The 252,434-nt window shown below is 42.5% G+C and overlaps 3 protein-coding genes across 4 annotated transcripts; 1 reads left to right on the top strand and 2 right to left on the bottom strand.

Moving 5' to 3' along the window:
- Positions 1–4,672: 4,672 nt before the first annotated feature.
- On the bottom strand, positions 4,673–85,455 carry LOC144693954 (isocitrate dehydrogenase [NADP], mitochondrial-like). The gene is made up of 11 exons (XM_078564223.1): positions 85,317–85,455; positions 65,078–65,169; positions 62,448–62,613; positions 52,655–52,815; positions 49,415–49,558; positions 47,368–47,504; positions 32,327–32,478; positions 10,490–10,602; positions 8,651–8,748; positions 7,655–7,747; positions 4,673–5,174 (listed from the first exon to the last, which is right to left on the bottom strand). Exons 1-11 carry the CDS (start codon positions 85,402–85,404, stop codon positions 5,090–5,092), a joined length of 1,329 nt encoding a protein of 442 aa, XP_078420349.1. The 5' UTR covers positions 85,405–85,455; the 3' UTR covers positions 4,673–5,089.
- A 16,928-nt stretch (positions 85,456–102,383) lies between these two features.
- Positions 102,384–132,002, bottom strand: ptcd2 (pentatricopeptide repeat domain 2). The gene is made up of 10 exons (XM_078564256.1): positions 131,873–132,002; positions 128,276–128,368; positions 125,717–125,846; positions 120,909–121,026; positions 114,828–114,906; positions 113,383–113,474; positions 111,403–111,516; positions 109,446–109,520; positions 105,874–105,987; positions 102,384–104,585 (listed from the first exon to the last, which is right to left on the bottom strand). The coding sequence occupies exons 1-10, from the start codon at positions 131,970–131,972 to the stop codon at positions 104,361–104,363; spliced, it is 1,140 nt and encodes a 379-aa protein (XP_078420382.1). The 5' UTR covers positions 131,973–132,002; the 3' UTR covers positions 102,384–104,360.
- Positions 132,003–132,180: 178 nt separating this feature from the next.
- Positions 132,181–239,267, top strand: mrps27 (mitochondrial ribosomal protein S27). Of its 2 annotated transcripts, none has more exons than XM_078564235.1 (11): positions 132,181–132,276; positions 140,535–140,615; positions 148,696–148,766; positions 150,533–150,591; positions 189,982–190,096; positions 198,554–198,632; positions 201,099–201,214; positions 207,524–207,626; positions 207,759–207,901; positions 233,115–233,276; positions 238,952–239,267. In XM_078564235.1, the coding sequence occupies exons 1-11, from the start codon at positions 132,216–132,218 to the stop codon at positions 239,189–239,191; spliced, it is 1,230 nt and encodes a 409-aa protein (XP_078420361.1). In that variant the 5' UTR covers positions 132,181–132,215; the 3' UTR covers positions 239,192–239,267. The 2 variants fall into 2 exon arrangements, with proteins under 2 accessions (XP_078420361.1, XP_078420369.1); XM_078564243.1 differs by having other exon boundaries at positions 132,199–132,313.
- The last annotated feature ends 13,167 nt before the right edge of the window (positions 239,268–252,434 follow it).

Here is a 252,434-nt window from a genome sequence, read left to right on the forward strand (position 1 = left end):
GCTGTATATCCAAATCTGCTGAAAAGGAGGCATAGTAATTTGTGTAGATGAAAACTGGGAATTACATAGGGACATAGACTAAGTGAGTGGACAAAACTATGGCAGATGGGGTTTAATGTAGGTAAGTGTGAGATCATCCATTTTGAATCCAAGAATAACATCGAAATATTTTCTTCATGGCAAGAGACTAGAAACCATGAAGCAGCAAAGGGATTTGTGTGCCCATGTACAGAGAACAGTAGAGCACAGGTACTAAAAATGTCTAAAGTGCTGATGGGATGTTAGCCTTTATCTCAAGGGGACTTGGAGTACAAAGCAGAAGAAGTTATGCTTCAGTTGTACAGAACCTTGATCAGACCCCATCTGGTGTATGGTTACTGCACTTCAGGAAGGATATATTTACCTCGGAGGGACATAAAACGCAGTTACACCAGAATGGATTTAAAAAGATAGGTATGAGGGCATAAACTTGAAAACCAGAATACAGTAGCACAATTTTAAAATTCGAGCTAGGCTAAATACAAATGAAATCAGGGAGCACTTTTTCACAGTAAAGGTAGTAGAAATTTAGAACTCTTTCCAAAAAAGGCTGTGAATGCTGGGTCAATTGAGATTTCTAGACTCAGGTCGACATATTTTTGGTAAGGGTGTCAAGTAGATCAAAGGTAAATAAATAGAGTTGAAGTACAGATATTATTGAATGGCAGAACAGGCTGAAGTGGCTGAATGGCGTAGTCCTATTCCTATTAATTACCTGGTCCACTTATGATCTGAGACCTTGGACAGACCACATTTGTGGCTTTTTCCCAAAAATTCAGCCCCTGTCACCAACCAGAAGAGAAATTATCAGACCAAAGAACAAAGGGGAAATTTCCCAAACATGCCTTCCATGTGGCCTACCCAATAACTTTCATGTGGCTAGATTAATGGGCAGCAAAGCACTGCATACAATGTCTCTCTCCATCACTCCCAGGATCTTTTTATTGCTGGGAAACCAAAGCAAAAAACCACCATGAGAAGCATCAAAAAAAATGTTGCAAATCTAATAATGATGATATAACTCCAGGTTTTGGATTTAAAAACCCAAAAATCATAAGGAGGGAAGACAAAGCGAGATAAAGATTAATTAGAGTTTTAATATGATTCCATATGCTGTTTCTGGGCGGGTTATGATGCTACTGCAAATTGGTTAGAAGCAGCTGGTCTGGATGGAACACGTACTACAGGACTCGTGCATCAATGAATCATAACCATGTAGGTCGTGTGGGTTCCCTTTCTCATCTGATAATTTTAACTTTTAATTAAATATGAGGAAATAGGCAAATTGGGGGTTGTTTGAATAAATGGAAGTTTCTTTGTTCAGTTATTCAATAAGTTAGAAAGAAGACTCAAAGTGCACCTAAACTGTGATCTTCCCTTTCCAGGTGTTTTAACTATTTTTTTCTGGAAGCAGCTGAATGGATGGAGATGTGCTTCTGAATGGCTGTTGTGGGGAAGACACTTAGGACAATTTTGTAGCCAGCAGATGCCTTAAAGTTAGAACCCCTTGAGGGCCAGTTTCATATTCATTGCAGCCACCTACTTTAGCTCTTTAACCTAAAATGCTTTACATCTGACCTGGTTTTATTCTCCATCTCCAAATAATAAAATAACAAAAGGCATTTATTCCAGATTCCTTAATTAGCATTATTGACAACATTGAAAGTAGTAATCCTCCCATAAATGATCTTCAAAGACAAATGGAAAAGGAAACAATGAATTGCCAGATGGATAATGTACAGGTCATAATCTGATCAAAAGATTCAGCGAATGCGTCCATACCTTGATTAGATCACACCTTTCAATCTGCATTTTCTATTTCCTCAATTGTGAGTATGCCAAGAAATCGGGAGAAAAAGGTGCTCCATAGCTTTCATGGCGTGTGTTCATTGTAATTGACAACTTTAGTGAGAAAAATGAGCATGAGTATGAAACAAGAATCTTATTAAATTGGGCTAATGATTTGTCAGTTGGATTTTTTTTATCACTCCCTCCTCCTTTGATAAAATACAATGCCACCCCCTAATTGCTTGCCATTCTCAAATCTTGTCATTTCCCATTGTTATTTATTCATTGTTTTACACTGGTTTGTTTCTCATGTTGCTCTCTCCTGCCCCTTCTCTGTGCATCTCACCCCTTAGCTCTTCAGTTTTACATTTTCTCACTGCTTCAACTGAAGATAATTCCACTTGGTTCAGTTTATCTACATCTAACTTCCTCTTTCTTAGCCAATACGTGCAAGTTCCCATGTAGGTCTGTCCCTGTGCTACTTGGCCAGCTGGTGCAATCTGTTTTTACATTCTTTCAACCTGATCTGCCTGTCTGTCATTTCTACCATGCCTCCATAAAGTTTCTTTTAGGTCATAGCTGGAGTCAGGGAATGCTAGTGGGAGGAAAAGTTATCCCAAATTCCGCTACAATGTAAAATCAGTCTATTCTTGTTATACAGAATTTACTGATTTTTCACTGTAAGGTAGGTGAGGGTACGCCCAGCAGCTTTTCCTGACTTTGAAAGTAGAACTGCCCTATATAGAGATAGGTTTGACCAGAGAGACAGATAGGTCTATCGTATTGAAGAAGAACAGAGTAGCAGTAATTGAGATAACAACCTTGATGGGAAGGGGGAGGAATTTTCACAAGCAAGGGGAGGAAGGTTTGGGTGCATGTGGCGAGTTAAATTTGCAAAAAGTGACATCTGGTCAGAATCCATACAGAATCCCACTATCTTTCGGGTTTCATCCGAGCAGTTTGGAAGGTGAGTGGGGAACTCCCAAGCAGCTGTCAGGTAAGGCATGTAAATATTCAAATGGGTCATTAAATTCTGTTTTAACCAAGGATCCTGCCCTTAACAGCCAGCAGACCTATTTCCCAAACTGTCAGCAACTCTCCAGCAGCCCTAGGCAAGGGCAAAGCGAGAAATACTTCTTCAGTGAAACTGACAGGTTGGGAAGCCTTTGATCAGTGAAAGTGAAGGTCAGGTGAGAGGTTACTGCTCACATGCTCATTCTCAGAGAGTGCTTTCAGTGCTTGACAGGTGATTGCCAACTTCTTGCATGGAGCTTCACCTGTCTTGCATTTCACGCACTTTTAGCTGCACCTTCCTGTTGCCAGTTTTTGCCACAGCATGGGAGCAGTTCATACATCATCGCCTTGTCCCTCTAATGAAAAGCAAGAGGAGCAGCAACACCAACAGCAAACGGACCAGCAGCAGGAGGAGCAACAACAGCGGCAGCTGCCTTCTCCTCAGCTGCATGCTGCTCCACACGGCAAAGGGGATGGACGCCAAGATCCAGCTGGAAGGAGGTGAGGCCTCCAACATGCAGAGGATCAGCTCTCTCAACATGTCTGACACCAGTGCCTCAGCTCAAGCTCAGATTTTCACAGCAGGTCGCTGTACCTCCTGGAGCAAGACCTCCTTCCCAGCGGGGCAGGTGGCGACAGATTACTGGTGGTCGATAAGGTAACGGTCACTGCCAGGCCACTCTTCAGGTCTCTGTCTCTCCCCCAGGTTGCATGCTGTCTTCTCCTGCAAGGGAAGAAAGCAGACAGTTATTGAGTGTTAATACTGGTTAGTATGGATAGCAGGGAAGGACATCATTTGTGATGGGTGACTATGAGGAATGCGCGTGAGAGGGCAATAGGCTGTGGGTCAGTTTGTGTTTGCTGCTCACATGGGGATGTGAGCTAACTGGAAAGGGGAATGACTGGAGCTGCAAAATATGTTGTTCTGAGGAGATCAGTGCAGGAGAATACTAGAAAAGTCAGAGTGTGGAGTTTGCCACCTGAAATTGCTCTGCCACTCAACTTACCCACCCGCCTGAGCTCCTGGATCCTCCTGGTGCTCTGTCTCCAGGAGGGAAGATCCTGCTTGGTTAGCGAGGTCATCCTCTTCTTCCTCAGATCCCTCAGAACCTGCAGCAGGGCCTCCAAGTAAGAGTGAGACCCTTAGGGAGCAGCTTTTGCACATTCCCTCCCTATTCCTGTGGTTGCTGCAGCCTCAAAAATCCATGTTCAGTTGAGCCTTTTAAACATGTCACAATCCCTTTAGTTGGAAATTCTTCCTTTGATAGAATCGGCCCACCAGCACACCATCCCCACCCCCTGCTCCACCTCCAGTTGCCTGGGGGCAAGATGCTAATGCCATGTATCCATCAAAGAGCCTCAGCAAAGCCCGCTGGAGATTCCAACAGGTTCCCAACCCACTAATCATCCTAGTATTTCAGCAGGGAGCATCCGTTCTACTCGATATCTTTGTCCTGCATCCGTCATTTTCTATAACCACAATAACGTGTTGGGAGTAGTTTAATTTTAACTTTCACTGTGTTTTTGTAATGAATCGTGATAACAATACTAAGGGGCTAAAGACTGTAGCATAATTACCATAAGTCCATTTTACTTTAATCTCCCCATCCACAAACAAAAAGAGTCAATATGATGTTTAAAATTAATTGCCAGCATTTTAGCATTTTTACCATCAAGGCTGTCATTTTAAATATAGGTGGACCACGCAGAGAGCAGGTTCTCACCCACTTGAACCTCTTTCACGGATATTCTGGTCTGTAACTCTAGCTTTTCTGAACCGGGAAGGGTTAAAATGGTATTAGAGCAGCACAGTTTTTTTAAAAAAAAGTACTTTTATTTTAAAAACATAAAAATTTTTTTTAATCAAAAGGAGCAAAGTACAAAGTTTCAATGGTTACTGAGCAGTTTCTATTGGCATAAAGAGAAGTTACAATTGGCTCACTTCTGCGTTACAGGTAACAGGCTCTGATGCTGCATGAAACCGTTAGTTGTTTTGCATCAACACTCCTGCTGCAAAAGATGGAATTATGGGCAGTTGAAACCGAATATTTTTACATTTAAAATAAAAGCCCACAATCAAATAAACATATAACAGTGATGACAAACAAGATTTCATCACAAATCAAAGCAAGTCCTATTGCCTGAGTAAACTAATGCCTTCGTGCCTTGAATCTGCATCACAAAATAACATTGGCTGACGAGCATCCTGCAATGAATCCTGAAGGTTCTTCATTGTTCTTGGTCGTTTTTAACGGCTCAACCTCTTGCCTAAGTTTTCCTTGATGACATCAAGAAATTCTTCAGTGTACACATAGTGCTGCCCTGGTTTTACACTAGCAGTGGAGGAAATGACAGAATGTTAGTGGAAACAGGTTTTGAGCATTTAGTTCCTTTTTGACTCAGGCACAAGCAACAGAATTTGACCATGACAACCATCTCCAGTTTGAACTGGTGCCCATTGCTCTGTAACATAACTATTTCAACTAACTACTCCCTGCAGCAGGCACAATTACTCGAGCAATTTTAAAGCAAGGGATCAAAATGAAGTTGGGGGGGGGGAGCATTTGAGCCTAATTAGGTAATTCCTCAAGAAAGAAAAATATACACACAATACTGGTTTGTCACTGCCTTGCACGTGTTACATTATTTTTGAGCACAAGCCAAACTGTTTACCAGAGTAAGATTTTTTAAAAAGAAATACTCATTTTTTTGTTTATTTTTGTCTGACTCCTTTGCTATTTATGCCTGACTTCTTTGATACTGTGGATGCAGATGGATTTTGTAACTAACTTTCCTCATTGCTCTGTTAGTTATCCATTCCTCATTGCTATTTTTTGCTACTTCTGATTTGCTTACATTTAGGCAACTGATATTTAATTGATTACCGATAATAGTCGTTTGGTAGTGCAGAATTTGAGTATTGCTGAAAAAAGACTCATGTCGAAGCTTTTCATCTTGCACTCATCAAGACACTTCACAAGAATACCAATAGAAGGGGAAAACAACAATTTATACTATATGAGAAGTGAGTGCTGATTGGTTGGCAAGTGGACTCTGATTGGTAGCGGCTTTGCCATGGAGAATGCACCAATTGATGGTGACTGACAGTGTCCTGATAAGTGCAAGATGAAAAACTTTGACATGATTACTGATATGTATTTAAGATCTTTTGCTCCACCGATACATTATGTTTTGCAGTGCAGCACTCAGGAAGCCACTCTGCCGGGTGTGATACCTTTGAAAGACACAGAACTATGGATTTGCACCATATGCAAAACATTTAATTAACTAGATTTATCCTCAAGTGAGTAAACTGCAGAAAATATGGGAAAATGATTATAGAAATATAGGTGTTACAGATCTAGACATCAATACAACCTTGGGTACAGTGGTGCTAGTCACTTCTATAAATGGTCTCAGCAACTTGCATTTAGGAATATGCCCACACTGCCCAACATCTAATCATACAGCAGTGTAACAAAGCCCACTGGCCTTCAATTTCAGAGCAATACTCACAATAGTCTCTATAATGTAACATATCCCGCCAAAGAAGATCATTACATGGCACAATATATAACTTAATCAAAGTCCTCAAGAACTTTGTAACAATAATACACTCAAAAAATGAAGATGGGAAGAGATTATTCAGATTAACTCTTTGGTATATTGATTCTCCCAGCATCATAGCAAATTGTATTTTAAACAACCCTAATGCTTTACTGTACTCAAGCAGATTACCCCAAACATTTATCAATCAAAAGAAGCTTCTCCTGATAGCACATTTACATTTCAATAATTTCCATTTGCATTCTCCAATCCTGAAGCTTAGTGTACTTTGAGATAATAATCTATATTTTCCGTATATATATACCATTTAATAGTTTAAGCTATTTTGATATATTCCCTCTTAGATGCCTTCTTTCTTGTCTATAATTCTCAAGATTCTTTCCTTTCCTCATATCTCTTTCCTTTTTCTGAACTCTTTCTAATGATAATCTATCACTTTGTAGTGCAGTGCCCAAAATGACATTATTTTAATTGTTTTCTGACCAATGCATTGTAAAACATTACTTAATGTCTTAAATTTTACTTTTAAGTTAAATTGCCTAGCAATCTATTCATTTCTATAAAATTGTTTTATTGCATTGTCCCAGAGTTGAAAGTGGTGTAGCTGCCATTACTCTCAGGCCCTAACCACTCCTTTTTACAGATATGTCATCAGTTCCTGACACCAAGATCAGGTGCATGCTGCATCGCCAAAACACGGGGTGGGGAAAACCTGTACTGCTGAATCTGCCAATCTTTGTGTCAACTACAAGGTTAGACATATGGCTTTCTATCCACCACCTAAGTGTTACTGAATATAATGAATTGTTGAGGCCCCAACACAGATTTTTGTGGGACACCATGTGTCACATCCTGCCAATTGGAGTGCCTGACCATTATCCCTACTCTCTGTCTCCCTTCCAATCAGCCAGTTTAACCAGGTCAATAATTTGTCTGCAATTCCATGAGCTTCAACTTCAGCTAGCTGTCTCTTTGCAGGGGCCTTATCAAATGTCTTCTGGAATCTACATGAAAACACTCATAGTCATTCCCGGGTTAGAATTAATAAGGGTTCAATATTGATCTAATGGACCCTTATAAACTTCTCATGAGTCTTCCCTTGTTCCACTTCTAAACCAATCTCTTACCTAGTTTCATACCTTACTTTTGATCCCTCTGCTGTTAGTTTAGCTAGGGGCTTTTTAAATCGGTTTGCGGATTTAGAATTGACTGCATTTTTATGTTATTAAAAAAAACCCTAACTTACTTCTGCAGCCCATGAATACAAGCTGCCAAGTCCTTTGTCATGATGCCACTCTCCACAGTTTCTATACACACCACCTCCAGAATATCAGCAAACCTTGGAGAAGGTAATACAGTATAAATAACAGAAAGTTGTGTCACAATGCAGTAGCAACATAATTCTTCAATGCACCATGTCACAGAATGGGACGAGTTTGTGGCCATGGCTCAGTTAGAAAATCCAGTCTCAGCAATGGACTCAGGGAAATGCAATGTAGCAGACCACATGCTTTCTTGCATAGAGGAAGAGTAAATGGTGAGGCAATCACACTGGACAGTTCCTCTGAGTTGCTGCTCCAGCAAATGCTTTGCCAACTTGGATAGAACTTGTGACTGAGTCTGAAGTGATCTAATGCAGTTTAATGAAACACAAAATCCCAGTAATTAATGAAGGGAGGCACTTGATGGTGTAATTAGGAAGGAGTGCATTTGGACAAAGAAAAATTATATTATAGTAGATCCAGTATTTTTAAAATAGATGAAATCATGAAGGTATTGATCTCTGAAGGGAAAACAGTTCAACTTGCAAAGGGCACCTGATACAGCTGTGAACCTAGACAGCAAGTTTGACAAATCTGAGGATACATCACAGCTGAGTCCTAATCCACTGTCACATGATGTCTATACACATGCAATTTCCAGAATGGATCACTGGGTGATCAGAAACCAGAACCATAGCCCTGAATGATAAAGTGCCTTCCCCAAAGGTCCTACTTTCATCCATTTTTAAAAAAACTGAAATGAGCACTTGGAACTACCATAAGCACAAAATCTACATTTCTGAAATTTGATGCTGAATGAAGGTTTGCTTAGTGTTGAATACTGGGGCAGAATTTAACCATTATCACTCACTAGATGAAACATTCAGGTTTTGTCAGTGTAATATTCTGTGAAGTCATGGTCTCTCTATAAACTTCTGGGGATTCTCAATACATTGCTTTGAAAAACAGAAAAGACTCACTGTTTAAGTTGCTTACTGCCATCCAGTTTTGCTCTGTGCTCTAGCCCTCGAGTCCAGGCAAAGATACTGGCGATTGGGTTTGTGCTAGTGGCTTTGCCCTGGTGTTAGAACAAGAAAAAACGACAGCTTAAAGTCACAGTTTGGAGTGCGGAGTATAGTTGGGATTGGTACTTCAAAACTAAACTGTGATTCACCAAATATTTATGCACGATTCACACATATGTCAGGGCTTCCCAAACTGTGAGTCGTGACAAACTGTGGGTCGCAAGACTAGATTTTGGAGTCGTGAGCACCAAAGCAGCAATGGCTGCCGGGACTGAATGCTAACAGCTGCGAGGCCCCTTTAAATCCCCATTTTTAAAAAAAGTCTATGTAAAGGTAGTTGTTTTTATAAAAACCCTGCGGTTTAAAAATTTCACTATCACAAATCTCCCTCAATATTTCACTCACACAAAACCAACCACCCACCCAGCTTCCCCCCAACCCTCACCACTTGGCTCTCACTCTGGGGTCACGGCAATTTTAAAACCTTAAATGGGGTCACAGTGGGTAAAAGTTTGGGAAGCACTGACATACATCACCTGTGCTTTGCACATGGGGTCAAGATCAAAGTAAAGCAGAGTTAGAGGCAAGGGTAATTGAATATATAATAGGGAGAACAGATATAATTCAAGTCCCATTTTACAGTAATACAGTCTATCTTTATTTTCATATATTCCACTATAAATGTCTACATCCACATCTATAATGGATGCTGTCCATGTAAACTTATCCTGCCAATGATGGTGCAGCAGCACCCCTACTGGAAGCAGAGCAAAATTACAGGCTGACAAGTTCCCATTATCTTTCCATTTCTGGTTGTGTTAAAATTTTGTTTGATAACACTTCTGTGAAACGCCTTAAAGATTTATTACGATGTTCAAGGTGATATATAAGTGCCAGCTCTTGTTTAAGTAGAATTCTGGAAAATAATAAACACATTCCAACATTACAGGTGCTGTATACAGGACTACCTTTCACACATGTATTTTGTATAGGAGACTGTAACACAAGTGGAGCAGGACAATGGTACAGCTGCAGAATGGGTAGCGATTGAGGCTCAGCCCAGCTCAGTTTAACTCCCAATCTGAGACACACCTAGGAATGAAATGCTATGAATCTCAAGAAATGGCCACCTATGGGGGTACCAGCAGTACTGGAAGTGGGCTGTGTATCTGCTTTTACCAATACAGAAGTATCACATCAGGTGGAAAATTTACAGAGGGAAGAACTTTCAATTTCCATGACAAAAAAAACAAAGTAATCAAACAGACGTGATTTCAATGGCTTTGTATATATCTCAAAGCTTTATATTATACAACATAACAATTATACAGTAACTTATAGCATAGTCCATATCGATGTTCCCTCTAGGCTGCAGGGTGCTGAGGGAACAAACAGCTCGCAAGCAATGTTGTATGTGCTGCCACGCGCCAAGCTTAAAGCAGCTACACAGCACAACAAGTCGGCAGGTCACAGCAAACAGAACTAAGAGGGAACACTGGTTGATATTCACTAACGCTCTTTTTAATTTTAATTACTGTTAGCTCCAGTTAAAAGATTAAACCAGCATAAGCTCTTATCCTCGAGTCTCAGTTTACATAAGATATGAGTACTTTAAAAAATAACAGAATTTAGAAGTTAAAACAAAAGCAAACACCATGAGGTGTTGATGCCTCAGTCAGGTTTTCCTCTATGTTATATCTAAGTCAGATGCCAAGTTCAACTGTCAGGGAAGACAAATGGATAAGACATCCCGTACTGCATTATCGCCCAGCTCCAATATGCAGGGGCACTGACCTTCTGGTGCTCTCTGAAATGGCGAGTTACTGTTCCATGAGCTGCCTCAGCTTCGATTGTTTTCCCATCTGGACAAATCAGCACTGATGTCATCAGTCCAAGAGAACCAAAACCTGCAGATAAACAATGTCAGTGTGACAAAATGAGACAGAGCATTAGTCTACACAGCCAAATGTGAGTGGGCCTCTCCCCAAAACAGCCTCAAAATACATTACTGTCAACATAAAATAAACTCAAATATTTTCATGCACTCAGCCAAACCTTTGCTTTAACAAAAACATCCAATCAACTCGAGAATTTATATTATTTCGGTTTCTATTAATTTATTATTAATTTCTTTTTGTACAGTTTCATGTTCAACAATGAATCTTACTACTTCAGGCACTGGAGATGGTGGTTATTGCGCCTGTAATTAGTTGGCCCCTCATGAACTTGGCATCCTGATTTAAATTATGGAGCGCTCTCAGAAATCCCAGGGAATTCAAATCCTCACCACTTTTCTAATGTTGCTATTTAAATGGCAACAGAAACCAGTGGCTTGAAAACTATGCAAAAACGGTATGTTGCCCAGTAAATAACACATTGAGCAAAACTGCAATTAAATGTAAGTCAGAATTCAAAACAAACAAACAAACACTTTCATCAGCAACTCACTCTGTAATCTCCCTTTAAGCCTATTGAAAGTCCTCGCACTCTATGGGCGGAATTTTAAACTGTTAGTTCCCTGGCCAAACAGTGAGACCGACAGCAGGTCAGGGACCTGGTTGCTGCAGGGCTGAGTTTTGCTGTGGTTGTTTATCTGCGCCACAGCATTTGTATCCTGCATCCAGGTTTCCTGGCCTAACAGAGAGGTCGGGTGGAATGAAGGTTCTTCATTTAAAGACACCAAGACTCCTTAGACAGCACCTTCCAAACCCATGACCGCTACCATCTAGAAGGACAAGGGCAGCAGACACATGGGAACACCACCACCTGGAAGTTCCCCTCCAAGATATATCGCCATTCCTTCGCTGTCGCTGGGTCAAAATCCTGGAACTCCCTTCCTAACAGCACTGTGGGTGTACCTACACCACATGGACTGCAGCAGTTCATGAAGGCAGCTCACCACCACCTTCTCAAGGGCAATTATAATGCTGGCCTAGCCAGCAACATCCAAATCCTATGAACGCATTTTTTTAAAAAGAGCTCTGAATGGCTTCAGAAAATTTTGTTGGGGAAGGAAGCAAAAAGATGCCTAATGGGATACATGGATAGATTAACCCTACTGATTCTCAGATACTTCCCTTGAGGTTATAGTGGGGGGAAGCTGGCGTGGTGGTAACGTCACTGGATAAGTAACCCAGAGGCCCAGGTTAATGCTCTGGGAACATCAGTTCAAACACTACCATGGCAGCTGGTGGAACTTGAATTCAATTAATAATCTGGAATATAAAGCTAGTCTTAGTAATGGTGACCATGACAGCTATCATCGATTGCTGTAAAAACTCATCTGGTTCGCTAATGTCCTTTAAGGGAGGAAATCTGCCGTCCTTCCCTGGTCTGGCCTACATGTGACTCCAGACCCACATCAATGTGGCTGACTCTTAACTGAAATAGCCTAGCAATCAACCAGGGATGGGCAACAAATGCTGGCCTTGCCGGTGATGCCCATATCCCATGAAAGAATTTTAAAAATGGAGTCAGAGCCATGGCTCTGATGGATGGAGAAGGACAGCCAGTCTGCCTAATGAAGCAGGCATGCCTGGAGGTGGCAGAGGTGGTGAGCAGCAGAGTGTGGTGCCCAGGACCTGTTTTTAATGCCATAAAATGTTTAGTGACCTCATTAGGACTGGCAAGATGTGTGCCATTACATTCTTAGGTGACAGCCATCACTCTCATCACTTCTCTGAAAGACATAGCTTGCTTGTCACACACAATCCTTTCTCTCCAGCCTCTTCCTCAAATCTCCATCTCAAGACACAACTTTCAAACTCCCCCGTATCCTATTACCTTCTCACACCAATCCCTCACAGATACACTTCTCAAATGTTTTAATTCCATCCTCAACACTCATTCCACTTCTCACATTCATAGCTCTCTGTCTTTTCTCATTACAGGAGAGAGCCCAAAACTTCAGGGAGAGGCAGCGAACCACGGGTGGACCTGCAGCCATGGAGGATGACCCCCTGAAAATCAGCAAGGTGGCACATACACTGGGTGCCAATGATGGAGAGGTGGGGATGGCTCAGAGGCCTGATGACAGCAATTAGATGACGCACTGACATTTGGCACTTAACAGCCACTCATTTTGGATAGATGTGACTTGTAACTGAAATGTCATGATATGCTGAGTTTCAATGTCAGCATGTCTTTCCCATAGGTTCTTCAGAGTAACGACGAAGATAATGAGGGACATACCCGAGCATCCTCAGATGAGGACCCAGCACTCTAAGGGTGCACTGTCACATGATTCTTGTGTAGCCCCCACCAGTGCAGATATACACATCTCGGTGGATCAGCCTCTCAGTTAGATAGGATGGCACTTGGTGAGGAGCAAACATTATTTTATATTCGTTCACAAGATGTGTGCATCACTGGCTAGACCAGTATTCGTTGCACAACCCTAATTGAGAAGATGGTGTCGGCCACCTCCTTCAACCACTGCTGTAGTCCATCTGTTGTAGCTACACCCATAGTGCTGTTAGGGAGGGAGTTCCAGGATTTTGACCCAGCGACAGTGAAGGAATGACGATACTGTCCTAAGTCAGGATGGTGTGTGGCTTGGAGAGGAACTTGCAGGTGGTGGTGTTCCCATGCAACCGCTGCCCTCGTCCTTCTAGGTGGTAGAGGTCACAAGTTTGCAAGGTGCTGTCAAAGGAACCTTGGAGAGTTGAAATGCATTATGTAGATGGTACACATTGATGCCACTGCACATCAGTGGTGGAGGGAATGAATGTATAAGGTGGTGGATGGGGTACCAATCAAGCGGGCTGTTTTATCCTGAATGGTGACAAGCTTCTTGAGTGTTGTGGTAGCTGCACTCATCCAGGCAAGTGAGGAGTATTTCTTCATACTCCTGACTTGTGCCTCGTAGATGGTGGACAGGCTTTGGGGAGTCAGGAGGTGAGTTATTACTCGCAGAATTCCCAGCCCCTGGCCTGCTCATGTAGCCACAGTATTTATATGGCTAGTCCACTTCAGTTTCTGGTCAATGGTAACCCCCAAGACGTTGATTGTGGAGGATTCAGCAACGGTAATGCCAATGAATGTCAAGGGGAGATGGTTAGATTCTCTCTTATTGGAGATGGCAATTGCCTGGTACTTGCATGGTGCGTATGTTACCTACCACTTATTAGGGCAAATCTACATGTTGTCCAAGTCTTGCTGCATTGAGACATAGACTGCTTCAGTATCTGAGGGATCGCAAATGGTATGGAACATTCTGCACCTGTGATGGAAGCAGTGAATGATCAAGACAGTAGTTGGGATATCGATCAAGTGGGTTGCTTTGTTCTGGATGGTATCGACCTTGAGTGTTGTTGGAGCTGCACTCATCCAGGCAAGTGGAGAGCATTCCATCACACTTCTGACTTGTGCCTTGTAGATGGTGGTAGGCTTGGGGAGTCAGAAGGCGAATTACTCAATGCAGAATTTACAGCCTCTGATCTGCTCTTATAGCCACAGAATTTATATGGCCTGTCCAGCTAAGTTTCTGGTCAATGGTAACGCTCAGGATATTGATGGTGGAGGGTTCAGTGATGGTAATCCCGATGAATATTGAGGAGAGATGGTTAGGTTTTCTCTTCTCGAAAATTATCATTGCCAGCCTCTTGTGTAGTGCGGATGTTACTTGCCATTTATCAGCCCAAGCCTGAATGTTGACCAGTTCTTGTTTTGCATGGATATGGGTTGCTTCAATATCCGAGGAGTTGTGAATGATATTGAACACTGTATAATCATCAGTGAATATCCCCACTTCTGACCTTAGGATGGAGGGAAGCTCATTAGTGAAGCAGCTGAAGATAGTTGGGCCTAGGACACTACCCTGAGGAACTCCCTGCAGCAATGTGTTTGGGGATGAGATGAATGACCTCCAACAACCACAATCACCTTCCTTTGTACTAGATATGATTCCAGCTAGTGGAGAGTTTTCTCCCTGATTTCCGCTGACTTTAATTTTGGTAGACTCCTTGATGCAAACATTCAGCCAAATGCTGCCTTGATGTCAAGGGCAGTCACTCGCAGCACACTGCTTGAATTCAGCTTATTTACCCACATTTGGACCAAGACTGTAATGAGGTCTGGAGCCGAGTGGTCCTAGCAGAAACAAACTGAGCATCGGTGAACGGGTAACTACTGTGTAAGTGTCGCTCTATAGCACTGTCAATGACACCTTTCATCATTTTGCTGATGATCGAGAGTAGGCTGATCAGGTAGCAATTGGCTAGATTGGATTTGTCCTGCCTTTTGTGGATAGGTCATACCTGGGCAATTGTGCACATTGTTGGGTAGATGTCAATGTCGTAGTTGTACTGGAACAGCTTGGCTAGGGGTACGGTTAGTTCTGAAACTAAAGTCTTAAGCACTAGTGCCAGGATGCTATTGGGGCCCATAGCCTTTGCTGTGCCCAATGCCTTCAACCATTTTTTGATATTACATGAATTGAATCAAATTGGCTCAGAAGGAGGCCAAGTCGAATCATCCACTCAGCACTTCTGGTTCAAGATGGTTATAAATGATTCAACCTTATCTCTTACATTACATGCTGGGCTCTTCCATTATTGAGCGTGGGGATGTTTGTGGTGCCTCCTTGTCTATTTAGTTGTTTAATTGTCCACCACCATTCATAATTGGATGTGGCAGGACTTCAAAGCTTTGATCTGATCCGTTGGTTGTGGATTGCTTAGCTCTGTCAATCACATGCTGCTTCTGCTGTTTAGCATGCAGGCAGTCCTGTGTTGTAGCTTCACCAGGTCAATGCTTCATTTTTAGGTATGCCTGGTGCTGCTCCTGGCATGCCCTACTGCACTCTTCATTGAACCAGGGTTGGTCCCATGGCTTGATGGTAATGATAGTTTGAGGGATATGCTGGCCCATGAGGCTCCAGATTGCAGTTGAACACAATTCTGCTGCTAATGGCCCACAGAGCCTCGCGGATGTCCAGATTTGAGCTGCTAGAACTGTTTTAAATCTAAACCATTTAGCATTGTGGTAGTGCCAGACAACATTACGGAGGGTATCCTCAGTGTGAAGAAAGAACTTCATCTCCACAAGGACTGTGCAGTGATCGCTCCTACTAACACTGTCATGGACAGATACATCTGCGACAGGTAGATCGGTGACAGCAAGGTCAGATAGGTTTTTCACTCCTGTTGGTTCTCTCACCATCTGCTGAAGGTCTAGTCTGGCAGCAATGTCTTTCTGAACTCAGTCAGCTCAGTCAGTAGTAGTGCTACTGAACCACTCTTGGGTGATGGACATTGAAGTCCTCCACTCAGAGTACATTTTATGCCCTTGCTACCCTCAGTGCTTCCTCTAAGTAGTGTCCAATATGGAGGTGTAGTGATTTATCAGCTGAGGGAGGGGGGTATGTGGTAATCAATAGGAGGTTTCCTTGCCAGTTTTGACCTGAGACTTCATGGGGCCCAAAATCAATATCGAGGACTCTCAGGGCCACTCCCTCCTGACTGTATACCACTGCTTCACCACAACTGGTGGGTCTGTCCTGCCAGTGGGACAGGATATACCCAGGGACGGAGGAGTCTGAGACATTGGTTGTAAGGTATGATTCGGTGAGTATGACTATGTCAGGAACTATGCAGGGTCGACTGGGCAGAATGTGCTTTTGTCATTTCTGGTGCCTAGTTCTATGCCAGGTGGTCCAGATTTATTAATTTATTGAATTTAAATTTCTCCAGCTGCAGTGGTGGGATTTAAACTCACGTATCCAGAGCATTTGTGCTGATCTCTGGATTACACATCCAGAAACGTTACCACTTCACCACCATTCTCATCTAGCCAGAAAATGCAGGTGGGCCCAGAGAGGGAAGATTGAGAAAGGACAGATGGCTGTGGGGATTCTTCTTAAGATGCCCTTCCCCACCCCTACCAGACAGAAGCCCACATGGTACTCCTACGCAGATGACTGAGCCTGCCCTGCATAGGTGCAAGTGAGGCAGCCTTTGGCGGTACATCACAGGTTCCAAAACACAGTGTGTGTGTCAGAGCAAGGGTACGAGCAGCCTGTCTCCAGCTCAGCTCAAGCCACAGGGGTAGTGATTGAAAGTGGAGGAAGAAAACAAGGGGATTCGCTTGGGCATTTACAGCAATGTTAATATAGTAATAATGATCTTTATTTCAATGAATGGATAACTTTGTGAACTTCTCATTCTCCTGACTTGTACTTTGTTAAATCCCCATTCACCCTGGACAGTAGCCTTCAGGTGAATGGTCTGATCAGCCTTTAGGAGGAGGAGGAGGAGAGTATGGGTGTGATGGCTGTCTGATTGACTGACGGAATTAAATGTGTTAAGGGGGCTTCGGAGGTGGGGATGGAGGCACAGAGTTTCTGATAGAACTCTCAGAAGGCTGCCCGCACACATACAAAGTGAAGCATGCGCGGATGAGTCTATTGGGGGCTTCTCTGGCAGCCCAGTCTGATACTGCAGGAGCCATGGGCATGTGATACCTCCTCCTCAAGAGGTCCAGGCTCTTTAACCAGTGAAGGCTGACGACAAAGATGCACATGAGGAAACTCCAAGCCACTTGAAAGTAACTCAAAAATTTGCACTTGACTCTCAAAGTAGTGATTTCAGGTTGACACAAGTGATCCTATAAGCACAAGGTTTTCATTGTGGCTGACCACAAGCTTGTGGTTTTCAGTCTTTGAAGCCTTCCCAGCATGTCAATTTCTGTAGGCAATCACTCTCTGCCATGCTCTCAATTCTTGCATCCTGGTGAGATTCAGAGAGGGCATGGAACCTGTGCACTGGCTGCTAAAGCCAGAACAAAGGGCTAAAGACTCAGCTAATTGGGTCTTTGAATATTTTAAATTATATTAGTTTATATTATATTGTTAATTATATTAGTTTCCTGTCAGCTGGAGAGGAATTTCCTGCTCGTCTCTGACCTGCCCAACTGAAACCCAGAAGTTGGCAGGATGATGGCAAGTTCCCAACCCAATGCCACTTTTCAGAGACTTCACCCAAGCCCACACCTGTGCTCGCATCCCCTTGCCCATTAAAATTCCCGCTTATGTGTCCACCTGCATGCAACAGCTGAAGCTTTGGTCAAAAGCAGGGGATTTGGTGCAGGACCTAATTTTAATAACTATTTAAAGTAGGCTCAAGCATACATGCTTGCAATGTTCCCTCTTCAGCCCCCAAGCTTGTACATTGCAGAAGGGAGTGCAGTGAACCAGCTCCATACCCAATTTTATGCTCCACATCCGATACCAGCAAAAACCTCTCATAACCAGCGGAGCTGCACAATCTTTAAAATCAGCATTAAGCACTTCTTGGTTTAATATTACTCGAGTCTGACATGCACTCGATGGGCTGAATGGTCTCCTTCTATGCCTTACTGACTCTATAGGCTGGATTTTACAGCCCCTGTCAGCATATTTGAAGATGAGGACGCTCATAAAATAAAGCAGGTGCCCTGCCCGCCACCTTCCTGACCACCCTGAACTGTCTTCCATATTACGGTGGGTGAGGAAGGTGTCAGGCAGCCTGCCCTTGGGTCTACTGAGGCCCTTAAGTGGCCAATTAATGCCCGGGACCTCATTCTGCCTTGGCCACTATATTACGTGTGACAGGAGAAGGTGGAGGCAAGACTGTGCGAGGGGGGTGTGCCTGTGCCCATCAGAGGCACTCCATTTGCACCACAAGATCCTACCCTTTAAGCTTCCCCCTCGGCCACTAAAACCTGGCGCCCCCAACCCCCTCCCCATTTGCTGGGGTCTGCCACGCAGGCCTGTCTCAAATCCCAGACGTATCTGAAGCCCGTGATCCATGAAACGTCTTGATTGAGAACTGCCTGTCATCCCAGCAGTGGCCAATACTCCTTTCTGACGCTGCTGGGACTACAGGGCCGCCAACCAACGTACTCTTGCTGCAAGGCAGCCGGGTTTCAGGTAGACTGGCAGGCGACAGACTTTTCAGTTAGAGTGAGGCAGGGAATACATTCCCCCAGAAAATCCAGCGCTATGACTCTATAAATACAATGCAATATTCTCTCTGCTCCACCAAGCTGTGTTTGGCTCAAGAAAAGCACCTCATATCATACCCATGTCAAAATTTTCCACTTCCCTTACCAATCATCCTGTGGCTTTCAGGAGATAGTCAATTGATGCAGAATTAGGGGACATTTTGCACTGTACTTTACTAACCAGATAATTAGATTGGGACTGGACGAATAATACTTCCACCCCATGTCAGGTGGGCAGAGCAGTGGCAAATGGAATTCAACATGGAAAAGTGTGAGATAACGCACTTGGAGAGGGCTAATAAGGCAAGGGATTACACTATGAATGGTAGGACCCTGGAAAGTACTGAAGATCAGAGGGACCCTGGTGTGCATATCCACAGATCCCTGAAGGTAGCAGGGCAGGTAGATAAGGTGATTAAGAAGGCATATGGGATACTTGCCCTTATTAGCTGAGGCATAGAATACTAGAGCAGGGAGATTATGCTGGAACTGTATAAAATGCTGGTTAGGCCACAACAGGATTACCGCGTGCAGTTCTGGTCACATTATAGAAAGGATGTGATTGCACTGGAGAGAGTGCAGAAGAGATTTATCAAGTGGGTCTGAGCTATGGGGAAAGGTTGGATAGGCTAGGGTTGTTTTCCTTGGAGCAGCGAATGTTGAGAGGGGAGCTGAGAGAGGTGTGTAAGATTATAAGGGACATAGATAGAGTGGATAGGAAAGCACTTTTTCCATTAGTAGGGGGGTCAATAACCAGTGGGCATAGATTTAAGGTAAGAGGTAGAAGGCTAAGAGGGGAGTTGAGGCGAATTTTTTTCACCCAGAGGGTGATGGAAGTCTGGAACTCACTGCCTGAAAGGGTGGTCGAATCAGGAACTCTTGTAACATTTAATAAGTATTTAGATATTCCAGGGCTATGGGCCAAATGCTGGAAAATGGGATTAGTGTAGTCAGATCTTTCTTGACCGGCGCGGACACGATGGGCCGCATGGCCTCCTTCTGTGCTGTAAGCGTTTATGAGTCAAATCAAAGTTAGGTTTGAACCTGGGTCTTAAAGGTGTTAACCAGCTGAATATCTTACCTAAAGGTGCAGTATCAGTTGCCAGATACTATCATTACCTGTTGACCTAATCTTAATGAATGAAAGAAAAATCCCCATGCTTTCCGTAGTAACGTATTTACTTATGGATTCTGACAACTTATAGACTATTGTTTGCCCATATTACTGCTAAAAATAAAATCTCCACAAATTTCCACTTTCCCCCTCTTCTCAGTCTCCCCTCCACCTCACTCCCTTAAATCTCTGTTAGGAAAACATGCTCAGCAACAAGGACTCAAAAGTGACTGGCTGCCAATCTCATTCACACCCTCTTCAAAGCCTAGGTTTCCACTTATAGCAGGAGCTTGGGCTTGGCCAACTGGAAGCCTTTATAGGGCAGATATTGGTGACATTTGCTGAGAACAGTAGTTAAGATCATAAACTTGTAAGTTCATAATAAAACAGACTACCACATAGTTCCATAAATATCGGTTGTGAGTAGTGGGAAGACGAATCTCAGTTTGATCTAATTCCTTATCACAAACTGTACTTAGTGTCAACAGCTTCTCAAAACTAAGTTTCCTGTTGATATCCACGCATACAGAAGTAACACTATTTTAGTTTAAGGGACCTTAATAATATTTTCACTTCTTCTTCATGAAAGTAACTTCCTTTCAAGTGAAGGAATGAAACCCCACTTGCTTGTCCCTGTTGATGAATAACAAGTAGGTTAACAGAGGACACCTACAGCCATGAGGTTTTGAAACCAACTGGGAGATGAACGCAGCATTAACCAGAATAACTTGCATTTATATGAGAGCCTTTAACATAAGCAAAAATTTCAAGGCACATGATTCAGACGCTGAGTCATAAGTGATTAGAAGTGATGATAAACCAAAGTGATGGGCTTTGAAAGTTGGAGCGAGAAGTGCAGAGGTGAAGAGGTTTAGGAATCCATTTTAAAATTTCAGGATTGATGTGGCTGAAGACTCTGCCACCAAAGGGGAGGAATGATACAAGAAGGTCAGTGTCAAAAGAGTGGTGTGTTCAGGAGAGGTTGTAAGGCTGGAGGAGATTATAGGCATGGGTTGGGGGTTAGGCCATTCAGACTTATAAAGAAGTACAAGGATTTTCAAATCGAATGCACTGGGGTGAGATGTTAAGAAATGATAGTCGGGCAACAAGAGCGATGCATAGAACAAAAACAAAAATACCTGGAAAAACTCAGCAGGTCTGACAACAGCGATACATAAGTGGAATTTGACAAGGAACAGGCAGAGTTTATACAGGTTGTGTCTTATGGGGTGAAGAAGAGCTTAAAAGTTCTTGCCTGGCAGCTATAAAGACATGCATAAGAGTTTCAGTGCAAAGGGGCTGAGGTAAGGGCAGGGATGAACAATGTTGCAGAGATTTAAATAAGAAAGCTTGATGATGGATAAGATGTGCAGTTTAAACCTCACCTCAAGCTCAAACACAATGGCATGATTGTGAATGATCTGGTTCAATCGAAGAGTGTTGCTAGACAGAGGTGGAACCAGTGGTAATGTACTGAAGTCTGTGGCAAAGGCTGAAGGCAATAAATTTGGCCTTCCTGATGATGAGCTGAAGGAAGATGTGACCCCTCCAGCACTTGATGTCAATTAAGCAGTTGGACCACGTGGAGGCAACTGAGTGTTTGAGACAGGTGATAGAGAGCTACTGTAAAGTATCATCAGCCCCTTGTGCCAATGGATATTGTCACCAGTGGAACAGCACGTTGATAAAATGGGGAGTGCCATGCGGGACTCAACAGCTCAGAAGATGTGGAGAAGGGATGAAAGGCCATTGCTGTGGATACATTGATTGTGTTTGGACAAATAGGAATAGAATCCTGCCAGGGCAGTGCCATAAAGTTAAACACAACGATGAGAGGCCTTTGAGGTGAATGGCATGGGACACCACATCAAACGCTGTGGAAAGAGAGAAGTGAACAGGTAAAATAACAATGGACAAAGTCATTGGTGACTTTAATTAGGGCAATTTTGATAAAATGGGACAATAAAATTTTGAACAATGATCATCAATTAAATTTAATTATACATAATACAGAAAGATGCCAAACAACATGAAACACGGATAACACAATTCAGAGCTTGTTAACAAATGAAACGACAAGTTAATGGAGACCTTGGCCAGGATTTTCAGCTCAGCTTGAAGACACGCGCCCGGCATGTACAAGCGTGAAATAGCGCGCGATGACGACAGGCGAGCGTCCCGACATCATCGTGCACTTGCGCGATATTTTGGTCAGCGGGCCCACGCGGGAGTCAACAGCACGCCCGCTGACAATTAAGAGGGTTGTTAAGCTCATTGATTAATTAATTAATTAAATAGAATTTTTCCCTGCCCATCCTTGGCGAATAGGCCAAGCAGCCTTTGGGTTTCTGAGAAAGCCTCATCCACAGGCGGGATGGGGTTTCCGATGTTAATTAAAAATAAAATAAACATTTTTAGAACTCATTTTGAACATATCCTTGCTCATGTGTCAGAGTCACACCAGGGGACATGTTTTCCTTTCCTTTGAAAACTTAATTTTTAATCTGAAAAACCTTCAACTCCCTGAGGCAGCTCCGTGCCTTCAGGGAGCTTTCACTGAGCGCACCTGTGTGCATGGGCTGAGTTCCCTGCTCACCCCCCTCCGCCCCCCACCCCGGCAGCGCTGAGGTTATCAGCGCATGTTTCACGCTGGCTGGCCATTAATTGGTCAGCCAGCCTAAAATCGCGGTCGGGGCCCGATCGCAGGTGGCAGTCCATTGCGTGGTCACTCCTGGGCCTGCCCGCCCGATGAGGTAAAAATTCTGCCCTTGGGTCAGTCGTTGTGATGCAGGATTGAAACATTGGCTGGGATTTTACCAGCCCTCTGGAGGTGTGGACTGGCTGGTGAAACGGCAGGTATGGGGAGGGAAGCTCAATGTCTTCCCGCCACCGCAGGATATTCCCAAAGGCACGAAGGGCAGAGGCTTGGCTGCCCACTGACTTGAGGCGCGCAGCCAATTAATCCAATTAACATGCCAACTGACAGCCGTTTTACGACCTCGCCAGCATTTTACCAGCATCAGAATGGGCTCCAACCACATGGGGAGACCATCAGGTGCATGGAGGTGGCAGGTTATCTGCACGAACAAATGTGTTGTAGATAACTAAATAAAGTTTGACATTCGATTGCTCACTCACAATTAAAGTTGCTGTTTGGATTGGAAGCAGGTGAGTTTTAGGCCAGCTTTAAAACAGGGTTTATCCAGGCTCTATTTGCAGCTACAACTAGTTAATTAGTTAACTGGCTTAAACAGGTTTTCAGAGGCTAGATTCAGAGAGTATAAAAACAGGCCATCGTACAGTGCCGACTTTGCACTGCACTGGAGTGCTGCTCTGGGCTGCAGTAGAGTGCTTAAGTTGGGGTTTGGTGACTAAGGCAGATCGGTGAGGAGGGAATGAGATGATCCTTTGAGTATCGTGAATACGGTCAGGTAAGTATTTACTACTTTTATCACTTATAGTTTTTAAGGTCATATTTTGTGGTTCATCGTTTGTAAGGGCTATATTCTGTAACAACGAGGAGCAGGGAAGAAGGGCCCTAGAGTAATTGATATTATTTGATATTAAGTATCTTACAAAAGGTTTAATTTAATTTAAAGGGGTGAGTCATGGCAGGAAAGCTCAAAGCCGTGGTGTGCTCCTCCTGCTCTATGTGGGAAGCCGGGAACATTTCCAGTATCCAGGGCCAGCATGTGTACAGGAAGTGTCTCCAGCTGCAGCTCCTGGAAGCCCAGGTTTCAGAGCTGAAGCGGCAGCCAGGGACACTGTGGAGCATCTGTGAGGCGGAGAGTATCATAGGTAGCACACATAGAGAGGTGGTCACACCGCAGGCTAAGAGTCCACAGGCAGGAAGGGAATGGGTGACCACCAGGCAGAGCAAGAGGACTAAGCAATCAGTGCAGGAATCTCCTGTGGCTATTCCCCTGCAAAACAGATATACCGCTTTGGATACTGTTGGGAGTAATGGCCTCTCAGGGGAAAGCAGCAACAGCCAAATTCTTTGCACCACGGTTGGCTCTGCTGCACAGGGGGAGGTAAAAAGTGTGGGAATGCAATAGTTATATGGGGATTCAATTGTAAGGGGAATAGATAGGCATTTCTGTGGCCGCAAACGAGACTCCAGGATGGTATGTTGCCTCCTGGTGCTAGGGTCAAGGATGTCTCAGAGCAGCTACAGGACATTCTGAAGGGGGAGGCTGAACAGCCAGTGGCTGTGGTACACATTGGTACAAATGACATAGGTAAAAAAAAAAGGATGAGGTCCTAAAAGCAGAATATAGGGAGTTAGGAAGTAAGTTGAAAAGTAGGACCTCAAAGCTCTCAAAATCTCAGAATTACTACCAGTGCCACATGCTGGTCAGAGTAGAAATAGCAGGATATATTGGATGAATACGTGGCTGAAGAGATGCTGTGAGGGGGAGGGTTTCAGATTCCTGGGGCATTGGGACCGGTTCTGGGGGAGGTGGGACCAGTACAAACTGGATGGGTTACACCTGGGCAGGACCGGGACTGATGTCTTAGGGGGAATATTTTCTAGAGTGGTTGGGGAGAGTTGAAACTAAAATGGCAGGGGGATGGGAACCAACGCAAGGAGTCAGAGGAGGGGGAATCAAGGACAAGAACAGAAGACAGGAAGGAGAATATGAAAAGTGATAGGCAGAGAAATCAAGGGCAAGAATCAAACAGGGCCTCAGTGAAAAATAGTGGGAACAGGACAAGTAATGTTAAAAAGACAAGCCTTCAGGCTTTGTGCCTTAACGCGAGGAGCATTCGCAATAAAGTGGATGAATTAACCGCACAAATAGATGTAAGCAGGTATGATATAGTTGGGATTACGGAGACATAGCTTAAGGATGACCAGGGGTGGGAACTGAACATCCAGGGGTATTCAGTATTTAGGAAGGACAGACAAAAAGGAAAAGGTGGTGGAGTTGCATTGCTGGTTAAAGAGGAAATTAACGCAATAGTGAGGAAAGATATTAGCTCCGACAATGTGGAACCTGTATGGGTAGAGCTGAGAAACACTAAGGGGCAAAAAACATTAGAGGGGGTTGTATATAGACCCCCAAGCTGTAGTGGTGATGTTGGAAGTGGCATTAAATAGGAAATTAGAGACATATGCAATAAAGGGACATCTATAATTATGGGTGACTTTAATCTGCATATAGATTGGGCAAATCAAATTAGTAACAATACCGTAGAGGAGGAATTCCTAGAGTGTATCAGGGTTGGTTTTCTGGACCAATACATTGAGGAACCAACTAGAGAACATCCTCGACTGGGTATTGTGTAATGAGAAAGAAATAATTGGCAATCTAACTGTGCGAGGCGCCTTGGGGATGAACGACCATAATATGATAGAATTCTTCATCAAGATGGAGAGTGGCGTAGTTGATTCTGAAACTAGGGTCCTGAATCTTAATAAAGGAAACTATGATGGTATGAGGCGCGAGTTGGCTATGATGGATTGGGAAAAGTTACTTAAAGGGATGACGGTGAATAGGCAATGGCAAACATTCAAAGAGCGCAGGGGTGAACTGCAACAATTGTTTATTCCTGTCTGGCGCAAAAGTAAAATAGGAAAGGTGGCCAAACCATGGCTTTCAAGGGAATTTATAGATAGTATTAGATCCAAGCAAGAGGCATACAAATTGGCCAGAAAAAACAACAGACATGAGGATTGGGAGCACTTTAGAATTCAGCAAAAGAGGACCAAGGGATTGATTAAGAAGGGGAAAATATAATACGAGAGTAAGCTTGCGGGGAACATAAAAACTGACTGTAAAAGTTTTTATAGGTATGTGAAGAGAAAAAGATTGATGAAGACAAATGTAGGTCCCTTACAGTCAGAAACAGGGGAATTTATAATGGGGAACAAAGAAATGGCTGACCAATTAAATACATACTTTGGTTCTGTCTTCACAAAGGAGGGCACAAATAACACACCAGAAATGTTGGGGAACACAGGGTTTAGTGAGAGGGAAGAACTGAAAGAAATCAGTATTAGTGGGGAAATGGTGTTGGAGAAATTGATGGGATTGAAAGGCGATAAATCCCCAGGGCCTTATAATTTACATTCCAGAGTACTTAAGGAAGTAGCCCTAGAAATAGTGGATGCATTGGTGGTCATCTTCCGAGATTCTATAGACTCTGGAACAGTTCCTACGGATTGGAGGGTAGATAATGTAACCCCCTATTTAAAAAGGGAGGTAGGGAGAAAACAGGGAATTATAGACCAGTCAGACTGACGTCGGTCATGGGGAAAATTCTAGAGTCCATTATAAAAGATTTGATAGCTGAGCACTTGGAAAACAGTTGCAGAATCGGACAGAGTCAACATGGATTTACGAAAGGGAAATCATGCTTGACAAATCTACTGGAATTTTTCGAGAATGTAACTAGTGGAGTTGATGAGGGGCAGCCAGTGGATGTGGTTCATTTGGACTTTGGATGGCAGACAGGAAACAAAGAGTAGGAATAAACGGGTCTTTTTCCGAATGGCAGGCAGAGCCTAGTGGGTACCGCAGGGATCGGTGCTGGGACCCCAGCTATTCACAATATATAATAATGATTTGGATGAGGGAACTAAATGAAATATCTCCAAATTTGCAGGTGACACAAACTGGGAAAGTGCGCTGTGAGGAGGATGCAGAGATGCTTCAGTGTGATTTGGACAAGCTGAGTGAGTGGGCAAATGCATGGCAGATGCGATATAATGTGGATAAATGTGAGGTTATCCACTTTGGTAGCAAAAACAGGAAGGCAGATTATTATCTGAATGGCTATAAATTGAGAGCGGGGAATGTTCAACGAAACCTGGATGTCCTCGTACACCAGTCGCTGAAGGTAAGCATGCAGGTGCAGCAGGCGACAAAGAAGGCAAATGGTATGTTGGCCTTCACTGCGAGAGGATTCGAGTACAGGAGCAGGGATGTCTTGCTGCAATTATACAGGGCTTTGGTGAGACCACACTTGGAATATTGTGTGCAGTTTTGGGCTCCTTATCTGAGGAAGTATGTTCTTGCTATAGAGGGAGTGCAGTGAAGGTTTACCAGGCTGATTTCTGGGATGGCAGGACTGACATATGAGGAGAGATTGATAAAAACAAAAAACTGCGGATGCTGGAAATCCAAAACAAAAAGTAAAAAATACCTAGAAAAACTCAGCAGGTCTGGCAACATCGGCGGAGAAGAGTACAGTTGACGGTTCGAGTCCTCATGACCCTTCAGCAGAACTAAGTAAAAATAGGAGGGGTGAAATATAAACTGGTTTAACAGTTGGGTAGGGGGGGCGGAGAGGAGAGAGAGAGAGAGAAGGGGGTGGGGGTGGTTGTTGGGACAAGCAAGAAGTGATAGGTGGAGATAACCAAAAGATGTCACAGACAGAAGAACAAAGAGGTGTTGAAGGTGGTGATATTATCTAAAAGAATGTGCTAATTAAGAATGGATAGCAGGACAGGCAAGGTACAGATAGCTCTAGTGGGGGGTGGGGTAAAATAAGACTAAAAGGGCATATAAGGTATAGATAAATGATCGGTGGAATACATTAAAAATAATGGAAATAGGTGGGAAAAGTAAAATCTATATAAATTATTGGGGAAAAAAGGGGGGGGAAGAAACGGAAAGGGAGTGGGGATGGAGGAGGGAGTTCAAGATCTAAAATTGTTGAACTCAATATTCAGTCCGGAAGGCTGTAAAGTTCCTCCAGTTTGCATTGAGCTTCACTGGAACAATGCAGCAAGCCAAGGACAGACATGTGGGCAAAAGAGCAGGGTGGAGTGTTAAAATGGCAAGCGACAGGGAGGTCTGGATCATGCTTGCGGACAGACCGGAAGTGTTCTGCAAAGCGGTCACCCAGTCTGCGTTTGGTCTCTCCAATGTAGAGGAAACCGTATTGGGAGCAATGAATGCAGTAGACTAAGTTGAAGGAAATGCAAGTGAAATGCTGCTTCACTTGAAAGGAGTGTTTGGGCCCTTGGACGGTGAGGAGAGAGGAAGTGAAGGGGCAGGTGTGCATATCTTGAGTTCGCATGGGGAGGTGCCGTAGGAGGGGGTTGAGGAGTAGGGGATGATGGAGGAGTGGGCCAGGGTGTCACGGAGGGAACGATCCCTACGGAATGTTGCCGGGGGGGGTGAAGGGAAGATGTGTTTGGTGGTGGCATCGTGCTGGAGTTGGCGGAAATGGCGGAGGATGATCCTTTGAATGCGGAGGCTGGTGGGGTGATAAGTGAGGACAAGGGGGATCCTATCATGTTTCTGGGAGGGAGGAGAAGGCGTGAGGGCTGATGCGTGGGAGATGGGCTGGACACAGTTGAGGGCCCTGTCAACTACCGTGGGTGGAAAACCTCGGTCAAGGAAGAAGGAGGACATGTCAGAGGAACTGTTTTTGAAGGTAGCATCATCAGAACAGATGCGACGGAGGCGAAGGAACTGAGAGAATGGGATGGAGTCCTTACAGGAAGGGGGGTGTGAGGAGCTGTAGTTGAGGTAGCTGTGGGAGTCGGTAGGCTTGTAATGGATATTGGTGGACAGTCTATCACCAGAAATTGAGACAGAGAAGGGAAGTGTCAGAGATGGACCATGTGAAAATGATGGAGGGGTGGAGATTGGAAGCAAAATTAATAAATTTTTCCAGGTCCCGACGAGAGCATGAAGCAGCACTAAAGTAATCATCGATGTACCGGAGAAAGAGTTGTGGGAGGGGGCCGGAGTAGGACTGGAACAAGGAATGTTCCACATACCCCATAAAGAGACAGGCATAGCTGGGGCCCATGCGGGTACCCATTGCCACACCTTGTATTTGGAGGAAGTGAGAGGAGTTAAAGGAGAAATTGTTCAGTGTGAGAACAAGTTCAGCCAGACGGAGGAGAGTAGTGGTGGATGGGGATTGTTCGGGCCTCTGTTCAAGGAAGAAGCTAAGGGCCCTCAGACCATCCCGGTGGGGGATGGAGGTGTAGAAAGATTGGAAGTCCATGGTGAAGAGCAGGCGGTTGGGGCCAGGGAACTGGAAATTGTTGATGTGACGTAAGGTGTCAGAGGAATCACGGGTGTAGGTGGGAAGGGACTGGACAAGGGGAGAGAGAAGGGAGTCAAGATAGCGAGAAATGAGTTCCGTGGGGCAGGAACAGGCTGACACGATCGGTCTGCCGGGACAGTCCTGTTTGTGGATTTTGGGTAGGAGGTAGAAGCGGGCCATCTGAGGTTGGGCGACTATCAGGTTGGAAGCTGTGGAAGGAAGATCTCCAGAGGAGATGAGGTCAGTGACAGTTCTGGAAACAATGGCTTAATGTTCAGTGGTGGGGTCATGGTCCAGGGAGAGGTAGGAGGAAGTGTCTGCGAGTTGACGCTCAGCCTCTGCAAGGTAGAGGTCAGTGCGCCAGACAACAACAGCACCACCCTTGTCAGCGGGTTTGATGACAATGTTAGGGTTGGACCTGAGAGAACGGAGTGCAGTAAGTTCAGGGAGAGATAGGTTAGAATGGGTGAGAGGAGCAGAGAAATTGAGACGACTAATGTCACGCCGACAGTTCTCAATGAAAAGATCAAGAGAAGGTAAGAATCCAGAGGGAGGGGTCCAGGTGGAGGGAGAATATTGGAGGCGGGTAAAAGGATCCGTTGAACGGGGAGAGGACTCCTGCCCAAAGAAGTGAGCACGGAGACGAAGACGGCGGAAGAAGAGTTCAGCATCGTGCCGAGCCCGAAATTGATTGAGATGAGGGCGTAAGGGTATGAAACTAAGTCCTTTGCTGAGCACTGAACGTTCAGCGTCAGAGAGGGTAAGGTCAGGGTGTATGGTGAATACCTGGCTGGGGCTGGGATTGGAAGATGGGGTGGGGACAGAGGGACAGGTAGGGGTGGAGGGTCCTGGATGGGTGTTGGTGTCGATGAGTTGTTGGAGCTTGCGTTCCTTAGCACTTGAGAGAAAGAGAAAAAGTTTCTTGTTGAGGCGTCGGATGAGACGAAGAATAAAATGAAATTGGGGGCACGCGCAGCTTTGGAAAAGGGTGCGGTGGTGCTGCTGGAGAGGTCGAGTGTGTTCATATGGCGGCGCATGGCACTGAGTGTGGATCTCAGAATGCGACGAGAACAGTAGTCCGAGGAACGTTGTATGTCCCGGAGATACCTGTAATCCTGGGTGGGATCGAAACATGAGGGATGGAATTTCAATTGAAATCCATGTGGGGTAAGTCTGAGATGGAGACAGTCACTGAGAAAGGAAATATGGCTGTGAAAGTGGGTTTTAGTAAACACCTTGTCAAACACCAGGAGAGAAATAGAAAGCAATGAAGGTGAACAAGGCAGAAGAGAGATGCGAAAATCCTGACGGAGAGTAGAACAAAACTTCTTCAAGGTAGGCATTTCTTGAAGAGAAGTGGCAGTCAATTAAACACAGAGATAAAAACAAAAAACTGCGGATGCTGGAAATCCAAAACAAAAAATAAAAAATACCTGGAAAAACTCAGCAGGTCTGGCAGCATCAGCGGAGAAGAGCACAGTTGACGTTTCGAGTCCTCATGACCCTTCAACAGAACTAAGTAAAAATAGGAGAGGGGTGAAATATAAGCTGGTTTAACAGTTGGGTAGGGGGGGGGGGAGAGAGGACAGAGAGAGAGAGAAGGGGGTGGGGGTGGTTGTTGGGACAAGCAAGAAGTGATAGGTGGAGATAACCAAAAGATGTCACAGACAGAAGAACAAAGAGGTGTTGAAGGTGGTGATATTATCTAAAAGAATGTGCTAATTAAGAATGGATAGCAGGACAGGCAAGGTACAGATGGCTCTAGTGGGGGTGGGGTGAAATAAGACTAAAAGGGCATAAAAGGTATAGATAAATGATCGGTGGAATACATTAAAAATAATGGAAATAGGTGGGAAAAGAAAAATCTATATAAATTATTGGAAAAAACAAAGAGGGGGAAGAAACGGAAAGGGGGTGGGGTTGGGGGGAGGGAGTTTAAGATCTAAAATTGTTGAACTCAATATTCAGTCCGGAAGGCTGTAAAGTGCCTAGTCGGAAGATGAGGTGCTGTTCCTCCGGTTTGCGTTGAGCTTCACTGGAGACATTGAGTCGGTTAGGATTATATTTGCTGGAGTTCAGAAGAATGAGGGAGGGGATCTCATAGAAACCTACAAAATTCTAACAGGACTAGACAGGGTAGGTGCAGGAAGGATGTTCCCGATGGTGGGGGTGTCCAGAACCAGGGGTCACAGTCTGAGGATACGGGGTGGACCATTTTGGACTGATATGAGGAGAAATTTCTTCATCCAGAGTGTGGTGAGCCTGTGGAATTCGCTCCCACAGAAAGTAATTGAGGCCAAAACATTGTATGTTTTCAAGAAGGAGTTAGATATAGCTCTTGGGGCGAAAGGGATCAAAGGATATGGGGAGAAAGCGGGAGCAGGCTATTGAGTTGGATGATCAGCCATGATCATAATGAATGGCGGAGCAGGCTTGAAGGGCCGAATGGCCTACTCCTGCTCCTAGTTTCTTTGTTTCTAATATTCCTGCTATAAAAACTCTAACTCTATTTATATTTGAATTCAGAAGGGGTCACTGCCAAGTTAGGTTGGTGATTTTTGCTCTTGGCTACAGAAGGGGAGATAGTTTGACTAAATCCTGACACGGGAGTCAGGTAAACTGGAGATATAATAGCAGACTGCAGGGAGAGAAGATTCTGCCCAGAGCTTAGGGCAAAAATGCAGCAGTTCAGATCCTTATAGATGATAGCTGTGCAGAAGTAAGCTAATTCTGAAAATACAAGTAAGAATATGAGATTCAGTGTGTCAAGTTCATTATTTTCTTTATTTATAGGAAACAAGGTGAAGCTGAAAGGAATTAATGACTTTGCATTTTAACTGTATGTTCATGTGATGTTAAATAAGGTACAGAAGCATTTTCTCACCAAGTATTTGCTTGGCTCCTCTATAGAGTGATTGAAAGATACAAAAATCTAGTTCAGGTCACAATAGGGAATTTCTGTTAATCTCCAGATTATCCTCCCTTACAACAACAAATTGCATTTATATAACGTCTTTGATGTAGCAAAGCGTACTGAGGCACTTCACAAGAGTGTATCAAACAAAATCTGACACCGAGTAACACAAGGAGATACTAGGAGAGCTTGGTCTTATAGGTAGCTTTTAAGGAATGTCTTAAAGAAGGAGAGGGGTAAAAGATGCAGATAGTGTGAAACAAGTCCCATAGAAATAATAAAGTACTCAGACTATTTACAGCAACAACTGACACCACTAGAACTAAGAAAGTATCTACACCTCTATTTATAGTTTTATACATAAAACCACAAACACTATCTACTTATCAACATATTCACTAATTACAATGCATTTCGCAAAATCTTTTCTTTAAATAAATGATTGCACTTTTCTGCAGATGTTTTTATTTATATTGTAGACAATTGCAAAAAAAAAGTATTTTGGCAAAAGCTTTGTGAATAAGGAGTAAGCTGATCAGCTGATACACAGCAGATACTTTAAGAAGTTAAGGCAAATATCAGTTGTCTCTCTTTAAATGAGAATTACCTTGTGCCAGGATGTCAGATTGAACATCTCCGTCATAGTTCTTACAAGCCCAAACAAAACCTCCTGAGGACTTCAGCATCTGAGCCACCATGTCGTCAATTAAACGATGCTCATACCAGATGCCCAGCTTGTCAAACGCTGCTTTGTAATTTCTGTAGGAGCAAAAACAATCAGGCAAAAGCCAATGAACAATGAGATGCAGGTATCAATTATTATTAACTGCAGACTTTTTACTATGTAATAAATGACAGCCAAATTCTAGTACAATTTCTTCATCGTACAAGTCTAAGCTATCCACAGTTCAGTAAAATGCTATTACATCAGCCTATGCTGAGAAAGGAACAGAATTTCACCGTAGTGACCTAGTAAAATAAAGCTGGCTCAGTTTAATACCTATCTTTGGGATCCATATTTAAGGCAGTTCTGCTAAAGTTTGATACGGCTTCTCTATACTGTGGTAGCCACAAATATGTATCACCCAAGCACTTAACAGTGAGGTTTCTGTAGTTAAATCTCAGTATCTGATTACAACATATATCCAGCTGAAAACAAAATTTGCATTTCTTATTCAATGGTAAAAGCTACAGACAGCTATGAGCTAGTGTTAAATTATTGGTTTCAGAACAGTAAGATTTTCACACATGGTTGCCTAGCACGACCCCTGCTGGAGACTTTGTGCCTGCACAGTTAAACTGTTAACACGGTACAAACGCTCATCAGATTGCTAAAGGGAGAAGCACTAATCCGCACATTTTCAAAAATGAAATATCCATTGCTGAAAAGTAAGAGAAAAAGAATAGAATTACAAAACAAGCCTTTTATGATTAATTTATGTCCCCTCCTTCATCGATTTCTGCTGAGTTGCCATATGGAAACAGTTATTTAGCTAGTGATCAGGACCTTTAGTTGTCTTCACCATCTTTGGATTAAGTATTAAAGAACAAAATTGATTCGGGGTAATGCAGCTCTTCAATGACTACTGACTTGTTGATTACACTCAAACATCTCCATATAATTTAAGAGCAGGAGTAGGCCATTTAGCCCTCAAGCCTGTTTCATCAATGAAATCATGGTTGAACTGTGACTTAACCCCATATATTAACCTTTATCCCATATCCCTGAACAAATTTGGTTAACAAAAAAGAATCAATCTCAAGTTAAAAATTAACAATTAACCCAGCATCAACTGCTGGTTAAAGAAGTGTTCCAAACTTCTACTATCCTTTTCATGATGTGATAGCCATGCCAACACTTACACTTAAGGCTCACATGAACAAAAGCTACTTTTGGCTGAAGTACCAGTTGCTGTCATACCAGACACCAGTAACACAATCAGGAAGGAAATCACTGAAAAGATTAAATGTTTAGTGGATCTACTTTCAACTGTTAAGTGGGCTTACCACTTTCATTTGTTTGCTCGAATTGAGTGAGATGGTAGGGATTTAGGATGCTTATGATCTGGCTTTGACTTTGCTTCTTCTTGCATGGTAAATGGAGAGCGATTTAGTAGCTTCCCTCTGTAACTGATAAACATTATATTATAAGGTTTCTTTTCTGACTCAGCAGCCAGGAATTAAGTAGAGTAACAAGACAGTAGCAGCAGCGTGTACCGTCTACAAGATGCACTGCAGGAATTCACCAAGGCTCCTTCGACAGCACCTTCCAAATCCATGACAACTACCATCTGGAAGGACAAGGGCAGCAAATAAATGGGAACACCACCACCTAGAAGTTCCCCTCCAAGTCACTCAGCATCCTGACTTGGAAATATATCGCCGCTCCTTCACTGTTGCTAGGTCAAAATCCTGGAACTCCCTTCTTGACAGCACTGTGGGTGTACCTATGCCACATGGACTGCAGCGGTTCAAGAAGTAAGCTCACCACCATCTTCTCAAGGGCAACTAGGGATGGGCAATAAATGCTGGCCAAGCCAACATCCCATGAATGAATAAAAAGACATCTAAAAAGCAGTGTAGCTTTTGCAAGAAATGAGTTGTGGGGGCAAAATGACCTAAGAAAAGGAAAGCTCAAAAAATCAGAATATAGAGAAGCTAATTTGTTTAAGTCAAGCAGAATGAAGAAAGTATAGAGAATGGAAAAAAGGAAATGTGAGAGGCAAAGACTGTAAATGAAAAGGTAGCTTAATAACAAACACTAAAGTCTTTTATAAGAGTAAAAGTCAAAATAATATTCAAAGGAAGGGTGAGGTCAATTAGGGACTGAAAAGGAAATCTTGCCTTGGCTAAGGTACTAAACTAGCACTTTTCATCTGTTTCCATAAAATGTAATTCTGCTAATGTCATAGTAAAGGAGGAGTAGAGAAATTGGATAGAATAAAAACAGAGAAGTGCTTAAAAGGGTGGCAGCACACAAAACAGAAGAATCACCAGGTCTGGGAGGATTGCATCATGGATTGTTGAGTGAAGTAAGGGTATAAATAGTGGAGGCCCTAGTCGATCCTTCTCAGACACAAGCGCGGTGCCAAAGGAATCTTGGAAGATCACAACATCAGGTTTTTTTGCTAATGAATGAAAACTAACTTAAATATGATGAATGATTGCCATTGTCATACTGAATCTTATACTGAACTATATTTTTAATCCTGTTTGTGATAGACTTTGGGTAAAAGCAGTTGAGAGGTAACATGGTGGGACATTGTGGTTTGGGTCTTCATTGACCAAATGTTTTTCTGATCTGAAACGTGCAAAAGGGGACAAATATTAAAAGGCAAACTTCAGCAGAAATCTAGTAGTGTGTGAAAACAAACAGCTTGCTGTGTGGAAACTAAGGTATGCATTCCCAGAGGCCCAGATGCAACTAGAACTCAAGGCCACAATTTGGCCAGGCACTGGCATTGGAATGTTTATGAGCTGATAGGTGTCGGAGCACGGAAAGCAGAAGATCTTGAGAGTTTGACCTGGCTTGGACGGGCAGATGATTCAATGCTGTCTTTCGTAATTGGGCCATTCAAATAATAGCGAGGAAATGATTGGGTTAAATCGATCTCCTTGGACTTTGCTGTGTTATGACGCGACAGATGTTGTGCGCCAGGCGGATCAGTCCACAATGGAAACTTGATCACACTATCACAATGGTTTTGCAATTTGTATTTATTTCGAGATGCTTGCCCTAAATTCAGAAGTAATAAGTCCACCACGATGTCAGAGATTTTTTTAAAAACTAAATTAAACATTTATTAACAATAGAAAAGATTTCAAGCACATACATAGGTCTACAAATTACTACTATAATAACTCCTAAAATGCCTAATCACTCTGGCTTCCAGTTACATCCCCGTTAAGGCAACAGTTTAAAAAATTTAAAACAAATCCAGGCAAGTCAACACAATGCCCTTGACAGTAGAATTCAAAGTGGCTTTTCCCAGCTTCGGTTTCTATAGACATCAGGCTTAATGCTGGAGGCTTCTCACGCTACTGTTAGATCTTACAATACCTTCTCTGAGACAAAGCCTCATTCTCCTTTATACATGTTTCTCCCTTTTAATGCAAACTCCATTGTTCCCATATGTCTTTGGAACTTTACCTTTCTCAAACATAAATATTTTCATGGTGCTAATATTGTCAGTAACCTTTGGGAAAAATAAACACACTGTTTGACCTAGCTTCTCTGACCAGGTGTAAACATCCTACCATCTCTTTGAAATTCAAACTGCCCTGATTTATCTAAAAATGTAAATTCTCCTCACCTTACATTTTAAGACTTCAGCCTTGTTTACGTATTTAGCATTTCAAACCTAGCTTCTTTTGATGAATCAAAGCCTCAAGACCCGCTGTTTCCAATTCAATTAAATCTCACTCACACACACACAAACACACACATATACCTGTGAAAAGAAAGCATGAAAAGGGATTCCCTGGGCAGGGAGAAAGAGATATTCAGCCAGAGGAAGTGTGGGGCCATCCTGCAGATGAGTTTCAAAGAAGAACGGGCTAGCAGAGCATCCAGGGAGTGATTACATGGAGATCACACTTGGAGCATAATGGTAATGTTGCTGCACTTTGGTATTACTGCTCACATATTAGCACAGATCAAGTCTTGCTCATACTGAATAAAATATAACCATCATCACCAATAAGGGTTATTACTTCAAATCATTTCAGAATTTTGGAAAAGAGGTTAAAGAAAGAAAGTGAGAAAGGCAGAGAGACTTGCATTTATGTAGCGTTTTTCACAACTACTGGATATCTCAAAGCACCTTATAGCCAATTAAGTGCTGTTGAAGTGTAGTCACTGTTGTAATGTAGGATACACAGCAGCCAATATGCACGCAGCAAACTCCCACAACAGCAATGTGATAATGACCAGATAATCTGCTTTTAGTGAAGTTGATTGAGGGATAAATATTGGTCAGGACACCAGTGATAATGGCCCTGCTCTTCTTCAAAATAGTGCATATGAACATATGAATTAGGAGCATGAATAGGCCCCTCAGCCTCTCGAGCCTGCTTTCCCATTCAATAAGATCATGGCTGATCTGAATGTAACCTCAACTCCACATTCCTGCCTACTCCCAATAACCTTTCACTTCCTTGTTGATCGAGAATCTATCAAGCTGTGCCTTAAAAATATTCAAAGACTTTGCTTCCATCGCCTTTTGAGGAAGGGAATTCCAAAGGCACTCAACCTTCTGATAGAAAAAATTTCTTCTTATCTCTGTCTTAAATGAGCAACCCCTTATTTTTAAACAATGACCCCTAGTTCTAGATTCTTCCACAAAAGGAAACATCCTCTCCACGTCCACCATGTCAAGACCCCTCCGAATCTCAGAGCTCTGCAATCTCTCACCATTTAGATAATAAGCTTTTCTTTTTTATTCTTCCTGACAAAATGGACGATTTAATATTTACCCGCAATATACTCCATTTGCCAGATCTTTGCCCACTCACTTAACCCATCTATGTCACTTTGTAGCCTCCTTAAGTCCTCTTCACAATTTAATTTCCTCCCTGTCTTTGTGTTGTCAGCAAATTTAGCAACCATTCCTTCGTTATTCCAAGTTATTTATATAAATTGTAAAAAGCTGAGGCCCCAGCACTGATCCCTGTGGCACACCATTCGTCACATCCTGCCAACCAGAAAAAGACCCATTTATGCCAACTCTATGCTTCCTGTTAGCTAGCCAATCTTCTATCCATGCCAATATGTTACCTCCTACACCATGAGCTTTTATTTTCTGCAATAACCTTTGATGTGGCACTTTATCAAATGCCTTCTGGAAATCTAAGCACAGTACACCCCCTTTATCCATAGAACACGTGGCTCCTTCAAAGAACTCCAATAAATTGGTTAAACATGATCTCCCTTTTACAAAACCATGCTGATACTGCTTGATTGCCTTGACTTTTTTCTAAGTGCCCTGCTATAACGTATTTAGTAAAAGCTTCTAACATTTTCGCTATGACAGGTGTTAGGCTGTTTCCTGTCTCCCTCCCATGGGATCTTTTACATCCAAACAGGCAGGCAGATAGGGCTTCGGTTTGAATGTCTCATTAAAAATGTCACCTCCAACAGCGCAACAGTCCCTCAACACTGCACTGGAGTTTCAGCCTTGATTTATGTACTCAAGCCCTGGTTGGGACTTGAATGCAGAACCTTGTGATTCTGAGGCAAGAGTGCTACCAACTGAGTCATGGGGCTGAAGGGGTTAATTGACTCTTCTACCTTCATTTCTAACTTGGAGGACTGCAAATGTTATACCACTATTTATAAGAAAAGGGGGAGATGGTAAACTTAGCAACCACAGGCCAGTCAGCTTAATCAAAAAACAGAAAATGCTGGAAAAACTCAGCAGGTCTGACAGCATCTGTGGAGAGAGAAAAACAAAGTTAACGTTTCGAGTCCTTATGACCCCTCTTCAGAGCTGAAGAGAAATGGAAATGTGATCAAATTTATACTGTTTAAGGGGGGGTGGGGCAGGTGGGGCTGGATAAAAGGCCAGTGATAGGTGGGGGCAAAGGTGGGCTTTACTGGAACACTGCAGCAGGCCAAGGACGAACATGTGGGCATGAGAGCAGGGTGGTGTGTTGAAATGGCAAGCGACAGGGAGGTCTGGGTCATGCTTGCAGACAGACTGAAGGTGTTCTTTCACACAATGCTACCCTTGTTCTGTTATAATCACATTTTACTTTCTTACCTTTATGCCACTATTAGCACCTTCTTTAGCACTAACCACTATCATCAACAATCTCTTTGTCCTTTAGTTCATGACATCATTGTCAATCTCTCCTTTGTCCCCACCTAGCGCTGGCCTTTTACCCAGGTCCACCTGCCCCACCCCCCTTAAACAGTATAAATTTCATCACATTCTACTTCCCTTCAGCTCTGAAGAAGTCATACAGACTCAAAACGTTAACTTTGTTTTTCTCTCTCCACAGATACTGTCAGACCGGCTGAGTTTTTCCAGCATTTTCTGTTTTTGTTTCAGATTTCCAGCATCTGCAGTATTTTGCTTTTTCCCCAGTTAGCCTAATGTTGGTTTTGGAGAAACTTCAGGATAAAATTGTTTGTCACTTAGGTGGTGCAGTTGATGTCATGTGTATGCACTCTCAAAAGGAATCTGATAAAGTGTCACAAAATAGACATGTTAGTAAAATTAAAGCCCATGGGATTAAAGGGGCAGTGGCAGGGTTAATGCAGAATTGGCCAAGAGATAGGAAGCAGAGTAGCTGTTTTTCAGATTGAAGGAAAGTATACAGTGCATCACCAGGACTTAATGTCAAAACCACTGCTTTTTTTGATAAATATTGAAGACCTGGACTTGAGTGTAAGGTACATAATTTCAAAGTGTGCAGATGACACAACAATTGGGAAATAAGTAAATAACAAGATGATAAAAGTAGACTTCAGAAATAAATAGTCAGATTGGTGAATTGGGCACACACATGGCAGGTGAAATTTAATACAGAGAAGTGTAGAGTAGTGTATTTGGAAAGAAAGAATGAGGAAAGGCAATATAACCTAAGTGATAAAGTTATAAGTGGGTGCTTCATTCGAGAGACCTGGGGTTCACATACACAAATCTTCACAGGTGGCAGGACAAGCTGATAAGGATGTTAAAAAAGTATATAGAATCCTTGATTTCGTAAATAGCTGTATGGAGTATTATAGCAAGAAACTAATGATAATCCTTAATAAATTACCGGTTAGGTTTCATCTGGAGTACTAGGCTGGATTATGCGCTGAGGGTGGGCTCCCCGCACTCCAGCATAAATTTTGGGGTCGGGTCAGCCTCTGCTTGACCAGCTCACCCTGCTTTAATTTTTCAGACGATGGCCCTTTAATAAGTATGAGGCAACACTTACATCCATCTCCAGGAGGAAGTCTGCCACATAGAGCTGGTTAGTCCGAGGCCAGCAGTCTGCATCACACTAGGATCAGTGGCCACTGCCAATATGGCAGGAAGCCCGGGACTTAAAGGAACCATGGATGCCCCCAGTGTTAGGTAAGCAGGCCCCTGCGAGAAGGGTGGTGGGGCGCGGGCGCATGTTGGACAGGGCAGTTGGTGAGGGGAAACTGTGGAGGTGAGGCCTTTGATTGGCACAGAAGGCACCCTTCCTTTCACTGTCCAGCAGTCCACAGGGTTAAAATTACCAGGCTACATGTTGGGTGCAGGCCTCTCTGGCCACCTGTTAAATTGGTGTGGTGGGAGGACGAGGCCACAAATTGCACATAAAATCATGGCTGGGGTAGGGATGGACAAGTTGATGGCATATTTATGGGGCCACCTGCCTGTTTTCCCGCTCATGGGTGGCCCATACAATTCATTCCATTGTGTCTGATCCTAGGCACTGCACTTTAGGAAGGATATCAAGGCCTTAGAGAGGGTGCAGAAGAGATTTGCCAGAATGGCACCAGAGATTACATTGAATATACAACATGTAAACAGGCTTTTTGGCGCAACCAGTCCAAGGTGGCATTTTTGCAGGGGACCAACACTTGAAATAACATAAAGGGCATTTTGACAATGGGACTGGGGTGCTGGGTTCCTGGTGACCATGATGGGGAGAGGGGGTCTCCACACCATCATAGTCGGGGTGGGGGCACAATCTAGTAAAACTCATAATTTATCTCATTGAATCATAACATTATCATCTCTCCGCTGCGTGACTCACTCACTTGTAATCCTGCTGAAATCACTCAAACTCACCTAGGGGCTCCCAGAGTCAGTCAGCTACAGGCTGTCCTAGAAATATCAGACGTTCAAAATATGGGACAATTCCTTAAAATATGGGACATTTGGTCACCCTGTGTTTAGAAGAGCCTCCTCCCCTCCTTTACCAACCCTATTAGCACGTCCCTCTTTTCCCTCCTCCCTCATATGCTTATATAGCTTCCACCTAAATGCATCTATACTATTCGACTCAACCACTCTCTGTGACAGTGAGTTCCATATTCTCACCACTATCTGGGCAAAGAAGTTGCTTTTGGAATTCCCTATTTAATTACTCGGTGACTATCTTATATTGATGGCCTCCAGTTTTGCTCTTCTCCACAACTATGATCCTTTGAGTAGAAACACTGGGTGGCATTTAAAGGCTGGAGAGTGAGCAACAGCCCCGTGTTGCCTCTTTTGGGGAAGGCCCGCTGAATTAGGTGTCATTCAGATATTTAACAGGCCAGAGGCGAGATTCAAAGACCCCGTGGACAGAAGTCCCAGCCGCCGAGAACTGTGGGCCAATCAGAGGCCTGCAGCTTTACTGAACAGAAGCGCTACCATGGAGGCGGTTACTGCTGCCAGAATGACACCTACAGAGGCCTAGGATCATGGATGGACCCAGGCCACACAGGTAAGTGATGGCGGGAGCAGATTCAAGGCGTGGGGGTTTCAGGGGAGGAAGAGTTAGGATGGCGGCAGCAAAAGAAGTGGGATGGCTCTCAGCAGGCACCCTTTCCTGAAGCCAGGGCCCTCGATCAGGCACTGAGTGCCTTTGAATAAGATATACATCACTCCCCCCGCCCACGAGTGTAGGCAAGCAACACGGTAGAGGTTTCCTTGTTGTGCTCCCCGCATGGCGAGCCCCCACCCGCCAGTGGCGGTGGGATGATGGCCTTCCTACCATAGACTTAATCGAGGGGGGCATGGGAAGATGGTTGGGTCCCCACCCTACACCCTCGGCCTCATTAAATGCCCTCCCCACCACCACGAGGGATGGCATTAAATTCCACCCACCCTCTGCATCTATCAAAACCTTTCATAAATTTAAGAACTCTATTAGGTCACCCATCTATCTTCTCTTTTCAAGAGAAAAGACCCAAGCTTGTTCATCCTTTCCTAATGGGTATAACCTCACAGTTTTGGTATCATCCTCGTAAATTTTTTGCACCCTCTCCAGTGCCTCCATGTCCTTTGCACAAATATGGCCAGCGGAAGTGCACACTGTCCTCCAAATGTGTCTAACCAAGGTTCAATATAGGTTTAGCATAACTTCTCTGCTTTTTAAGTTGATCCCTCTAGAAATAAAACCTAGTGCTTAATTTGCTTTTTAACCTGCATTGCTACTTTTAGTGATTTCAGTTACTGCACAATTTGCTAAAATACCCCATTTAGGTTTTATTTTCCAAATAATATGTGCCTTCCTTAGTTTTCTTACCAAAAGGTAAAATCTCACACTTACCTGTGTTGAAATTAATTTGTCAATCAAATGCCCATTCTGCAAGATTGGGGTGATTTATTCTTGTAATTTGTTGTAGTTCTCCTCAGTACTGACTATTGCCGCCACAATTTAGTGTCATCTGAAAATTCCCAAGTGTGTTTCTGATGGAATGAGGTACTGGCGTTATATGGAAAGACTATAGATGCAGGGATTCTTCTCCTTAGAGAATTAAGGGGAGGGTTAATAGGAGGTTTGAAATAGTATATGGGGAGAAACTATTTCCCCTGGGAAGAGAGTTGGTAACTGGAAGACAGATATTGAAGGTAATTGGCAAAAATCCAGAGGGGAGATGAGATTTTTTTTTAAGCAATGAGTTATGATCTGCAATGCACAAGCATGGTGGAAGCAAATTCAATAGGAGCTTTCATAAGGTTAAATACTTGAAAAGGAAAAAATGCCTTGGGAAAGCGCAAGAGAGTGGATAGCTCTTTCAGAGTCAGCACAGGCACAATGGGCTGAATAGTTCTCATCTGTATGTCTATGATTCTCAGTCAAGAAAACTGAAATGGAGTAGTGTACCATCTTAATCCTTTTAATATTAATATAAAGAGATGATATATCAATTGAACAAAACAAACCTGGTTATAAACTTAGCTTTGTACATAAGGCTCCTGTAGACTAAAGCATTTTAGCAATTCCAAATAAGCCTTGCCATCAGAGAAATTAAAAACAGATGTATACAAAGTCTAAGCAATCTTGCTAGATGCAGGGTCAACGTGGCAAGGCTACCCATGCGGCAGTGGCAGTTATCTAATTAGGCTCATTAATGAGCCAACTGGGGGAAACTGGATGGCATTGCCAGGATCTTCCTGACAGCAGAGGTTAGTGCTGGCAAGTAACTCAATTTTGAGGGGCCCTCGTGGTCTCCTCCATGCCGCAGCAGTGCCCACCTCTCCTGGCCGGACATCACTGCGGGGCCTCTGATTGGGCTTCCAACTTCTTTGGTTTGCCTGCCGTCCTTAATTAGACGGAGCACCCGGAGGCGGCTTCTTAATTGGCTGCCTTTGGGAAGATCACCGGTGATGACCTGCCACAGCCACTTCTGGGTTCCCGATCCAGACACTGGGATTGTGACCCTACAGGTCCTTTGTTTCTCTCCCCACAGGACCTGCTGAGTATTGCCGGCATTTTCTATTTTTATCTCCATATTCATATTCACCTGGGTTATTTTGGCAATGAGTTTAATGCCTCTCTCATTCTGCAATCATAGTTATCAATTTTAATAACAGATATACCTTCTGATCAACACCAAATGCCATTTGCGATTCATCTGCCCAAATCCTCCAATTTGTTTCCTTTTTCTATGAACATGTTGTTTCCCAAAGTCAGCTGAGTAAACTCCTATCAATTTGGAATCAGGAGTCTAGAGTCTTGGCACTAATGAATCCTGGTGATGATTGGGTCCCTATGACAGATGTTGGTAAGGGAGGAAGTGGTGGGAGGAGATCAAGACTGTACAAGAAAGAAAAAGAGAGAGGAGAAAAAGAAAGATAAATAAAGAGAGACAAAGTATTAATAGAGAAATTAAACAGAATAACAGGTATGGAGGGGTGTCTGCCAGACAGAAACTAATGAAGCTTGTGCAATTCAGAACTGCTGTCAGAACAAGTGTAGGTCACTCCTGTGTAGAGGAACAGGGCACTGTATAGAGATCATGAGCAACACTGAAGGATGAATTTCAAAATAATCTCTGTATGTTTATTGAAGCACAAGCAACAGGGATTACCTAAATGATTTGGAGAATAAAACCACAGTATAATAATACAATGTGCAATGCATCAACTGAACTGGCTGTAACGGTAAGAAATACAAGGGAGGGAGGAACTAATATATTTGGGAAATAGATAAAAATTCTTGTATCGACTTACAGCCTTTGGCTGTGGTGCCACCTTTGCCAGGGATATGCCAAGGGCATGCTGGTTTTGGTGCTTTTGTCATTGCGTTGATGATCCATGAGAATGCAAATATAGCAAAGGTTATGAACCCTGACAACATTCCAACAGTAGCACTGAAGACTAATGCTCCAGAGCTAACCACGCCTCTAGCCAAGCTGTTCCAATACAACTGCAACACTGCCATCTACCCGACAATATGAAAAATTGCCCAGCTATGCCCTGTCCACAAAAAGCAAGACAAATCCAATCCAGCCAATTACCACCCCATCAGTCTACTCTTAAGTGATGGGAGGTGTTGATGACAGTGCAATTAAGGCAGCTCACCATCACTTTCTCAAGGGCAACTAGGGATGGGTAATAAAAGCTGGTCCAGCCAGCGAAGCCCACAACCCATGAATGAATAAAAAAACAATTTATAAAGAAATATCTCTGCACACTGTTGCTCAGTTTGGGTTCCACCAGGGCCACTCAGCTCCTGACCTCATTACAGTCTTGGTCCAAACATGGACAAAAGAGCTGAACTGCCAAGGTGAGGTGAGTGTGACTGCCCTTGACATCAAGGCAACATTTGACCAAGCATGGTATTACGGAGCCCTAGCAAAACTGGAGTCAATGGGAATTAGGGGGAAAACTCTCCGCTGGTTGGAGTCATACATAGCACAAAGGAAGATGGTTATGGTTGTTGGAGATCAATCATCTCAGTCCTAGGACATCATTACAGGAGTTCCTCAGGGTGGTGTTGTAGACCCAACCATCTTCAGCTGCTTCATCAATGACCTTCCCTCCATCATAAGGTCAGCAGTGGGAATGTTCACTGATGATTGCACAGTATTCAGTAACATTCATGACTTCTCAGATACTGAAGCAGTCCATGCCCACATTCAGCAAGATCAGGACAACATTCAGACTTGGGCTGATAAGTGGCAAGTAACGTTTCGCCACACAAGTGCCAGGCCATGACCATCTCCAGCAAGAGAGAATCTAACCATCTCCCCTTGCCATTTAATGGCATTACCATCCCTGAATCCCCTACTATCAACATCTTGGTGATTACCATTAACCAGGAATTTAACTGGACTAGCCATATACTATGACTACAAGAGGTCAGAGGCTGGGAATTCTGCAGAATTCCTTCTGACTCCACAAAGCATATCCACCATCTATGAGGCACAAGTCAGGTGTGTGAAGGAATACTCTCCACTTGCCTAGATGAGTGTAGCCCCAACAACACTCAAGAAACTTGGCAAAATCCAGGACAAAACAGCTTGCTTGATTGGCACCCAATAATTAAACATTCACTCCCTCCACCACAGTGGCAGCAGTATGCAGCATCTACGAGATGCACTGCAGCAAATCACCAAGGCTCCTTAGACAGCACTTTCCAAACCCATAACCTCTAGCACCTAGAAAGACAAGGGCAGCAGATGCATGGGAACACCACCAACTGCAAGTTCCCCTTCAAGCCATGGACCTTCCTGACTTGGGACTATATCGCCATTTCTCCACTGTCACTGGGTCAAAATCCTGGAACTCCCTTCCTAACTGTCCTATGAGTGTATCTACAGCTGGTGGACTTCAGCTGTTCAAGAAGGCTGCTCAACAGCAATTAGGGATGGGGAATAAATGTTGGCCTAGCCGGTGATGCCCGTATCCTGTGAAAGAATTTTTAAAAACCTTAAAATCCTACAGCATTCTGCAAATTTGACTTCATTTTTGAACAAAATAAATCTTAAAATAAAAAGCTGTTATCAGTAAAAGTGACTATGAAGCTGCTGGATTTGCCTTAAAATCCAACTTGTTCAATAACGTCCACTGAGGAAGGAAACCTGTTGTTCAGGTCCACTCTGGCTATATCATAGATCATAAAATGGTAACAGCACAGAAGGGGGCCTTTCGGCTATCATGTTCATGCTGGTTCTCTGTAAGAGCAACTCACCAAGTCCCCATTCCTCCATCCTTTCTCCATAGGCCTACTTTTTGTTTCCCTTCAGATAATTATCCAATTCCCTTTTGAAAGCCATGATTAAATCTCCCTTCGCCTCACTCGCAGCCAGTGTACTCAAGATCCCAACTTCCCGCTGTGTAAAAAAGCTTTCCTCGTGTCACCTTTGATTCTTGCCATTCACCTTAAATCGATGTCCTCTGGTTTTCAACCCTTTCGCCAATGAGGACAATTTCTTTCTATCTACTCTATCCAGACCCTCATGATTTTTGGTCATCTCTTTCAAATCTTCTCTCAACCTTTCCTCCCCCAAGGAGAACAGCTCCAGCTTTCCAATCTATCCACCTAACTGAAGTCCCTCACTCCTGGAACCACTCTCATAAATGTTTTCTGCACCTGCTTAAATACCTTCATATCCTTCCTAAAGCGTTGTCCAAAATTGGACCACAATACTCCAGTTGGGGCTCAACCAGCATTGTCTAAAGGATCACCATAACTTCCTTGTTTTTGTATTCTATACCTCTATTTATAAAGTCTAGGATTCCGCATACATTATTAATCACTTCCTCAGCCTGCCCTTGCATCTTCAATGATCTGTGCACTCTCCTTGCTCTTCGTACCAAAAATGTATCACTTCACAGTTCTCTGCATTAAATTTAATTCACGTTCGCCCACACTAGCAGCCTGTCTATGTCCTATTGAAGTCTATCATTATCCTCCTCAGAGTTCACAATACTTGCAAGTTCTGTGCCATCCCCAAATTTTGAAATTGTGCCCTGCACATCAAGTCTCGGTCATTAATATAGATCAAGAAAAGCAGTGGTTCTCTCTGACCTCTGGGGAACCCCACTGTATACCTTCCTTCAGTCTGAAAAACAACTGATAACTGCTACTCCCTGTTTCCTGTCACTCAGCCAACTTTACACCCAAAACAAAAATAAAAATACCTGGAAAAACTCAGCAGGTCTGACAGCATCTTACACCCATGTTGCCACTGTCCTTTTCATTCCATGGGCTTCAATTTTGCTGGCAAGCCTGTTACGTAGTGCTCTATCAAATGCTTTTTGGAAGTTCATATACACACCAACTGCATTACCCTCATCAACATTAAATCATCAAAAACTCAATCAAGTTAGTTAAAGATAATTTGCCTTTTACAGATCCATGCTAGTTTTCTTAATTAATCCACATTTAGTTGTTTGGTAGTACAGAACTTGAGTATTGCTGAAAAGAGAGACACACTGTCGAAGTTTTTTGTCTTAAACTCATCAGCTCGCACGAAAATACCAACAGTAAAGGGAACAGAGTGCTGATTGGTTGGAAAGTGGACTCTGATTGGTAAAGGCGTTGCCATGAGGAACGTAGCAGGAAACAGTTAACTGCCAAGCTTTTTGTTCAAATTCAAGCGAGCCTCTGGATTGCTCCTTGCCCTTTTCCATAGCTAGCCTAAACTATGTCCAACAACTTGCATTTAACTAGCTAGATTGCAGCACAAGTTTTAATTCATCATGATGAAAAAGGAAAACTTACAGCTCAAAAATATCCTGGAATATGTCCTTAAACCGTCCATCATAAGCCTTCATAATGGTGTTTTTGGTACTCATATAAAGGGGCCATTTCTTAGCTAGGGCATACTGGAAGCAGCTGTGTGCAAATCCTGTAATAGACTATGTATTAGAAAAAAGAACAGGTCAAAAACTATTCAGTGTGAGATCGTTAAAATCTTCTGAAAAAAAATATACAAGGTCAGTAACAGTGGTCTAATGTTCCATGTTGAGTCTCCCATGGGCTTCAAACTAATACTGGGGGTGGAATTTAATGGTCACAGCAGTGGGCCCGTCCACTGGCTAGAGAGCTGGTGGCAACCCTGCTGTGGCCATTCCAGGCCACTTCCCTAGCCCCGCGCCCACCCCACCCCCCGCCCACCTCGATTTAGCACCAATCAGTCCGGGGTCCTTGTCATGCTCAGGGCAGACAGCAGATATCCCAATCAGAGGCCAGCAGCTCTCCAGTGCCGGCAGTGCCACTGGGAGCAGTTGCCACTGCTAGCATTGCAGGAAGCCGAGGCTGCAGGATCAGCACTGGAGCCTGGAATGAAGGTCAGTGAGGTGAGATCAAAAACGCCAGTCAGGGAGGGGTTCAGTTTAAAGAGTAGGGGGGGTGCAGCATTGCTGCCGGTGGGTATCTCCGATGGACACGGGCTTCACCAAGGTTTACCTGGCAGATTGCCCACATGGCATCACCCTCACCTGTCAGTGGTAGAATACCAGCGACAGAGATGCGTCCCTTAAGTGGCCATTTAAGGGATGCAATTGACCTCCAGGAAGGCTGTCCTAGACGCTTTCCTCCCTGAATTTAATTGAGAAGAGTCTGGAAGGCGATGTGGTCTTTACCCGCTCCTTCCCGCCTGATTATGTGGGCTCCCCCATTTGTCAGCCAGCCTCTGGGAAAGCATTAAATTCCAGCCTTGATGTTTCACCATAATGAATAAAGAGGTCAAATGGCTCTGTAGCACATGCTACACTAGTAAGTGTAATTATGCAATTGCACTCCTAACCAACTGATTTGAGCCTCACCCTACTGTATTAAAAGCCCAGTCTTAGTGACATGACAGTGAATATGTTACAATGTTCAGTGTGTTATGTGCTCTATAGGAAACAAAGTCAATTTGAGCCAGTCCCGTGTGCTCAGACCTCTCACATTCAAAATGTGAAGAACGCAGAAGTGTAGAAAGGTCATTTACTTATTTTTTAGATGAGTTTTTGTGCTCACCTTGATGGGGGTATCAATGCAGTTAAATTGTGGCATCCTGCATCAGCATCAGGCATTCCTGTGTCATATAACCCGTGACCCAAGTACAAAGTAATGCTCCCTCTACTCCCCCCTCCAATGATGTTTAATTGCTTACCTCAGAGAAACACCCACTATTTCACTGATGTGAACAGGCTTATTTTCCACACCAGCAACCTTCTGGGGTAATATGCATCAAATTATGAGTAGCCCTGTGCAGGGGGCTTGTAATTGGGTTCTTAGAGTAGCTAAAGACAGTACAGATCCTATTCCTCATGGAAACTGTGCTGCTGTTTGGGGGAGGAAACTTTATTTCCATTGCATTGGACTGGATGTGATCCCAAATTCAAGAGGTAAGGGAGGGATGCGGGATAACCCATTGCGCCAACTAGCCACACATTCTTGTAAAATCAAAAATATATATGTAATAGTATTTTATGTGCAGATTGTTGATTATACTGTTAACAACAGCATAGTGATACTTTAAAAAAGCTTTCTTCAATATTTAACTGGGAGAACAAGAGTAAAATGTACCATTCCCATGGCTGACAACATTGGGAAGAGCAAAAATATATCCTAGTTTTGTGATTACAAAAAGATTATACTACACAACACAAACCAAAGGAAAATACTTTGAACATGTATGATAAAACACAGAAATTACAGCGTGCAGGTTTGGTAAATGTTCTCAAATATCAATAAATACTCCACAAAATGTTACTGTTGAGCCCAGGGTGGATGGATAAACCTAAACAAAACTAAATTAAGGCAGCCACAGGCCTCTTACCTCATCTGTGTTGAACATTCCCATTCCCACCCCTCCGCCAGGGAAATCAAACACATTCCATTCCAGGGATTTACTCCCATCCTCGGGTATGAAGACAAGTTTAAAATTACCCGGCTGGTCCATGACAAAATCTATGGCTCGATACTGGAATGCAAGTAGTTGTTACACGTTAAGAGATTCACAAAGTAAATAGACGACAAAGCATAAAAAGACATTTCAATTTAATGTTCTATACTTGACTCCTTTTTGACCCAACATCAGATTAATTTAAACGCATACACAAGTCCTTGGTTTCCTCAGTTATTCATTGTTGCTGTGTCTAATTGGTGGCATTCTCTGCTACTATCTGGTGTTGCTTATAAACTGATGGTTGACTAGTTTTGTTTCTGAAGAGAAAACCCCAGAGTAATAGGGAAATTAAGGTCCAATATAGCATCTTGTGTATTATGTTTTTTAAATGAGAACAAAATAGGCTCATTTTTGTTATAAAATGCAATGTTCTTTGTAGATAACAAGATCCCTTTAATCAAACTCATATGGAGCAACACACGGGGCTGGATTTTCATGGAGGCTCCATGGAGGGGTGAAAACAGCAGCCAGGACTGGATTTTGGGATTCCTGACCCTATTCCCAGGGTTTACAATTTTCAGGAATGCCTTTTAAGGGTGCGCATTGGTTTGGGTTGCCAGCCTTGCACTCTGCATTCCCGACCTGGCCAGCTCCATTGCGAGCAATTTTCATGGGCCCAGGCCTGCATTTTAAAGAGTCACAGTACCTCGAAGAGGTGTCGTGAGCCATAGTCTGCCTGAGGGAACCTTTAAAAAGATAAGTTCAAAAGGTCCTCCTCATGCCCCCCCCCACCACCATGCCAAGGTATGTCCCCCGCCTGCCCCTGTGGTCTCTCATGTCTCACATGCCAAGGTGTGCCCCACCCTCTTTAGAACCTCCTGTCTCCCATGCCAAGCTATGGCATTTTCATGCTCATTCACCCTCTTTACACTACATAGAACCCTATAGTGACAACAGGAAGTGTAAAAGAAACTTTATAAAATAAACCAGTCATTGATAACTTTAAATTTCTTTAAAAAAACTCCTTTTTACTGCAAGCCAACAAAAGTGTCAATCATCCAGACCCTTTAACTCTAATGGGTGTCTGGGCTCTCAGCCAAGCCTTATTATGCATTCTTGGCTGACAGTCTAGAAATCCGTTAGACTGTTGAAACATCTGAGCCCCAGGGAAAACATTGCTTAACAGCTCTGGCTCTTTGATCTCTTCTGTCAATTGCACAATGTTTATTTACACAAGGGCCTGGATGATTAACACTTCTATTGGCCTGAGGTAAAAAGGAAAGTGGAAAGGTATCAATGAATGACTGTTATTTTAAAGCTTTTGTTACACATATGATTGTCACTATATGATTCATTGCTTCCATACAGTACATAGTGGGTAAATGGGTATGTAAGTGCCATAGCTTGGCATGTGGGCATAAGGCAGCATAGGGGGAGTGGAGGGAGGGTGAGAGGTGAGTGCTAGATGGCCTTACTTGTTTCATTATAACTGGGACGAAGTCCCACAGCAGAGGCAGGCCTTTTAAACATCCCACTTCGGTACCTAGCAGCCCCTGTTGCTGCCTCCAAACTCTTTCAGTTGGCCCAACTGCAGCCCACACCTGCAGCCCCACCCCCGTACATCCCTCCACCCCATCCCCTCCAATGAAAATCCCATCTTTCCTGGCACTTCTCCCAAGGCGGGCAGGCTAAGGTGGGAATTTTCCCAACTCCTGCTACCCACCTCGACCATGAAAATCCAGCCCATACATTGTTAAATTAAGAAATGCTAGATATAGCAATATTATCTGGTGTTAAAACATATAATTTTCTGTTTATAGTGAAAAATGGGATCCAATTTTCGGTTTCTGCTCGCATCCTTTCAAAAATCGACCTTTTTGGCTGAAAGTCTTTAATTCCATATCCTTTCCATCGCAAAGGCTGCTTATTCGCACGTCTTATCTGCCCGTCCCTGCCTCTCTCTGAGCTGAAAGCACCTGCTCCTGAAGCCAGCTTTCCTTGCTTTTTCACGATCAGACACAATTATTTCATTGCTCTCCTTGTCAGGCTCCCTTCCTGAACCCTTTGCAATTTTTAGTTCACCAAACCCCTGCTGCTCATATCCCGCCCCACATCAATCACTACTGCTTTTTCTTGATAATGGCCAGATTTGTGTCAAGGAGACTAGTGTTGGGAGTAAAGGAAAGTTCCCGCCCCTACAAACCCATCTCCATTAAGGAGGCCCCGCTGCCCTGGTTTTGCGTCGGCAGGCCCGAGGCAGCAATGGAGGTGGGTGGATGGCGAGGCTGGCAGACTGAAAGATCCGTCTCTGTTTACTGGGACATCGGCCCAGCTGTAGCATAACTGCTAGGCCTCAAGGCCTCATCCCAAAGATCACTGACCAGAAATGTTAACTGTTTCTCTCTCCACAGATGCAGCCCGAGCTATAGGTTATTTCCAGCATTTTATGTTTTAATTTCAGAATTCCAGCACACGCAGTATTTTGCTTTTGTGTTTTTATTAAGGATGACCAGTTTCCTTCCCTATAAATCACTAGTGAAACAGTTGGGTTTTTATGGCACTCCAATAGCCTCACGGTCCCTTTTAGTTACACCAGCTTTGGTTTCCAAATTTATCAATTATAAACTGAATTTATTTATTATAAACTAACAGTTATTGCATTTGTGCAGCATATTTAACAACCTCAGGACATTTCAAAGCTCTTCAAAGCCAATGTATCACTTCTGAAGTGTAGTCATGTTGTTCTTTAGTAAATATAATTGCTAATCTGCACACAGTAAGATCCCACAAACAACAAATGAGGTGAATTAGCAGTTACTCTCTCTTGGTGGAGCTAGTTGAGGGATAGATATTGAAGAGATGACTGGAGAACTCCCCTGCTCTTTTCTGCGACCATGCCTCTGCCTAGTCGGCAGCTGGGGCCTTTATTTTATGTCTTAACCAAAAGGGAACAACTCCAACAATACAGCACTCCCTCTGTACTACACTGAAGTATCAGCCTTATTTTACCCTCTGGCTTATGAAACTGCTCTGCATTATAAACCATGGTGGCTAGACTCGTGCAAAGACAAATGTTGAATGCATTGAGTTGCTTTAATTATAAGCAGAACAAAACTGATCTTCAACTGTAAAGCAACTTCTTTACAATAAGGTACTAAATCTTATCAATACCTGATCTCCATATGCATGTCGTCCTATTGTAATTGGTTTCACCCATCCAGGAACAAGTCGTGGGATGTTTTTGCAAATAATTGGATCTCGAAAAACAGTGCCACCTAAAATATTTCGGATGGTTCCATTTGGGCTTTTCCACATCTTTTTCAGCCCAAATTCTGAAAAAATGATCAATGGGGCTTTTGTCAGCGTTTACATTGCAATAAACTAGATCGAATGTTCTGCTAAGACTGTGTTAGGAGAGCAATTATTATTAGAAAGAGTCAAACATTCACAGACGGTAGATTCCCTGCTCCTGGATCAGTCAGACCTTCACATGCACTAGTTATCAGTAAGTTCACCGGCACCACCAGGTGGCAGTTTGATATAGAAAATAATTTAAGATTACTGTCACGGAGGATGCAGCACGTTAGTTTTACAGCATATAATGAAAGAATAGATTTTTTTAAACCATTTTAAAGCAGTGAAGCTGCTATCATTCTTTTTAAATGATTGGTACTAATGTCAGGCGCTTTCTACCAACTTGAAATGAACTGACTAGTATTCCCTTTATACACTGATCACGGATGGCAAGAGTCACTAGTAAATTGGATCACATTATACAAAATCTTCAAAGACAGTCAAAAACTGAATCGCCAATTTAAAGTAATTTAGTTCTAAAGTGAAACTGATCTCATTATACCACTTACAAATAGATTCTTAATATTTTAAAAATCCACTTGCAGCAGTGCTGATCACATGTACTGTGGGAAATGCTTGGAGTTGTCTATTATTCTACTGACAGTTTAAATTTAAACATCACAGACAGACAGAATATCTAATCCATCCACATACAGACTTGTGAGAACAGATGAGCCCCATTACAGTCAGCTTAACCAAATGATTTTTAAAAAATCTTGTCTTCACATATCAGCTGCTCCAATTCTTTTTGGCTCCAATTGTTACCTTTACATTCTCTCAATATTTGACTTTTTGTTCTCTCATTGCTCATCTCCCCCTAGTTTTGTCCCACTGATTACTCACTTGCATCAATCTCCATTTTGCCATCTCTTTAAATTGCTCTTGAAGAAAGGTCTTTGGCACAAAACAAATCACAATGTACGAAAATACTTTTATTTAAACATACACTTCTGCCTTCATTCTGGCTAAGTATGACTAGTCATAGAATCGTAACAAGTTTACGGCACAGAAAGAGGCCATTTGGCCCATCGTGTCTGTGCCAGCTGAGAAATGAGCCATCCAGCCCAAGCCCACTTTCCAGCAGTTGGTCCAAAGCCCTGCAGGTTACGGCGCCTGAGGTGCATGTCCAGGCATCTTTTAAATGAGTTGAGGGTTTCTGCCTCTACTATCCTTTTAGGCAACGAGTTCACAACCATCTGGGTGCAAAATTTTTACCTCACCTGCCCTCTAATCTTTCTATTATCACATTAAATCTATGCCCCCTCATCACTGACTTCTCTTCTAAAGTAAATAGGCCCTTCCCAGGCACTCTATCCAGGCCCCACATAATTATGTACATCTCAATCAAATCTCGCTCAGCCTCCTTGTTCCAAGGAGAACAACCCCAGCCTATCCAATCTTTCCTTGTGGCTGAAATTTTCCAGCCCTGGCAACATCGTTGTAAATCTCTGTAGCCTCTCTAATGCGATTATATCCTTTCTGTAATGAGGTGACCAGGACTGAATGCTGTTCTCAAGTTGTGGCCTAACTAATGTCTTATACAGACTGGGATTTTCCACTCCCGTCTCTGGCGGGTGTCACGGCAGGCGGGGGGCGTAAAATATCGCGAGAGTGAAAAAAATTTGGTTTTATGTCGGCAGGAAAACAGGCTGCAATCATCTGCCCCTGACTTCAATGACGGCGTGCGTTTTCCACCACGCCATGTTGGGAACCTAATTTTAATATATTTAAATATCATGCATACTTATCATAATGGCTGCTTGCCGGAATCAACCCCCAGACTGGATCAAAAGAGCAGGTCAGCGCCCAATTAGACTGGTGTGTTTCACAACCTGATATAAGCGACGTGTACTTCGCTCTTGACTTTGAGGTTTGTTCACATACCTTGCATCGCACAGCATTCGTGGCACCTCGGACTCTGCGCCAGGCTTTGCAGGCAGCACCACATCACTTTTAGGGGGTTTTGACAGGCAAGGCCCTACCTACCAGACCAGCGGTAAGGTGGGGTGGCTTGTAATGTGCTGCAGGCTAAGGCCTCGACTGGGGGAGGGGTGAAAATGGACAGAGGCAAGGGAAAGGGCCGCAGGACAAGGCCTCAACTGGGGGAGGGGAAGAGTGGCGAAGGTCGCACTCTGACACATGATTGGGGGGGGGTGTGGGTTGGAAGCGTCGTCAAAGCCAAAATGGGGAAGTGTCTTAGAGAGGGACATGAGTGAGTTGAGGCCAGCATGGGAGGATGGCAGAACGAAGAAGCACTTCAGTTTACAATTCTGACCTTGTAAAGACTGTCCTTGTCCCAGACCATGGATAGGGAAGGCATGTCAGTCCAGTGTCAGTCATGGCCAGCATATTGTGCACCTTGGTTCGGTGGGTTTCTGACTTAATAATGGGCCGCAGACGGCACACTCACAGTCAGCAAAGGCTGTAGAAAGTTAAAATGTAGTGTAGGGCCATTTGAGGGTTTCATGTGCGCGGGGGGGTTGGTGGTGTGGTTCAGTATCTCACTGATCAATAGGCCTCAAGATGGGAAGAGGTAATGTTCAAATGGGGCATAGGCACATCTACCTCAAACCATTCGGGGGGATGCACAGAGATATCCTCCGCAATCAAAGTGGCATGAAACATTGGAGGTGTAGGCCTGAGAATTATTGGAGAGAGAGGGAATCTAAACATTATAGTCCTTCAGGACAATGGGTGGGATTACCACAGTCACACAAGGAAGGGTCCAAGCTGGTCTGGGAGTGAGCCCTCAGCACTACCATCTTGCAACCTGAAGCGATGGTGCAGCACAAAATTAAACTGAGAATAACTGAACTGCTGAGGGCTCAGAGGGCCATTTGGAGGGCTGGTGCACTACACTGGGGGGCTGATTAAAAAGGGGCACTGTGATGACTGTCACTTTAACACCAGTTCAACTGAGTAGGGGTCATGTGATTTGTTCAATCAATGTGTGGCTAGCACGGGGAGATAAATTCTAGGGAGGGGTTTCCTAGGAAAAAGACGGCTGTATGAGAGGCTGGCTGGATACAAGCAGCCACAGAAGCTCTCGTGTAAATAAAGTGCGTTTTGTTTGACTAAGAAGCCTCCCAGAACATGTTACTGCAGGCACCCAACAGAACTGTGTATTCCCAAATGAGGAGAGATGCACAGCTGAGACATGTTAGGAACTTTTCAATGACAATGTAGGGAATCAGGAGAGTAAAGCAATGAAGCACATTCATGCGAGATTAATGACGAGTCATGGCACTAATCGAGCTCCTTGCTTTAACCCCTTGTGCCAAGCGTGCCAATTGCCCATAGTGATAACGAGGTCTAATGCATTTTGGTGGCTGAACAAGCTGAAGATGTGTCTTTAAAGAAGGAGCTCAGGGTCTTGGCGCTGGCAGGCTCACAGATGAGAAGTCTCAACCCCACACCCCCCCCAATTTCAAATAATCTCAGTTCCTCAATGAACATTAGACCTCATGAATATTACAAAGAGTGTAGAGTAACAGTGCAGTGATTGAGGATCCCAGTACCTGGCCAAAGCAATCTCATAGCAGTCAGTCATGTAAAGGGTGCGGAGGGGGGCGGGGGAGGGGGGCATTGAGAGTAGTGGTGGGGAAGGTGCACCTTGAAACATTCCTTGCGCTAGCCAGGATTTCAGTGGCAAATAGGTCACGTCCTTGAATCAGTCACACACAAGTAACCTACAGAAATCAGAAATAGGACCTTTGGAGACTCATGCTGACTCTTTTTTTTTTCTCACTGATGCTGCAGAAAGGAGAACTACAGGAAGACGGAGGCTGGGTTTACTGCTGCCTGTACAATCACATACAGACAGGAGAGAAGGCGGAGAAGATTATGATGACAGTGCCAGGCTTGCCAAAAGGAGGAGCTACACCCTCATGAGCAAGGGGCAGCAGGGCCTGTCCTCCTGAGGCAAAGGATGAGGCTAAACGAAACGTCGTGCCTGGACAGCTCCCAAGACTGGGGGTGTCTGGAACATACTTGTCTTATCGACAGATGAGCAAGAGATAGTATTGCCAATGCCTCCGCATGTCCAGGGACCTGGTGACTCACATTTGCCACACTCTCCAGAAGACGCCACGGGGACTGAGTGGACATCCACTGCCAGTGGCTCTGAAAGTCAGCGTGCTTTTAACTTCTACATGAGTGGCTCTTTCCAGGGCTCCACTGGGAATCTCTGCGGGATCTCTCAAGCTTCGATGCACATTTGCATACATGAGGTGACAGATGCCCTTTTTGCCAAGGCCCACAATTACGTGCACTTCGCCAGAGATCAAGAGAGCTAGCACGCCAGAGCGCCAGGCTTTGCTGCGATCCCGGGTTCCCACAGGTGTAGGGTGCTATTGACTGCACTGATGTGGCTATAAAAGCTCCCTGGCAACAGGCACTCCAATAGACCAACAGGAAAAGGCTTCCACTCACTCAACGTGTAGCTGGTCAGCGACCACAAGAAACAAATCATGCAGGTTTGCGCGAGTTACCCAGGAAGCCGCCACATATCATACATCTTGAGTAGATTGGAGATCCCTGACATCTTCGATGGACCATACGGAAACCAGGGTTGGCTCCTCGGTGACAAAGGATGTGGCCGATGACGCCCATGCAGCGACCACATAATCCTGCTGCGAGAAGGCACAACGATGCTCATATCGCTACCCGAACATTGGTGGAGCAGAGCATTGGCATCTTGAAGATGCAATTCCGATGCCTTGACAGGTCTGATGGGGCATTTCAGTACATTCCCCAGAGAGTCTTGTGGATCATCATGGCTTGCTGCACACTGCACAACCTGGCGATGCAAATGGGGGAGGACTTGCCAGATGCCTACACTATGTAGACTGTAGTAGTTCAAGGAGGCAGCTCACCACCACCTTCTCAAGGGCAATTAGGATGGGCAATAAATGCTGGCCTAGCCATATCCGATGAATTAATGTAAAAAACAACGCCAACATGGAGGAACTTCACCCCTCCTCTGATGAGGAGAATGTCGAAGAGGGTGAGGGCGATGAGTTCGAGGGAGACAAGGAGGCAGGGGCAGAGGCCATAGCATGGGCCAGGTGAGGCAGATGCGCACATGAGGCTGTCATAGCCACCAGATTCCATGAGGAGGATGACGAGTTGTAGTGAGCATCCTCCTGGACAAGTGCCTTCTCTCATGGGCCCACACAAACACCAGCATTGCTCTTCCTCTCATTTCAACCATGCACTTCAATCTGACAGTGAGCACTTACACATTTGGCTAACCATTGTCCTGATCCTTCAAAGGATGATGAAGCCTCAGAAACGTGCTCTTGTTGAGATGAGTTCCAACCTGGAGAAGGGTGTTCCAGCACCATACGTCAGAAAGCACAGCCTCTTCTAGCATCTCTGCAGCATCCCAGTCGCCACAGCAGCCTAGTAGAGGCAGGAACTGTTCCGCAATCCTCAGTGGACTCGCAGCTGTCTGCTCCTCATGGAGATCCATTTGCACCAACAATACAACGCATTCTGTGTCACCTCGATGGTGAAACTGAAAGGTCAAACTTGGGCCAAGGCAGTCGAAGATGGTACACAGGCCTAACTCCCATTTTGACATCACCTATTCCTCTGTGTCACCTTCTCCTCTATCACATTGACATCTGGAACTCGGAGTTAGGAATGCCGGTGTGCATTCATCCTGACCTTTCCATGGATTTGGACCACCTGAGGATCACAAAGTTCAAACAGACAGCCTGCCCTCATTGCCAGCCCTGGCCCTTGCCAACTGTAAAATGTGAAGATACCATGAAGCCCTCAAGCTAACACTTCTTTGATAATAAAGAGCATTCTTCAGCTTCACTACATCCTCGCTCCTATTCCATTGCTGCCCTTAACATTGTCTAAAGCTAACTTATGCGCTTCCAAACCATGCTCAAAGGTTCCATTGACCGCAACACATCGCCATTTGGATTTACCATCACTGACCTCGGCGAGGGCCTGCTACGCAGAACATATGGCATAGCGCTGCATCCTTACATTGTGACGAGAGTCTTGTGGCTGCAACACAAACAACTACAAGGTAACAAAGGCTCGAGGTTGTAGCGTGTAGCAGCAGCACAATAATGTGGCTTCGAGGGGCAGAGTTCCAACACTTTAAGGTGGGAAGGTGCTCACACTTATCGCTGAGCTTAATAGATGTACACTCGGAGAGTCGGCAATGCACAAGGCAGACAGGAACGCACATGAGCTCGGAATAAGGGCTCAAAGATTGGAGATCCTGCTGGATGACAGTCAGTGAATGGAGTTCTAGGATATGTGACCCTTCTCCATGCATTTACACATCTCTCCGTGGACATGAGACCTTCACCTTTCAATAATGCAGATGTGATGGGTGAACACCTCAGCCTCAATCTTAAGTAGCCAAGAATGAACATGACATGACCCAGCCAAACATTTGAACAAGGTTCCTTATACAAGCAGGCTTGACATTAAGGATGAGGCATCCATGATGTTCGAAACGATCTGAGAGCGGACTCACACTGTGGGGATATGGAAGCTGACAATATCGACCAGAGGCACATGATAGTGACATCTGCAATAAGTGGGGTAAGAGACCATGGTGGACAACAACACAGCTCATCATAAAGAGGAGGTATATACAAGAGGAGATGTGAAATGGATACGATTCTATTTATATTGGTGAAAATTATGTACATGTGGTTCACCCTCGTGCCACCGTCGTGCTCCTATTATTTCATCATTTTCCTAACCCTGTCGCTATGTCTTGGTGCATCCCGACATCCAGAACAGAGGTGGGAGAAGCCTGCTGACTGCTTCGCCCTGTTGTCTGTGATGACTTTGGTGGGTGTCCTCTGAAGGGCTGAGACTTTGAGAGCCTCGGCCTGCTTTGGGTCTCCTGCTGTGGGGCAGGTGCACCCTCCTCAGCCTGTGGAGCTGGAATTGATGGGGTCACAAGAAGGGGGGATTTGGATCAGCTGGACAATCCTAGACTCACCTGGATGGATGGCCCCAGGGTGTCCAGCTGATCCCAATCCCCTCCCTATGGGTGCCCGAGGGCCTCTGGCTGACTTCTTGAGGAGAAGGTGCAGCTGGATGACACCCGGAGCACAGAACCGCTGAGGTCACAGCGGGGCTGGCAAATCAGAGACTGCCTGCCCACGGTCCAATGTGTTTTCTACCGTTGCATAATTAATGAGGCACGAAGCAGTCAATATGGCATGAGACCCCGCTAATTCGCCTGGCGGGAAAATGCCACTTTTCCCGCCTATCACCGCACTTAGAGCGCAGATGGGAAAATCCCAACCATTGTTCAGCATAATCTCCCTGTTCTTATATTCTATGCTTCAACTAATAAATGAAAGGATGCCTTCTTAACCACCTTATCAATCTGTCCTGCTATCTTCAGGGATCCATGGACATACACTCCAAGGTCCCACACTTCCTCTACATCTCTCAGTATCCTCCCATTTATTGTGTAACCCTTTGCTGTGTTTGAGCTCACCAAATCCATCACCTGACACTTCTCTGGATTGAATTCCATTGGCCACATTTCTGCTCATTTGACCAGTCCATTGATATCTTCCTGCAGTCTACTGCAATCCTCCTCACTATCAACCATGCGGCCAATTTCTGTGTCATCCGCGAACTTCTTGGTCATTCCCCCTACATTTACATCCAAATCATTAATATATACCACAAAAAGCAGGGGACCTAGTAATGAACCCTGCGGAGCCCCACTGGAAACAGCTTTCAAGTCACAAAAACACCCATCATCAATTACCCTTTGTTCTCTGCCACTGTGCCAATTTCGTCTCCAGCTTGCTACATTCCCTTGGATCCCATGAACTTTAATTTTTTTAACCAGCCTGACATGTGGGATCTTGTGAAAAGCCTTGCTAAAATCCATGTAGACCACATGAACCGCACTACCCTCTTCAATGCTCCTTGTTACTTCCTCAAAAAGTTCAATTAAATTAGTCAGATACAGCCTTCCCTTAACAAATCCATGCTGACTGTCCTTGATTAATCCATGCCCTTCTAAGTGACAGTTTATCCTGTCCCTCAGAATTGATTCCAATAATTTGTCCATTACCGAGGTCAGACAGACTGGCCTGCAATTATTCGGTCGGTCGACCGCTCGTTACCTTTTTAAACCAAGGTACAATGTTAGCAGACCTCCAATTCTCCGGCGCCTCACCTGCATCCAGTAAGGATTGGAAAATGATGTTCAGACCCTCTGCAGTTTCCTCCCTGACTTCTTTTAACAACCTGAGATACACTTCATCCAGCCTTGGTGATGTATTCACTTTCAAGGATGCTAATCCCCTTAATACTTCCTCTCTCCCTATGTTTATCACATCCAATACTTCATGCTCCTCCTCCTTAACTACAATATCTGCATTGCCCCCTCTTTTGTGAATATAGATGCAAAATATTCATTTAGAACCATACACACATCCTCCGCCTCCATGTTTAGGTTCCCTTTTTGATCTTTCATGGGTCCTACTCTTTCCTTAGTTATCCTCTTACTCTTATGTATTGATAAAACATCTTTAGTCAAAATGGTAACTTTCCTCATAAATGCTCCTTAACTGAAGTCAAAACTCACTAAGAACATTAAAAAGAGTCTTGATTCCCTCCATTCCTGAAGGTCTGACTCTTACTGGGTTTTGGGTCCACAAGCATCAGCGACCCTCTGAGACATCACCCAAGTGCTCATTATTTATGTGCATGACAGCAAGTTATTTCTCCTCAAGGACATCAATACTAAGCTTGATCTCACCTCAGCACACAAGCACATTCCAGCAGTGCTCATTGGATAGTGATGAGTAGTAGGTACCCACATTAATTTTGACTGGCCAGGCCCATGAATGAGGAGATCAATCCCAGAGCTCCTGCTGCTTTCGCAACCAGATCCGCTAACTCAGCTTAAAGGGAGAATGGGAACCCAGGCTTTCCTAGGCTGTATGCTTCAGGTTCAGCTAATCACTGAGCCATCAGAGGAACCCATCAGATTTTAAATTCTGCTTGTAACCTGGATCAAAGACAAATATTTCTTCCACCTCCCATAGAACGTCAAAATAAATAACTGCTCATTTTTGAAAAAAATACCTTTGTCAAATCAATTCAAACTAGATTACAATAAAAATGCACATTCTGCATGATGTATACGTCTTCCCCTTGCCCAGCAACTGTTCAGAGACATGGAACTCAGTGCTGCATAGTAAAAATACCAAATCCTTTTCATTAGTGCACAAAATTTGAAACTGAAGTTTCAAGAGTAACTTGTGCAAGAGCAAACCAGTTGGTTACACCATTAGCTACTGCATTCATGGGGCACCAAAACAGACACATCCATGCATGCACACAAATACGTGCACGCACCCCTTCATGAGAGAAAAACATGCACAACAGGGCACCTGTGATTGGAAAGACAAGCACGCACACAGCTGCTATTTATCGATTTCACACAAATGGGGAAATGAGCTCTGGCATTAAAACAGAAAGACTGAACGTGCTTCTTTGAATTTCGACAGTAAACACTTTAGTGGGCTATTAATTCTGGCTGTGTAACCACCTGGCTGCCAATTATTTTTGAAATGAATTTGCTTCAGTCATATACCTTTGACACGGGCTTCATCCGGTGTAATGGTGGCACATTTCACTGCAACTCCATATTTTTGTGTCGCTAATGCAGACTCAATGGTCACCCGGTCAGCTGTTTTATCTCGATTTGGAAGACCAAGATCAAAATATTTCAACTCTACATCAACATTGGGTAGAATAAGCTGTAAGATAAACAACAAGATCAACATCAGTACACTGTGACAAGAGGCATGTCCACAAGCCACACTGGCTGCTACATACGCCTTGGTAAAGATACACAGAACAGGTTTTCAAAGAAAATAGTGCTGTCATTACTCTGACACACAAGAATGTGTATATTGTATTATGTTTGATGTAATATCCAATGATTAAAATAGGCCTTATATTAAAAATGCCATCTGTTTCTCTGAAAGAACTACATTGGGGAGAATTTTCTCCCTGTCGTTGGGGGGGTGGATGCTGAGCAGGAGCGGGCAGGGGCATGATCGCCGCCCACTATCGGCTGTGTGCCATCATTTTACGTGGGCGAGCCAATTAAGGTCCACCCAGCGCGACGTGCACCCGGTACCGCTCAGTGCTACCTGTACGGGTGGGGAGAGGAGGGAGAGTCAGGGCCTGTGCTCTCCTGACATCACCGCGCATCATTTTACACGTCGGCGTGCGAGGGCCCACTCCCACACGCCAAACAGAAGATTCTGCCCATTATTATTGCAGGTAGTGCGGTGGTAATGTCACTGGACTAGCAATCCAGAGGCCCAAGCTAATGCCCCAGGGACATAGAGTCAGCAGTTGGTGGAATTTAAATTCAATTAATAAATCTGGAATATAAAAGCTAGTTTCAGTAGTGGTGACCATAAGGCTATCATTGATCATCATAAAAACCCATCTGGTTCACTAGTGTCCTAAAGTTTCCTTTAGGGAAGAAAATCTGCCACCCTGACCTGGTCTGGCCTGCATGTGACTCCAGATACTCAGCAATGTGGCTGACACTTAACTGCCTGCCCTCTGAAATGGCCTAGCATGCCTCTCAGCTCAAGGGCAATTAGAGATGGGCAACCTGCCACAGCTCAATACTGACAAGATCAAAGGCATGCTGTCAGCCACTGTCAGAAACACCCCTTAGCGCCCAAAATCAATGATCCTCCTGAAGGCCAGCTCATGATCAACCTGGTCATATGCAGTCTCCTTGACCTGGATAGCCCTGAGATGAGCAGCGAAGTCTACTCATTCGCACCCAGAACTCAGCCAATTTCTAGGACCAAGCAGATGGAATGAAAGTTTCTCCCAGTGCCTTGTGAAATGACCGATTTCACTCATTTTATAGAATCATAGAATTGTTACAGCACAGAAAAAGACTAGTCAGCCCATCATGTCCATGTCAGCTTTCTGGAGGAGCAGGCAGGCTAGTCTCACACCCCCCCCGCCTCTTTTTCCTGTAGCCCTGCAATTTTTTTCTCTTCATTCTACGATGGGATAGCCCAGCACAAAACAGAAGAATTCTAAGTTGACTACCTCAGTGCTAGCCTCTGGTAACTAGACCAAGATGAGAAACTATTTGGAATTACTAGTTTAAAATAGAGTTTTGAGAGCAGGTTGCCCTCTCCCCTTCCCTGCTCTTGCTTCCTTTTGCAAGAGTCTGTACTCCCTCGGGAGATGAAGAGGGATAGAGTAGTTTCAGACTCTTAAATTAAAAACTCAAATATACTTTCTTTAATAGGTCAGAGTAGAGTCAATACTACAATGATCACTGTCCTGCTTGTGTGTCACTGTCAGTAAAGAAAGGTACATGCCATTGTTCACAGATTAGATATTTGCACAAAGACAATTAAAATTGATACAAAATGTAACACTGCTAAAAGCTGACACCCTGTACATTAAAGCTTTCATTAACTTTGGAAGATCAACATTTTGAATGATTCCCCGCCTCCCTAATCCAGGAGACAATGAGGCAAATTGTAGCACACAACAGTTAATTCAGGCTGGACCAGTAATCAAACCCAAGACTCCCAGTTCTGAAGAAAGGCCCTTGACCTCAAGCGTTAACCCTGCTTCTCTCTCCACAGATGATACACACTGAGTATTTCTAACATTTTCTGTTCTTTTTCCCCTAGAATTTCAGATCTGTACGGCTTAGTACCATTATGCTTCAAACCATTGAGGATATTCTTTATGTCATGTTTGTGAATATATGTATTGTGAAATAATGACAAATCTCTGTGTGCTCAGACATTGTAACATGTGCCATTACTTTCTTTTGGTGTTCTTTTAAAAAGGACTTGAGTTTATTTTGATAATTTGAGCAACATCAGATTAGCAATTGGTTGACAACATTAATCCTGGGTAGAGAAATTACTTAGTCAACAGCTGGTTAACTGGGCACTTTAACAGAGAGAGGCACTGATTGGATATGTAGGTTCATTACAATGCCCATCACCTACACTAAAAAGAAATGATTTAGTGTTGAAAAAGCCTTGTTTTTTTAGTAGCAGAGCTCCTGCCGATTTCCTACTTTATTTTATTATAATTAATGATTCTCAGCGATTTTTTTTAAACTTCCAGAAATAATCAGATGCAATATTAAGTGATTTTTGAAATCAGAAACTAATCATCTTATTGAGAAGGAGCATGCCACAGAACATAAAAGACCTTTTCTTTAATGAAGCTCCATATCACTCTGGTCATTTCGTCTCCATCCATTTCTACAATAGGATTTTCTGCTTTGATTCGTTTTTTGTCATCTGCAGGGAAATAAAAAGAGACATCTTTCAATCATCTACAGAAATCTTTATTATCAAAGGAAGGCAAACCGGTGTGTATGTATACACACGGAGACTGGAGCGCTTGGATGTGTATATATAGAATCATGTGCACACATTTGGTGGGGCGAGGGGAACAGAAGAAGAGTATATGAATGAATGGTACAGTGATCTTTTTCACAGGCCTATAATTAGGAAGGCATTGGCCATTCAGAATGTTAGAATCAGCTTGATCAAGTGCCAGAGTTTCAATCCTTTGCTGCCATCTTAAGAAGAATTGTCACACAAGGCTAGCAGAGTGAGGTTAAATACAAAACTTTACAAACCAAGGTTATGGACTTAAGATGCAAGATTTTACCGATAAAATACTGCCCAACGAAACAGCCACAATATAGGAAAGCTTTTTATTCTGAAGTTACTCCATTTAATTTGTTACGGACAGGAGGGATGTTTAAGTTAAACAGCCCTGATTTCTCCTCTCACCACCTATCTGTAAACAGAAAGGTTTTTTTTGATAAAAGTAAAATACTGCGGACGCTGGCAACCTGAAACAAGAACAGAAAATGCTGGAAACACTCAGCAGGTCTGACAGTGTCTGTAGAGACCTTCTTCTGAGGGTCATACAGACTCAAAATGTCAACTCTGTTTCTCTCTCCACAGATGTTGTCAGACCTGCTGAGTTTTTCCAGCATTTTCTGTTTTTGTTTCAGGTTTTTTTTGATATTTGATTTCCCCTTTTTATAACTGGTGGCATATTTTCCCCAGCCCCTCAGTTTTGGGGTGATCCAATCCTCTTATTAATAAACTTACAGCAAACTCGAGATAGGGTAGAATCAGAGGATTAGTTTATTTTACACACACTCAAAATGCGGGGAATGAGTGTCACTATGTAACCCCAGTACATTCACACAATAAAAGAGGGATAAGGGAAAGAATGATGCACAGGACAAAGACCACAAACAAAATAAGAATTATTGTTTCACGTGAGTCCAGAGTCCAGAATTAAAAGTCCAATGGTGTATTCCTTTCAGCGAGGTTAGCAGGCTGAAGCTGATGTAGGGTAGTCTACTTTTCCAGTAGCGCTGACTTCAACAATAGGAAGCACACATAGAGATGAATTAGTCTTGTAGTAGGTACTGGTACAGAAGTTCAGACATCCCAGTAGAAACAGTGTAGAAGAAGGCCAGGCAATTTAAACCTGGGTAGAGCTCTGGTTCTGCTGCTGTTTGGTTGATGGAAGATGGCAGACAGAGGCAGGCTGCTAGCCTGGAGTCCAGTTTTCTTCTGAGGTTAAACAGCAACTAAAGATGGAATCCGAAAGTTGTACAATTAAAGCAATTCAAACAGCTCAAGTCTCAGTCATGTGACAGGATGGTTTTGGGTCGAGTCACTCAGCTAATGGTGTATTTTGAGGCCTGCTCGTTAAAACCCATTCTATCTTGAGCAGTTAACTGTAGAGCTATTGGCACAACATTGGAGATGAGGACTCCCAAAAATCTCTGCCTTTGTGCAGTGTTGGCTGGGGTAGACGTCTCACCTGCTAGTCCTTTATGTTGGCTTGGCTGGAATATATTATATATAATATACAATATATATCATATACAATATGAGTCAGATTCCAGGAGGTTGATGAGTTTGCCTTTGTCCATTGGAACTGCTCAGAATTTTACAGAACTATCAGCATGTGACTAGCTATGGCCATTTTATCAACCCAGTAACTGTCCATTTAAATAAAAAAAATTTAAACAAGAGAATATGGAAGAGAAAAAAAAACTTATTTTAGATTTTTTTTCCTTCACGCCTTTTTGGCATGACAAGTTCTACATTTTGCATTAAAAGTATTATTTCAGTTGTAATCCCATTTATCTGTGCCATATTAAAAAATATTACGTCTGCCAAATTCCTATGTCAACTTTTTAATTTAAAAGGTGCTATGACCACATTTATGATAGAGAATGCCTATGTAAACTTGTCACGTTGCAATCATAGCCTTTACATCTCCCAGCTCATCAGCCCGTACTGCAAAGAACCGATTCTGCTTCTCTGCTTTCAAAATTACTATGTTTATCAAACATTATATGAAAATAAGATGAGAATGTGTGACTATAAAACAGGGACCGGATTATGTCTGCCTGCACAGCCCAATTATTCCGTGCCCTCTTATCTCATCAACTGAAGACAACTGGCTTGGCTGCCTCGTGTGCAATAACACACCAAGATCAAGTTGAATTTATAACGACCTGGAATTTGCAGCGTTTTTATGGCAAAATCTCAGCATTTGCTCTCATTACGCCTCTGAATCTGACAGGAATTTCAGATTTGGCGCAAGCACAGAAGAACACAGATATCCTGAAACTATGGTCCATCATTCACTGCTCCACCATAGACTCCATGGTGGTCCCACGCTCCCAACCCCCTCAGAGCCAGCAATCGGTGAAATCAATTGGTCTGACCAGAACTTCCCCATTTCTGCTCTCATATCACTGTTAGAAACCCCACTGAAAATTAAGCTTTATTCAATAAGATCTAACTGGGTTTTTACAGCAACCAGAATAATAACTAGGGGTGGACAGCTGATTTGGCCCTTAAAAAATATGTAGAACGTTGCTGAATGTTTCCATTATGATGAATCATTAGAAGTTTTCTTTTTAAATAGCTATATTTAAAAAGAAAATTACCATGATATTTCAAATTCTGTCTTCACCTCATGTGTATCTTTATTTCACTCCGAGTAAAATTTTAAAAAGTGATTTGATTTTAGTGCTTTTCGTTTCCTGGTTGGCTGCCTGTGAGAATTCTTTAATGTGATTGCCCGCTTCAACAGCTTGTTAACATCACAGCAGCTTGGAATCCCCATTAAACTACGCTACATGTTGAAAGGGTTGAAATTCTCATCACAGAGATCACAAGGTCTCTCAGCGAGGCTTTCTTTGAGGTTAACGGTAAGGACCCTTGCTTCAACGCTGACTGCAAAATCCAGGCCAATATCTGAAGTTTTGTGCCTAGTGTATACAGCCTGTTATGGGAACTTGATTACGGTTGTCACACTTTTGCTGTAACACTTTGCTGATTGGTTTACCCACAGCAAATCTGAAGAGAAGAGGTTGAAAATAGGCAAATCAAAAGTGAGGAGAAGAAACTAGAAAATTGGTAGGGAGAACTGACTCAGCAGTTACAACTGACTAATCCTGAGTGACCAGTCAAACGAAAACATCAATAACAAAAATCTATTTATGAAAGTAGTGGTGGATCGCTCAAAACATATTGAGAACAATGTGCCTGACTTTTTCTCTAATAGCTGAAATTTCTCATGCCCAAAAGAGATTGTCAAAAATGCTTATTTCACAATAAAGTTTGCATTTATTTACTGAGTTGCCATTTAATACCTTTATTAAAGATTTATTCAAAGATTCAGCATAGCCCTTGACTATATCCTCAGCCCCTGAATAGCTGAAGGGAATTGGCAATTATATTTGAGCATTCAGAGCAAAAGCATTTTGCAGAATTTCCCAACATGTGCCATGTGCAGTTTGCAGAAATGCCCAGGATGTATCAGGATTGAATTCTGAATTGAAGCAAATGCAAAAGACAGGAAAAGAATCACTGGTCCATCCAGCTTGTCCTATAAATACTAGGTGTATGGAGATGAAGAGAATCTGTTCAGCTGGAGATTTATACCTGTATTAATGTTCCAGTTTGATCTTTTTTCAGGGCCAGAAAAGCAATGGGCTGAAACAGATGATCTCTACTTTGCCAGCCCAGTATCACAGCTCCTTCGGCAGCATCTTCCAAAACCACAACCTCGACCACCTTGAAGGACTTGGGCAGCCGATGCATGGAAACACCACCACTTGCAAGTACCAGTCCAAACAGCACATCATCATTATATTACTATTCCTTCATTGTTGCTGGGTCAAAAACTTGGAACTCGCTACCTAACAGTATGGGTGTACTTACACCACATAGACTGCAGTGGTTCAAGAGGAGGCTCACTACCACCTTCTCAAGGGCAGTTAAAGATGGGCAACAAATGCTGGCCCTGCCTGTGACACTCATATCCCATGAACAAATATATTAAAAAAACTGCACTACCATACTCACAAAGGATCAGCCTGAGCCGGCAACACTACCCTTCTAGATTCACAGAATAGTTTTGCTGAGTGATTCTAGCATTTTCTGTTTTTAATTCAGGTTTTCAGCTTCAGCAGTATTTTGCTTTCTATGCAACACAGCACACATAGGAAACATTTACACATGTTGAGACATTTCAATAAATCACACGTGGCTCTTCTATGGCAGGACTGCAGCTGTTTGGAAGCTTGTTTAGCTGCCCTATCCCAGTGCTCAGTCTCGATACGGAAGATTCAACATAACATAGCTGCAACAGAAGAGACTTGTTTGCAGTTTGATTTGGCTGTGCTACCGAATTAATTACAACATATTAACATGGCACAGCTGCCATCTTCAGAACACAGGAATCCTAAACTCCAGTTTGCTTCTTTAAAAAAAAGCCTTTTTTTTCATAATGGAGCTTTTTTTTGGATATATAAACTTCATGCAGTTATTAGCTGAACAACTACTGTGAATGTTTGTGATAGTCATTAGATGCTTAACAAGGAGTGAAGGTGATTACAGTACATATCGAGCTGTTTAACAATCACTAGCCTGGTACCAGGCAAAGGAACAAACTGCAACTGATAATGTGGCTGCTGCCAGAAGCTCATATCATTACTGGGATCAACCTGTGCAGCAGAAAATAAATTACATGACAATATCTTTAGAAGGCTTAGGATCCTAAGATAAAGAGCCACTGTTGGTAACTTGTGGGGAAAGGAATGAGACAAAAATACAACAGAAACAGGAAGGACAGAGGGAATGAAAAGGAGGGGGAGGAAAAAGGAAAGGCAAAAATTAATGAAACAATACAATTGGACAGAAGCTTGGAAGGGTATGAAACATGGGACAGAAGGAACAATGAATTCAGGGAAGAAATAAAAGAGAATTAGAGGGAACTGAGAAGGTGGAAAGCACAATATGCATAAATAAAAGAGTAGTGAGGGCGAGAGAGAGAGGGAGAATACAATTCAGATTTCATGTAAATAGCTGGGGTCGAGGCATGATAAATCATACTGATGGACGATGCCTGAGATGATGGTCATTGGAGGGGATGACAGTGGCAGAATGGCAGAAGCACTCGGCATCCAGCTCCCACCCAGTCCCATCACCACGCTGAGATTAAGCACCGGCCAGCCAATTAGCGGGATTAGTGGGATTGCTGTAAAACAAACTGAGGATGGCGGGAAGTCAGGCAGCGAAAGGGCGGGCACTCACCAAGGAACAGCTGCCATCAGGTGGGTTAAAGGGCCACTGACAGCGTGCATCAGGGCAACGGAGAGGCTACATCTGGAGGTCAGCAGGCCAATCATTAAAAATCAGCTGCAAACAGAGGGGTTGCCGCTATCTTTGCCAATCCCAACCTTTGAAGCACTCAACATAACTGTTGACTGTTTATCCAGGTTTCCCCCTATTGGTACTGATTGAGAAATGGTAATACCACCGCCTGCCTAGAGCAATGGTAGGGATAGGATCTCAGGTAGCCTCACGGTTTGATGATGACTCCCTGCATGCCCTCTTGACGTGGACACACCCTCCTCTATGGGAGGATCTGCATGTATTGTGCATGGGAGTTGTTAGCCAGGGACATGGGCGTATGGAACCCACGCAGCCAGAATGCCAACTCAAGGAGCCTCAGCACCCTGCCTGACTCTCGGTGGGGGGGGGGCTGGGATGTGACGGTGGGAAAAGTTGAACGGCAAGGGAAGAGCGCCGTGACGTGGAGAAGCACCAGAACTACTGGGAGCCACCCAGAGGTTCCTGACCGGCGTCATGAGCCATCTCTTTAACTGGTAAACCTCATCTCCAAGTATCCAACCATCCAGTTATGCTAGTGGCGCAAAGAGCTATGGCAACTGGGAGGGCCTGAGGATGTATGGATCGTGGATACTTCCAGGGTAACATGCACACACCTGCAGGATGCACAGGGAGTGGTTTCATACAATTAGCACATTAAAGGAGAGAAATCCCTTTCAGTTGACAAATGCCCCTGGCAGGCCTATGGGTGCCTCGATAACCACATACATACAATCGCCCTTTGCACTCTCGGGAGTCCAGAGATGACCCCAAATTCTCTGGCTCTCTTGGTATGGCTGTGCCCATCAGTACTAAATCTGATGTAGTTCTCCACTCTCCTAAACATTGCATCTGTGATAGGCTTGATGTGCTGCTAACTGGGGAATGACATAGTGATCTCCTGCTGATCTTTAAAATGATCCCAAGGCATACAAATTCAAGGCCACAGTGACCTTCAGAGACATAGGCATCATAGATACTTGCCCCTGCAAGCATCTCACAAATAAATGTGACTATCTCCCTGGAGAGATGTAGCTGTCTAAGAGACTGACACTGAAACCTGGAGGTAGTTTGAGCACTGCTTGTACACCCTGCCTTCCAGGTAAGCTCTTCCGCTGGGGCAGCCTGCACACAGTATTCTGAAGCCTGGCAGCATCTGTGGAGAGAAACAGAGTTAACGTTGAGAGTCCAATGTGACGCTCCTTGAGGATCCTAAGAGTCATATCGGATTCGAAACGTTAACACTGTTTCTCTCTCCACAGATGCTGCCAGACCAGCTGAGCTTTTCCAGCACTTTCTGCTTTTCTTTCAGTTCTCCAGCATCCACACTATTTTGCTTTTACTTTCTGAAGCCTTCTGCCTTTTCAACTTCACCACGCACCGCAAGTGGCTGGACAGCAGGTTATTGCTGTCCTGGCCAGCAGCACTCCTCTCCTCCTTTATCTTTCTCTCCTCCTCAATTGATGAGCCTCCATCGGAGTGCACCATTCCCACCTTCCTCTGTATCAGCTTTCCCTGTAAGGGTCCCTCCTTGGCTGCAGAACCCCTTCACTCAGACTTCCTTCCAGGTGATGCCTTCAGTGGCTCCCCTTCAGAAGTGTGCCCAAAGTTACCAGACAATTCCCTCTCCTCTCATGCTGTCTCAGCTGCAGCCTCCAACTCTTCATGCAGAGCTCCTTGTTAGCCCATATATCTCACCTGTGTGCTGCTGTGCCAACCCTGTCAGAAATACCACCCCGCTTGCCCCCACCCCATCCCAACATGCAGCTGGTGTGACCAATGTAAAATTGCACAGACAACAAAAAGTCTAGGTGCATTGGCAAGTTAATTGCCTCAACAAGGACAACTGGCTTTCCAAAGTTGTGCCATGCTTGCCTACCCTATAATTGCAGACTGGCGCCTTGACATCGGGAAATCAGACCTGAAGCCATGATGCCCAGTTTTACAGAAGAGTGGAAGAGGCAGCCAACCAATCAGAGAGCATAACATTATGCCCCATGAGTGAGATATGCTCCTACTTCATACATGTGGTGGCCTCTCCTTGTACAAACCATGTACTTTTCCTACTGTGAGCATGTATCCATGATGGTGCCCTCAGCGCTCTCTTTCTGGTAGCGTAACCTGTGGTGGAATGCAAGCTCTCAAAACGGTCAACATTCAGAATGTTCCTATGAAATGGATCAATGGCACTTTCTGATGGTGCAGCACTCTAGTGAAAAGCCTCAACTGTCACTGCAGACATTTTAGGCATCCTCATTAGGAAGATAATGGAACAAAGCCTGTGTTATAGAAAGGACATGTTGTTGACAGGAATTCCAACATCTGTCTCTGCAGCACACTTCTAGCATCATTGATGTTTGCCCTGTGCAGAGAATACCAAGTTGATGCAGTACAGTTTCCATATAACGAATTTGAAGGCATTGAGGGAATACTATCACTACATTAGATCATTGACCTATCAAAATCCTTCAATTTGGAATTTTTGAGCCTTGGAGACTTTCTTAGGAACATCAGTCCTATATTGTATGCATGTTTTTCATGTTACCAAAAGCCAGATACTGTATTTTGTCATAAAATCTCACTATACTGTTTATAACAAAATAAACCAGATTATGTGTACAGTAAGTCAGTACTGTGCAGTAAACAAACAGCAATTGCTTTACCCAAGCTGGTTTAAGCAGAATTTTAACAATATAAAGTTATTTATTAAAAATTGGTTTAAATATTTACAACACATTTTATTATCCTAGGTAATCAAAAATGTCAATTATCTTTACTTGCCTTCAGGCATTCTCTTTTTTATTCAATGATTGCACAGTTTCTGGTCTGTTGAGCATGCTAGCAGAATGGCATCATCATTTAATGTAAGAAAATCTGGGCAATTTGTTCACCATTGGCGGTGCCTCGTCTGAGTATTCATGCAAACTGTCATCATTCTGTTCTTTTTCACCTTCAAACCTTTCTGCAGTGACAGCAGATATTACTTCTGCTTTTGAGGCCTTCGAGAAATCTACCATTGTCCACTTTCAAGGGCACGTCACATTCAATGGTGTTTGCAAAACCAGCATCCAGGACAATGTTCACTTTCTCTGCTGGAGAATGCTTCATGCGTAAAACTCAGTAGAACAGTCTTTTATTTAATCTTTTATTCTCACGGTGTCAGCGATGCTGGCTTGGCTACATTTATTGCTCAGCCTAACCTGAGGTTGTGGTGGTTTGTCTTCTCTGTGAAGCATTGCGCTGTTGGTGCTTCCATGATGGTGTTCGGCAGGGAACTCAGGGATTTTGATGCAGTGGCAATGGAGGAACAGTGGGATGTGTCTAAGTCAGGATGATGTGTGCCTTGGAGGTGATGGTCCAACATTGCTGCTCTCGTCTTTCCTGGTGTTTGCAGGGCTGGAAAGTACTGGTGAAGGGAGTTTGGCAAGTTACTGCAGTACGCACTGAAGGGAAGTACATTCTGCAGCCACAACACACTGATAGCGAACAGGGTGGATATCATGCCCAAAAACAGGATGTCAATCAATCAAAATGCTTTGGCCTGGATGCTGCTGAGCTTCTTTAGTGTAGAGAACATGCTTTTACTGGTCACAGGGTCAGTAACCTGAGGGTGGAGATTTAAGATAATTGAGGGAAAAAAATCCACAGAGGAAATGAGAATTTTTTTTTTTAATGCAGTGAGTTGTTACCATCTGGAATGTAATGCCTGAAAGGATGGTGGAAGATTTAATAGCGACTTTCAAAAGACAATTGCCCCCACGGCAGGAGGGATGCCAACTACCTACCCTGCTGCTGGTAAAATGCTGCAGATATGCCACCCACCCACCATCCCACCCTATATTTTGTACCTCCACTTCCCAGCATGGTCCACATGGCCCTGTAAGGAGGATGTTCAATTCATCATGTTCATGCTGACTCTCTGCAAAAACAACTCACCTAATCCCACTCCCCTGCCTTCTCCCTGCAGCCCTACACATTATTTTCCCTTCAGAAATAATCCAAATCTCTTTTGAAGACCTCGATTGAATCTGCCTCCACCAAACTCTCAGGCAGTGCATTCCAGATCCTAACCATTTGCTGCATAAGATTTTCCTTGTGTCGCCATTGCTTCTTTTTAACAGTTTTGCCCTATCTGTCCAACCCCCTCGCAATTTTGAACACTTCTACCAAATCTCCTCCAATGGGGAACCTAGCTTCTCCAATCTATCCATATAGCAGAAGTTCCTTATTCCTGGAACAATTTTTGTGAATCATCTTTGCACTCCCTCTAATACAGTCACATCCTTGTGGTGGCCAGAACTGGAAACAATTTCAACTCCACAAGAGGGAATCTGACCAGCTCCCCATGACATTCAATGGCATTGGCATCACTGAATCCCCCACTACCAACATCCTGGGGGTTACCATTGACCAGAAACTGAACTGGACCAGCCAGATAAATACTGTGGCTACAAGAGCAGGTCAAAGACCGGGAATTCTGACGTGAATAACTCAACTCCTGACTCCCCAAAGTCTGTCTACCATCTACAAGGTACAAGGCAGGAGTGTGATGGAACACTCTCCACTTGCATAGGTAAGTGAAGTTCCAACACTCAAGAAGCTTGACACCTTCAAGGACAAAGCAACCTGCTTAATCAGCACACCATCCACCAACTTAGACATTCACTCCCTCCACCACCAATGCACAGTAGCATTGTGTACCATCTACAAGATGCACTGCAGCAACTAACCAAGGTTCCTTCAACAGCACCTTCCAAGCCCGTGACCTCTACCACCTAGAAGGACAACGGCAGCAGAACACCACCAACTGCAAGTTTCTCTCCAAGCCACTAACCATCCTGACTTGGAAATGTATCACTGTTCCTTCACCGTCACTGGGTCAAAATCTGGAACTCCCTCCCTAACAGCACTGTGGGTGCACCTGCACCAGATGGACTGAAGCAGTTCAAGAAGGCAGCTCACCACCACTTTCTCAAGGACAGTTAGGGATGGGGAATAAATGCTGGCCATGCCAGTGATGCCTACATCCCGTGGAAGAATAAAAAACTCCAGCTGAGGCCAAATCAGCATCTTATACAAGTTAATCAACAATTTCCTTGTTTTTATGTATTCTGTGTCCCTAATTATAAAGCCCAGGATCCCATACGCCTTATTAACCACTTTTTCAACCTGACTTGCCACCTTCAATGATTTGATCTCGCTGCTCCTGCATTCCACTTTGGAATTTCATGCTTTATTTTATATTGCCTCTCCTCGTTTTTCCTACCAAAATGAGTCATTTCATATATCTCTGCATTACATTTCATCTGCCACATGCTCACCCATGCCACTAGCCTATCTATGTCCTCTTGAAGTTTATCACTATTCCCCCTCACAGTTCACAATACTTCCAAGTTTTGTGTAATCTGCAAATTTTGAAATGTGTCCTGTACACCCATCTAGGTCATTAATGTTTAACGAAACGAGAAAAGCAGGGGTCCTAACACAGACCCCTGCGAAACCCCACTCTACCTTCCTCCAGTTCAGAAATCGGCTGTTCACCACTATCCTCTGTTCCCCGTTACTTGGGGGCTGGTAGCCTGTGGTAATGTTATTGGACTAATACTCTGGAGTCATCAGTTCAAATCACAACATGGCAGCTGGAGAAATTTACATTCAATTAATTAATAAATCTGGAATAAAATGCTGGTCTCATTAACAGTAATCATGAAGCTATTGGGTTGCTGTAAAATCCCATCTGGTTTACTAATGCCCTTCAGGAGAGGAAATCTGCCAACCTCACCCAGTCTGGGCTATTAACTGTACAACATTCACTTGTAGATGGTACAACACCACCTGCTCAAAGACAATATTCCACAAACAAATTTTTAAAAAACAGCCCATTTCATATCCACGCTGCTACTGTCTCTTTTATTCCATGAGCTCGAACTTTGTTGACAAGCCTGTTATGTGGCACTTTATTAAATGCCTTTTAGAAGTTCATGTACCCTCATCAACCCTCTCTGTTCCTTCATCAAAAAACTCAAGGAATTTAATTAAACACGATTTGTCCTTAACAAATCCATCCTGGCTTTCCTTAATTATTTTCTTTTATTTCTAACAAAGAAATCGCCTATGACACTATTCAGAATAGACACTGTTTTATTAGTGTGCATATACTATACCACCTAAACAGCATCTGTAAGACCAGGGCTCTAAAGACCAAAATGACTTATGCCTGGCAGTTAATTTTTAGGCTGCTTTAACCAACATACTCTGGCTAATTCTGTAAATGGGCACTCTAGGCACTGTGTAGCATTTGCTGGGAATCCCGGTTGGAAAAGGAAAACAGACAAACAATTCTGCAATTTCCCAACCAGCACTCCACGTGAAGGGAAAGAAGTGGAGGTGATGGGCAGGGTAGAGGGCAAAGAGGAGGAAAAAAATTAAAAGGGTGACAAAACCTGCAAAGAAGTACAATCTCAGAGGAAAAAAATTAACCTCAAAAGGAAAAACATGGCAGACAGACATGCTGTAATATTTCAGAGAGGAACTCTGTTGAACAGGTTAGGTTGCCAACTCTAAAATAGAAGGGCTTGTATTTATATAGCGCCTTACACTCCCTCAGGCAGAGGCGGATTTACAATGAAACACACTGTGCCATGGCACGTTGCCCCCAATAACAGGGGGGCCCCAAAATGAATGAGCTTCAAAGTGTATGGAGTAGTGGTCTGATTAAAGCAAGCTTCTCCAACCCGCGACCCACATCTGGCCCCCGAAGCCCCTCTATGTGGCCCCCTCAATTGAATTTTCAAAATGCCTGTCAAACAGGTAAGTTAGAGTGGGAGATTGTCCTCGGAGCCTCTCTTCCAATCAGAGGTTGCTCCTCTCGCATGTTTGCTGCTGATAGGCTCACTAGAGCAGTGAACAACAGAGGTGCCAGTTTGCTGGGGAGAAAGAGATTTTCTTTCAGCAGGGAAGAGGAGAGGGAGTGCCATTGGGAGCAGAGGCTGTCTGCCATGAGCCGCAGGGAGGAGAAGCTGTCTGCCGCGGACCCCGTGAGCGAGATGCTGCGGAGCCCAGGGTTGGAGCAGGGGATGGTGATGAAGTTGGGTAGCGTTTGAGAGATTAAATGCGTGTGGGTGAGTGGGAGTGTGTCTGCGAGTGAGTGTGTGGGAATGTAGGAGTGAGAGTGTGCATGTGGGAGTGAGGGTGTGCGTGTGGGAGTGAGGGTGTGCGTGTGGGAGTGAGGGTGTGCGTGTGGGAGTGAGGGTGTGCGTGTGGGAGTGAGGGTGTGCGTGTGGGAGTGAGAGTGTGCGTGTGGGTGTGAGTGTGCGCGTGTGGGAGTGAGTGTGTGGGAATGTGGGAGTGTGTGTGTGGGAGTGAGAGTGTGTGTGTGTGGGTGTATGGGAGTGAGTGTGTCTGCGAGTGAGTGTGTGGGAATGTGGGAGTGAGAGTGTGTGTGTGTGTGTGTGGGAGTGACAGTGAGAGTGTGTGTGTGTGCGCGTGGGAGTAAGGGTGTGCGGAGTGAGAGCGTGTGTAAGTGTGAGTGTCTGTCTTACCCCCAGTCTCAGGTTTCACACTCATTCTCACCACCACACACATCAACACATACTCACACCCGCTCACATAGTGGGTGAGGGTGATTGAGTGCGCACCCTGAGGCTGGGAGTGAATTGGACTCACACTCTGACCCTCTCACACTCTGGTCATTTTTATTAATTACTCTTTTTTCAGCTTAACAATTTATTGCTTTGACGTTGCTTTATTTTTGCTTAGCAATTGTTTCTTTTCTTAACACCACAATTTTTTTTGAAATTCGGTCTAATATTGTGCCAAACTTTATCTTTCCAAAATTTGCCCATCGACCCTTTGAGTGTGAAAAAAACTGGAAATATGCACCCGCCCCCGCCAAGTGAAAAAGTTGGACAAGCCTGGGTTAAGGTGTTGAGGTAGTACTGGGGTTAGAGATGCCGTTGCGTGAGCAATAACAGTGACCTGTAATGACAAGAAAAATACCACAGAATTGTTGGTCTTGTGAAATGATTCATTCTGGTTACAAATCGTCCAGCACTGAATTTTGGCTGAATGATTAACGAATAGGGAGAAATTCTAACTCTCGTCGTCACTCAAGATTTGGACAGTTCGCAACATTTTTTCAACAGCCCCCTGATCACAAAGTAGGCTGCCAGTGATAACACACTGTACCAAACAGGTATAAACTATATATAAAACCCCACAGAAGCAAATGTCTCTTAACAGTTTCCCCAGCTCTTCAAATATAATATGCATTCAATGTCCAAGATATTGAGTGAGATATTGAGTTATACAATTTTAAAACATTTCTCCAACTAAAGTTCCTTATGTCTGTAGGAATATATGTAGGTGCATATTGTAAACATGCTTTAACCTATAAAGAAACAGTTTCTCTTTTTAAACTGGCGGCTGCAGCTTTGGGTATATAGCACATAATATTTAGACTGCAATTTTTTTTAGATTGAGTATTATTTTTAACGGACTATGTGTTGAGTATGGTGAATTTTATAGTTGATATGTTAGTAGTAATGGCATAGTTCCTATCAGCTCCCACATCATCCTTTCCACAAACCAAAAGTAATTTCATTTATTCAATGTTTGGAACTCTTCCACATTCTAAATGCTTATCCCAATGCCTGTTTCAACAGGTTGAAACTGGATTTGCAGGAACACTTCAGGTGAAACTGTACCGAAATCCCTTCCTTCTGCAAACCCTTTTGTCAGTTGTGATCGAGCCTGGCAAGTTCCTCAAAGTTATTGCAGTTAGCCGTCACCTGCCCTCGGTTTGCACCAGCGCCAAGGCAGCAATTGCTTCCCAAAAATGAATTTTGCTTTAAAATTATTGTACCCTGCAGATTCCCTATCAGACTTGTTTACTGTCAGTCTCCTTAATTCACTGCTTTTGACACTCATTGTTGTTGTGTGGTTGACTCATTTGGTGGTTGAATTAAAACTAAAAATAACACTTACAAAGCATGTTGTGGATCTGATAGTAAGAATGGTGGTATAGATGAGAAGGAGCTGTATGTGTTTACATACAGCTCAGTCATTATATATATAAGAAAAGTTTAATTGCTTTCCACAGTGAGATCTATTAACAAGTGTTCCAACAAATTACTTTGCAATTATACTTAGCAATGTTTCAGTAGCTCTACTCATTTTATTTGATGTTCTGTATTTGTGAAACTAATTTTGTGAGAGAAGCAAAAGGACAGGTTCAAACTGAATCCAAATGAATTGTCCTTAATATAAATGATGTCCAATTTTTAGATTTATTTTACCCTACAACGGTTTTGCTGCTTCATGCTCTCGTCAAGACCTGGAAAAATTTATTAATTTTGCTTCCAATCTCCACCCCTCCATCACTTTCACATGGTCCATCTCTGACACTTTCCTTCCCTTCCTTGACCTCTCTGTCTCAATTTCTGGTGATAGACTGTCCACCAATATCCATTACAAGCCTACCGACTCCCAAAACTACCTCGACTACAGCTCCTCACACCCCGCTTCCTGTAAGGACTCCATCCCATTCTCTCAGTTCCTTCGCCTCCGTCGCATCTGTTCTGATGATGCTACCTTCAAAAACAGTTCCTCTGACATGTCCTCCTTCTTCCTTAACCGAGGTTTTCCACCCACGGTTGTTGACAGAGCCGTCAACCGTGTCCGGCCCATCTCCCGCGCATCCGCCCTCACGCTTTCTCCTCCCTCCCAGAAACATGATAGGGTCCCCCTTGTCCTCACTTATCACCCCACCAGCCTCCGCATTCAAAGGATCATCCTCCGCCATTTCCGCCAACTCCAGCATGATGCCAGCACCAAAAACATCTTCCCTTCACCCCCCCTGGCAGCATTCCGTAGGGATCGTTCCCTCCGGGACACCCTGATCCACTCCTCCATCACCCCCTACTCCTCAACCCCCACCTACGGCACCTTCCCATGCATACGCAAAATATGCAACACCTGCCCCTTCACTTCCTCTCTCCTCACCGTCCAAGGGCCCAAACACTCCTTTCAAGTGAAGCAGCATTTCACTTGCATTTCCCTCAACTTAGTCTACTGCATTCGTTGCTCCCAATGGGGTCTCCTCTACATTGGAGAGACCAAACGCAGACTGGGCGATCGCTTTGCAGAACACCTTCGGTCTGTCCGCAAGAATGACCCAGACCTCCCTGTCGCTTGCCATTTTAACACTTCACCCTGCTCTCTTGCCCACATGTCTGTCCTTGGCTTGCTGCATTGTTCCAGTGAAGCTCAACGCAAACTGGAGGAACAGCACCTCATCTTCCGACTAGGCACTTTACAGCCTTCCGGACTGAATATTGAATTCAACAACTTTAGATCTTGAACTCCCTACTCCATCCCCACCCCCTTTCCGTTTCTTCCCCCTCCCTTTTGTTTTTTCCAATAATTTATATAGATTTTTCTTTTCCCACCTATTTCCATTATTTTTAAATCTATACCTTTTATGCCCTTTTAGTCTTATTTCACCCCACCCCCATTAGAGCTGTACCTTGCGTGTCCTGCCATCCATTCTTAATTAGCACATTCTTTTAGATAATATCACCACATTCAACACCTCTTTGTTCTTTTGTCTGTGACATCTTTTGATTATCTGCTCCTATCACTGCTTGCTTGTCCCTACAACCACCCCCCCCCCACTTCTCTCCTCCCACCCCCCCACCTTAAACCAGCTTATATTTCACCCCTCTCCTATTTTTACTTCGTTCTGTTGAAGGGTCATGAGGACTCGAAACGTCAACTTTGTTCTTCTCCGCCGATGCTGCCAGACCTGCTGAGTTTTTCCAGGTAATTCTGTTCTTGCCTTTAAATATATATTCAGATTAATAAATCAATGTGTGTGCAGAATGAAAGGGGATTAAGTAAAGGAGACACAAATATGCACAGGGAATAAAGACTATCTTTCCGCCAATCAATATCTAAAGTGCTCTAGCGCATCACTGCAAGTGTTAACTTACTGCTGGATTACCAGGCAATATTTTCCAAAAAAGTGTTCTGCGGTGCCCCCAGCCCTCTTTTTCCACCAGGCATCTTGGGTCTGCAGAGTTTTTGGAAGATGTTGTTAGGGAGCGACTGCTCTTAGCAATTCCAAGCAGATGGTCAGTTTTTGATGGGAATAGGCTCATCGTGCACATTATATTGCTCGTTTTGAAAATGTTCAAGATGTTTAATGCAATATTAATTGCCCAGGTTGATATAAAACATGCAGAAAGTAAACTGGGGACCGGATGCCGCAGTAGTGGAACAGGATTTCAGTACAGACACGCCAAGAGTATCCTACTGTGGTGGTAGGACTATTTCATGATTACTGTACACAGGCATGTTTTCACAAGTGAAGAACCACTGGTCAATTTGTTAATTTCTTGGCTTTGGCCTTCGGGTCCCAAGGAGGGGGCCATAAATGAGGCTGAGCACAGAGCCCTACTAACTGTAAATCCCCTACTGCCCTCGGAGTGTCCCAAAGTGCTTTATAGCCAATGAAGTAGTTTTCTTGAAGTTAAGTCACGTTGAAATTTCAGAAACATGGCAGCCAATTTGCACACAGCAAACTTTCATAAACAGTAATACACATGACCAAAAAATCCTTTTTGGGGATGTTGAGGGATAAATATTGACCAGGGCACCAGGGCGAACTCCCCTGTTCTTCTTCATAATATAACCCTTGGAACTGTTGACATTCACTTGAGGGGGCTGATTGAACCTTGGTTTGACATCTCATCCAAAAGACAGCACCTCTAACAATGCAGCACGCTCTCAGTACTGCACTGAAATGATAGCCTTGATTGAACGCTCCTGTTTATTAGTTATAAAAGTATTAGAGATGGGAAAACAGCTGTTTGACAGTCAAGAATCACCTGATTGGGTAATGGAAGAGTTTTTTTTCCCACTCTCCAATTGATGCAAGGCTGGGCCTGTTAGGCAATGTTATGATCCCAGCTGAGGTTACCCCTGGACAAGCCTGATCCCAAAGTGAAACCCAGCTTGATAGATCTTAACTTTTATTTGTTTGTTTCAATACGTGGAGGGTAGCTACTGAACAGAGGCACAGAAGTCAGTTTTGAACTTTTAACAAAAGGATGAAACATTTATTCAATAAGAAAAGATGAACTATATTGCAATACTCCTTCACCAACAACTACACCTTTACAGACAAATACAGGTTTGTAAGGATAACATAAGCTACAAAAACTATCTTATACTCTAATGTCCACCGTAAGTACACAGTCCATGTAAACGTATAGCACCCTGTGGTCCGACACACCACATTCTGAAACCAAGTGACAGATGCCACCTCAAACAGATGCTGTGGATCTCTCCCTCAACTCCCCCCAAAACCAACCAGTCTGACTGCACTCCATCTTTTACATGAGGGTTTCCAATCTCCATTCTCCGAGACCCCATCTTGGAATCTTCTCCCAAACCAAAGCCTTCTCTCAGGTGCCTTCCACAAGTGTTCACCTACAGGGTTTCAAACTCTCCTTCCGATGTTTCTTTTCCCTGGGTCATCACATGCATTCATGCTGTCTTCCATGCACTCTCTGTCACCAACTCAGTGTTAACAGTACACCACTCCTTCACATGCCCGTAGCAAAGAGTTACAGACCTTCAGTTATCTCTTTGGACCTTCTTGCCTCTTGCAAGCTGTTCTCGTTTAAATCTGCCTTTATAGCTTTTGTCTCTCTAAGTCTGAGGCATGGAGCCTTTCTCTCTGCCCCTCACTCTTAACTTCATTAACAGGACATTTTCCCACGTTCCTGTCCTTCCTTTGACTAGAAGGTCTTCTTTGGACTTTCCCCTCTTCCACTCCCCTGGATTTTTGGGGTTTTTCTTTAGCTTGGGACTGGTTATCTATCCCCTTTGCTCCAGTTTCTCCTGGCAGCAACTTTCAAAACCAACTGCACTCAAACAGCTTCCAAATCAACTGCTGTTTCTCTTCTTGTGTGCGTGTGTCTATGGGAGGGACCTGCCTCTCTGGGCCCCTGTTGTTAGGTAACAGTCCAATCCTTCTACCTTTGTATTTTCAGTTTTACTTTATAGGAACTATAAAACTCATTAGAAATGCAAGCACCTTTCCAAAGTGAAACTAAAACTCCATTTGAACTTTCTTAACACACAGATACAGAAATACAAATCAAACGTAAACTTTAAAGCTAAAATTCATTCCTAACACTCACAAAGACAAATATGACTTACTTAAACTTTTGCTATTTCCTAACTGGCAACTAATGACGGGAAGGTGAAATCTAGTTGTATTCCAGGAGGTTTCATTGCACAGAGTTAACAATCCTATTCATTGATATACAAAGAACCCAGTGGCCAAATCGTAAATCACAAGTTTATATAGGTGAATGATATTAGAAATGTAGATGTAGGAATTTGGAATGGAAAAAACATGATTCACAAAAGTGTTGACAAAAACATGGTGCAAAGTGCCGACAGGCTAAGATTTTTTTTTAAAAGAGGCATTCTTCAACAAATCTGCTTTGCTTTCCATGTCCAATCCATCTCCCGCGCTTCTGCCCTCACAGCTTCCCCTCCCTCCCAGAACCATGATAGGGTCCCCCTTGTCCTCACTTTTCACCCCACCAGCCCCTGCATTCAAAGGATCATCCTCCGCCATTTCCGCCAACTCCAGCATGATGCCACCACCAAACACATCTTCCCTTCAACCCCCTCCCCTGTCAACATTCTGTAGGGACCGTTCCCTCCGGAACACCCTGGTCCACTCCACCACCATCTCCAAACCTCATCTCCCTCCCATGGCACCTTCCCATGCAATCGCAGAAGGTGCAACATCTGTCCCTTTACCTCCTTCCTCCTCACTGTCCAAGGGCCCAAACACTCCTTTCAGGTGAAGCAGCACTTCACTTGCACCTCCTTCAATTTGGTCTACTGTATTCGCTGCTCCCAATGCGGTTTCCTCTACATTGGAGAGACCAAACGCAGACTGGGTGACCACTTTGTGGAACACCTTCGGTCTGTCCGCAAGCATGACCCAGACCTTCCTGTCGCTTGCCATTTCAACACTCCACCTTGCTCTCATGCCCACATGCCCGTCCTTGGTCTGCTGCAATGTTCCAGTGAAGCCCAACGCAAACTGGAGGAACAGCACCTCATCTTCCAATTAGGCACTTTACAGCCTTCAGGACTTAACATTGAGTTCAACAACTTCAGACCATGAACTCTTCCCCTCCATCCTCACCCCTATTTATCCGCAGTATTTTGCTTTCATCTGCTTTGGCTCAGTTTTGCATTGAACCATAATGGACCGTTACTACAAGTTGCTAAAACTGGATTGGTTCCTAGTAGAGTCTTTAGCTACTGCTGGCATCATTACAGGACTTCTAGAAAAAGCATCCTTTATGAACGGAATGGTTTGGCTGGTCCTCAGTGATTCACCGTGGAATTGGCAAGAGTGGGAAAGTGAGATCATTTTGCAAGATCCTAGAGCCAGTGCAAGTAACAGAAAGGCGGCGTGTGGAGCCTCGTAGCATTCAATCTGACCCCAAATAACAATAATAAATCCGCAAATAACAACGCCGGCAACCCAGCTCAAGGCAGACCTTTATGTGCAAGCCGTCACGTCGCAAACTGATAGCAAAAGCGGGACTAAAGTTTCTGGGTTAATTCTGCCTTTTTGTTTCAGACAGAAGATTATGCTTAAAAGAGATTCTAGGCTGACTCACAGTCTCTTCGCTGCACGGTGCAGACGCCGGGGAGGCTCCGGGACCCACTCCTTACTAAAGAAGACACAATCTTTAGTAAGCTCGCCATCTCTTTCTCTCTCTTTCTCTCTCTCTGGCTCCACAAGAGGCTCCGATATGGGAGCAGGAAGGAGCCAGCACGCAAGCTGCGTGGAGGCGGCCGATAACGTGCTCCTATTGGATTTGAAAGGCGCTTTGTGTAACATAATCACAGCGCGAATCCCAGCCAGCCCGCAGTGCAATGCCTACACCTTCCAACGCTCAGAGCTTTGTCCGAAAGCCTATTGCCAAAAACCAGATACTGGGGGGCAGGATTGAAACCTCGATTCAAAAACACCTTGAAGTGAATGGCCACTTCTTTTGAACAGCGAAGAGAGTTACATTTTTTCACACACACTGCCTGCCAATAAGTGGGGTTTCCTTCGCTAAATTGTATCTTTTGCCCCAATGGCTTTATCATTGAAAAACACTTGCATCAACTGAGACATTGTTTCAAACAAGTGAGCAGGACACTTGCCAAGAAACCTTCCAAACGTTTCCATTCACAATACTAGGCTCCATACCAGAGGTTGCTAAGGCCTAAAACAAGTCCTCTCTGGAAGAATTTCCTCAGGCACAGGAAGTAGGCGATTCAGGAAAATATGAGCGAAGGAGATTTTGTTCATTTGACCTTGGTTGATAGATGGCCCTGGTGATTTCAAAAAAAAGCTTTGTATGTTATGGTCAGCATCCTCTGGATTCAACTGGAGGGCAGTTGACTGAAGACAAGTGCCCTTCTTGAAGCCAGGTCCACAAGCATTCGGGAAAACTCCTGCAAAATTAGCTTTGAGGGATGGCCAAAACATGTCTCCCTCATCAGGTCCTGTTTTCTCGCAAGTGGCCAACTTTCCAGGGAAGGACAAAGAAAACCCATCAAAGACGCTCTGAAGCTGTCCTAGAAGCATTGACATTTTGACTGGGAGGAGCTTGTGACCAATCATTCAAAACGTTGACAACTTTTCCATCAAGCTGCATCACGCTTTGAGTCACAACATCTTAATGATGCGGCAGAACAGCGGCAGAAAAGAAAAGGAAGCGAATCCTGCAGTCCGGATCCCACTACCTCGTGGGACAGCCTGCCCCATGTGCCCAAAAAAGCCGCGGGCTGAGAATTGGCCTGTTTCATCACATGAAGGCCCATGGCAGAAACTCATGACCCTGAGTCGACGTCATCCTCAAATCGAAGGATAGCCGTCACCACTGACAACAAGGCTCCAATGTAGATAGCCAATACACAGTTCTTACAAATATTGCCCAACTCCTGTGTATTTTTCACAAGAGCTTTGTTTGGAACATACACCCATAATATTTTATTATAAAGTTTGGGAAATTTAGCTAGTTTTAGAACACTTATTTAATAAGTGACAGAATTTTAATCTAAAATGTATAGGAAATCAGATATTTTGATATATCCATATTCAACAGCCCAACCAAGTTATCATTTGCCGAACAGTTTATGAAGTTATTCTTCACTCCTAACTAACTGTCCCTGCTCCAGTTTTATCTGATAAATTTGCTGTCAATGCAAAAACTTCCTGACAGATGCTAGTTTGCACTGCAACATTTGATTTTCAACTTAGTGAATCTGGCAGCTTCCACCACGGATTAGAATGATGATTGAATATATCTACAAAGTGCATCTGCTAGCTAACGATTAATATTAGTATAATATTAGCTTGCTGTTTTTTTGCTAATTTCCAATTGTATTGAGGCTAACGGCATTCACTGTTATTTATGCACAAATTGCACAGCAACTTCAGACGAGGGGGGTGGCGGGGGGGGGGGGGGGGGGGTTCAGAAAGTTGCTTTCTGAAAAATGGCATTGCATTGTTTGACTCACCAGTCAAATATATTAGACAATGTGAATTTCCTGTACTTGCATGGTAAACTTGCCATTGGAAGGGCTTGTCCATTTCAAACCAAGAATGCTTTTAATATAGGAATATAAGAACATCAGGAGCACAGCATATGGCCCCTTGAGCCTACTCACAATTCAATAAGATCATGACTGATCTCTAGCTCAATTCCAATTTCTCGTCATATCTCGCATCCCCTGATTCCATTCGTGTCCAAAAACCTACAAACTCCAGTTTCAACAACTGAGCATCCAGATCTCAAGTAGAGAATTCCAAAGATTCACAATCCTCAGAACGAAAAAATGTCACCTAATCTCAGTCCTAAATGGCCAACTATTATCCTGAGATGTGACCCTTAGTTCTAGTCTCTCTAGCCAGGGAAAACAACCTCTTAGCATCTACCCTGTCAAGTCCTCTATGAATTTTATATGTTTCAATGCAATCTCCTTGCATTCTTCTAAATTTCAGAGAGTATAGGCCCATCCTACTCAACCTCTTGTCTTAGGACAACCCTCTAATTGGAGAAATCAAGCTGGTGAATCTTCATTGCACCCCATCTAAGGCAAATATATCCTTGCTTTGGTAAGGAGACCAAAACTGTACACAGGTCTGGGTGTGATCACAAAAACAAAAATACCTGGAAAAACTCAGCAGGTCTGGCAGCATCTGTGGAAGGGAGCACAGTTAATGCTTCTTGAAGAGTCGTGCGGACTCGAAACGTTGACTGTGCTCCCTTCCACAGATGCTGCCAGACCTACTGAGTTTTTCCAGGTGTTTTTGTTTTCGATTTCCAGCATCCGCAGTTTTTTGCTTTTATCTGGGTGTGATCACACCCTACATAATTGCAGCAAGCCTTCCTTACCAAATATTTTAACCCGCTATAATAAAGGCTGCCATACCATTTGCTTTTGTAACTTTCTTGTAGAACCTGCATGTTAATTTTTTGTGATGCATGTAGAGGGACACCAAATCTCTCCAAATACCAACTAGGTGTGATCAGTGCGAATAACTGCCAAACTCCTTCTCTGGTACGGAAAATTAACTATTTTAAGTGTAGAGTCTTATTGCTTCAGCTTTTCATTGTAGGAGATGTAATAAGGACAATTTTTTAAAAAACTTTTCTTTTTCTTAATCTAATCTTTCCCTTTTTTGTTCTTTCTGTACTTGATTTGACATTGACTTCACTTTTCTAATTTACACTCCCTGGTTCAGACTCTGTACATTTAATTTCTTCAGTCTTATTTTTTAAGGAGACGCACAGTTGCTTACCCAGTTCACGCAGGTCCCAGATGCATTGTAGAGGGCATCTCATTATTTCCATCTCTCACACATAAATATGTTGAAAGCAGTTCAGTGAAGGTTTACCAGACTAATACCTGGAATGCATGCGTTGTCTTATGAGGAATGATTGGACAGATTAGACTTGTATCCGCTGAAGTTTAGAACAGTAAGAGGTGACTTGCTTGAAAATATAACATCCTGAGGGGTCTTGACAGGGTGGATGTGGAGAGGATGTTTCTCCTTGTGGGAGAATCTGGAACTAGGGGTCACTGTTTAAAAATAAGGGGTCGCCCATTTAAAACAGAGATGAGGAGAAATTTTTTCATTCAGGGGTTCGTGAATCTTTGGAACTCTCTTCCTGAAAAGGTGGTGGAAGCAGAGTCTTTGAATATTTTTAAGGCAGAGGTGGATAGATTCTTGGTAAGCAGAGGGGTGATAGGTTATCAGGGGTAGGTGGGATGCAAATTTCAGGTTACTATCAGATCAGCCATGATCAATGGGCTGAATGGCCTACTCCTGCTCCTTGTTCGTATGTTTGTTCATATGTTCACATCTATCCCAGATACACAAATTCCTGAGTGACAAAAATCAAGAAAAATAGTTTTTAGCCAATTCCTCTCCAAGCCTTCTCCTAGTATTCAAACAAGCTCCATGGTGACTGATATTGCAATTCCTTGTTAACTCATCTAACTTCTATAGCTTGAGATGTCTTCCATCAACAGGAACCCATCCAATTCCCTTTTGAACTGAAAAAAACCCACCCTCAATACACATAGTGGCAACCCACCCCTGAAGTCCCCAATACTGTGAACAACTTACTATCTAGCATTTAACCTTACTTTTGTAACTTGCACTGATATCATCTGATTCAGCCTTGATGAACTAGTTCATTAAACCTTATTCTACACTTTCCCCAAAAGTAAAAGTCCCAGTTCTCTGTGCCTGTTCTGATAACAAAAGACCCTTAACCAAATATCAATCAAGTAGTCCTTCTCTGAACCTTTCTGGGGCTTCAACATCCCCACAATGTGAGGGGACCCAAACTGGACTGAGTATTCTAGATGCAACCAGACCATGTACTGTGTAAAGAAACGATTGTACTTCCAGACTCATTTAATTATCATTGGCCCAAATCTTCTGTTCCGGGTTTGAAACCCTATTTCTGGACCCTGATCAGACAAAAAAAAAACACTTACCTTCCCCTGACTTTTCAGGGCAATCTGCTGACGGAGGATCCTGCAGAATTCAGGCAGCACAGAATCCATGCAGAAACGACGGACCCTTCTTTACGGCAATAACTGCCACACTCTGGGAAATGAAGAATTTTAATGCCCCAAAGCTTCTTTGAAAAGCTACGGAGAGAAGATAAGGGGGTGGGGTGGTTAAGGGGTAAGGTGGGTGAGGGGGTAGGGTGGGTAAGGTAAGCGGTAGGGTGGGTGGGGGTTATTTATGTAGGTAAGTTAAGAGGGTAGGGTAAGTGTGGCAGCTGGGTAGGGTGGTAGTTGGGTAGGGTGGTGAGGTCAGTTGGAATCGGGAGGGAGTCAGATGGCAGGGGCTAGTCATGTTGGGTTGGCAGGTCAGGAGGTGGTCGGATCTTTGTGGGGGAGTCAGTAGATTGGGGGGGGTTGGGTAGGTCAGGGTAGGGAGTCGGAGGATCGGGGGGAATTGGACGGGGTAGTCGGAGGGTCATTGTGAGTGATTGGGAGGTTAGTTCTGTCATTACCCAGATGTTAGACCTGGTTTTAATCTGTCTAACAATTTCATGGGTAGCTATTCTGGTAAGTAAGCCAGAACTGTCCGAAAAAGTCTCCGACTCTTAACACAGAGTTGGAGACTTTTTCAGAAGGTCCTGGGAATCAGGGGAACTGCTCATCGGAAGTTCATACTTCCCGGGCAATTCCCATGGAGTCATTGTGTTGGGATTTCTGAGGGGTCCCGTGGTGCATCTTGGGTGGCAGGTCTGGTCTCCAACTATCCAGAGGTCAGAAGATGTGGGCTATAGCTACGGTCATGCCAATGCCACCATCTTGTAAATTAGGAGACAACCTCTTAAAAGGCAAGAGGTTTGCAATAGAAATCAAGCTGCTTTCTTTTTTACAAACATAAACTAAGATAGATTGACTGTTGGTTTCTAAAACTCATTAGTAGCTTATTTAAACTCCAATAATTCAGAGCTCTTTACAAAAATTATATTACTGGCTTATTTGAGCATATTGAAAGAGACCTTGCTGGGAGTCGGAGCGGAGTGCACCTGCGGGAGACAGCTGGGAGCTGCGGAGTGCCTATAAATACGGACCAAGGATTTGAGTGAGGAGCGGAGCTGAGCAGCACCTATAAATACAGATCGGGGATTGCAGAGCAGCCTACCTTGCTGGGAGTTGAAGCGGAGCTGAGGAGCACCTATAAATACAGATCAGGGATTTGAGTGAGGAGCGGAGCTGAGGAGCGGAGCTGAGGAGCGCACTGTCTCACTGTTTCAGCTGCTGTGAGGCTGCAGTCCGGGAAAAAGGAGAAAAAAGCAACTGTGACGTCACAGGAAGCTAGTGAGTTGACTGGCCGGTAAGTGCTCAGTCTGAGGGACAGTGTGTGAGAAACCAGCTTAGGACAGGCAAGTTCAGGTAGATCTATAAATAAAAAAAAACTAAAACTTTAAATTAATAAAGCAAAATTTGAAAACTTTAAAATTAAAATAAAACAATAAAGATTAAAAAAGCAATAAAAATAAAGTAATTTAAACAAACATCTAAAACACATACCTTGTAGTTAAGAAGCATATAACCTTTAGTTGTCAGTGATACTAGCATTCAATAAACACAGTAAATTGTAGCATACATAGGAAGAAAGTAATTAAAGTAAATTAACTACATAACATAAGTTAGAATGGTGGGACAGGTGTTATGTTGCAGTTGTGAGATGTGGGAACTTTTGGACGTCAAGGCGATCCATGACAAACACATCTGCAGGAAGTGTAAGCAGCTTGAGGAATTCCGGATCAGGATGCTTGATCTAGAAGCCAAAATGCAGACACTGCACAACATAAGGGAGGGGGAGAAATATCTGGACGCTTTGTTCCAGAAGACAGTCACACCTCTTAGAAGAGGATCATCTGTTTTGGTCAGCAGTGAGGGTCAGGAGGATGTGACTGTCAGTGAGGCAGGTAATGGGACCAAACAGACAATAGTGGAGGGGCCACTGACTTTGCAATTGTCAAACCGGTTTGAGGTGCCCACAACCTGTGTGGATGAAAGCGAAGTCTGCAAGGTGGAGGAGCTGGCTGGCCATGGCACTGTGGTACAGGAAGCCGTTCAAGCAGGGGGAGCAAGAAGGAATGTAGTGGTAGTAGGGGATAGTATAGTGAGGGGGATTGACACTGTTCTCTGCAGCAAACAGCGAGAGTCCAGGCGGCTATGTTGCCTGCCCGGTGCCAGGGTTTGGGACATCTGCTCAGGCTGGAGAGGAACTTGCAGTGGGAGGGGGAGGATCCAGTTGTCATGGTCCATGAAGGGACCAATGACATAGGTAGAACTAGGAAAGAGGTTTTGCAAAGTCAGTATGAGGAGCTAGGTACCAAATTAGGAAGCAGAACTTCAAAGTTAATAATCTCTGGATTATCATCTGAGCCATGTGCAAATTGGCATAGGATAAATAAGATTAGAGAGATAAATGCGTGGCTGAAAGACTGGTGTGGAAGAGGTGGGTTCCGATTTGTGGGGCACTGGCATCAGTACTGGGGAAAGTGGGGACTGTACTGTTGTGACGGTTTACACCTGAACCATGCTGGGACAAGTGTCCTCGCAAATCGCATAACTAGGGAAGTAGAGGGGGCTTTAAACTAAACAAGAGGGATGAGGGATCAGGCTTGGGTATAGGTAGCAATTCAAGGTGTAGAGTCAAGACAGGACAGCAAAATAGTAATATGAGAAATGAGGGTCAGAGAATGGCAGGAAAGGACAGAAAGAAAAAACCTAAGAGTACATCAACAGTCAAGACTAGATCTTACAAAGGTCACAAAAAGAGAATACTGAAGGCTCTCTTTCTGAATGCACGTAGCATTCATAACAAAATAAATGAATTGATGACCCACATTGAAGTAAATGAATATGATCTGATAGCAATCGCAGAGACGTGGCTGCAGGACGACAATGATTGGGTCCTTAATATTGAAGGCTACATGATGTTCAAGAAGAATAGGAAGCTAGGTAAAGGAGGAGGAGTAGCACTGTTAATCAAAGAGGGCATTGATGCAATAGTTAGAGATGACCTTGGTTCAGGAGATCAGGATGTAGAATTAGTTTGGGTGGAGATGAGGAATAATAGGGGGAAAAGTCATTATTGGGAGTTGTCTACAGGCCCCCTAACAGTAGCCACAGTGTAGGACAAAGTATTCAAAAGAAGATATTGTGTGCTTGTGATAAAGGGATGGCAATAATTAGGGGTGATTTTAATCAACACATAAACTGGAAAAATCAGATTGGCAGTAGTAGCCTGGATGAGGAGTTCTTAGAACGCTTTTGAGATAGTTTCTTAGAGCAGCATGTTCTGCAACCAACCAGAGAGCAAGTTATATTAGACTTGGTATTGTGTAACGTGACAGGATTAATTAATGACCTCAGAGTAAAGGCACCACTACGTAGCAGCGACAACAATATGATTGAGTTTTACATCCAGTTTGAAAGGGAGAAGAGTGGGTCCAAGACTAGTATCTTAAACATAAGTAAGGAGAACTATGTGGGGATGAAAGCTGAGCTAGCAAAGTGAACTGGGAAACTAGGCTAGAGATAGACCAATAGAGAAGCGGTGGCAGACATTTAAGGGGATATTTCAGAGTATTCAGAATAAGTATATTCCTACTATAAAGAAAAATTCTAAGGGGTGGACTATGGTTAACTAAAGAAGTTAAGGAAAGCATCAAACTTAAGGAAAAAGTATACAACTCTGCAAAGATTAGTGGCAGGACAGATGATTGGACAGAATATAAAGAACAGCAGATAATGGCTAAAAGGTTAATCAGGAGAAAGAAATTAGAGTATGAGAGGAAGCTAGCTAGAAATACAAAAACAGATAGCAAGAGTTTCTACAGGTACTTAAAAAGGAAAAGAGTAAGTAAAGTGAGTGTTAGTCCTCTGGAGAGTGACAGTGGAGAGTTAATAGTGGATAATAAGGAAATGGAGGAAGAAATGAACAAATATTTTGCTTCTGTGTTCATTTTAGAGGATGAATTCCAGTAAAAAAACATCAGGGGGTGAACGGGAGAAAGGAACTTGGTGAAATTGAAATCACTAGGGAAATGGTACTGAGCAAATTGATGGAGCTGCGGGCTGCCAAGTCTCCGGGTCCCAATGGACTACATCCTAGGGTCTTAAAAGAGGTGGCTGATGAGGTAGTTGATGCGCTGGAGTTAATTTTCCAAAATTCGCAAGATTCTGGAATGATTCCATCAGAATGGAAAGTAGCAAATATAACCCCTCTATTCAAGAAGGGAGGGAGGCAGAAAGCAGGAAACTATAGGCCAGTTAGCTTGCTGTCTGTCGTGGGGAAGTTATTAGAATCGATCATTAAGGAGGTTATAGCTGGGCACTTAGAAGAGTTAGCATGGTTTTGTGAAAGGAATTGTTTAACCAATTTATTGCAGTTTTTTGAAGGAGTAACGTGCATTGGATGAAGGGGAGCCTGTAGACGTACTGTACTTGGATTTCCAAAAGGCATTTGATAAGGTGCCACATCAAAAATTTTTCCAGAAAATAAAAGCGCATGGTGTAAGGGGGTAACATGTTAGCATGCATAGAAGATTGGCTGGCTGGCAGAAAGCAGAGAGTATGCATAAATGGGTCTTTTTCTGATTGGCAGGATGTGACGAGTGAAGTCCCACAGGGCTCTGTACTGGGACCTCAACATTTTACGATTCACATCAATGACTTAGATGAGGGGAGTGAAGACATGGTAGCTAAATTTGCAGATTGCACAAAGATAGGTAGAAAAATATGTTGTGAAGAGGACATGAGGAGGTTGCAGATGGATATAGATAGGTTGAGTGAGTGGGCAAAGATCTGGTAAATGGAGTTTAATGTAGGAAAATGTGAAGTTGTTCACTTTGGCAGGAAGGACAAAAAAGCAGAGTATTACTTAAACAGAGAACGGCTGCATAATTCTGAGGTGCAGAGGGATCTTGGTGTCTAGTACATGAGTCACAAAAAGTTAGTATGCAGGCACAGCAAGTAATTAAGAAGGCTAATGAAATGCTATCCTTTATTACGAGAGGGATGGAACATAAAAGTAAGGATGTTATGCTTCAGTTATACAGGGCATTGGTGAGACCGCACCTCAAATACTGTGTGCAGTTTTGGTCTCTTTATTTAAGGAAGGATGTAAATGCATTGGAGGCGATTCAAAGGAGGTTTACTAGATTGATACTTGGAATGAGTGGGTTGTCTTATGAGGAAACATTGGACAGGCTAGGCTTGTTTCCACTTGAATTTAGAAGAGTGAGGGGTGATTTGATTGAAGTATACAAGATCCTGGATGGCCTTGACACGGTAGACATAGAAAGGATGTTTCCTCTTGTGGGTGAGTCGAGAACTAGGGGGCACTGTTTTAAAATTAGGGGTTGCCCTTTTAGGACAGAGATGAGGAGAATTTTTTTCTCTCAGAGGGTTGTACGGCTTTGAAACTCTCTGCCTTGGAAGGTGGTGGAGAAGTGGTCATTGAATATTTTTAAGGCAGAAGTAGATACATTCATGTTAGGCAAGGGAATCATAGGTTATTGGGGTTAGATGGGAATGTGGAAATCGAAACACAAGCAGATCAGCCATGATCTTATTGAATGGCGGAGCAGGCTCGAGGGGCCAAATGGTCTACTCCTGTTCCTATTTCTTATTTACCAGTGTCCTGTGCCCCAAGGCCAGCTGAAAAACGTCCGATCGAAGATTGAGGCAGGTCCAAGATGGAATCCAGAGAGGTTTCCTAGGATAGGTGTTTGGCTCTTTGTTTGGGCTAACGAGTGACCTCATGTCTGACAATAGGACTCCAAGGAAACTGGGATGCAGAACCATCAGGCCTGCACCCACTATTGAGGGTCTGTCTTGGAAGGGTCAGTCTCTTCCCTTCATGGCGGTCCCCCTCAGAGCTGGGGCGGGTGGTGGGGAGGGGGGGATATTTTATGGGAGGATTCACTTAGAAGGCTCCATGTCTTCTTTTCCCACTCCGCGAAGGGTCTATAAGGAGAGGGCAGGATCTCCCTCTCACCTGGAAACACATGGAAATTTATTGCACATAAGGAGGTTATTCGACCCATTGCATCTGTACTACAAACATAACTGATTCAATATGCTCTTGAAAATACTCTGCAAGTAAAACACAGGTCAAACTTTGAAACTAATAAATGATTTCCTATAGGTTCTTGGTCCACTACTGAACAATTTGTCAATCTGTCATATTGGTTCAGTTCACTGAAACAGTTGTAACGCATGCAATGAATGCTGGTAATATGCACGGAGCTGCCTGAGGGAGATTGAAGCAATGTCAAAAAATTAAATAAATGGTTTATAGGGACATGTTTTTATATTAATGAAAATTTTAAAATTTATTTAATAAACGCTTTAGGAAACCTCATCCCGTTCATAGATGAGGTTTCCTAAAAAAACGTGAAGGCCGCTTGGCTTTTTCGCCTGCCGGCCAACCCTGAGGTTGGACGGGCAGCATTTAGAATAACTTTAGTTAGATCCTTAACAGCCTTAATAGGCCATTTACATAGTGGCGGGTGCGCAGGCGACTCCAGCGCGCGCCCGCTGAACAAAACATCGCTACTCAGCGCGATGACGTCGGGACGCACGCCCGACGTCATCACACGTCATTTTACGTTTCGGCATGTCGGGCCTGCCCCCACACGCCGACTGAAAAATTCTGCCCCATGACTTCAAAGGCAGTAATCTCAGGATTACTTCCAGTCCACGTGTTAGCGAGTACAGAAATAGGAAGATAGAGCAAATGAGCATGTGCCTGGAGAGATGGTGCAGGAGGGAGAGCTTTAGATTTCTGAGGCATTTGGACTGAATCCGGGGAAAGTGGGACCTGTACAAGGAAGACGGGTTACACCTGCTGTGGGATATCTCAGTCACCACACAGAGTCTGGAGAGAGTAGAGTTGAGCTGGTTTATTCAACATATGCCAATGATCCACAGATACAAGTGATCACAGGTAATTTATAGGGTAAAAGACACAGTTATCAATGCTTGTTATCATTTATTTATTTACATATAACAATCTTTCATCTTTTGCTTGTTATCACTTACTCATCATTATTTTACATGTAACAATCCTTCATCCTGTGCTTGTTATCACTTATTTATCGTTATCAGCTAAGTTATAGAACTGCCAGCCACATTAATGTCTAACACCCTGTTTTCCTCTAAACCAGTAAATTACATCAGCAGCTATTTTTTCTCTTTGTTTTCAGTAGATTGTGTTTTAACCTTTCCCTTCCCCCAACACAATTTAGCAGGACCAGGACCAATATCCTTGCAGGGAGATTTGATAATTTTAAAATTAATTTGCTGGATGTGGGTGTCGCTGGCTAGGCCAGCATTTATTGCTCATCCCTAATTGCCCTTGAGAAGGTGGCAGTGAGCTGCCTTCTTGAACTGCTGCAGTCCCTGTGGTGTAGGTACACCCAGTGTGGGTGTAATGTTGTTAGGGAGGGTTTAAACTAGCTTGGCAGGGTAAAGAAACGGGAGAGGGAATTCAGATAGGAGAGAAACAAAACTAGTAATGGTAGAAAGAATAATAATAAGTGAAATTGGAAAGCAGCGGAAACAAAGGCCAGCATCAAATAGGGTCAAAAATGGAAAACATGTTAAAAGGGCAAAATTAAAGGCACTCTATCTGAATGCACGCAGCATTTGCAAAAAGGTAGATGAATTCATGGCAGAAAAAGAAGTGAATGGGCAAGATCTAATTGCTATTATGCAGACGTGGCTGCAAAGTGACCAAAACTCAGAACTGAATGTTCAAGAGTATTCGACATTTAGGAAGGACAGGCAAAAAAGGAAAAGGAAGTGGGGTGGTGCTGTTTCTAATGGATGAGATCAGTGCATTGGTGAGAGAAGATCTTAGGTCAAGATGTAGAATCAGTTTGGTTGGAACTAAGAAACAGCAAGGGCAGTAAACGTTGGATTTCCAAAAGGCTTTTAATCAGGTCCCACACAAGAGGTTAATAAACAAAATTAGAGTAGATGGAATGAGTCCCTGATGGATGGGACATGGGACTGATCCCTATGGCACTCCACTAGTTACAGCTTGCCAAACACAAAAAGGCCCATTTATCCATACTCTCTTCTCTGCTTCCTGTTAGCTAACCAATCATTTATCCATGTTAATATGTTACCCCTACACCATCACCATGTGCTTTGATGTGGCACCTTTGGAAATTCAAGTGCACCACATCTACAGGTTCCCCTTTATCCACCTTGCTTGTTCCTTCCCCAAAAAAGCTATCATAAATTAGTGAAGCATGATTTCGTTTTTGCAAAGCCATGTTGACTCTGCCTGACTATTATGATTTTCTATAACCTGCTGTAACCTCCTTCATAATGGATTCTAGCAATTTCTCCCTATAGTTTCCTGCTTTCTGTCTCCCTCCTTTCATGAATAAAAGTGTTACATTAGCTATTTTCAATCCACTAGAGCCCTTCCAGAATCTAAGGAATTTTGGAAGATTATAACCAATGCATCTACTATCTCTGTAGCCACCTCTTTAAGACCCTAGGATGCAGGCCATCTGGTCCTGTGACTTGTCAGCCTTTAGGTCTAACAGTTTTCCCAGTACCTTTTTCCTAGTGATGGTGATTGTTGTAACTTACTCCCTCCTGTTCACCTCTTGATTTTCAAGTATCTTTGGGAAGTTTTCTAAAGCTTCTACAGTGAAGGCAGCCACAAAATACCTGTTCAACGCCACTCTCATTTCCTTCTTTTCCACTATCAATTCCCTAGACTCACTCTCTGGAGGACCAATATCAAATTTAGTTGTTCTTTTCCTATTTAAGTACTTGTAGAAACTCTTACTATCTGTTTATATATTACTAGCTAGCTTTCTCTCAAAATCTACTTTCTTCCTCTTTATTGTTTTTAGTCATTCTTTGCTGGTTCTTAAAATCTGAATAATCTTCTGATCTACCACTAATCTTTGCAAATTTGTACAGTGTTCCTTTCAATTTGATACCATCTTTAACTTCCTTATTTCACCACAGGTAATGCACCCTTCTCAAAGAGTCTTTCTTTCTCATTGGAATAAAGCTTTGCTGAGAGTTGTTAAAGATCTCCTTAAAAGTCTGCTACTGCATCTCTACTGTTCTACCGTTTAACCTAGTTTCCCAGTTCACTTTAGCTAGCTCTCCTTTCATACCCTTATAATTACCTTTATTCACATTTAACTCTAGTCTTAGACCCAGACTTCTTCCCTTCAAACTGAATGTGAAATTCTATCATGTTATGACTGCTGTCATCTAGATGTTCCTTTACCATGAGATTATTGATTAATCCTGTCTCATTGCTCATTACCAGGTCTAGAATAGCCTGCTCCCTGGTTGATTCTAGAATGTAGTGCTCTAAGATATTGTCCTGAATACACTCTATGAACTCAAATTCCAGACTACCTTTGCCAATCTGATTCGCCCAATCCACATGTAGATTAAAGTCACCCATGATGATTGCAGTACCATTCTTACAGGCCCAATTTATTTCTTCCTGCTCTGTCCTACAGTGTAACTACTGTTATAAACTATTCCCACAAGTGAGTTCTTACTTCTACACAAACTGATTTTACATCTTGCTCTTTCAAGCTAAGGTCATCTCTCCCTACTGTACTAGTGACATCCTTAATTAACAGAGCTACCCTGCTATGTTTTCCCAGTTTCCAATCTTTTTGAAATGTCAAATACCCTTCAATATCCAGGTCCTAACCTTGGTCACCTTGCAACTATGTCTCTGTTTTGGCTATCAGGTCATACATGTTTGTGCTAATAGTTAATTCATTTTGTTAGGAATACTGCACGCATTCATGTACAGAGCCTTTCACTCTGTCTTTTTACCATTTTTGCAATCTCTGGTCTTATCTGATGGCGCACTTTTTTATACTCTGTCCTTTTCTGTCACACTCTGGTTATTACCCTGCTCTGTCTTGTTGTTTCCCTTTGATTTACCACATCTCCTCTCACTTGATCCCTTCCCCCTACTATTTAGTTTAAAATCCTCTCTGCCACCCTAGTTATATGACTCGCCAGGACACTGGTCCAGGTGAAGCCTGTCCAAAGGGCACAGCTCCCACTTTACCCAGTACTGGTGCCAGTGCCCCAGAATTGAACCCATCTCTCTCACACCAGTCCTTGAACCACGTATTCATCTCTCTAATCTTATTTATTTTAGCCAATTTGCTCGTGGCTCAGGTAATATCCCAGAGATTATTACCTTTGAAGTCCTTTTTAATTTAGCCCCTGGCTTCTTATAATCCCCAAGCAGAACCTCTTTCCTAGTCTTATCTATGTTGTTGATACCCACATGGACCACGACACCTAGATCCTTCCCCTCCCAATGCAAGTTCCTCTCCAACCCAGAGTAAATGTCCTGAACTCGGGCACAGGGCAGCAACACAGCCTTCTGGACTCATGCTCTCAGCTGCAGAGAACTGTCTTGTTACGATCCCCACTGAGATTAACCCTGGACAAGCCTGATCCCAGAGTGGAACCCAGCTTGATAGATCCTAACTTTTATTTGTTTGTTTAGATACGTGGAGAGTAGCTACTGAACAGAGTCAGAGGAGTCAGCTGATGAACTTTTAACAAAAGAATGAAAATTTATTAAACAAGAAAAGATGAATTATATTAAAATACTCCTTCACCCACAACTATACCTTTACAGATATATACAGATTTGTAAAGATAATACAAGTTATCTGTCTTATACTCTATTGTCCACAGTAGGTACACAGTCCATATACCAATAGGCACCCTGTGGTCAGACACACCACGCTTTGATGCCAAGTGACAGATACCACCTCAACCAGATGCTATGGATGTCTCATCAACTCTCCCCAGACACTTGTCACACCGTGAGCCAATCAGTCTCACTGAGCTCCATTTTTCACATGAGAGTTTCCAATCTCCACTCTCTAAGACCCCACCTTGCAATCTTCTCCCAAACCAACACTTCGTCAGATGCCTTCCGCAAGGGTTCATCTCTAGGGTTTCAAACTCTCCTTCCGATGTTCCTCTTCCCTGGATCGCCACATGCTTTCAAGCTGTCTTCCATGCACTCTCTCTCACCAACTCAGCTGTCAACAGTACACATTGCTTCACATGCCCATACCAAAGAGTTACAGACCTTCAGTTGTCTCTTTGGATCTTCTTGCCTCTTGCAAGCTGTTCTCACCTTAAATCTGCTTTCGGCAGCTTTTGTCTCTTTAAATCTGAAGTTTGGAGCCTTTCTCTTTGCCCTCACTCTTAACTTCATTAACAGGACATCTTCAAAACCTGCTGACTCCAACAGCTTCCAAAACAAACTGCTGTTTCTAGCTTTTGTGTGTGCCTGTGGAAGGGACCTGCCTCTCTGGGCCCCTGTTGCTATGCAACAGCCCAATTTGTCTACCCTTGTGTTTGCTTAACTTCTTCATAAACTTTCATTAGAAATGCAAGCACCTTTTTAAAGTGAACTAAAACTCAATTTGACCTTTCTTCATACACACAGACAGGAATACAAATCAAACTTAAACTTTAAAGCTAAAACTCATTCCTAACACCCTCAAATGCAAATATAACTTATTTAAACTTTCTCTATTTCCTTACAATCTATCCCCTTAACTATACTGTCCTCTACTATTTACTCTCCCCACTTGAATAGCTTCCTGTACCACAGTGCTATGGTCACTCATGCACCCTGCAGCCCCTGCTCTCATCCATACAAGCTGGAAGAACCTCAAACCTGTTGGACAATTGCAAGGGCTGAGGCTCCACTACTTCCACTTTCTTGGTCCCCTTAGCATGCCCTCCTGTCCCTAACCACTGACCAAATCGCACAACCCTATCCTAAGGGGTGTGGCTGCCTTCAAGGGGATTTAGACAGGCTAGGTGAGTGGGCAGGAACATGGCAGATGGAATATAATGTGGAAAAAATGTGAAGTTATCCACTTTGGATGGATGTTTCCCCTGGCTGTGGGGTGTTTGCAACCAGGGGACACAGTCTCAGAATAAGGGTAGGCAATTTAGGACTGATATGAAAAAGAATTTCTTCACTCAGAGGATGGTGAACCTTTAGAATTCTCTCCCCCAGAGGGTTGTGGAGTTCATTCATCGAGTCTGTTCAAGACTGAGATTGATAGATTTCTATTTTTAAAGACATCAAGGGGTATGGGGGGGGATAGTGCTGGAAAATGGCATTGAGGTAGATCAGTCATGATCTGGTTAAATGGCAGGGCAGGCTCGAGGGGCTGAATGGCCTATTCCTCACATTTACTATGTTCCAAGGAGTAGCTTGTAGATAAGAAATAGGAGAGAGCCAAGATAGATCCTTGGGGGACACCAGAGGTGTTGGAGCTGGGAGAGAAACCATTGCAAATAATACTCTGGCTACAATAAGAATGGAATTAGGTGAGTACAGACCCAGTTGGATGATGGTGGACAGGTGTTGGATGATGGGGTCAACTGTGCCAAGGCCACAGACAGGTAGAGAAAGACAAGGTGAGAAATCCTAGAATAGTGAGCAGTTTTGGCAGATTAGAGGAAGACCCATAGTACTTTGTGTGGTTCAGCTGGATCTGGTGATAAATGCCAAAACCAGCTGTTACTTAGTATGACAATTAATGAGTGAATAATGAGAGGAAGTCACTTAGTAGTTTACCTTAAATCTTTCATTTATTAAATCCAGAGGTCAGTGATAATGGACACAGAAATATAAGAAAATACACTTTACAATTCAGAAGTCTGATTAGAGAGCCCCTTAGTAAACCCACTGAACAATGTTTTAAAATAAAATAATTATGGTAAAGGGAGCAGCTTAGTGTTCAAATATAGAATGTTTACAGATACATAATTCATCATGTTCTGAGTGGACTGTTTGCATCTTTCGAAGGATCATGGAAAAAAAGAAAAAGCTTTTCAAATTTGAAAATATAAAATAATAAGTTAGTCAATGTGCGTTTTCAGATTTCCAAGTCCAGATTCCTTTAAGAATATACAGTGTGCATTCTACATAGGGCCACTTCCTATTGTGATGAACAATAACATGCCCTTCAAAACACAAATCATAACTGCATGTGCAGAGAATACTGTAATATTGTATTGCAAACTATTTACAAATACTGTAGAAAAAGTTACTTTATGACTCGTTATGTTAACCACATAGTTTGGTAAAGGACCTTTTAAAGTATCCAATGAAACTGCTGGCAAGAAGGAACTGAACATGCATGTAGTAAGATGAAGTTTGACGAGATACCACAACTTGCTATAAGATAACAAGTCTCTATTCAAGGTAAAATGTGGAACATTTTTCTCTGTCTGCTTAATCTCAGCAAAATGTTGGTCGGAACACAAGGCGTGTTTCTCAGATTTAAGAATGTATAAAAATACACCACATCAAGCTGGCAAAACAAGTTTGGAGCAAGTTTGGGAAATGATTCAAACTGAATTCCAAACTGAAGAAATGTGGGGAAAAAAGTTGCACTTTGCTGGCCTGGGCATGTGCACAGGATAGATGATGCCCGCATCCACAATATGCTATTTGGGGAGGTCGCCCATGCCAAGAGACCAGCAGGGCGCCCAAATGCAGATTCTAGGATGCTGTCCAGAGGCAAGAAGGCCCTCAACATCAGTCACAACAAGTGGGAAACTAGCTGACAGTTGAAGCAAATGGCGACACTAGCTGTGGGCAGGAATTCACCATCACGATATGTGGTCTCTGAAGCTCCAAAACAGACAACAGCCCTGCAAACATGCACCAGCAGAGATCATCCGCACCACCCGCAAGGGACAGTTTCATGTGTGGCACTTTAGGCAGGCTTTGCCTTTTCAGAATCGGCTTGTTCAGCCATCAGAAGAAGTATTGCAGATGACCTCATCTGACCTCACCAAAATTCTAAATCTGCGTTCCCATCGTCTCTTGGAAATGGAAGGATGCCAATCACTTCTAAAAGTAACTACTGCTTTCTCTTTTCCAGTTTACAAGTACTGAATATCCAGATAAAAGAGGCTCAGTTTTGTTAACGCTATCAGAAAGACAACTATATCAACAGGTTTTATAGCTTTACAATAGTATACTGGTCCAGGCAGTGACCAATGAATTTTTTGCTAAAACAGCTCCTGTAAGATTTCCTATGTGCTTCTAGACCAATGTACAAATGTATGGATTCTGATTTAAAATAAACCAAAAAGTGTGATGAATGAAATAGCTTTTCATTTGACATTTAAGGGCGATGGAACTATTCTAAATTATTTGAGGGGTCTCTGGATGTACAACAGAATAATTGAGTCAGGAACACTTTTTCCTTCTCTACCATCTAAAGATGTGAAAGAAAAGATAGCATCCAAATTGCAACATAGTTTTTCTTGTCTATGGCAAATGCACAGCTTTGGTCTTGGGCCTTTCAAAACTACAGTAACAACTACAATCTTCAAAATACACTTATCCCCTTTCAATTTCTTTTTTCAAGAATTGCTTTGTATCTTTGTGTGTTCTTTAGGTCTGTTAGAAACAACAAAACCAGATCTTAAAAAAGGTGCTCTTTGAGAAGACTGAATGGATACCAATAATTTGTGAATGATGTCCAGATGCAGCTGTTTTACACTATCCAATAATACATAGGCCAGTTCAGTTACTCAGAAAGTAAGGCTGACCGTAGAGGTTTGAAGGTCCGTCGGCTAACTTTCCTTGTATCTAGCAAACGGTTAAGGGGCTTCTTTCCACTTGGTGTGTGGCAAAGCATGTCGTCGAGACTCAGTGCTGTGATTTGTCCAGACATTTTCAGCGTTTCACACACATCCTCAAAATGTCTTTGAAGCTTCAGGTTGTTCTCCAAGGTTTTGCGTACTATAGCCAGCTTGATGATAAATGGATCAAAGTTAATATCGGCAATGTCCTGTCAGACCACATGCATTCTTAATTTATCTATGTTACAAGTGCAAATAGAATGGCGATTCAAAATCAAGATGCAATTCAGCGATAGATGGATTCTATCTATCAGTAACAAGATACTTAACGTAACACAGTGGACTAAACAATGTTCTGTCATGATGTTTTTACTTCAAAGGTACAAAAGGGGAGAAAACCTTAGAACAAAGTCCTGGTAGATTATGTCATTCACCCTGAAGAGTACCTGCACAACTTCCCAAGCTTTGCACCACAGGAGGTGTATTTATTATGCATAATAATAGGTGCATAATATATACACCAAAAAATGTATGAACAGTTAGAACAAGCGGTGTATCCTTTCCTACAGATACAGAGAACAACTCAACTGATACTCAATTAGTTAAGTAACTGTCCAGTGTTGTACTGGACTAGGGGAGGTAATGGTGTAGTGGTTTTGCCGCTGGACTAGTAATCCAGAGACCCAGGGTAATGCTCTGGGGACCCGGGTTTGAATCCCGCCATGGCAGGATTCAATAAAAATCTGGAATTATGAAACCATTGTTGATTGTTGTAAAAATCCATCTGGTTCACTAATGTCCTTTTGGGGAGCAAATCTGCCATCATTACCTGGTCTGGCCCACATGTGACTCCAGACCCACAGCAATGTGGTTGACTCTAAGATGCCCTCTGAACAAGGGCAGTTAGGGATGGGCAATAAATGTTGGCTGAGCCAGTGGTGCCCACATCCCATGAATGAATTTAAAAAAAGGCAGATTTGAACCCAGCTCTACACGGCATTACATGATCATAGCCTAGGTAGCAGTACGGTACTACAGTTGGCTTCAGTGCTTCTGGGCAAGATTTGAGAAAAATAAACCCATTCATGATTGCTTTTCTCAAGACTGTTTTGAATTCCATGTAAGTGAACATCAGCTGAGAAGTTAGTCTACCCCACAGTCACTCATTGACACTAACCACTGAGACACAGATTATTGACCTCTTTTAAACAAAAAAATAATTCTCTGGGACATGGTCATTGCTGACAAGGCTAGCATTTATTGCCCATTCCCAGTTGTCATGGAGGCAGTGGTGGGTGGGCCTTCTTCTTGAACCACTGCAGTTCTCATGAAGGCATTCCCTCGTGAGAGTAGGTCGGGAGTTCCCAGGATTTTGACCCAGCAACAATGAAGGTACAGGCAAATGACTCGAGACTTCAAATCAGTTAGGACATCAAGTTTGTCTATTTGCATACGTACCACTTCCTGTGAAAAATCCACCTTCTTCACAAATTCTGGGACATTGTTTACAATTGCTTTTTCCAAAACGGAGAGCAGATTTTGTTGCGCTCCTGACAGGGCTAGTAAAAGGAGCTAAACAAAAATTGCACAAGTTACATTTGATATAGCCCTTAAGAACAAAATATATTTTCAGTTGCTGGTGAAAGTACATTTAAATATCTATCACTTTAAAAACACATCAACTTTCTGAACGTATGGGAATAAAAAAAACTTATGCAACCAGTTGGTTTAATTTAACCCTTTCAGTGTCATTCTAGTGAATCTGCATGGTAATCCTTCCAAGGCCAACATACCCTTCCTGAGGTGTGATGCTCAAAACTGAATGGAGTATTTTAGGTGGGGTTTGACCAGGTTTATGTTCAACTACATAGTATATAAAACAAGATCATGGCTGAAATATCTCAACACTACCTTCCTTCACTATCCCTTAATACCCAGAAGTCTATTGACCTCCATCTTGAACATACTCCAGACCACAGCTCTCTGGGGTAGAGCATTCTTGCCCTCTACCCAAACTGAAGCATCGCTTCCTCACTTTTATACCCTAACTCCTTGAAATAAATGTCAAGTTTCTGTTGTATGTTTTTGATAGTTATTTGGTACACGCCCATGAGATTTTAGAGATCTGTGCACATGGTTTGGAACTGGAGTGGATTGGGCTGGGTTTCCTAGGCAGCTTACTGGTTCTGAGGGAAATACTCCTGCTGACCCAGAAGTGGTGTTGTAAATGCACTTATCTTATGGATCCAGCCCTTCTTATCGCCTTATTTTTGTTGGGTTTACCTACGGCCCAGGAAACCCAGCCAGAATGGGTTAAAAGTAGAAATACTGTAAAAATGCCTCCTTAAAAAAGTTTCAATGGCCGACCTGCATCCTGCAGATGGATTGGTTCTCCACCTCGTCCCTGTTAAAATCGGAATTGGGTAGGTTCCAGGTAGGTTGGGTTCTTGGGCAGAACTTTTCCCGCGTCAGGCGGGCTAGGCGGGAGCAGTCGCGGAGCTGACCGCGATTGGCTCCACACCGCCGTTTTATGCGGGCCGGCCAATTAAGGCCTGCCCAGCGTGATACGCGAGCGGTGGCGTTGTGTGCTACCTGTGCAGGTGGGGGGAGGAGGGAAAAGTCAGGTCCAGCATGCACGCGAAAGAGTGCTTCAATCTCCCTGAGGCACGGAGCTGCCTCATATGCGCAGCTTTTGCCTTTTAGGGGTAGGTGCTGGTTTTGTATCCTGCCAATAACTTAGCTAATTAAGTTTATGGCAGTCATGGCTTTGAAGTTTGTCTTGCTAAAATTTAATACCCTGGTTTGAGACTCTCTCTTTTCCCTCTATGGCCACTATTCCCAGATGTTCCCTTACTATTGGGTTAGTAGCTAATTCGAGTTTGTTTCTCATCACTAAATCTAAGTGTGGACTATTGTTCCTTTGCTGGTTCTTGTTCTAGGAAATTGTTCAATGCATTCTGGAAATATATTGCGTTTACTACTGGAGTTGGTTCTGTTTCTTCCTGCCTGCATGAAAACGAAAATCATCCATCATAACCACATTGTAATTTAATACATGCTTTCTAGATCTCTATATTTAAGCATTCCCCATTACAGGAAGTCCATAGACCACCATTGTTTTGCAGCCTTTTGTGTTTATTTCTGGACATGGGACTGAAATTCTTTCTTTCTACTACTGTCTTTTATCAACAGTCCAATTTCTTTTCCTTGCCAAATTTCTCTGTTCTTTCTAAAGATCCTATATCCTAAAATTTTTAGCTCCTAATCATAACGGCATAAGAAATACAATCAGGAGTAGGCCATATGGCCCTTCTAGCCCACTCTGTCATTCAGGAAGATCCTGGCTGATTTTTCACCGCATCTCCATTTTCCTGTCCAATCCCCATATCCCTCAATTCCCTTACTGTCCAAAAATGTATTTCAGTCTTGAATATACTCAATAACTGAACATCCGCAGCCTTCCGAAGTTGAGAACTCCAAACTTTCACAATCTTCTGAGTGAAGAAATTCCCTCTTATTTCAGTCTTAAATGATTGACCCCATGTTTTGAGACTGTGCCCGATGTTCTAGACTCTCAGCCAGGGAAACCACCTCTCAGCATCTAACCTGTCAAGCACACTCATAATCTTACATGTTTCAATGAGATTACCTCTCATTCTTCTAACCTCCAGAGGGTATAGGCCAAATCTTCTCAATCTCTCATCACAGAACAATCCTCTCATCCCAGGAATCAATATTGTGAACATTGGCTGCACCATCAAGTGTATCATTTGTTAGATAAAGAGACCAAAATTATACACAGTATTCCACGTTTGATCTTCCAAAGCCCTATACGATTGTAGCAAGACTTCCTCACTCTCTTACTCCAAAATGCTTACAATAAAGGCCAACATGCCATTTGCCTTTCTAATTGCTGGAGTAACTGATTGCTAACTTTCCATGCTTCTTGTATGAGGACACTCAAGGCCCTCGGAACATCAACATTTAAAAGTTTCTCACTATTCAAAAAATATTCTGACTTTTGATTCTTCCCACCAAAGTGAACAACCTCACATTTCCCCACATTATACTCCATCGGCCACTCCAACCTGGCTATATCGTCTCACGGCCTCTCTGTGTTGTCCTCACAGCTTACATTCCCACCTAGGTTTGCATCATCAGAAAACTATGATACATCACTCTCTTTACCTTCATCTAAGTCACTTATATATAGTAAATAGTTGAGGCCCCAGCAACGAGCCTTGTGGCACTCCAATAGTTACAGTCTGTCAACTTGAAAATGCTCCGTTTATCCCGACTCTCCTGCTTTCTGTCCATTAACCAATCCTCCATCCATTCTAATATACTGCCCCTAACCCCATGAGCGCTTTGTTTGCGTAATAATCATGTCCTGCCTGTAGCCAGGTTTCTGTAATGGCTTCAATTCATATCCTATACGGTGAATCTGTGCTTCTTAACTCATTTCATACACTATGTACATCTGTGTACAGGGCTTTTATTTGGATGACCAGCCCTGCCCTCCCACATCTTCTGCTGGCCTTTTTATCCACAATGTTTATCTTACTGAATGCATATTGAGCACACCTGTACCAAAGTCACATAACCCATGCTCCAGATGGCATAATAAGCGTCCTCTCACTTTCAACTCACTTTGCTGCAATGGAACACCTGCTCTTTGATGGCACATGGGACTGAAGTGAAATTAATTAGAGATAGACAGGCAGTTTTTTTTTAGTTTGTCTGAACTCCTTCTTGTTCCATATATCAAATTAACCTGTTGAAGTGTTTACACATTTTTAGGTGGTTTGTAAATACATCACTGCTGCCAAGTTCTACCATGAAAAGATAGAAAATACAACACTGTTGAGGCCATCAGTAGCATGAATTGGAACTATTTTACTGGTTTGTTCGACAAATGACTTGCCCCTACTTCAGTTTTCCCAACAGGATCTTATAGCATTTCTTAGTTGGATCGTCAAAGGTGCTAAATGAATCCAAATTCTTTAGTTAACAGTGACGGAAATACTTACATGAAGATTAAGACAAATTTTGCTGTCTGTGTGCATAATGTATGAGTAAATTGACCGAGCTTTTACAACATCATTCTGAAATGAGAGAGATTAAAAAGACATTCGTTTTTTTTTCCATAACACAGAATTATGAAGTGGCATCATGCAAAGTTTCCATCAAATTCATCTACTGTTACTGAGAAATGTACTTGCTATTTCCACAAAAAAAAAGGAACTGCATTGAACAGACCATTAAATTTAAAAATAGGCATTATACCATAGCAAATGACAATAAATTACTCAAAAGGCAGCAAATTACAATACTAATGGATGAACAATTAAATTCATAATTTATTTATATCTCTAGCACAGTCTTGCACTACTTAAGTACTGTGAGATTTAGGAGACTATTTCCATTGGAATATAAGGATACCACGTATGCTGTTTTGCAGAGTTTAGTACATTCGATTATTTGCTTTAAACAAATTATACAACTTACAATCTTGGAAATTGTAAAAGTGGCCTTCACTGAGTTGCAGGCCTTGTGCCACAGTAAACTCATTTGAATCCCCACAAGCCCTGGCACTGGATGTGTTGTATTAAAGAAGATTTTCTTCATCAGCCCCTTACCCCCCGAAAGATTTCTAAAATACCAAGCTACCACAATTTGGGTGGGGTGGGGTGGGGTGAAGAAGAGATGACATTCATTTCAATTCTTTTTAAGATGTTTACTATTCATCCCTCAGATGTAGCTGCTGCTGCCAAGGCCAGCATTTATCACCATCCCTATTGTCTCTGAGAAGGTGATGGGGAGCCACCATTTTAAACCACTGCAATCCATGTGGTGAAAGTACTCCCGCAGTGCTGTTGTTCTAGGATTTTGACCCAGCAATGATAAAGGAACAATGATATAGTCGCACACTGTATAGATGTGAATGTGGTCATGGATTTGGGAGGTGCAGCCGAAATAGCCTTGGCAAGATGTTGCAGTGCATCTTGTAGATGGTGCACACTGCAGCTATGCTGCACTGGTGCTGAGGGGAGTGAATATTTAAGGTGGTGGTTGGGGTGCCAATCCAGTGGGCTGCTCAAGTGTTGTTGGAGCTGCATTCAGCCTTGAAGATGGTGGAAAGTTAGGAGATAAGTCACACGCTGTTGCGCTGTAGCAATAGTATTTATTTATTTTCCTTTGTTCTTTCATAGGATGTGGTAATGCTGGCGAGACAAGCATTTGTTTACCCATCCCTAATTGCCCTTGAATCGAGTGGCTCAATAGGTCATTTCAGAGGGCAGTTAAGGGTTGACTACATTGCTATGGGTCTGGTGTTATGTATAGGTCAGGCCAGAAAGGATGGCAGATTTCCTTCCCTAAAGGACATTAGTGAACCAGATGAGTTTTCACCCATAGTTTATAGCATTAATTGAATTTAAATTCCACCAGCTGCAGTGATTTGAACCCATGTCCTCTGGATTACTAGTCCAGTGACATTACTACTAGGCCACTGTCTATTACATGGCTGCTCAAATTAAGTTTGTGATCAATGGTAACCTCCAGGATGTAGATAGTGGGGAATTTGATGATGCTAATGATGTTTGTTGAATGTCAAGTGGATGTGGTGGATCTCTTTCTTGCTGCAGTCTGCTGCATTGTTACAAGCATTTTGGATTATGCAACATGATGTTGAGGTTTATTTAGCAATAATAAAAAGTAAACAGAACTCCAATGAAAAAGTTGCAGGGCTACTGTACAATGGTTACAAAAAGGACCTTAAATCACAATGAAAGCAGATAAATTTTCAATCTGGAAAATAAATGGACCATAAAAACTACTGCTCTTTTTACATGTGTCCTCCAGGTGAGACTGTGGAAAACAGAACCACAAAGATAAAAAAACTTTCTTGTTTGCCTAATTATGACAGTATTACTCTCAGCAGCAACTTACATATTCTGCACTATTAGACTGGGTAGAAAACCATACCTGCTTGATTGCAAGTGCTACTGCAAAGCAGAATGCATGCCGGGGAATGAAGTCTCCTCTTGTCAATGATTCTTCCAGCAGCATGTTGCAAATCCTGTACGCCTCATCTGTATTCTGTGTGAAGATCATTCAGATGTTTTACCAGGAAACAAATGTGAAGTTCAGATAATGCAAACCTACCTTAGTGAGCAAAGCCACAGACCGTTCTCTCTTACTAGGACAGCAGGACAGGTCAGATCAGACCATCATGTATTTATAGGTCATAGCCAAACCCTCTGTTCAAAATTATATATACAAGAGAGAATATTGTATATATTCATGTGACTGGACTGCAAGAAGAGGCAAATAACTTACTGTAAATTAAGAAAATACATGTAATTGAATGTGGCTGTGTTTCAGATATAAACATTATTAATTCTAGTAATGTTATTTGTCACATTTTTGCGGATGATTAGCAACATGTCTTAGCTCCTCAATTTCTAAAATGCTGGCCTCCAACAGTGAGGTCATCTGATTAAGTCCACTGGTCTGTGGGGTTTTGATACTGTGCCCAAAATAGGCTTGTTTCTTGCAGCCTGCCAAACAAGTGCTACAATATTTCCGTCACTGGGTGCACATTAACTTTGTACAGCATTGGAGATGCCCGGTTTTAAACGGGAGCTAGAAATTCTCTCAGTTTCTTTGATGAAATAAAATATGTTTTCCATCTTCAACGTGCCCAAGTGCACAGTTGTAACTGAAGACAGTTTGCAACTTTAGGAAATAGAGGTGTGTGGACAAATCATTCTGGACAAGGACAGTGATAGGGTCATCTCACTATAAAATAACACACCATTTGCCTACCCACTTACCAATTCTGTTTATATCTGCCTGCAGTGACTCACTGTAGCAGAGAAGATGAAGAGGTGACCTGAAGAGGTCTTCAAATACTAGTAAGTGGTTTTCACTGGTCAGTGGGATGGTAATGAGTCATCACAAACTTAAAATGATCACAAAAAGAACTGAAAGGAGGCTAGAAAAAAATTACATACACAGGAGACGGTTACAATGTGGAATTAACTGCCACAACCTGTTCTAGATTAGGCTAGGTTAATTCTTGAGGAAAAAAATAATAGCACAGCCTTGGTGGGGTCTAACACTATAATTCTATGAAATCACTCCTTTAATTGCTACATTAGCTTAAGTCTCCTGGCAACAAATTATAAATTTGTTCGATGATGTGTAATATGGTACATTCAAGCTATCAAAATGCATTTCACTGGTCTTCATTTCTTTACCCAATTAACACACCATGTATACCTTTTAATGAACTGTTAATTTAAAAACTTGTATTTGCTCAAGAATATGTTTTTGTTATGCTCTGTATTTGCTCAAGAATACATTTTTGATATGGTCTAAATGGAAAATGGCTTACAGGTGGAGCTCAGACTAGGGTTATCGATTTATAGATTAGTTTCTTTGTACCACATTTAAACGTTTCCAATAGAGCAATAGTAAGATTTGTTGCCATATAAATGACCAAATCTCTTGGTAAGAAGTGCTTATCAGGTGTTTTTATCTACCTCTTTTCTCTCCGCATCCCAACTTTCTTCCTCATACACCTGCAGGGAAGTGCCTATCACTAGGGTACAAGTTCATAGTTGCCGTGTGGCCCTCCACTATTTGCGGGTTGCTTAGAGAAAGCCAAGATGAACAAATGAGCGGGCATTGTTTAACAGTAACTTTCCCACACAGTCAGGACATTAACAGATTTCAGTTGTTTCTTGATTTGCTTTTACACAGGCTGTGCATGAGAATTCTTTCTGCTTATTAACCAAGCTCTCTCTATTCAGATTCTTTAAGAATGGTAGTTTCCTTACAGCGCCCCTATCTGTAGATCCAGTTGGCATAGACCATGGCATAAATGTTTGTTGGCGTAAGTGGAGAACTGTCGAACAAATTTAAAGCTAGAAAAGCTTTAAATGTTTAAAAATTACTCACCATTTTATAGCAGACAGCAAATGCCAGTGTGTAAGTGTCTTTAGTAAATTTTATTCCTTGATTTTTCATTTCGAGAAGGACTCCCAAAGCACCTAATCAAATAACATTAAATCAACATTGAATAATTACAGTACCGTATCAAAATGCAATGACAGAAATTATCGAATTAACATTGGCAGGACATAAAAATTAACCGGCATTTCAATTTGAACTCATCACATTGTAATCATGCATTATACCAATAGTAATTACCCTATGGCACGAAATATGCCTCATTCTCTGATACTACCTATGACGCTACAATATTCTGGTCACTGTATCCGGTTATGTGTGCAATCTACTTTTTTGCAGGTGTAATCTAGGCAGACACTTCAGTAGAATATGGACTGAGCTGTATTAATGTCTTTCAGATGAAGTAAAAAAGCAAGGTACCACCTATCTGTTGCATTCATTCAGTTAAATGTTAAATATCCTGAGACTCTTTGAGGAAGTGCAGAGTTCTCCCAATACCCTGGCCAACATTCTACCCTCAATAAACACTGCCAATTAAGTTCATTCAACTTATTTACTATTTGTGTGGGCAATATAGTTGTTACGTTTGCCTACATATGCCTACATAACAGTGACTACACATCAAAAACCTTAATTGGTCATAAAGCACTTATGGATATTCCAAAAACACCTTATAAATGCAAATTCCTCCTTATTTGCTACTTGATTTGCAACAACTATTGGGTTTATTTTTTTCTCAAACAAATAATAGTATAAATTTTAGATTATAAATGTTTGTAATCTAGAGAAATTTGGGAGGTTTTTAGTCAGGTATTGGGACAAGATTCAACCTGACAGAACAGAAACAAGTATAGATGTAAACAGTCATTTGGTAGTACAGAACTTGAGTACCACTGAAAAAAGACACATGTCGAAGCTTTTCGTCTTGCACTCGTCAGGACATTTGGTATTGGTATTCTAGTGAATGTGTTGATGAGTGCAAGATGAAAAGCTTCAGCATGTGTCTTTTTACAGCGATACTCAAGTATGGATTTGTTTCTGGTAGATGTTGGTACCACAGGAAGGTTTGGGAAACCATGCTTGGTAAAGTCACACAATTCACGTTCCAGTAATCAATCATTCAAATAACATGAACATGCTCCTTCTGTTTCTAACAATCCGCTAAATGTCCAAATGACTTTACCTATGATAATTGATTTGATGAGTTCAATGATTTGTGGCTGCATCATTATTATTGTAGATATGCAAGGATGAATCCAGGGTCTGGCGTTTGTTAGGAAATTACGAGCATACAGTACCCACTAATTTGAAAACAGGCGTGCAATTTCCTGGTTCACCCACTATCATGGAAGAAATAATCATTTGCATTTGATTACAAAATGCTTTGATCAGCATTCATTATAAAGTATTCTGGTCTGTCAAAGTTCACTTACGCTCGTAGCTTCCCTTCATAAATAGCATATCCATTACAATGTTGAATGAAGTTGAATCAGAGAAGAAACCCTTCAGAATCTACAGAAAAAAAAGGAGTGAAATTTACAGGTTACCAGAGGAATAAAATCCCTCCCCACACATTATGGACAGAATTTTCCCAGCCCTGAGGCGGCGGCTTTGGAGGCAGGAAGCTAGGGCAAGAAAATCCAGATAGCTACTATAATCGAGTTCGCAAGAAATCATGCAGTAATCGGTAACCAGCTAATTAGGTGGAGGATTTAAATATACTCTTCTGAAAAGATAAACTTCTCAGAAGATCAATGCATTTTAACGGTTGCTTTGCATTTTTAAAAATTTAATTCCCTTTCAAGTTGTATTTAAAACCATACTCAAATTCAAAGTATGTTCATCAACTCAAGTATACACAATGGATTGAATAGGCTAGTGTGGGTAAGAAACAAGGGGCGTAGTATCCAATGAAACAAGACAGCAGGCAGTCATGAAGCGAACAGCTCAATTCTGCAGTTAACCGCCCTCTATTGTCACATCAAGCTCTCTGGCCCCTAAATTATCCACTCAATTTACAACAAAATATAGTGAGTCTACACACTTAGCATTTGGTGCTACATATTATTGCAACCTCACAAGAAGTCTGTCCATTTATTCCATAAATTAGTAAAATGATTAAATAAATTTCTTCAAAAAATAGGTTTGCATTAAGCAAAAATTAATTCTGTCTTTTTTATTATAACTGGGACCAAGTCTCAGAGCACAGCCATGGGCCTTTTCAACAGCCCAACTCTGCACTCGGCAGCTACCTCCGCACTGTTTCTGGGGTAAGCGGACCAGACTCCAGCGCGCACTCGTGCCCCCCCTCCCCCAGAACAAAAATCCGGCTGTTCGGGGAAATTTCTCCCAAGTTGGGTTTGGGGAGTCAAGAAATTTCCTGACTCTGTGCTCCCGATTCAGGAATGAAAATTCGGGCCTATGTAATCATCAGCAAACATACATCCCCACTTCCGATCTTATATTTGGAAGGAAGGTCATTGATGAAGCAGCTGAAGATGGTTGGGCCTAGGACACTACCCTGAGGAGTTCTAGTGGAAACGTCCTGGGGGGTGGAATGATTGACCTCCAACAATCACAACCATCTCCCTTTGTGCTAGGTATGACTTTGTGCCACACTTCGATGAATTAAATTTATCCACCAAGTAACAGAGGCATTTATTTCTTGCCAGTTTATAACAGTATCTTTTGAATCTCGTTTCAAAATAATTTATGTATTTTCTTTCTTTATAATGCAGTAGAACCCTGTGTCAAAATATAATTGGTTTCCATCAGCTGGCTCAGCTAAAGATAACATTCTTTGCTTGTGGCCCATTTCCTGACTAACTAGACAGACAGATGTTTTACTGTCACCTGAAAGATAAAGAATGGATCATTTCATCTCTGCGGAGATGCAGAACCATCGAGTGCCTTCCCCTAGCGCTGGATGAGAGCAGTACCTGTCTGTGAAGATTTATTGAGGCTGCAGTAACAATCTGTGTCCTTTGTCTTGACTCAAATTCCTCGCTAGTGGTGTTGCATTATTTTCTCTGAAACCTTCACCTATGCCAATCTGTCTCTGTCTTGTTGAACATGTTTGTTCCAAGAACGTTGAAAAGAAATTAAATTCTGTTTACATTAAATATCTTAAGATACTTATGAACTACCTTCACGTTTAATATTATCAGAAACCGTTCGACTGACGTACTGTCTGGTAATTCACAGCCTGCCTTTTAATATTCTTTATGCAGTACACTAGGGAGACCACACATACAGCATCACATTAGGCTTTTTTTTAAAAAAAAGCTCTGCTGCATTAGAAAGGATACAAAACACAGCATCAAAGAATACCTGCACTTGGATCAAAGCAGGTCAGACGGGTCAAGGCAAAGCTGTCTGAATATACAATTCAGATTTCTAATAATATTCAGTGTGGGTGTATGGAAAGCATGGATGGAATGGAATTAAACTGGAACAATAAGATTAGAGGTTATGCTTCAATTATGAATTAAACTGCCACCTAGTGGGAAACCTGTAAGAAAGTCAAGAAAATTCTGTTGCCAGAGGGTGTGAGGGATAGACAGGAGAATCTAAATTGTTTTAGGCTTGAAGGGTAGGAATCAGATAATAACATTTTGTTCAATTACAATCCAATGGATGCAGGAACCACAGAGAATCAAATGACCTTATATTGTTCGTATGTTCCTTGAGTTTGAGTTTGGGGTCCTGAATGTTTACAGTTCCACTGATTTACAGGGAAGTTATTGTCAGAAAATACACTTACTGCAACTTTATTTTCTCCCATCCTAAAAAGTAATCAATTAACTTGCAATGATACTGTTGACAACACTCTGCAAAAATAAGCCCATAATATAATACAGCTCAAATAGAAATATCTGGGAACTCGCAGCAAGTCAAACAACATCTATAAAGAGAATGCTCAGATCATGGGTTACACATAACCTTCCTATTTCACATACTGATCTTCTCGCTGCTTATTCCTTTATTTCATATTTCCACCATTAGCAGTTTCTTTTTTACTAAGGTTTATATACATTAGAACAATAGGAAAACAAAACAAAAGAGGCACAGAAGAAGCTGGTTGACAAGGAAACCATGGAAATTACCCACTGATCAAAGAAAATATTAAAACCAACATCACTGATCATTAATACACAATGAACAGATCCAGAGTTTAATCTCAAAGAAAGTATTTAAAGGGATTGCTCAACAACTTGTTATCCCATACAAATTTTTGCAGAAGCATTAACATTCGTTTAGAAGTGCGAATTGTTCTGAACCGAATACCAATAATTGGGTTTAAATGCTTGATCAACAATTAAAACAGCAGTTACTTAAAAATTGCTGAGAGCTGGTTTGTTTTGAACAAGTACGGTACTTAAAGTTGACAAGACACCGGGACCGGATGAGATGCATCCAAGGATATTGAAGGAAGTGAAAGTGGAAATTGCAGGAGCACTGGCCATAATCTTTCAGTCTTCCCTAGACTCGGGGGGTGGTGCCAGAGGATTGGAGAATTGCAAACATTACGCCCTTGTTTAAAAAAAGGTTGTAAGGATAAACCCAGCAATTACAGACCAGCCAGTTTAACTTCAGTGGTGGGCAAGATTCTAGAAACAATTATTAAGGATAGAATTAGTAGTCACATGGAAAAATATGGGTTGATAAGGAACAGCCAGCATGGGTTTCTAAGGGGGAAATCGTGTTTAGCTAACTTGCTGGAGCTTTTTGAAGAAGGAACAGAAAAGGTCAATGAGGGTAATGCTGTTGATGTAGTGTACATGGACTTTGAAAAGGCCTTTAACACAGTGTCATGCAACAGACTTGTGAGAAAAGTTATTGCTCATGGAATAAAAGGGACAGTAGCAACGTGGATACAAAATTGACTGTAAAATAGGAAGCAGAGAGTAATGGTCAATGGATGTTTTTCAGGCTGGAAGAAGGTTTGTATTGGAGTTCCCCAGGGGTTGATATTGGGACCCTTGCTTTTCCTGATATATATTAATGATCTATATCTTGGTGTGCAGAGGACAATTTCAAAGTTTGCGGAAGATACGAAGCTTGGGAGTGTTGTGAACTGCAAGGAGGACGGTGTGGAACTTCAAGAGGGCATAGACAAGTTGGTGGAGTGGGCATATAGGTGGCAGATGAAGTTCAATGCAGAGAAGTGTGAGGTGATATATTTTGGTAGGAAGAACATGGACAGTCAATATAAAATAAGGGGTGAAATTTTGAAGGGAGTACAGGAGCAGAAGGACTTAGGTGTATATGTGCATAGATCATTGAAGGTGGCAGTTAATAAATCATATAGTATCCTGGGCTTTAGTAATAGGGGCATAGAGTACAAGAGCAGGCAGATTATGCTGAATTTATATAAGACACTCGTTAGGCCTCAGCTGGAATACTGTGTACAATTCTGGGCACCACATTATATGAAGGATGTGAACACATTGGAGAGAGTACAGAAGAGGTTTACAAGAATGGTTCCAGGGATGAGAAACTTCAGCTATAATGATAGACTGGAGAGGTTGGGGCTGTTCTCCTTGGAGAGAAGAAGGCTGAGAGGAGATTTGATAGAGATGTTCAAAATCATGAGGGGGCTGGACAGAGTAGATAGGGAGAAGCTGTTCCCACTCGTAAAAGGATCAAGAATGAGAGGGTCCAGATTTAAAGTGATTTGCAAAAAAGCAAGTGTGATGTGAGAAAAAACTTTTTCACACAAGGAGTGGTTCGGGTCTGGAATGCACTGCCTGGAAATGTGGTGGAGGCAGGCTCAATCAAGGCATTCAAGAGGGCATTAGATTATTATTTGAATAGAAACAATGTGCAAGTGTACAGGGAAAAGGCAAGGCAATGGCCCTAGATCATAAGGCTCATTTGGAGAGCCAGTGCAGACATGATGGGCCGATTGGCCTCCTTCTGTGCCGTTAAGATTCTGTGATTCTGTGAAGTCAAATGATAGTAAAGTGAACTATATTGAACTTGCTTTCATACTGATGCCACTGGAACAATTTCACTGCAGATTACTGAAGGACAGGTCTTGAGCAGCAGGCAGCAAGCCCAGGGCAAACCTGCCACACTCAGCAAGATTAGCATGCAGGGAGGTAATGATTTTTGGCAGGTCTCCCTGGACGCCAGCCCTGGTGAATCTGGCAGATTTACATCAGTGTTGCCATCAGCAATGTGAGAGCTGCACTTCGAGAACAGGCAGTGCAAACACTCCACTGACACCCTTCTAAAGTGCTTTGGGATGTTATACAACATTAAAGACACTTGATAAATTCAAGTTCCTGCTATATTTAAAAACAGCCTTTCCTCCCACAGTTTTATGCTCTCCAGGCAAGCAATGAATTATCTTTTTAGGAATACGTTGCTCCAAGTTGGTGAACTTGGTCAATGGGAATAAAGCTAGTTGCATGAGAAGGAAAAATACTTGTATCTGTATGGTAGCTTATCACATCTCTCAAAAGTCTGAAAGTGCTTCATATAGAAAGAATTATTTTGAGATGCTGCTGTGCTGCATAAATAAAATTAGTAATGTTGATGTACAAAATACAACCAATGGTATAGTTGTGGGTTCTGCCTGGAATGGGCATAAGACAATTGGTTCGAGGTCTGCCATTAGTGGTAACAGTAAGCAAAAGTTTGTTGTGATGAATTAAGAGTATCACACAAGAACCTGTTTCACAACATTAATGTGTACTGGGCTGTTGGTATCATAGGCAAGGCTAGCATTGATTTTCCACCTCTACTTGCCCTGTGAAGGTGGTAGTGGGCCTTTATCCTGAACCAAAATTCATTGTAGCTGTTTGCTATAACTGAGTGGTCAGACCGGGTAAGGACAACAGATTTCTTTCCCTGAAGGACACTAGTGACCAGTTGGGTATTAATGTCAAATCAACAGTGTTGTGGTCACTTTCCTGATACCAGTTTTTTATTTCTAGACTCTTTTTTGTTTAAATTGAATTTAAATTCGCAAACCCCCAAATTCTCAAACCACCATGCTGGGTTTTGAACTCCTGTTCCTGGACTAGATCAGCACTGGTCTAGTTACACAATTACTACATCACCATATCCTATTCTACAGGCAGTTTGATAATGCACCAAGGATAACAAGGATGACATTTTAAATTTATTACCATGACAGTTTAAACATACCAGATGCAAAGATGGATCAAGATTGCTTTAGCTCTAATCCACGACTCCGCAAAATCATTAGTTTTAGGCTTTGACAGCCGAACGAATTTATAGTAGATGAACACACACACACACACACACACACACAATTAAATTATTTAAACATTGTAATTCACTTATAGGAAGAGTTTTTCTTTTGATATGCATATGAAAACATTGAGCCAGTAAATATGCTCTGACAATCACTCTGAAGACTTCTGAGAGTCTCTTGTCTATATGGAAGCTGTACCTCAACTTCAGTTACCTCCCTTTTCTCCAATTCCCTTGGACACCCTTATCAAACAAAAATCTACTGATTTCAGTCAAGAACGATTTACCTGGTCTTTCACCACCTTTTCTGCAGTTTCTTCTAAACCCAGCTCATAGCACAGTCTCATAAATAGAGGGCCGAACTTAAATTCCCCAAATGCCATATTTCTGTTCTCAGCATGGTATCTGTGGACAAACAAGAAAAGCACTGCATTAATATCGCTAAATTATACAAAATGACAGCAGTGTCCATGATCGGAATCAAATTATTAATTATTCCTCAACAACTGTTGTGCCAAATGCAGGGTAAAATTCAATTGTTTGACTTTATACTCTCTGCTCTTCTATCATCACAATGGCAAGGTTGTCTGGATACCAATGACAATGATTTCTGAATTGACTCATTAGATGACAGCTTTGAACAGTGTGGGAAAATATTTTATTTTTCTCTCTCCCAAAAAAATCAAGTAAGTGAATAGATGGCTCAGGAACTTCTATGTTCCAAACAATATTTAACCTTTCCTCATCATTTTAGAATTGTTATTGAATGCCAATCAATCCCTCTTGTCCAGAAAGTGAACAATTATAAGGGTGGGCTCTCATGCCTTCAAGTTGTGAATTGTTTTTGGAGGCATTTTTAAAAATGTCACATTTTAAATTAATATTTTTCAACTTTTGTTTTCTCTCTCTCATGCACTCTATTAATCAAATCTTTCTCTGCCTCTCTTCACTTCTTTCTGTATCTGATATGACAATGTATTCACACAATCTAATTATCCTCTCTCTCATTTCATCCTTTGTTTATTTATCAACCTTTAATTTTCCTTGGTTAAAGAGGCTTATCGCTTGTCCTGTTTTTCACAAAGGTCCTTTTTTAAAATTCATTCATGGGATGTGGGCATCGCTGGCTAGGCCAGCATTTATTGCCCATCCCTAAATGCCCTCAAGAAGGTGGTCCTGAGCTGCCTCCTTGAATCGCTGCGGGTCATGTATTGTAAGAACATCCACAGTGTTGTTTGGAAGGAAGTTCCAGGATTTTGACCCAGTGACAGTGAAGGAGCACGGATATAGTTCCATGTCAGGATGGTGTGTGACTTGGGAGGAGAACTTGCAAATGCTGGCATTCCCATGCACTTGCTGCCCTTGTCCTTCGAGGTGGTAAAAGTTGTGGGCTTGGAAGATGCTGTCGAAGGAGCCTTGGTGAGTTGCTGCAGTGCATCTTATAGATGGTATGCACTGCTGCCACTGTGCGTTGGTGATGGATGGAGTGAATGTTGAAGGTGGTGAGTGGGGTGCCAATCAAGCAGGCTGCTTTGTCTTGAATGGTGTCAAGCTTCTTGAGCGTTGTTGGAGCTGCATTCATCCATGCAAGTGGAGAGTATTCCTCACACTGAACCTTGTAGATGGTGGACAGGCTTTGGGGAATCAGGAAGTGAGTTACTCGCCACAGGATTCCTAGCCTCTGATCTGTTCTCATAGCCACAGTATTTATATGGCTAGTCCAGTTCAGTTTCTGGTCAATGGTAACCCCCAGGATGTTGATAGTGGGGAAGTCGGCGATAGTAATGCCATTGAATGTCAAAGGGCGATGGTTAGATTCTCTTGTGTTGGAGATGGTCATTGCCTGGCACTTGTGTGACACAAATGTTACCTGCCACTTATCAGCACAAGACCGAATATTATCTAGGTCTTGCTGCATTTGGACACGAACTGCTTGAAGGTCTCTGATGCCTTGTAGCTCTCGTTGCCCACTTCAGCGAAATCTGAGCCAATACTTATCAACTTCTCTCACATTTAAACTTGTCCACCCACCTTTGCTTTAGCTCTTATTTTTGTCCTCAACATGACATTGATGCTCATAAAACAGGTTATATAACCACAGTGCTTTAAAGATCGGAATTTATTGCTTTTCAACTTTTTCTTCAACAAAAGTAAATTCAGTTGAATCGTTCTTTAAAGTTTAGAGAAGGTGCAAAGGAGAGTTACTAGAATGGTATCAGTTATATAGAAAGACTAGAGAAGCTTAAGAGGAGATTTGACTTCAAAATTGTATTCAAAATCGTGAATGGTTTTGACAGAGTAAATAAGGAGAAACTGTTTAATTAGAGGACACAGATTTAAGGTATCATAAGAAACGAAAATGCTGAAAAATCTCAGCAAGTCTGGCAGCATCTTTGTACAGAGTTAACCTTTCAAGTCCGTGATCTTTCATCAGGTTTAAGGTAATTGGTAAAAGAACCAGAGGTGACATGAGGAAACATGCTTTGATGCAGCAAGTTGTTACGCTCTGGAATGCTGTGCCTGAAAGCGTGATGGAAGTAGATTCAGTGGTAACTTTCAAAAGGGAATTGATAAATACTTGAAAGGGAAAATAATCATAGGAGTTTGGGGAATGAGCAGGGAAGTGTGACTAATTGGATAGCTCTTTCAAAGACCAACGCAGGTACGATGGCCTCCCTCTCTGCTGTACCATTCTATAATTAGCATCGATCATCTGTATTGCTAGTCCTTAGATGAATTTCAAATTTACTCACATTGTCATTACTGGAACCCAAGTTACTGCTCAGTTCTGGTTGACTGTATGATAATTTAAATATAACAAATATCCTATCATTCCACTTCACATGTGCCCATTAAGCAACAGGCAACCTCAGACTTTACTAAATTACTTCCACATAATTGCTTGTGTTAACATGGAGTGGAATGATCAAAGTCAACGTGGAGCTGACATGCTCTGCGCTGACCCGTCCCGCAGCCCTATCACACTGCGGGCAGGCTAAACGAGAGCCGAGAGGGACTTTGGCCCCTCACTGGGGAGGAAGTCCCAGCTCTGGAGCTGCCGGCCAATTCAATTGTTCGGCAGCTCCAAAAGCTGGCCAGTGGCCACTGCCGGGACTGGAGGAGAAGAAGGAAGAAGGCCCATGGATCCCTGGTGCAGGTAAATCCAAGGTCTTGGGCAGGCAGGGTTTGGGTAAGTCAGGGAGGGAGGGGGTAGGTTTAAGGCTGCAGGCAGTTGGGAAGGAAGGGGGAGTTCGATCTTAGGGGAGGGGGGCACCCTCTGATCTGCAAAGGGCAGCCCCCGAATAATGAACACCTCTTCCTTTCTGCCCTTTGAAGAACTTTATGTAAAACAAACTCAGGCTGCCAACCCTATTTTACATGCCCCCTGCACCAACCCCACCCCCCCCACCCCAACCCTGCCCAAAACACACCCTGGCAGGGACACGTAAAATACAGCCCATCATTTCAATTCATTTCTTGATCCATCTTTGCATCCGGTATGTTTTAGCTGTCATAGTAAAGTTGCAGTCCTGCTCCTTTTTTACCTTGGGAGGGGGTGGAAGCGAAGAAGCAAAGGAAACTTTTAGCAACTTCACCTTCCAGCCCCATGGAAGCAGCAGCTTCTTTAGGAAAAAGAGAGTCACTGCGGCACTGTCTAGATCCTGAGAGGTGAGCAGATTTCAGCAGCAGTGCTCACTTCTTTCACTGTGGGTCTGGGTTGGGGTTGGAGCATGGAAAGCAGTCAGGATTATTGCTTCAGCAAGGCTGCTGCCAACATCACTGAAGATTTCCCAGATATCCTGAGCCAGACATCCTTTCCCCAGATATCCTGACTTACAACATTGAAAGCTAACAGGTCAGCTTTTGTAGTGTCCGCTGATCTTTCCAGCTTGCAAGGAAAGCTAACTGTGAAGACTTTGTTAGGCATACAACTGTGGTCCTTATGTTGGAGTCTGGAAACTGTGGTTGGGCCAGAAGCCTTAGTTGGGTCTGGGTTTTAGTTGAAGAGGGTGAGGGGAGCAGTGTGCTTGTGTACTTCTGTGGTTGCCACTTGGGATTTGGAGGCAACTGCTTGCTTTCTGTTGGAGAACCCATTTCTTCAGTAGATTGTTTCTTTCTAGTTCCATGATGATTTATAGCTGAAATTGTGTCCATAACAAAAGCCATCACCTCAAAAGTAATCAAATTCTTTTCAACAAACTACACCCCAGTACACCTCCATTTACAGCCTCCATGAAATAATGTCAACTGAATCTCATACTCTGAACACATTTAAACAGCACTGTATGCATCAGAAAATAAGTAACACGCCTCCAATCCCTGAGAAATCTATGAACATCCATTGTAGCCAGACCTGTAGAATGATGAACTCAAAGTGACTTTCAGTAGGTCTGTCAGTGAAATGCTAAATCAATATAAACCAGAGATAGTGCTGTAGCTATATTTTACCACAGTTACGATTGTATTATTTAATAAACATAATTACAACTGCTATAATCCAATGATAATATTGAAGTGATAGATGGGGAAATGAAGTAAATTTAATTTTACCAAAATCTAAAATGCTGGAAATCTGGCATAAAAACAGAAAAATCTGGACATATTCAACATGCCAGACAACATCTGTGAATGGAGAAACAGCGTTAATGTTTCTGAAAAAGAGTCATAAGGACTTGAAACATTAACTGTTTCTCTCTCCACAGATGCTGCCAGACCCACTGAGTTTTAAAGCATCTCCTGTTTTGACTTCAGATTTCCAACATGCTCAGTGTTTTATTTTTATTTTAGTGTTTCAAGTTGATGTTTTTTTGTTTGAGGCTGCCATCAATCTGAAACATTCACTCTGTTTTGCTCTTCCCAGATGCTGCCTGACCTGCTGAGTATTTTCAGCACTAAGGTTTAATTTTAAGCCTGTTTTAAATCAGAGCATTGGCTGAAAGTCATTGATAAACTGGGGAATTGAAGAAAGAACATGGCATTCACTGCAGGTCTCATGCCTGGGAAATATAAATAGAACTGAATAAAAACCATTCACCTTAATCAGGAATAAAAATTCATATTTATTGGATATATTTCTAAGTTTTAAGTAACATACCTGTAAATTATATCCTTTGCTACTTCAACATCTGCTGGTGTTTGGCATAAATGTAACAATACTTTCAAATCATCCTTGAGGATTAGCTCATTCTTCTTTAATTTCCCTTCGATGTTGTTGAAATATTGATCTGTAAAGTTAAAAGAAGTTCTAATCTTTAAAATAATTGATAATCAAAAATATTTGAACTTTTACATGGGTCGCAAAATAAGACATGCTTAGCATTTAAGACAGAAAATTCCCAAGCCTTCATCTCAATTGTCAAAATTCAGGGGAAAAAACTACCACAGATTTTGTTATGCTCACAGGTAAATACATAACTGAAGCAACTAAACACAGGGGGGCAGCATATCATGGGGGGGAGGGCTGATGGCTCAGCATAATACGCTGCAGGTGGGTCTTCTGCACCTCACTGGGGAGGAAGTCTCGTCCTCGGGAGCTGCTGGCCAGCGCCAAGAGCGCATTAGTGGGCACGGCTGGGACTACAAGCAGGCCCACGTAGAAGGCCCATGGATTCCACAGTAAGGCAAGTCCAGGGTCTTGGGCAGGGAGGGTTTGAGCAGTTTAGGGTCGGAGTGGCGTGTTTTATACAGCAGGTGGGTAGGAAGAGGGGTACTATCTTAGGGCGGCTGTCCCCTGATTTGCAAAGGGCACCCCCTGAAGATAGTACCACCACTTCCTTCCCGCTCTTTTAAAAAGTTTTTTGAGAATAACGGCCTGCCCGCTCCAGCTCAACTGCTTATGCCAACTGTATAATGGTGCGGACAGTGTACTATTGGCGTCAATAGGCTTGTTAACAAGCTCAATTGACCCTCGGTTATTTAATATGGTGGGCGGGGTGCCGGGTTTGGCACCTATTTTACCTCCCTCCCAAAAAACACACCCGGCGGCGGCATGTAAAATCCAGCCCAGGTTCTGTAAGGCCACAGAAACAATGTTAATTTATGCGCAATGACTCGGGCGTCCAGCAATGAAGGGGAGTTCTTTTCATCAATGCTGTCATGTGCAATTCAAGAGTATTGCTCGCTTGAGTTCAAGAATTCTTCTATCAAATTTGAAGTCATTCTACTCATCTGAAGAGAATTTTATAACCATGTTTTAGGAAAGTGGAGTGTCATAGCTCCTTTAGTATAAGGCATTGTAAGGAACCTTCTCAAGGGCAATTAGGGATGGACAATACATGTTTGCCTAGCCAGTGACACCCACATCCCATGAATGAATGAAAAAGCATATCAATATATAAAAAATTCCCTTATTGAGAGCATCTTAATGACAAAGGAAACAATCCTTCTTATTCTAACTTTTCCAGCTTCCAAACCCACAACCTCGATCACCGAGAAGGGCAAGGGCATGGGAACACCACTACCTTCCACAAGTTCCCCACAAAGTCACTCACCATCTTGAATTGGAACTATATTGCCGCTCCTTCGCTGCCATTGGGTCAAAATCCTAGAACTCCCTTCCTAACACAAGATGAACTGCAGCAATTCAAGAAATCGGCTCACCACCACCTTCTCAAGGGCAATTAGGGATGGGCAATAAATCTGACCTAGCCAGCCTTGCCCACATCCCAAGAACAATTTTAAAAAGTTCTTCCTTTTCCATTTAATGTTTTATCATCCTTCCTGAGGTTTTCATGTTTTCAAAATTTGATTCATAAAATGTTTAAGTAGAGCACAAACACCTAACGTTGGCTCTACTGCTTTCCGTTCTTTCAGTCAGATGCAATAAATTAGAGGGAAACAATGAGCATCTGTCCCACCCATCCAACAGATCATAGACAAGGCTGAAAATCAAAACAAGTTGATTAATCTCTAGAGGGAGGTGAATAGTCCAAAAAGGAGAAAAGTCATGTTACCATCTCTAGGATGTAATACCTAGGAAAAAGGGTCAGACTACACAAAGGAAGGAATGATTCCTCAATCCATCAGTATAGTCACAGCCAAGCTTCTGTATGTTAATTGAAACCGGTGTTGATTCCTTGCTTCCCCCTACAGATTTTCTTAATTCTCCTTAAGATACTGACTCTTACCAGGGTAATGTCTCACAGCTGCTGTCGGCCCTTCTGTCTCTCAACCAAATGACAAACACCACAAGGGTCAACAGGCTATCCAACCATGGAAGCTATCAGTCAGTGCTCAGCCTGATCTTGACCCATCTGACATCAACACCGGGCCCTTTTCAACATGGATTAGTGACGGAGCCATCAGGGGCAAAAACAGTAGTTAGTATCCCCCACTTCTTAGCTTAGAGGTGCTGTGTGCTATTGTAATGAAAGACAAACTGAGAAACAATGAAAAAGGAGAGGCGAGGGCAGGATGCACATCCAGTTCAAGTCGTGAGTTTAGAGAAAGTTAGTGACAAAATCACATTACCAACAGCCCTATCATTAACAATTGTTGGTAATAAGTCTTGTCCAAAGTACACTGCTCTTTTAAAAATTGAATAATAAATCAGTAACTCAGCAAACATCCCCTTTTAATAAGCATTCCATTAACAGACCCAACTATGTTTCCTAAAATACTTGGAAATGACAGAAACAAGACTGGTACAACTTACCTCTACTAATATACATTTGGTTCGCAATTGCAACCTTCTTCTGTTGAAACTCCAGCAAGCGAATCACATGGTCCGATAGTAAATATCGTTTCACTACAGATAGAACATTAACACAGATTTAAGTTTGTGCTAACAGAATGCACTGCTTGCCATTATAAGTCACGTTTTGGAAAACCATTTTACAATACAGAATGTACCTTACTCAATTCCCCTCTTTGCTGCCTGTGCTGCAGAGTGTTTTCAGCATTTGCTGTTTATATTTCAAATTTTCAACATTCCCAATATGTTCCTTTTTGTATCTTATCCTGAGACAGGATAATATATCAATGATATATACTTCTTAAAAAATCTTTTCTTTACTTTTCCAAATGTACTATGTTCTGAAGTTAAGGCAAGTTTGTGAAATGCTCATGGCTCCAGTAGCTTTATAAGAAAATTTAACACTCCAGTGAACCAAACATGTTAAACATGAATGGATGGATTCTAGCTGTAGAATGCCCTTCAGCTAATAAACCATTGAGCATTATTAGAGCCACAGCAGCCTAATTAAAAAACCTGCTGTCTTCCTGTCCCTTCAGTGCTCCCACCTCTCGTCTATTGGCAAAGTTGCCTCTTCTATCCTGTGAGAACTCTCTTTCTTTCCACCTTTTTCTGCAATGTATCCCCCATTTCCTGCTACAAATTTTTTGTCCCTAAGGTCCACCTCCTCTTGATCCTGTTCCCACTTAGCTCCTGATCACCTAACTCCACTGCCTGACCCCCATGCTAGCTGACATTGACAATTGAGACACCATAGAGACTGATAACTTTTTTTTTAGAAAAGAAAGGAATCTCCATGACACCAACAGAAAGAAAACTGATAGAGAAGATTTTGCTTTTTAAAACTTATACTGTAACTAACTAACTAAAATCAACATAGGTTGAAGGATATTTCAAATAAGAAGATTAACTTCGCTTTAAGTGGTCAATACAACAAAAATACGCCTCACAGAGTTACAAGCACTCACATTATTTCCTACACAAATGTGGCATCATGTGCAATCTCCCATTTTTCCCATTTGGCCTCCAGCACAAACAATCCCTCGCTTCCCACTTAATGGATTTGGCCCTCGAGTCACTTTCACCAGCAACTATATTCTACCTGAGGTCCTCGGATACTGTTAAGATCAACAAGACGCACGTCTATGAACCCTCTCTCACTTGGATCACAACAGTCTTGATGCACAGAATCCCAAATACTCCCTTCGCTGACCCTTTGAAACACTCTCGCTGGCTCTGGCAAAACTGAAACAGCTCCAGTTGGTCTTGACCGAACTATAATCGCCTGCCAACAGCTCTCTGTCCTATCCAACTGTATAACACACCACAGTAACACAGTTCCTGCTCAATTCTCAGAACCCTGCTTCAACACCAGGATCTGTTCCAAACCGCCTGCCACAAGACAGGCTGGAATCCAACAGCCGACATCATTTCTATTTACTTTTTGCTTCAACTTTCATACCCATAGCAATCTCAGGTCACATGCGCATTTCTTGGAATCTAATTATGTCATAATTAGGAAACCAAGTAGCCCCCCATTCCCAACCATTAGAAAACTTCCCAATTTCACTTTGGTCTTAAAGGGGACATGGTACAAAAAGAAGTACAGGCTTTTCCCAAAGCACATGGGTCATCACGTCAGCTAACATATTTTAGGCTGTCATACCAAATCCCAGATTTTCCTATAAAAACAGAAAATGCTGGGAAAACTCAGCAGGCCTAACAGCATCTGTGGAGAGAGGAACAGAGTTAATGTTTTGAATCCGCGCGACTTTTCTTCAGGGCCAGACTTGAAACGTTAACTCTGTTCCTCTCTTCACAGGTGCTGTCAGACCTGCTGAGTTTTTCCAGCATTTTCTGTTTTTATTTCATATCTCCAGCATCCGCAATATTTTGCTTTTATCCCAGATTTTCCTAGTCAGTTATATGATGGATATCTGCCTTCAGCTTCTGGGGGAAAAAAGCCTGTGCAGAAGAATTTGTGTTTTTCTAGCCATTTTGTTTTGTCCTAGATGTTGACATCAAATGCAACATATGAGACTCACTCATTGATTGCTTACTCAAGATAAGGGGCTCTGGCAAAAATATGTAGCTCATTTCCCCGCTGGTAATAAGAGGTGGCTTAGAACATATAAAATTGACAGGCAGGAAACGGCACACTGGCCCATCATGCCTTTTTTTAATTCATTCACGGGATGTGGGCTTTGCTGGCTGGGCCAGCATTTATTGCCCATCCCTAATTTCCCTTGAGAAGGTAATGGTGGGCTGCCTTCTTGAACTGTTGCAGTTCAAGTGTTGTAGGGACATCCACAGTGCTGTTAGGAAGGGAGTTCCAGAATTTTGACAGTGAAGGAACATGTTCCACATTTCTCCCTTGTTTCTTGACAAATATTAACAGTTTGATGCATCTTAGACTTTGTATATTGGTCAAAGGAAGGCTTTTTGTCCCAAAGCTTGAAAAGAACAGTTGGACAAAAGGTCCAGTAGGTTAATGAAAGGGTGAAATAGAGAAAGATCTAAACTGGATCCAACAGGGGATATTATTAGCATTGCATCTCCAAGTTAGGCATGTTTGCACCTTTTATTAGTCGGATTGATTTCACAGAATCACACAGTGCAGAAGAGGCCCTTCGGCCCGTTGGGTCTGCACCGACACGTGAGAAACACCTTACCTACCTAATCCCATTTACCAGCACTTGGCCCATAGCCTTGAATGTTATGACGTGCCAAGTGCTCATCCCGGTACTTTTTAAAGGATGTGAGGCAACCCGTCTCCACCACCCTCCCAGGCAGCGCATTCCAGATCGTCACCACCCTCTGGGTAAAAAAGTTTTTCCTCACATCCCCCCTAAACCTCCTGCCCCTCACTATGCCCCCTTGTGACTGACCCTTCAACTAAGGGGAACAGCTGTTCCCTATCCACCCTGTCCATGCCCCTCATAATCTTGTACACCTCGATCAGGTCGCCTCTCAGTCTTCTCTGCTCCAACGAAAACAACCCAAGTCTATCCAACCTCTCTTCATAACTTAAATGTTTCATCCCAGGCAACATCCTGGTGAATCTCCTCTGCACCCCCTCCAGTACAATTGAAGAGTGTTGCTCATCAGTCTGTTATAACTAGTACTAATAACCGATCAGCAAGCAACCCTGTTTTGTATAATGGGATAAAGCATTTTGTGTCTTGTCTTTTTTTAGGCATAAAATCATTTTTTTCAGTAGCCCATTCCGCATGACTGCAAGGAGTGCCTACGATAAAAAGCGTTACTTTCACCCGAAATTCCTTAACTGTGATCTGAACTTTGAAATCAGTGCTGTAGCGGGACAGAATCTTAGGAATAGCTGCAATTATAACATTCACACGCATATCTTTAAGAGTTTTAACAGTCAATCGTTGATATCGATTTAAAACATGACCTATGCCTCTACGCCTCGCAGCTGCTTCGCTTTAAAGGGGACTTGCCACCTGCCCGATGCGCACTAAGGTCACCCCGACCCCCCCCACCCCGTAAGTGAGCACAAGTGAGGGTGCCAGTGACTGACTAACTTCACTCACTCACCGCAGTGCCAGCAGTCGCGGGCTTTATTCTGATGAAGGAACGTGCAGCCTCCGACATTCTGAAATAGAACATTCAGTCCTCGCGTCACAAGCACCGCCATTCCACCCGGACATTACCACTGCTCACCGGTGGTTGGGGGGGGGGGGGGTAAATGGTTACCTAGTCACCTCATACCCTCGGGGAGAAACCAACCGCAGCGCCGGTTTAACCGAGGGCAGATTCGACTGTTCCACGTTCAATAACTGGAAAAGATGTTTCTTTTTAAATGCCTGGTTTATTTATTTTAGTTAATGGATATCCCCCCCCCCTCCTTGTCCAGGTTTGGGGTTTCGTTCATTCCAAGATGGCAGCCTCCTGGCTGCGGCAGAGCGCGCCGCTGGCTCGAGCTGTGAGCGGTCTCGCAGGTACCAAGCGTTCCATTCGTCACTGACCACTGAGCCTGTGCGTCCTGGAGGCAGGCGGACAGCGGCGCTTAGGGACACTGGGCTGCAGCTTTTGTCCATTCACCACCTTTCAAACAGTAACCGCCCCATGCGAGATGTGGCGATGGTTGCAGGTCCCAGGTTTATCGGGTTAATTTACCTGCCCCTTTATCAGCCACACTGTACCGTGAGGCAGGTTGTTCCTGCAGCTTGGCTGCATTGGAAAGTTTTTTTTTAAAAAGCAAACAATTGCTCCCTGGAGACTTTGTTTTTTTAAAAAAAACCTCTCCCCATGGGTGCAATGTACAAATAATACAGGGGGTCTGCTTGTTGGTTTCCTACATTTTAACATTAGGTGGCAGAGTAGAGCAATCCGGGGGCAAATGTGATAAGGGTCGATGGGTTAAAAAAAATGTATGTGGCTATTGGTGGGTGGGGGGAGCAGACGGGTGCAAAGATTGTAAACAGGCTGTAGTTCAATATCTAGCAACCCCAGGTCGCAAGGAATAAGTTAAAACAGGAAAGGATGGAACTACTCAGCAGGTCAGGCAGCATCTGTGGAGGGAGGAACAGTTAACGTTTCAGGTCTGTGATCAGGCTTTGTGATAGTATTTCCAGCATTCTCTGTTTTTATTTTCGATTTCTAGCATCTGCACTATTTTGCTTTTGTATTTAGGGATAACTAAGTTGACCTTAGACCTTTGTACAGGAGATGGCCTTGATTGGGAGAGCAACACCACACATCTTTACTACATACAAAATACTGCAGATGCTGGAAATCTGAAATAACAGAAAATGCTGGAAAAACTCAGCAGGTCTGACAGCATCTGTGGCGAGAGAAACAGAGTTAACGTTTCGAGTCTCTATGACCCTTCTTCAGAGCTCTGAAGAAGGGTCACACAGACTTGAAATGTTAACTCTGTTGTTTGCTGTCAGACTTGCTGAGTTTTTCCAGCATTTTCTGTTTTTATACCACATCTTTACTAATGTGTTATTGGGGTACTTGAACTGATGGAATAGATTAGGATGGCATACTGTATGCCAAATGACCCAGCAATATCATCATATGACCAGACTATCTCTACAGGCAAGAGAATTGCTGTGTGAAACTTGGTGATAATCAGTAGACTTTTTCAGACACAGCTTATAATTAGGGGGATTTCTGTGACTGGACTAGCACTTCTGAGTCATTGCCAAGTTTTGAATGTGGGTAAGGCTCATTGGTATTCCAGGGTGTCCTCCGCGTTCTTTTATGCCTCCAAGTAGTTTGTAATGCACAGCAGCAGACCTGGTACCTCTCCTTGGCTGATATGCTAAACTAAGTGAGAGTATCATTAGTTTCATCTGATGTAAATGGGGGTGGGGGTGGGGTCGTCACCCCTCTAAGTGCATGAAATCTGGAACAAGGGAAGAGGTGGATAGCCCCAGTAACAAGACAATAGATCTGAAGGCTGACACCAGCAAGATGTGAGATGCATCAGGCACTCTCCTGATGAAGTGGATTTGTGGCCAGTCACCTCGGAAAAGTTTGGACTTAACAAGTATTCCATAATTAGCAAAAATGCTGCGTACAGTAAATGACGCGCCATTGCATCCAACCCTTTGCAAGAGGAAGGAACTTGAAGAAGAAACGCAATTAAGTTTTGAAATAAAAACAGAAAAAGCTGGAAAAACTCAGTAGGTCCGACAGCATCTGTGGAGAGAGAAACATAGTTAACGTTTCGAGTTCGTATGACCCTTCCTCAGAGCTAAATAGAAATGGGATGAAATTTATACTGTTTAAGGGGGGGTGGAGCAGGTGAAACTGGATAGAAAGCTAGCGATAGGTGGGGACTAAGGAGATATGGACAAAAAGACAAAGGGAGTGTTAATGGCAGTGGTAAGGGCTAAAGAAGGTGCTGATAGTGGCCTAAAGTTAAGAAAGCAGAATGTGTTAATAGCAGAACAAGGGCCAGAGCTCTGAAAGAACAACATGGAACAAGTAATGGGGTGGGGTGGGGTGTGGTGGGGTGGGGGGAAGGGGCAGTGAATAAAATGAAATAAAAATAAGTAGATAGAAAATAAAAATAAATTTTTTAAAAAAGGGGTGAGGATAGAGCAGAGAGTTCATGGCCTGAAGTTGTTGAACTCAATTTTAAGTCCGGAAGGCTGTAAAGTGCCTAATTAGAAGATGAGGTGCTGTTCTTCTAGTTTGGGCTTCACTGGAACATTGCAGCAGGCCAAGGACAGACGTGGGCATGAGAGCAGGATGGGGTGTTGAAATGGCAAGAGTCAGGAAGGCCTGAGTGAAGGTGTTTTGCGAAGCGGTCACCCAGTCTGCGTTTGCTCTCCCCAATGTTGAGGAGACTACATTGGGAGCAGCGAATGCAGTAGAATGCAGGAGATGCAAGTGAAGCGCTGCTGCACCTGAAAGGAGTGTTTGGGCCCTTGAATGGTGAGGAGGGAGGAGGTAAAGGGGCAGATGTTGCACCTACTGCAATTGCATGGGAAGGTGCCGTGGGAAGGGGATGAGGTGTTGGGGGTGATGGAGAAGAGAGCCAGGGTGTCCCAGAGGGAACAATCCCTACGGAATGCCAACAGCAGGGGTGAGGGGAAGATGTGTTTGGTGATGGCATCATGCTGGAGCTGGCGGAAATGGTGGAGGATGATCTTTTGAATGCAGAGGCTGGTGGGATTAACAGTGAGGACAAGAGGGACCCTATCATGGTTCTGGGAGGGAAGGGAAGGTGTGAGGGCAGAGGCTTGGGAGATGGGTCAGACACAATTGAGGGCCCTGTATATCACAGTGGGTAGGAAACCTCAGTTAAGGAAGAAGGAAGACATGTCAGAAGCACCACTTTGGAAGGTGGCTTCATCGGAACAGATGCGACTGAAGTGAAGGAACTGGGAGAATGGGATGGAGTCCTTACAGGAAGCAGGGTATGGGGAGCTGTAGTCCAGGTAGCTGTGGGAGTCGGTAGGCTTGTAATGAACACTGGTGGACAATCTATCACCAGAAATGGAGACGGAGAGGTCAAGGAAGGGAAGCGAAGTGTCAGAGATGGACCATGTGAAGGTGATAGAGGGTTGGAAATTGGAAGCAAAATTGACTAATTTTTCCAGATTAGACGAGAGCATGAAGTGGCACCGAAACAGTCAACAATGTACCGAAGAAAGAGTTGTGGGAGGGGGCCTGAGTAGGACTGGAACAAGGAATATTCCACATACCCCATAAAGAGATAGGCATAACTGGGGCCCATGTGGATAGCCATAGTCAAACCTTTTTATTCTGAGGAAATGAGACAAGTTTAAGGAGAAATTGGTCAGTGAGAGACCAAGTTCAGCCAGACGGAGGAGAGTGGTGGTAGATGGGGATTTTTCGGGCCTCTGTTCAAGGAAGAAGCGGAGAGTCCTCAGACCGTCCTGGTGGGGGATGGAGGTGTAGAGGGATTGGATGTCCGTGGTGTAGAGGAGGTGGTTAAGGCCAGGGAACTGGAAATTGTTGATATGATGTAGGGTATCAGAAGAATCACGAATGTAGGTGGGAAGAGACTAGACAAGGGGAGAGAGAACGGAGTCAAGATAGGAAGAAATGAGTTCCGTAGGGCAGGGACAGGCTGACATGGTGGGCCTACCGGGGCAGTCCTGTTTGTGGATTTTGGGAAGGAGGTAGAAGCGGGCAGTCCGAGGTTGGGAGACTGTGAGGTTGGAAGCTGTGGAGGGAAGATCTCCAGAGGAGATGAGGTCAGCGAAGTCCTTGAAGTAACGGTTTGATGTTTGGTGGTGGGGTCATGGTCTGGGGGAGGTAGGAAGCAGTGTTTGAGAGTTGCCACTCAGCCTCTGCAAGTTAGAGGTCAGTATGTCAGACAACAACAGCACGACTCTACGGAATAGGTCACCTTGATTGGCTCCATTGTTTTGAATTCCCAGCTGGTTTAGTGGGTGCTTACTAAACTGTACAAACCTGAAGATTCCAGGTGTAGCTTCTGGTCTGTGCTGATTTAACTGATTGTAACCAATCAGGAGTTTGGATCTGTGGTTGTTTTCAGTGCTCACTGGTTAGCAAGTGGAATTAAAAAAATCTATCACTATTATTCCTAATTGTTATTCAATAACTTCTTTAATGGGATGGGGGGATGGGGACAGGAAAGTGGTTTGCTGTCATATGTCATATCCCCTCCCCCGTTCAATAGTATTAGTGGCACTCAGGCTCGGTTTGCACATGAAAAATGATCATTAGCTCGAGCTATCAGAGGGCCATTAATACCCGAGGAACCATACTTCAGCTGGGACTGGTGAAGGCTATGCCTCTAAAACCATGATGAAAGCTTTAAGTGTACATTATTGCTCAGCTTTGCTGCATCTTTCTCCTGCACATTGACCCTAAGCAAGAAGTAATTGGTCTCCTCCCATATAATACACTTGAAGTACTGTCATCTACAGGTTTATGGATCAGGAGCTGGAAAGTGGGATCAAGTTTGATAGCTACATTTTGGCAACCAGAGACACAGTGGACTGTGCTATAATTTCTCTATGTATCTATGTCTTATAAACTCCTCTACCCATATTTATGGACACCCTGTTGACCTTACCATCTCAACTTCAATTGACTGGATTACAGACTAGGGCATACCCGAGCATTTCCTTATATCCTTCACCATCCACTACCTCTTTTCATCACAATTTCTGATTCCTCCCGTAGGCCCGCTTCCCAAGCCATTCACAACTTTACCTTTACACTCTCAACTATGTCTAGCCTTTGGCTCTCCATTCACCACGGTGATCCAGAGTTTGCAGTCGTAATGAAATTCTATGAAATGACAGCAACTTCTGGCATCTGCATGTATGCAATTAAATATGGAAATCCAGAAGGTGCTGTTAGTGATTATTTTCCCCCCTCCTCCACAGGTTGCACTGTTGAAGTTCTTGAAGTCCACTGGGATGATTTATCTAAATCATGAACTTCCATTTTTTATGTGATTATTCTCACTAAGATCTCTTGAAAGTGTTGAATGCCTTGTTAAGTGAGGCATAACAGGATTTTTAACTTATGATTACTCCTGAACAATCTCTCTGGCCTTGAAAAATTAATTTTATATTTGTGGAATATCAAATGTCTCCATTTACTTGGTAACAATTCCATAGTTCTCTGAAATAATTTTTTTTATGTTCGTTTGCTATTTCCGTTTCTACCTTTATCAAACATCCCAAGATTTATTTTGATTTCTATAAAATTATAAAAAGTAAACGGTAAAACCTACTTGTTACTTCCTAGTTGGCTATATGTGAGAATTCCTCAATGTGATCAGCTGCTTAACTAGATCTTTGTAGGCAGCTTTCTTTGAGGTCAGTGACAAGTGCCGTGATCTCGCTGCTGACCACAAAATTTAGGCCAATACCTGTTCTACAGCCTGTGCTCAATCACCTCCCTCAGCTCCAACTTCAATGCCCTTGTGACCAAAAAAATTCATTTTTATCCTGGCTTGTTTATTGTCCCAGTATGTCCCAATTTTTTTCTCTTTCAAACCTACGCAGGCAGTTATTTGGCACTCAACTGCTTTAACCATCCATTGCAATATTTGGTTGGACCACATTGAGCCTTGTTGTCCACTGACAAAACTATTTACTACTTCAGGATAATCGTGCTCCTTTGCTTCATTACCATCTGCCTACTTAAACTCCTCCCCTGCCCCCTCTCTCCTTCCCTGTAATAGCAAGTGCAATGAGCTTGTGGACTTTTTCATCAAGAAAATTAAGATTACCTGTTCAGCTGCCTCAGATGCATTCCCTTTGCTATGCCAACCAAGTCAAACTTGCACTTAGGTTTCTCAGCCCCAGCATCTTCTTAATCTTCTCCAGCCCCCACAGTGTCCTTCTTGTCCATGGGACTCATATCAGGCTATCATCTGCATTCCCACTAAACTATTGACTACCTTGACCTCTTCCTGATCACAAATCTAGCTGACTTGTAAATGGTTTCACCTTATCAAGCACTATTGTTCTCCCTGTTTTTCAAAACCTGTGTCATCACCTGCCTTCTCAAATATCTCCCCTCAACCCCTCTGTCCCTGAAAATACTGTCCATCTCCAATTTTTCTTTCCACTCCAAAGACACGTTATTGCCTCCTAAATATGTGCTCACCTTTCCTGCAATGCCATACTTCAATCTCTCAATCAGTTTTTCTTCCTACAAAAGCGCTGGAATGGCCCTAACTAAAGTCATAAATGCCCTGGTCCTTTTCAACTCCTCTGCAACAGTGGCCATACTTAATCACATCATTCTCCTCCAATGCCCAGCTGATTGGAACTGCCTTTACTTACCGATCCATACATAGCTATTGCATCTCCAACAATAGCTTCTCTTCTTACCCCAGCTAAGTTACCCCTGGTTATCTAACCTTGGCCCCTTCCTCCTTCTCTCTATATGCTGCCTTTTGGTGACATCATCTGAACACATGTACACTGATGACACCCACCACCTGTTGCAACCCATTAACTGCCTCTGTTGTTAGATTGCTTGTTCAGTATCCAGCCTTGGATGAACCACAATTTCCTCCAGTTAAATATTGGTAAGACTGAAGCTATTGCCTTTGTGACCTGCCACAAACTCCATATCCTTGCCACTAATTCCTACCCCTTCCAGCCACTCTTATCAGTTGAAAGCTGAGCATTTGCAACTTTGGCATCCGATTGGCCTTAGATGAACTTCCTACCCCTTATCCCCACCATTACATAAAATACTGACTCCTATCTCTGTAATACCATCCATCTTGCCCCTGGTTTGGTCCATTTGCCCTGAAATTCTCACCCATGCCTATGATCCCTTCACACGGTTATTTTGAAACTCTGCTGCACTGTCTCTCATCTCTCAACCTCAAACTTCAACTCATCCTGAAATCTTCTGATCTTATCCTATCCCGCACCAAGTCTCCATTTACCCCTCCTTAAAACTCAACTCTTTGACCAACTTTTTAATAATCCTTCTTAATATCTCTGTCTTTGGCTGATTGTCAGTTTTTGCCTGATAACATTTTTGTGCAGCTCCTTGAGATGTTGTTGTACATATGGAGGAAAGTTAAGTTGGGCTTTGCCAATACTGTTCTGAAATTGTTTAGAAGGTCTGTAAAGCTGTCCTGAGGTAACTTTCTTTTTTAATGTACCTTCGCTCCTTATTAAAATGCTTGGCTGCACCATGGTAGCAAAGCTTAGGCTGAGAGCTGAACTCATGAAGGATTATTTGTGACTGCCAAAGAATAGCATACTGAACTAATGCTTTGTTATTGCATGCAAGCCAATACTGTTGAAAATTTTTATATTTATCGTTTCAATGGGTGATGGCCAGAAATGTGAACTTAAAAGCAGTATGTAACAAATGTTATTTGTGTATGTCTGGTAGTTGCAGTGTGTACTTGGGAACATGCTGGAGGGCTGGAGCCTTGAGATTGAGTCATTTTAGAAATTCCCAACAGTGCAGCTTAATTTGAAATGGTGATCAGACAAATATTAAAACAGTAAGGCATCTCACAAGGAAGATTGATGCAAAATATAATCCTTCGTAATTTGCCCTTAGTGCACACAGAGACTGATTTTGTATTTTTTCACCCAGATTTAGAGTTCAGCTGAAACTAGGTCAATCAGAGCTAAGGACACTCACTTGATATCTATTTTAAGGGTCCATAGCCAGCAGGACAATCTTGAAGAGCTTGGGCATTTTATTTTGGAAATGTGCGGACTTTGTGAAGATAATGAAGAGAAAATATTCTGTGCACATGAATGGTTTACTTGAGGTGGAGGTACTTTAGGAAAACATAAGAGTTAGGCTAAATGCAATGAAGTGCTATTCACAGAGTCACTGACCTCTAGAATAGGTTGCTCGCAAATGCAGTGTGCGTTATTTGCTACAGTGTTCAAAAGGGAGCCAGACACGTTTCTGTACTTGGAAAGCATCTTAAGATGTAGAATTTAGGTGGTAGTGATATTAGTTAGATGGTCTCCTAGAGCTTGCTCGATTGCCATTGGGAGCTGGAAAGGAATTGACCAGAATTCTTTTCCTGGACTGCCTAAGGTTTTTTTCTTTACGGAAGATTGCATGACTGGTGGTGGAGGGGAAGAGGGCTGACAGGGTGGCATAAGTTTAAAGGCTTCTCTGTTGGTTGCACTACATTGGAAGGCACATCAATTTGACTTGATGAACCAGCTACTCTTTCCCTGTCCTTTTTCTTATGCCCATGTACTGACACATATTTTTCTTTTTCTTCTAGTAACCAAAAGGTCTCTGCTCTCTGCAGCTTATTTAGATAGTCAGAAATGGGACCAGAGGAAGAAAGATCCTCAAAATCTGGGTAAGTGAAAAACCATTAAGAGCTCAAATTTTAGCATTTTGTAGGGTATTGCTTCTGGAAGTGGGACTCTGGAAGTTAGTGTTCATCTCGGTTTATAAATCCCTGACAACTCCCCCTTAAAATCACATTCCATAATGTTTAGATCCTATCACTCACAATCCCATTCATTGGGTGTTCTCTATTCAAACGCTACTTTTGTAGTTAATCCTTGTGTCAAGGATGTCATCCAATTAGTGCAGAAACAATGAGAAGCAATTGTGTGGCCTAGTTCAATTTTTGTGATGTAGGCCTCAAAAATAATTAACGGCAATATTAGGGAAGCATTTGCAAGGCAGAAGAAACCAGTCTGGAACAGAAAGTAGAATGAAAGAACAGAAAACAAGTGAAGAGAGGAGGAAAATAAACCTGGTGAAGAAAGAAACCGATTTCATAAGTAGGTGCAGATGCACTCCCAAACATCTGGTATTGTTAAAACATTTTGCTCTGTTCCAAATTTTTTGGAAAATAAGATTCACGGCTACTTTAATGGTGTAGAGTGAGGAAGGTATCTTTTGTCTTTCTCTGCTTTCTTTCAGTATGTGAAATAACTATCCATTATCCTATGAGATGTCACCTTCATCACCCTAAAGCAGTCTGATCATTTTCTTTGTACAAAGCTTCGTTATGTGTTCCTCGATCTGACAACTACATACAACCTAAAATCCTCCGTCATGTGAAGTGGAATTTTTTTTTCCATTCTGTCCACACACTTTTTGCTGGGTCTCAGTTTTCATAAAACTGCTGAAATGAAGCCTTTTGAACAAGGATCATAAAATATATAATTTTTTTAACCCTGTAAACAAATAGGAATAATGATATTTCACTTTCTTAATTGTCAGTACCTCAGTATCCTTGTTCCAGTTGTTTAAGGACTGTTAGAATTTGTGCTGTCATATTTAGCCCGAAGCCAAAAGTATCTGCCGTTCGTCCTCACTGGAAAATGGCAGAAGCTAATATGTATTTTTTATTTAAAAAGATTCTTTGACATCAGGTGATTGTGTTTTTTTAAAAGACTAATCACAATGAAAACTTGCTTAAAGACCTGTTTGTTTGGGGTTTAAATATGTATATATTGTAGAAATTTCACGTAGTAAATTATGTAAATCTGATGCATCCGTTGTTTTGTGAGAATTTGGAGGGTTGTAAGGTTGATGCTCATTATGGAACTGTCATATGGGAAATAAAATGTGAAAAGATTGCTTCTGGCAGTTGCATTAATATTGCTTCTATAAGCAATAACCCACCATCAATATTTTGGATGCTGTTCTATTTGTCTGTAAGTCTGCCAGAGGTAAACTTCTTTTTAACACAATTCTTTTCCATTGCATTCTACAACTGTGCATTAGAAGTAATTTACTTGAGTCTTGCTTGTTCCAGCTCAAGTGATGCAAAGAATGTTTTGAATATGTACAAATCAGGTTGCAGAAACTGGGCACATGTACCTTGGTACCCAATACAATTCACTTTGTATGAGCATTTTTTTAAGCCCTGGATTCATTCCACAATTCAATAGGCAAGGCAAGTCTTGGGAGTATTCTCTGTTCAAATTACTGCTCTCATTCTACTGAAAGTATTTTCGGGAACCAATTGAAAAGCTAATCGTGCTTGAGTGGCAAGTTAGCAGAAGTAGTAATTTTGGGGGTTCAAAGTAAAGAGAGGCTTCTTACGCTGTAAATAACGTCTATTCAAAATATCAATCTAAAGTGTGTTTGAGTGTGTGTTGAATACCATGACTGTAGTAGGATCTGTCATGGACATCTGTCAGGTTTCCTTGTCCTCAGTGGGTTAGGCTTTTTCTTTTCTAATTGGCTATTTTCTACTTTGATTATTTACCAAATTTTCTCCAATATACATTCTCTACTCAAGCTCAAGACAGAGGGAAGCTTTTGATAATTTTAGTTCAAATGTTGGGATTTCTGATGAATGAATTACCTTGTGCTCTGTGGAAGAAAATGGCAGAGAGATTACCTGCACAGATGTTCAGCTGTGTTTTCACCAATCTGACGGTGAAGCTCATCTTAAGGAACCCACGGCCAGTTTCTCTCCCATTGCTGCTTCTACTTCTCCATTTATGCCTCTTTCCTTTACATACTCACCTTGGCTGCTGCACCTTTGCTCCCCCTTCACACTCTTAGGTCATTGCTCAACTTAGGTCTGCACCATTTCTTGATCCCACCCTTGACCCCTCTGTCCTTACAAAGTACTGCAGCATCTCCAACCTCATTGTTCTCTCCAAAATCCTCAAACGTTGGCATCTCCCAAAACTGTGCCCATGTCTCCCACAACCCCGTGTTTGATCCCTCCAATCAGGTTTCCGCTCCAAGCAGAGCACTGAAATGACCCTCCTCAAAGTCACAAATGAAATCCTCTGACCATGGCGAACTAAACTTTCTCATCTTCCTGAATTGTTTTTAGCCTTCGACATGGTTGACCATGCCATCCTCCTCTGATGCTACCCCTTTATTCTCCAGCTGAATGCGACTGTCCCCACTGGTTCTGTTCTTATATATCCCAGTTGGAGCCACAGAATCACTTGCAATGTCTTCTCTTCCCATTTCCGACAGTTACTTCAGGAGTCCCCTAAGCATCTCTTCTTGGCCCTTTCAATGTTTATTTGGACAAGATTAAGAGGTGTCAAGTGAGATAAAGCTTCTGTTATTCATACAATGGCTTGTCTGATTGACACTTTCATGGGGTTATAATGGCAACAGTTTTTTTCAAAGCCGATATTTGAATGGGTTTTTTAATGCATTTCAAGACTTGCCATTGTCATTATATGGTTCATTAGTTCTATAGTGCATAGTGGGAAAGTGGGCAATCAGGATGCAGGGAGGTGACATGGGGGTCATGGAAGGGGCACAGGGAGTGTGTGAGGGGTGAGAGCTATAGGGCCTAACAGCCTCCAGAGGCTGCGAGCCTGACTCCATCCCACCGCAGCTGCCCCGGGATGAAAATATGGCATGTGGGCACCCTTTTAAAGAAGACAGATTTGCTGATATAGGAAATTTCTCGATTCAAGCTTCCCACCTTGATGGTGAAAATCTGACCCATTGTCTTAATCCTTGCCACTAATTCCATTCCCTTCCCTGTCTGAGGCAAAACTAGACTTTCCTATTTTCACCTGAGCTGAGTTTCCGATCACAACCTCTCCATCACCAGGACTGCCTATTTCTACTTACATAACATCGCCTGTTTCCACCCCTACCTCCCCATCTGCTACTAAAACCCTCATTCATACTTTTGTTATATGCAGACTTGACTATTCCAACTCATTCCTGGCTTGCTTCCAATCTTCCGTCCTCTGGAAACCTGAGGCCATCCAAAACCCTGCTGTCCACATCCTGACTTTTGCTAAGTCCAGGCCGTGGATCGTCATGTACTCTCCGTCCCTCGGTTCAGCAACAGCTCAAACTTCAAATTCTAATGCTTGTGTTTAAATCTTTCCTTGGCTTTGACCATCCTATTTCTTTAACCTTCTGCAACCTTACAACCCTCTGAGAGCTTGGCATTTCTCCAATTCTTGTCTCTTGAACATTCCCAATTTTAACTGTTCCAGCAGTGGCAGCCATGTCTTTAGCTGTCTAGACCCTAAGCTCTGATGTTCCTTCCCTAATCCTCGCTGCCTCTTGTCATCCTGCTCTCTCATCCTTTTAAAATGCTCCCTAAAACCTACCTCTTGACCAAGCTTTTGGTCACCTGTACTAATATCTCATAATGTAGCTTGTGTCAGATTTTAACTATTAACGTTCCTGTGAAGCAGCTTGGCACATTTTGCCAAGTTAAAGGTGTTATATAAATGCAATTTGTTCCAGCCTTCCTCATCCTCCACCCTAACCTTACAGTCCCACGTGAACCATCTGCTCAAAAAAAAACCTTTGGCCCACCTGTCATCTCCAACCACTGCCATAAATATTACCTCCACCATCCTGTTTAATTACTTGAATGTATTACTTCCCAAGACCATGCTCACCTCCCTTAAGTCCCCGTTCACCTCCCTTCAGTCTGTCCCAATACAACCAGCGCACATTCCCTACAATGGCTTTTCCTTCAATCCACCACTTCGGGCATTCACCACAGGTGAATCCAGAACAAGCTTCCAGCCCAACCTCAGAAAATCCAACTCAGCCCTGTACTAGTGTAGTACTTTCCCTATTTATTTTGGAATTGAAGGCTGTCTGGGTGAAATGGTCAAACTGTTGTCAAATCATAACAGCTGAAAAATGCAGCTTTGCATCACGTACCTAACCCACTGGCAACTGGCTTGAAACTGCCCCTACCTATTTCACTTAGAACCCAAAAGCTGCTCGAGGGGCTTTATGTTATCATTCTGAGCTGAACTTGAAACTAAGTTCTCGAGATTCAGAAATATTACAGGACCGCACTCGGCACTCTGAAAAGGACATTTTTCTAAACATATGAACTAAACACCGGAGACATTATACATAAAGGTTGTGGGAAAGCTCTCTAAGTCTACTATAGTAAGACATTGGATCTTCAATCTTTATTTTTTTTCTTCCTGAATATAGTGGTCTTGCCAAGGGTATGGTTCCACATGTGACATAGAATCATAGAATTTTATGGTGCAGAAAGAAGCCCTATGGCCATTGTGTCCACGGTGGCTGAAAAAGAGCTATCCAGCCTAATCCCACTTTCTAACACTTGCTTCATAGCCCTGTAGGCTATGGCGCCTCAAGTGCTTATCCAAGTACATTTTAAATGTGACAAGGATTTCTGCCTCCACCACCCTTCGGAGCATTGAATCCCAGACCTCCACCATCCAGTGGGTGAAAAAATATCCTCCTCAACTCCCTCCATTGCTCTACCAATTATTTTAAATCCATGCCCCGGTTATTGACGTCCTTGCTGAGGGAAATTAGCCCTACCTATCTAGGCCGTCACAATTTTATACATCTTAATTAAATCTCCTCTCAGCCTACTCTGTTCCAAAGAAACAGCCTCAGCCTATTCAATCTTTCCTGATAGCTAAGATTCTCCAGTCCTGGGAACATCCTCATTAATCTCCACTGTATCGTCTCTAGTGTGATCACATCCTTCCTATAATGCAGTGACCAAAACTGTAAGCTTAACTTGAGCTTTGGACTAACTAGTATTTTTTTTTTTTACAGTTTTAGCGTAATATCTGAGCTCTTACATTCTATGCCTTGGTTAATAAAGGAAAATATCATGTATGCCTTTTTTACCACCTTATTTACCTGCCCTGCTGCTTTCAGGGATCTGTGGAACACATTCCCTCTGTTCCTCTACATTTCTCAGTATCCTACCATTTATTGTGTATCCCTTTACCCTTTTTGCCCTCCCCAGATGTCTTCCTACATACTACAGCTTTCTTCCTCAATATTAACCACATGGCCAATTTTTGTATCATCTGCAAACTTTTTAAAATACCCCCTGCATCTAAATTACTGACATATACCACCAAAAGTTCTGAACCCTGCAGAACACCATTGGAAACAACCTTCCAGTCACAAAAACATTCATTGATCAATGCTCCCAATTGACCCTTGCTTCCAACTTCTCACTTGCTGTTGGATCCCATGGGTTCTTACTTTTCTGAACACTCTATCAAGTGGGACCTTGTCAGAAGCCTTGCTAAAATTCATGTACATTACATCAAACACACTACCCTCATTGGCCTTCCAAGTCATCTCCCCAAAAAAATCATTCAAATTAGTCAGACACTACCTTCCTCTAACAAACCCATGCTGAGTGTCCTTGTTTGATCCGTGCCTTTCTAAATGACAATTAACACTCTCCCTCAATTTTAAAAAAAAGTGTTCTTTCACAGCATGTGAACATCGCTGGCTACACCAGCATTTATTGCCCATCCCAAATTGCCCCTGAGAAGGTGGTGGTGAGCTGCCTTCTTGAACCGCTACAGTCCATGTGGTGTAGGTACACCCAGAGTGCTGTTAGGAAGGGAGAGCAACAGTGAAGAAACTGTGACGTAGTTTCAAGTTAGGATGGTGTGTGGGTTGGAGGGAACTAGCAGGTTGTGGTGTTCTCATGCATCTGCTGGCCGCTGTGCAGATTTGCAAAATCATTTCACCCCTGGGCCTTTTTCCCAGGGCTACCCCCCAGCAAATGGCCTATTGTCAGAGGCTGACTGGACTTTTTTAGTTGTCCTCCAGGCCCCCTGAGGATTTGGGGACTAGGCCAGCTGCCTGGAGGCAACCTCCCAATGACATACCGTGGGGCCAGTGGTCCAGGCAGGCTTTGAAGCACCCCCCTTCCCCCCACCCCACCTTCCTGATTACAGAACCACAGACCACCGGTGGCTCAGCTGCTGAGTCTATTTTTTTGTTTAAAAGTTTAGGAAGTTGGAGAGAGGTCGCCTCCATCTTGAAGTGCCCTCTCTCTCTCTTACCTGAATAGGCAGCCTGCTGCTTCTGTGCTGTAGGGCCTCCTATTGCCCCTCCTGCCTTGAGAGTCTGCCCACCACCTTTAATTGGATGGTGAGCTTGCCCCCTGGCCAATAATTAGCTAAAAAGAAAATCATACTTGGGTGACTGTTCTCCACACAGCGTGTGGTTGTGACTCCCCCCCGCCCCACCCCAACCACCACCCGATGTCAGTGTCCTGACCAGAGGGCAAAATCCTGCCAGTTTTCTCACAGTTTCTGTCAGCAATGGCAGATTGGAGCAGATAGAGAGCTGGATGAGGAAATTGTAGCAGAATTGCTGAAGTGAAGTGTTCCAATTGAGTCATTATATTGAAGTATGTCTTGAGGGTCATTTCAACGTTGCAACTTTAAGTACAAATTCTTCTTAAATGATTAATGTTGCAATCTCATTAAGATTTGATCCGGAAAACTGTGATTTTTAACGTAATCCACTATAAAATCTGCAAAACCACAACCAACATCAATCATCGGACTTAAAATGTTAAATAAATCATTGTACTAAGAGTAGAAGGGCTGAATATTTGATCAGTTGCTTGTAGGCCTTTAATAAAGAGAATGTAGCAATTTTCATCATAGCACTTTCTATTCTTATAATATGCGTGGTAATTTAAAGTAAATTGAAGTAATACAAATGAGCATTCCAAAATATTAATTTTGAAGATATTCCTGGAATTTGGGAGATATCTTTAATGATTTAATAGCTTTTACTGGATTGGTGTGTATAAAGCATTGAAACAAGCTGAATGATTTGGGGGATGGTTTAGTTGAGATTTTAGAGCAATAGAAAAACACAGCAGGTGGCAGTATGGGTTTCTTCCCAGAGAATTTTAAAAATTGCATCTCATTTTCACTTATTTAAAAAATGCCTATGACACAGTCAAGTTCCAATGTATGGTGCAATGCTTGTTGATATAACTATTTATTTTGTTCTCCTAGTAATCACCAGGAAACCACACCTTTGCCCTGCCCAAGAATTTCCAGCAGTATACAGAATATAATTTAATATGAAATTAAAAGGAAGGACATTTTGCTTGAATCCGCATGCATTTTAATTGTAAAACATGATTCCAACATAAAATTAAGGTGGCTTCTGGGGTTTTTTTTTGAAAGGGTTGGTTTACTGTCCAGTTTGCAGTGAAAATTACCCATTATAATTTGAAGGAAATTGGAATGTGATTTTCCAGAACAAATTATGTTGTGAACCATATTTTGCACCCTTGCTGGAATATTGATCTACGGAATGCCTTGGTTAATGAGAACTGATGGGCTTTTTCTAAGGTTAACGCACTGGAAGCAAAGGCCTTTGTTAAATAGGTTCGAGCAAGTCAAGGATTCTCTCCCATTTATGTTTTAAAGATCTTTCCAAAAGGGCAGTGATGCTAAGTGTTTGGACATATTGCTAGATCTTTCAATAGCTTGCAAGGCATTTATTAAATATAATGCAAGTAATCACATTACAAAATAGTAATTGAGATGCTGCTGTAAAATGGTTGTCTGATGGAACAAAAGACTAACACACCAGTTATTTTCCACAAGAATTGTTCACTTCTATTTTGATGTGTGTATATGTATCTCTAATATAAAAACATAATCAAACATGATTCTGCTTCTTTCAATCAGCGGAATTAGCTGCACTAATGGACATGACTTATGAGAAGAAACTTCCAGTCAGCTCATTAACAATAGCACGGGTAAGGCTGGTACAAGCATGCTCCATGTATTATTAATAATCATACATAATATCTATGACGTATAGATTTACAACTATTCCACAAATAGCCTGCTTGATGCTTGCCCCTCTAATTCTACTACATGTATACATTTTAAAGATTTTGATTTTAGATCCAAAAATGGAAGCTAGTTGAAAGACATTGCCTTACTTACTCTCATATCTATCATGCAGTATTACCCACAGATTTCTGAGTTTTGCATGTATCCTCATGATGACAAATTTATACTGAAATAGCATGATTTGTAACTTCGAAGGAAAAATAGGGAACTACAAAGATACTCCATTATTGGGGCAGTGAAGTGAGAGAGAGGGAGAGAGAACCAAATTAAATTGTGTTTATTTGCTATAATATTATAAAGCTCCAAAAATAACTGAAGTTTTTGCTTGACATTGTATCAGTCGGAGGAGAGAAGAATTCCAACCCCATACTTCTAAATGTTGTCTTTCTAGCCTGATTATTACTCTCAGCCAGGATCCAATAGATCACAACAAATTAATGCACTGGTTCTCATCTAAGCTTCTTTCCAAAAATAGTCCACAACGTTGCAAAACTCTATAGCAGTCATTAATGAGAGAAGGGAATTGTCAAGAAATAAAGTAGGTCAATCTCCTTTAATCTGCCTTTCTTTGGCTCTTTATCTCAATAGCAATTTCTTACTTGTTGCCAGGTTTAGTGATTTAATAATGGAATCTTCTTTGGGTAGAACTAGGCAGGGATCCCATCAAGAAAAAAGGGAGATTGATTGTCTTTAAAAGAACACAGGCAGGGCTCTAGCCACCTCTGTAACAACATACCCAGAGGCCCCTGACTCTCTCACGAACCAGAGAGCTGCCTCTGGTATGGTGATGAGTTCTGGGCTGGAAAACTGGTCAGGGCTGGGGAGATATCTCAGGGCTAGGAAAAGTGCCCACCCGCCTCACTTCTTTCAGTGAGTAGCTGCGCAGAAAGTCAGACCTCACTGTCTACCCCTATTAATTCAAAATTGTTACTTTAAGAATTAGTTGCTTGAATTAAGTAATTTAAATATATCAGAGTTTTACGCACTTTTCAAAGCAATAAATAATTTGAATGAAGACTGGATAGTATTTTTGGCAATGTGGTCAGTGTGTTATGTTATACTGACTTGTCTCAAAACTGTACCGATTACCATACACTTGGCACAACAATATTGAATCAATCCTTTTATTTCCTCTTGATATTGCCCATTGCAGATAAATTGCCATCACTCAAGACAGCCACTTTGGCTTTTTGCTGCAGGCATAAATGAAATAAAGAAAAAGCTTAACAAAGCAGTAACTGATGCACATAAACAGAGTCTACATTTTCAATTCTGCAGAAGATTTTTTTTGAAGAGTAATTTTTCTCCCCCTTGGGTTTATTTTGCTTGATTTGGTAGTAAAGGAACATGTCAAATGATTTTATTAGTTCACCATTTACTTTTTGCGTTATCCTTATAGTCAGATAGCTTCAAGCCTCTACAACAAGGCTACTATTGCTTTGTGCAAGAACTTTGATTTACCTCAAATTTTCCTTATCTGTTGGGCAACAGCATTAATAGCAATAAAAAATGACAGCTTTAGTTGGTGGAATTATTAGTTAGTGTGATCTAAATTACTATCTCCATGTGTCTTTTGTATTGCATTACATGCTGAAGTGATACAGTTACAACTGCAGATTTTATAGCCAGATATAAATACTTCTGCACATTTGTTTTATTCCTGTAGTTTATCGACAACATTTCTTCAAGAGAAGAAGTTGAGCAGGCTGAATACTATCTTTACAAGTAAGTACATTTTGCCTGATCTCCCAAGTCTTTTTGCAGAGAGCAATACTGTGAACAAACAATACTTTTTTCTGTTCCATGCGCACCGGTCTGGTTCTGGGCTGCACATTCTATGTAACGGAATATCAACCTCAGCTGTCATGAAAGGAAGTATCAAAATCTTCATTTCATTTTCCCTTCATAATTTTAATGTTTTCTTTTGCATTTCTCCACCACCACCAAGCCTTACCACTAACTATCTGCTACACAGTGAGGAAAATTTCAAATTGCTTGGTTGGCAGTTAAATATTTTCAATGACTAATTTACAATATAGGAAAAATTGTATGGTCTAAATATTGAGCACAGTACGACTGCAGCAATTCTCTACCCTGTCCAGTTTTTTTGACTTGTATTAATAGTGAAAGGTGCAGAAGTGATTGTGTAATTGGCCTATGTTAGTTCTACTGTTCGTCTCAGTGTTACATGATTTGTGTTGCACTCATTGGGGAAGGGTAGTTTGCTTACTTTGTTCCCTGGTACCTACCGCTGATTGCATATTTCTCAAAGAAGCTACAAGCAGTGTCTTGGTCAGTCAGGAATTATATGATTAGTCGCTTCAACTCACCTTTTGGAAAGGTTCTTCCAGCTGCAGGTGGAACGAACATGCGCTGAATGACCAAGCTCTGGCTCATGTCATTTGTTTGTGATTGTCCAGCCTCTCTGCGACTGGGATGGTATACTGGTAGTCACTCCTTAAAACTTACCTCTTGACCAAACTTTTGGTTGCCTGTCCACATATCTCATTATGCAGCACAGTGTCGAAAATTATCTCATAACATTCCTGTAAAGTGCCTTGGGATGTTTTTACTACGTTAAAGGTGCTGCAGGCAGGTGTTGATGTGGTTTGTTATTTTCTTTTGTAACCTTTTCCCAAGGTGTAAATCTGATAGGGAATTTGGGAGAAACTTTTTTACTCAAAGCGTGTGGAACTCACTACAACGTGGAGCAGCTGAGGGAAATAGCATAGATTATGGGAAAGCTAGAAAACATGTGAAGGAGAAAGGGATAGAAGCATGGTTATTAGGGCTCAATGAAGAGTGTCGGAGGAGGTTCACGTGGATCATAAACACTGGCATGGACCAATTAGGCCGAATAGGTGTTCTGTGCTGTAGATTCTACATAATGTTGAGAATGTGTAGTGAATAAGGTAAATTAGCTTAAAAATAGAAAACCTTTATTTTTTTGTGTTGTTTATCTTTACAATCTAGAGCTGAAATTACATTTATAAATTTGTACTTTGGAGACATTTAGCGGAAGAGACTGCAATCAGGAAGGAATCAGGACGAGACTTTGCAGAGTCAGGCCAAGCTCACTGAGATGAAAGTCACCCACTTCAAATATCTGCTGCTCATGCCTCAGATATTAGATCAGAAACTTAGAAAACTCCTAAAAACACAGACAACTGTACTTTATCGAAAAACTTGAAGTCCCTTTGCTGATTACTGCGATTTGGCATCACTGCTTCTGGCCAATGCAATACCAAAGTTAGGAATAATTCAGGCTGACACTTGGCAGACAAAATGGCAAGAAATAATTTTCCTTGTGTTGATGAGCACAAAAATTCACCAACTAAAATTTATGATGAAAAGCCCACTCTCAAAATGTTGCTTTTATGACATGAACGAAACCCAACGACATTTGCAAAAATAGTTTCAACCAGGAAACTCATCAACACACTGAAAAGTCCCTTGTAAGATCCTTTGCTGATGAGTATGTAAATACTGTCAGAAATCATTTTAGATTTGTGGCACTCTTCTGTCACTATTCTCTGACTCAGAGAATTTAATAACACACAGGTTTTTAGAATTTTCAACCGCCGCACAAAAACTAGCAAAATCCCGACAGGAGATGCAGCGCCAATATTAGAAATTAAAAATTGAAATGCATGGGCTAAAGATTGATTTACAATACACCAGTAACTTTTGACCTTGTGAGAAAGTTAGTTAATCTAACAGCAATATAATATTGTTTGAAGATTTCAGGACAAGTTGAGAAGGATATTAAAAAGGTACATGGGAATCGTTGGCTTTATAAAAAGAGGCATAGAGTACAAAAGAAAGGAAATTATGCTAATCCTTTTTAAAACACTGGTTATGCCCCAGGTGGAATATGGCCAATCCCATGTGACACGCTTTAGGGAGGTTGTCAAGATCTTGGAGAGGGTACAGAAGAGACTTGCTAGAAAGGTACCAGAGATGCAGGACTTCAGTTATGTGGTGAGATTAGAGAAGCTGTGACTGTTCTTCTCAGAGCAGAGAAGATTTGATGAAGATATAAGAGAGATGTTCAAAATCATGAAGGGTTTTGAGAGGTAAATAGGGGGAACTGTTTCCAGTGATGAAGGGCTGGATTTTCACCTAATCGGAATGACTCAGGAGCCCTTTAAAAATGATGGCCGAGTCCCAATTCCAGGATTCCTGACCCCATTCCTGGGCCGTCTGGTTTTCGGGAGTGCCTTTTAAGGGTGTGGGCTGATTGGGGTCAAAAGCCTGCACCTGGCACCGCTGACCTGGCCAGCTCCATTGCAGAGCTAGATATGTCCTACTCTTCTGCAATTTTCATGGAGTCAGGCCAGGTTTTTAAAGAGTCGTGGTCCATGGCCCCTCAAGAGTTGTGAGCCATAGTCTGCGTGAGGGGACCTTTTAAAAGATCAAAAGATCATTATGCCAAGTTATGCCATCCAAATAATCCCTATAGTCCTTCGTGCTCCCATGCAAAGATATGCCCCTCCACCTACCCCCTATGGTTCCTCATGCCCCCAATGCCAAGCTATGCCACTCCATCCACCCTTTATGCCCCCTATGTCAAGTTATGTTCCTTCAGCCACCTCCTATGGCCCCTCAGGCCCCCATGTCAAGCTATGGCACTTCCATGCCCATTCACCCACTATACACTGTATAGACCAATAAAATGTGTAAAATAAAGCTTTAAAAAGGTCGTTCATTTATTATTTTCCGCTATGTTAAAATGTTATTTCACGACAGGGGTGTAAAGGTGTAAATCATCTAGACCCTTTAAGTATCAATGACAGAAACTGGAAGCCTGTGAAACCTTTTAACCTTGTGTAAATAAACATTGTGAAATTGACAGCGGAGATCAGAGAGCCAGAGCTGTCAATCAAGCAATATTTTCTCTGGGGCTCAGGTGTTTCAACAAGAGTAATGGATTTCTGGGCTCTTTAGCCAAGAATACACAATAACTCAAGGTTTCGAGGCTTGCAGTTTCTGTTATTGACAATCTAATCTTGAAATATATCATAAAAAGCAGTGGATCTTAAATATTCTGTATTAATTTTCAAAGCATGTTCTGATATATTCAGATATAGACATACACACATATATATTATACATAAAAAAGGTATATATATGTATATACTCATTTGTATTGGTTCACAAGTGAAGTGTCACCTGGAATCTGAAATCTAGACTTTAAAGGATCTGGATGATTGACACTTTTATTGCCCTGTTGTAGAAATGACTTTTTTTTAACATAGTGGAAAGTAATGAATGAATTACTTTTTAAAAGCTTTCTTTAATGCATCCTGTTGTCACTATAGGGTTTATTGGTTCTGTACAGTGCATAATGGGCATGGGAGTGCCAAAGCCTGGCATGAGAGACCATAGGGGTTGGTTGGTGGAACATGAGGTGGCACGGATGGGGCGTGGGGAATAAGGACTGGAGGGCCTTTGTTTTTATTTTAACTGGGATGAAATCCCACAGCACCGAGGTGGCCTTTCAAACAGTATGTCTCGGCAGCCCCTGTGGCTGCCTCTGACCCCTTTCCCGGGTCAGCTGGCCCGACTCCAGTCCGCACCAACCCCTGGCAATGACGTTCCAGCCTTTGCAGGTACTTTCTCCCAAAGTGGGTGGGTCGAGCCAGGAATTTGTTCGAATTATGCTACCTGCCTCAGTGGTGAAAATCTAGCCCAAAAAATCGGTAAGGAGAGCAGCCTCCTGTGCTGTAGCATTCTACGTTCCAATGAATTGCTTTAAAACTACAGAAGCTTTAAAACCATGTAAGTTTTTAAGACTATACTTTTGCAATATATCAAACTGTAGAATGTGTGCACTGTATATATCAATGGACTTTTTAAAAGGCATTGGCACTTTCTAACAAATAAGGGAACATACAGCAACTATTTATTTGTTAGACCTTACCAAGTACCAAGAGGCATCTCAGAGCACACGAGTAACAAATGGAGATTCATTGCTTTAAGTTTGCAGCTATCATTGGTTCAGGAAAAAAATGTCCCTAGCTTTTATTTCAGCTTCATGACTTCATTTTCAGTAATCTCATCCATTGTGAAAGACTAGTTCTGAAACCCACAATCACTAAGTGAGATATATGACCCTCTTAAAATTATGAAAATATACAAGCAAATAATCAAATTTCAAACACTTGGTTGTAGATACATTGAAATTAATCAAGCCAGTATGTTGCTCACAAGCTATTTAACATTGTACTCAACACACTGAAACAGAGCCAGACTGACCTACCAGCATCATAAGAGCAGTCTGCAAAATGGTCGTATATTTTCACATGGGAAGTGCAGTCTCAACTTACACTAGGTATTCATTTCTGAGTTCTTTCTAGGGTTGAAGAGTGTAGTAAAGGTAAGGGATGAATTGCCTTGTGTGGTACTGACTGTATGTGTCTTGCATTGTACATTGCTTTCTAAAAACGCTACCTCTATCCCACACTTCTCTACACATTTTTGGGGTCTTTTTTTTAGACAAGGGAGTTTTATTTGTCCCCGGGCTGTTTTTTTTAAATAAAATGAGATTGGCTTAGCATTTCAGATGGTAGCTGTTCAATACATTGAGCAGCACAGACTGACTTAAGAAGAGATTCAGAAACTAAAAGCTTCAGGACTAAAAATGTTCCAGCATTTGATCGTTGTACCATTGGATGGTTTACCTTAGCAAATCAGCAAAATGACACTGGTAATCTTCCAGTAGTGACTTTATGTAAAACATTTGGAATAAAGCATTAGTATGACAAAGGATTTAACTGGTGCGATGCAAGGTCTAAGAGAGGTGTTGGAACATTTACTCGTATTTACATGGCTGTTTCCCAACTGGCAAGGAGAAATGATTAGTAGATATCTTTAAAGTACTATACTTTAATCTGCAGTCGGGCATATTATGAAGCAAAAAGCTGTGCTTGCTGATAACCTATAATCCTTCTATCAGAACATTGTGAAATTTCTGAAATCTTGGTATTAAAGCAGTTTTGATGCTTGCAACCGATATGAATCAGACTCCATTGAAGCTGCATTAGCACTTAGCAGAGTGCTGGAGGAAATTTCATCACTGAGTCACCATAGCAACCACTCACCCCATCAGTCTGCTCAGCGTACTTAGCCTATCATAATTTCAGATTCCAGGTGACACTTCACTTGTGAACCAATACAAATATATATATATATATACCTTTTTTATGTATATTATATTTGTGTGTATGTCTATATCTGAATATATCAGAATATGCTTTGAAAATCAATACAGAATATTTAAGATCCACTGCTTTTTATGATATATTTCAAGATTAGATTTGTTAGGCTTTCTGTAGATTGAGAATCCATGTTACAGCTACCAGTAATATCACTATTACAGGCTTCCAATGTATATTGCATGGCTGCTGATGAGTTACAAGGCAGTATTTTGACAATATTTCCTATGTTCAGCTCTGGACATACTGAGCAAAATAATTTTGTCTTAGTTTTATATTGGAGTTTTATGATACATCTGAAAATCATGACCTGGTTCCTCCTCTTCATTCTTGCCTTCTGGCAGCTTCCTGTCTCCATAGTGTTCTTCCTAGCTTAGAGGCTGTGGCCTGTTGCATCAATCAGTTGTCAGACCAAGGTTCATTGGTTAAAATTGCTGGTGTGAAGATTCTCCTCTTTCTGTCTCATACATTTGGTTCTTCCTGCTTGAAAACGAGTGAGATTGATCACACTTATTTACTTCAGTATAGAGGTCCTGAACTCATTGCTACCGAAGCTGTGGTGTTAGATTTCTTCCGGTTATAATTTGTTGCAAATTCTAGGCCCCCCATGTATGGGGTATATTTTCAATCACTTTCTATTTTCAAAATGTACAGAAATCACTAAAAGCTAGTGGACAGGTACAAAAAAAGTCATTTAAAAGGCTAATGGAATGGTAGCCTTTATCTCAAGGCGGGTAAATGACAAAACAAGGTGAAGGGCTGAATGGCCGACTCCTGGTCACATATTCCCAATCTCGCTGCAAATAACAAACGGGGGAAGTCATCTTCCACTCCCCTTGCATTGTCTTGAGCTGGTCAACCAACACCACAGTCTCCTCTGAAAGGAAATTGAAGTTAATTGTTCTGTAAGTGCAGTGATCTCACAATCTACATGCAGTGGTTACTCCAACCACCCAACCATCCCTCACACTCCTGCTCACCTTGATGCAACTACACATATCAACCAAAGGAAAGTTTGAAATGGGAGCCTTTACTCTCAACTATCCCTTACCTAACCTGAGAATTATCGATGGCCTCAGTGGTGAGCTGGTGAAATGTCCCATTTCTGACATTAATAGTCACATATATAAAAAATCCTGAGCAAAAGGAGAGTCCAAATATTTGTTAACTGAATCAGAGCTGGTACTCCAGAAGTAGTGCTGGAAACTTGACTGTTTATTGTTGCTGTTTTTATTGCACTTGTAGGTTTAAGCAACTCTAAGAAGAATATTACGGCCAAAAACACAGCTTATCTGTTCATTCGTCACATTTATTGTTTGTGGGGTGTGGCTGCTACATTTCCCTGTGTTTCAGAAGTAATTCATCCTGTGAAGCACTGAGATATTTCAGAATGTAAGGTTTTTATGATCATTTGGAGGCTTATGAGCCATGTCTTGTGTAAGACTTGAAAGACATTGCCATTAAAAAAATTGAAAGAAACCATGTTCTCATTGTCCTATTGACTAATTCAGATTTTTAAATATTTGTTCAAGGGACATTAGCAAGGCCAGCGTTTATTGCCCATCCCTAATTGCCCTTGAGAAGGTGGTGGTGTGCTACCTCCTTGAACCACAGAAGTCCATACAGTGTAGGCCCGACTGGACCCAGCCTGAGGCCCGAGCACCTCCCCACCCTCCGAAGTATGACAGCACACGCACACACACAAACCCCTCCCCTAACCCCCGCCCCAAGGACCAGCACAGTGCTGATATAGTCATTCAGCCATTGAACTGAGCAGGAACCAGAAGTTGCATATATTAAGGGGTGCAATACAAAAAAGGGACTTAACTTCCAAGCTCCCCAGTGTTGGATTGAGGCAGGGTACCCCAAAGATACGCTGGGGAATCCTCTTCGGAAGTTCCCAGATAAGGTTTGCATGGCAATTGCCCAGAAGTGCAAACATCCCCTGGGGCAATTGCCCTACACTGGGAAAAATCTGAAAATGCAATTGAAATTGTAAACTTCAGATGGATCTGACTGTGTTACATCAATAATTACCCAGAAAAAGAGAAGAATTAAAATCACTTCTAGCTTCTGGGTAACTATTGTACAGACCTACACCAACCCGCCCATGGGATTCCCCTCACATGCCTGACCCCCCCCCACCCATCTGACTATCTCCCCCACCCCCAGGGTACTCCCCACAATGACCTCCCCACCCCCACGTGTCTCCCTTCACACCTTGACTTACCCGTCCATGGCGTTTCCCCCCTTCCCCCCCCCACCCGCATGGGACCCTTCCCCCTGGTGGGTCTGACTCTCACCTACAGCACTCCGCTCCCAAAGGCCCGACTGGACCCAGCCCGAGGCCCGAGCATCTCCCCACCCTCCGAGGCCTGACACCCTCCTCCCCCAACCCTCCGCAAGCACCAGCACCAACCCCCCACCACCACCCCCACCCTCCTCTTTCTCCCACCTGCCCTTGGGGCCCCTCTGCCCTGAGGCCCAATCTCCCCCGCACCCCCTGCTGAGTTGCAATTCTCCCCCTCCACTCCGAGGAACTTCAGGCACATAATCTTCTATCCTTAATATATTCACTGACTTTTTGAAACAGCTCACTGGGTAGTGATCAGGAGTGAGATCCCTGGTACTTTTCTCCCCCCACTTCCTTAGTTAAGGAATTCTGAGACCAGTAGTAGTGCCCTATTTCTCTCCTGGGCTGAGATCAGCTAATTCAGCAAAGCTGAGATGTTCATTGTCTGTCTATGAGTACCACACTGTTTATTCATTTGATTAAAGCAGCAGAGAAGCTGAGACAGCACTTCCCTTCCTAAATAAGCTCAGGAACTCTCTTTCCACACATATGGGGAAAGGTATTTTGGGAAGAAAATACATTAGTAAAAGGCACATTCCTTCTGGAGGGAAATGTACAGCCGTATTTATACTGCAGTTAATGCTGTTGAGAACTGCAGCTGATGCATCTCTTCCAACCGGCTGCAGCCTGTTTATGCCACCTTACTCTGGCCACAAATAGTCTATCTAGGAGGTAGCACTGTGGTTGTATGCAAATAACACAGAATTTCTCTTCCATATGGATCGAATTTATATATTTACAGCACACATGTAGGCCTCTCAATACTCAAATCGACAACAGATGAGTTTAAAAATTGCCCACGTGGTCTGAGGGACACCCTGAGCACGTTTAGACAAGGGTTGATGTTGCACTGGGGTTGATGTCAAATCCTCACAGTGCGTCTCTGCCTCCTCCAACAGGCTTAGCATCGTTCTCTCCAGGGCCAAGCTTGTTTCTGGTGCTGTATTGCAACATCAGTGTTGTGCGCATTATGGAAACCACTTGACAGCAGTGTTCTAGTTGAAATACACCCTTTTACCTCAAGGCTTATACTATAAAGTTGTGAGCCTTGTCTTCGATCCTTCATGCCATTTGCAAACCTTGATGACAATAACTTCAGATTGGGGTGGAGCAGAGGGAGTACATCAAAATTGTTCTCTACAGTATTTAAATTGCTAATGAGCTTAAGAACTTCCAATAATGTGCAATGCTTCCTGCAAATTTGGTACAGAATTGGTATATGTAAGGTATATTTTAACTATTTAACTCCCTTGTTCAATAATTTGCATTTTCAGCCTTCTTTCTCTCACTTTAGTAAAAATACTTTTGAGTTCTTCCCTTGCTCTCCCTGCCATAAAATTAATTTTGACCTTAAAATGAACTATTCTTAACATATTAGTGACTGGCTTATTGATGACAATAAGTCATGAATACATCATAAATAAAAATAATTAAAACTCCATTTCAGCTGTGGCACTCATTAATGAAGGAAAGTTAAAACTGATGATGGACCTGGATCTGCACCTTAAGTGCTGTAAACTGCAGGGCTATGGGCCGGGTGCAGGAAGGTGGGATTAGAAAGGGCACCTGGGTGTCCTCAGGCTGGCATGGACAAGATGGGCAGAATGGCCTCCTTCTGTGCTGTAACTTTTCTATGGTTCTATGGTTAAGAAATAGAGATGGTTTTAAGTAAGTTATATTTGTATTTCTGGGTGTTAAGAATGAGTTTTAGTTAAAGTTTAATTTGTATTTGTGTGTTAAGAAAGGGGGAACTTGAGTTTTGGTTTCACTTTAAAAGATGCATGCATCTTAATGAGATTTTACAACTCTTGAAGGGGAGTTAAAACAAGCAAAGTAGAAAAAAATTGGGCTGTTGCCTAGCAACAGGAGGCCCACAAAGAGAGACAGAGAGAAACAGAAAAGCGTTTCGAGTTCAGTTGGTCATTCTGCTCTAAGGTGAAGGGAGAGGTTTAAGTCTCTTTCTAGCTGACATGCTAGCAGACTGTTGAGGAAAATAAGTCTAAGAATCTTAGATATCTGAGTTTCTCTAAAGTTAAAATAACAGTGAATGTCAAGTGAGTTCTGGACCTCCATGAAGATACCAAGTTGTCAGCAATCTACTGGAGTGGGAACTGCAGGGAGCAGGCCTTAAAGGAATAACAGGAAAAGTCCCAAGAGGACAGTTAAGTCAAAGGACAAGGTCAGAAATCTGGAAAATGTCCTGTTAAGCGAAGTTAAAAGTAAGAAGCAGGGAGGAAGGATCCGAGCTTAAAGGGAGAAAGCTGCATGATGCAGACTTAAAGCAAAATAGGCTTGCGAGAAGCCAGAAGATTCAAGGAGACAGTTGAAGGTCTGTAACTCTTTACTATGGTCATGTGAAGCAGTGGTGTTCTGTTGGCATGGCTAAGCATTTGAGAGAGAGTGTGTGTGAAAGGAAGCTTGAATGCATATGGCGACCCAGGGGAGAGGAACATCGGAAGGCAAGTTTGAAACCCTGGAGGCAGACCCTCATGGAAGGCTTCTGAGAGAAAGCATGTTTCGGGGAAAATATTCCAAAGTGAGTTCTTCGAGAGTGGAGATTGGAAACCCTTGTGTGAAAGACGGTGTTCAGTGAGACCGGTTGGCTCACGGTGTGACAAGCAGCTGGGGGGAATTGATGAGAAATCCATAGCATCTGTCACTTGGTTTCTGACTGTGGTGTTCCTGACCACAGGTCACCTGTTGGTTTACATGGACTGTGTACTTGTTGGGAACATTAGAGTATAAGATAGCTTTTGTAACTTGTAATCTGTATATATGTCTGCAAAAATATAGTTGTGGGTGAAGGAATATTGTATATAGTTCATCTTTTTTTTATTCGTTTATGGGACGTGGACATCAAGGCCAGCATTTATTGCCCATCCCTAATTGCCCTTGTTCAGAGTGCATTTTAGAGTCAACCCCATTGCTGTGGGTCTGGAGTCACGTGTAGGCCAGACCAGGTAAGGACGGCAGATTTCCTTCCCTAAAGGCTATTAGTTTTTCTGACAATCGACAATTGTTCCATGGTCATTGTCAAACTTCTAATTCCAGATTTTTATTGGATTCAAATTCAAATTGGACCTGGGTCCCCTGAGCATTACCCTGGGACTCTGGATTACTAGTCCAGTGACAATACCACTATGCCACCACCTCCCCGGAGTTTTCTTGCTCAATAATATTTTATTCTTTTGTTAAAATTTCATCAGCTGACTTCTGTGACTCTGTTCAGTAGCCACTTTCTACGTTTCTAAACAGAAAACAAAAGTTAGGATCCATCAAGCCTGGTTCCACCCTGGGATCTGGCTTGTCCAGTAGTAACATCAGTTGGGATCATAACAATGATTACAGAATGAAATACTATTATTAAAAATCAGTGTTCAGGAGAAAAACATATTGCAGCTATTTAATCAAACATGTCCCTATTTCTGCAAACCTACCCCCTCCCCACCACACCCCTCAAAGAGTGCACCTGACTTCTAATATAAGAAATTACATTGCTGTTTTTCCTCAGGCTCATCCTATCCCCCTTCCCATGTCTCATCATTTGCTGCAATGCAGCACTCAAGAAAAAGAAACAGATGACTTCCTGTTACAATTTTTTAAAATTCATTCGTGAGATATGGATGTCACTGGCAAGGCCAGCATTTATTGCTCATCCCTAATTGCGCTGAGTGGCTTGCTACACTATTTCAGAAGGTGTTTAAGAATCAATCACATTACAGTGAATCTGGAGCAGCATATAGACCAGTAAGCATGGCAGAGCCCTTAAAGGACATCAGTGAACCAGATGTGTTTTTATGAAAATCCAGTAGTCATGGTTACCATTATTGATACCAGTATTTTATTCCAGATTTGCTTAGTTAGTCTAAATTTAAATTCCACAGCTGCCATTGTGGGATGTGGATGATGTCTCTGAATCAATAGTCCAGGCCTCAGGATTTCCAATCTAGAAACATAATCACTGTGTCACCATTACAATATTGTTCCAAAAGTTTTTTTTCATTCATTCAAGGGATGTAGGCGTTGCTGGCCAGGGCTGTATTTATTACCCATCTCTAATTGCCATTGAGAAAGTGGTGGTGAGCTGCCTCTTTGAACTGCTGTGGTGTGGTGTAGGTACACCCATATTGCTGTTAGGGAGGGAGTTAAGGATTTTGATTCAGCAACAGTGAAGGAATGGTGATATATTTCCAAGTCAGGATGGTGAGTGGCTTGGAGGGGAACTTCCAGGTGGTGGTGTTCCCATGTGTCTGCTGCCCTTGTCCTTCTAGATGGTTGTGGTCCTGGGTTTGGAAGGTGCTGTCTAAGGAGGCTTGAAGAGTTCCTACCATACACACTGCTGCCATTGTATGTCAGTGGAGGAGAGAATGAATGTTTGTGGATAGGGTGCCAATCAAGTGGGCTGCTTTGTCCTGGATGGTGTCAAGCTTCTTGAGTGTTGTTGGAGCTGCACTCATCCAGACAAGTGGATAGCATTCCATCACACTCCTGACTTGTGCCTTGTAGATGGTGGACAGGTTTTGGGGAGTCAGGAGGTGAGTTACTCACCACAGGATTCCTACCCTCTGACCTGCTGTTGTAGCCACAGTATTAATATGGCTAGTCCAGTTCAGTTTCTGGTCAGTGGTAACCCCAGGATACTTATAGTGAGGGATTCAGCGATGGTAATGCCATTGAATGTTAAGAGGCGATGGTTAGATTCTCTCTTGTTGGAGAGGGTCATTGCCTGGCACTTTGTGGTGCAAATGTTACTTGCCAGTTGTCAGCCCAAGCCTGGATATTGTCCAGGTCTTGCTGCATTTGGATATGGACTGCTTCAATATCTGAGAAGTCGCGAACGATGCTGAACATTGTGCAATCATCAGCGAACATCCCCACTTCTGACCTTATAATGAAAGGAAGGTCATTGATGAAGCAGCTAAAGATGGTTGGGCCTAGGACACTACCCTGAGGAACTCCTGCAGTTATGTCCTGGAACTGAGATGATTGACAGCAAATGACCACAACAATCTTGTTTTGTGCTAGGTATGACTCCAACCAGTGGAGAGTTTTCCCCCTAATTCCCATTGACTGCAGTTTTACTAGAACTCCTTGATGCCACACTCCGTCAAATGCTGCCTTGCTGTCAAGGGCAGTCACTCTCACCTCACCTCTGGAGTTCTGTTCTTTTGTTTGAACGAAGGCTGCAATGAAGTCAGGAGCTGAGTGGCTCTGGCGGAACCCAAACTGAGCGTCAGTGAGCAGGTAATTGCTATTGCTGCATTGTTGATGACTCCTTCCATCACTTTACTGATGATGGAGAGGAGAGTGAGGGGGCGGTAATTGGCTGGGTTGGATTTGTCCTGCTTTTTGTGTACATACCTGACTACAATTTGCCAGTGTTGTAGCTGTACTGGAACAGCTTGGCTCGGGGCCAGGGCATTGTATTGAAAAACAAAGTTGTACTACAAAGAATCTAGAAGGGTTTTTTTGATCAATGAGCTTGAGTATGGTTTTTCCTTATAGCTGCTTTGCATGCTGGTTGAGTACATCCTCTTCATTGAGTTGCTCAGTTATTTCTCCCCCAGCACTCTGCTCTGTATTTGGAATGAGACCCGATCCCTGAAAATCTGTATCCCCCCTTCAGAGCCAGAACTACCTTCCTACTGTCATGAACCAACTGTTGAAGCTAGCACACATATTTTATGGATTGTTCCTTGTGGCTGAATTAGCAAGGCTTTTATATTTCTTCTTGAGAGAAATACAGAGCAGCTGTTTGAAAAATGTTATAGCCTCTGTTGTTCTGGGACTCTCATTGAATGGCCAGGTTAATGGCCAGAGAAAGCAATATATAATTGCTCAGATCCACTGAGAACAATACATTCTGGAACCTACCAAGAAACAGGCTATTTTGGACCTGGTAATGTGTAATCAGACAGGATTAATTAAGACCTCGGAGGTCTTGTAGCACAGTAGTAGCATCCCAACTCTGGGCCAGAAGCTCTGGGTTCAAGTCCATGCCAGAACTTGTTGGCCACAGAAAGAGCATTCATAGTGTGGTTCAACAGGCTGATAATCAGCCCAGGAACCCTTTCAGCACCTCCCCACTATTCCCCAGAGGGAAAAGATATGTGTGTGAAGATATGCGAAAAGAAAAATTAAGTAAAAGGCATAATAAAAAGGCAAAAGTAATCATAACATGTTAGAATTTCATATTTAGTTTGAGAGTGAGAAATGTGGGCCTACAACTAGCGTCTTAAACTTAAATAAAGGCAATTACCAGGGTATGGAGACAGAGTTGGCTAAAATGGAATGGGTAAATAGGTTAAAAGGAAAGATGGTAGAGAAGCATTAGCAGACGTCTAAGGAGATACTTTGTAACTCTCAACAAAGATATATTCCATTGAGGAAGAAAGACTCTATAAGAAGGATGCACCATCCGTGCCTAACCATCAAGTTAAGGGTGGTATCAAATTGAAAGAAAAGGCATACAATGCTGTGAAGATTAGTGGTAGGCCAGAAGTTTGGGAACACTTTAGAAAACAGCAAATGATGACTAAAAAAAAATGAAGAAGGAGAAATTGGAATAAGAAAAACTAGCAAGAAATGTGAAAACAGACAGTGAAAGCTTCTACATGTAGAAGAAAGGAAAAGAGTAGCTAAAGTGAGCATTGTTTCCTTAGAGACTGGGGAATTACTAATGAGAAATGAGGAAGTGGCAGAGGCTTTGAACAAGTATTTTGTATCCAACTTCACAGTAGAAGACACAAAAAGAACCCGAAGAATAGTAGAAAATCAAGAGGCCAAAGGGGAGGAACTTAAAACAATCATTGTCACTGGAGAAAAAGTAATGGGAAAACTAATGGAACTTAACCTTGACAAGTCCCCTGGACCTGATTGCCTACATCCTAAGATCTTAAAAGAAGTGGCTGCAAAGATAATGGATGCAATGGTTGTATTCTTCCAAAACTCCCTAGATTCTGGAAAGGTCTCAGTAGATTGGAAAACTGCAAATGTAACACCTCTGTTCAAGAAAGGAGGGAGACAGAAAGCGGGAAGCTATAGGCCAGTTGGCCTTATGTTTGTCATTGGGAAAATTCTAGAATCCATTATTAAGTTGGTAATAGCAAGAAATTTAGAAAATGATAATACTATCAGGCAGGGTCAGCATGGTTTTTTTGAAAGGGAAATCAGGTTTGACTAATTTATTAGAGTTCTTTGAAGATGTAACAGACAGGATGGATAAAGGGGAACCAGTAGATGTAGTATAATTGGATTTCAAAAAGACATTTGATAAGGTGCCACATAAAAGGTTACTACCAAGATAGGAGCTTATGGTGTGGGCTGATATATGAGCATGTTTTGAAGACTGGCTAACTGACAGAGATTCAGGATAAATGGATCATTTTGAGAATGGCAAACTGTAACTAGCGCAGTGCCACAGGGATCAGTGCTGTGGCCTCAACCATTTACTAGCTATATTAGTGACTTGGAGAAAGAGACCAACTGATTGTCGCCAAATTTGTTGATGATATGAAGATGGGTAGGAAAGCAAGTTGTGAAGAGGATACAAAAAGCCAGCAAAGGGAAATAGATATGTTAAATGAGTGGGGAAAAAATTTGGCAGATTGAGTATAATGTGGGAAAATGTGAAGTTGTCCACCTTGGCAGGAAGAATAGGAAAGCAGAATACTATTTAAATGTAGCAAGATTGTAGAAAGCTGAAGTACAGTGAAATCTGGGTGTCCTTGTAAATGAATCATAAAAGGTTAGCATGCAAGTAATTAAGAAGGCAAATCGAATGTTGGCCTTTATTGCAAGGGGTTTTAAGTATGAAAGTAGGGAAGTCTACTACAGCTTGTTGAGACCAAACCTGGAGTACTGTGTAAAGCTTTGGTCATCTTACTTAAGGAGGGACATACATGCATTGAGAGCAGTTTAGAGGAGGCTTACTAGGCTCATTCCTGGGATGAGGGGTTTGTCTTATGATGACAGGTTGAGCAGGATGAGCTTATATGCATTGGAGTTTAGAAGAATGAGACGTGATCTTATTGAAACATATAAGATCCTGAGGGGAGTTGACAGGGTAGATGCTGAGAGGATGTTTCCTCTCTTGGGGGAACCTAGAACTAGGGGCACGATTTAAGGAGTCTCCCATTTAAGACGGAGATGAGGAGGAATTTCTTCGCTCAGAATGTTGTTAGTCTTTGGAATTTTCTTCCCCAGCGAGAAGAGGCTGGTCATTGTATATATTCAAAGCTGAGTAGTAGAGTTAAGGCCAAAATCAGATCAGCCATGATCTTATTGAACGGTAGATCAGACTCGAGGGCCAAAATGATTTGACTCCTACTATTTCTTGTGAGAAACCAGCATTTTCAAAATGCACAAGTCTTAGATCAAAAAAAAGGACCCAAAACCAAAGAAGAAAATTTTAGGAGAGATGATTAAAATCACGTTTTAAGGAAGGTCTTGCAGGGGTAGAGAAGTGGAGGCAGAACGTTTAGGGAGAGGATTCCACAGCTAAGGTCCTAAATTGCTGAAGGCACGGCTACCAATGGTTGGGCGACAAGAATCCGGAATGCACAAGAGGCTAAGTTGGGGAAACAGAGTTCTTGGATGGTTGTAGGACTGAAGGTTGTCATGAGAAATGGAGGGGGCTTTGAACACAAGGATGAACAGTGGATGTAAAATTATTGACTTTCTATAACTTGTAAAAGACAATGGAACAACAATAACTTGCAATTTATTAGTGTTATTAACTTAGAAAAACATTCCAAGGCGCATTGTAGAGCCATTAGAAAAAATTGGATGCTGAAGTAAAAAGGAGATGCTAGGATGGATGAGCTAGAGTATAGAACATCAGCGAGAAGAGCGTTGGAATACTCACATTTTCAAGTAACAAAGGCATGGAGAGTATTTCAGTTGCAAATGGGCTGAGGCTGGAGAGACATTATCAAGATGGAAATAGGCAGAGAGGATTTAGAATTGGAACCCGGTTCATTGTTGACTAGGATGCTGAGAACAGTTTTTCTGTCTGAGCTGAGACAGGGAGAGGGATCAACTTTGTGGAAAGAATAGAAGACAAAGGCTTTGTTTTTCCCACTATTTAGCTGAGAAAACTGCAGTTTATTCAAGACCACCTCAGATACACAAAGGCACTGGAGGAGCCAAGATAGCGGTGGAGAGGTTGAGCTAGGTATCAACATGATATGTGGAGAAGTTGACTCATGTCTTTGGATTGTGCCACCAAGGGAAAATAAGGGGACATGGATAGATCCTTGAGGAACTCCAGAGGGAATAATGCAAGGGCTGGAAAAGAAGTCATTGCTGAAGATCCTGCGGAATGGTCAAAAATGAAAGAGTGGAAACAAGCAGGCATGGAGCTAAACACTTGAAGGAGGAAGATATGGGTGACTGTGTCAGAGACTGCAGAAAACTAGAGGAGCACAAGGAAAGATAATTCATCACAGTCACATTCAAGGAGAATGTTATTTATAACTTTTGTTAAGGCTGTTTCCATGGGGATGTGTAGAAACCTGATTGGGGAGATTCCAGAAGAGCTGCAGGAAAGTTGCAGGAGCGTTGGGTATGAATCTGGACACAACTCAGGTGGCAGAGCGCATTTGAAAGAAAATTCCAAAATGTAGGATTGATAGGAGAGTTGGGAGAGGATACACAAATGAACATTGGAAAAATGCAAGCTGGATTGTAGGAGCTTGCAATTCACAGCAAGATTGAAACAACATTTCAGAACTGTTCTAACCTTACATTTTATTTCCGACTCAAGTGCAAAACTCCTACTGTATTGTTGACATTAAGAGGAGTGGATATATGGTTTTGACTCGATTGTAGCTTCTTTTGGAGTAATGAAATTTAACACGCCTCAATTTATTTCAAGTATTGAATCATAATGTAGTGGATCAATATCAGGTGGAAGATACTGCTTAATAAGAGAAGGATATCTAATGTTGCAAAGGCTGTGTTGTTGCTGACGTTATTTTTAAACCAAAGATTTGTCATGAGTTTCTTATGATGATCAAAATGCCAAGGATACTAAATATAAGCGACTCTGCACTTGTTTGTGTCGCATTTAAAACTTGAAAGCTGCCTAGAGTCATAGTATACTGAAATGCCAGCAGCAAAAAAAAAAAGCTCATGACCTTTTAAGTAAATGTGGTGGAAAGTGTGTTCATCCATTCGGAAGAACCAGTTATGAACCTGACTGCTGGTACAAAATCACTCGAGGCTTTTGACATCACAACTGCTAGAATGTGACCCAGTCTGTTCTCAATTAGTGTTTCAATTGGGAGTCTGTCTGCATTTGTCACAATCTGGCACTTTTAGTGGCAAAATATATACATACCGCAGAGAACAGTGTTGCCATCATTTGTTTGAGAGCATTCTCCCCACCAAACCCCACCGCCAAACTGATGTCTAGCTGCTGCACTATTTAATGCTCCAACATATTTAAGGTTTTCAATATTTCCAATTTCAGCCTAATTTTGATTTTTTTGAATGATAGGAAACCTGTGCGTGTTATCAGACAACTAATATTTGAACAGGACAGAAGTGCTATTTCAAAATAAAATCAGCAACAAAATTATTTATTTTAAAAGTAATGGAGATTGGGTAGAAATTACAATAATTTAGAAACAATTCACCATAATTTCAAAATTTGTGGATGATGCAAAATTTGAAAGTATGAAGAACTGTGATGAAATTAGTGATAGACTTCCAGGAGACATAGACCGGCTGGTGGAATGGGCGGACATGTGACAGATGAAATATAACGCAAAGAATTGTGAAGTGATGCAGTTTGATTGAAAGAATGAGGAGAAGCAATGTAAGATAAAGGATACAGTTGTAAAGGGGATGTAGGAAAAGAGACACCTGGGGTTTATGTGCAAAATTCATTGAAGGTGGCAGGGCAGGTTGAGAAAGTGGTTAATACATCATCTGGGATCCTGGGTTTTATAAGTTGAGTACAAAAGCGAGGGAGTTTATGATGACAAAAACAGAATTACCTGGAAAAACTCAGCAGGTCTGGCAGCATCGGCAGAGAAGAAAAGAGTTGACGTTTCGAGTCCTCACGACCCTTCAGCAGAACTGAGTAAAGTTAGGAGAGGGGTGAAATATAAGTTGGTTTAAGGTGGGGGGAGAGAAGTTGGGGGGGTGGTGGAGGGGGGGGGGGGGATGTGGTTGTAGGGACAAGCAAGCAGTGATAGGAGCAGATAATCAAAAGATGACACTAGAGCTGTACCTTGAGTGTCCTGCCATCCATTCTTAATTAGCACATTCTCTTAGATAATATCACCACCTTCAACACCTCTTTGTTCCTTTGTCTGTGACATCTTTTGATTATCTGCTCCTATCACTGCTTGCTTGTCCCTACAACCACCCCCACCCCCCCCACCAACTTCTCTCCCCCCACCTTAAACCAGCTTATATTTCACCCCTCTCCTAACTTTACTCAGTTCTGCTGAGGACTCGAAACGTCAACTCTTTTCTTCTCCGCCGATGCTGCCAGACCTGCTGAGTTTTTCCAGGTAATTCTGTTTTTGTTTTGGATTTCCAGCATCCGCAGTAGTTTTTTGTTTTTATCTATGAGTTTATGATGAACCTTTTCAAACTCTGGCTCAGTCTCAGCTGGAATATTGTGTCCAATTCTGGGCACCATATCTCAGGAAGGATGTGTAGGCTTAAGGGAAGATGCAAAACAGATTTGCAAGAATGGTTTGAGGAATTAAGGACTTCAGTTATGTGGGCAGACTGGAGAAGCTGGGATTGTTCTCTTTCAAGAAGAGAAGGCTGAGAGGAGATTTGACAGAGGTGCCCAACATCATGCGGGTCTAGACAGAGTGAGTACAGAGAAACTGATCCCACTGGCAGATGAGTCAAGAGCCAGATTTAAGTTGATTGGCAAAAGAACCATCAGTGACATGAGGATTTTTTTTGTGCATCAAGTTGTTAGGATCTGGAATGCACTGCCTGAATGTGTGTTGGAGGCCTATTCAGTCATAGCTTTCAAAAGGAGATTGGATAAGCACCTGAAAACAAAAAAATTACAGGACTGCAGAGAATTAACATGGGAGTGGGACTAGCTGATTGCTCTTGCGGAGAACCAGCATGGACATGATTCAATCTGCAACTTTTTTTTATACCTCAGCACCAAGCATGTATAGTACTCGTCATTGCCGGCTGTCCCTCAATTTGAGGATGTCGTCTACTCAGGGTCGCGAGTTTCTGCCATGGGTCTCAACAGGCCAATTCTCGAACCACAAATCTTTGGGCACGTGGGGCAGGTAGTGGGATCTGGAGTGCAGGATTTGTTTCCTTGTTTTCCTTATTTGGTGCCATCATCTTTGTGACTCAAGCATGATGCAGCTTGATGGACACGTCGTCGCCATTTTGAATGATTGGTAGCAACCTCCTCCCAGTCTTTAATGTCAATGCTGCTGCGCTTCAAGGAAAGCTTTGAAGCATTTTCTCTGTCCTCCCCAGAATGTTGGCAATTTAAGATAACAGTACCTGGTGGGGGAGACACTTTTTGGCCAGCTGGACATAGTGTCCAGTTAATCAAAGTTGATTTTGCAGAGGTTTTGTCTGAATGCATGTAAAGCTGGCTTCAAGAACAACGCTAGTGTTTATTCAATGCTCTTCCCATTGAATCCAAAGGATGCGGCGGAAGCATTGCTGGTGGAATTTCTCTCGCGCACTTATGTGTCGCTGATGCACAGTCCAGGTCTCACTGCACTATAGAAGTGTGTGGTGATGACAACTGGTCTGTACACAAGGACTTTAGCTGACTTTTGGAAGCCTTTGTTGTCAAACACTCATTGCTGTAGCTATAATTCTATTAAGGCTGAACTAACGCAGCTAATCTGGTGTTAGATCTCCTTGTCAATGGCTGCCTTTTGAGAAAGGTGACTGCTAAGGTATGGGAAGTGCTCAACATATCCCAGAGTCCTCCCTTCAAATTTATGGGAGGTGGAATATTTGTCTGACCAGTTGTGGGTTGATATTTGAGTTTTGTTTTGGCAACTTTCAAGGACATGCCAAGTCTCTTGTATGCAGAATTGAAGAGACCAAGAGTGACTTGCAAATCTGGCGCAGAGAGAGCAATGACACTGCAGTCATCTGTAAACTGTAAATCATTTATATCTATGGTGGTCAGTTTAGTTTTGGCATGGAGTTGACTGAGGTTAGAGCTTTTCACCTAGGCAGTAGTTAACACAGGTATCGGACCCCACAACCAGGATGCTTGGGTCCGGATTTTACAGATTTTGGGTCCTAGGCCTAGCATGTACTTGTAATGCATGAAATAACGTATGAAAAATAAAGAATAAAAAGGCTTTATTTAAATGTTACCCAGGGTGCCAGCTTCAAATGCGCCTATTCTCGGGTCCTCCTGAATATTGTGACACCTGATAAGGGGTCCGGTACCTGTACACCAGAGGGCATTTGATCTGGGAGGAGAATAGCCAGGGGGGCAGGGTGGTATCACACAGTCTTGTTTGACCCTGGTCTGGATTTTGAAGGCGTTTGTTTCAGATTTCCCACTAAAGACAATTGCAGTCATATCATCATGAAGAAATTGCAGAATTGTGAAGAAGTTTCCTGGACACCCAAATCTTTGGAGTATGATCCACAGAGCCTCGCGATTTACTGAGTCAAATGCTTTGATCAGTTCGACGAATGCATGAAGAGTTCCTGGTGTTGTTCTTCGTATTTTTCTTGGATTTGTCTGGCAGCATAAACCATGTCAGAGATTCCTTGGGAAGGTCTAAAGCCACAGTGTCTTTGAGAGGATTTCCTCTGGCACAGGAAGTAGGCAATTCAGGGAAATGCATGTCAGGGTTTTTCTTGCTATGCTCAAGGGGGAAATACCTCGATAGTTTCTGTAGCAAGATTTATCTCCTTTGTTGAAGACAGTTGCCTTTGTTGTATTCCTGAAGTTGGGGGAATTCTTTTTTTCCCAAATCTGCAAGATGAGTGCATGGAGTCTTTGAAAACCTCAGCTGGAATACCATCAGGATCACAGGCTTTGTTGGTTTTCATCTGTTTGATTGCTTGTTGCAGCTCCCCCATCGATTGTGGTTCACCCATGGAATCTACCATGGGTATTACCTGCCACTATGGACCACAATTGAGGAGTTGTTGAAAATGTTCTTTCCAGTGTTGGCAGATGGCATTGTCATTCTTAAGTTGAGAAACACCATCCTGTGAGTGAAGGGGATTTTTTCTGTTTGACCTTTGGTCTATAGATGGCCCTGGTGGCTTCAAAAAAGCTTTGCATGTCATGATGGTCAGCATATTGTTGGACCTCTCTGGCTTTCTCTTCCACCACATGTCCTTTATCTTCCGGATTTGCCTTAGGCCCTCGCCTTGAGCTGTTGCAATGCTGCCTTCTTGACTTGTGACCTTGGGTTGTTCTGCTAGGTAATGAAGGCTGCTCATATTTTTTCAGGAGGTTACATATTTCTGTACTGTTTTCATGGAATCAGTCCTGGTGATGAAGACACTCGAATCCAATGGTCTGGACACGGGTCTAGCAAAACTGATTTTATTTGTCCCACTGTGCTGGAATTGAGTTGGATGTGTGAAGATTTTCCAGATTGGTTGTGAGCTGCACTTGGAATTCCTCTCTTCGGTCAGGCCGCTTTAGAGCTGAGGCATTGATCATCTTCCTTTTGGACCTTGTGATGTCTTGGTACTAAGTAGATGTTCATCCAACAAGGCTATGATCTGTCCAGCAGGCATCAGTCCCCCCCGCATGGATCAAGTGATACAAACATCACTTAGATCTTTGGCCCGAACAGTGACGTAACCCAGGAGGCGCCAAAGCTTTGACCTAGGATGACTCCATGTGATTTTGTATTTGTCCTTCTGGTGGTAGAAAGTGTTTGTTATAAAGAGGCTATGCTAAGCTCACTTTGTCAGCAGGAAGACGCCATTTGCATCCCATTATTACTAATGAGCATTGGTCATCATCGACGTCATGACCAACATGACATGGCAATAAAGTAATGAAAATAGAAAATGCTGGAAAAACTCAACATGTCTGGCAGCATCTGTGGCAAGATAAACCGTTAACTTTGAGTCTAATATGACTCTTCATCAGAACTGCAGAACCTCTCCAGAATGAAGAGTCATATTAGGCTTGAAAAGTTAACTCTGCTTCTCTTGCTGCCAGATCTGCTGAGTTTTTACAGCATTTTCTATTTTTATTTCAGATTTCCAGCATCTGCAGTATTTTGCTTTTATCCTGGCATTAAAGTCCCTCTACGAAACATATGAAATAGGAGCAGGAGTAGGCCATTTGGCCCCTTGAGCCAGCTCCACCATTCAATAAGACCATGGCTGACCCGTTGTGGTTTGAGTTCTACAATCCCACCTGCCCCCAGTAACCTTAGATTCTTGTTAGGCAAGGGAATCAACCTACCTCTGCCTTAAAAATATTCAATGACCCCACCTCCACCACCTTCTGAGGCAGAGAGTTCCAAAGTCGTACAACCTTCTGAGAGAAAAAGGTTTCTCCTCATCTCTGTCCTAGAAGGGCAACCCCTAATTTTAAACAGTGTCCCCTAGTGCTGGACTCACCCACAAGAACATGAGAAATAGTAGCAGGAGTAGGCCATTCTGCTCCTCAAGCCTGCCCTGCTGTTCAATAAGATCATGGCTGATCTGCCCCAGGCCTCAATTCCTCTTTCGTGCCAGCTCCTCATAGCCCTCAGCCCCCTGATATTTCAAAAATCCAACTACCTCCTCTTTAAATACTTTCAGTGATCTAGCCTCCACAACTCTCTGGGGTAGAGAATTCCAGACATTCATTACCCGCTGAGAGAAGAAATTCCTTCGCATCTCAGTTTTAAATGAGTGTCCCCTTATTCTGTAACTATGTCCCTAGTTCGAGATTCCTCCACTAGTGGAAACATCTTTTCAACAGCTACCCTGTCAAGCCCCCTCAGAATCTTGTATGTTTCCATAAGATCACCCCTCATTATTCTAAACTCTGATGAATAAAGGCCTAACCTGTTTAGCCGTTCTTGATAAGTCAACCCCTTCATCCCAGGAATCAGCCTAGTGAATCTCTTTTGAACTGCCTCCAACGCCAGTATATCCTTTCTTAAATATGGGGACCAAAACTGTATACAGTACTCCAGGTGCGGCCTCACCAACACCCTGTACGGTTGTAACAAGACTTCCCTATTTCCAAACTCCAACCCCGAGCAATACAGGCCAAAATTCCATTTGCTGCCTTAGTTACTTGCTGCACCTGCATGCTGACTTTTTATGTTTCATGCATAAAAACACCCTGATCCCTCTGTGCTGCACTTTTTTGTAGTCTCTCTCCATTTAAATAATAGTTTGCCTTTTAATTTTTCCTACCAAAGTACATGACCTCACACTTTCCTACATTAAACTCCATCTGCCAAGTTTTTGCCCACTCACTCAACCTGTCCACATCCCCTTGCAAATTCCTTATGTCCTCATCACAACATGCCCTTCCACCTATTTTTGTATCATCAGCAAATTTGGATACTTTACACTTTGCCCCCTCCTCCAAGTCATTAATATAGATAGTAAATCCAAGGCAATTTGGCAAATTGGATCCAGAATTGGCTGAGTGGCAGGAAGCAGAGAGTGATGGTCGAGGGGTGTTTTTGTGACTGGATGCCTGTGTCCAGTGGGGTACCACAGGGATTGGTGTTGGGTCCCTTGCTGTTTGTGGTATATATAAACGATTTAGACTTGAATGTAGGAGGTTTGATCAGTAAGTTCGCGGATGACCGAAAATTGATGGGGTGGTAAATAGTGAGGAGGATAGCCTTAGATTACAGGAGGATATAGATAGGTTGGTCAAATAGACTGATCAGTGGCAAACGGAATTTAATCTGGATAAGTGTGAGGTGATGCACTTGGGCAGGACAAACAAGGCACGGGAATACACGATGAATGGTAGGACCCTGGGAAGTACCAAGGATCAGAGGAACCTTGGTGTGCATGTCCACCGATCCCTTAAGGTAGCGGGACAGGTAAATAAGGTGGTTAAGAAGGCATATGGGATACTTGCCTTTATTAGCCGAGACATAGAATATAAGAGCAGGGAGGTTATGCTGGAACTGTATAAAACGCTGGTTAAGTCACAGCTAGAGTATTGCGTGCAGTTCCGGAATCCGCATTATGGGGAGGATGTGATTGCACTAGAGAGAATGCAGAGGAGGTTTACCAGGATGTTGCCTGGGCTGGAGAGTTTTAGTTATGAGAGATTGGATAGGCTGTGGTTATTTTCCCTGGAGCAGAGAAGATTGAGGGGGGCATGATTGAGGTGTATAAAATTATGAGGGACATAGATAGGGTAGACAGGAAGGAGCTTTTCCCCTTGGTGGAGGGATCAATAACCAGGGGGCATAGATTTAAGGTAAGGGGCAGGCGGTTTAGAGGGGATGTGAGGAAGAATTTTTTCACCGAGGGTGGTGGGAATCTGGAACTCACTGCCTGAAAGTGTGGTAGAAGCAGAAACCCTCATACCATTTAAGAAGTATTTGGATGTGCACTTGCAAAGCCATGGCATACAAGGCTATGGGCCTAGTGCTGGAAAATGGGATTAGAATAGTTAGGAATTTGTTTGACCGGCGCAGACTCTATTGGCCGAAGGGCCTTTTTCTGTGCTATAGACCTCTATGACTCTATAAATAATTGAAGCCCGAGGGCCTTGTGGCACTCCACTAGTTAACGCCTTTCCAACCTGAAAAAGTCCCATTATTCCCGACTCTCTGTCTTCTGTGTGTTAACCAATCCTCAATCCATGCTAATACATTACCCCAATACCGTGAGCTCCGATCTTATGCAATAACCTTTTATGTGGCACCTTATCGAATGCCTTCTGGAAATCCAAAGGCACTACATCTGCTGGTTCCCCTTTATCAACTCCGCTTGTTATATCCTCAGAAAACTCTAGCAAATTTGTCAGACGTGATTTCCCTTTCACAAAACCATGTTGATTCTCTTTGATTGCGTTAAGCTTTTCTAAATGTCCTGCTATTCCTTCCTTAATAATAGACTCTAGTATTTTCCCCACGACAGATGTTAGGCTGACTTGCCTATAGTTTCCTGCTTTTTGTCTCCCTCCTTTCTTGAATAGGGGCGTCACATTAGCGGTTTTCCAATTCGCTGGCACCCTCCCAGAATCCAGTGAGTTCTGGAATATTTTGACCAGTGCCTCCACTATCTCTGCAGACACTTCCTTTAAAACCCTTGGATGCAGGCCCTCAAGTCCTGGCATCTTGTTTGCCTTTAGTCCCATTAGTTTGTCAAATACTTTGTCCCTCTGGATAGAGACTGTTACAAGATCTTTCCTCCCATTAGCTCCTTGCTTATCTGATATCTTTGGGATGTTTATAATGTCCTCCACCATGAAGACTAATACAAAATATTGGTTTAAGTTATCTGCCATTTCCCTGTTCCCTGTTATCAATTCTCCAGTCGCACCCTCAAAGGGTCCCACGCTTACTTTAGCCACTCTCTTTTTATATACCCGTAGAAGCTCTTGCTGTTTGTTTTTATATTTCTTGTCAATTTACTTTCATAATCAATTTTCTCCCTCTTTATTAACTTTTTAGTCATCTACTGCTGGTTCCTAAAATATTCCCAATCCTCTGATCTACCACTAGTTTTCGCTACTTTGTGTGATTGGATACTCTCCTTTACCATCTTTGTTAACCACGGGTGGTTCATCCTTTTCATCGAGTCCTTCTTTTTGACTGGGATAAATCTTTGCTGAGGGTTATGAGATATCTGCTTAAATGTCTACCACTGCTCATCCACTGACCTTCCCCTTAGCCTATTTTCGCAGCCCGCTTTAGACAACTCTTTCTTCATACCCTCAAACTGAATTTGAAATTCTACCATGTTGTGATTACTACCCCCTGAGGATCTTTAACTATGATATCTCTTATTAACCCCACCTCATTACACATTACTAGATCTAAAATAGCCTGTTCCCAGGTAGGTTCTGCAACATATTGCTCTAAGAAATAACCCCTGATGCACTCTACAAGTTCATCTTCCATATTACTCCTGCCAGTCTGATTTGTCCAGTCAATATGCAGATTGAAATCACCCATGACAATTGTAGCGCCCTTCTTACATGCCTCCATTATTTTCCGATTTATACTTTGTCCTACAGTGAGACAACACTTCAGGGGCCTATAGATGACTCCCGCCCGTGACTTCTTCCCCTTGCTATACCTTATTTCCACCCAAACTGATTCCACATCACGATCTATTGCACCTTTATCACTACTCACCACCCCACTGATACCTTCCTTTATTAACAAAACTACCCCACCTCCTTTTCCTTTTTGCCTATTTTTCTGGAATGTCTAATACCCTTGAATATTGAGTTCCCAGCCTTGGTCACCCTGCAACCAAGTCTCTGTAATAGCTATCAAGTCATATTCATTTATTGCTATTTATGCCGTCAACTCATCTATCTTGTTACAAATGCTGCATGCATTCAGATAAAGAACCTTAAGCTTTGACTTTTTATTATTGCTCATTCTGGTTCTGTTTTCAGCTGCACTCTTCTGCTTAGATTTTATGCCCCTTCCTGTTACACTTTGATTATCGTTTGCCTCTTCACTACCCTGCATCTCTGCTCTCTCATTTCTTTTTGATTTTTTAAGCTTCCCTCAATTGAACCCTCTCCCCCACTAATTAGTTTAAAGTCCTATCTACAACCCTAATTATATGATTCGCCAGGACACTGGTCCCAGCATGGTTCAAATGAAGCCTGTCCCAACAGAACAGTTCTTTCCTTCCCCAGTACTGGTGCTAGTGCCCCATGAATCAGAACCCATTCCTCCCACACCAATCCTTGAGCCACGCGTTACCCTCTCTAATCTTATTTACCCTATGCCAATTTGCCCGTGGCTCAAGTAGTAATCCGGAGATTATTACTTTTGTGGTTCTGCTTTTTAATTTAGCCCCGAGCTGCTCGTAGTCCCTCAGCTGAACCACTTTCCTGGTCCTACCTATGTCGCTGGTACCTACGTGGAACATGACAACTGGATCCTTCCCCTCCCACTTCAAGTTCCTCTCCAGCCCAGAAGAGATGTCTCTAACCTTGGCACAGTGTAAGCAATGCAGGCTTGGAGACTCTCTGTCTTTGCTGCAGAGAACAGTATCTATTCCCCTAACTATATCATCTCCTATTTCTACTACATTTCTCTTTGCTCCCCCCACTTGAATGGTGCTCTGTACCACGGTGCTATGGTTAGTTCATTCATCCTCCCTGCAGTCTGTGCCCTCGTCCATACCGGGAGCAAGAACCTCACACCTATTGGACAAGGGCACTGGCTGAGGCTCCTCCAGAGCTAAATTCTGGATCCGCATATCTGTGTCACATGCAATCACACCCTCCTGTACCTGTCTACGGTCCACATTTGATGTAATTAATCTAAGGGGTGTGACTGTCTCCTGAAACACAGTGTTCAGGTAACTCTCCCCCTCCCTGATGTGTCACAGGGTCCGTAGCTCGGACTCCAGCTTATCAACTCTAAGCCAAAGTTCCTCGAGTAGCCAACGCTTGCTGCAGATGTGGTTACCGAGGATCGCACCGATGTCCACCTGCACTCACATACTACAGCTGCAACACAACGGCTGCCCAGCCATCTCCATTCTATTTAATTAATTAATTTGGATGTTAAATATTTTAAAAGTGTACTTCTTAACTGTACTCATCAGCAGTAATAATGTCTCCTGATTTAAACCACTTGGCCAATCAAAAGAGACACGGAAGAGATGCCCACCAATCAGCTACCTGTTTTCCTTTGACGTCACGCTTCGGCCCTGACAGGTAGAAACAGGTCCTCCTCTCGCACTCTGCTGTAGGTGGTGCTGACTGCCTGTCCCAGGGTCCGCCTCTCGCACTCTCCTCTAGGTGCTGCTGTCTGCCTGGCTCGGGGTCCTCCTCTCACACTCTCCCCTAGGTGCTACTGTCTGCCTGGCTTGGGGTCTTCCTGTCACACTCTCCCCTAGGTGCTGCTGACTACCTGGCCCGGGGTCTTCCTCTCTCACTCTCCCCTAGGTGCTGCTGACTTTTTTTTTGCAAAAATATTTTTTTTTTTTTGTAAAAATATACTTTATTCATAAAATATCTTCAATCACATTCCAAACCATTTCAAAAACAACATTACAAGGGTACAATCCAGGTTAAACTTGATAAGAACAGATTTTTTTTTTTTTTTTTTGTAAAAATATACTTTATTCATAAAATATCTTCAATCACATTCCAAACCATTTCAAAAACAACATTACAAGGGTACAATCTAGGTTAAACTTTTACAAAATGTATCACCAGGTGCATAAGTACAAACAATATTACAATCATTTACAGCCTTTCATTTTGATCTGTACAGCCCGAGGGGCTCTAAACAGTTCCCAGTCTCTCGGTGCGCTGTGGTAGAAAGGTCTTAGACAGCGACCCTTCCCCATTGCGCCTTTGCGGCAGCTGCCCCAAGCTTTAGTGCGTCCCTCAGCACGTAGTCCTGGACTTTGGATTGTGCCAGTCCGCAACAATCGGTCGGGGACAACTCTTTGTGCTGGAAGACCAACAAGTTTCGGGCAGACCAAAGCGCGTCTTTCACCGAGTTGATGATCCTCCAGCTGCAGTCGATGTTTGTCTCGGTGTGTGTCCCTGGGAACAGCCCGTAGAGCACAGAGTCCTGTGTCACAGAACTGCTCGGGATGAACCTTTATTCACAAAATATCTTCAACAACATTTCAAACCCTAGGTGCTGCTGACTGCCTGGCTCGGGGTCTTCCTTTCACTCTCTCCCCTAGGTGCAGCTGACTGCCTGGCTCGGGGTCCTCCTCTCACACTCTCCCCTAGGTGCTGCTGTCTGCCTGGCTCGGGGTCCTCCTCTCACACTCTCCCCTAGGTGCAGCTGACTACCTGATCCAGGGTCCACTTCTTACACTCTCCTCTACGTGACACATTTCACCCCTCCTTTGAAAACAATCTAGTCTGGTTTATTTAAAAATGCAAATGTCCTTTTACACCTTACATTCTAAACTTCCCCCATGTTTACCTACCATTTGAAACCTAGCTTTATCTTTTGTTACATCAAAGCCTCCAGACCAGCTGCCTTTAATCCAATTAAGCCTCACACACACACACACACACACACACACACATAGACACAGATACCACTATTTTACAGTAAATTCCAATAACATTATTATATCTTCCTGACACTAGCTTTATATTCCAGATTTATTAATTGAATTCAAATTGCACCAGCTGCCACGGTGGGATTTAAATCCATGTTCCCACAGCATTAGCCTGGGTTTGTGGATTACTAGTCCAGCAACATTACCACTATGCCACCGTCTCCCCCAAAAACATGACAGACTAACATCCGTATTCTGCCAACAATTATGAATTTGACCAGCTGATATGGTAGTCATGATAATGAAAAAATTATAAATGGAGATAATTTAAAGATGGGCCTTGAAGATTTCAAGTGGTGAGACTGACTATTTCCTTTGGCAACTTGTTCCGCTGTGGAATTATTCTTGGAAAGAAAGATTGCTGATACACTGCCTTGGAAACAAATGGTCTTTGTAGCTTTTGTGGATGGCTACCTTTTGTCATAGCTGGAGTACACTAGGCACTTGTTTCCCATTGAGGACTTTTTGGACTGCGTTTTGTCTGGCACCACCCACCAACCTTGTAGCCATGAGCGGCCGTACTGCAAAGAGCTCCCCACAGCTTTGCTCAAGGGATTGTCAGTGCGCACAAGCCTCTCCACCACAACAAGGCGGCGACCCACAGAGTGTGTATAGTAAAACTGCTTTCTAGAAATGAGAATATCAGAATCAGCAGTGAGAACTGATTGATTTAACAGATTTTTGCTCCTCACAGTGAAGGATGCTAATAGATGCTAATGCCAAACACAGTGTTTGGTACAGGATGAGCTGGTGCAGAATAAAGTTCCCTGTACTCTGCCCTCACTGTGTGCCTCAGAGCGCCCTCGGTAAAGCCTCGTGGTGACACTGTTGTCCACTTCTCACTTCAGCTGTCATCACAGGACTCACCTAAGCCCAGGGAATTTAGACTCAATTTGACTTAGGGACCCTAAAGTGCAGCTAGGCATATAGATATCTGACTAAACCCACACAACTACCAGCACGCAGCACTGATAAGCTTTTTATTGTCTGCCCAATTAGGACCAAGCTTTTCTGAGTGAAGTTTCCAATTAGTGCTGAATTAAAGACAGTTTTGTGCTAGAACTGGATTAAAACTGCCCAAGCTCATTTTTAAATCACACCTTTATAGCCAGCTGACTGACCAACCTTTTATCCCAACAGTCTGTGCTAGATTTGTACATGGTTTTCAGGGATGAAAGACCGATGCATGCTGCTGCTTTAAACTACACTTTTGAACTTCAGGCAATCTGCTGTGCTGCCATTCAACTTGTAATAACCGATTTTAATTTATGCCAGCAAGGTGCCTCTCATACGCAGAAATCAATCAACATGCTTAATCACCTCTAAACTGTGTTTTAGTTTGCCTGACATAAATTGTACATTCCCCTATGGGAACTCATCTAAGCCCAGAGAACTTAGACACGGTTTGGCTTAGGCTAAAGTGCAGCTCAACATATTGATAGCTGACTAAACACATGCAACTACCAGCACACAGCACTGATAAGCTTTTCATTGCTTGTCCGGTTAGCCATTTGGGCATTCGAGATTATCTGAAGCTGACTAGATGGTAACTCAGGTGGAGAGACCTATGCTTCTGACTTGATGATTAAAGAAGGGTCATAGGGCGGGATCTTTGCCATGGAGACGGGAAGCTCAAGTTGGGTAATCTCCTGACTCGGCAGACCCATCTCCATGGGAATGACTCCCATACGTACAATTTTTGTTTGGGGGGCGGGGTGTTGAGACAGGGGCGTGATTGAGTCGGGCCTACTGCCTCTGGAGGCAGTTTGGAGGGAGCCACGTAGGTGGGTGAGTGCCGAGGTGGGCTGGTTAGAAAAACCACCTCAGTTCTCAGGGATTGCGTCCGAGTTGTCTCAAAGGCTGTTAGGCCCTCTACCCTTCACCGAAAAAACTAATATCACTGGTCAAGTAATCCAGAGACCCAGGCTATTGCTCTGGGGACATGGATTCATATCCCACCATGGCATGTGGTAGAATTTAAATTTAATTAACCTGGAATTGAAAGCCGGTCTCAGTAATGGTGACCATGAAACTACCATTGATTGTTGTAAAAACCCATCTGGTTCACTGATGTCCTTATCTTGTCTGGTCTACATGAGATTCCAGATCCACAGCAATGTAGTTGACTCTTAAAGCCCTCTAAAATGGCCTAGCAAGCCACTCAATTGCAAGGGCGATTAGGGATGGGCAACAAATGCTGGCCTTGCCAGCCGATGCTCACACCCCATAAAAGAATAATAAACAACCACTCAAAGATTTTAAATCCCCACAGGTGTTTAGTTTGTTGTAAAAACAAAAACCTCTAGTCAGTAAGCACATCAAAGATAGCTAATGCTTTAATTGCCTCTTAAAACTGTCAAATCAAAATGTGAACTCAGCCCCCTTGCTGAGGTGTGCTTTTGGAGCTTTTGAAACTCACCCAGGCATTCATAATGGTCTCAGCTGTAATAACAGCCCTTGGGAAATGTCAACAATGAAATCTATTGAAACTAAGGACAGATGGCAATGTTATTTTCTAAGTCACACCAGATGGCCTGTCAACCAATGCAGTCCAGCAGCATATGTTTTTTTAAAAAATCTCAACAGCTGCAGCCTTTTTTTTCATGTTTAAAGGGCTGGTGATTTAAATAACTTCAGATCATGACACTTAACAGATGTTATCCGCCCTTCAAGAACGTTTACACCTTCTCCATCAATTTGTGACTCTCAGACTACAAGTTAAGGCCCATGGAACACCCAAAATGAGGTTTTATTTGAACTCAGCACTTATTTCAAATGGCCCAGCTGTGTTCAGATTTGCTGCCTGTGTCTTTCACGCTCTCTCCCACCCTCTGCCAATAATAATGGGATCTGCTGGAAAAGGAGGCAGGGATTCCGCATCTGGGTCCCACTCGCCATTTTTAAAGGCCGCTGGAGTTGGCTTGGCTAAGTGAAAATCCTGCCCACAGTGTCATTACAGCATCAAAGGAGACCATTCTGCCCATTGAGTTTATGCAGGTTTTCTAGAGCAGTCCAATCAGTCCCATTCTCCCACTCTATCCCTGTATCACTGCAAATTTATTTCCTTCAAGTGCACATCCAATTTACTTTTGAAATAGTTGATTGTCTCCTTTTTATGCCACCCTTGTAAGCAGCCAGGCCGCTATGGCATAAAATGTACCACTTGCCCAAAACCTTAAGTCTGTCGCCCTTAGCCTTTGACCATCAGCTAGTGGGAACAGCTTGTCTTTGTCTACCTTATCTGAACCTGTCATATTCATGTATACCTCTATAAGATCACTCCTCAATCTCCTTTGCTCCAAGAACAACCCCAGATTCTCCAACCTCACCTTCTAGCTAAATTCCCTTCTCCCTGGAACTATCTCCTCTGCATCTTCTCAAGGACTTTCACATCCTTTCCAACGTGTGGTAACCAGACCTGGATGCAGTACTCTAGTTTTGGCCTAACCAGAGTTTTATAAAGGTTCAGCAAAACTTTCTTGCTTTTGTATACAAATAGTTGCTTGGTAGAACAGAACTTGAATATCGTGGAAACATATGTTGCTGAAGCTTTTCATCTTGCACTCATCAGGACAAACACAAGTGATTACAATTTATACCCCAGGAGAAAAAGGTGCGGATTGGTTGGCAAGTCTGGCCGCGGCATTGGCATGGAGAAAGCAACAGCGAACTATAGGTCCCCCAAGCTTCCGGGTAGTTCAAAGAAGGCACGCGGCTTGGGCATATTCCTTTTGTTTGCAGAGAACGGATCCCTGTGTATGAATGTATTTTGGTTATGCAAGCATAAATGAGCCTTGTTATTAGCTCAACTGATCATCTTAAATTGGTTGTTAGTGTAGCTATTAGCATACTCAGGATTCTTCAGCAAGTGCTGCCCAATCATGGAATCATATCTAGCAGTGGATGTTTTGTTTTGGGTTTTGCAAGCGTAGGCTGGTTGAGTACAGTTTGTACCCTGCCTATTACAAACAACTGAAGAAACATGCTGTTTGATTTGATCAGCCAATCACTGGGACATACGACCTAAGTACCTGGCATCACACTGACATTGAAATTAATACACGACATTGCTTAATTGTGTGGTAGGCAGAATGCTTTTTTTGTACTGATGGCAGCATCATATTAGTGGAAAATACCACTCACGTAGCAATTGTAGAGTGAAACGGAATGTTTAACCTGTTCAAATTTTTGAGATATTTTTCCTTTCTATGGTAATTTGAGGTAGACGGGTGTGGACAAAAACTTTCAGCAACATGTCTGTCTTTTCAGCAATTTTCTTGCTTTTGCACTCAATACTTATTTATGAAACCCAAGATCCCATGTGCTTTGCTAACTGCACTCTCAATATGTCCTGCCACCTTCAAAGATCTGTGCACACTAATCCCTAGGTCCCTCTGTCACCACACACTCTTTAGATCTATGGTTTAGGCATTCTGCCGAAATGCATCACCTCATACTTCTCTATATTGAATTCCATCAGCTAGGTGTCAGTCCATCCTGCTGGCCTATCTATGCCCTGCTGCAGTCAATTGGTATCACCCTCACTAACGGCCACAACTCCAAGTTTGGCATCATTGGCAAATTTTGAAATTTTATTCTATATTCCAATATCCAAATCATTCATTTATGGCAAAAAAGAAAGCAGTGGCCATAGCGCTGACCCTTGGGGAACACCCCTATCTACATCCTACCATCTGAAAACAACCTTTTTCTTATTCATTCTTGGGATGTAAGCATCACTAGCAAGGCCAGGGTTTATTATCCATGAGCAGCTGGTGGTGAACTGCCTTTTGAACCACTGCTGTCAGCGTGGTGTAGATACACCGACAGTGCTGTTAGGGAGGATGTTTCGAGATTTTGACCTAGTGACAGTGAAAGAATGGTGATATCGTACCAAATCAGGATGGTGTTTGACTTCCAGAGGAACTTGCAGATTGTGGTGTTTCCATGCATCTGCCGCCCTTGTTCTTCTAGGTGGCTGAAGTCACAGGTTTGGGTGACTTGCTGTTTTCTGTCCTTAAGCAATTTTTTTTTTTACCCAAGCTGATATTGAGCCTCCTATTCCATGAGCCTCAATTTTGTTAACCAGCCATTTATGTGGCACTTTGTGAAATGCTTTCTTAAAATCCATATAGACAATATCCATTGCATTCCCTTCATCAGCCTTTTCTGTTAGTTCATGACTATTCATGACTAAGATTGTCACCAGCAGCTATGGGAAGATAAATATCTTCACATTTATACATTTAAGCATGTTCTGCCTATCTCCACGCAATAGTGATGCATCAACATCAATAGAAACAATGGGCTTGGTTTTCACCTGCCACTGGGGCTAGGAGCAGAGGTGGGCAGATGCTAAAAATAGTACATCTGGCCTGCATGCCAGGACTCTGCCTCCATCCCTCCCAAAGGCCATTTTCCCAGAGCCGGGTTGGGGGGGCAGAACCAAATAAGTCCTGTTAACAGAGCTTGACTGAGATTTTCCAGATATCCGCAGATGGTGGGGGCCAGTTTAATTACCTGGAGGTGGCCTCCTGGTGACAGACCAGGGGATCAGCGCTCCGAGCAGGCACAGAGGCCCACACTGCCTGCTTGGGTGCTGCAGCAGTTGCTGGCTGCCCCATAGTGGGGCTTCCAACTTCCACAGTTGTAGCCCATCTGCAAAAGCCATATTTTATTTCGACTTTAATAAAGTTGGAGAGATTTTGAAACACCCGCTCCCTCACTTACTTGCCTTGGCATCCTGCTGCTGCTTTCAAGCTGGAAGGCCTCTGATTGGCCCTCCAGCTTTGAGAGCCCACCTGCTGGCTATTAATTGGCCGCTCTGGGGAAAATTACAATGAGGGACTGTTTCCTACAGAGTACAGGCTTCTGACCATTGCTTGAGCCTGATAGAAGGGACCAGAAGCCTGTCTGACGTAAGATTTGTACAGAACTGATGTTGATGAAATGTTTCAGTCCCAAATCACCAGCTAGCATGTTTGATGCCACACAGTGGTCTTCACAAGCATCTGTGGATTAGCAGTACCTCTGGTGGCAAATGTTATTCCCGTGCCTGAGAAAGAAGCTGCTGCCTTTAAAAGCCATGGGAAGGTTGGAATCTCAGGATAAAGATCATGCCTGCCGAGTTGATATGATGAATACTGAATATTGCTTGTATTAAGCTACCATTACACTGTCACTACTATTGCAAAGTATGTCTTTAAGAGGTGACAAATTCTAATATCCGTATAGAAAATTTGGCATTATTTGTGCAATAGCTTAAAAGATCATCTTCTGTTCAATGATCTCCTTTCTCATCTGTTTTGGAAGGTTAATAAGATAATTAACGCCTGTTCCAGGAATTGCGACTAAAATGTCTATCAGCCATATGAAATGCTTTGGGTTTTTTTTTTAAACCAACCTAATATTTGCATTTTGCTCTTGTATATCTTATTATATTCCAGGCCTCTATAAACTGCTACACAAATCATGGCCCACTTTGTATTTGAGTGTTGGAATTTGTCAGTTTTTAAAGATGTATAATACCAATGGTAGGGTAAAGTTACATTAATAATTGAGGGACAATTTATTTGTGTACCTTATGTTTTTCTATATGATCAACTCAACAGACACAATCTTTATGCTTGTCCCCAAACAATTACTGTTGAAAATGTTTACCAATTATACACTCCAAATACAGCAAGACCTGGACAATACCCAGGCTTGAGCCAACAAGTGGCAAGTAACATTGGTGCTACTTAAGTGTTAGGCAATGACGAGCTCCAATAAGAGAGTATCTAACCATCATCCTTTGACATTCAATGGAATTGCCATCACTGAATTCCCCACTATCAATGTCCTGGGGGTTAGCATTGACCAGGACTGAACTGGACTAGCCATATAAATACTGTGGCCAAAAGAACAGGTCAGAGGCTAGGAATCCTGCGACAAGTAACTCATCTCCTGACATTCCAAAGCCTGTCCACAAGCTGCAAGGCACATGTCAGGAGTGTGATGGAATACTCTCCACTTGCCTGGATGAGTGCAGCTCTAACAGCACAAGAAGCTTGACACCATCCAGGACAAAGCAGTCTGCTTGATTGGCACCCCATCCACAAACATTCACCCCCTTCACCATTGACGCACAGTAGCAGCAGTGTGTACCATCTACAAGATGCACTGAGGACCTCACCAAGGCTCCTTAGTAGCAGCTTCCAAACCCATGACTGCTACCATCTAGAAGGACAAGGGCAGCAGGTAGATGGGAACACCACCGTCTGGAAGTTCCCCTCCAAGGCACATACCATCCTAATTTGGAAATATATCGCCGTCCTTCACTGTCACTGGGTCAAAATCCTGGAACTCTCCCCTAACAGTACTGTGGGTGTACCTACACCACATGAACTGCAGCAGTTCAAGAAGGCAGTTCACCACCACCTTGTCAAGGGCAATTAGGGACGGGCAATAAATGCTGGCCCAGCCAGCGACACCCACATTCCATCAATGAATTTTTAAAAAGTATAAATTAATAATTGAAATGCGTGTGAATTAAACTGAGGCAAAACTTTGTGCTGCATTTATGCTACAGAGCCACATCTACTTGAAGTCATGCCTTTTGTATTTGTTTTTTTTTTATAAATATGTGATAGAAAACTAACTTGGTCTGACCTGTTCCAACGGCTCTATAAGTAATTCTCTTTCAGACTCAAATACAGCAAACATTAGTTGCTTCACTTTTGGGGGATATTTTGTATCCAACATTTAAATGCTAATGGGAGAGTTTTTGCAAGGTTCTCTCACTCTCGCGCCTTAACTTGGGCAGAAGGTTGGCGGAACACCCACTCCCCCCCCGCCCCAGCCTCCACCTTCCTGCCTCCCGTAAGTAAATGGCTGTTTTTAGTCATCATATGTCATTTCTTCGTTGGGGGCAGATGTTATGGCAGGAAACCGAATGAACCCTCACAAAAATTCCAGGCGTAGGTTTGCTCTACTGGGCTTATGTTTTCAATCCCAGGTTATAGTCAAATGTGGTTGTTTTACATTGCGAGTGATTTATATAGCACGGCCATCAACAAGTAACTTTGCATATGCAGTAATTTAAAATTCACAAGTTATGTTGTGTATTGCTTACTTATTTGTCCTTTCCTGATGGAATCACAGAAGTTTACAGCATGTAATTGGTGGCTATTCCGCCCGTATGCCTGTGCTAGCTCTTGCTAGCAATTCAAAATGAATCCTACCTACTCTCCATAGCATTGTAAGTTCCTCTCAACAAATATTTATCCATTTTTTCTTTAAATGGTGCATTAGTCTGTGACTCAGTCACTCCCTGTTGTAAAACATTCTCTGGTTAGTCTCTGAATAAAGAAATTGCTGGAACATGGGACTCAGTAAAAGACTATGGGTAGAATTTTAGGGGTCCCCGGCGGCGGGTTTGTGAAGAGGGGCACATATAATTCACCTGGTGGCCTTCCCACCACTGGCCCCCTCCCCCAACCTGTCAGAAATTTTACTGGGGCCGGTCAAGGCTTAGGTGGACTGCCTGTCCTTGCCCCCACTTCAGGGGTGGCTCCCTCTTAGTTGCAATTTTAAAGCCAACAGGAGGAGCTCAGGGTGAGTGGGGGGGAAGCTGGGTAGGTTAGCCTGCTTGAGGCTCAGGCGGAAAAGAGAGGTGGCAGTGCGAGGGGGGGGGTGTTGGTGGTGGTGGGAGGGCCTCCATCATTGGACCCCTTTCCTAATCAGGGCACCCCTTCCAAGCTCTGCATCCCAACCCCCTTCCCAGGCACTTCTTCACCCCCCCCCCCCACCCCACCGTCTTTCCAACACTGCACCTAGTCCTCTTGTTCCTGCACCACTCCGGGGGCCTGCCCTCCTGTCCTGCCGTGAGCCTCCCATTCTTACCTTTGTCCTGGGCCCCTGGCACTTAGATTTATGGGACTAGGTGTAGTCCCAGCAGTAGTTACTGCTCCTGCTAGTGCTGTCAGCCAATCAGATGGGCAGGGCTCCCTCCTGATTGAGGGGCGGAAGTCTCGCCTCTAACTAATTATTGCTCCACAGAGCGTTAAATGGCTGCGGAGCAGCCAACATCCCTGCCCTGGAAATCCCACCACCTGAAAAATCCTCGCCTGTGTCTATCTGTTTCCAGCACTTTCTGTTTTAAATTCAGCTAGCTTGATTATGAAGTACATCAGATGCTTTATGTCCCTCACTTTGGTTTTTATTTAACATCTGATCCAATGTTAGTCCAAGTTCTGTTTGTCTGAAGCATTAGTTTAATTGTTTTAGTAAAAATACTGAAGGGCAGTGGCTTTGAAACTTATTTTGTCGTCACCTCTTTTTAAATCTTAGGTTTCGACATAGTCCAAACTGCTGGTATTTAAGAGATTGGACTATTCACAGCTGGATTCGACAATGTTTGAAGTATGATGCTAGGGACAAGGCCTTGCACACCGTGAGAAACCAGGTACAATTAGTAAACTATGTAGCTGGATAAACATGCATTGCAATGGACAACATTTTTGAGTATGAACGAGCGATCCATCACAGTATAGAAATTAATTAAAGCAGGTGAAAATTATATTTTTAATTCTGTTTCAGTATTCCTGGCATTAGAATAAAGGATTTGTCAGGAACAATTTACTTGTACATATTTGACCTGATTAATTTAAAGTTATAATCTCTAAAGAGGTATATGTCATGTTTCCTGGAAGCAACTGATTTGAACTTCATCACAGAAATGGGAGTGCATGAAATTAAGTCTCTGGCGTATTCCCAAGATGGAGTTTAGCAGAACAATCCTGATAGGTAACACACAAAAGATTTCCACTGAAAGCAAGAATCTGATCATGTAGCATGCAATCCTGTATTGCGTTGTCACTCACATAGGCAACATCACCTCATTTAGAGTCATACAATGTAGTTACTGAGTCAGAACTTAGTACTACACTTTTGTATATGTGCAGAGAATGACTGATCCCTTTCAATTGCCGTTTTCTTTTCACACTTGACTTCATCTAAATACTCAAGCTGCTTTTTTGTTACAGTTGTAAGCTTTATAGTCTCAGGCATATGACCAGAAAGATTTTTGGGCTTACGCAGGTAGGAGATTGGAATTTTGACCATGTATAAGGCTATTCACAGTTTGGCAGCAGCAGTGCACCAAAAAACTATCCTTTAGTAATTAATAGATCCTAATATTTTCTGATAGGTTCCCCCTATCATCCTAAAAGGGACTTGTAGTTTAAATATCATAGCCAAGATATTCCTTTTTGTGATGAGATTACCACTCTTTGACGAGAGCATAATGAGCTATGTTCCCACAGCCAGTACTTGGAATACCAGAATGGAGAGAATAGTGCAACCAAGGGTAGAAGTTGATACAGCGTAAATCAACCAGCACGTTTTTGGGATCTGCAACTCATGGAGTATCTCTTAGACCCCTGAGCTTGCTGACCAATTTGCACATTAACACACCATTATTTTTCTAGCAAGACCCAACCCTATGTCTGCAAAAATAGAAAATACGTTCCAATTTACTTCTTTGAAGTGCTGAACCAATATTTGTATTTATATAAAAAAAACAAGCAATCTATCTTTTAATAGATTTTATTTTAGACCAGAATATATAGCTTGCATGCTTTGTGGTCACAACGTTTTCATTTAGAGAGTTCAAATATGATCTAACTATAATACTGATATGTGAAACAGATGTTTTGCTGTGTCAGTTTTAATCTTTTTTTCCAAATTACCATGCACTGTGCTATGCAATAACATCAGTGGATTACCCTGAGTGCCACCATGAGGTTGTGAGGTCACTGTGGTAGATTGCTGCAGCTAACAGTTTTTGCACTGAAAAATTGGTACAGTGCCTTTTACATGTTTGCCAAACTAAAAGAATTTCTGACACTGAATTTTTGTCTGGGGTCAGGAAAACCCGACCTGTGCACTTTTGGGGCTTATAAAATGCATGACCCATGTGACTTTACGAGGGATTTTTATCTTTTCACATTGATTGGGTTTGCAGTGCACTTTGCGAGCCATGATGGAGTGCGTGAGGAGTGGGTGCAGAGGTGGTCTTGTTAGAAAGTCTGCCTTGGTTCTCCAATGCAGCAACCTAGTTCCCAACATTGTTTAAAAGCCCCCTAAACCTCAGCCCTCACCCACCTCACCACCCGCCCCCCCCCTCACCCCATGTCTCCTCACATTCCCTGATGTCTCCTCATTTCCCCATGCCAGCCCCATTTGAATGTGTCAAAACGTTTTACACTCCCCTTTCAGAATGTTCCCAACTCCCTAGCAAACTTTCCGTTTTCTTCACAAACTCTTAAACCTGTGTGTGCTCTTAAATGGGCTTCCAAAACTCTGCACCGCCAGACAAAAACGCTATGCAGGGGGAAATAGGATTCTCAGCCCGATTTGAAACGGGGGAACCAGACCTCCGCAGCAGCGGGTGTGCGTTTTGCATATTAGAAATTCCCAACCTGCGAAAAGGGCAGAGAAAAATGGCACCAGGGTTGGGATCTCCTCCAAGATTGGATCTCCCCTCAAAAAAATCAAAGTGTGGCCATTCAGGCAGTGCGCCTCCACACCCGGACAAAAATCTGCCCCAATAACTAGAGTTTAAAATAAGGGGAGAATTCTCAACAAGAAACTGCAATACCAAAATCTGTTTTCCATTACAATTATGCATCCGTTAATTAAGAAAATATAAATTTAGTTTTCATTATTATTACAGGTGTCAAAGGAAGGTAATATAACTCTTAGACTGTCAGCATCTTTTGAACCCTTAAGCAATCTAGGTTTCTATATCAGCTTGGCGGCTCTTGGACTGAAAGTATATGCTAATGATACAGTGATGATAAGGATCCCTGGAATTCAACAGCACCCATAGAATCAGTCGATTATACAGCATGGAAGGAGGCCATTTGGCCCATTGTGCCTGTGCCAGCACTTCGAAAGAGCTACCCAATTAATCTGGCTCCCCTTTTCTTTCTCTATAATCGTCTAAAATTTTTTCCTCCAAGTATTTATTCAATTCCCTATTGAATATTCCTGTTCAAGTTGCTCCCACCAGCCTCTTTTAAGCAGTTAATTCCAGATCGCAGCAACTCGTGTTCAAAAAAAAAAAGAAATTACCTCATGTCGCCTCTGGTTCTTTTGCCAGTCGCCTTAAACCTGTGTCCTCTGGTGACTGACCTTACTTATTGGGTAAAATTTTTAGCTCGGTGGGTGGGCACGCACCCAACCCGCTCGAGCGTAAAATGACCCGCATTGACGTTGGGCGAGCATCCCAACGTCGACATGCAGTCGGGCGATATTTCATTCGGCGGGCGCTCACCGAAGTCAGCAGCCTGCCCGCCGACAATTAAAAGGCCTGTTAAGGCCACACTTGAATTTTTCATTGCCTGTCCAACCTTACAGGCGGTCAGGCAAAAAGGCCAAACGGCCTTTGTACTTTTCAGGAAACTTCATCCACGGGTGGGATGAGGTTTCCTAAAGCAAATAAAAATAAAATAAAAATTTTAAAACTTCATTATTAACATGTCCCTGCTCATCGCACTCTTTCTCCCCCCACCACCACCACTGTCTGCACAGCGCTGAGTGCTGCCGCTCACATCCTACGCTGGGCAGGCCTTAATTGGCCCGCCGGCGTGAAATCGCCTTCCGGCCCCCCGATCACGGACAACGGTCGATTTCCCGACCGCCCCCAGCTGAGCCCACCCGACATGGGTGAAATTCTTCCCATGAGAATGGTTTCTCCTTGCTTGCCCTGTCTAACTTTCATGATTTTGCATGCTTCTGTCAAATCTTCTCTCAACCTTCTCACCTCGGAGGAGAACAGCCCCAGTTTCTCTGCATAGCTGAGGGTCCTCACCTATGGTACCATTCTGGTAAACCTCTCTCCAGGGCTTTCCATTCTCCCTAAATGTGCTACCTAGAATTGAACACAATGTTTTGACATGAGGATGAACCAGTGTTTTATAGCGGTTTAGCATCACTTCTTTGCTTTTGTAGCCTATGCCTCTAGTAATAAAGCCAAAGACCCCTTATGCTTTTTAACAGCCTCCTCAGCTTGTCCTTGTGCAAACATCCCTGTTCTCTCTGTTCCAGCATCCTTTTTAAAATTGTACCATTTAGTTCATGTTCCTCTTCTCATTCCTCCTACTCAAAATGGATTTCTGTGCCAAGCCAACCAGATTCTCCAGCACATATTTATGTCTTATGAAAAATGTAACTGTAGCAATTTTTATAATAAAAAGCACAAGTGTGGAGATTGGGGTTTGAATTACAAACAGTCCCTGGTGAGGAAATACAGAACAGCAATGAAACAAGAGCTGAAGCAAAGACTGCAGCTGCTAGTAAAAGAACGGGAAACTGAGACCTGGAGCAGCCAGTCAACAAATAGCAGTCCGCTATCCTGCATTCAGATTATTATTTTAACAATGGACTTTTAATACGAAACTTTACATTGGTATTGAAGGCGGCACTTTGACCAAAAACTATTGACCCTGCGATTTTTGCCATTAATGCAAATCTGCCCACACAAGGTTGGCTGAATGACAGGAAACAGAGTAGTGGTGAACAGTTTTTCTGACTGGAACAAGGTATATTTTGGGATTCACTAGGATGCAGGGCACAACTTCAAAATTTGCAGATGAAACAAAACTTGGAAGTACTTTGAACAATGAGGAGGGAGAGATAGATTTCAAGAACACAAGACCAGAGCAGTGAAACACGGCAAATGAAATTTAATGCAGAGAATTGAAAGGTGATGCATTTTGGGAGGAAGAATGAGGAGAGATAATATACAATAAAGGATACAATTTTAAAAGGGTGCAGGAGCAGAGGGACCTGGGGGAACATGTGTACAAATTATTGAAAGTGGCAGGGCAGATTGAGGAAATGGTTAAAAAGGCAAATGTGGTCCTGGGCTTTATAAATTGAGGCATAGAGTGCAAAGCAAGGAAGTTATGATTCAGCCTCAGTGGGAGTATTGTGTTCAAGTCCGGGCTGGGCACCACATTTATGATGTGATGGCATTAGACAGGGTGAGGAAAAGATTGCCAAAATTGATTCCAGGCATAAGAGACTCCAGTTAGGAGGGTAGATTGGAGAAGCTGGGGCTGTTCTTCTTAGAGGAGAGAAAGTTGTTAAGAGATTTGATAGAGGTGTTCAAAATCACGAGGCATCTAGATAATTAGATAGGGAGAAACTGATCCTATTGGTGGAAGGGCCAAGAACCAGAGGACATCGATTTAAGGTGAATGGCAAAGAAAAACCAAAGGCAACATGAGAAAAATATTTTATGCAGCGAGTGGTCAGAATCTGGAATGCACTGTCGTAGGGTGTGGTGAAGGAGGATTCAATCTTGGCTTTCAAAAGAGTATTGGATAATTATCTGAAGAGAAAAAAAAATTGCAGGGCTAAGGGAAAAAGTTGGGGGTGTGGGACTAGCTGAGTTGCTGCTCCAGAGAGCTGACATGGACACAATGGAATGAATGGCCGTCTCCTGTGCCTTAACCATTCTAAATACTGGTGAATGTAGACTTTCAACACCATCATATATGCTGTCCTGACTTTATAGAAAGTCAAATGAAAAGCAGGTGGTGAGAGGAGACATGATTGCAAACCAGCAAGTTTGCATCATTTACTTAAGCAAATAGAATAATTTTCAGAGTTATTTCTTTGTGCTCCTCATTTCATGAAAAGTTAAAAGGACAATTTTTCAACAATATTTATTTTCAAGCTAGCTATCCGCCCTGTCTATTCCGTAATAATGATTTTGGAGATTGGGCAGTAAAATGTGCACTCCTGTTTGAAGAGGTTGCAAGCTTACAGAAGTGACCAGTGAGCTTGAGAGCCAACCTAGCTCAGACCTTAGAGATAGAGATTTGTAACAGCTATTTGAATTCTTGGTGCATCCTTTCTAACTGGAAAGTTCAATATTATAACCACTCTTTTGTTTTAGAGGTTAATTATTTGCCTTCTATTCAGATTCCTAATACAGAAAGATAATTGAATTCTATTACAATATTTATCACTGGACTTTTCTTTTGTTATATTTTTACTCGCAAAACTATTGATGTTTGTTGTTTAGCTGATGAATTTGACCTTGCCAGACTTGATCACTTTTCGAAAAGCATTGCTCTGGTACTAAGAGAGAATATGCATCCTTCTCTAATGATAATTTAATATGTTCTAAAAGGGTTGTCCTGCATGATTGTTGGAAACTTGAAGCATGTTGGAGAAGTTGAAGCTTCATTTATTTTTTTGCACTACTTCTAACAATAGCCTGAATTTCAAAATGCCATGGTCAGGCAATGAAGCCAGTGCGGTTGCCTCTACAATTTTGAGAACCAGCTATCACTGGAGATGGAGACCCAGGCCCGGTTTTTCACCAAGTGCCGACTCGGGACCCCTTTAAAAATGGGGAGTGGAACCCAATTCTGGGATTCCCACCCCGATTCCACTTCCTGGCCATTTTTGCTGGAGTGGGATAAAGTTGTGGGTAGCCTGCCTGCAAGCAGCACTCCCACCCTTGCTAGCTCCATTACTGGGTGGGGAGTTCAAACTGCCCCATGATTTTTGTGCAATCTGTATGTATAGGTGGTTCATGGCACCTCAGAGGAGTCATGAAACAAGGGGAACCCCGGTCTCAAGTGAAGAACCAAAAAAAAACCTTCTGCTCCTGGAATTCTTTCATTGATAAGTTTTGAAATTAAAAAAAACACATCTGGTCTTTCAGTTTCAATAGTTAGATGCTGTGTTGAAAGTGAGATATGTATTTACTGCAATGATTATTTATAGGGCTCCATCCTACAAAGGTGATCCGACCATTACATTGATCAGCACTGTAGAAGTGTTGAGATGCATTAGAGTACTTTCCTATTGGAAAAAGTGATATTGTGCATTCAAAACTGAAGAAAGCAATGCTTGGGAACTCTACTGTCATGATCTGAAGTGATTTAAATGTCCGCAGCCCTTTAAGTTTGAAACAAAATGGATCTGCAGCAATCACATAGAGAAAAAAAGACAGCTGCTCCTGGACCGAGCTTAAGAAAAAACAGGACCATCTGCTTTTGTAGTTTTATTAGGCTCCATTGTTCGCATTTCCAAGGGCTTCCTTTGACAGCTGGGGTCATTATGAATGCTTGGCTGAGTTTCAAAAGCTGTTAAACAACTTATCTCAGCAGGAGGCTGTGTTCACAGTTTGATTGACAGTTTTAATAGAATATTAAAGGATTATCTGTCTCTGATGTGATTTTTACAACTGAATGACCACCTGAGGGGATTTACTTTTTTTTCAATTGGGTCAGGATTTTTTTGAAAAAATGAATAGTTGTGTTTCTCACTGACTATTAGATTGTTTATCACTCTATTAAATAACTGGAAGTGTATATTTTCAATATCAATTTCAAATGATTCCCTTTGCTATTACATGGCTTCTGTACTAGTGGATACTGGATGAGTGGCTATGGAAGATACATGGGGGGCATGGAGGGGTATGAAAGGGCATGCAGGAGCATGGGGGGTGGGTAAGGGGTGAAGATTTGAGGGCCTGACATTCATAACCATAACTGGGCCGTTGTCCCAGTAAATGGAGACGGGCTTGCCTCCAGACTGGGTGACCGCTTTGCGGAACGCTTTCGGTCTGTCCACAAGCAAGATCCAGACCTCCCTGTCGCTTGCCATTTCAACACACCACCCTGCTCTCAAGCCCACATGTCTGACCTTGGCCTGCTACAATGTTCCAGTGAAGCTCAATGCAAACTGGAGGAACAGCACCTCATCTTCCGACTAGACACTCTACAGCCTTCCGGACTTAACATTGAGTTCAACAACTTCAGATCATGATCTCTCTCCTCCATCCCCACCCCCTTTCCGCTCCCCCTTTTTCCAATAAGTTTTATTTTTTAAATGTATTTTTCTTTTCCCACCTATTTTTAAATCTATCGTTTTATCTCCACCTTTTAGCTCATTTAGATCCCTTCCCCCCACCCCACCCCCACTAGGGCATCTGCTACTTGTTTGTCCTGCTTTCTACCCTTAATGTCACCATTAGCACATTCCTTAGATAATATCACCACCATCAACACCCCTTTGTCCTTTTGTCTACTATATCTTTGGCAATCTCTTCTTTGCCTCCACCTATCATTGGCCCTCTGTCCAGCTCTACCTGTCCCACCCCTCTCTACCAGCTTATATTTCACCACATTTCTATATTTCTTTAGTTCTGATGAAGAGTCATACGGACTCGAAATGTTAACTGTGTTCCTCTCCGCAGATGCTGTCAGACCTGCTGAGTTTTTCCAGCTATTTTTGTTTTTGCCTCCATTGCTACCTCGGGCCTGACTCCATCCTATCCCTGCCTCCTTGGGACAAAGTTATGGCGGGCAGGGCCTCCTTAATGGCAAGGCTGCTGAGTGTGCAATTTTCCTGACTCAGCCTTCCTACCTCCTTCACAAAAATCCGGCTACCAGCATTGTTTGAGAAATGGGCTGAATGGACCAGCCTAACACAGTACTTTCCTCAATGTAAATTTAAGAGAAAAAAATTAATACACTTTGGATGGTGTACTCACAAATTGACAGCTTTAGAATTTCCCTGCAGGGATCAAATTGGTGAAGAGATGTTACATTTTTATGTGATCAAGATTTGGGAATGCACACCTTAAGTCTGTCTGGTGGCCAATGCAGTACCAAGCTGAGTTGCTTTGCAAATGAGACCCAACAGCCGGGGCAGTTCTTGACTGACGGGCACATTGGCCTGGGTAATTTAGTATTGCAGTGCAGCTTGTTGTTAAATCAAAAGAAAATGTTGTGTAGAGGTGCAAAGTTATTTTTTAGAAGTCTTCTTTGATTTGAATGTTGGTGATTTTATTTTCCTCTCTTGGATCTGTAAATATCAAATTCTTTTGCAGTTACAATATGGAACTTTTCCAGATAACTTCACATTTAATTTACTATTGGACTCTTACATTAAGGAAGAAGACCTTATGAGTAAGTGAGAAATGTTAGTTGACTGATTATAGTTTGTATATTTAAATTGTCTGATTTGAGGGGAAAATGCCGCCAGTCATTTATCTCCAAATTGTCCAGTGTATGAAGTTCCAAAGTGTGCTAAAAGTCTGATGTAAGAATTAAACACTATATATATATTTAATTTTATGTAATTACCCTGTCATTAAAATTTCTAAGTTGGTTGAGTGAGACCTGTCAAATAGTGAGAGGATCCACAGATACCTACACACTAATTTACTAACCTTAGCTGCACTATCATTTGAAGGCCCCACGTGGAGACCTGGGCCAGTATTTTGCATTTTGGGTTGGGACCAAAATTACACACTCATCACCTCACTCCTGCCCCAGGTCTTTTCCCGTACTGATAGGAACATAAGAGCAGGAGAAGGCCATTTGGCCCCTCATGCCTGCTCTGTCATTTAAATTGACCATGGCTGACCTTCAGCCTCAACACCATCTTCCTGCACTATCCCCGTATCCCTTAATGTCTTTGGTATCTAGAAATCTTTCGACCTCTGGTTTGAACATACTCAATGACTGAGCCTCCACAGCCCTCTGGGGTAGAGAATTCCAAAGATTTACCACCCTCTGACTGAAGATATCCCTCCTCATCTCGGTCCTAAATGGCCTACCTCTTATTCTGAGACTGTGTCCCCTGGCTCTCGACACCACCCACCCCACCCGCCATGCAACCAGGGAGAACACCCCTCCTGCATTCATCCTGTTGAGCCCTGTAAGAATTTGTACATTTCAATGAGGTCACCTCTCATTCTTCTAAACTCTAGGGAACATAGGCCCAGTCTCCTCAATATCTCCTCATAGGACAATCCTGCCATCCCTGGGATTAATCTGGTGAATCTTCATTGCACATCCTGTATGGCTAGTATATCCTTCCTTGGGTAAGGAGACCAAAACTGCACAGAATACTCCAGGTGTGGTCTCACCAGGGCTCGGTACAACTGCAGCAGGACTTCCTTATTCCTACACTCAATTCCCCTTGCAATAAAGGCTAACATAACATTTTCCCTCCTAATTGCTTGTTGCACCTGCATGTTAGCTTTCAGTTCCTTATGAACCAAGAACACCCAGGTCTCTTTGGACATCAACATTTCGCAAACTCTCTCCGTTTAAGAAATACTCTGCATTTCTGTTTTTCCTACCAAAGCGGATAACTTTACATTTTTCCACACTATATTCTATCTGCTGTGTTCTTGCCCACTCACATAGTCTGTCTAAATCTCCTTGAAGCCTCTTTGTATCCTCCTCACAACTCACATTCCCATCAAGTTTTGTGTCATCAGCAAACTTGGAAATATTACAGTTGGTCCTCACATCCAAATCATTGATATAGATTGTGAATAGCTGGGGCCCAAGCACTGAACCTTGCGATACCCCACTAGTCATCGCCTACCAACCTGAGAATGATCGTTTATGCCTACTCCCTGTTTTCTGTCTGTTAACCAATCCTCAATCCATGCCAGTATATTTCCTCCAATCCCGTGTGCTGACCTTCTGTGTGAGACCTTATCGAAAGCCTTCTGAAAATCCAAATACACCACATCCACTCGTTCACCCTTATCCATCCTGCTAGTGGAGATGGAGAAAGCACCCTCACTCACTGCCAGTGTCCTAGCCTGTAGTTGTTTACTGATGTGGAACAGGCTTATGGACCAACTGGTCTTTCCCTGCACGTTATTTTCCTATGTTCATACATATAAAGGCTGAAAGCAGACTACTCAGTCATACTGTACATCCTTTTGGCCAAACAATTCTGATACATTAATTGGAGAACATGAGGAGGAGAAATATTTTTTAAAAATTTTACTTCAAAGTTAATTCAGTATGGCTGATAGCAATCTGCCCATTCCAGCTAACCTAAATCACAAGTCTTTTCTCCCCAAGGTTAGTTGCCTCTACTGTATGCTGCGACCATTCAATATAGTTGCAAAATGTATCTATAAACAAAGAGCGATAGTTAAATGTTCATTAAGGTTACTTGTTTTGGGGGAGGAAACATGGGTTGGGATACACAACAGAGAGCTGTCTGACAGTTTCAGCATTTAATTAACAAGAAGGATGGAAGCTCTCCCCAGTGGCTCTGGATGTGTTGATGTTTATGGTACTGAGCAATGTCTTCACCTCCATCTTGTGCTACAATCAGTTTCAGTTATACAAAAATCTGTAAAGCTAACTGTGTTAACTACTATGTGAAGCCCAGCTTAAGGCAGGGTGTGTAACCGAGGCTAATGTTTTCTACTCCATTGTTGTAATTACTTTAATTTTTGATGGCTGTGCAATAGATTTATAATCTTGTACACATTTAGAAGGACAAGGCATTTGCACAATAAATAGAATTTAAGATAAATAGCTGTTGCCCCAATTAAAAATATTTTATTTCTAAATTGACTATAAGGACGACATATGAAACTGTTGCTCTCCTTCCAGATGCGCTAGCTGTTGTCAATGAAGTGATGCTACAAGAAGCATTTGATGAGCAATGCACACAGCTTCTTTCTCTCTATGTTCTACACAAATACCTACATAGTAAGCCGGAGTTGAAGGTAAAAAAAAAATACATGGATTTTCTCTACAGTGCCCTTGTTATGAAATGCATCTCCAGTTCTGATTAGGCAGTTGAATTATAGTGACAAGTTGCTGAGGAATTTATTTACTCAGTGGAAAGACAATTTGAATTCTACATACGTCTGCACTTTCATTAGTTAATCACATTTTGGCTGGCATGAAGGAGCATTAAACCTTCAGTAGATCTTCAGTATTGATGCATTTAAGGAGAATTTGATGCATTCAAGGGGAAGCTAAATAAGCACATGGGAAAAATGTTTAGAAGGTTATGCTGCTGGGATTAGATGTGAGGGGTGCTGGGATTCTTGTGTAGAGCAGTTGGGCCGAATGGCCTGTTTCTGTGCCATACATTCCATGTATTTGGTTCTTCTGTTCAAGCAACTGGCAGATCATTGCAGTGGCTAAAGGACAAAAGGCGGAATGGTGATGGAAATCTTACAATTATATTGAACTGCAATCTGTAGAAAATTGTTTGCAATGTAATTGTTTGCTGGTTTCTAATGCACCGAAAGTTATTGTATTGTCCCGATGTGTGTAAAGATGAGTATGCAAAAATTTCCATAAATGGAAACTGCAATCTTAGCAATTATTGTATGGATGGCCTTTACATATGTATCCAAACCCCATAGCTACACATTTTGATTGCTACCAATAGCTGCATATTTCTAGGCACAAGTTATAGGTAAAATTCTTGATTGATCAAGCTTAAAAACATCAGACTGCAACCTTGAAGGTTAACACTATCAGCTTTCTAAGCATTTTACATGATGCTCTCATATAAACATAGATAACAATCTCATTTATTGGTTCTAATTTTTACATTTACCGTGCTTGAATAGTACAACCCTCAAAGAATTATTAAGAGGATTACTCAATTTCCCATTATGCTGTGAAAGCAATCGTTAAGAACCACAATCAGAATTGAATTTTTATTTATTCTCCTCACAAAATCATGATTGTACTTTTTTATCTTGTACACATACAGATTAATCCTGTCAAATTTATAAGATATGAAAGGAAATCAAAACTTTCGAATGTGTGATGGATTTTTATTCCTGTCTTTTACTTATGGATCAAATATAATATTGTATTTGATAGTAGAAATGTAAAATGCATTATCACTACAGCAGATAATTTATCTGAGATCTGTCAGATCATATTTTAGAACATGGACTAGAGAGCTCAGCAGCTAAAAATTATAATTTTTGAGCCTACACTTCTTTAAGTTGTTCTGCGAGGCAAGTCCAATAACGGGTTTTGTTTTCTATCAAAACCATAGCTGATTAAGATATTTAGGCCAAGTAATCAATGGTCTTGTGGCATAAGGTAAATCAGATTAGTAATTCATCATTTTATGACCTTGTATGTATGAGAAAATCTAATGAAAACTTTACAGAAGATCTAAAGAAAAAAGCTGATTTGAATTTCTATTTGTTCATTTTTCATTCTTTGAAAGCCCGTGGTCCAGCCGGTTCCCACCCAGTTCCCATCCTCCCAACTCTCAACTCTAGAAGTCGCATTAGAAAACATACTGTGAACTGGCATCTTCTACCTAGGATTCCACAGCTCTACTATTATAACATGTTAGGCTGCCTTAAAAGTATTTTCCAAGAACAAAGCTGTTTTTTGTGTAATGGTTCAGGCCTTAAAGCTGTTTGTTTCTGCACCCAAGTTTTTAATTAGAAAATCTGGCATCTAAACCTAAGAATGAGTTTTACATCATAAATGGGCAGCTTAGTCAGGCTACGCTGATGCAGGTCCAACGCAGAGACTGAACGTATCATGCCAGACTCTTTGCTGTGCACAGCATGACTGAGGAATTTGTACTAAGCAGTGGTACAATTGGAGTGTAGAATTGCAGCTCCTTTCACTGCCTTAGTTCTATTCTGTAAGCCGAAGTTAGATCATTCTTTTTCCTCCTCTCCTGAAGGTGCTGACTCTTGTGTGGTTCACCAGGCATTACTGATCACAAACAAAAACAGAAAACACTGGAAAAGCTCAGCAGGTCTAACAGCACCTGAGGAGAGAAAAACAGAGTTAACGCTTCGAGTCCGTATGACCCATCTTCATTACTGATCACAACTTTGTGGCTGTAGCCATTTTTCACGCCTAAACTTAAACAATCAGTGTGGAAGGCATTGCAGTCAAATCTGATCCTGCCCTTGTATGACGTTCACGCGTACACATTTTCCAGCAAGGTTAATTGGATATTGACCAGCAGTGGGACCTGACTGAAGGATGCTGTGGCCAATTGTAGCATCTTTTCCCACCACCCCAGCTGAATTCACTTAGCTCAGCACAGATCAGGAATCTTTTAACCTCTACTTTAGCCCAGTATCTCACCACAGAAAACTATCCATTTTGCACCTGACAGAGGGTATCCTCAATGTGAGGGTCTCCACAAGGACTGTGCAGCCGTCACTCCTACCAATAGAGTCACGGACAGATGCACCTGTGACAGGTAGTTTGGTGAGGATGAGGTCAAGTAGGTTTTTCTCTCTTGTTGGTTCCCTCACCGCCTGCCAAAGAGACAGTCTAGCAGCTATGTCCTTTAAGACTCAGCCAGCTTGGTCAGTAATGATGCTACTGAGCCACACCTGGTGAAGATAGCCCCCTACCCAGGGTTATTCTGTGTTCCTGCCACCTCAGTGTTTCTTTCAAGTGAGGTTCAACATGGAGTAGTACTGATGCATCAGCGGAGTAGTGGGGGCGGTAGGTAGTAATCAGCAAAAGGTACACTTTTGATCTGATGCAATGTTGAGGACCCCCAGTGCAACTCCCTCCCAACTGTATACCAGCTGTACACCACTGAGTCACCACCTCTGATAGGTCTGTCCTGCCAGTGGTACAGGATGATGGTGGCGGTGTCTGGGACATTGTCTGTAAGGTATGATTACGTGAGCATGACTATGTCAGGCTGTTGCTCGACTATTCTGTGGGACAACTCTCCCACAGATGTAAGTAAGAAGGACTCTGTGGGGTCAACAGGGACGAAGCAAGGGTTGGGATACACAACTGAGAGCTATTTGACAGTTTGTCATTGACATTTAATGCTGGGTAGTTCATTCCCGTTTGATACAACTGAGTGACTGAGGGTATTTAAGAAGAGTCAACCACATTGCTGTGGGCCTGGCCTATGTGACTTCCTTCCCTAAAGGGCATTAGTGAACCAGATTTGTTTTGCGATAATCAGCTTTGGTTTCATGGTCACTGAGCTTTTAATTCCAGATTTATTAATTGAATTTGAATTCCACCAGCTGTCGTGGTGGGATTTGAACCCTTGTCCCCAAAGGCCTTAGGTTCAGTGACATTACCACTACATCACCACCTCCCTCCTCCCACTTTGTGGGAAATGACTCTACAAAGCTCCTTTTAGCCACCACACACTGGGAAACTGAAAATCATGACTAATGTAAAGACAAGCTACTTGACAGTTTGCTGTTGTCACGTGCTGACATTTGAAATTGCATTCTGTCCAAGATCACAGATCTGTCAAAGGCCCAGATATCCCTGGAATGGCATGTTATACCACACTAGAACATTGATTTAACTGTACCACAACAAGCTCCATAATGAATCAAGGACTTTGTTCATGGCACAGGCAAGAGCTGACCCCACAGACCTACCTAATGGCACTAGAAAAAGCTGAGGACAGACACCATAAATCAGTGAGGCTTGCCATTGAAATGAACTGTCTATTCCAAAATCAGCTTATGTAAACTTAAAATTTTTATAAGCTCGTTCTAATTAGGAATTTTGGTAGAACACTGTAAAAAGTAATTTACAGCATCTGCGCATCCCTTATCCACAGATATCCACAGCACGGATTTGTAATCTAATTGCATTTTTGACGAAGTGACAGAGAAGCTTGATGAGGAGAATGTGGTCAACATTGTCTATATGGATTTTATGAAAGTGTTTGACAAAGCACTATATAAAAGGCTGGTTAACAAAATTGAGGCTGATGGAATAGGGTCAGTGTCAGTGGCTCTGTGTGTCATCATCTTTAGTACAAAAACTACTTCAAAATAAAATTTGAAAGAATTAATCAAAATTAAGGCAACCTTAAACAAGAATAGAAAATATTGAAAACACTCAGCAGGTCAGACAACATCTGTTCTGATGAAAGGCCACAGATCTGAAACATTAACTCTGTTTCTTTCTCCACCACTGCAGTCCATGTGGTGTAGATACACTCATAGTGGTGTCAGGAAGGGAGCTCCAGGATTTTGACCCAGCGACAGTGAAGGAACAGCGATATAGTTCCAAGTCAGGATAGTGTGTGGCTTGGAGGGGAGCTTGCAGGTGATGGTGTTCCCATGCATCTGCTGCCCTTGAACTTCTAGATGGTAGAGGTCACGGGTTTGGGACATGCTGTCGAAGGAGCCTTGACGAGTTGCTGCAGTACATCTTGTAGCTGGTACACTGCTGCTACTGTGTGTTGGTGATGGAGGGAGTGAATATTGCAAAGGTGTTGCCAGACCTGATGAGCATTTCCAGCATTTTCTGTTTTTATTTCAGATTGCCACCCCTTGCAAAAATGCAGTCAATGAGAATCAAGGGAAAATGCACTGTTTGGAGTCATACCTCACACAAAGGTTGTTGTTGTTGTACTCTCGATCATGACCAAAATGATGGAAAGTGTCATCAACAGTGCTATCAAACAACAATTACATAGCATTAACCTGTTCAGTGAAACTAAGTTTGGTTTCCACAAAGGCTGTTCAGCTGCTGACTTCATTACAGGCTTGGTTCAAACATGGACATAACAGCTGAACTCAAGAGGTGAGGGTGACGACCCTAGACGCTAAGGCAGCATTTGACCGAGTGTGGCATCAAGGAGCCCTAGCAAAACTGGAGCCAATGGGAATCGGGCAGAAAAATCTGCACTGGTTGAAGTCATACCTAGCACAAAGGAAAATGGTTGTGGTTGTTGGTTAGTCATCTCAGTCCCAGGATGTTGCCACAGGAGCTCCTCAGGGTAGTGTTCCAGGTCCAATTATCTTCAGCTGCTTCATCAATGATCTTCCTCCCACCATAAGGTCAGAAATGGGGATGTTTGCTGATGATTGCACAATACCCTGTGCCATTCGCGACTTCTGAGATACTGAAACAGTCTGTGCCCATATGCAGCAAGGTCTGGACAGCATTCAGGCTTGGGCTGATAAATGGCAAGTGACATTCACACCACACAAGAGCCAGGCAATGGCCATCTCCAACAAGAGAGAATCAGATCATCTTCCCTTGACATTCAATGGCATTACCATCATTGAACCCCCCCCTCCTGCTATCAACATCCTGAGGGTTACCATTGACCAGAAACTAAACTGGACCAGCCATATAAATACTGTGGCTACAAGAGCATGTCAGAGATTGGGAATCCTGCGGTGAGTAACTCATCTCCTGATTCTCCAAAGCCTGTCCACCATCTACAAAGCACAAGTCAGGAGTGTGATGGAATACTGTCCATTTGCCTGGATGAGTGCAGCTCTGACGACAATCAAGAAGCTCAACACCATCCAGGACAAAGCAGCCCACTTCATTGGCACCCTATCCACCACCTTAGCAATATTCACCCCCTCCATCACCTACGTACAGTGGCAGCAATGTGCACCATCTACAAGATACACTGCAGCAACTCATCAAGGCTCCTTCAATAGTGCCTCCCAAGCCCATGACCTCTACCATCTAGAAGTTCAAGGGCAGCAGACACATGGGAACACCACCACGTGCAAGTTCCCCTCCAAGCCACACACTGTCCTGACCTGGAACTCTACTGCTGTTCATCACTGTCTCTGGGTCAAAATCCTGGAACTCCCTTCCTAACACCACTGTGTGTGTACCTACACCACAGGGACTGCAGCAGTTCAAGAAGGCAGCTCACCATCACCTCTTCTGGGCAATTAGGGCTGGGCAACAAATGGTGGCTTAGCCAGCGACACGTACATCCCGTGAAAGAATAAATAAACATAGTGCTCGTCGGAATTTCAATCAGAGTCGACTGACGAGTATTCGCATAGTTACCTGTTCCACTCCCAGCAAGTGTAAGGGCATATGTCCTCAGTTTGTAGCGAAACTCAGCTTGTGAAAACCAACTTTTTGCTGAGCAGAAATGAGGGTGTTGAAAGAAGGAGAAAATCACAAAAGTGAAACCTGAATTATTTTAAAACCCTGGTTATTCCTTACCTGATAGATTTCTACCTGTTAGCTTAGTGTAAATTTTCTAGCTCAAATGTAAAGATTCTCATCAGTTTGACTTATTTTCTGTGTAACCTGCTGTTTTCCAGTTGGAAGATGAGCGGAATCTGGGTGCAGCTTTATTCTTGGTAGGACTGAAGCAGAACAATACCGTTGGCTTTAGCTCTCAGTTTCTGGGCCTTGCATTGCTTGGTATGTTTCCTGCAGCTATTTATATCTAATGTGCCATCTTACATAAGAAGTATATAACAGTACAGTATGTTTGGATTGCTTTCGATTCAATGTAAGCTTTAATTTTCTGAAAATGTGGATCATCTTTAACAGGAAAAGTTGAACTAGCTAAGGGGATCCGTGCTGTTTACACCAAAATGCCCCTGATCTGGACCCCAGGGTACTTGGGCCAAGCTCTGAATGTAATGGAGAACACGGTGAAAGCATCAAATGGAAAAAGGCTTTGTAAAGAAGCGGTAAGAAAAAAATAAAATACATGGTGTTTCCTTTTCATTTGAGCTCTTATGCTGTAAGGGCGTACTACGTTGTATTAAAATTCACTCTGCTTCTCAGCTTCGCTTGTACTGAGCAGAGGCATCCGACATTCACTGTCAGTGGTACTCATGATTGGCCTTAATGGGGACAAGTGAGAGTGGATTGTGAAAGTTTGGCCCCTTTCCTTTTCTATTTAGCCAAGCCCTTGAAAAGTGTGTTTAGCATGGAGTAGGGATTGGAACTGGTGTCCCACTGATCCCTGGCGCTTTGAGACACTGCAGTACTGTAAAAGGAAAATGACGCAATTGACTCTGTTCAGAATATCAAGACACCTAGTTTAAAGGTGAAATATGAAATTTTTAAACTCTGGTTTGGTTTCCCTTTTAAAAGCTTTAAGTAGACTCTTGGAGCTGATCCACATGTACAAATGGAATAATGTGGCATATATGAAGTTCTTTTTTAGTATTCATTGATCTGCAGCCTGTCCTGTCTAGGGCATCAAAATGTCAATTAATTGCATTTCAAATATTTTCATTCGCACAAACCATATTCCTCCTTCAACTTGAGAAGGGTACGAAGGTCTTAAGCATACACATTCCCTGTAAGTGGTGGACAATGGCTGTTCTTCCTGCCTGACCTGGATTGCCCTCCTCCTGTGCAATAGCTTGGACAGCAGCAGTCACAATACTGACAAAACCCATTCATTGAGATGCAGTCATTCCAGGAACTCTGTCCTCTAATCAGGAACCACTCTTGCTGGACCACTTGCAGTGCCATATGTTTTAATGGAATTTAATGATTTTTAATCTGTGTAGCTTCTACAAACAGGAACTCGGTGAATTAATTGAACATTTTTAAAAAGCTATTTTGACAATGAAACACATCTTCAGTGAAGGATAGAATTTCTTCCTCTTTGACACCACATCTGCACTGCTAAAATTGCATTATGCCTGAGGGTAATTGCTGAGCAGTAGCCCACATGATGCTGGCAATTGACCATCTAATTTAATTGCCAGCAACTGTCTGTTGCTGTTAACATCTTCAGATACTTTAACGGGTTCAGAGAAGTGTTCATTGTGTTGCTGTTTATGGCAATAGGATGCAGTGCCCTTAAGTATTAGATTTAACTATTTTAGGATTTGGTGTTTGATTTATGGAATGACTTGCTAAACAAGTGATAAGTCAACATTAGCTAAAATGTTTTTATTATTTATTTACAAATGCTGGGCGCAGTGTACTCCTACAATATCCTGCAATTTATAGTATTGTGCTGAATGGCCCGGATTTTGGGGTGGCAATGACAGCAAACCTGCCTGCGTTCAGCATCATTACTCTGCTGAAACTGGAGTCGGCACATGCACACATTCTCAGAATGAAGAAGTTTTTATTACACTGTTGAGTCATCCCTGCAGCCCCCAACCGTGACAGTAATCAACAGGAAACTGTATGAATTGACAATAACTTTCACTCTTGTGCTGTTAGTGTCACTGTAAGAACCCTTGAAAACGTTACACCTTGTTGAATGAGGTGCGACTGGGATTTGAAATTATTTTTATTCTTTCATGGGTTGTGGGCGTCGCTGGCTAGGCCAGCACTTATTGCCCGTCCCTAATTGTCCTTGAGAAGGCGGTGGTGAGCTGCCTTCTTGAAACTCTGCAGTCCATGTGGTGTAAGCACATGCACAGTGGTGTGAGGAAGGGAGTTTCAGGATTTTGATCCAATGACAGTGAAGGAACGGTGATACAGTTCCAAGACAGGTTGGTGTGTGGCTTGGAGGGGGACTTGCAGGTGGCGGTGTCCCCATGCATCTGCTAACCTTGTCCTTCTAGATGGTAGAGGTCACGGATTTGGAAGGTGCTGTCAAAGGAGCCTTGGTGAGTTTCTGCAGTGCATCTTGTAGATGATACACACTGCTGCCACTGTGTCGATGATGGAGGGACTGAATGGTGAAGGTGGTGCATGGGGTGCCATTCAAACAGGCTTCTTTGCCCTGGATTGTGTTGAGCTTCTTGATTGTTGTTGGAGCTGCACTCATCCAGGCAAATGGAGAGTATTCCATCACACTCCTGACTTGTGCCTTGTAGATGGTGGACAAGCTTTGGGGAGTCAGATGATGAGTTACTTGCTGCCGAATTCCCAACCTTTGACCTGCTCTTGTAGCCACAGTATTTATATGGCTAGTCCAATTCAGTTTCTGATCGATGATAATCCCCCAGGATGTTGATAGTGGGGGATTCAGAAATGGTAACACCATTGAATGTCAAGGGGAGATGGTTTGATTCTCTTGCTGGGGATGGTCATTGCCTGATATTTGTGTGGCATGAATGTTACTTTCTTTACGTTTGACACTATCTTTAACTTTTTTAGTTAACCATTGATGTTGGGTCCTCCTCTTGGGATTTTTCTTTCTATTTTGAATGTATCTGTTCTGTGTATTCTGAATTATCCCCTAAAATGTTTGCCACTGCATCTCTATTGACCTATCCCTTAACCTAATTTGCCAGTTCACTTTAGCTAGCTCAGCTTTCATGCCCTCATAATTACCCTTATTTAATTTAAGATACTAGCCTTGGACCCACTCTTCTCTCCCTCAAACTGAATGTAAAATTCAATCATATTATGATTGCTGCTACCTGGGGCACCTTCACTATGAGGTCATTAATTAATCCTATCTTGTTGCACAATACCGGGTCTAGTATAGCCTCCTCTCTGGTTGCTTCCAGAATATGCTGTTCTAAGAAACTATCCTGAAAATATTCTGTGAACTCCTTATATAGGCTACCTTTGCCCATCTGATTTTCCCAGTCAATATGTAGATTAAAATCCTCATGATTATTGGCGTACCTTTCTGACAAGTTCCCATTATTTCTTCCTTTATACTCCGTCCTACCAGTGGATACTGTTAGGGGGCTTGTATACCACTCCCACAAGTGACTTCTTACCTTTATCATTTCTTATCTCTACCCAAACCACTTCTACACCCTGGTTTCCTGAACTTAGGTCATCCCTCTCTTGTGCGAATCCCATCATTAATTAACAGAGCCACCCCTCCCCTTTTCCTAGCTTCCTGTCCTTCCTAAATGTCATGTACCCTTTAATTTCAGGTCCAAATCTATATCATCCTGCAGCCATGTCTCTGTAATGGCTATCAGATCACACTTATTTATTTCTATTTGCACTATCAATTCATCTGTTTTGTTTCAAATGTTACATGCATTCAGATACAGAGCCTTTAGTTTTGCCCTTTTATTATTTTTGCGACATCTAGTCTTATCTGCTGATTTAGTCTTAGATTTGTACTCTCTGTCCCTTCCTGTCACGGTCTATTTATCATTTCCCATATTAATACCTTTCTCTTTTGTCTTGTCTCTACTCTTTGGTTTACCACAGCTTCCTAAATTTGATCCCTTGCCCCCACTATTTAGTTTAAATCTTTTCTACTTCCCTAGTTATGCGGCTTGCTAGAACACTGGTCCCGTCACAGTTCAGGCGTAAACCATGGTGATTACCATAGGGAGAGAGGGGCCCCAGGTCAAGAATTACTGAAACCCAAGTAGCATATTTCACACTTGAACACAAAGGGAGAGGCCAGGCAGTCTGATTAAAAAAAAAAACCCTAGATACAGAGAGAGGGAGAGAGAGAAAGTGCTGAAGATAGACAGGAACAGCAGCTGCTCTGGTCAGCAGAGGGAAAAGGCTGTTTTTACCTGTTAGTTTCCAGACAGAATGCGAATAGGAGACAGAACCCATGGAAATTTAAGGACACTGAAAGACTCGCCCTAGGGTGGAAGGAATCTCCAGAGTGACCCTTAATGCTGGAAGCTGGTTCAGGATTTCTCAGACTGAGAGAGTTGGTTTTTGATGGTCACTGGATGTTACGACTTGGTGAAACAAGGAGAAGTGAGCTCATTGGAAGCTGGGACTAACGTTGTTTCCTGTAAATACAGCAAATCTGCGGAGAGCATGCTGTAATGTATCAATGCGGCGCAAGATTTTCGAGTGGGTAAAAATGCTAATAAGGGATTTCTTTTCTGTAGTTTAGAGTATTAGTTGCCTACTAAGTAAGGTTTAATCAATGTTGATTGTAATTTGTTTGTTACAGTAAAAGTCTTAAAGCTTGAAATCTTGCCATGTGATCCTTTAAATTGGTCACTGGAAATTCAAATTTTCTTTTACAGCTATTGGTCTCCACAGGAAATGTAACACGTTTTACCAGTAACAGATCTGCCCAGTTTACTCCGGACAGACTCTGTCTCATCACATTGAAGTCAGCCTTACCTAAATCTAGAATCTTAGTAGCTGTTTTGCATTTCTCCATTTCAAAGACTACATTGAATTTGATCATATTATGATCGCTATTAGATGGTCATGCACCATCAGATTGTTAACTAAATCAGGCTCATTACTCATTATGTAACCTAATATGGCATACGCCCTTGTTGGCTCTAGGATATACTGTTGCAGAGAACAGGACATACTCCAGAAATTCACTACCGTTCTGACATGCTAATCTGCCTATCCTAATCTAGATGAATGTTAAAATCCCACATTGAAACCACACTGCCTTTGCTACATGTTCGTCTAATCTCTGCATTTATACAATCTACCGCATCACAGCTGCTACAAGGGTATCTAAACACAACCCTGACTTCAATCTGAAGTCCTCTTCTATTTCATAATTTTACCCATGAAGCCTCCACTGTCTGCTTACCTCTTATTATATCCTGTCATCATCAAAATGATTTCACTAAGGCTACTCCTCCCCTTCTACTATTTTTCTCTATCTTTCCTGTAGACTTTATAGCCTGGCACAGGTACAGTGTCTCAAATCCAGCTAGTCAAAAACTGGAATTGTCCAAAATCCAGACATTTTTCTCTTGGGCACCACTCCAGGAATAGAGAAAGTGTGGGAATGAAGAGGCCATCCTTGGGCTAAACCCAGAGGATCACTCCCCGTCTGTGCTTTACCACCTAATTATTTTTATGACATTAATGATAAAAGCATGGTAAAGAGACAGCCTGTGTAAAGGAGTTAGTTCCAAAATCTGGGAAAATCCAAAATCTGGCATGATCTCAGTGCCATGGGTGCTGGATTTGGGATACTGTACCTGCATATTAGTTTCCAAACCTGACCATCTTGCAGCCATGTCTCAATTATGGTTGCCATAACATACTGTATCCTCCAAACTGAATTTACACCTGCAACTCACTCAATTTGTTCCTTAAGTGCTGTGTAATTGTATAAAGAACACTTAATTTCAGCCATCCTAACCTTGGTTCAGCTCTAACGTTTTACTCACGTTAGGAACATAAAAGGAGGAGAAAACCATTTTGCCACTGCAGCCTGTTCCGCCGTTCAATTAGGTCATGACTGATCTTCGGCCTAACATCAAACGGCCACCTCTGTCCCATACCCCTTAATACCTTTGGTTAACAAAAATCTATCAATCTCAGATTTAAAATTAACAACTGATCTAGCATCAATTACCTTTTCACAAGGGAGTTCCAACTTCCTACCACCCTTAGTGTGTAGAAATATTTTCTAATTTCGCTCCTGTTTCTTATTTCTCGCTCCTGGTTTAATCATTTTACATCTTTTAGTTTTTCCTTTTACCTGTAGTGCCTAAAGGTCTCATGTTTGTCTACTTTTTTTCCCTTTTGTTTGCTAATGAACAACTATTAATATTTTTTCCACATGAGCCCTCGCCCGATTTAAAGTCCTCATGACTGCCCTATTTATCCTTTCCTTTAGGATCCTCTTCTCAACCTGGTTCAAATGGCGCCCGTCCCAACAGTGCAGTTCCTTCCTGCCCCAATACTGGTGCCATGAAATGGAATCCCTCTTTCCCACAACCAATCCTTCAGCCAAGTGTTCACCTCCCTACCCTGCTTATCCAAACACCAATTTGCATGTGACTCAGATAGTAATCTAGAGATTGTAAACAATGTTCCTGAGGCATTGGGACCAATTCTGGGGAAGATGGAACCTGTACAAGCTGGACGGGTTGGACCCCAGCAGGACCGGGACCGATATCCTCGCAGGGGTAACTGCTAGTAATGTGGTGGAGGGTTTAAACTAGAGTGGCAAGGGAATGGGAACCTGAGTGGGGAGACGCAAGAGAGGGAAACAAAGATAGAAAAGGTAGAAATGAAAGATAGAAAGGTAAAAAGCAAAAGTGAAAGGCTGAGGAAACAAGGGCTAGCAGCAAATAGGGCCATAGTACAACAACAGATGTGTAAAAATGTTAAAAAGACAAGCCTAAAGGCACTGTATCTGAACGCATGGAGCATTCGCAATAAGGTAGAGGAGTTAACAGCGCAAATATATGTAAACGGGTATGATATGATTGTGATTACAGAGACATGGCTGCAAGGTGACCAAGAGTGGGAACTGAGTATCCAAGGATATTTGATATTTAGGAAGGACAGGCAAAAAGGAAAAGGAAGTGTGGTGGTATTGTTGGTAAAGGATGACATCAGTGCAGTAGTGAGAAAGGATATTGGTTCAGAAAATCTAGATGTTGAATCAGTCTGGGTAAAGCTAAGAAGCATAAAGGGGCAGAAAACATTGGTGGGAGTTGACTATAAGCTTCCAAACAGTGGTGGTAAGGTGAGGGATGGCATTAAACAGGAAATTAGAGATGCATGTCACAAGGGTGCTACAATACTGTGGTGGATGAATTTCTGGAGTGTGCACGAGATGGTTTTTTTTTTCAATAATTTATATAGATTCTTCTTTTCCCACCTATTTCCATTATTTTTAAATCTACAACTAATACCTTGTCAGTCTTTCCACCCCACCCCCACTAGAGCTGTACCTTGAGTATCCTGCCATCCATTCTTAATTAGCACTTTTCTTAGATAATATCACCACCTTCAACACCTCTTTGATCCTTTTGTCTGTGACATATTTTGATTATCTGCTCCTATCACTGCTTGCTTATCCCTACAACCACCCCACCCTCAACTTCTCTCTCCCCCCGCCCCCCACCTTAGACCAGCTTATATTTCACCTCTCTCCTAACTATACTTCAGTTCTGCCGAAGGGTCATGAGGACTCGAAACGTCAACTGTTTTCTTCTCCACCGATGCTGCCAGACCTGCTGAGTTTTTCCAGGTAATTCTGTTTTTGTTTTGGATTTCCAGCATCCGCAGTAGCTTTTTGTTTTTATCTCTGGTTTTTAGACCAGTATGTCAAGGAATCAATTAGGGAACAGGCTATCCTAGATTTGGTATTATGCAATGAGAAGGGATTAAGTAATAACCTTTGTTCTGCGGGGCCCTTTGGGGAAGAGTGACCAGAACATGATATAATTCTTCATTAGGATGGGAAGTGAAGTAGCCCAATCCAAAAACAGGGTCCTAAACCTAAACAAAGGAAACTATGAAGGTATGAGGGGTGAGCTGGCTATGATAGATTGGGTAACTTCATTAAAAGGCATGATGGTGGATAGGCAATAACTAATATTTAAGGAACAAATGCAGGCATTGCAACAGTTATACATTCCTTTCTGGCGCAAAGATACAACAGGAAAAGCAGCCCAACCATGGCTAACAAAAGAAACTAAGATAGTATTAGATCCAAAGAGGAGTCATATAAAGTTGATAGAAACAGTAGCAAGCCTGAGGATTGGGAGCAGTTTAGAATTCAACAAAGGAGGCAAAGAAATTTATCAAGAGGGGAAAAATATAGTATAAGAATAAACTTGTAAGGAACATAAAAGCAGACTGTAAAAGGTTCTATAAGTATGTAAAAAGAAAAAAGATTTGTGGAGACAAATGTAGGTCCTTTATAGTCCTCAATGGGAGAATTTATAATAGAGAACAAGGAAACTACTTTAGTACTGTCTTCAAGGAAGAAGACAATAAATAACTTCCCAGAAATGCTAGGGTCTACTGAGAAGGGAGAATTGAAGGAAATTAGTATTACTAAAAAAAATAGTGCTGGAGAAATTAATGAGACTGAAAGCTGATAATCCCCAGGGCCTGATAATCTACATCCCAGGGTACTAAAGGAAGTGGCCATGGAAATAGTTGAGGTGCTGTTTGTCATCTTCCAAAATTCTGTAGATGCTGGAACAGTCTCGACAGGTTGGTTAGTGGCAAATTTAATGCCACTATTTAAAAAAGGAGGATGGGAGAAAAAGGAATGACAGACCAGTTAGCCTAACATCAGTAATAGAGAAAATGTTAGAGTCTATTATAAAGGATGCGATGACAGGACACTTAGGAAATATCAACGGGATCAGACAAAGTCAACGTGGATTTATGAAAGGGAAATCATGTTTGACAAACCTACTGGAATTTTTTGAGGACATAACTAGTAGAGTAGATAAGGGAGAACCAGTGGATGTAGTGTATTTGGATTTTCAGAAAGCTTTTGATAAAGTCCCACATAAGAGATTAGTGTGTAAAATTACAGCACATGGGATTGGGGGTAATATATTGGCATTGTTGTTTTCTTTATTCATTCATGGGATGTGAGCTTCACTGGCTGGGCCAGCATTTATTGCCCATTCCTAGTTGTCCTTGAGAAGGTGGTCTTGAGCTGCCTTCTTGAACTGCTGCAGTCCATGTGGTGTAGGTACACCCACAGTGCTGTTAGGAAGGGAGTTACATGATTTTGACCCAGCAACAGTGAAGGAACGGCGATATATTTTCAAGTCAGGATGGTGAGCGAGTTGGAGGGGAACTTCCTGTTGGTGGTATTCCCATCCATCTGCTGCCCTTGTCCTTCTAGATGGTAGTGGTGCTGTCGAAGGAGCCTTGGTGAATACCTGCAGTGCATCTTGTAGATGGTACACACTGCTGCTACTGTACGTCGGTGGTGGAGGGAGTGAATGCTTGTGGATGTGATACCAATCAAGCAGGTTACTTTGTCCTGGGCGGCGTCAAGTTTCCTGAATTTTTGGAGCTGCACTCATGCAGGCAAGTGAGAAGTATTCCATCAGACTCCTGATTTGTGCTTTGTAGATGGTGGACAGGCTTTGGGGAGTTAGGAGGTGAGTTACTCGCTGCAGGATTCCTAGCCTCTGACCTACTCTTGTAGCCACTGTATTTATATGGCTAGTCCCATCTAAGCTTACCCCTGGACAAGCCTGATCCCAGAGTAGAACCCAGCTTGATAGATCCTAACTTGTATTTGTTTGTTTAGATATATGAAGAGGGGGCACTGAACAGAGTCACCGGAGTCAGCTAATGAACTTTTAACAAAAGAGTAAAACATTTATTCAACAAGAAAAGATTAACTATATTACAATACTCCTTCACCTAAAACTATACCTTTACAGATATATACAGATTTGTAAGGATAACACAAGTTACAAAAGCCATCTTATACATTAATGTTCACAATAAGACACACCACATTCTGAAATCAAGTGACAGATGCCACCTCACCAGATGCCATGGATCTCTCCTCAACTCCCCCCAGACGCTTGTCACACTGTGAGCCAACCGGCCTGACTGCACTCCGTCTTTCGCATGAGGGTTTCCAGTCTCCACTCTCCAAGACCTCGCCTTGGAATCTTCTCCCAAACCGGCACTTTCTCTCAGATGCCTTCCACAAGGGTTCACCTCCAGGGTTTCGAACTCTCTTTCCAATGTTCCTCTTCCCTGGGTCACCACATGCATTCAAGCTGTCTTCCGCGCTCTCTCTCTCACCAACTCAGTTGTCAACAGTACCACTGCTTCACATGCCCATAGCAAAGAGTTACTACAGACCTTCAGTTGTCTCTTTGGACCTTCTTGCCTCTTGCAAGCTGTTCCCACTTTAAATCTGCTTTCTGCAGCTTTTGTCTCTTTAAATCAAAAGCTTGAAGCCTTTCTCTCTCCCCATCATTCTTAACTTCACTTAACAAGACCTTTTCCAGGTCCCTGTCCTTCCTTTGACTAGAAGGCCTTCTTTGGACTTTCCCCTGTTTCTGTCTCACTCCTTTGGCCTTGGGACCTTTTGGCTCTTTTGGGAAACCTGCAGCTCCCTCTCCCAGTGCCCAGTCTCTCTGGGGTCTTGGCTTCAAACTGCTTAAAACTGCTGTTTCTTTAGTTTTTCTTTTGTGTCTATGGGAGGGACCTGCCTCTCTGGACCCTTGTTGCTAGGGAACAGCCCAATTCTACTCTTGTGCTTGTTTAACTTCTTAAGTTCTAAGTTTTCATTAGAAATGTAAACACCTTTAACAGCATGGATAGAGAATTGGTTAGCAGACAGGAAACTGAGAGTAGGAATAAATGGGTCTTTTTCAGATTGGCAGGCAACGACTAGTGGGGTACTGCAGGGATCAATGCTTGGGCCCAAGCTATTCACAATATATATCAATGATTTGGTGAGGGAACCAAATGTAATATTTCCAAGTTTGCTGATGACACAAAACTAGGTTGAAGTGTGAGTTTTGAGGAGGATGTTAAGAGGCTTCAAGGCAAATAAATGGCAGGAACAGTATAATATGGATAAGTGTGAAGTTATCCACTTCAGCAGGAAAAACAGGATGGCAGAGTATTATTTAGATGGTGATAGATTGAGAACTGTTGACCAGCTCTGAAGAAGGATCATACAGACTTGAAATGTTAACTCTGTTTCTCTCTCTACAGATGCTGTCAGGCCTGCTGAATTTTTCCAGCATTTTCTATTTCTATTTATTCTACCCCTATCAAGCCCTTTCAGAACCTTGTAGATTTCACTGAGATCACCTCTCATTTCCCTAAACTACAGAGAGTATAAGTCCAGTTTACCTAGCCTGTTATCATAGGACAGTCCCCTCATCCCAGGGGCCAATTTAGTGAAACTTCTCTGTACCGCCTCCAATGTGAGCATATCCTTCCTTAAATGTGGAGACCCAAACTGCCCACAGTATTCCAGATGTGGTCTCACCAAAACTCTGCACAACTGTAACAAGACTTATTTATTCTTGTACACCAAACCCCTTGCAGTAAAGGCCAACATGCCATTTCCCTTCCTAATTGCTTGCTGCACCTGTCTGCTAACTTTCTGTGTTCCTTGTTCGAGCACACCCGTGCCTCTTTGAACATCAACACTTACACGTTTCACATCTTTGAAAAAATATTCTGCTTTTCTTACGACCAGAGTGAATAACTTAACACATCCCTATATTCTCCTCCCTGTCAACCTGGTTTGAGATGTCCCTTACCCTGGCACTATGTAAATAACAAACCATGCGGGACCTTGATCATGCTTACAAATGATGCTACCTGTCCCCCTAATTATTGAGTGCCCTACAGCCCGCAGTATACTTCCCCTGCCTCTCCCTCCTTTGGACAGCCTCCTGATCTGAGGTGCCATGGCCTGCATCCTGGCTTTCTTTCCAGCAGTCTTTATCCTTACCCTCTGAGGCAGCAAGTACATTGTACTTGTTAAATAGGACCTGTTTCTGCAGATTCTTGTTCTCTATCTCACCTGCGTTCCCCTTACTCAGCACACTATCAGTGACACCAATCCCGATCGGAACCTGCACCTCTCTATGAGGTGTGACTGATGTCTGGAGCAAACTGTCCAGGTACTTATGCCTCTCCGTTATGTGTCAGAGTGTCTCCAACTCACACTCCAGCTCAACGACTCTGAGCTGCAGAGAGTCAAGACAGAGACATCTACTGCAGATGTGTTTGTTCGGGACAGTCTTGCTGTCCACAAACTCCCGACATACCACAGTCCAGATGCACAACCTAATGTACTGTATCTTAGTCTAGATTATTTATATTTGCTTTTTAAGTTTATTGTAAGTTTTTTTTTTCTGTTTCTACACAATAACTTACACTAAGCACTAAAACACTGAACAAAATACATGACCCACTACATCTATTGGGGGCAGAAAACAGAACCACCCCCCTCCTCTGCATGAAATTCCCACTCTCACCAGATTCACCGGTGCACTAATTTCACAATTTACTGCTAAACACCCTGGCTGGCCGTGAAAAGCTAATTTTATATTTGCACTGTCAAATTTCTCCATTATGAATTTAAAAGTACTGCATTTTTGATGTTTTTTTTTAAAATTGCTTGTTTATATTGATATTTTGGCTTCTAAATTCAAGCATGATCATTAATCACAAAGATTGGCCGGGTGGTTAATAGTGAGGTTGAGTGTCTTGGGTAACAGGAAGATATAGACGGGATGGTCAAATGGGCAGATAAGTGGCAGATAGAATTTAACCCTGAAAAGTGTGAGGTGATACATTTTGGAAGGAGTAATTTGACAAGGAAGTATTCAATGAACAGCATGACACTAGGAAGTTCTGAGGAACAAAGGGACCTTGGCGTGTGTGTCCATAGATCTCTGAAGGCAGACGGGCATGTTAGTGGGGTGGTAAAAAAGGTATTTGGGACACTTGCCTTTATCAATCGAGGCATAGATTACAAAAGTAGGGAGGACATGCTGGAGTTGTATAGAACCTTAGTGAGGCCACAGCTGGAGTTCTGTGTGCAGTTCTGGTCGCCACATTGTAGGAAGGATGTAATTGCACTGGAGGGGGTGCAGAGGAGATTCACCAGGATGTTGCCTGGGATGAAACCTTTAAGTTATGAAGAGAGGTTGGATAGACTTGGGTTGTTTTCGTTGGAGCAGAGAAGACTGAGGGGCGACCTGATAGAGGTGTACAAGATTATGAGGGGCATGGACAGGGTGGTTGGGGAGCAGCTGTTCCCCTTAGCTGAAGGGTCAGTCACAAGGGGGCATAAGTTCAAGGTGAGGGGCAGGAGGTTTAAGGGGGATGTGAGGAAAAACCTTTTTACCCAGAGGTGGTGACAGTGTGGAATGCACTGCCTGGGAGGGTGGTGGAGGCGGGTTACCTCACACCCTTTAAAAAGTATCTGGATGAGCACTTGGCACGTCATAACATTCAAGGCTATGGGTCAAGCGCTGGTAAATGGGATTAGGTAGGTAGGTCAGGTGCTTCTCACGTGTCGGTGCAGACTCGATGGGCCGAAGGGCCTCTTCTGCACTGTGATTCTGTGATCTTGGAGCCCGAAAATTTAAATTAAAAGTGAAGGATATTAAATGCTTTTAACTTGCTGCTTGCTGTATGTAAATGATTCAGTGTGATTGGCTGCTACCTGCTTGCTGACATCATGGTTGCCAAGAGATCCCCCTGACCTGACACCAGATTTAAGCTGGCATCAGGAAAGGGTAAAACCATGCCACGCCGCTGGATCTTCGTGGGCAGCTTTCTTTGAGGTGAACAGTGAGCGCCGTTCCTTTGCTACTGGCCCCAACATCTAGCCGATTGTTGTTGAAATTAAATATTATGTTACCATATCCCTTTGTAACAAAAGAAGATGCTGATGGATTTTGCAAATGGATAATTCTTTATGTATCTCTGGAAAAACTGTTTGTGGTACTGCAGAAATTAAAGCCCAGCAAGCATTGTGACCTTGTAAGGTTTAGTTTTGGGATCTTAATTCCAGTTCCTGTGGCAAGCTAACTCAAAGCTTGAAACTATTCCTTTTTTAGAAATGATTTGAGCTTTTAAATTAATAAAGGAGGTGGATAAAAAAACTCTTCATTTGAACACCCCCCCCTACTATATCTTGGAAGTGAAGCCCAACTAGATTAGTTGTAGGGAACCTTGTGCTTAGCACATAACAAAAATGTCATGATGACATTTTTGTTGCACAGTGTAGTCTGTGGCCTCTTGTTGAAGAAAAGCCCTTATCATCCTTGATTGGCACTGGCGAGCCACTCTTGTGGACTCACTCTGAGTGCCTGCCAGGCATTGCTTCCCAGTTTGATTTTGGGCCAACAAAATGTCCCCTTGTTTTATCTGCTGTCGCCCCATTTTTAAGTGGAGTTTGTTTTTACTTTATAGCCATTTATAAAACTCTAAGTTACTGTCTCATATTAAGCAAATTTGAAAGTGTCTATAGATATTTATTTCCTATTGTGTAAAGATAGCTAAATGGATTGTTCTGTACCACTCACATCTTGCAGGGAGTAATGTCAAGGAGCAGATTAAGGGTCATTTCACTCTTTCCTCCATTTCCTTCTGGGCATCTTTCAATTAAGCTCAAAACGGTAGTATTGGCAAGGTTACCACAAGGAGCAAACCTTACACTTCTGCTAAACAGATTCATCTTCACACAGAGTTGGGGAAATCTGGAACTGCCCTCCAAAAAGCTTTTGAGGTTAGGTTAGTGGAAAAAAATTAAAAATGGAGATTGATAGATATTTGTTAGGCAAGGACAGCAAGTGTTAAGGAACCAAGGTGGGTAGATAAAGTTAAGATACAGGCCAGTCATGGCCTTATTGAATGGGGCAACAGGCTTGAGGGGCTGTATGACCTACTCCTATTCCTATGATCCTGTCAGACCTCAACACTGATTTTGGCAGATCAGTCCTGGCAGGTGGTGTTTGAGTTGTTAGTGGTCAACATCAGTCAGATGTAAATTTATTTGCCAGTCAACTTGTAACATCATCAACAGGATGAACTGTAACATTGTAAAATGTGCTATTCTTGATGCTTAAGTCTTGATGTCGATGTCTGAAGTGTGCAGTCAAAAATTTAAAAGATTAAGAAAAAATAATTTGATACTTAATTCAAGGCTGAATGTGGAAGATACAAAGGAGAAGAAAAAAAACACATAAGAGAAGCAAAGACAGGCGAGAAGAGACTGTCAGCTAATATAAATGGAATCCAATAATCTTCTATAAACACACAAATGGTAAAAGAGGGGGTAAAATGAGGAGTAGGCCGATTAGGGATCTTACAGGGGATTTACACATAGAGGAAGGAACATGGCTGAGAAACTAACTGAATGCATCTGTCTTTACCAAGGAAGCAGATGCCGCCCAAATCATAGTGAAAAAGGAAGTAGTTGAGATACCGGTTGGACTAAAAATAGATAAAGAGGAGCCATTAGATAGACTGACTGTACTTAAAGTTGATAAGTCACCAGGATTGCTTGATGAACCTGTATAAAACGTTGGTTCAGCCTCGACTGGTATATTGTGTCCAGTTCAGCCATGTCCTCTGTAGGTAGCCCTTGTCCCCGAGGAGCCAGCCCTCCAGCCTCTGTGGAACCTGGAAGATGTCAGGGATCTGAGACCTGCTGAGGCTGCATGAGTCATGGACACACCCTAGATACCATGCATGATCCGTTTTTATGGTCACAGACCAGCTGAACATTGAGCGAGTGGAAGCCCTTGCGGTTCATATACTGGACTGCTTGTTGCAACGGAAATCTAAGAGCCACGTGAGTGCAGTCGATGGTATCCTGCACCTGTGGGGAAACTGCAAAACCCAGCGCTCTTGCTTCCTGACTCGCCTGATCTCGGTCCGAATTGACAAAGGTCTGTGCCTTGGCAAAGATGACGTCCGTGACCTCCTGGATACGTTTGTGGGTGGAGGCTTGAGAGATCTTGCACAGGAAGGAGCCACTGCTGTAGAAATTGAGTGCGGCGATCACTTTCAATGCCACTGGCAATGGATGCCCTCTGATTCCCTGAGACAAAAAACCCTGCAGAAGGTGGCATATGTGATTGTCCCTTGACAATCGCAGTCTTTGGCGTCACTGGTTCTCGCTCATCTGCAGGTAGGACAGGCACTGTCTATACCCTGGGTCTAGTGAGGCACCTACAAACAACAGCTCTCTATGGACCTTCCTCTACGTGCAGAGGAGGCCCTGCTGCCCCTTGATATTGAGAGTCGTGCTCCTTTCTTTGCCAAGCCAGGCGCCCTCCATTGTATTCTTCTCCTCCTGCTATCCTGCTTATAAGCCATGAGGCTGACAGCGAGATCACCAGGCTCCATGTTCCTGATGGCCTCCTCTCTGCAGTTTCAAAGAGAGAGACGTGAGGGTCAGCGTATGTCTCCTAAGGACCTCTCTTGGTTAAGCCTCTGGCTCCAGTTGCGTCTCAAGGCCCCTTCACGCATGCCGGAGAGTCCTGGCCACCACTTGGATGGCCGGTGCTTAGTTTGCTTAATGGCTGACCAAAACCCCACCCACCTCCGCCCCACATCACATGACCGAGTGGCGACAGCTTCGGCCACTGGACTGCATCCTGTGCTTTCAGGTCAGGCACAGGTATTATCCTAACCTATTATCCTAAGGCTGCGTGGTTAGCTTGGACCATGAGGATTACTGCTCTAAGGCAGAATAACTGCAAAGCAAGGGATTCTGAGCACCTCCCTTAGTGAATGTTCCATGCCCACCTCTTGCAAGGGGATCCTCTTAACCTGCCCTGTCACCCAATTGTTCTGCAGCCCCATAAAACTCAGATTATTTTGCAGTCTGCGCTCGAGGGGTTAAAAGTTCAGGAGCAATCGGTGGCACTATCAGGAATTTATGTTGCTTGAGTGGGCATAATTGTTTCAGAAGCCAGACTCCCAAGTATGTCAATGGAGCTGATGCTGAATGGTCTCAGCCGCGGAAGAATGCTCAATCTTGAGGCTGGCCAATTTCTTCCCACCCTGCCATTTTTCGGGGGAGGGGACAATCGCGCCCTGGATTTACGTCACCAGGAAACATGACTAGGGTATTCTTGCGAGATTTCCTGATCATGCTGCCGAACACACTCGCCCCAATCGGGCGCAAAAAATCGTGGCCAAAGAGACAGAGAATAATATATCTTAAGTTTGCTAACAGTACAAAGCTATGTGGGAATGCAAGCTGTGAGGAGGACACAAAGAGGCTGCAAAGAGATATGACAGGGTAAATGAGTGAACAACAGGTGGCAGATGAAGTGTAATGTGGGGAAGTGTGAGATTATTCACTTGGTAGTTGGAATAGAAAATAATTTTTAAAAGGGCATGAAACTTGCAAATGTTGATGTTCAGAGAAACTTGGGCGTACTCCCACAAGGAACACAAATTTAGCATGCAGGTACAGCAATTAATTAGGAAAGGATAAGGCATGTTCGCCTTTAGTACCAAAGGATTGGTATACAAGAAAAAAGAAATCTTGATATAGTTTTACAGGACTTTGGTGAGACCACACTGAAGTATCGTGTGCAGTTTTGGTTTCTATACTTAAGAAAGGATACACTTGCAATGGAGGCGGTACACTGGCCTAGACCCGGGGATGAGAGAGTTGCCTTATGATGAGAGGTTGAGTAAATTGGGCCTATACTGTCTTGAGTTTAGAAGAATGAGAGGTGATCTCATTAAATCATGCAGGATTCTGAAGGGGCTTGACAGGGTAGACACTGAGAGGTTGTTTCCCGCCTAGCTGTAGAATCTAAAACATGGGGGCACAGTCTCAGGATAAGGGGACGATCATTTAGGACTGAGATGAGAAATGTCTTCGCTCAAAAGGTTGTGAATCTTTGGAATTTCTACCCCAGTGGGTTGTGATGGTCCATTATTGAATATATTTAAGGCTGAAGTAGACAGATTTTTGGTCTGTCAAGGAATCAAAGGGATATGGGGAATGGCTGGGAAAGTGGGTTGAAGCTGGAGATCAGCCATGATCATATTAGTGGGTGGAGCAGACTTCAAGGGCCATAAGGTACTTGCCTGCTCCTATTTCTCATGTTCTTATGTATTCTGGTTTGCTAATGCCTGACAGAGATAACTTCTTTAAATTAAGTCCTCACTTAAAGTTGTAACTGTGTTGCTGAAAATTGTGGCTTTAAGTGAAATGACTTCAAGCGAATCACATTTTCCCATTAAAACCAAAGTAAAAGCTGTAGTTAGGTTCTGTAGGACCTTCCTCATCAAAAAAAAATTATACCTTTTAAGTTGAAATATTTTACATTGCTAAATACCTATATTGGTAAATTAAATAACTTCAAAATAAAATAAACTTAAAAATATAATAGAAGTATGGGGCAGAATTTAGCCCCTGTTGAGCAGGCTTGGTGGGGGCAGTCAAGAAGCTGACCGCTGCCCACAATTGGGCCCGGACCGCGATTTCATGCTGGCAGGACAATTAAGGCCCGCCCAGCGTGAAATACGAACGGCAGCACTCAGCACTGCCTGTGCGGGGGGGGTGGGGGGGAGTCCGAGCACGAATTTCACACGTGCGCACTTGCAAATCTCCCTGGGGCACAGAGCTGCCTCAAGGAGATGAAGAGCTTTCAGAAAAATAAATAAAGGCTAATAAAATGTTATGAAACATGTCCCCTCATGTGACTCTGTCACATCAGCAGGGACGTTATTAATTAAATTTTTTAATTTTAATTTTTTAAAAATTTGCTTTACCATGAGGTTGGACAGGCAGCGAAAAATGTAAGTTAATTAAGACCTTAATGACCTTAACAGGCCGATTCCCCCGCCAGCCGAAATATCGCGCGACTGTGTGTTGATGTCGGGACGCTTGCCCAATGTCAACTCGCGTCATTTTACACCCGAGCGGATCGAGCATCTGCCCGCCAAGGTAAAAATTTTGCCCGTAGTTACTTTCTACTTACAGTATCTCCTACTCGCTACAGATCCTGTTTGCCGCACATTGTGCTCTCTCTCACTCCCTGGCGCACCCTCTTGCCGATCCTTACAATTGCAACCTCTCTGGCTCTCTAACCGGTCCTTTCACTGCCAACCCTCTCTCACTCGCGGACGCACCCTTTCACTGATCCTTTCTCTAGCTGAAATCCCTGCTCCCTGACTCTCGCTCTCACTGCTTTGCTCTCCTGCACCCTCGCTGTGAGTGTGGGCTCTGGAGATGAACAGCGGGAGGCAGGTGGAGCAGCTTCAACCTGCTGGAGGCAAGTTCTCTTCAAGTGGGTCTATGATCAGCTTCACCTCTGGTAACAGATCCCTGATCCTGACAGTGAGACAATTTACTGAACAATGGATTGAATATGTTTTGGGACATCGGGCAGGGACTCGACTCCTCTCCACTGTGGTAAAACCAGCTGGGCAATGGACTTGCTAATTCCTCCTTCCCATGCTATGGATATAGGAGCAGCTCCCAGTGGCTTTAAAATGTGGGTGGGGTGGAAAGGGAGATTTCTGGTCAAAGTGGGGTTAAGCTGGTCACAATCCCACTCAAAGAGAACTTACCTCCTGCAAGTTGAAACTGCTCTTTCTGCCTCTCATCGCTTGTTCCAGAGCCTTGGTTCACAGCGAGAGTTCAGGAGAGGGAAGTGGTGAGAAGGAGAGTCGAACAGCAGGGTCGGCAAGAGTAAGGATTGGCAAGAGGGTGGGTCAGGGAGCAGGTGAGGCCATAAGCTCGAAGGGTCAGCAGCGAGATGGTGAATCAGGGAGTGGAGAGACCACTCCAAAATGGCACGGACCTGGTCACACGGCCTTATGTCAGACTTGCAGGAAGCGACACTAAAACAAATCTAACGACGCTAAATGAGAAAACAGGCACCATTAACTGATGGTTAAAAGGAAACGATGTTAAATGGGACAGTGTTAAATAGGGACTTACTGTATTTCATTCTGTGCTTTCCAGCTGTTCTGAAAACGCACTCTGGTGAGCCTTACTATGTGATGTATCTCAGCTTCCAAATGACTTCTGACAGAAGCTCATTGTTCTGGAAACGTTGGGTGGAATATTACGGGGGCGCAGATGGCTTGCCACCTCCCCCTCCCTACCCCCAACCCCAGAAGCAGAGTTGGTGTGGAGCTGACACGCTCCACGCCAACCTTCCCCGCAGCCATAATGCACTGCGGGGCAGACTAAATAGGCAACCTGTGGGACTTCTTCCCCTCACCGAGGAGGAAGTCCTGCCCTCAGAGCCAATCCGATTAGCTGGCAAGTCCCTAGGGCCCCAGGAGCACATTAGTGGGCGCTGCCGGGACTGCAACGGGAAAGTAGAAGGCGGCCCATGGATCCCTAGAAACAGGTATGTACGGCGTCCTGGGCAGGGAGAGTTTGGGCAGGTCTGGGCGGGGTGCGGGGTGGTGGGTTTAAGGCAGCCGGCGGGTAGGAAGAAAGGGGATAGATTCTATCTTAGGGAGTCTGCCCCTCAATCCGCAAAGTTCAGCCCCCAAAGATAGAAACTCCCCTTCTTTCCCGCCCTGTGAGGAATTTGTTTAAAAAATCAGGCCACCCACTCCTGTCTGGCTGCCCACGCCAAACATTTTATTGGGGTCAATTGGCATTGTAACAAGCCAAATTGATCCTTGAATATTTATTTAAATATGGCTTGTGGGCCCTGCATTTAGTGACATCACAAGACAGCGCGAGAGAGCGGCAGAGAGATCAGAACCAGTGCAATGCGGGCAAGCTTAAAAAAGTGACATCAGCTCAAAGGTGAGAGCTGATTGGTGAGTAGTGGGTAAGTTTTTTTCTCCAGTTTAAAATAGATTAAGCTAAGGAAAGGTAAGGGTTCTAGTTTTTATTTAAAGTACATAAATAATTTAACTTTCTTTTTACTGTATTTGACTTAAAGTAAGGGCTTTTTTTCAACTAGAGGCATGGCAGGGCAGCTCGGTCCCGTGTTATGTACCGCCTGCAACATGTGGGAAGTCCTAGACGCTCCTTGCGCTCTGACCAACCACGCGTGCAGGAAGTGCCACCAGATGCAGTTACTTGAGCTCCAAGTTTCGGAGCTTGAGCGGCAGCTGGAGGCACTGAGGTGCATCCGCAAGGCATAGAATTTCATGGATAACACGTTTTTAGATGTGGTCACCCCACACGGGGTGTAGACTGAGAGGGAATGGGTAACCATTAGACAGAAGAAAGGTATCAGACAGGTAGTCAGGAAATCCCCAGGGTGCATCTTGCTTGAGAACCGTTTTTCTGTGTCGGAAAACGGTGAGAGTGACGGTTCCTCTGGGGAGTGCAGCCATGCTTATGGCACAGCTGCACAGGTGGGGGAGGAAAAAGAGGGGAAGAGCAATAGTGGTAGTAGACTTGATAGTAAGGGGAACAGACAGGCGTTTCTGCGGCCGTAGATGTGACTCCAGGATGGTATGTTGCCTCCCTGGTGCCAGAGTCAAGGATGTCACTGAACGGCTGCAGGGCATTCGAAAGGGGGAGGGCAAACAGACAGAGATCATGATATTTATTGGTACCAACGACATAGGTAGAAAGAGGGATGAAGTCCTGCAAGCAGAATTTAGGGAGCTAGGAAGCAGATTAAAAAACAGGACCTCAAAGGTAGTAATCTCTTGATTACCTCCAGTGCCATACACTAGTGAGTATAGAAATAGGAGGTTAGTCCAGATGAACGCGTGGCTGGAGAGATGGTGCAGGAAGGAGGGCTTTAGATTTCTGGGACATTGGTTTCTGGGTGCGGTGAGACCTGTACAAGACGAACGGGTTGCATCTGAACTGGAATGGGTCCAACATCCTTGCGGGGAGGCTTGCTCGTGTTGTTGGGGAGGGTTTAAACTAATTTGGCAGGAGGATGGGATCCTGAGAGGAGGTTCAGCAGGGGCAGATGCACAGCCAAAATTAGAACAGAGAGCAAGTGAGTCTGGAAGGCATAGAAATTATAGGCCAGTTAAGGCACAAGGGAGTTCGGCAAGGTTGGATGGTATTTGTTTTAATGCAAGGAGTCTGACGAATAAGGCAGATGAGTTGAGGGCACAAATTAACACATGGAAGTATGATGTCATTGCTGTCACAGAGACATGGTTGAGAGAGGGGCAGGATTGGCAGCTCAACATTCCAGGATATAGGGTCTTCAGGCGAGACAGGGAAGGAGGTAAAAGAGGAGGGGGTATTGCAGTATTGATCAAGGAATCAATTACAGTAATAAGGAGGGATGTCATCTTAGAAACCTCCTCAAATGAAGCCAAATGGGTAGAACTTAAAAACAAAAAAAGAGCAATCACATTGCTGGGAATGTACTACAGGCCCCCAAACAGTCAGAGAGAAATAGAAGAGCAGATATGTAGGCAAATTTCAGAGAAGTGTAAAAATAATAGGGTAGTAATAGTGGGGGGTTTCAACTTCCCCAACATTAACTGGGTTAGTCATAGTGTGATAGGTTTAGAGGGAGCGGAGTTCTTAAAATGCATCCAGGAGAGCATTTTAAGCCAGTACACAGAAGGTCCTGGACTTAATTTTAGGGAATGAAGCCGGGCAAGTGGTAGAGGTATCAGTGGGGGACCATTTTGCAGATAGTGATCACAACTCCGTTAGTTTCAAGGTTGTTAAGGAAAAGGACAAGGATGGGCCAGAAATCAGACTTCTAAATTGGGGGAAAGGCCGATTTTAATAAGATCAAATATGATTTGGCCAGAGTGGACTGGGAGCAGCTACTTTTAGGTAAATCTGCGTCAGAGCTTGTGGGACTCATTCAAGAAGGAAATAGGGAGAGTACAGGGCCAACATATTCCAGTAAAGACAAAGGGTGGGACCAACAAATCCAGGGAACCCTGGACGTCGAGGGATATACAGGTTTGGATAAAGAGAAAAGGGGAGGCTTGTGGCAGATACTGAGGGCTCAAAACAGCGGAAGCCCTAGAGGAGTATAGAATGTGTAGGGGGGAGCTTAAAAAGGAAATTAGGAGAGGAAAAAAGGGGCATGAAGAAATATTGGCAGGTAAAATAAAGGAAAATCCAAAGTTATTTTACAAGTACATTAAGAGTAAGAAGATAACTAGGGAAAGAGTAGGGCCCATTAAGGACCATAGTGGTAATTTGTGTGTGGAGCCGGAAGACGTAGATAGGGTTCTAAATGAATACTTTGTTATGGTGTTCACAAGTGAGAGGGACGACATGGGTATGGAAATCAGGCAGAAGGACTGCGATATAATTAAAGAAATTAGCATAGAAAGGGAGGAGGTTCTAAGTGATCTGGCAGGCTTAAAAGTAGATAAATCTCCAGGCCCGGATGAAATGTATCCCAGGCTGTTGAGTGAGGCAAGGGAAGAGATAGCAGGGGCGCTGGCAATAATTTTCAATATCTCTCTGGCCACAGGAGAGGTGCCAGAGGACTGGAGGCAAATGTAGTACCATTATGCAAGAAGGGAGGAAGGGATAAACCAGGGAACTATAAGCCAGTCAGTCTAACCTCAGTGGTGGAGAAACTATTGGAAGTGATTCTGAGGGACAGAATTAATCTACACTAGGAGGGGCAGGGATTAATCAAGGACAGTCAGCATGGTTTTGTTAAGGGGAGGTCATGTCTGACCAATTTGATTGAATTTTTCAAAGAGGTGACCAGGTGTGTAGATGAGGGCAATGCATTTGATGTAGTCTATTTGGATTTCAGCAAGGCTTTTGATAAGGCCCCACATGGGAGACTGATAACAAAGGTAAGAGCCCATGGGATCCAAGGCAATTTGGCAAATTGGATCCAGAATTGGCTGAGTGGCAGGAAGCAGAGGGTAATGGACAAGGGGTGTTTTTGTGACTGGAGTGGGGTTCCACTGGGACCGGTGCTGGGTCCCTTGCTGTTTGTGGTATATATAAACGATTTAGACTTGGATGTAGGAGGGTTGATCAGTAAGTTCGCGGATGACACGAAAATTGGTGGGGTGGTAAATAGTGAGGAGGATAGCCTTAGATTAAAGGAGGATATAGATGGGCTGGTCAGATGGGCTGATTGGTGGCAAATGGAATTTAATCCGGATATGTGTGAGGTGATGCACTTGGGCAGGACAAACAAGGCACGGGAATACACGATGAATGGCAGGACCCTGGGAAGTACCGAGGATCAGAGGAACCTTGGTATGCATGTCCACCAGTCCCTTAAGGTAGCGGGACAGGTAAATAAGGTGGTTAAGAAGGCATATGGGATACTTGCCTTTATTAGCCGAGGCATAGAATATAAGAGCAAGGAGGTTATGCTGGAACTGTATAAAACGCTGGTTAGGCCACAGCTAGAGTATTGCGTGCAGTTCTGGAATTCGCATTATAGGAAGGATGTGATTGCACTAGAGAGAGAGTGCAGAGGAGATTTACCAGGATGTTGCCTGGGCTGAAGAGTTTTAGTTATGAGGAGAGATTGGTTATTTTCCCTGGAGCAGAGGAGATTGAGGGGGACATGAATGAGGTGTATAAAATTATCAGGGGCATAGATAGATGAATGAGGTGTATAAAATTATCAGGGACATTATCAGGGACAGGAAGGAATTTTTTTCACTTGATGGAGGGATCAATAATCAGGGGGCATAGATTTAAGGTAAGGGGCAAGAGGTTTAGAGGGGATGTGAGGAAGAATTTTTTCACCCAGAGGCTGGTGGGAATCTGGAACTCACTGCCTGAAAGGGTGGTAGAGGCAGAAACCCTCATACCATTTAAGAAATATTTGGATGTGCAGTTGTGATGCCATGGCATACAAGGCTATGGGCCTAGTGTTGGAAAATGGGATTAGAATAATTAGTTACTTGTTTAACCGGTGCAGATTCGGTGGGCCGAAGGGTGTTTTTCTATGCTGTAGACCTCTATGACTCAATGATATGGGGTGAGCTTGGGGGTAGTGGGGTGGGCACCTGCCCTATTTTACTTGCTCCCCGACCAGCCAAAAACATGCCTGGTAGGGGGCACGTAAACTGCAGAACGTTAACTCTGTTTCTCACTGCCAGAGCTGCTGAGTATTTCCAGCGTTTTCTGTTTTTATTTTGGACTGGGGTTGACTTCTTTGGAACAGAGGAAGTTGAAGGGAGATTTAATTGAAATGGAATAAATTATGAGGGGCCTACATAGAGTGGATAGGAAGGACCATTTTCTGTTAATAGAGAGGCCAATAAACAGGAGCATAGATTTAAAGTTTGTGGTAGAAAGATTAGGGAGGTTGTTGAGGAAAAGCTTTCCACCAGGAGGATGGTGGGGGTCTGGAATTCACTTCTTAAAAGTGTTTGAGGCAAATATGCTGGTTGCTTTTTTAAAATGTTTTAATATGCACTTGGAATGCTGTAACCTACAAGGCAACAGACCAAGACCTGGAAAGTGGGATTGGGCTGGATCGACATGAAGGGCTGAATGGTGGTCTCCTGTGTCGTAAATTTTCTGTTTCCAAACCTCAATACTGGGAGAACAACTGTTTCTAATTATATATATATATAAATGGTCTGGATTCAGGAAATCAGTTTACAAATGAAACTAAACCAGGAGGTCAGAGAATGAATTGAACAAGATATCTAATTGGCAGAATGCTAACAGATGAAATTTAATGCAGATAAATATTAAATGTTGCACATAAAAAGAAAAATAGACAGCACACATATTCCATGAAAATTGTTGATATAGTTATGGTGAAGTTGAACGAGTCCGGGGAGTCTTAGTCAACTAAGGAGTCAAAGTAAATCAGTGCACTGGAGCTTAGTCGCCAAAACACCAGCTGTAAATGCAGATTTATTAGCTGGTGAAGTCACTGGAGAATTTTGCTTCATTTTCTACAGGTGGATGCCATGGCAACCATTTTGGAGAAAGCAGCATCTGAGACCGGTGAATCCATGGTGACAGATGAATCACAGGAAACAAAACAAGATGCTGCATTTGATGACAATGATGACGATGATAATGAAAAATTAAAGCTTACAGACTACTTGAGCAGATTTAAGGTAGTTCGAAAAGTGACAATGTTCTTTCCATTTTGCATACAATAAAATAGTTAAGTGAATTCCTTGTACAAAATATCATACAGCATCAAGATAAATTTGTACAAAATGACATTGAGAAACTGTCCCAGGAGAGTCGGAGATCACTGTTACACTAAATACTCCATTCCAGTATCCTTAATGTGTTATTTTGTTTAAGAACTTAATCTCAGGCCTTCGTAAGTATGTCTTTATGTAGTAACAACTGAAGAAAATGTAGCTTTACTTTTAATGTTTTTTTTCAAACAACTCTTCCAATAGCCTTAATATTTGCCAGTGTTAAATGTGTCTCTGACATTGAAGGCTGTTTTGCTCAGGTATTTTGTGTTCAAATGCTTGATTTAAAATCTTCCTTGACAGCAAATGAACGTACTTAGATTTCTACTATATCTAACAGAGAAACATAACATTAGCTCATCTTTTATTTAAAAAATAGTCTAGAGAGACACTACTCTGATCAGGAAATGTTTTTTTTTCCCAAATCAATAACATCAGTATTCATTACAAAGTGCCTAGCCTTTGATTCAAATGGGAAATAGTATGTTGAAAGCAAAGCAAGATCCAAGGCTATGCATTTTCACTCTGCAGGGATCTGCCAAATGCCGCTATAGATTTTTTGGGTCAATCATAGTTGTACCACCAAAAATGACAACTCTCCTTAAAGGCCCATTATGTTGTGCTGTATTGAACTATTTCTAACTGATTAAACTTCATACGAACATACAAACGAGGAGCAGGAGTAGGCCATTCAGCTCCTCAAGCCTGCTCCGCCATTTAATAAGATCATGGCTGACCTGATAACCTGAAATTTGCATCCTGCCTACCCCGATAACCTATCACCCCCTTGCTACCCAGAATCTACCCATCTGTCTTAAAAATATTCAAAGTCTCTGCTTCCACCACGTTTTCAGGAAGAGAGTTCCAAAGACTCACGACTCTGAGTTTAAAAAATCTCACCTCACCTCTGTTTTAAATGGGTGACCCCTTATTTTTAAATGGTGACCCCATAGTTCTAGATTCCCCCACAAGAGGAAACATCCCCTCCACACCTATCCTGTCAAGACTCCTCAGGATCTTATATGTTTCAATCAAGTCGCCTCTTCTCCTAAATTCCAGCAGATACAAGCCTAGTCTGTCCAACCTTTCCTCATAAAACAACCCGCCCATTCCAGATATTAGTCTGGTAAACCTTCTCTGAACTGCTTCCAATGCACTTCCATCCTTCCTTAAATAAGGTGACCAACACTGTACACAGTACTCCAGATGTGGTCTCACTAGTGCCCTGTACAACTGAATCATAACCTCTCTACTTTTGTGTTCAACTCCCCATGCAATAAATGATAACATTTTTATTAGCTTTCCTAATTACTTGCTGTACCTGCATACTAGCCTTTTGTGATTCATGCACTAGGACACCCAGACCCCTCTGCACCTCAGAGTAGTGCACTAAGGTACCCTGCAGTTAATTATTCATTTGCTGTTGTGTTGAAACTTTATTGCAAAGCAAGATATAATTACACACTACTGACTGAGAAATGGGATTTAGTCAATGAAGGGAACAAAAATACATTCATTTTATAACATTTTATCACAAGGTGTGTAAGAATGAGAAGGTATGCAACATACTGTATTTCAGAGAAATGTATTTGACGGATCAGTTGGTTTGGGCTGGTAGCTGAGAAAGGAGATTGCATTCAATGCTTTGTCATTGCTCAGGCTTGCCTATATTTGAGCCTGTTTCTATGTGATATTTTAGCAATTTACTTTAATACTCAGAAGATGATGACATTCATAATGTTAAACCGAGAAATTCATGTTTTTCATAAAGACAGCTCATTACAATTTCTGTCACTTTATTTGCTGCACACACATTGGGGGGAATAGTTCATGGTTTTAAATATGGTGCTGTAGACTGTTCGAACATATCTGTGTTTCGTTTGTTTTTCTGTGACTGTGACAATCTGAGGTAAACAAACTTTCATTTTTCCAAGACAAAAAAAAAGTTTAATCTTTCCGCCTGTTGAACTGAAGAACCCCCCCCTGTGGAGTTCCTGTGACGAGCAACCTCCAATTTAAGTTAAAACCTGAGCTGCCTCTAAACACTAGGGACAATATTTTCCACTGTTTGCTGAAGAGTAGGTGTGAGCCAGCATGTCACGAGAGAGTACTGGTGGATGTTTGTGTTTCTTTACTCTAAAGATTAGTTAAAAATTCAGGAAAATAATTGATTTCTGATAATTTAATAAAAGAACATGCTTAACATTTTTTCAGCTGCTGTCAGCTGAGTGTTTTACTCCTGATCAGACCGGCTGTTAGTAAGTTTAAAGCATGTGAAGATTTTAATAAGTGTGACCATGACAGTGACCGAAGTGAGTAGCACAATCTCATTCAGTGGAGTGGGGGGGGCGAGGCAGTTTGTCCAAATTAGATGCAGCTTGTGTGGAGGTGCAGGGGGAAAGTAGGTGGTGAAAGTGTGGGAATCTCTGGGGATTTTATTTTGTTTTTTAATTAGTGCCCCTGTTTAATGCAGAGCAACTCCTAAATTGTGCAATGTTAGTTTTACATATGTGCAATGAATCCTGCTGGTAAGAACCATAGAATTAGACAGCATGGAAGGAGACCACTTGGCCAATCATATCTGTGGCGGCTCTTTAAAAGAGCTGTATAATTAGCCCCACATGCCTGTTCTTCTACAGTTCTACAGATTTTCCCAGTTCCAGTATCTATCCAATTCACTTTTAAAAGTTGTTACTGAATTTGCTTCCAAAACTCTCTCAAGCAGTGCATTCCAGTTCATAATAACTACTGAGTCAAAAAAAAAAAATCTACTCATCTCGCCTCTGGTTCTTAGCCTGTTACCTGTCGGAAAACAGGCCCAGTTTCACTCGTCTCTCTACACAACTAAAGTCTTTATGTCTAGCACCATTCCAGTAAATCTCCTCTGGCTACTGATTCTTTTGGCACTGGAAACAGTTTCTCCCCATGTACTCCTTCAAAACTCAAAATTTTGAACACCTCTGTCGAATTTCCCATGCACTTTCTCTGCTCTGATGAGAACAATTCCAATTTCTCTAGTTCCTCTACACAACTAAAGTTCTAGTAGATTCTGGTAAAGTTCCTTTGCATCCTTTATTCCCTCCGCCACAATGCTGGTCTGGCACCTATGACCACATTTTATTGTTACACTTTCTAAAGTCCTCAGAGGTCTTGTTTTCCTACTTACATTAGCAGCACCCACTTCTCCCAGTGGGCTGCTGCCGTGCAGAGCCTTGGGCACACCGATGGGCTCTCAATTGGCTGGGGCTCCCGGAAGGACAGTTCATCAAAAATCTCCCTTGGGATCCCGCTGCCGGTATTTCTGGGTTCCCAATCCGCATTTCATCCCAACAACGGGATCGGGGCCCATCCATTGCATTACTCACATTAAATCTCTCTGTAACTTCATCAAAGAACTCAATCAGTTTAGTTAAAGATGATTTGCCTTTAACAAATCCATGCTCGCTTTCATTTATTCACCCATATTTTTCCAAATGCTATGGAATTTTGCCCTGGATTATTGCCTCTAAACATTTCCCCACCGGCAACATTCGACTGACTGACCTATAGTTGCCAGGTTTCCTTCTCTTCTATTTTGAACAAGGGTGTAAAATTTACAATCCTCCAGTTCTCTGGCAACACACCCATATCAAAAGAGGATTGGAAGATTGTGGCCAAAGCCTCTGCAATTTTCACCCCCACTTTCCTCAGCAACCTTGGGTGCATCGCATCCAGGCCAAATGACTTACTATTTAGTGTGCTACCAATCTCTAAAGTGCCTCCACTTTATCCATTTTTATCCCGTCCAATTTCTCTACTATCTCCTCCTTTACTGCAACGTTGTCAGCATGCTTTACTTTAGTGAAGACAGATACAAAGTAGTCATTTAGTACCTCCCTCTCTACCTTCATAAGTCCCCCTTTTTGGTCCCAAATCAAGCCCACCATTCCTTTGACTACCGTTTTAGTATTTATATGTTGGGTTCCCTTTTATGTTACCTACAAATCTATTCTGACATTTTCTCTTTGCCTCTCTTATTTCCTTTTTCCACTTCTCCCTCTGTACTTTTTGTATCCAGCTAGTTCCTTGCTGAATTATGATCATGGCTTTTGCTATAACTCTTTTTTCTGTTTCCTTTTAATCTCTACATCTATAATCATCCACTGTGCTCTATTTTTGGATGCCTTCCTTTTCCCTTGCAAGAATGTGCAGGTTTGGTTCCCAAGCAATCTCTTTTTGAAGGCCTCCCATTGCTTATTTTCTGTTTTACCCTGCCAATCTCTGATTATAACCCATCAGAGCCCAGATCCCTTTTCAACTCACTAGCCATCCTCTAACTGAGTAGTATTACATTTGATTTTTCCCTGTCCTTTTCCATGACCATTCAGATCCTAATACTGTGATTACTGTTTCCTAAATGCTCCCATAGTGAAACAGCCTCCACTTCATTCCCCAGGATTTGGCCTAGCACTGCTTCCTTGTTGGGTTACAACCATACTGATTTAAAAAGTTGGTCATAGAAGCGTTATTGTACCCATGAATCTATCTATCTCTGGCTTGAATATACTCAATGACTGGGGATCCGCTCATCTCTGGTATAGAGGATTCCAAAGATCCATAATCCTCTGAGTGAAGAAATTTCTCCTTATCTCAATCCAATCAGTCAACCCCTTATTCTGAGACTGTATTCCCGTGTTCTCAATTCCCCAGCCAGGGGAATTTTCTCAGCATCTACCTTGTCAAGTCCCTTAAGAATTTAACATGTTTCAATTAGATCACCTCTCATTCTTCTGAACTCCAGGGAATATAGGCCTAATCTACTCAATCTCTCTCCATACAATAATCCCCTCATTCTATGAACCCATCTAGTGAACCTTCATTACACCCCCACAAGTAAGTCCTTCCTTAGATAAGGAGACCAAATCTATACACCGTGCTCCAGGTGTGGCCTCACCAACTAATTTACGTCGAAGAATTCCCAGTCCCTATGAATGACATTTCCTAGTCTCTCACCATTCAAAAAAGATTCATTTTTATTTTTCCTACCAAAGTCGATAACTTCACATTTTGCCACATTGTGAACCAGCTGCCATGTTCCTATCCCAATCTGTGTGTCTCTCTGTTCTGTTTCTCCTGTGTGTTTCTCCTTCCTCCTTCCCTTTGTTCTGATACCATCTGAAGAGGCGTAGGAGCAACTTGAATGTATATTTCCATTGGAATGGACCAATTGGGCTGATGGCCTGTTTTTGTGCTGTATATTCTATGTAACTCCCTTCTGTATGTGTGCGTCTGTCTATTTCTTTCTGCTATCCTTTCTTTCCTCCAAAATGGATGCACCCGTTTATCTTACTCTTGTAGACAAACTCTCCTGCTTAGTTCAGTACTATTGCTTTGGTTAATTTGACAGGAACCAGGCAAAAGGAAGGTGCATGGTTGGTGCTGATGCCAAGAACAAATTGTTTGGCTCATTGCATTCACAAATTTTTTTATGCTTTGTCGATTCCCAATTCTGTTTCTATGCACCTCATTGTAGACTAATGGAAACTCCTTTCTAGATTTATATTCTACAGGTGGTAACATATATGTTTGGTTCCTTCTGATAGAAACTTTATGCAGAGCTGGAGTCTCTTGGAAAGATTGAAGCAGAAAGTCTATTGACTCTGACAGGCAAGCTTGTCAAAGAGAATCTCCCATCATCTGAAGCTGGTGAGATCCTAAATTACGAGAAGAAGTTAGAAAAGTGGGAAGAAGAACGTGCTGCACTGATTCAGAGAGAAAAAGAGTTGAGAGAAAAGGCTCGCCAAGAGAGAGAAGCCAGATTAGCAGCAAAAGCCGCAATTTAAACCTAGTTATGCTCCACCTTTTGTAAAAGTGACCATGTTGACCTGCTAAGTTGATTAAATTGTATCATGAATTGCATTGTGTGCATATTTTTTTCATTCTTTTTCCAAAGTTATAAAGCAATAGTAATAATTTGTTAAGTCTTGCTGATTGATATCTGCAAAGTGGAAATATGCATTTTCCACAAGCTAATTCAATCTGAACATCTGTATATAGATCATAACACTTTAATCTCACAGTGAACGTAAACTAACATCTATGAACTGAAAATAAAAAGCCAATCATTTGCAGAAAACCCTATTTGATCGGCTGTTATATTAAAGAGGATAGATATTTTCTAAAGTGATTAGTACTAACTTTAAAGCCATGTGGAGAGTACAACCTTCATAGAAATTTAGCAGTTGTGATATTCTCTCAAGTTATTTGCAGGGCTACAAAGTTCTTGCATTATAATGTAAGTTTCAGATTATTATAAGAGAATGTTGTTAGTAATAAGTGTAATAAGTTATCAGAAAATGATTAGTTATTAGTTATTGATTATCTTTTATGGGGATACCATAAACTTAAAAATTGGATAATCCCCTTTTATTGGATTGCATTTTCAATTTTATCCCCTGTTAAACAATGCTGTGCCTAATTCAAGCCTGATTCAGATAATTTCTTAGATCAATTGACACATGGTTTAGATCAAACATAAGAACGAGCAAACAGTAACCATAAAATGAAAATGCTAGTGTTTAGTTGTTTATTACTGAACACTGATAAATCATGGCTTTTATGTGACAATTTTTAGAAGTCATGGATAATGCACACAATATAAAATTCTGTCTTGCTCCATTTTATGTTCTTGCACTTAGCTGTGTGTCCAATAACCTTGATATATCACCTCTATCAATTTAAAACAAACCAGCTAAGCCACTTCTGCTAATCATTGCAAGACCACCTTATCCCCCTTCAAAGGTCATTGAGTGTTTTCTTCAGAGAAATGGAAGCAGAAATGTGTGTTTTTTTTTGAGGAGGGTGTTTCCTCCCCATCTCCAAATGGGAAACCAAGGTGGAAGGGCCAGGGCCCCAAGTACAGGACACTTAGATTGAGAAGAGTAAAACTGAAAATGAGATAAAACAAAAAGTATTGATGCCAAACTTGGGTTTTTAAAAATCTGAAGCTTGTATCAGGAAAAAAAAATCTGGAGGGGTAAGAAATTCCATTATTTTGGATTTCAAGGAGAGAATGTAATGTAAGTCTTAACTTCATTGCAGTGTGAGAGGTAACATGGAGAAGGAAGAGTGCTTGGGAGTGCTAAACTCAAGAAGCCACCTCATTAAGCATCGAATTTCCAACTGTCAAATACATAAACATTGGATGAATATGAATCTGTGCTTTGTGACTTTTTCCCCCTTCTAGACTGTTTTTGAGGCTTTGGCTGGTTTTGTGCATTTTTTTTCCCATTCAAGTGTATGTACCAGAAGTATACCTGCAGCTGTAGATACTTTTTTCTCTCCCCAGTTTTCTCCTGTCCTCATGGGTACACAGGCTCTAACACGCCTCTCCTATCTCCTAAAAGTTGCATGCTTCATGAGTAAATTTCAGTAATAAGTGATGAGGGATTATTACTAGAGGATATATCACAAATAAGCCTGGTTGGACTCGCACCCAGAATTCACCCACGCACAGTTTCCGGAAGAGGTCACTAGATTATGCTTCCATATTTATTGACAAATTGGTGAAGGTTTGACAATTTCTCTCTTCCCTCGTCCAGGGCCACAAAGGCCAATTATAGCATCCTTATTGTCTTGGTAGCAATCAACTAACTGACCACACAGTCGGGATTGAATCTTGTGCTTTCCTGGTTTTGGGTCAATAAGATGGCACTATTTATCCAAAAGTTCTTCAGTATCCAAATTTTGCTGGTGTCTGTCCAATTACTATTTAAAAGTGTGCAAAATTGAGTGCAGGATGTAAAAAGGAAAGTTGGTACTAAATATGACTTGGAAAAAGTTTTGTATTTTTTACAAGAACGATGTGGTAGCGTGGACTCCTGTTATGAAATACTAGACTGATGATCAGATGGCCTTGCTAGTGATACCCATAATAATAGCATTAATTGGAAAAAAAATGGGAGGTCGTATTTGCTCTAGTCTAGGTTATAAGTGCATGAAACACAAAGCAATTTGCAGTGCTAAAGCAGGATGCATATTTCAACATTTGACTTTCCATGCATGCTAAACAGAAACCCACTTGTTTTCCCATACAGGGGAAAAGGAAAATCAACTCGTGCATTACTGGTTTGGTTTTCCTTGATTTTTAAGAGCCTTTTCTGGTAACTGGCACGGTACTATTGCCTTCTGACATACAGTCTGTGGTCTCTGTGTTCAGCCACACTGACACCTGAGCTACTGATGATTACCTCATTCTCACCAAAGAAAAAGTGATTTTGTCCACCTTTGAATACAGAGGTAGCAAGGTAAGTAACAGGAAGACGTGATAGAATTTAGAAGGTCAAGGTTACAAGGAACACAGAAAGGCCAGTGTAGTGAAATACAAAACTGAAAGCACCAGAAAGCCTGAAGCACAAGAAAGCTGAAGATTGAATAGAGTAGTTTTATAGTACAGTAACTATGCGATCAAAAACATAAGCTGCGTCTATTGATGGTCTAATCTGGCATTATTCTGCTATGTAATTAATTTAATCATTTTAATGAATTAAGGAGACTGAATATAGCAGGTTATATCAAGTTTATTTCAGTGTGCAAATAATCTTATCTGTGTGTCTATGGGAAGCTAGTGTTTGTAGATGTCTATACATGTTGGAAACATCTGATTACAATTTACCTGTGCCAAGTCAGCTCGTTTGTTCACATTATCTCTTCTTGAGTCAGAAGATTGTAGTTTTAAGCCCCCCCCACTTGAGGGACATAAGCTAGGCCAATGTTTAACTCGAGTACGGAGGGAGTTCTGCATTATCAAATGTATTTTACAGGTAAGATGTTAAGCTGAAGTACCGTTTGCCTATTAGGCAGATGTAAAAGATCACATACATCTCCTGCTGTCCTGGTAAATTTTCTTCTTTCAGCCAGCACTGCCAAAAACAAGTTATTTGATTCTTTATCTCATAGCTGTTTGTGGGACCTTGCAATGTACTTATTGACTCCTACATTTATTCTCACAACAGCAGCAACTACACTTGAAGTGTTTATGGGCATCCTGTGACCATGATGAGGAACTATATAAATGGAAGTTATTTTCGTCTTTAGCAAGAGAATCTCAGAGACATACTAAAGGTGCAAGGCCCAGAGGGTAGGAACAGAATTTTCTGGTTGTACAGCTTTGCATCGAAATAGTAATTAGCAATGTGTAAGATGGAGTGCAGGCTGGTAAAGTCATGAAACACAAATTATTGAAAGCTTTCCTGTTGAATACTGGGTGTCAGTTCAAAATGGACAAACTGAGATTCTGTACAGAATTTTGGGTAACGCAGAGGCAATAGGTCAATAAAAAAGAGGTTTACAACACAGAAGGAGTTTATTTAAGTTATTGAGGGAGTGGGGGGTGCTCTGAAATGAATGTTATTGATCAGCTGCCCATTATAAACCTTAACACATCTCCCTTTCTGCTGAAGTTACTGGAATGGAAAATCATGAGGATGTATAATGTTTCTATACCTTTCCCCTAATGCCTCAATTATTCCCTGCGGCAAGGCATTCCTTTCTCTAATGACTGGATAAAGACATTTTTCTCAATCTCTCTTTTCACTCTCTTGGCCATAACTTTAAATTGATGACCCCTTGTTACTTAACCCCCAACCAGAAGAAACAGTCTTTCCCTATTTATTCTATCAAAACCTCTTCACAATTTAAAAAACCCATATTAAATTTCCTCTTCATCTTTTCTGCTCCATTACAAGTAGTAGTACCAGCATCTCAAGACACAAAGCTATGATTATCATCCTGGTGAACCTTCACTGTACACTATGGCTTTAATGCTCTTTCTATAATGGGGGTGACTGTACACAGTCCTTTGGCTGTGGCATAACCAATGTTATGTTTAAATTCATCATTACTTCCTTATCGTTCACTGCCCATATTTCTAAAACCAAAATTCTATTTGCCTTTTCAACAACCAGCACTTACCCTTGTAAAGAATTGTATATTTGAATTCCTTATCCTCCTTTTTCACCTGCATCCTTCAGTATCTTTTCATTAAATGTATGCTTCTGTACCTTGTTATATCTCCCAAAATGTATTGTCTCACACTTATCCATATTAAAGTGTACCTGCCATCTAGCTGTCAATTCTGCTAACCTGCTAAGTGCCCATGAAGTATTTTGCAGTCTTCATTGTTTAATAAAACCCCAGTTTTCTCAGCTTATCTTGTGATGGTTCTAATTCATGCTGGCTGTTCCATTGACACTAGCCCCCTTTCAGTATCTTGTCCAAATAGGCATTCTGCTAATGTGAGTCTAGCCAGTGGATGTTGCTAGTCTTATCACCATGCCCTCACTTGACATCAACATGTACACTTTACAGAAGTGCTTGCTGAATATTGATGAGGAGTGCAAAGCCTGGCTATTTTTTTTCCCTTGCCAAGGCAATGGAGCCAATTGTATTGTTCTTACTGTCACCCAGTTGAAATCAAATTTAAAGTTTTCTTTTCTATTTTGTAATATATTTCTATCATTTGCCTCCCAGTCAACAGTTCAAACTCCACTTTCGGACTTTAGCATGTAATTTAGGCTGGTTTTCAACGCAGTATTCCATTGTCAAAGGTGCCGTCTTTCAGATGGGGTACTAAACTGCTGCCCTATTTGCTTGTTCGGGTGGAACTTAAAAATCCCATGGCACTTAAGAAGAGCAAAGAGCATGCCTAGTGGCCTGACCGACATTTATCCTTAAACTAATATCTTCAAACAACAGATTAACTAGTTATTCTTCTAAGGAAGGATGTACTTGCCATTGAGGGAGTGCAACAGAGCTTCACCAGACTAATCCCTGGGATGGCAAGATTGTTTTATGAAGGCAGATTGAGGAAACTGGGCCTATATTCTCAAGAGTTTCAAAGAATGAGAGGTGATCTCCTTGAAACTTACAAAATTCTTACAGGGCGTGACAAGGTAGATGTTGATAGGATGTTCCCCTGGCTGATGAGTCTGGAACCAGGGGATACAGTCTCAGAATAAGGGGCAAGCCATTTAAGACTCAGATGAGGAGGAATTTCTTCATACAGAGGGTGGTGAATCTTTGGAATTCTCTACCCCAGAAGGTTGTGGAAACTCAATCATTGAGCATGTTCAAGACAGAAATTGATAGATTTATGGATACTAATGACAACAAAGGCTATGGGAATAGTGGGGAAAAATGATGTACAGGTAAATGATCTGCCTTGATCTGTTTGAATGGCAGAATGTGCCAAATGGCCGCCTACTAATTTCTATATTCCTATGTTCTTCTTACTTCCTATTTATGAGACTTACAAAATGGCAACAATTGCACCTTCTTAAAAAAAAGTAGTTGGCTATGGAGTGATTTTAGGATGAGGCACTATTTCCATGCAAGTTTCTTCTTTGAATTTGTGTTAATATTACGCCTTTGATGTTATCACGACCTTCTGAAGTATTTTGCATAGCCAGTATATTATTTTTGATGTATAGTGTTTTGTACACAAAAATTGTTGCCAATTGAGCTACAGCATTTTGTCACCCTTCTTTCTACTTGCTGTTCAGCTGCTAGTGCCTTGAACCGCCCCCTAAACTTCTCTGCCTCTCTATCTCTCTCTCTCTCTTCCTTTAAGATGCTCCTTAAAGCCTACCTCTTTAATCAAACTTTTGGTCACCTGTCCTAATGTCTCTTTATGTGACTCAGTGTCAAATTTACCCTGATGACACTCACATGAAGCAACTTGGGATGTTTTACGAAGATAAAGGTGCTATAAAAATGCAAGCTGTTATTGCTGATATGTTCTTTCAGAAAGGAGAACTTTACAGTAACAGATTTAATGCATTATGCAATGCTTTAGGATTGAAGCCATGGTGTGAATTTAGAACGTTCCTGCAACTCACTCCTGTGTTAACAATTGTAGCTTAAAGACATGGAAATCATATGAGTATGCATAACAAAATAAATAATTTAGTCTTACACCTGTGAACAACGTAATCTTAGGACTGAGTTATGACTAGTGATATTTTTCATATTATATTTCCTTCCTTCCAATGTGGAGCTTTATTCAAAATGAGGTTATAGGTCTTTAATTGAGTTTTTATGTTGCTTTTTTCTTTTAATTGCTACATATGTGAGGTAGGTGAAGCATTTAATATCCGTCTTGATGTCAATCATTTCCCAAAAAATGGCATCACAACCCTGTCTGACTCTGGCATGATGTCTGTCCATTTTTGAGACTTTGTAGCAGAAGTTAATATAGAGCAGAGGTGAGAATTTTGTTCTATTCTCTTTCCAACTCTAACATAGAGGCTAAACATTATGCTCCACCATCACTTCAGTTCAGATTATCTAATTCAGCACAGACCAAGGATTCAAAACTGGCTCATTCTTGCTCAGTACCATGTCACATGGTGCATTTATTCCCTAGGTCATCAGGGCAGTCCTTGGTTCTTAAAATTTTCAGAACGGTCACCTTGGGGAAGTGGAAAATGAAATGAGATGTATGTCAAATGAATAAATTATAATGTTGGGGGTTAGAGCAAGATAGGAAAGTGCTTGTTGCAGGATTGGTAAAACAATAATTCCAGCCCCTGCAGTTAATGACATTGTTCAAATTGAAGTATAGAAAATGTCTCCCTAGGTTATCCCCCCCAGGATGGGTTCTCCTGTCACTTTGATGGACAAGTGTTCAGCAAGGAAACCAATTGTTTACCATCTAGGTTCCCCACATAGAATACTTTTAAAACATGGAACAAAAGTGATTTGATGTGAAAATGAGCCTCTACCTGTCTCTGGGTGACACTGAGAGGAAAGAACCATACGTCAGCAAGAAAGAGACCTGTGTCAACCTTGCCCCTCACCCTCCCATGATTTCTCAGCAGAATTTAAAATAATATTTAGAGTTTTTAAATTAGCTCACGGCTGCTTCTATAATCATTAGTGCTGGTGTTGGCAGCAAAGAAAATTGCATATGAAGATGTTGCTGAAAAAACAAGATGTTGTAAGGGACGTGTTTCCATTGTGTTGTCCCTGGAGGCCTACTGCTGCCTTTTTTAAAAACATCATGCTTGTGAAAATGAAGGGTGACATCGCAGCCGATCGACAGTAGCAGGTCAGATTGGGGCCTACCAATTCTCTTTACTATAGTTCACAAATCTTGGAGAACTTTGGTGGAGTTGTGAAACTCAGGTTAATGAGTTATGCACAGTTTTTAAAATCTAGTAATTACTTGCATCCAAAAAAATAATTTTTTGATAATTTAGCAAGAGATATTCTAAGATGCAGTAGAAAGAACTTGTGTTAACAAGTGATTTTTAATGTCCTCAGGGCATCTCAATATGTTCATGAGTGTTTTTATGCGAATTTTATGCGAATTCTTCATAAATCAATGAGCGTGTCTTGTTACCATATTCAGATTGAAAATTGAAAGTGCAGATAAGTGAATTACAGTACATTTCCTAGGTGTATTTAAATTTGAAGTTGTTCATAGACTTTCAATAGTGAAAAGATTTTTAAAGCAGATAAAGCACAGTGCGCTGTTAAAGGAAAATATTGTCTGCATCAAACTTGATCAAGCAGTGCTTTAAATCAATGCCTTTCTATTTTTCTGAGGCATTTTTAATGAAAACCATTGTGAATTTTTATATAATTGTAAAATGAAGTTATGTTCTTTACAGCTACAGGTTTCAGACAGACATTTTGCATTAAAACTCCCTCTCAAATGACATCAACAGGTTCTAATCTAATGATAGTAATATGAACAGTTGGTTGTGAGCATTACGTGCATGTTGCCATCTGAGAGGAATTCTACACAAAGAGGTGATTTTAACTCCTCAGCGGGAACACAGCAAAGTGAGCAGTATGAGGGGGCTTTAGTGAGCAGGTTTGGCTGGTATTAGTGGCCAGCCCTCATTAACTTACCACTTGCTGACTTCCCGACCAAAAAGGCCAGAAAGTCAGCGAGAAGCGACTATCTGACTAGGAAACTAAGGTGACAGGAAGCTGCCATTGGAACCCCAGGTTAGTGCTCCAGAGGGAAGTCAATCAGGGAGGAGAGGAGGACGTGGGTTAAGGTTTCCTTGTGGGAAAAGGACTTCTGCTTCTTTTGGCCAGCAAGGAAACTCAAAAAAAAATGTTTCAAACTTACCTTCTGGGATCCTGCCTGGTACTAGCTCTGTCCCTGGCTGGTTTGGGCTGCTGGAGAAACAGCCACTTCTCTCCCACTCAAGCCTCAGGTTAAAATGGCAGTTTGGGCCCTGATGATGTCAATTAATTTTCTTTTAAATTGCAATAAGCCAGATCGAGACTGGAATGAAGTAAGCTCCACGTTATATTTTAACTGCCTCCCACCTTGTGGAAGTTAAAAGTCACTCCAAAATGTTGTCTTCCCAACCTTCTTTTACACAACAGTGTTAAGGGACAGAACAAGGTAACTAAGAAATATCGATAAACATGCACTTCCTCTGTCTTTCTCAATTAATATTTTGAATTTGAGAACAATCTAGTGAATTATATTTATTCAATAATTTAGTTCAACATTTACTCTCCAAATAAATTCATGTATAAACTCTAATTGCTTTAATATAAATTAACAGTATAATTTGTATAGTGTCTTTTGTCAAAAATGAAATAAACCACAAAATTCTATCCCTCTCGCAATTAGTCTCTCATAATTAAAGTCGTCAAAATTAGTTTAATGTAAGGAGTGAGATCTAAGTTCAAAACAAAAACAATTGCTGATCTTTTAAATATGCAATTGTGATTACTTTTAAGAGTAATGCATTAAAATAATATCCTACTGTAAATGATTTAGAATTACAGGGTTCCACAATGGACAAGGCATAGAGGTGTAAGTGAAACTTAGTGATTGCTGCAAAATTGCATTGCAATTGAAATAGCAAAAGTGTCACCATTGCTCAATTTGACTTGAGCGTTTACCTTCAATTTGTTATAATGGTTAGGACTATGATTATAACAGGATATACCTCTAAATAGAATAGTCAATCAATCGTTCTAACTATAAATCATTTAATTCCACCAAGGGTGCTACCTCAAACATTTAGTTAAGGTTAGCCTATAAACACTGGGCTAATGTGAAATTACATGTTGCAGTGAAGGCTCTTGAATGACGTATCTTCCGTAAGAGCACAAGATGACCACTTTTTTCTTTTTAAATGCCAGGTTAGAATTGATTTGATCATTTGATGTTGAATCTTTTCTGTTTCTGTTGCGGGTTCTTCCTATCCTTATTGAGGATGGCATTGAGTTAGGTCATCAATCTTTGCAATATCATACCTCTACTGTGTTGGCCATTCCCAAATTATGGAGCAAGAAATAGCATACGCACATACAAGTTAGGAGCAGAAGTAGGCCATTCGGCTCCTCGAACCTGCTCTACCATTCAATAAGATCATGGCTGATCTTATTGTGGCCTCAATGCCATATTCCTGCCTACCCCCTATACTTTTTGACTCCATTGTTAGCCAAGAATTTATCTACCTTTGGCTTGAAAATATTCAATGGCCCTCCCTCTATTGCTCTCTGGAGAAGAGAGTTCCACAGACTCACAACCCTCCTAGAAAAAAAAATTCTCATCTCATCTCAAATGGGAGGCCCCTTATTTTTAAACTGTGTCCCCTAGTTCTGGTCTCTCCCCCTGGGGGAAACATCCTCTCAGCATCCACCCTGTCAAGTTCCCTCAATTGGCCCATCCAACCTACTCTGTCAAGACAATCTACAACCAACCCTATCATGCAAAGTCTAGATTGTTCATATTCATATCTCCATTGTTTAACCTGTCCTCCAAAATTCTCTTGATTCGTATTTCTTTATCTCATTCTCATCATCATGTGTGCTCTGCCCAAAGACAGGTCTATGGCTCATGTCTCCCTGTCCTGAGCCAGTCTTTTCATTTTCCAATAACTTCCTCCAATTTTCAAGCCATCCAACATTGATAGTCTCTTCCTTCCTATTCCTCTACTTACTTGAAATCTTCCCTCCATAAGATCTCTTACTAGTCCATTTCCTTTTAAGACTCTCAGTCTCTCTGCTTTTTCATGATTACATTCAGCAAATTTCTTGGTTCGCTCACATTCCCAGCACTTTTGTCATTTGTTACTATTTCCCTCCTGCTGATCGTTTCCATTCTCCTCCAAACTCCTAATTTAGCAAATTAGTCTCCTCTTTCCATAAGGTTGAAGTCTCAAAAGCCATATAAAACTTTACGCCAAATCAAGGTGCTTTTTGAGTTGTTTATTCAGCTTTCTGGTTAGCAATTGTCTCTTCTTGCTAAATACAGCCTTTCGCATCGCTATCCTTGTTCTTGATTCTTTATTGCACCTTCCATCTTTAGATATTATGCTTCCTAAATACTTGAAATCTTGAACCTGTTCTAGTTCTTTTCTGTCTATGAACATATGAATATTTCATGGTGATTTTGAGGTATGCATCACTTTGGTTTTGCCAATGTTCACTTTCATTCCAAAGTTCATGCCTGCTGTTACTAATCTATCTACGGGTCCTTGTAATCCTTCTTCTGTGCTTGCTACAAGTGATTTGTCATCTGCAAATCTAACTGATGATATCATTCAACCCCCAGCCTTAACACCAGATTCTGTGTCTTCAGATGCTCCTTTAATCATTGCTTCTGTATAGACATTGAAGCAAACTGGTGATAAACAACACCTTTATTTCGTTCTATACCAATGATATTTCTCCACCTTTTAAAGAATTTAATCCACTCATTCTGCATTTGTTGTACATAATATCGACTACTGTGTGGGGAAAATTATTTGTAATCTTGCTCAGACTTGCTCACTTTAAACCGGTGGCTTCTAGTTGTATATTTGCAGTCAAAGTTAAATAACCTTATTGCCTCCACATCACATTAGGTGTCTTGGCAATTCAATAATTTAGATCATATTTCTAACAACCCAGAGTTTGCTTTCATTGAGGAAAGACGATTGTAAGTTATGAGGAGAGACTCTTAAGTCCAAGTCATTAAACCTCATTCCACTATGGCTCAGTGGGCAGCACTCTTGCTTCTGACTCAGAAGGTTGTGGGTTCAGAATCCCACTCTAGAGACTTCACAAAAAAAATTAGGTTGATACTGCACTGCTGTACCGAGAGAGTGCTGCACTGTTGGAGGTGCCATCTTTCAAATGAGATGTTAAACTGGGACCCAATCTAAGGTGGATGTAAAAGGTCCCATGGCACTATTTTGGAGAAGAGCAGGGGAATTATCACAGGTTCACTGGCCAATATTTATGCCTCAATCAACATCAAGAAAGCAGATTATCACAGCGTTGTTTGCGGGAGCTTGTGCACAAATTAGCTCCTGTGTCTTCTACGTTATAACAGAGACTATGCTTGAAATGTATCGGCCTTTCTTTTATCTCTGAATCCTCATGTCTTTAAAAAGACATTAATATTAAACCTTGTATCTTAAGGACATGCTAAAGCACTCGATAGCCGATGATTGTTTCTGAAATAAAGACAAAAAGTGCTGAAAATAATCAGCAAGCATTTGTGGAGAGAAACAGAGTAAACATTTCAGGTCAAAATTACCTTTCATCAGCATTCTGTTTCTCTCCACAGATGCTTCCTGACCTGCTGAGTATTTCCAGCATGCTTTGTTTTTATTTAAGATCTCCAGCATCCACAGTATTTTGCTTTTGTATTATTTTTGAAGTGCAGTTACCATTGTGTAAACAAGTGTGCAAGGTTGCTCAAACAAGACATTAATATTAACTATTTTTGATCGATGTTAGCCAAGACAACTTCACAGTCTTCTTCCATGGAATTATTTACATTCACCGGACAGGCAGGCTGGGCCTCGGGTTAACATTTCATCTGAAAGATGGCACATCTAATCACTACCCTTTCAGTCCTGCACTGAAGTGTCAGTCTGGATTATGTCTTCAAATCTTGGAGTGAAGTTTGATGCTACAACATTCTGACTTAGAAGCAAGAGTGCTATCAAATGAGCTAAAACATACCTAATTTTGCAGTGGCAATGATGGCAAAACTGCCGGTGTTCACTGTCATTACTCCGCTGGAACCGGCAGCTCCTTCTGGAGTCTGTAAACGTGTAAAATAATGTAGAAATCCAGAAGTTGCTGACAGTGACTCTATGCTTCACCAGATGGTGTGCTGTTGAGCTCCATACAATGGGCAACCTTATGAATGGACAAGAAGTTCCACTCAGCACCCTCATTAGTCCGGAAAAGCTAATTTCTCCATACAATAAAAAAACTGCATATTTTTAAGAATTTATTTTTAAAAAGTGTGATCTTTATTTTAGTTTCTATCTTAATACAACCATAATTTCAGTATCTGAAATTTTAATTTAAAAGTGAAGGATATTAAGCGCTTTTAAGTTTTTGGTTTGCTGTATTGTTATACACTGTACTGTTATTGGCGGCTTATCTGCTTGGTGACATCACTGCTGCTGTACGCCAAGAGATCCCCTTAACTTGGACCCAGATTTAAACTGCCGTTAGGCAAGAGGAAAGTGACAGGGATCACTGGATCTTTGTGGGTAGCTTTCTTTGAGGTCAACATTGAGCACTGCTGGCCATTAATACAGAGCTGTTGCACACAATGAGTGACTGTCCCAACCTTAAAATTACACATACAATTCCAGGTATGAACTCACTAGTAGTGTGAATAGGGTTAGAATAATTTGTTCCAACTTTTGGTCACTATGGCCAGAATTTTATGTTGCACGTCCACCCAAACACACATGAAATTGCGTGAAACGACATGAGGCGTGCGTCCCGACATCATCGCGCACACGAGCAATATTGAGGTCAGTGGGCACGCGTGGGAGCCAATTGAGGCCACTAAAAACCATATTGTCCAAGATTTTACGTTGCCCGTGTGATTTCGCACTTGTTGCACAGCCTAAACAGTCAGGCGGGCAGCCCATTTTTTTAACAAAACCTCATCCAAGTGCAGGATGAAATGTCTGGGGTGAAATATAATAAAAAATGATATCTGGGGACTGATGCTTTTGAGTTCTGCCGTCAGGTGCTTGAATGTGCTGAATAGACACAGTTTTGTGCATTGTTTTCTTCTCATTTAATCTG

Source organism: Cetorhinus maximus, chromosome 2 (assembly GCF_964194155.1).
Source record: "Cetorhinus maximus chromosome 2, sCetMax3.hap1.1, whole genome shotgun sequence".
In the NCBI taxonomy this organism is placed as follows: Eukaryota; Metazoa; Chordata; class Chondrichthyes; order Lamniformes; family Cetorhinidae; genus Cetorhinus; species Cetorhinus maximus.

Bases quoted from the DNA above. Each gene is read 5' to 3' on its own strand.
- LOC144693954 (XM_078564223.1), bottom strand. From the start codon at position 85,404: ATGGCGAGCTTACTAAAGATTGTGTCTTCTTTAGTAAGGAGTGGGTCC. The intron at 49,559-52,654 runs GTATTGATAAGA...CTTGCATTCCAG, and splicing joins GACATGCATATGGAGATCAG to TATCGAGCCATAGATTTTGT. The intron at 8,749-10,489 runs GTCAGTGCCCCT...TTCTAACACCAG, and splicing joins ATTTCAGAGAGCACCAGAAG to GGCAAAGCCACTAGCACAAA.
- ptcd2 (XM_078564256.1), bottom strand. From the start codon at position 131,972: ATGGCGGTGCTTGTGACGCGAGGACTGAATGTTCTATTTCAGAATGTC. The intron at 121,027-125,716 runs GTATGTTACTTA...GTTTGTCCACAG, and splicing joins GCAAAGGATATAATTTACAG to ATACCATGCTGAGAACAGAA. The intron at 113,475-114,827 runs GTAAGTGAACTT...TTATTTGATTAG, and splicing joins TATGAAGGGAAGCTACGAGC to GTGCTTTGGGAGTCCTTCTC.
- mrps27 (XM_078564235.1), top strand. From the start codon at position 132,216: ATGGCAGCCTCCTGGCTGCGGCAGAGCGCGCCGCTGGCTCGAGCTGTG. The intron at 201,215-207,523 runs GTAAAAAAAAAA...GCTGTTTTCCAG, and splicing joins ATAGTAAGCCGGAGTTGAAG to TTGGAAGATGAGCGGAATCT. The intron at 233,277-238,951 runs GTAGTTCGAAAA...TCCTTCTGATAG, and splicing joins ACTACTTGAGCAGATTTAAG to AAACTTTATGCAGAGCTGGA.